Below are 259,414 nucleotides of genomic sequence, written 5' to 3' on the forward strand. Positions count from 1 at the left end.
GAAGAATATAATAATTCCAATACCAAAGAAAGCAGGTGTTGACAGATGTGAAAATTACCGAACTATCAGTTTAATAAGTCACAGCTGCAAAATACTAACGCGAATTCTTTACAGACGAATGGAAAAACTGGTAGAAGCGGACCTCGGGGAAGATCAGTTTGGATTCCGTAGAAATGTTGGAACACGTGAGGCAATACTAACCTTATGACTTATCTTAGAAGAAAGATTAAGAAAAGGCAAACCTACGTTTCTAGCATTTGTAGACTTAGAGAAAGCTTTTGACAACGTTAACTGGAATACTCTCTTTCAAATTCTGAAGGTGGCAGGGGTAAAATACAGGGAGCGAAAGGCTATTTACAATTTGTACAGAAACCAGATGGCAGTTATAAGAGTCGAGGGGCAAAAAAGGGAAGCAGTGGTTGGGAAAGGAGTGAGACAGGGTTGTAGCCTCTCCCCGATATTCAATCTGTATATTGAGCAAGCAGTAAAGGAAACAAAAGAAAAATTCGGAGTAGGTATTAAAATTCATGGAGAAGAAGTAAAAACTTTGAGGTTCGCCGATGACATTGTAATTCTGTCAGAGACAGCAAAGGACTTGGAAGAGCAGTTGAACGGAATGGACAGTGTCTTGAAAGGAGGATATAAGATGAACATCAACAAAAGCAAAACGAGGATAATGGAATGTTGTCAAATTAAATCGGGTGATGCTGAGGGGATTAGATTAGGAAATGAGACACTTAAAGTAGTAAAGGAGTTTTGCTATTTAGGGAGTAAAATAACTGATGATGGTCGAAGTAGAGAGGATATAAAATGTAGACTGGCAATGGCAAGGAAATCGTTTCTGAAGAAGAGAAATTTGTTAACATCGAGTATAGATTTAAGTGTCAGGAAGTCGTTTCTGAAAGTGTTTGTATGGAGTGTAGCCATGTATGGAAGTGAAACATGGACGATAACCAGTTTGGACAAGAAGAGAATAGAAGCTTTCGAAATGTGGTGCTACAGAAGAATGCTGAAGATAAGGTGGGTAGATCACGTAACTAATGAGGAGGTATTGAATAGGATTGGGGAGAAGAGAAGTTTGTGGCAGAACTTGACTAGAAGAAGGGATCGGTTGGTAGGACATGTTTTGAGGCATCAAGTGATCACAAATTTAGCATTGGAGGGCAGCGTGGAGGGTAAAAATCGTAGAGGGAGACCAAGAGATCAATACACTAAGCAGATTCAGAAGGATGTAGGTTGCAGTAGGTACTGGGAGATGAAGAAGCTTGCACAGGATAGATTAGCATGGAGAGCTGCATCAAACCAGTCTCAGGACTGAAGACCACAACAACAACAACACGATCCTTTTGTGGAGAAATTCTGTCGTTTTCGGGGTCAAAATGGCTTGCCCAGCTTTCATCACTTGTCACTGATCTTCCTCACGCAAATGAAACTGTCCACAGATGTCCAGTCTTCTGTGTTTCACGTCAAGAATGAGCATTCGAGGCACACACGACGCGCGTACCGCAGTTCTGCAGTGGTGGCCTGGACACGCTCTCGTCATATGCCACGCTTACCTCCGTGTTATCCGACAGTTTTCCCTGAGGATGAGTTCATCAGCCCGAGTCCAATGAGTCTCGTCGACTGTCGTAATTGGTCGTCCACCCCGATCTCAGCCACACGCGTCGAGGTTAGCATATGGTGTCCATTCCATTTTCATTGAAAAAGGGGACATTTAAAATAAATTAGAGAAAAACCTGGAACAATGAAGAAAAAAAAACGGGACGTAAATATTGTATTGACTAAACTTAATACACATACAAGTTTACCTTTACAACGTGCGCTCAGATGATCCAAAATCACTTTTTACAATTATTCTGCTACTCTATCACCGTACTTTTCACTTTTATGTACTTTATCAAGAAGTGCATTTTCGTTCGAAATTGTACCATAAAAGTCAGTACACGATACACCATTAAAGTGTTTTGACAATGAGCAAGGCCCTCACTGTTTCAACTTTCATTCTGTTTTTTTCATCTGACCACAAAGAGTTCACTAACGAAAACACACGTTCCACAGCAGCATTTGACCCAGGAATTGCGAGACAAAACTCCACCAAATGAATCATGTTTTTCATGTTAATGTTTTTACTTTTGAAGTAAGCAAATATTTTACACCACGTTGCACTAACACTTTCTTTGTCTCCTTCTTCACTTTTAATGAAGTTCTGTGCACATGAAGATTCATCGAACAGTTGGTCTTCATCAACAGGAAAATTTGGTACAATACTTTTAACAAAAACACAACAGTCCTGAATATCCTTCCGCTGTAGCTGCTCCTTTTCAGTATTAAACCAGTCACATGCTTTAAAAGGTGTGAGAAATCGTTAACACCATTCTTTAATATACTCAATGCAAGAGTCGTAGAAGATGTCAGCATAAATATGAAATTGTTCTACAGTAATTTCACCCTCTTCTTCCAGCTTTCTTAGAGTCTCATATACAAAGGATGTGAGAAATGTTTCATATTTTCTACATTGTAATTTGCCTAATAATTTGTTTATTTCTTGAGAAACTTCCACTATTGTGTTTTCTTCTCAATACATTTAATTGTTGTGGAGAATGGTTTTAGCTGACTAACAAGAAAATGTAGAAGAACAATAGACACAGGGTTATCAAAGAATTGTTTAAGGATAACAGGACACTTATCAAGGGAAATGAAATATGATTTCAAAGCAGGAAACACCTCTACAATTCTTTGCAATGCTGGTAGCAGAGATAGCCACCTTGTCTTGCTGTGCCTAAGTACAGTTTTATATTCATTTTCAGTAAACTTACAGAATGGCTTCAGAGATTCAACCCTTACTGTGTATATGTGGAAATGCTGGTAGATTTTGTTTACAATTAATTGGCAGTCGATGGGTAGGCAATATGAGCCAGTTTGTAAGGAATTGTGCAAGACATGTGCTGGACGGCCAACACCTACTATAGTATTCACTGTGTTCTGTTGCAGTTTATACAACAAATTGTTTTTTCCTTTCCTCTGCTTACCACCAAAATAGTGTTGTCTGCAGAAACTGCAATCACCTTTCCGTCAAGATCATATTTCTTTAAAGCCTCTAGCACATAATTCTGAAGTAAATCTGAAGTTTCTCCGGCTAAATTAACCAATTCGAGCACTTTCACCGTGATGCCATTTTCAGGGTGAAAATACCTGATAAGGAGAGGAAGCAACTTCAAATCCAGATGATTCGATGTATCAATCATTACAGAAATGAATCGAGCACTTTTCAGTTAATTTAAAACCTGCTGAGCTGCGTACGGTGCAATAACGTTTGAAATGATTGCATTACATTTTGTGTGTCCACGTGTGAATTTAGGATTGAAAACTTTTTTAGCAATTGCTGCAGTACAGTCCACTGACTTAAAGCTATGGTAATGCATTGCACTGTGGTATGCAAACGTAGCTTCTTGTACTGCCAACTGCCTATCCGTTTCTGTTACTGATTTTGAGTTTACATAGTAGTCACTCCCGCATTTATTTGCTCTTTTCGTTTGATCACTCATGCGATGTTTCTTTGTCTTACAAGGGGAGGCCGCCAATTGTGAAATTCAGATTCGATTCATATTGCGCATAATAAAAGCTCATAGCCAGAGGTGTAATGTGGCAAAGCACCAAGATGCACTTCTCAGCCGTTGTCGAGAAAATCGACAGTTAAAAGAAACCGTTGAGGTGAAATACTCTCTACGATTTGTAATTTCCTACAGCGTCGTGGCGCAGCGGTAAGCGCTCGGGTCAATCTCGCGCCATGCAACTCTTTTTTTAGTATTTGTTATTTGTAATATATATATATATAATATAATTCCCGGCAATCAGTTGCAACTATTATGCATATAATAAGTTGTTGAAAGTCGTTTGTCGTGGAAAAACTGGCGACTTCGAACATGATTATGTTTTCTGCAAACAAAGTTGTATTTCACAAATGTTATTAATTGTCTTCATAATGTTTACACGTGTAGTTAACGGAAGACGTAGAAACGATATTCCGACACGAATACGTATAGTGTAAGTCAAACGTTCGAATTAGAGACCCCATGATATACATATATTACAAAAAACAAATACTAAAAAAAAAAAGTTGCATGGCGCGAGATTCGATCCGGCGACCTTTGGATTACGAACCCAAGCGCTTACCGCTGCGCCACGACGCTATAGGGAGTTATACATCGTAGAGAGTATTTCACCGAACGGTTTCTATTAACTCGATTTTCTCAAAAATGGCTCTGAGCACTATGGGACTCAACATCTGTGCTCATAAGTCCCCTAGAACTTAGAACTACTTAAACCTAACCAACCTAAGGACATCACACACATCCATGCCCGAGGCAGGATTCGAACCTGCGACCGTAGCAGTCGCGCGGTTCCTGACTGAGCGCCTGGAACCGCTAGACCACCGCGGCCGGCACCGATTTTCTCGACAACGGCTGAGAAGTGTATCTTGGTGCTTTGCCACATTACACCTCTGGCCATGAGCTTTTATTATGCGCAGTATGAATCGAATCTAAATTTCACAATTGGCGGCCTCCCCTTGTTAATGTGATTCACCATATCAGACCTTCCACCATGACCAATAGCTTCTCCACTACCAGTGATAAAAGGAAACTCGCTTTTTATATTGCTGTTAAAATTACACTTTCGTTTTGGCATAATGAAACAGTGATTGCACAGTGCAAAACATTAACAGTGTGGTGACGAAAGCCAGAGAGCAAGTATCTGTGGTGTAGAGTATCTCTGGACCGAAAGGACAGATTCTGAGGATCGATTTAGAAGAGAAGAATTTCCGTTGTTATTCGTAACCTATAGTGCGTGTAAAATTACTTGCAATTTTTGACACTCCGGTACATGTTTGGGGTATAGTGAAAGTCATCATAAGGTCCCTAGCGTAAATAATTGCGCAGTTAATAGCAAGTCAAACAACCAGTAGCGTAAAATACGCTAGCCAAGCGGAATCATAAAAAAACGGGACATTTGAGCGTCCCCAAAAAAACTTTCGGGACAGCGGGACATTCTGGTAAAAAAAAACGGGACAGTCCCGGGAAAAACGGGACGAATGGACACCCTAGGTTAGCACCACCTCTAATCATTACGAGCAAGCACAGCCCAATGCCGTACATAACGGATGCCGCTACAATCATGACAGGTACACGGCTGTCATTCCTCTATGGCTGTAGATTCGAGGCACGTCTTCTACGGTCGGAAACTGGTTCAAAGCACGCCGTTATCATGAACCGACAGAGTCACGCGACACGCCGCCATGTTACTGGCTACAATCCGGAGCCCTCTAGCGGCAGAGGGCTGCAACGTGGGTAAGTGGAGCGGGAAGGTTGACGTCACATGTAATACCTCACCCGACATTGAGAACAGATAAAAATTTCGGAGGCATTAGTTTTCAGCATACCTATGTATATCCTCTCTACTTCTGCCCTTAACAGTTATTTTGTTGCCCAAATAGAAAAACTCAGTCACTGCTTCAGTGTGTCATTTCATTACCCATCCCCCTCATCATAGACTTTAGAGAAAGCTTTTGACAACGTTAACTGGAATACTCTCTTTCAAATTCTGAAGGTGGCAGGGGTAAAATACAGGGAGCGAAAGGCTATTTACAATTTGTACAGAAACCAGATGGCAGTTATAAGAGTCGAGGGGTATGAAAGGGAAGCAGTGGTTGGGAAAGGAGTGAGACAGGGTTGTAGCCTCTCCCCGATGTTACTCAATCTGTATATTGAGCAAGCAGTAAAGGAAACAAAAGAAAAATTCGGAGTAGGTATTAAAATTCATGGAGAAGAAATAAAAACTTTGAGGTTCGCCGATGACATTGTAATTCTGTCAGAGACAGCAAAGGACTTGGAAGAGCAGTTGAACGGAATGGACAGTGTCTTGAAAGGAGGATATAAGATGAACATCAACAAATGCAAAACGAGGATAATGGAATGTAGTCAAATAAATCGGGTCATGCTGAGGGGATTAGATTAGGAAATGAGACACTTAAAGTAGTAAAGGAGTTTTGCTATTTAGGGAGTAAAATAACTGATGATGGTCGAAGTAGAGAGGATATAAAATGTAGACTGGCAATGGCAAGGAAATCGTTTCTGAAGAAGAGAAATTTGTTAACATCGAGTATAGATTTAAGTGTTAGGAAGTTGTTTCTGAAAGTATTTCTATGGAGTGTAGCCATGTATGGAAGTGAAACATGGACGATAACCAGTTTGGACAAGAAGAGAATAGAAGCTTTCGAAATGTGGTGCTACAGAAGAATGCTGAAGATAAGGTGGGTAGATCACGTAACTAATGAGGAGGTATTGAATAGGATTGGGGAGAAGAGAAGTTTGTGGCACAAGTTGACTAGAAGAAGGGATCGGTTGGTAGGACATGTTTTGAGGCATCAAGGGATCACAAATTTAGCATTGGAGGGCAGCGTGGAGGGTAAAAATCGTAGAGGGAGACCACGAGATCAATACACTAAGCAGATTCAGAAGGATGTAGGTTGCAGTAGGTACTTGGAGATGAAGAAGCTTGCACAGGATAGAGTAGCATGGGGAGCTGCATCAAACCAGTCTCAGGACTGAAGACCACAACAACAACAACAACCCCCTCATCACTACCGGATATATTTCGAATACATTCTGTTAGCATTTTTTCACTTTTTTGATGGGTCTAACGTCCCGTCGACATCGAGGCCATTAGAGACGGAGCACAAGCTCGGATTGTGTCAAGCATGGGAAAGGAAATCGGCCGTGCCCTCTCACAGGAACCATCCCGGCATTGACCTGGAGAGATTTAGTGAAATCACAGAAAATCTAAACCTGGATGGCCGGACGCGGGACTGTACCGTCCTCCCCCCAAAAGCGAGTTCAATGTTCTAACCACTGAGCCACCTCGCTCGGTGTCGATTTTAGTTTTATAATCTCTTTTCAACACAGTGTCCTTTATTTCAACTCCTTTACCGTGTCTTACGGAAATGCAACGCCATCGACAACCCTCGAAATTTTAATTTATGCCCCGGCCTAGTAATGACAAACAAGGTAGGAGCTAAGACGCAAAGGAATTACAGAGATTGGCTGCGAGCGAGCATTGTTTGAAATCAGTGGGGAAGGTTGAAAATTTATTGCGGTCCGGGATTTGAACCCCATTCTCCCGCTAACTAGAAAAATGCTCTGACCTCTTTTTCCCCATACCTAGGGCGTAAAGGAAGGGACCAGGGGGCAGAGTGGGCAGGCAGCGCAACCCGAGACCTGGCTACGGTATTCCGTCACACCTTGAGGAGAAGGGAGTGGAGTATGCGGAAAACCAAAAACGAAGACAGATACTCTATTGTAACAAATAAGCCCTCGGTCACAAATATTAAGTCAAAATTGACCTGCTTTCGACCTTACTACGAGCGTCGTCTTCAGAATTAGACTAACTGTACTAAAACATTAGGTATATAGTACATTAGTACATTAGTCTTGTTGCAACCCTTGTTCACAGTACGAGCAGCCCTTAGCGGCTCGCCATCTCACAAGTGTTCATGACGTCGCCTTTCCGGTTTAGATCTTTTTTTAATATGTGACTTGTAAGTACTGCATCTTTTCGAGTCAGTACAAACTTTAATTTTATTAATGTACTATATACCTAATGTCTTAGTACAGTTAGTCTAATTCTGAAGACGACGCTCATAGTAGCGTCGAAACCAGGTCAATTTTGACTTAATATTTGTGACCGAGGGCTTATTTGTTACAATATAATTCTGACACGGTCACTGAACCTTAGCAGCTATGTTCACAGATACTCTAGTTTACAGTCATTGAGCAACAATTGTGTTACTTTTTCACATTATTTTATTTCAAATGTTCAAATGTGTATGAAATCTTATCGGACTTAACGGCTAACGTCATCAGTCCCTAAGCTTACACACTACTTAACCCAAATTATCCTAAGGACGAACACACACACCCATGCCCGAGGGAGCACTCGAACCTCCGCCGGGACCAGTCGCACAGTCCATGACTGCAGCGCCCTAGACCGCTCGGCTAATCCCGTGCGGCTTATTTTATTTATTTATTTTTATGTATACATGAGCACTTCTAGTCAGGTGAATATAGGGCTATGAATGCATAATCAAATAGGGATGATGCAGGAGTAGCTTTAATAATGAACAAAAAATAGGAATGCGGATAAGCTATTACGAACAGCATAGTGAACGCATTATTGTGGCCAAGATAGACAGCCCACACCCACGACAGTAGTGCAAGTTTATATGCCAACTAGCTCCGCAAATGGAGAGCAATGTATGATGAGATAAAAGAAATTATTCAGATATTCGGTAGCTCAGATGGTAGAACACTTGCCCACGAAAGGCTAAAGTCCCGAGTTCGAGTCTCGGTCGGGCACACAGTTTTAATCTGCCAGGAAGTTTCATATCAGCGCACACTCCGCTGCAGAGTGAAAATCTCATTCTGGAAACATCCCCCAGGCTGTGGCTAAGCCATGTCTCCGCTATATCCTTTCTTTCAGGAGTGCTAGTTCTGCAAGGTTCGCAGGAGAGCTTCTATAAAGTTTGGAAGGTAGGAGACGAGATACTGGCAGAAGTAAAGCTGTGAGTACCGGGCGTGAGTCGTGCTTCGGTACCTCAGATGGTAGAGCACTTGCCCGCGAATGGCAAAGGTCCCGAGTTCGAGTCTCGGTCGGGCACACAGTTTTAATCTGCCAGGAAGTTTCATTATTCAGGTAGCTAAGTGAGACGAAAATTTTGTAGTCATGGGGGACTGTAATTTGACAGTAGGGAAAGGAAGGGAAGGAAAAGTAGTAGGTGGATATGGACTGGGTGAAAGGAATGAGAGAGGAAGCCCCTTGGTAGAATTCTGCATGGAGCATAATTTAATTATCGCTAACACTCAGAGAAACGGTTCAGTTTTTGTATTTGGGCAACAAAATAACTGTTAAGGGCAGAAGTACAGAGGATATACATGGGTGTGCAGAAAGGTAATGCCTCCGTAATTTTTATTCTGTTCTCAGTGTCAGGTAAGGTATTACATATGACGTCGCGCTTCCCGCTCCGGTGACTCGAGTCGCAGGCATCTCTGCCGCTAGAGGGCTCCGGATTCTAGCGCGTAACATGGCAGTGTGTAACGTAACTACGTCGGTTCGTGAGAAACGGCGTGCTGTGAACGAATTTCTACTCACAGAAAGCGTGCCTCCAATCTAAAGCCATACAGGAATGACAGCTGCGTGTGGTAATGATTGTAGCGGCGTCCGTCATGCGAGGCATTGGCTTCTCCGTGCTCATAATGAAAGAAGGTTGTATACATGGAAGAGACCTGTAGACACCAGAAGGTTTCGGATAGATTATACGAGGCGTGTTTTTTTAAGTAAGTACCGTTATGAAATTAAAAAAAGACGTACTAAGATATCTCAATAATTTTATTTTTACATGAACGCCTGTACCTTAATCTACTTTTCTACATAATTTCCGTCAATATTGAGGCACCTGTCATAACGTTGTACCAGTTTTTGAATACCCTCCTCATAGAAGTCTGCCACCTGACTTGTTAACCACTGCAACACCACTGTTTTGACTTCGTCGTCGTCTTGAAGACGCTGACCGCCCAGGTGTTTCTTCAAGTGCGGGTACAGATGGTAGTCACTGGGCGCAAGATCGGGGCTGTACAGAGGATGATCTAGAGTTTCCCATCTAAAAGACGTGATGAGATCTTTGGTCTGATTCGCCACATGCGGACGGGCATTGTCTTGCAGCAAAACGACGTCCTTGCTCAACTTCCATGGACTGTTGCTTTGATTCTGGTGTGACGTAGGCCACCCATGTTTCATCACCCGTAACAGTTTCGCTTAAGAAATCATCACCATGGTTGTGGTACCGCTCAGGGAAAGTCAATGCGCTGTCTAAACGTTTGGTTTTGTACACATCCGCCAACATTTTCGGTACCCAACGAGCGCACAATTTTCGGTAATTCGAGTGCTCGGTCACAATGCCACACAAAACACTACGATAAACATTAGGAAAGTCATCCTACAATGAGGAAATCGTAAAGCGTCTGTTTTCTCTCACCTTATTGTCCACTTCCGGCACCAAACTTTCATTAACGACCGAAGGACGCCCACTCCGTTGTTCATCGTGCACATTTCTGCGGCCATCTTTAAATGCTCTCACCCATTTTCTTAACATTCCATCACTCATAATGTTTTCTCCGTAAACTGCTCAGATCTCACGATGAATATCTATCGCTTTTAGGCCTTTAGCACTAATAAATCTTATACCAGCCCGTACTTCACAGTCGGCGGGACTCACGATTATCGGAGGCATCTTAAACACTCAGTACACAACGTAAACAAGGAAGAATCAGACTGTATTGGTGTCAGTGCGTAGGTTAAGGTACAGGCTTTCATGTAAAAATAAAATTATTGAGATATCGTAGTACGTCTTTTTTTAATTTCAAAACGGTACTTACTTAAAAAACACGCATCGTACAATGGTAAGACATGGATTTCAAAAATGGTTCAAATGGCTCTGAGCACTATGGGACTCAACATCTTAGGTCATCAGTCCCCTAGAACGTAGAACTACTTAAACCTAACTAACCTAAGGACATCACACACACCCATGCCCGAGGCAGGATTCGAACCTGCGACCGTAGTAGTCCCGCGGTTCCGGCCTGCAGCGCCAGAACCGCTAGACCACCGCGGCCGGCGACATGGATTTAGGAACCATTGTGCACAACGCTGTATTATAACCACTACAAGGTGAGTCAGCAAGAGAAGTGAATCGGATACAACATTACCAATTACTATGGCAAAATAGGGCTCTAGGGCACGATATATTAGCAACAGTACCACAGTGAAGGAGGAAACCAATACGTGCTGTAACTGTGGCTGCGTAGCACAGCGCGTATTACACCACAGACGCTGTAACAAAGTATGATTGGAAGGTCTTTACCATGAAAACCATGCATTTTCGGACCAAGTTCGTTAGACTTTTTTGTTCCGTGTTCTCTCATCCAACAATCCCTGGAGTTTGTACACCATGGAAAAAATCATCCTGTATAAAGTGCTCTTCATTGCCATCGAGAGCATTACTTATGCTGCACTTCTTGACACATGTAACAATCATGTCTTCTCTCGTTCTAGATTAGAACCAATTAGGTTCCTTTCGGAGTATGCTGATGCAATAGCTCCACACTTAAGAATCATGTACAACCATTCGCTCGACTAAAGATCCATACCCAAAGACTGGAAGATGCACAGGTAACACCAATATTCAAGAAAGGTAGTAGGAGTAATCCACTAAATTACAGGCCCATATCATTAACGTCGATATGCAGCAGGATTCTAGAACATATATTGTGTTCGAACATTACGAATTACCTCGAAGAAAACGGTCTACAGACACACAGTCAACATGGGTTTAGAAAACATCGTTCCTGTGAAACAAAACTATCTCTTTATTCACATGAAGTGTTGAGTGCTATTGACAAGCGATTTCCGATCGATTCCGTATTTCTGGATTTCCGGAAGGCTTTTGACACTGTACCACACAAGCGGATTGAAGTAAAATTGCGCCCTTACGGAATATCGTCTCAATTATGTGACTGGATTTGTGATTTCCTGTCAGAGAAGTCACAGTTCGTAGTAATTGACGGAAAGTCATCGAGTAAAACACAAGTGATTTCTGGCATTCCCCAAGGTAGTGTTATAGGCCCTTTGCCGTTCCTTATCTGTGTAAACGATTTTGGAGACAATCTGAGCAGCCGTCTTCGGTTGTTTGCAGATGACGCTGTCGTTTATCGACTAATAAAGTCATCAGAAGTGTTGTGGACTGACAAGAGCAGCCAGTCCACAAGAAGGTAGCCGATAGGGCACGCGTAACTCACGCCGTCTTGCGTTAAATCTGAAACAGTATAGGTGATGAAAGCTATAAAGAAAAGAACGGAGCTTCTCATATACTTATCTTTAATTTGTTCTTGTACATCTCTATGGTGAATACAAATGAGACTCTCTACAGATATGGATAACTGCGCCTTGCTAGGTCGTCCGTACAACTGGGGGCGAGTTCTCGTCAGTCTCTCGAGACCTGCCATGTGGTGGCGCTCGGTCTGCGATAACACAGTGGCGACACGCGGGTCCGACATGTACTAAAGGACCGCGGCCGATTTAAGCTACCACCTAGCAAGTGTGGTGTCTGACGGTGACACCACATTCCTCCCCCGCAAATCGGCGAACGGTCGTGTTATAAGGCTTCCGTCCGCCGTGGGGAGGACCCCATGTTGACGTAGGCGATGAGGTGGGGAGCCTAACAACAGGCGAGGCTGTGCCACCCGCACCCGGCCATTCGGTCCGAGGGGAGCTAGGAAACGCCTGAAAACCTAGTCCAGGGTGCACGTCAACATGCGGTGTATGCGCCTGTAGAGAGACAGGAGGGGCCGAAGGGTCGACCTCCATGTGGTCGGAGAATCCGACGCGCGATGACGACATCTGGTCCGGAGCGGGCAAGAGTTCCATGGCGGAGGACGGCTGGTCACGGGAAGCGAGCGGCGGCGCGCGACCCAGGGAGGCGCGTGGCGGTTGCAGCAACGCGTCCACTGCGGGCGGCGCCGGCGGGAGAACAGGCGGCGGCGGCGGCGGCGGCGGCGGCGGCGGCGGCGGCGGCGGCTCGTCGCCATGAGGCAAAATGGAAGGCAGTGTCGGGAACACCTGGGGATGAGGCGAGCCAGAAGATGGGTCCCCAGGGCGCTGACCTGACGGCTCCGTCGCTGAAAGCAGACGGGGAGCGGCAGAACCCAGGCGACGACAGAGGCGCAGCTGATTGAGATGCCGACGCACCTCACCAGAGGCCCCCAAAACCAAATACATAGCGCGGCCGAGGCAGCGAAGAATGCGCCCTGCGAGCCAACGCCGTGAACCGCGATAGGTGCGATAGAAGACAACGTCGCCAGGAGCAAAAGCAGGAGTCCGCCGCTGCACAGGAACCTGATGCGGCGGATGCAGCAACAAGGTTCGATGAGAACGACCATGGAGCAACTCAGCCGGCGAGCGACCATCTCGGGGCTGAGAGCGATACGAGGACAAAAAGAGCAATAATGCGTCCTCCCGAGAATGCGACTCTTTCAACTTCAACATCTGTGACTTGAAAGTCCGGACCAATCGTTCCGCGGCACCGTTTGACTGAGGCGAAAACGGCGCGGACGTCAGATGTTGAATACCATTGGCCTTGCAGAAGGACTGAAATTCTGCGGACATGAATTGTGGGCCATTGTCGGAAACAATAGTCTGCGGAAGACCTTCAATGCAAAAGATAGCAGACAATGCTTGGATTGTGGCAGAAGACGTCGTGGAAGACATCCGGACAACAAAAGGAAAATTACTGAAAGCATCGACCACAACCAACCATCGAGCATTCCAGAATGGACCAGCAAAATCGATGTGCAAGCGTTGCCAAGGGGAAGTGGCTTTCGGCCATGCAAAGAACTTCCGCGGCGGTGCGGATTGCTGGGCGGCACACGCCATGCAAGAAGAGCACAGTCGTAATCGCCGCATCGATCCCGAACCAAGTACAGTGCTGACGAGCAAGTTGTTTCGTGCGCACTATACCCCAATGTCCCTGGTGAAGAAGCCGTAAGATAGAGGACTGTAACGAACGTGGGACCACGACTCTGGATTGATCATTATCCGAACGCAACAACAAAACACCACGTCGTACAAAAAGTCTCTCCTTGTGAGCAAAAAATGGGCGAACCAACGGATCCTCGATCCGTGACTTTGACAAGGGCCATTGCGTAGAAACAAAACGCAAAACAGTAGCAAGGACAGGGTCAACAGCTGTGGCCGTAGCTACACGACGAAAATCAATCGGAAACGATTCGACCACGTCATCGGTTGCCGCATCAATGAACATGCAAGCAAGTTCGGAAGAATCGAATGCTTTATCCTCGGCAACAGGCAAACGGGACAACGCATCAGCGTTTCCGTGCTTAGCAGTGGACCGATACAAGATATCGTAGCGGTACTGCGAGAGGAAAAGAGACCAGCGAATGAATTTCTGCGCTGTACGTGGAGGTACAGGCTTGTTCGGATGAAAAAGCGATGTCAAAGGTTTGTGGTCTGCGATGATGGTAAAGGGACGACCATACAAGAAATCATGGAACTTAGTAACACCAAACACGAGAGCTAACGCTTCTTTCTCCATCTGTGAATAATTGCGTTGCGCAGACGAGAGCAATTTGGACGCAAAGGCAATAGGACGATCATGCGATCCATCTTTGTGCGCAAGCACAGCACCGATCCCGAAATCCGATGCATCTACCATCAACAAAAGGGGTTTTCGGGGATCGAATGGCGTAAGGCAAGTATTTGAAAGTAACGACGATTTCAACTGGCGAGAGGCGCGTTCGCATTCCGGCGTCCAGACGAACGGAACACCTTTACGGCGTAAGCGATGAAGCGGAGCTGAAATGGAAGAAGCATTGCGCAGAAATTTATGATAATAATTGATTTTACCCAGCACACACTGTAGTTGCTTCAAGTTCTGCGGTGACGGTAAATCCTGTATGGCACGGAGGTGCTCTGGACTCGGATGTATCCCTTGGGCATTGAGTACATGGCCCAGGTAGGGTAAGTCCCGAGGAAAAAACACACATTTGTCCTTCCTCAAGCGAAGACCATTTTGTGGCAAGACCTGAAATAATGTTCGGAGATTTTGCAAATGTTCGGCTTCTGTCTTTCCGGAGATCACAATATCGTCCAGATAGTTCGCAGCAGTAGGGACCGACGCACAAACAGTTTGTAAATATTGCTGAAACAATGCAGGTGCGGATGCACACCCGAATGGCAGTCTTTTGAAGCGATACAAACCAAGATGCGTGTTGACCACCAAGACGCGCTGGGATTCGTCGTCCACCGGTATTTGCAAGTACGCATCTGCTAGGTCCAATTTCGAAAAATATTTTCCCGGGCACAGTTTGTCAAAAAGATCTTCCGGGCGGGGCAAAGGAAAAGTTGCAGTCACAAGTTGTGGATTCACAGTTGCCTTGAAGTCCACACAAAGTCTCAATTTTCCGGAAGGTTTTGGCAAAATTACTAAGGGTGAGGCCCAGAGAGAAGCCTGCACACGTTCAATTACACCTTGCGATTCAAAATCGTTTAATGTTCTTGCAACCTCATCACGCAATGCGTGGGGAACATTGCGCGCTCTGAAAAATTTCGGTTGCGCGTTGGCTTTCAGTTCCAAATGTGCTTCATAGTCCTTAGCGCAACCAAGGCCAGGTGCAAAAATGTCTGCAAATTCGTCACATAGACTAGAAACACTGGCGGAAGGCACAGTCTGATTCACTGAGAGGACCTGATCGACGATAGACAAGTTAAACAACTGAAATAAATCTAAACCAAACAAGTTCACTGCCGTAGAAGAACGAAGAACGTAAAATGACAAGTTTTGTTTGTCCCTTGTATGTTGCAAGAAGGCTGCACTGTCCTAACACAGGTATCTGTTGTCCTAAATAACTATGGAGCTGAACATTAGCGGCACGCAACGGAGGTTTGCCCAGTTGTTTGTACGTGGCGTGATTGAGCAACGAAACTGCAGCTCCGGTATCGAGCTGGAATGGAATCACTTTGCCGTCAAAGTCTAAGTCTACAAAAAGTTTATTGTCCTGCTGACGACAAGAGCGGCTGTCACGTGCAATTTGAACTGATACTGGTACAGAAGCACGTGCGACTTTACGGGATTGCCGGCGACGTCGACGCACACTTTTTGTGGGACGATCACAGTCACAGTTAGATAAAGTGGCACTGGACGGGGTGGAAGTAACTACATGAATGTCCATGGGCGAAGGTCCACGAGCCTGATTGTCCCTGGGTCGATTCCGGCGCGAAGCAAAAGGCCTGGAAGTATTGCGATTGTCTGATCTTAGCTTTTGCTGGCAAACACTTTGAACATGTCCATTCTTGTGACAGTAAAAGCAAATAGCTTGGCGTGACGGGCAATTTTCACGCGAATGTCTAGTTGCACACTGCGGGCATGATTTCACTGCATTTGCTTGCTTACGCGGCGCACGTGTTTGCGAGCTAGGCGGCCGCTGCGCTGACGGGTGCGAGGGCCGCTTAGCGTCCCGTGCAGCGGGCCCGGCGGGCCGGTGAATGTGACACACTGCTGGCGAAGTTTCAAATGATTCCTGAGCAAAGTCAAGTATGTCTTGCCTGTCCAATATGTCTATCACTTGTTGAAGGGAGGGATTAACTAGTTTCAAAATCTGTTCCCGTATGCGAACATCAGAAACGTTCTGTGCAATTGCATCACGCACCATAGTATCTGAATAAGGGAGGCCACATTCACACTGAAATTCACAATCCCTAGTAAGTCCTTGCAATGTTGCAACCCACTCCCGATTTGTCTGACCGGCCGTACGTTTTGTACGAAAGAACGTATACCGTTTCGCAACGACATTTACTGTTTCTTTGAAATAGGCATCTAACGCCGACAAAATTTCTTCGTAGGACAGAGTTGCTACGTCGCGTCGGGGAAACAACTTCACTATCACATGGTAGGTGCACACACCGACACAAGAAAGCAAAAACGGCTGCCGCTCATTACCTTGAATTCTGTAGGCGGCTAGATGGAAGCTGAACTGGCGGGACCATACCGGCCAGGACTCGTGCGTTGAATCAAAATTACGGAAGGGCGGTGCAACGGCGTGTTGTGGCTGCGGGAGCGATGAAGCGGCGGCTGCCGCATCGTGTTGCAGCACACGTTGACCCTGGACGAGCTGTCCAAGGGCATCCAATAACGCCTGCGACTGCTGATTCTGCAAGCGAAAAAATTCGGATAGTACATCCGGAGATTGTGGCGAAGCCATGACACAAGCAATTCAGAGCAAAACAAGGGGAAAGAAAAAGAGAACAAAATCCGGTAATCCGCGTCGCCAAATGTTGTGGACTGACAAGAGCAGCCAGTCCACAATAAGGTAGCCGATAGGGCACGCGTAACTCACGCCGTCTTGCATTAAATCTGAAACAGTATAGGTGATGAAAGCTATAAAGAAAAGAACGGAGCTTCTCATATACTTATCTTTAATTTGTTCTTGTACATCTCTATGGTGAATACAAATGAGACTCTCTACAGATATGGATAACTGCGCCTTGCTAGGTCGTCCGTACAACTGGGGGCGAGTTCTCGTCAGTCTCTCGAGACCTGCCATGTGGTGGCGCTCGGTCTGCGATAACACAGTGGCGACACGCGGGTCCGACATGTACTAAAGGACCGCGGCCGATTTAAGCTACCACCTAGCAAGTGTGGTGTCTGACGGTGACACCACAAGAAGACCAAAACAAATTGCAAAATGATCTAGAAAAGGTATCTGAATGGTGCGAAAAGTGGCAGTTGACCCTAAATAACGAAAAGTGTGAGGTCATCCATATGAGTGCTAAAAGGAACTCGTTAAACTTCGGTTACACGATAAATTAGTCTAATCTAGAAGCCGTAAATTCAACTAAATACCTAGGTATTACAATAACGAACAACTTAAATTGGAAGGAACACATAGAAAATGTTGTGGGAAAGGCTAACCAAAGGCTGCGTTTTATTGTCAGTACACTTAGAAAATGTAACCGACCTACTAAGGAGACTGCCTACACTACGCTTGTCCGTCCTCTTTTAGAATACTGGTGCGCGGTGTGGGATCCTTACCAGATAGGAGTGACGGTGTACATCGAAAACGTCCAAAGATGGGCAGCACGTTTTCTATTATCGCGTAATATGGGAGAGAGTGTGACAGAAATGTTACAGGATTTAGGCTGCATATCATTAAAAGAAAGGCGTATTTCGTTGCGACGGAATCTTCTCACGAAATTCCAATCACCAACTTTCTCCTCCGAATACGAAAATATTTTGCTGACACGGATCTACATAGGGAGGAACGATCACCACGATAAAATAAGGAAAATCAGAGCTCGTACGGAAAGATATAGGTGTTCGTTCTTTCCGCGCGCTATACGAGATTGGAATAATAGAGAATTGTGAAGGTGGTTCGATGAACCTTCTCCAGGCACTTAAATGTGATTTGCAGAGTATCCATGTAGATGTAGATAGACTGTTTTATTCGCAGACACACTTATTTGATTGTACATCGTTTTAAAGCTCCCTTCGGCGTGAATTCATGTTGGGTTTCGCCCATCATCCATTTGTTCTATTCGTCTCTCATATACACTTTAAACGATTTATTTGTCGAAACATCAAGAGGTTGCGATTGTGAAGTAAGTCCTCCCGGAATTCTAGCAAACTCTGTATTTACCTGTCTCATTTCCTCTTTCACAGAATTTTTCAAATGACGGCTAAACAGTTACAATGACTGAGGCATCCACAGCGGCTCGGGCGATATCGCCATCATCCAGATGGTGCAAACTCTGATGATGGCCCGTAATCCAAAGGCCGAAACCCGTCAGAAGTTAACATCGGCTGCGATCAAGACTGCTTTTAAATAATTTTACTGCTAAACTGGTCTAGCACAAGAAGAGAAGTCTTCTTCACTAAAGCACCTCTCTCGCACTGGGTTAATCCATAATTTCATACCAGCCTCGTCCATCCCGCCCTTGGCATGTACATGAACAACAACACAGAAGGTTTTGGCATTGTTCTGCACTCGAAAATGACCGTCGGAGTAATTTTAGCACCGTTAGCACAACAAGGAAGGCCAACAGTGTAGCGCATTTTTTCATGTCCAGTTTTAGTACCTTCCTTGGCAACGGTTCCGTTACTCGGCACATCATCTGTCAGAGGAGTTTCGTCCACATTCGCTATTTGGCTTCGCTCCACAGTGGTTTCCTTTCGATGTCGAATGATAAAGCGAATATTTTCTCTTCAAACTGCTGCGGCATTTTCTGACACTTCATAAACTCCACCTTTAAGATTCTTAAGCTTCGTTGCAGCGTTAGCGTACGACCGTGTATTTGAATAATGTTTGTATTAATTCCAATGCCATTTTGACGGTATCCTTCAATCCATTTCAACACGTCATCTCCTGGTTTCGGCCACTTTGTATTCGTCCTCTATTTGCATATTTAGTCTTTCTCATTTTTTCAATTCTCCTTTAGTAGCCCGGCAAACTTGGAAGGTTTTTTTTCTGTTGGTGGAGAGCCGAAATGCCGCTCAGCTGTTCTGTTTTCACGTTGTTTTGCAAACGCTGTTACTTTCAGTTTGCAGCCCGCATCGTACAGTAGTGGCCATTAAAATTGCTACACCAAGAAGAAATGCAGATGATAAACGGGTATTCATTGGACAAATATATTATACTAGAACTGACATGTGAGTACATTTTCACGCAATTTGGGTGCGTAGATACTGAGAAATCAGTACCCAGAACAACCACCTCTGGCCGTAATAACGGCCTTGATACGCCTGGGCAATGAGTCAAACAGAGCTTGGATGACGTGTACAGGTACAGCTGCCAATGCAGCTTCAACACGATACAGCAGTTCTTCAAGAGTAGTGACTGGCGTATTGTGACGAGACAGTTGCTCGGCCACAATTGACCAGACGTTTTCAGTTGCTGAGAGATCTGGAACATGTGCTGGCCAGGGCAGCAGTCTAACATTTTCTGTATCGAGAAAGGCCCGTACAGGACCTGCAACATGCGGTTGTGCATTGTCTTGCTGAAATGTAGGGTTTCGCAGGGATCGAATGAAGGGTAGAGCCACGGGTCGTAACACGTCTGAAATGTAACGTCCACTGTTCAAAGTGCCGTCAGTGCGAACAAGAGGTGACAGAGACGTGTAACCAATGGCACCCAATACCATCACGCGGGTGATACGCCAGTATGGCGATGACGAATACACGAATATTCTGCTAACAGTCATTGGATCTCGACCAACGCGAGCAGCAATGTCGCGATACGATAAACCGCAATCGCGATAGGCTACAATCCGACCTTTATCAAAGTCGGAAACGTGGCGGTACGCATTTCTTCCCCTTACACGAGGCATCACAACAACGTTTCACCAGGCAACGCCGGTCAACTTCTGTTTGTGTATGAGAAATCGGTTGGAAACTTTCCTCATGTCAGCATGGTGTAGGTGTCGCCAGCGGCGCCAGCCTTGTGTGAATGCTCAGAAAAGCTAATCATTTGCATATCACAGCATCTTCTACTTGTCGGTTAAATTTCGCGTCTGTATCACGTCATCTTCGTGGTGTATCAATCTTAATGGCCAGTAGTGTATAATTCTTACATTGTAGTCCGACGAACTTCATATTTCTAGGCAAGTAATAAAATTTCGATATTCACTCCTTGTGAGTCCGTTATTATTATGACAACATCTAAATTCGTGAGATGGGTAAAACTTTTTAAAAATTTGGAGACACAAGAAGACACGTGCTGTATACACTTATTCGTTGGTATGGCTTAAGTATTTTTATCTTTATATCTCCCTTTATTAAAACATAACATATTGTTCATCATTTTTACTAAAGAGTTCATAGATGGCGCCAAATGTCAGTCAGATGCATGGTTGGTGCAATTTGGCTATTCCGCTATAGATAAAGAGGGTACTAACCTCATTATCCCTTAAAACCGATTTTCCTTGTAAATGCAAAGCAATCCCGATCAACCGGGACATACATTTATTGAACGAAGACATTAGTGGTATTTAATATACAAACCATATGAGTTAAGCCAGCCAGCCTGTGTGGCCGAGAGGTTCTAGGCGATTCAGTCTGGAACGGCGCGCCCGCTACGGTCGCAGGTTCGAATCCTGCCTCGGGCATGCCTGTGTGTGGTGTCCTTAGGTTAGTTAGGTTTAAGTAGTTCTAAGTTCTAGGGGACTGATGACCTCAGTACCATAATGGTCAGAGCCATTTGAAGTTAAGCCATTACTTGTAACTTTTTATGACATCATCTGACTACGTACTTCTTGTATTCTTAGCATTGAGAATGACTAGCTTATAGCCGAAATCTAGATCTGCATACTAAAATTTAAAAAGGACGACTCATTGCTGCAATCTATAATTTACAAGACACAGCATACGTGTAAGGTCGAAGTGACAACTTTTACATCAGTATGAGTACTAACCGTCGTTACGTTAATTGTAATTTTGTGCGTGGTTATCGGGTAATTGTCGCGTTAGTGGAAGGCCTCAGTGGAGAGCGACCTTTGGTGAATGCTAATAGGGCGACGTAAATAAAAGGGCATGTAACAAGACGCGCACGACTTCACATAATGAAAAGTGTTCCTTTCGAGAAGGGTCGTGAGACGATAAATATCTTTTCGACGGCTTTATTGTCGTGGCCGGCTGCAAAAAGAGACGGGATGGAGCGTGGCGTAAAAAGATTAGGGCTGCGAGGCGGGACTGGTTGTGTGGAGGTCGGCCGGTCGCCCCCGTGTGTGTGTGTGTGTGTGTGTGTGTGTGTGTGTGTGTGTGTGCGGGCCGTGAAACAAGTTCTGGCTGCAGCGGCACATCGCAGCTGCACCCGGCGGCCTTCCTCAAGAGCACAACACGTCACAGCAAAAGCTCCAACCAGACCCAACTTTCTCCGCCTGCTGAGAGCCAGGAAGAACGCCACGAACACACACTCAGTGGTTCACACCTGCAAGTCTTTCGTTCGCCCCGTACTAAAGTACGCTGCACCAGCACGGACGGCAATTAGGACAACAGCGGAGAAGATAATGGCAACGGGAAGAAAAAATATTACAAATGACGGGAAAGATGAATGCAAGGACCACTCCGTCTTCAGGCCACGAGTGGCCTACCGCGAACATCCGACCGCCGTGTCATCCTCAGTGGAGGATGCGGATAGGAGGGGCGTGGGGTCAGCACACCGCTCTCCCGGTCGTAAGATGGTATATTTGACCGAAGCCGCTACTATTCGGTCGAGTAGCTCCTCAATTGGCATCACCAGGTTGAGTGCACCCCGAAAAATGCCAACAGTGCATGGTGACAGGATGGTCACCCATCCAAGTGCTGACCACGCCCGACAGCGCTTCGGTGATCTCATGAATGCAAGGACCAGAAACGAATTAGTTTACCAAACGTGAAAGTACTCCGTCTTCAGGCCACGAGTGGCCTACCGCGAACATCCGACCGCCGTGTCATCCCCAGGGGAGGACGCGGATAGGAGGGGCGTGGCGTGGCGTCAGCACACAGCTCTCCCGGTCGTAAGATGGTATATTTGACCGAAGCCGCTACTATTCGGTCGAGTAGCTCCTCAATTGGCATCACCAGGTTGAGTGCACCCCGAAAAATGCCAACAGTGCATGGTGACAGGATGGTCACCCATCCAAGTGCTGACCACGCCCGACAGCGCTTCGGTGATCTCATGAATGCAAGGACCAGAAACGAATTAGTTTACCAAACGTGAAAGTACTCCGTCTTCAGGCCACGAGTGGCCTACCGCGAACATCCGACCGCCGTGTCATCCCCAGGGGAGGACGCGGATAGGAGGGGCGTGGCGTGGCGTCAGCACACCGCTCTCCCGGTCGTAAGATGGTATATTTGACCGAAGCCGCTACTGTTCGGTCGAGCAGCTCCTCAATTGGCCTCACGAGGCTGAGTGCACTCCGAAAAATGGCAACAGCGCATGGCGGCTGGATGGTCGCCCATCCAAGTGCCGACCACGCCCGACAGTGCTTCGGTGATCTCACGGGAACCGGTATAGCCACTGCGGCAAGGCCGTTGCCCAAAACGTAAAAGTACGACCTTTAAAGAAAAGATGGCTCGAACTAACCTTAAAAATTGACTTCAGCCAATTACAGAACAAAAGAGCGACACCAGAACTCCTAGAAAGACAATACACAGTTCTCATGTACCAAAAAACTAAATATCCCTATCTGACAACAATCATTAAAACTTGCACAAAGGCAACCGATACAAAAGCAACTAATTTTACCATCACAGATATATAAGGCGTGCCAGCCGCTGTGGCCTACCGGTTCTAGGCGCTTCAGTCATAAACAGCGCTGCTGCTACGGTCGCAGGTTCGAACCCTGCGTCGGGCATGGATGTGTGTCTTGTCCTTAGGTTAGTTTAAGTAGTTCTAAGTCTAGGGGACTGATGACCTCAGATGTTAAGTCTCATAGTGCTTAAAATGGTTCAGATGGCTCTGAGCACTATGGGACTCAACTTCTGAGGTCATAAGTCCCCTAGAACTTAGAACTACTTAAACCTAACTAACCTAAGGACATCACACACATCCATGCCCGAGGCAGGATTCGAACCTGCGACCGAAGCGGTCGCACGGCTCCAGACTGTAGCGCCTAGAACCGCTCGGCCACTCCGGCCGGCTCATAGTGCTTAGAGCCATTTGAACCATATATAAGGCGTCAAGATAAAACACCTTTTAGAAGACGAACCTGAAGAGTAACACGACATTTAAAAATATGGGGACAGAGCAGAACAAGTAACCCCACGCTGAACAACCGTAGAAGATATAAGCAATAGAAGACTCAAGAGATCCTTGCTGAGGCTTTACGGAGCTTTCCCTCAGCACTGGGGCAGATGGTAGGATCTTTACCACCCTACCGCCCGAAAGAATGGAGAGGAATGAAAGAAAAAAATTTCCAGAGCAGCGGCGACAGAGCGCGGGAGTTCAGGCTAGCGAGGGCTAGCAGGATTGTTTCGGTTCGGATGGGCGTTTCTGCGTCCTGGCATCGACACTTTTGCACATTGATGGGGAAAAAAATCGCAACACAAAAAAATTAATGTAGAGTAATGAAATTTCGGCAATACATTTGTCTACGTAACATAATTAAGCGATTAATGTTGCAAGATCACTGGCTAATATAAACGCGACAAAGATCTGTGATGCTCCTCAGACTATTGCAGTTGACAATAATCCTGTGCACAAAACAGATTCCTTTAAATACCTAGGAGAGTGGATTACATACAATGCAAAAGAAAAGATAGCTATAGAAATTAGAGTGCACAAAATGGAAAGAGTGTTTCATATGACCAAAAACGTTTATAACAAAAAGTCCTTGTCCTGGAACAGGAAATTAAGACACTACCCAACACTGGCCAGACCCGAAGCTCTGTATGTGGCAGAAACACGTAAACTAACAAGAAATGTAGATGAGAAACTACAGAAGGTCGAACGAAGAATTTTAAGGAAAATACTGGGAGCTAAAAGAAACGGTAATGCTGAACACAGGTTAAGACCAAACAGAGAGCTATACTTGAAAATTGAAAAACTGACTGATGTAATGAGGAAGGGAAGACTACAGTATTTTGGATGGATCTGAGCACTATGCGACTTAACTTCAGAGGTCATCAGTGGCCTAGAACTTAGAACTAATTAAACCTAACTAACCTAAGGACATCACACACACCCATGCCTGAGGCAGGATTCGAACCTGCGACCGGAGCGGTCGCTCGGCTCAAAACAGTAGCGCCTAGAACCGCACGGCCACTCCGGCCGGCTTACAGTATTTTGGACATATATTCAGAATGGATAACAACAGACTAACCAAGCGGATATTCACATTTCTCAACAGCTATAAATCCAAGCCTGCACGGTTCATAGAGACTGAAAAGGATATGGAAAGCGCTGGAATTACAATAGACATAATAGAAAACAGAACACATTTCAGAAAGGCAACTATACGAAAAGGGAACAATGCTCTAAAAGGATGAAGGAAATTTGGAAACTAAGGTAACCTAATACAATGAAGACTAGCCAAAGTTGATTTTCGTACCCTCCAAATGGGTTATTGGAAAGAAGAAGAAGAATAAGCGCAAGATAATCCATTGCAAATGTGAAATGCTGGTACATTAATAACATGTGAAACCGCCAGAATGTTGAATGCAAGCATCCAAATGCGTATATATTATGTTGTACAGGTGCCGGATGGCAGGCTGTGGGATGCAGTTCCAGGGCTGCTGCACTTGGTCTGTCAACACAGGGATGATTAACGCTGTTAGTGGATAATGCTGGAGATGTCCGATGCTGTGCTTTATGTGCTCGATTGGAGACACATCTGGTGATCGAGCAGTCCAAGCCAACATGTCGATAGTCTGCAGACCATGTTGGCCTATAACAGTGGAATGTGGTCAAGCCTTATCCTCTTGGAAATCAACGAGCGTTATCCTCCTGGAAACCACCCAGCGTTATCCTCTTGGAAACCACCTTCTCGAGTGCTGCATAACAGGTCAAATCACCAGAGGTATAAATTTGCAGTCAGGGTGCATGGGATAACCACGAGAGTGCTCCTGCTGTCATACAAAATCGCACCCTGACTGTAACTCCTGGTGGAGGTCCAGTGTGTCTAGCATGGAGACATGTTTGTTGCGGGCCCTCAACCAGCTTCCTCCTAACCAACACTCGACCATCACTGGCACCAAGGCAGAACCAGCTTTTACCAGAAAACACAACAGACCTCCAACCTGCCCTCCAATGAGCATCTCATTGCTGAAGTCACAAATGTTGGTGGTTTGGGGTCAATTGAATGCACACTACAGGGCATCTGGCTCGGAGCTGTCCTTGAAGTAACCGACTTGTGTCACTATGGTGGCAACTGCTGCTCAGATTTCAGCTGCAGTAAGATGCACCAAACCCATACAGCGAACACGATGATCTTCCCTCTCCGTAGTGCCACATGGCCATCCGGAGCCCGGTCTTCTTGCGACCTTACATTCTCGTGACTATCACTGCCAGCAATCATGAACAGTGCTACACTCCTGCCAACTCTTTTTGCAATATCGCACATGGAACATCCAATTTCACCTACCCTCTCCCTGCATGTTCAAACTCAGTGCTGGCCGCTGTGGCCGAGCAGTTCTAGACGCTTCAGTCCAGAACCGTGCTGCAGCTATGGTCGCAGGTTCGAATCCTGCCTAGAGCATGGATGTGTGCGATGTCCTTTTAGTTAGGTTTAAGTAGTTCTGAGTCTAGCGGACTGATGACCTGAGATGTTAAGTCCCACAGTGCTTAGAGCCATTTGAACCATCTGAATCAAACTCAGCGAGGTGTTGATGATGGCTTCTTTATCGCCTTAAAGGCGTTATGGTCTGTCATGAACTCAAGATGTCAATCTCAAAAATAACCAACGCACACGACCGTTGCAGCGTGTATTTAAAGGAAACCTGATTTGCATCCCCATAGTAGCGCTGTTAGCGTCACTCTCATTCGCCTGGACGAAATTTGAATAGACACGCACATACCAGCTTTCGTTTATGTCGCACAACTCCTTGGTATTCTGATTTTTTTTCTGTTAGTGTGTTTGGTGTTGTGTGGACGCTGTTGCAGACATTACGAACCCAAGATGTTTACATGTGAACCATGTGGTAACAGTTTGTCGCGAAATGATTCTTGGAACCGAATATTCATGGATTCGTTGAATCAAAATGCTTCAAACGGCTCTAAGCACTATGGCACTTAACATCTGAGGTCATCAGTCCCCTAAACTTAGAACTACTTAAACGTAACTAACCTAAGGACATCACACACATCCATGCCCTAGGCAGGATTCGAACCTGCGGCCGTAGCGGTCGCGCGGTTCCAGACTGAAGCGCCTAGAACCGCTCGGCCACTGCGGTCGGTTCGTTGAATCAATTAATTTTTCTTTCTGAATGCGAGGAGTATCCAACAAACTGCTGCACTAAAATTTATGAATATTTCCAGATGTGGCGACTTACACCTAATGTTTCTAACAAGGGCACGTTACAGACACGGCAATTCAATTTGGGGTGAGACTTGGTAGGTTAGGAGCACACCTCAAATGTGTCCAAACAACAGTTCTCATCAGACCACCAAAGGTAAGTGTGTCGGGCTCAGCAAGCACTCGGACGGGTGGCCGTCCGGGTCTGCCGAGTGCTGTTCGCAAGCGGGGTACACTCGGCACTCGGGAGTCCAGTTGAGGAGCTACGCGATTGAGAAGTAGCGGCTCGGGTCACGACAACTGACAACGGAGAGCTGGCCACATACCCCAATATTTCTGAATCCGGTAACGACTATCAGTGGAGGATGATACTGTGGTCGGTTCCTACTGTTAGGGTTTCGAGGCCTGTTCGGACGGACATTATGGAACCATTGTGGGCGGTATTGGAGCGTAGACTCCGAAGTAGGTATCCGCCTCCCTCGTCACTACAGGAGTTAGAAGAGGTTCTAATCGAAGAGTGGCATAACATTCCACTGGAGACTACACAATCATTATATGTCAGTATTCCAAGAAGAATGGCAACGGCCTTGCCGCAGTGGATACACCGGTTCCCATGAGATCACCGAAATTAAGCACTGTCGGGCGTGGTCGACACTTGGATGGGTGACCATCCAGGCCGCCATGCACTGTTTCCAATTTTTCGGGATGCCAATTGAGGAGCTACTGGACCGAATAGTAGCGGCTTCGGTCAAGAATACCATCATAACGACCGGGAGAGCGGTGTGCTGACCCACGCCCCTCCTACCCGCATCCTCCACTTAGGATGACACGGCTGTCGGATGGTCCCGGTAGGCCACTCGTGGCCTGAAAACGGAGTGCTTTTTTATTCCAAGAAGAACTCCAGCTGTATTACGGGCAAATGGGGGTACAACTCCTTTATAAATAAACCATTCCCAAGTAAGTACAGGTGTTCACATTATTTTGCCTATTTCCTATACATGGATATTCTGCAAACCACACTGAAGTGTCTGGCAGAGTGTTCATCGACCCATGTTCACAATAATTCTCTATTATTCCAATCTCGGAAAAAACGAAGACCTCTATCTTTCCATGCGAGCTCTGATATCCTTTATTTTATTATAATGATCGTTTCTCCCTATGTAGGTCAGAGTCACAAAATATTTTCGCATTCGGTGGAGAAAGTTCATGACACTCTCTCACCTATTTCGCGATGATGCAAAACGTGCTGCCCTTCTTTGAACTTCCTAGATGTCTGACTGTACTCCAAACGAGAGAAGCGTAGTGTAGGCAGTCTCTTAAAGAGATCGGTTACACCTTCTAAGTGTTCTGCCAATAAAACGCAGGCTTTGGTTTGCATTAGCCATAACATTTTCTATGTGTTCTTTCTCATTTAAGTCATTCGCATCTGTAATTCCTAGGTGTTTAGTTGAATTTACGGCCTTTAGAGGTGACTTATCATGTACACTACTGGCCATTAAAATTGCTACACAACGAAGATGACGTGCTACAGACGCGAAATTTAAACGACAGGAACAAGATGCAGTGATATGCAAATGATCAGCTTTTCAGAGAATTCACACAAGGTTGGCTCCGGTGGCGACACCTACAAACGTGCTGACGTGAGGAAAGTTTCCAACCGATTTCTCGGACACAAGCAGCAGTTGACCGGCGTTGCCTGGTGAAACGTTGATGAGATGCCTCGTGTAAGCAGGAGAAATGCGTACCATCGCGTTTCCGACTTTGATAAAGGTCGGATTGTAGCCTGTCGGGATTGCGGTTTATCGTATCGCGATATTGCTGCTCGCGTTGGTCGAGATCCAATGACTGTTAGCAGAATAGGGATTCGGTGGATTCAGGAGGGTAATACGGAACGCCGTGCTGGATCCCAACGGCCTCTTATCACTATAGTTGAATTCTTTTATCTTGGCGGCTCGCGCATGCCCGCCCAGACGCGGGAGAGTGCTGCGTTGCCAGTTGCACACGACGCTCGCGTCAAGAGAAGCAGCGCCATAGTATAGCATAGTTCGCAACCTTACGTTTAGGAGGGAGCGCGCAGTTCATGAAGTGAAGCCACCACGGCCGCATTAACCCTTTCGCTGCTACAGAGACGTGCTCCTTGCATTCCGCGCTGTGTGCGGTTTTGTCACTGCACTGCTCGCCTGTGAAGACACATGTTCTGACTGCTTTGACACTCTTATCATTTGATTCCACAAAAACTATTTGGCCCAAAAATTTGATTTTTACACATCTTCTTGACTGATACCTTCCCCCCCCCCCCCCCCCCAATAAATGACTTAATTTTGTTTCGATGTTCAACACAGTTATTATGCAGCATTAAATATAGTAAACCATTGCACGAAATTTTGAAGAGTTTGCAGAGGTAAAAGTCCATAGAGTATACTTTCCATATGGTCGATTTTATTTGCCTCAATGTTGAGAATGAAATGTGGACAAGATACCTAAATTTCATATAAAATTTACTGTATAACAATATCTCATTTAATTTAAGTACCACATAGGTGTCATATGTAATATTGAGAAATATTCCATCTTTCGCGACTGTAACAAAAGTTTTATTTACACTGGGCACGTTTGGCTTCATTCATGTGGATGACCTTACACTTTTCATTATTTAGGGCCAATTGCCAATTTTTGCACCACATAGATATCTTTTCTAAATCGTTTTGTAATCTGTTTTGATCTTCTGATGACTTTACTAGACGATAAACGACAGCGTCATCTGCAGACAAGCTAAGACGGCTGCCTGCATACAGTTTCGACTTGGCTCCACCCTGTTTTCATCTGTTTCCAAAACTTAAAGAACGTTTTCGAGGACTTCACTTTGACAGTGATGAAGCGCTTCAAGCGGTGAAGTTGCGGCTCCGTCAACACAGTCAAATAACGAACTTGTCTCGTATTGGGTAAAACATCTTCGTTGCCAGGGCGACTATGGTGAGAAATAAATATGTTGACATTAAGAATAAAGATACAGAATATCAATAACGTTCCTTTTATTTAGAAACATGGAAGAGTTTTCACATTAAAAATTCGGAGGCATTAACAATGGGGTCACACTCCTATATAAGAAATTTAGTGCACACCTTACAATCCCTTATTTGCAGTCTGAACGTTTTCGTTGCCTTTCCCCGCTTTTTACGACAATACTAATAAATGCAATATACTGAGCATTATTTTCGTTTATTAGCAATGTAAGTAACGTCAAAATCATATTTTAACGTAAAAATTGTAGGATCAATTTTCAAGGAAAAACAGCGACCTTTATAATATTACAACTTAATTCAGTACACACAGTTGTGATGGTATTTAAGTTCTTTAAAATAAAGAACTTAAATGCGGTTACGACCGTGCGTATTGAAATAAGTTGTAATATTATTTCCCAAGTCAACATCCGTTTTTCTCGATACTTACTAATCGCCGGCCAGTGTGGCCGTGCGGTTCTAAGCGCTTCAGTTTGGAACCGCGTGACCGCTATGGTCGCAGGTTCGAATCCTGCCTCGGGCATGGCTGTGTGTGATGTCCTTAGGTTAGTTAGGTTTAAGTAGTTGTAAGTTCTAGGGGACTGATAACCTCAGATGTTAAGTCCCATAGTGCTCAGAGCCATTTTGAACCATTTTTTGGACTGATGACCTGAGAAGTTAAGTGCCATAGTGCTCAGAGCCATTTGAACCATTTGTTGATTGAAATTCCGTAAATAGATTTCGCCGCAAAGAAAACCGCCTCTGTTTCAGTGACTGCCACGCCAACTCGCGATCCATATCAGTGAGACTCTCACCCATATTACGTGGCAACACGAAACGAGCTGCCCTTCTTTGCACTTGTCTGATGTCCTCCGTGTATACTATCTGGTAAGGATCCCACACCGCTCAGCAATATTCCAGCAGAGGACGGACGAGTGTAACGTAGGCTGTCTCTTTAGTGGGTTTGTCGCATCTTCTAAGTGTTCTGCCAACAAAGCGCAGTAAACGTAAAGTTAGAAATTACATGCAGTACCGGTATGCCATTAATTAAAACTATAGAATTGCGCAAGTTTCGGATGGGTACCTTGGTAGAAAAAATAAATAAATAAATAAATAAATAAAATGCAATAGTTTCCATGTAGGGATCCGACCGCAGGATACCCAATTTACCGCTCTGCACTCTTTCCACTGCCCCAAATGCTGCTTCTTAACATACACTGAAGTGGCGAAAGTGACGGGTTAGCGATAGGTACATTTACGGATGGCGACAGTGTCGCATACACAAGGTATAAAAGGGCAGTGCGTTGGCGGAGATGTCCGTTTGTACCCAGGTGGTTCATGTGAAAAGGTTTCCAACAGTGTTATGGCCGCACGACGTGAATTAAGAGATTTTGAACATGGAATGGTAGTTGGGGCTAGACCCATAGGACTTTCAGCTTCAGAAATCGTTAGGTAATTCAATATTCCGAGATCCACAGTGCCAAGAATGTGTCGAAAATGCCACATTTCAGGCATTACCTCTTACCATGGACAACGCACTGGAGACTGTCTTCCCTTAACGACCGAGAGCAGCGTCGTTGGCTTAGAGGTGTTAGTGCTAACAGACAAGCAACACTGCGTGAAATAACCGCAGAAATCAATGTGGAACGTACCCCTAACGTATCTTCATAGTCAGCTCCAAGCATTCACCACGGGACACAAAGATATTGTGCATCTTTCCAGAATGAGATTTTCACTCTGCAGCGGAGTGTGCGCTGATATGAAACTTCCTGGCAGATTAAAACTGTGTGCCCGACCGAGACTCGAACTCGGGACCTTTGCCTTCCGCGGGCAAGTGCTCTACCATCTGAGCTACCGAAGCACGACTCACGACCGGTCCTCACAGCTTTTACTTCTGCCAGTTCGAGTCTCGGTCGGGCACACAGTTTTAATCTGCCAGGAAGTTTCATTGTGCATCTTTGGTTGGATTCAAGTGGTTCAGATGGCTCTGAGCACTATGGGACTTAACATCTGAGGTCATCAGTCCCCTAGACTTAGAGCTACTTAAACTTAACTAACCTAAGGACATCACACATTATCCATGCCCGAGGCAGCATTCGGACTTGCGACCGTAGCAGCAGCGCGGTTCCGGACTGAAGCGCCTAGAACCGCTAGGTCACAGCAGCTGGCTCTTTGGTTGGAATTTAAAGGTACTGTCCACCACCTGCTAGAGAAGTACGTGCCTAGAAAAAATATAGGGGAGGGAAAGGATCCACCGTGGTACAACAAACATATTAGGAAGTTGCTGAGAAAGCAGAGAATTTTGCACAGTCGGTTTAAACGTAGTCACTGCCCCGCTGACAAACAGAAACTGTGGTGTGCGTACTGTAAGACCTTCGGTACACACACCATCAGATTATTTGACTTGTCGCTCTAGCGAAGTAGGCGAGTGTCAGCAATATGTCTCGTCGTCTTATCGTGGCGTGTTTATCTTCTGCCGTTAGGTCAGACGATAGAAATGCCACTTGCACGCTTAGAGTAGCAGATTGACGGTGACCAACTTTAAACAGAACTTGATTAATTTTCACACACATTTATTAAAATAATAACAAGCATAAAAATAACTTAACTTGGTTCTGGATACTATTTACAATTGACAATCTGAAGTTCCTTTGGTCTTGTTACATTCATCTTATTCTCACATATCTCTGATACTTGACAAATTCTCTAAACATTTCTCTTCATAGCTATGTACAGGAATATGGTAATCTTATTAGGCGCAGACTGAAACATGACTGTAGACTGGTGCAGACAAATGCAGACTGGTACAGACTGGTGCAGACTAATGAAGACTGACTAACTGGAGGTCTGTACACTCGTTATAATACCTCGCGCATTCGTGTATCACTGCGCGAGTGTGATCCGCGAGGAGAAAAGGTTCTACGTTAGCAGCAATCTCATTGGCTGCGTTACATATTAATACGGTCTCGGCACTGCAGTCATGGACTGTGTGGCTGGTCCCGGCGGAGGTTCGAGTCCTCCCTCGGGCATGGCTGTGTGTGTTTGTCCTTAGGATGATTTAGGTTAAGTAGTGTGTAAGCTTAGGGACTGATGACCTTAGCAGTTAAGTCCCATAAGATTTAACACAGATATGAACATATATATGAACATATTAATACGAGGATCGGCGGAAGCAGAATTTGGTCCGTCTCTAAGGCAGCGCCATCTTGTAGTGCGGAGACGGACGAGCGCTGCGCCTGCGCTGTTGTGCTTAGCGGGGCGCTCTAGTGGGAAAGTTGTGTACGCGCTGACTACGCGGAACTATGTACACAACAGAACTATGCGAAATGAAAGCCGCTGTCAAAAAGTCAATGAGAGATTCTTTTAACGAATTTGAAAGCAATATATTACCTGCAGATTCTAAAAATAACTCCAAAAATTTTTGGCCATACGTAAAATCTATGAACGCTACGAATAATTCAAAACCTTCTCTTGCTAACAGTAGGGGTAATGTAATGGATGATGATAAACTGAAGGCCGAAATTCTGAACCTAGCTTTCAAAAACTCGTTTACGGTAGAGGACTGCAGCACCATTCCCACTTTCAATTATCGAACAAACGAAAGGATAGCTGTCATAGTGCTACTGTATTTGAGATTGTAAAACAGTTAAGATCCTTAGACGCCAGGAAGGCATCTGGCCCAGACAGTATCCCCGAAAGATTATATGTTGACTATGCTACAAATATAACACCATTCCTATCCATCATCTATCAAAGATCATTGGAACAGCGGAACGTTCCACGGGACTGGAAGAAGGCCCAGGTCATAGCAATCTATAAAAAGGGTAGAAAATCGGATGCACATAATTACCAGCCAATTTCACCGACATCAATTTGTTGTCGAATCATGGAACATATTTTGTGTTCAGACATAATGACCTTCCTAGACTCTGAGAAGGTCATCTGCAGAAACCAGCAAGGTTTTAGGAAACAGCGGTCATGCGAGACATAGCTGACCCTCTTTGTGCATGATATACAACAGGCTCTAGATACCGGGCTCCCAGGTTGATGCCATATTCTTCGACTTTTGAAAGGCGTTCGACTCAGTTCCGCACTGTCGCTTGCTCCAAAACGTGCGCGCTTACGGTGTATCCGATGACGTATGCGGTTGGATAGGAAGTTTTCTAACAGACAGAGAGCTGTATGTCGTCGTAATTGGGGTGACTTCAGCAGAAACAAGCGTTACTTCAGGTGTACCCCACGGCAGCGTAATAGCTCCGCTGCTTTTTACGATTTACATAAACGATCTGGTTGATGGTATTGACAGCGGCATTAGACTGTTTGCCGATGATGCTGTAGTCTGCAGGAAAGCAGTATCAGACGAAATTTGTGAACAAATCAATGAGGATTTGCAGAAAATAAACGCGTGGTGTAATGAATGACTGGCAGTTATCTCTCAATATTAGTAAGTGTAACCTACAGCGCATAACAAGGCGAAAATCCCCATTGATGTACAAGTACAAAATAAATGCCCAGTCTTTGGAAGCGGTAACATCCGTCAAGTATCTGGGTGTGACTATTCGAAATGATCTCAAATGGAACGATCAGATTACACAAGTAACGGGTAAGGCGAGCTCTAGATAGCGGTTTATTGGTAGAATCCTGAAGCGATGCAGTCCTTCAACAAAGGAAATTGCTTACAACACTTTAGTTCGTCCAGTCTTAATTGTTTAATTTTTTTCTTTATTTTTTTCTACTGGTTTAACTGCTTCTTATTCTTTTCGTTTATTTTATTATTCAATATCTCGTGATAATAATTTTTATTCTAGATTCTCTTTTGATGATAAGAGTATTGTTCGTTTGTATGGGGCCCTTACCAGTGGGGTCTCATTGAAGAGACTGAGAAGGTCCAAAGAAGAGCGGAAAGATTCGTGACTAGTACATTTAACCATCGCGAGAGCGTTACGAATCTCATAGAAAGTTTGAAGTCGGACACACTTGCAGATAGACGACGCGCTAAACGGAAGCGGCTGCTCATTAAATTCCGAAATCCGATCTTCGCCGAGGATGTAGAGCATATGTTATTACCACCAACTTCTCAATCGCGCAATGATCACCATTCAAAGATAGGGAAATAAGAGCTCGTACTGAGGCGTTCAGACAGTCGTTTTTCCCTCGTGCGAACCCGTGAGAGGAACAGAGCGGGGAAGGGGGGGGGAATATGACGTTGGTGCGAATTGTGCGCTCCGCCACACATCGCTTTTCGGCTAGCGGAGTATATATGTAGATGTAGATTAGACTAAACGATTATTTTTGGTACTCCTAAGTTTTCTGGTATAAAAATAGGAGAAAAAGTGTAATAACTGGTTTGTTTTAATGGCTTGATTGACGCCACGAAATTTCCCTTCCAAGCAAGTGACAGGTCACTGAATGTTTCGCAGTTGCTAACATTTGTCATTTTGCCACTAAATCGTGTTGGTGTTAGTTGTCTGTGTATGCTTTGAAACTGTGTTTACAGTAATGTTTTATGTTTCTGTGATGTAGTTCATATTGTTATTCATTCTACAAACTCCTTGCTGCATTAACAAGACATTGTAAAGGTTGTGAACTTGGATGTTTTTAGCTATAGGAATAAATCGTGGAGTTTCCAAAGAAAGTAAGGTTATGTGAAGACAAAAGATGTTTCGGCTGTGGTAGCAATTCTTGCTGAAAATCGTTATACACAGCAAGAAATTGCTGACAGAATGAGAATATTACAGAAAATTGTCAGCACAATCAAACTTCGAGTACAGAAAGATACAAGCCAAACAAGAAAGGAAATTGTGGACGTAAAAGGAAAATCAATCCTAGAACAATGAGAAGAGTTACAAACATGGCAACAAAGAACCGTAAACTTACTTCTTAAGACATGAACCAACAGCTGAAAGGTTTGGATGTTGAAGCTTCACTTGTGACAGTGGGGAGAAGGTTGTTTGAATGTGGAAAAAAACAGAAAATCACACCTGCCATGAAAACCAAAAGATTTTAGTGGGCTAAACAACTCCATGTGTGGACAAGTGAGAACTGGGCTAAGATATGTGCAATGATATGGTAAATTAAGTGGGTCTGATCTCTAAAGTTAGGAGTTTTGTCTTGAAATTGTGATGTATTGATACTGAGGAAATGCACATTAGAATTTTGGAACTGTTGAGGTCTCCTATGCTACTATTCTCAACTCTTCTAACTGGCAATTTTGTATGCTTCAGTGATGAATCTGTATTGAATGTGATGGAAGAAAGCAGCCAGTATGTTCGTCGCAGACCTGGAGAAGAGTTCAAAGTGTTATGGATTGGCAAGACAGCCAATCTACTATGAGGAAGCCGAAAGACACGCGTTTAAGCTCACGCAGGCTGGCGTGAGGTCTGGAACAGGACAAGGAAATGAGACTAGCATAAGACATACATAGCTGCTGGAATACTTAACTTTAATCCATAATTGGTGAACATCGCTCTTGACGGTACATGTTTTACAGCATCAATAGTAACTGGTAATGGCGCCTTGCTAGGTCGTAGCAAATGACGTAGCTGAAGGCTATGCTAACTATCGTCTCGGCAAATGAGAGCGTAATTTGTCAGTGAACCATCGCTAGCAAAGTCGGCTGTACAACTGGGGCGAGTGCTAGGAAGTCAGTCTCTCTAGACCTGCCGTGTGGCGGCGCTCGGTCTGCAATCACTGTTAGTGGCGACAAGCGGGTCCGACGTATACTAATGGACCGCGGCCGATTTAAAGGCTACCACCTGGCAAGTGTGGTGTCTGGCGGTGACACCACACAAAGCTGAGTGTGTGCAGCAGTGTGTGAAGCATCTAACTTCCGTTATGGTCTGGAGTGTGATGTCCGTGAAAGGTACTGGCAGATTATACATTGCTGAAGAAACAATGAGGCAAGAACAATATAAAGAAATCTTTGAAAAGGAACTTTTTCCCTCCAAATAAATTAGTGGTTTCCTAATAAAGATGCCATTTTTATGCATATACAAGATCTCATGGCGAAACTAGAGCAAATCTAATACCATGACAATGATGTTAAAATTTCATGTGAAAAGTTAACAAAAAACTATGCCAAACAGGATAAAAATGTTGATTAGGAACAAAGGCATGCATACAAACTGTTGAATGTACAAATATAACCTACACTACTGGCCATTAAAATTGCTGCACCACGAAGATGACGTGCTACAGACGCGAAATTTAAGCGACAGGAAGAAGATGTTGTGATATGCAAATGATTAGCTTTTCAGAGAATTCACACAAGGTTGGCGCCGGTGGCAACACCTACAACGTGCTGACATGAGGAAAGTTTCCAACCGATTTCTCATACACAAACAGCAGTTGCTCGGCGTTGCCTGGTGAAACGTTGATGCCTCGTGTAAGGACGAGAAATGCGTACCGTTTCCGACTTTGATAAAGGTCGGATTGTAGCCTATCGCGATTGCGGTTTATCGTATCGCGACATTGCTGCTCGTGTTGGTCGGGATCCAATGACTGTTAGCAGAATATGGAATCGGTGGGTTCAGGAGGGTAATACGGAACGCCGCGCTGGATCCCAACGGCCTCGTATCACTAGCAGTCGAGATGACAGGAATCTTATCCGCACGGCTGTAACGGATCGTGCAGCCACGTCTCGAACCCTTAGTCAACAGATGGGGACGTTTGCAAGACAACAACCATCTGCACGAACAGTTCGACGACGGTTGCAGCAGCATGGACTATCAGCTAGGAGACCATGGCTGCGGTAACCCTTATCACTGCATCACAGACAGGAGCGCCTGTGATGGTGTACTCATCGACGAACCTGGGTGCACGGATGGCAAAACGTCAATTTTTCGGGTGAATCCAGGTTATGTTTACAGCATCACGATGGTCGCATCCGTGTTTGGCGACATCACGGTGAACGCACATTGGAAGCGTGTATTCGTTATAGCCATACTGGCGTATCACCCAGCGTGATGGTATGGGGTGCCACTACTTACACGTCTCGGTCAGCTCTTGTTCGCATTGACGGCACTTTGAACAGTGGAAGTTACATTTCAGATATGTTCCGACCCGTGGCTGTACCCTTCATTCGATCCCTGCGAAACCCTACATTTTAGCAGGATAATGCACGACCACATGTTGCAGGTCCTGTACGCGCCTGTCTGGATACAGAAAATGTTCGACATTCTCAAGATCTCTCACCAATTTAAAACGTCTGGTCAATGGTGGCCGAGCAACTGGTTCGTCACAATACGCCAGTCACTACTCTCGATCTACATCTACATCTACATCTATACTCCGCGAGCCACCTTACGGTGTGTGGCGGAGGGTACTTATTGTACCACTATCTGATCCCCCCTTCCCTGTTCCATTCACGAATTGTGCGTGGGAAGAACGACTGCTTGTAAGTCTCCGTATTAGCTCTAATTTCTCGGATCTTTTCGTTGTGATCATTACGCGAGATATATGTGGGCGGTAGTAATATGTTGCCCATCTCTTCCCGGAATGTGCTCTCTCGTAATTTCGATAATAAACCTCTCCGTATTGCGTAACGCCTTTCTTGAAGTGTCCGCCACTGGAGCTTGTTCAGCATCTCCGTAACGCTCTCGCGCTGACTAAATGTCCCCATGACGAATCGCGCTGCTTTTCGCTGGATCATGTCTATCTCTTCTATTAATCCAACCTGGTAAGGGTCCCATACTGATGAGCAATACTCAAGAATCGGACGAACAAGCGTTTTGTAAGCTACTTCTTTCGTCGATGAGTCACATTTTCTTAGAATTCTTCCTATGAATCTCAACCTGGCGCCTGCTTTTCCCACTATTTGTTTTATGTGATCATTCCACTTCAGATCGCTCCGGATAGTAACTCCTAAGTATTTTACGGTCGTTACCGCTTCCAATGATTTACCACCTATGGCATAATCGTACTGGAATGGATTTCTGCCCCTATGTATGCGCATTATATTCCATTTATCTACGTTTAGGGAAAGCTGCCAGCTGTCGCACCATTCATTAATCCTCTGCAGGTCTTCCTGGAGTACGTACGAGTCTTCTGATGTTGCTACTTTCTTGTAGACAACCGTGTCATCTGCAAATAGCCTCACGGAGCTACCGATGTTGTCAACTAAGTCATTTATGTATATTGTAAACAATAAAGGTCCTATCACGCTTCCTTGCGGTACTCCCGAAATTACCTCTACATCTGCAGATTTTGAACCGTTAAGAATGACATGTTGTGTTCTTTCTTCTAGGAAATCCTGAATCCAATCACAAACCTGGTCCGATATTCCGTAAGCTCGTATTTTTTTCACTAAACGTAAGAGCGGAACCGTATCAAATGCCTTCCTGAAGTCCAGGAATACGGCATCAATCTGCTCGCCAGTGTCTACGGCACTGTGAATTTCTTGGACAAATAGGGCGAGCTGGGTTTCACATGATCTCTGTTTGCGGAATCCATGTTGGTTATGATGAAGGAGATTTGTATTATCTAAGAACGTCATAATACGAGAACATAAAACATGTTCCATTATTCTACAACAGATTGACGTAAGCGAAATAGGCCTATAATTATTCGCATCTGATTTATGACCCTTCTTGAAAATGGGAACGACCTGCGCTTTCTTCCAGTCGCTAGGTACTTTACGTTCTTCCAGAGATCTACGATAAATTGCTGATAGAAAGGGGGCAAGTTCTTTAGCATAATCACTGTAGAATCTTACGGGTATCTCGTCTGGTCCGGATGCTTTTCCGCTACTGATAGCAGTTGTTTTTCAATTCCGATATCGTTTATTTCAATATTTTCCATTTTGGCGTCCGTGCGACGGCTGAAGTCAGGGACCGTGTTACGATTTTCCGCAGTGAAACAGTTTCGGAACACTGAATTCAGTATTTCTGCCTTTCTTCGGTCGTCCTCTGTTTCGGTGCCATCGTGGTCAACGAGTGACTGAATAGGGGATTTAGATCCGCTTACCGATTTTGCATATGACCAAAACTTTTTAGGGTTCTTGTTTAGATTGTTTGCCAATGTTTTATGTTCGAATTCGTTGAATGCTTCTCTCATTGCTCTCTTTACGCTCTTTTTCGCTTCGTTCAGCTTTTCCTTATCAGCTATGATTCGACTACTCTTAAACCTATGATGAAGCTTTCTTTGTTTCCGTAGTACCTTTCGTACATGATTGTTATACCACGGTGGATCTTTCCCCTCGCTTTGGACCTTAGTCGGTACGAACTTATCTAAGGCGTACTGGACGATGTTTCTGAATTTTTTCCATTTTTGTTCCACATCCTCTTCCTCAGAAATGAACGTTTGATGGTGGTCACTCAGATATTCTGCGATTTGTGCCCTATCACTCTTGTTAAGCAAATATATTTTCCTTCCTTTCTTGGCATTTCTTATTACACTTGTAGTCATTGATGCAACCACTGACTTATGATCACTGATACCCTCTTCTACATTCACGGAGTCGAAAAGTTCCGGTCTATTTGTTGCTATGAGGTCTAAAACGTTAGCTTCACGAGTTGGTTCTCTAACTATCTGCTCGAAGTAATTCTCGGACAAGGCAGTCAGGATAATGTCACAAGAGTCTCTGTCCCTGGCTCCAGTTCTGATTGTGTGACTATCCCATTCTATACCTGGTAGATTGAAGTCTCCCCCTATTACAATAGTATGATCACGAAACTTCTTCACGACGTTCTGCAGGTTCTCTCTGAGGCGCTCAACTACTACGGTTGCTGATGCAGGTGGTCTATAGAAGCATCCGACTATCATATCTGACCCACCTTTGATACTTAACTTAACCCAGATTATTTCACATTCGCATTCGCTAATAACTTCACTGGATATTATTGAATTCTTTACTGCTATAAATACTCCTCCACCATTGGCGTTTATCCTATCCTTGCGGTATATATTCCATTCTGTGTCTAGGATTTCGTTACTGTTCACTTCCGGTTTTAACCAACTTTCCGTTCCTAATACTATATGCGCACTATTTCCTTCAATAAGCGATACTAATTCAGGAACCTTGCCCTGGATACTCCTGCAGTTTACCAATATTACGTTAACTTTTCCTGTTTTTGGTCTCTGAGGACGGACGTTCTTTATCAACGATGATGATGTTCTCTCTGGTAAGCCGTCAGGTATTTTATCGTTTCGCCCAAGGGGGGGTCCCTCTAACCTAAAAAAACCCCGTGTGCACGCCACACGTACTCTGCTACCCTAGTAGCTGCTTCCGGTGTGTAGTGCACGCCTGACCTGTCTAGGGGGGCCCTACAGTTCTCCACCCAATAACGGAGGTCGATGAATTTGCAACCATTATAGTCGCAGAGTCGTCTGAGCCTCTGGTTTAGACCCTCCACACGGCTCCAAACCAGAGGACCGCGATCGACTCTGGGCACTATGCTGCAGATATTAAGCTCAGCTTGCACTCCGCGTGCGATGCTGGTTGTCTTCACCAAATCAGCCAGCCGCCGGAAGGAACCAAGGATGGCCTCAGAACCCAAGCGGCAGGCGTCATTCGTTCCGACATGTGCTACTATCTGCAGCCGGTCACACCCAGTGCGTTCAATAGCTGCCGGAAGGGCCTCCTCCACATTACGGACGAGACCCCCCGGCAAGCACACCGAGTGCACACTGGCATTCTTCCCCGACCTACCCGCTATTTTCCTGAGGGGCTCCATAACCCGCCTAACGTTGGAGCTCCCTATAACTAATAGGCCCGCCCTCTGTGACTGTCGGGACCTTGCCGGAGAATCGGCCACTGGCCCAACAGGCGAGGCATCCTGTGGTGGCTCGGAAACGATGTCATCACCACTAGGAAGCACCCCGTACCTGTTGGAAAGGGGTAAGGCAGCTGCCACGCGGCCAGATCCCACCTTCGCCTTTCGGCCAGGCACGCGCGAGCCCACCACTGTCCGCCATTCACCCTGGAGTGATGGCTGACCGGTAAGATGCTCACTGCCGGAAGACGCAGCGACATCAGGGGTTCCATGTGATTCCAAGGCCACCGAAGTAGGCATAGGTCTCACCACAGTTGCCCCAACGCCACTACGAGCCGACGCCTGCGCCTCGAGCTCGATGAGCCTAACAGACAAAGCCTCTACCTGCCCCCGAAGAGTGGCCAATTCTCCTTGCGTCCGCTCACAACAACCACAGTCCCTACACATGACTATGTTTACCCTACTCTATACGGTGACAAATTCCCAAGATAATCTTCTGATGAGCTACTCTGATAATCAAGAAACACTCACTGAAATACGAGACGCGAAAACTACGCTAGGTTTTCCCAGAAAAACTATTTAAAAGCTAAGCGCAGCAAATAAGTACAAAATAAATTTCTCTCCTAACGATCAAGAACTGTTAGTTTCTATGCAGAGCAGATAAACACAAATAGAATCCCTTCCTTAGTGGAAGGTCGTAAACAAAATGCAAAATAAACGCTTTATACAAACAGTACTCGCTGCTGCTGGTGCTCTCGCTCTGGCTGTCACAAGACATGAACTGTGGCATCGTGTTGAAGCTGCATGGGCAGCTGTATCTATACACGCCATCCAAGCTCTGTTTGACTCAATATCCAGGCGTATCAAGGCCGTCATTACGGCCAGAGGTGGTTGTTCTGGGTCCTGATTTCTCAGGATCTATGCACCCAAATTGCGTGAAAATGTAATCACATGTGAGTTCTGGAATAATATATTTGTCCAATGAATACTCGTTTATCATCTGCATTTCTTCTTGGTGTAGCAATTTTAATGGCCAGTAGTATATATCTTTAGTCTAATAATTTGAGCACGGCTGAAATTTGGGCTGTGTTTGCATCGACCATCTGGAGTCACTAATGGACTTCATGTTCGTAAATACGTCACCAGGCCACAGTTGTTCGCCACTGGTTTGAATATTATTCTGGACAATTCGTTTGACTGATTTGGCAACCCAGATCACCTGACATAAGCCCCGCAGAACATTAATAGCCGGCCGTTGTGGCCGCGCGGTTCTAGAAGCTTCAGTCCGGATCCACGCGGCTGCTACAGTCGCAGGTTCAAATCCTGCCTCGGGCATGGATGTGTGTGTGACATTAGGTTAGTTAGGTTTACGTAGTTCTAAGTCTAGGGGACTGATGACCTCAGATGTTGAGTCGCATAGTCCTTAGAGCCATTTGAACCATTTGATCATTAATAGGCCATAGTCGAGAGGTTACTTCGTTCACAATATCTTGCACCGGCAACACTTTCGCTATTGTGCACAGCTATAGAGGCAGGATGGCTCAGTATTTTTTCAGGGGCTTCCAATGTCGTGGTGAAACCATGCCACATCGATTTGCTGTTCTAGGTCACGCAAAATCAGTTCCGACTCGGCATTAGTTGGAAACTCACGACTTTTGTCTCCTCAGTGTAAATGGCACATGCACTTCCGACCCACCCCATAAATGCTGACGTCCCTAGACCCTTCCTTGGGCAACTGGAGCTGACGCTTCTGTCATTTTGGTTTCCGGCAAGCCTGGCACACACCACAGATCTGGAACTAATGGATGACGGCGTGGGCGCGGTCCTCCGGTCAGATTCTCAGGATAAAGCGCGTGTCAATACCCTAACAAGTCCCACGTGTTGCACCGCTAGATGGCGGACTCGCTACTCCTGTTTTATGTGCAACCAAACCTGCTCTAACCTGTTTCGTTGGTGTCGGATGTACCACCCCCTTAAACTCATCGGACACGCTTCACTGACCACTCAGATAGTTGCGATATAAAGCACCAGTGCCCGAATTAATCCCTGCTTGCACCTGGGACGCATTTACATAACCGGCTCTTTAGGCAGCACTGGAGCTGCCCTGCGAAAATTTAAAATAAAAGAAATTGCCCGCATCTCGTGGTCGTGCGGTAGCGTTCTCGCTTCCCACGCCCGGGTTCCCGGGTTCGATTCCCGGCGGGGTCAGGGATTTTCTCTGCCTCGTGATGGCTGGGTGTTGTGTGCTGTCCTTAGGTTAGTTAGGTTTAAGTAGTTCTAAGTTCTAGGGGACTGATGACCATAGATGTTAAGTCCCATAGTGCTCAGAGCCATTTGAACCATAAAAGAAATTCTTTATTTTCAAAGTGTCGCTACAATCGTAAAAGATGCAGGAATAATTATTTTTTAAGTTACTAGGGTTCCATAACACTTAAGGGTTAAAACACTTCTTTAGTTAGGCTGAAGGCCCAAAGAATCAGACACTTCGAGAGCAAACAGTTCAAATCTGCTAAAGGCCCAACACTTAAAATTCAACAACATTAAAACCTTTAAAATGCCAAAGGTCTTACGTGAAACAGTTCTTTAAATTAGGCTGAAGGCTTAAGGGGCTCCGGAACGCCCTATACTTGCAATGTTAAAATAACGCTTATAAATTACATCTTTCCTCACGAAGTATTTGAGGTAGGAAGTTGAACTTTTTACAGATTATTTATTAGAATATGGGCTACAATTTAACACAGGGAGTTTACAAAATTTTAGTTCAGTTATTAAAAATGATTTTTTTTCAATTGTAATGAAAATTCACAACATTTTTTTGCAATTTTTTATTTATATATTCAAAAATATACAGTTTTTTGAAAAAGGGCTGTGTTAAATTATGCAGAAGGTACTGTGTAACATTTACTGAAAGTTTGAAACAAATATGTTTGGAAGATCCTTAGAAAACATGTAATTAGTATGAGAAAATAAAAGTTTTGGGAATCGAGCGACAAAGATTGGATTAACTTTTTAGTGCATTCCAGGTCCATAGGATGGATTATCTTCATCCTCTGCAAACTCCTCCTCCAGCTTCCTCTTGTTCCTCCTCCTGTTTACTCTTGCTTGTATTTCTAGACTCTTTACAGCCCTGTCTGCAGCCCGAAGGCGTTCCTTGTCTAAAGCAAGCATCGCTCGTACCATGTTGGAACCTATCTTCATTCCCATACTTCTAAATACCTTTGGCTTTCCAACATTTCTCCTTTTCTTAAAAGCCTTCAGAGGATTTCTAATAACTTTACTTTTACTCATTATTATACTTCAACAAAACAGAGACTCAAGAAACAGAATTAATTACGAAGATTTTCGAGATAACGACAGAGTAAATAAACATGAAACAATCGACAATCACACCAGCGATATATATTGAACCATCACAGGTTAGCCACAACACATACTTTATCTCACATCACTAAAATGTACCTGATGAACACGGACGTTAATAATAACACCATTTGACAGCAGTTTAACAGCGCCACAGTGGGTCACGCCCATGTAGAACACATTTCAAAAAAAATTTAAAAATAGTTATAGTCTTCGAAATTGAATAAATTATATATCTATTAAAAGGTAATAGTCTGCAGATTCAGAAAACGCAAAAAAGTAAAAATTGAACTTTTCATGATTTTGAGCCTTTCCGGAGCCCCTTAAAGAATCTTACGCCTTAAGGGAAAAACAATTTAAAAAAATCGGCTGGAAGCCATTCAAGTACAAACAAAAAGAACAAATAAAAAAAAGGCAGTACACCCAAGGCCGCTCAGATGTTCGAGGGTCGGCCTGGAATTCAAACACTAACGCTCGCTTAGGTGAGACAGGCAGTCGGGCCAACCATTCACGATGCGACGACAACCCAACCGACCGACAGTCAACGGACCCCCACCGACAATACAACTTCCAATTCATCCGACCAGGGCACAACAGGGAGTTCAATGGAAGAACGTAGAAGATATTGGCGCCCACAACCAATCATACATGAAGCTGTCAAACTACACACCGTGCTGGACAACATCAACACGATGAGGAAACTACACTGCCTGAAATTTGCGTCAACGGCCAGAGCAGGTAACCGGAACGTTAACAGCCACAAGGCAGTAGATTCCGCTGGTGCACTTCAATTAAAATAACCAAATACAGTGAAACTCCACCGGAGGGTGGCTAAAATTTTCCTACTTGAAAACCACATTGTTGCTAGCGGGAATATTGCAACAGCTGACTACGCACTCCAAACGACACAATGTGAACAGTCTTTACTTGCTGGTAGATTAAATCAAATCTCAATTTTCGTGTCCAGGGTCGGTAAGCCACGGACCTCGTAGCAATGGGAACATCCCCACACACTCCCACACTGCATAGAGACCGCCAGCAGCCCCAGCCAAACCACGTACTGCGGAGACTTCCTCGGTGCTCCACGCCAACCGACCGACTGCCCATGCCCGGAAACGATGAAAGGACCAAATATACGTCGGCCGATGCGACGACCAACCAACGGTCGTCCTGCTCCAACCACTCTTCGTCGGACAGTTCATGTGTGTCGCCAGCGGTCGGCGATCACTGGCTGTCGGCGCCTCACCGGCGCTCCGTCCCCCGCCTTCACTGCTGCTGCGTCCCGACTGCACTGCTGGTCCGTCTCCAACTGACTGCCACACACACGACGACCCGGAAATACGAGGGCAGTTCAATAAGTAATGCAACACTTTTTTTCTCGGCCAATTTTGGTTGAAAAAACCGGAAATTTCTTGTGGAATATTTTCAAACATTCCCGCTTCGTCTCGTATAGTTTCATTGACTTCCTACAGGTGGCAGCGCTGTACGGAGCTGTTAAAATGGCGTCTGTAACGGATGTGCGTTGCAAACAACGGGCAGTGATCGAGTTTCTTTTGCCGGAAAACCAGGGCATCTCAGATATTCATAGGCGCTTGCAGAATGTCTACGGTGATCTGGCAGTGGACAAAAGCTCGGTGAGTCGTTGGGCAAAGCGTGTGTCATCATCGCCGCAAGGTCAAGCAAGACTGTCTGATCTCCCGCGTGCGGGCCGGCCGTGCACAGCTGTCACTCCTGCAATGGCGGAGCGTGCGAACACACTCGTTCGAGATGATCGACGGATCACCGTCAAACAACTCAGTGCTCAACTTGACATCTCCGTTGGTAGTGCTGTCACAATTGTTCACCAGTTGGGATATTCAAAGGTTTGTTCCCGTTGGGTCCCTCGTTGTCTAACCGAACACCATAAAGAGCAAAGGAGAACCATCTGTGCGGAATTGCTTGCTCGTCATGTGGCTGAGGGTGACAATTTCTTGTCAAAGATTGTTAGAGGCGATGAAACATGGGTTCATCACTTCGAACCTGAAACAAAACGGCAATCAATGGAGTGGCGCCACACCAACTCCCCTACCAAGAAAAAGTTTAAAGCCATACCCTCAGCCGGTAAAGTCACGGTTACAGTCTTCTGGGACGCTGAAGGGGTTATTCTGTTCGATGTCCTTCCCCACGGTCAAACGATCAACTCTGAAGTGTATTGTGCTACTCTTCAGAAACTGAAGAAACGACTTCAGCGTGTTCGTAGGCACAAAAATCAGAACGAACTTCTCCTTCTTCATGACAACGCAAGACCTCACACAAGTCTTCGCACCCGAGAGGAGCTCACAAAACATCAGTGGACTGTTCTTCCTCATGCACCCTACAGCCCCGATCTCGCACCGTCGAATTTCCATATGTTTGGCCCAATGAATGACGCAATCCGTGGGACGCACTACGCGGATGATGAAGAAGTTATTGATGCAGTACGACGTTGGCTCCGACATCGACCAGTGGAATGGTACCGTGCAGGCATATAGGCCCTCATTTCAAGGTGGCGTAAGGCCGTAGCATTGAATGGAGATTACGTTGAAAAATAGTGTTGTGTAGCTAAAAGATTGGGGAATAACCTGGTGTATTTCAATGCTGAATAAAACAACCCCTGTTTCAGAAAAAAAATGTGTTGCATTACTTATTGAACTGCCCTCGTACTATCGGTCGCTCCAGAGATGGTACGACAGTGCACTTATCGATACGCGCTGCTGCTGCCACTCACGGGCAAGTAAGGCAGGAAGTTAGTGACGCCAGTAAACTGAATAAGAAAACGAGACGGCAGTCCCGTAATAGAAGATGACAAACAATAAATGTCTCACTCGCGTTTTTACTGAGATGTCGGGACCAGCAAACTACACCAACATTCCCTGAGTTCACTTATTCGTCGAGCCAGCACGGCACTGGTGCGAGAAGGAATCGCTTATAGCAGACGAGAATTAGGCAGAGTTTCGAGGAGTTCGCTTTGACTACATCTGAACACTTCGTCGCGTCCGTCAGTGGATTTCTGGGAGCGGGTGGACGACGCTACACGGTCAGTTTCGGACTGGACGAGGCAGCAGGCCGAGGTGAGTCAAACTTCCAAGTTCTGTCGCTTTACACGCCAATCATCGCAAGAATGTAAACCGTCTGGACGTACTGTGTTTAATCTCACAGATAAACGATTGAGTGACGCTACGATATCAGTGTTGGACTACATTTAGGGGCCCCTCCAAAGACCTTGTCTATCGAGGATTTCGTCAGTGTTGTGTACATAGTTCCATGTAGTCAGCGCGTACACAACCTTCCCACTAGAGCGCGCCCCGCTAAGCACAACAGCGCAGGCGCAGCGCTCGTCCGTCTCCGCACTACGAGTTGGCGCTGCCATAGAGACGGACCAAATTCTGCTTCCGCCGATCCGCGTATTAATACGTAATGCAGTCAATGAGATTGCGGCTAACGTAGAACCTTTTCTCCTCACGGATCACACTCGCGCAGTGATACCTGAACGCACGAGGTATTATAACGAGTGTACAGACCTCCGATTAGTCAGTCTTCATTTGTCTGCACCAGTCTGCATTTGTCTGCACCAGTCTGTACCAGTCTGCATTAGTCTGTACCAGTCTGTACGAGTTCTACATTTGCCTGTACCAGTCTATAATCAAGTTTCAGTCTGCGCCTAATAAGATTACCATATTCCTGTACATAGCCATGAAGATAAATGTGTAGACACTTTTGTCAAGTATCAGAGATATATGTGAGAATAAGATTAACGTACCAATACGAAAGGAACTTCAGATTGTCAATTGTAAATAGCATCCAGAACCAAGTTAAGTAATTTTTATGCTTGTTATTATTTTAGTAAATGTGCGTGAAAATTAATCAAGTTCTGTTTAAAGTTGGTCACCGTCAATCTGCTACTCTAAGCGTGTAAGTGGAATTTCTATCGTCTGACCTAACGGCAGAAGATAAACACGCCACGATAAGGCCACGAGACATATTGCTGACACTCGCCTACTTCGTTAGAGCGACAAGTCAAATAATCTGATGGTGTGTGTACCGAAGATCTTACGGTACGCACACGACAGTCAGCGTCATTGAGCAAACTTCCGAGGGTGACTGCTGAAGAAAAAGGCCGAGAGGCTCTCAGTGCCGTAACCACGACGTCCGCCCCGAAGCAGAACATCAACACTGAGGAAAACTCTCAGTTCCTCAAGAGAAGACACAGAAATAGCGATTTTACCTGCTGACAAAGGGAAACGCTAGTGATCTTCTGCCTGCAACATCTTACTTTGGCAAGATGATCGATTTAGTGCAGGACTCAGTGCATCATTGTCTGCAGAAGGATCGAGCTGATGCAATACAACGGAAGACATCCGAACTCCTCAAATCCAACCAGTTTCCTGAAAAGAAGAGCTTAACAGTACAATCGCCAATTCGACCACGGCTTTGTGCGCTGCCTGTATCTAACACATGGATGTAGTCTTTCGCCCGTATTGTTCAGTCTGTACATCGAAGAAGCAGTGATGGAAATAAAACAAAGGTCCAGGAGTGGCATAAAAGATGAAAAGATATCGGTGATAAGATTCTTTAATAATACTGCTATCCTGAGTGAAAGTGAAGAAAAAAATGGTTCAAATGGCTCTGAGCACTATGCGACAACTTCTCAGGTCATCAGTCGCCTAGAACTTAGAACTAATTAAACCTAACTAACCTAAGGACATCATACACATCCATGCCCGAGGCAGGATTCGAACCTGCGACCGTAGCGGTCGCTCGGCTCCAGACTATAGCGCCTAGAACCGCAAGGCCACTCCGGCCTGCCGAAAGTGAAGAAGATTTACATGATCTGCTGAATGGAATGAACAGTCTAATGAGTACAGAATATGGATTGAGAGTAAATCGAAGAAAGACGAAAGTAATGTGTAGTATCAGAAATGAGAATACCGACAAACTTAGCATCAGGATTGATGGTCCTGAAGTAGATGAAGGAATTCTGGTACCTAGGCAACAAAATAATCAATGGACAGAGTATGGAGGACATCAGATGCAGACTAGCACTGGAAAAAAGGGCATTTCTGGCCTAGATAAGTCTACTAGTGTCAGATGTAGGCAGCAATTTTCGAAAGGGTTGCACTTCTGCCGCGTTGAACGATTTTCAGTCGTCGTTAGTCCCGTTCTTGCAGAATCCTTGTCCGGCCGCAGCGATGTCGGAGATTTGATGTTACTCACGGTACACTCGCGAGATGGTCGTACGGGGTAATCTTCACTTCATCGCTACCTCGGAGATGCTGCGTCCCACCGCTCGTTCGCCGACTATAACAACGCGTTCAAACTCACTCACATCTTGATAACCTGCCATCGTAACAGCAGTAACCGATGCGTAGACGATTTTTTTTTGTTTATATTTAATCGAATTTTTGTGTTTCTCACAAATTGCAACACCTTCTAAACTTTTCAAACTACACTCCTGGAAATGGAAAAAAGAACACATTGACACCGGTGTGTCAGACCCACCATACTTGCTCCGGACACTGCGAGAGGGCTGTACAAGCAATGATCACACGCACGGCACAGCGGACACACCAGGAACCGCGGTGTTGGCCGTCGAATGGCGCTAGCTGCGCAGCATTTGTGCACCGCCGCCGTCAGTGTCAGCCAGTTTGCCGTGGCATACGGAGCTCCATCGCAGTCTTTAACACTGGTAGCATGCCGCGACAGCGTGGACGTGAACCGTATGTGCAGTTGACGGACTTTGAGCGAGGGCGTATAGTGGGCATGCGGGAGGCCGGGTGGACGTACCGCCGAATTGCTCAACACGTGGGGCGTGAGGTCTCCACAGTACATCGATGTTGTCGCCAGTGGTCGGCGGAAGGTGCACGTGCCCGTCGACTTGGGACCGGACCGCAGCGACGCACGGATGCACGCCAAGACCGTAGGATCCTACGCAGTGCCGTAGGGGACTGCACCGCCACTTCCCAGCAAATTAGGGACACTGTTGCTCCTGGGGTATCGGCGAGGACCATTCGCAACCGTCTCCATGAAGCTGGGCTACGGTCCCGCACACCGTTAGGCCGTCTTCCGCTCACGCCCCAACATCGTGCAGCCCGCCTCCAGTGGTGTCGCGACAGGCGTGAATGGAGGGACGAATGGAGACGTGTCGTCTTCAGCGATGAGAGTCGCTTCTGCCTTGGTGCCAATGATGGTCGTATGCGTGTTTGGCGCCGTGCAGGTGAGCGCCACAATCAGGACTGCATACGACCGAGGCACACAGGGCCAACACCCGGCATCATGGTGTGGGGAGCGATCTCCTACAATGGCCGTACACCACTGGTGATCGTCGAGGGGACACTGAATAGTGCACGGTACATCCAAACCGTCATCGAACCCATCGTTCTACCATTCCTAGACCGGCAAGGGAACTTGCTGTTCCAACAGGACAATGCACGTACGCATGTATCCCGTGCCACCCAACGTGCTCTAGAAGGTGTAAGTCAACTACCCTGGCCAGCAAGATCTCCGGATCTGTCCCCCATTGAGCATGTTTGGGACTGAATGAAGCGTCGTCTCACGCGGTCTGCACGTCCGGCACGAACGCTGGTCCAACTGAGGCGCCAGGTGGAAACGGCATGGCAAGCCGTTCCACAGGACTACATCCAGCATCTCTACGATCGTCTCCATGGGAGAATAGCAGCCTGCATTGCTGCGAAAGGTGGATATACACTGTACTAGTGCCGACATTGTGCATGCTCTGTTGCCTGTGTCTATGTGCCTGTGGTTCTGTCAGTGTGATCATGTGATGTATCTGACCCCAGGAATGTGTCAATAAAGTTTCCCCTTCCTGGGACAATGAATTCACGGTGTTCTTATTTCAATTTCCAGGAGTGTACTTAAGGCCATAGAACTTTAGCCTTTTCCGAATGTGACCAAAAAGCGATTCTGGGAGCTGGAGTCTGAAGTTTTTGTTAATCATACCTTTTGCGTTCTTGTGGAGATATTTGCATAGCAACTTTCATCCCCTGACGAATATTTCTTTATATCGAACCAAGAAGTGAAATAGTATGATATATATAGCTTTCAATTTTTTTTAAGGTAACGAAATATTTTCTTATAAATTTTCATCCCCCGTTGCATTGCCTTAGGGGTTGAATGTCCAGAAACGCTGAAACACGTATTTTTTGTTTCTAATTGACATGTCAAATACCAACTGTCATAGATGTAGCCTTAAAAATCCCTTACTAATACTTTACCAATTATTTAATGAGAAAAAAAAAATAACCCACTATTTTACCCCCTTAGCGGTTGAATTTCCAAAATTGCTGAAATACGTATTTTTTATTTTCTGACTGAGAAACCCGTTTTATTAGTTCTAGCTTCAAAATTCCCTTAATAGCGGCAGACTTTCAGAAAGCCTTTTATCGCCTATTTCACCTTCTTAGGAGTGGAATTTCGGACAATCTCTTCTTAAGCGATAGCTACAATATAAGATCCACACCCTCTCCCAATTTCAAGTTTCTGTTATTAGCGGTTTGGAATTGCCAGTGATGATTCAGTGAATGCCTGATGCTGTTTTCCCCTTAGGGGTTGAATTTCCAAAAACAGTGATAGGTGTATGTTTTATGTCTAACAGAGAAGCCAAGCACAAATTTTCATAGATTTAGCTTCAAAAATGCTTGCACAATGAAATATTTCCATAAAAAATTTTATCCCCCGTCTCACCCCATTAGGGACGTATTTTCAAAAACAATGAAGCGTTTTTTTGATTTCCAACTGGGAAGCCAAATTTAAATTTTTATGGATTTAGCTTTAAAAATGGTTTCATAATAAAATAATTTCATAAAAAGATCTCATCCCCTATTTCATTCTCTTAGGGGTTGAATTTTCAAAAACGTTTGTTATTTGTAACCGAGAAGTTAGAAACCAACGTTCATAAATGTAGCTTTAAACGTACTTTAGTAGTTCTTTAATAATTATATATTTTCAATAAAAACTTTCACCCATTATTTCACCCCCATGGAGTTAAATTTCCAAATGTGCTGAAACACTCATTTCTTTATTTCTGACAGAGAAACCAAATACAACTTTAGGGCTTGTAGAGAGAAGGTAGTATTTTGAATGGGAATCCATGTCCGCTAACGTATCTTTTCCGTGCTACAACCATTGGAAACGAAGTTGATAGCGCGAACACTTTTACGAGTTATACAATTCCACTCATTAATAATCAAACAAACAGAAAGGAAACTTAATCAGTTTTCATGAAAACTGTTGTTTGCAGCCAATTTACGTGCGCGGCTTCTCGTTGCTGCACCACAGCCGCCCCTGCTGGCCGTGAAGGTACGGATTTCTCAAAGGCTTTGCGTAATTGTAACGAAAAGGGTGTGATGGAATCCTACGTTACGGAGAACGGTCTTGAAGGCGCTGAGCACCTCTTCCGTTACTGCGAGCTTCGCCATACTGAAGGGCCATGCCAGCGTATTCTGCAAACGTGTACTCTGCCATGTTGCTCTATCACTCAGAGACACGTGAATGAGGTTCGAACCGTGTCAGATATGTAGGTCAGACGTCGGATGACATCAGAAAATCCGGCGTAACCAACCGCCCAGCATGGTTACCCAGTTGCATACCTCGCTAGCAAACACGTTATCAAACGCCTGTAGCAAGGGAACGGTGTGTTTCCAGACATGGGTTCCAAAATGTTGTCTATTCGGTTCCCTCTACTAGAAGTTGCTACGCAGAATTTTGGTGTGCCCTGTATACAGGTGTTTCCGAAACAGCGTGCAAAAATGTTACAGGAAAACTACACTCCTGGAAATGGAAAAAAGAACACATTGACACCGGTGTGTCAGACCCACCATACTTGCTCCGGACACTGCGAGAGGGCTGTACAAGCAATGATCACACGCACGGCACAGCGGACACACCAGGAACCGCGGTGTTGGCCGTCGAATGGCGCTAGCTGCGCAGCATTTGTGCACCGCCGCCGTCAGTGTCAGCCAGTTTGCCGTGGCATACGGAGCTCCATCGCAGTCTTTAACACTGGTAGCATGCCGCGACAGCGTGGACGTGAACCGTATGTGCAGTTGACGGACTTTGAGCGAGGGCGTATAGTGGGCATGCGGGAGGCCGGGTGGACGTACCACCGAATTGCTCAACACGTGGGGCGTGAGGTCTCCACAGTACATCGATGTTGTCGCCAGTGGTCGGCGGAAGGTGCACGTGCCCGTCGACCTGGGACCGGACCGCAGCGACGCACGGATGCACGCCAAGACCGTAGGATCCTACGCAGTGCCGTAGGGGACCGCACCGCCACTTCCCAGCAAATTAGGGACACTGTTGCTCCTGGGGTATCGGCGAGGACCATTCGCAACCGTCTCCATGAAGCTGGGCTATGGTCCCACACACCGTTAGGCCGTCTTCCGCTCACGCCCCAACATCGTGCAGCCCGCCTCCAGTGGTGTCGCGACAGGCGTGAATGGAGGGACGAATGGAGACGTGTCGTCTTCAGCGATGAGAGTCGCTTCTGCCTTGGTGCCAATGATGGTCGTATGCGTGTTTGGCGCCGTGCAGGTGAGCGCCACAATCAGGACTGCATACGACCGAGGCACACACGGCCAACACCCGGCATCATGGTGTGGGGAGCGATCTCCTACACTGGCCGTACACCACTGGTGATCGTCGAGGGGACACTGAATAGTGCACGGTACATCCAAACCGTCATCGAACCCATCGTTCTACCATTCCTAGACCGGCAAGGGAACTTGCTGTTCCAACAGGACAATGCACGTCCGCATGTATCCCGTGCCACCCAACGTGCTCTAGAAGGTGTAAGTCAACTACCCTGGCCAGCAAGATCTCCGGATCTGTCCCCCATTGAGCATGTGTGGGACTGGATGAAGCGTCGTCTCACGCGGTCTGCACGTCCAGCACGAACGCTGGTCCAACTGAGGCGCCAGGTGGAAATGGCATGACAAGCCGTTCCACAGGACTACATCCAGCATCTCTACGATCGTCTCCATGGGAGAATAGCAGCCTGCATTGCTGCGAAAGGTGGATATACACTGTACTAGTGCCGACATTGTGCATGCTCTGTTGCCTGTGTCTATGTGCCTGTGGTTTTGTCAGTGTGATCATGTGATGTATCTGACCCCAGGAATGTGTCAATAAAGTTTCCCCTTCCTGGGACAATGAATTCACGGTGTTCTTATTTCAATTTCCAGGAGTGTATTAAAATCTAAAAACCCGCCTCGATTGCGAAAAAAGCACCTAGTGTTAAGTGTTAACCCAGGTTTCAGCGTAGATAACTACACCTTCTTCATAACAACAATAAAACCCACCAGTGCCATTTACAAAGGTCTTCTTAGGCACTAGTGGGTTTTATTGTTGTTCTGAAGAAGGTGTAGTTATCTACGCTGAAACCTGGGTTAACACTTAACACTAGGTGCTGTTTTCGCAATCGAGGCGGGTTTTTAGTTTTTTAATACAAATGAAAGTTGGTATCTGATGGAAATTGTCTGGCCGAGGCAGATTGACAGAAACTGAAATAGACCTTCTTCAGAGTTATCATGGACTGGCCATTAAACAAACTGCACCTCTGAATGATGTTACAGCAATGATAAAAACTGTATGGGCCAGCTACTTTCATAAGTTGTCCACAGATGACCACCCCGTTCACGGACTTTGCCCTAAAGTAGCAGCGTCCTGGCGTGGTTACCAAAAAGCAAAAAAAAAGTGGTCAAATAAACCAACATAAGCATTCTCTTCCTAAGTCTGTTATGAACGAAATGAAACCAATGTTTAGAGACATGAGTCACCCTGTTTTGCTTAGTAAATGTCTTCATGAGGGCACTCAGAATACAAAAGAAAGTTTCAACCATTGCGTATGGGAAAGATTACCCAAGAATGTTTTTGTAGGACTAAACACGTTAAAAGTTGGTGTACTAGATGCAGTGATATGTTTCAATTATGGAGTGATAGGAAGGTTGAAAGTCCTGACAAATTTAGGCATAAAATGTGGCTCTAATATGGAAGATTAATTGCTTGCGTGTGACAGACAATGGGTGCACGAAGCTGAAAAATTCGCTCTTCATGTAACCAAAGAAGCAAGAAGTGCTAAAAGGAATGCCAAGAGGAAGCTTGGAGTTGAAGAAATGCTGCAGGATGAAGACTATGCTTCAGGAATGTTCTGAGGCATAGTTTAATCGGATTCATATCGTCTTTCACAATTTCCCATAAGTTGTATTTTTCAGAATTTAGGTACAAGTATTTCCTAAAGTTTATAAAGCATTGCTCTAATTTTTTTCTGTAACTTGCAATAGCCCATACATATGTAGTAGACCTAAGCTTTATTGCAGAATCAACTAAATTATAGAAAAAATACCATTTTTATTACGAAAAAAATTATAAAAATTAAAATGTGAGATGCGATATTTTTTATCATTGTGATATACGTAATAGATGGAATTTAATTTGGTACAGTACCTCAGCCATCATGTCATGCATATCTGGTAAAAATTTGGTCTTCTTCAAATGTATAACATTGGATTAAATGGTACCTCAATTTGAGGAAGCATTTTGGAAAAAAATTGCATCAATTTCTTTGTAGTTTTTTAAAGTAATCCTAATCAGGTTCAAAAGTACTCCAAACACCTCTGATTTGTTTAGAAAGTGTGCTGCATTACCTGATATCAACAAAAAGTCTCTAAACCATATACATTATAAACAGTGCCTGAAAGACATAGGTGTTGATTTTTACATAATATTGAGCCGGAAAAGTACCCGGCATCCTTAAGGAAATACGGAAGTAAACTTTTCTACTGCTTTGCCTAACATTACTGCTTTCCAGCTTATTTACAACTAACAAATGTACAGGTTTACAGGTACTGTGCTGTTTATTTACATGTACATTCTTTATTTCCTGCAAGGAAACATGGAGGACGAGACTGATTACTGTGGAGTCATGATGCAGGTTATGTGTACTTTACCTGTGTGTAAGGTAACCCCTGACAGAACATGTTATGAATCATGACAGACCCATTTATTACTCATTGGTATTCAGAGACGTACAGTAAAGTACAAGGAAGCAGCACCGGTACAGTTTCGCAGAACTCACTAACATCCACAATGTGTATGGGGATGCATGTTGCAATGCTCTCACTGCTGAAAGGTTGTACAGAGAACGATTACCCAACAGGCATCATCCGTCATGACGAGGGTTTATTTCTCTCGATCGAGGATTGTGGGAGACTGATTGGTTGGAAAGATGAAACGAGGGACCTGGCAACATGAGGACCATATCGCACATCCGATTATGAAGAGGAGATGCTGGAACGTATTGCAGCAGACCCCACTGCATGTGGAATGGGCACTACACATACTAGTGTGTGGCGAGTACTCCACGAACAACAATTGCACCTATCACCCACAGCGAGTCTATACAATGCTTGTGACTGACTGTCCGTCAAGGATTGCATTGTGTTTGGGGTTGCTCCATCAATGGATTCATCGACCAGACTTCCTCCACGTCGTGCTGTTTACAGACAAGGCCTCATTTGATCATGATGGTATTTTGAACAGCAGTAAAAGCCACGTGAGCGTTGAGGAAAGCCCTCTCGCTGTACTAGAGTCGCACCATCAACTACGTTTTCCTGTGAATATGTAGGTGACAATCTCATTGGGCTATATATTCTACCTGGCCATAGCCACCTCTACTTGAGGTTCATGCAAGTTCATGTGAGTTGTCGGAGAACATACCTTTCGCTGTTCACGGGACGGTGTGGATACGACGTGACGGTGGACCATCTCACTTCAGTGTGGAAGCCAGCAACTGTCCCAGTGTTGTATTTTATGGTCGCTGGATTGGAAGGGGAGGTCCTATTCCGTGCCCTGCCAGGCCACCCTATCTGAAACCACTCGACTATTTCCTGTGGGGATATCTAAAGTCACTCATGTACAAGACCCCAGTGGATACGGAGATGGAATTAGTTGGCACAATTGTAGCTCCCTGTCACATGATTTGAAAGACACCAGGGAGATTTGTCAGGCTGCATCAGAATCGTATTTGCCGCTGTCACACTTGCACTGAGATATGGGGCCGTCAGATTCAGCACATTTTGTAAGATAAAGTAGAACTGGTACATTCATTGTGTCACTGATGGTATTTGCAGTGAATGAAAGAGTCCGCAGTAATGTGGTTTTGGTCCTACTACGTCCTTAAGCTGGCTCCTCCCACCCCAGGTTCCGTACCTCAAAGTGTTCAGTGGAGCATCCTCTATGTTCTGCTATATTTTTGCACACTCTTACAGAAACGGCCTGTATACAAGTTTCACACAATCAGTGCTCGCGGAGTCCATCACGATTACTGGCTCGTATCTTTCACTCCACGTACCTCAGCCACCTTCACCTCATAGCTTGTCCACCTGCTTAGCTGGGCAGTAACGTGCTCGCCTCCCACGCAAGTGGGCCCGGGTTCGATTCCCGGCCGGGTCGCAGATTTTCTCCGCCCTGGGACTGAGTGTCGTGTTGTTGTCCTCTTCATCATCTCTGACACGCAAGTCACCCAATGTGGTGTCGACTGAAATAAGGCTTGCACTCAGCGGTCAAACTTCCCGCAGCCTCCAGGCGTACTATGCCATATGCTCATTTTCATTTTACCTCGTGCTTTAAATTAATATTCAAATTTGCACCAAAATTAGTTACCAGAATTCTCGATTAATGTTAAGCTTCGAATCCTGCCTACTCTTTAGTGCAGGTAGTGACTCCTTTCTGTTTCTGGCTGTGCTTGTCCACTGCCTTGCTGCTTGTTTTCTGTCCAACCATTTGCATCTCGGTCTTCCTGGGAGTCTCTTGCCGGCCCGTCTGGAGGGCGCGGTGGGACGACTAACGCTGCGCTGCCTCTGCCTGCAGGCGCAAGACGTTCTGCGAGCTGGTGCGCGTGTCGGCGGCGGTGGCGGGCATCGAGTTCTCGTACGCGGCCGAGACGGCGTTCGTGTCGCCGACGCTGCTGCAGATCGGCGTGGCGCACCGCCTGATGACGCTGGCCTGGGCGCTCAGCCCGCTGGTCGGCTTCTTCGTGACGCCGCTGCTGGGGTCGCTGTCGGACCGCTGCCGCCTGCCCTGGGGCCGCCGCAGGCCCTTCATCGCGCTGCTCGCCGCCGGCGTCCTGCTCGGTCAGTATCCGCTCTGTCCCTCTACTCCACCCACTCACTCACTGGTCGCTGTCTTTACCTAATCCCAAAATTTGTTGTGTTGTTGTTGTCGGCAGCTGAGAGTTTCAATTAATTATCATTTATTCTAGAGAAGCTGCACGGTCATCAATGGCATCTCTTCTTTCGAGAACAGTTGCTATCTTCATTCATATACAGGGTGTTTCAAAAATGACCGGTATATTTGAAACGGCAATAAAAACTAAACGAGCAGCGATAGAAATACACCGTTTGTTGCAATATGCTTGGGACAACAGTACATTTTCAGGCGGACAAACTTTCGAAATTACAGTAGTTACAATTTTCAACAACAGATGGCGCTGCAAGTGATGTGAAAGATATAGAAGACAACGCAGTCTGTGGGTGCGCCATTCTGTACGTCGTCTTTCTGCTGTAAGCGTGTGCTGTTCACAACGTGCAAGTGTGCTGTAGACAACATGGTTTGTTCCTTAGAACAGAGGATTTTTGGTGTTGGAATTCCACCGCCTAGAACACAGTGTTGTTGCAACAAGACGAAGTTTTCAACGGAGGTTTAATGTAACCAAAGGACCGAAAAGCGATACAATAAAGGATCTGTTTGAAAAATTACAACGGACTGGGAACGTGACGGATGAATGTGCTGGAAAGGTAGGGCGACCGCGTACGGCATCCACAGAGGGCAATGCGCAGCTAGTGCAGCAGGTGATCCAACAGCGGCCTCGGGTTTCCGTTCGCCGTGTTGCAGCTGCGGTCCAAATGACGCCAACGTCCACGTATCGTCTCATGCGCCAGAGTTTACACCTCTATCCATACAAAATTCAAACGCGGCAACCCCTCAGCGCCGCTACCATTGCTGCACGAGAGACATTCGCTAACGATACAGTGCACAGGATTGATGACGGCGATATGCATGTGGGCAGCATTTGGTTTACTGAGGAAGCTTATTTTTACCTGGACGGCTTCGTCAATAAACAGAACTGGCGCATATGGAGAACCGAAAAGCCCCATGTTGCCGTCCCATCGTCCCTGCATCCTCAAAAAGTACTGGTCTGGGCCGCCATTTCTTCCAAAGGAATCATTGGCCCATTTTTCAGATCCGAAACGATTACTGCATCACGCTATCTGGACATTCTTCGTGAATTTGTGGCGGTACAAACCGCCTTAGACGACACTGCGAACACCTCGTGGTTTATGCAAGATGGTGCCTGGCCACATCACACGGCCGACGTCTTTAATTTCCCGAATGAATATTTCGATGATCGTGTGATTGCTTTGGGGTATCCGAAACATACAGGAGGCGGCGTGGATTGGCCTCCCTATTCGCCAGACATGAACCCCTGTGACTTCTTTCTGTGGGGACACTTGAAAGACCAGGTGTACCGCCAGACTCCAGAAACAATTGAACAGCTGAAGCAGTACATCGCATCTGCATGTGAAGCCATTCCGCCAGACACGTTGTCAAAGGTTTCGGGTAATTTCATTCAGAGACTACGCCATATTATTGCTACGCATGGTGGATATGTGGAAAATATCGTACTATAGAGTTTCCCAGACCGCAGCGCCATCTGTTGTTGAAAATTGTAACTACTGTAATTCCGAAAGTTTGTCTGCCTGAAAATGTACTGTCGTCCCAAGCATATTGCAACAAACGGTGTATTTCTATCGCTGCTCGTTTAGTTTTTATTGCCGTTTCAAATATACCGGTCATTTTTGAAACACCCTGTATATAGTGTATATTTTGCCCAGTGGATAATAAGCTTTCAGATTCCTTAATGGAAGAGAGAAATTGGCAGCCCCAGTAGTCATCTGAGTACTTTGTCCACAGTGTTATCTTCGAAATGTTCTCCTTCTAATGCCTTCTTCAGTGGTCTGGACTTGTGGTCACACGAGAACAAGCCTGCACTGTCAGGGTGGATGGTCTGCTGGTGCCACTTAGTGAGCTTTACACAAGTCGGATCTCCTCTACGCAGCCACGTGTTGTGCAGGAGGAAGACACCGCAGATCGGTTGCTAGCATAGGTCGTCACAACAAGCAGTCTGGGCATCAGCTGACAGTCTGTGGTAGTAGGGCACATTCACCTTCCTTGACCCGTGCAGGTAAACAGTAATACCTCTGCTGACAGTCTGTGGTAGTAGGGCACATTCACCTTCCTTGACCCGTGCAGGTAAACAGTAATACCTCTGCTGACAGTCTGTGGTAGTAGGGCACATTCACCTTCCTTGACCCGTGCAGGTAAACAGTAATACCTCTGCTGACAGTCTGTGGTAGTAGGGCACATTCACCTTCCTTGACCCGTGCAGGTAAACAGTAATACCTCTGCTGACAGTCTGTGGTAGTAGGGCACATTCACCTTCCTTGACCCGTGCAGGTAAACAGTAATACCTCTGCTGACAGTCTGTGGTAGTAGGGCACATTCACCTTCCTTGACCCGTGCAGGTAAACAGTAATACCTCTGCTGACAGTCTGTGGTAGTAGGGCACATTCACCTTCCTTGACCCGTGCAGGTAAACAGTAATACCTCTGCTGACAGTCTGTGGTAGTAGGGCACATTCACCTTCCTTGACCCGTGCAGGTAAACAGTAATACCTCTGCTGACAGTCTGTGGTAGTAGGGCACATTCACCTTCCTTGACCCGTGCAGGTAAACAGTAATACCTCTGCTGACAGTCTGTGGTAGTAGGGCACATTCACCTTCCTTGACCCGTGCAGGTAAACAGTAATACCTCTGCTGACAGTCTGTGGTAGTAGGGCACATTCACCTTCCTTGACCCGTGCAGGTAAACAGTAATACCTCTGCTGACAGTCTGTGGTAGTAGGGCACATTCACCTTCCTTGACCCGTGCAGGTAAACAGTAATACCTCTGCTGACAGTCTGTGGTAGTAGGGCACATTCACCTTCCTTGACCCGTGCAGGTAAACAGTAATACCTCTGCTGACAGTCTGTGGTAGTAGGGCACATTCACCTTCCTTGACCCGTGCAGGTAAACAGTAATACCTCTGCTGACAGTCTGTGGTAGTAGGGCACATTCACCTTCCTTGACCCGTGCAGGTAAACAGTAATACCTCTGCTGACAGTCTGTGTTAGTAGGGCACATTCACCTTCCTTGACCCGTGCAGGTAAACAGTAATACCTCTGCTGACAGTCTGTGGTAGTAGGGCACATTCACCTTCCTTGACCCGTGCAGGTAAACAGTAATACCTCTGCTGACAGTCTGTGGTAGTAGGGCACATTCACCTTCCTTGACCCGTGCAGGTAAACAGTAATACCTCTGCTGACAGTCTGTGGTAGTAGGGCACATTCACCTTCCTTGACCCGTGCAGGTAAACAGTAATACCTCTGCTGACAGTCTGTGGTAGTAGGGCACATTCACCTTCCTTGACCCGTGCAGGTAAACAGTAATACCTCTGCTGACAGTCTGTGGTAGTAGGGCACATTCACCTTCCTTGACCCGTGCAGGTAAACAGTAATACCTCTGCTGACAGTCTGTGGTAGTAGGGCACATTCACCTTCCTTGACCCGTGCAGGTAAACAGTAATACCTCTGCTGACAGTCTGTGGTAGTAGGGCACATTCACCTTCCTTGACCCGTGCAGGTAAACAGTAATACCTCTGCTGACAGTCTGTGGTAGTAGGGCACATTCACCTTCCTTGACCCGTGCAGGTAAACAGTAATACCTCTGCTGACAGTCTGTGGTAGTAGGGCACATTCACCTTCCTTGACCCGTGCAGGTAAACAGTAATACCTCTGCTGACAGTCTGTGGTAGTAGGGCACATTCACCTTCCTTGACCCGTGCAGGTAAACAGTAATACCTCTGCTGACAGTCTGTGGTAGTAGGGCACATTCACCTTCCTTGACCCGTGCAGGTAAACAGTAATACCTCTGCTGACAGTCTGTGGTAGTAGGGCACATTCACCTTCCTTGACCCGTGCAGGTAAACAGTAATACCTCTGCTGACAGTCTGTGGTAGTAGGGCACATTCACCTTCCTTGACCCGTGCAGGTAAACAGTAATACCTCTGTTGACAGTCTGTGGTAGTAGGGCACATTCACCTTCCTTGACCCGTGCAGGTAAACAGTAATACCTCTGCTGACAGTCTGTGGTAGTAGGGCACATTCACCTTCCTTGACCCGTGCAGGTAAACAGTAATACCTCTGCTGACAGTCTGTGGTAGTAGGGCACATTCACCTTCCTTGACCCGTGCAGGTAAACAGTAATACCTCTGCTGACAGTCTGTGGTAGTAGGGCACATTCACCTTCCTTGACCCGTGCAGGTAAACAGTAATACCTCTGCTGACAGTCTGTGGTAGTAGGGCACATTCACCTTCCTTGACCCGTGCAGGTAAACAGTAATACCTCTGCTGACAGTCTGTGGTAGTAGGGCACATTCACCTTCCTTGACCCGTGCAGGTAAACAGTAATACCTCTGCTGACAGTCTGTGGTAGTAGGGCACATTCACCTTCCTTGACCCGTGCAGGTAAACAGTAATACCTCTGCTGACAGTCTGTGGTAGTAGGGCACATTCACCTTCCTTGACCCGTGCAGGTAAACAGTAATACCTCTGCTGACAGTCTGTGGTAGTAGGGCACATTCACCTTCCTTGACCCGTGCAGGTAAACAGTAATACCTCTGCTGACAGTCTGTGGTAGTAGGGCACATTCACCTTCCTTGACCCGTGCAGGTAAACAGTAATACCTCTGCTGACAGTCTGTGGTAGTAGGGCACATTCACCTTCCTTGACCCGTGCTGGTAAACAGTAATACCTCTGCTGACAGTCTGTGGTAGTAGGGCATATTCACCTTCCTTGACCCGTGCAGGTAAACAGTAATACCTCTGCTGACAGTCTGTGGTAGTAGGGCACATTCACCTTCCTTGACCCGTGCAGGTAAACAGTAATACCTCTGCTGACCGTCTGTGGTAGTAGGGCACATTCACCTTCCTTGACCCGTGCAGGTAAACAGTAATACCTCTGCTGACAGTCTGTGGTAGTAGGGCACATTCACCTTCCTTGACCCGTGCAGGTAAACAGTAATACCTCTGCTGACAGTCTGTGGTAGTAGGGCACATTCACCTTCCTTGACCCGTGCAGGTAAACAGTAATACCTCTGCTGACAGTCTGTGGTAGTAGGGCACATTCACCTTCCTTGACCCGTGCAGGTAAACAGTAATACCTCTGCTGACAGTCTGTGGTAGTAGGGCACATTCACCTTCCTTGACCCGTGCAGGTAAACAGTAATACCTCTGCTGACAGTCTGTGGTAGTAGGGCACATTCACCTTCCTTGACCCGTGCAGGTAAACAGTAATACCTCTGCTGACAGTCTGTGGTAGTAGGGCACATTCACCTTCCTTGACCCGTGCAGGTAAACAGTAATACCTCTGCTGACAGTCTGTGGTAGTAGGGCACATTCACCTTCCTTGACCCGTGCAGGTAAACAGTAATACCTCTGCTGACAGTCTGTGGTAGTAGGGCACATTCACCTTCCTTGACCCTTGCAGGTAAACAGTAATACCTCTGCTGACAGTCTGTGGTAGTAGGGCACATTCACCTTCCTTGACCCGTGCAGGTAAACAGTAATACCTCTGCTGACAGTCTGTGGTAGTAGGGCACATTCACCTTCCTTGACCCGTGCAGGTACACAGTAATACCTCTGCTGACAGTCTGTGGTAGTAGGGCACATTCACCTTCCTTGACCCGTGCAGGTAAACAGTAATACCTCTGCTGACAGTCTGTGGTAGTAGGGCACATTCACCTTCCTTGACCCGTGCAGGTAAACAGTAATACCTCTGCTGACAGTCTGTGGTAGTAGGGCACATTCACCTTCCTTGACCCGTGCAGGTACACAGTAATACCTCTGCTGACAGTCTGTGGTAGTAGGGCACATTCACCTTCCTTGACCCGTGCAGGTAAACAGTAATACCTCTGCTGACAGTCTGTGGTAGTAGGGCACATTCACCTTCCTTGACCCGTGCAGGTAAACAGTAATACCTCTGCTGACAGTCTGTGGTAGTAGGGCACATTCACCTTCCTTGACCCGTGCAGGTAAACAGTAATACCTCTGCTGACAGTCTGTGGTAGTAGGGCACATTCACCTTCCTTGACCCGTGGAGGTAAACAGTAATACCTCTGCTGACAGTCTGTGGTAGTAGGGCACATTCACCTTCCTTGACCCGTGCAGGTAAACAGTAATACCTCTGCTGACAGTCTGTGTTAGTAGGGCACATTCACCTTCCTTGACCCGTGCAGGTAAACAGTAATACCTCTGCTGACAGTCTGTGGTAGTAGGGCACATTCACCTTCCTTGACCCGTGCAGGTAAACAGTAATACCTCTGCTGACAGTCTGTGGTAGTAGGGCACATTCACCTTCCTTGACCCGTGCAGGTAAACAGTAATACCTCTGCTGACAGTCTGTGGTAGTAGGGCACATTCACCTTCCTTGACCCGTGCAGGTAAACAGTAATACCTCTGCTGACAGTCTGTGGTAGTAGGGCACATTCACCTTCCTTGACCCGTGCAGGTAAACAGTAATACCTCTGCTGACAGTCTGTGGTAGTAGGGCACATTCACCTTCCTTGACCCGTGCAGGTAAACAGTAATACCTCTGCTGACAGTCTGTGGTAGTAGGGCACATTCACCTTCCTTGACCCGTGCAGGTAAACAGTAATACCTCTGCTGACAGTCTGTGGTAGTAGGGCACATTCACCTTCCTTGACCCGTGCAGGTAAACAGTAATACCTCTGCTGACAGTCTGTGGTAGTAGGGCACATTCACCTTCCTTGACCCGTGCAGGTAAACAGTAATACCTCTGCTGACAGTCTGTGGTAGTAGGGCACATTCACCTTCCTTGACCCGTGCAGGTACACAGTAATACCTCTGCTGACAGTCTGTGGTAGTAGGGCACATTCACCTTCCTTGACCCGTGCAGGTAAACAGTAATACCTCTGCTGACAGTCTGTGGTAGTAGGGCACATTCACCTTCCTTGACCCGTGCAGGTAAACAGTAATACCTCTGCTGACAGTCTGTGGTAGTAGGGCACATTCACCTTCCTTGACCCGTGCAGGTAAACAGTAATACCTCTGCTGACAGTCTGTGGTAGTAGGGCACATTCACCTTCCTTGACCCGTGCAGGTAAACAGTAATACCTCTGCTGACAGTCTGTGGTAGGGCACATTCACCTTCCTTGACCCGTGCAGGTAAACAGTAATACCTCTGCTGACAGTCTGTGTTAGTAGGGCACATTCACCTTCCTTGACCCGTGCAGGTAAACAGTAATACCTCTGCTGACAGTCTGTGGTAGTAGGGCACATTCACCTTCCTTGACCCGTGCAGGTAAACAGTAATACCTCTGCTGACAGTCTGTGTTAGTAGGGCACATTCACCTTCCTTGACCCGTGCAGGTAAACAGTAATACCTCTGCTGACAGTCTGTGTTAGTAGGGCACATTCACCTTCCTTGACCCGTGCAGGTAAACAGTAATACCTCTGCTGACAGTCTGTGGTAGTAGGGCACATTCACCTTCCTTGACCCGTGCAGGTAAACAGTAATACCTCTGCTGACAGTCTGTGGTAGTAGGGCACATTCACCTTCCTTGACCCGTGCAGGTAAACAGTAATACCTCTGCTGACAGTCTGTGGTAGTAGGGCACATTCACCTTCCTTGACCCGTGCAGGTAAACAGTAATACCTCTGCTGACAGTCTGTGGTAGTAGGGCACATTCACCTTCCTTGACCCGTGCAGGTAAACAGTAATACCTCTGCTGACAGTCTGTGGTAGTAGGGCACATTCACCTTCCTTGACCCGTGCAGGTAAACAGTAATACCTCTGCTGACAGTCTGTGGTAGTAGGGCACATTCACCTTCCTTGACCCGTGCAGGTAAACAGTAATACCTCTGCTGACAGTCTGTGGTAGTAGGGCACATTCACCTTCCTTGACCCGTGCAGGTAAACAGTAATACCTCTGCTGACAGTCTGTGGTAGTAGGGCGCATTCACCTTCCTTGACCCGTGCAGGTAAACAGTAATACCTCTGCTGACAGTCTGTGTTAGTAGGGCACATTCACCTTCCTTGACCCGTGCAGGTAAACAGTAATACCTCTGCTGACAGTCTGTGGTAGTAGGGCACATTCACCTTCCTTGACCCGTGCAGGTAAACAGTAATACCTCTGCTGACAGTCTGTGGTAGTAGGGCACATTTACCTTCCTTGACCCGTGCAGGTAAACAGTAATACCTCTGCTGACAGTCTGTGGTAGTAGGGCACATTCACCTTCCTTGACCCGTGCAGGTAAACAGTAATACCTCTGCTGACAGTCTGTGGTAGTAGGGCACATTCACCTTCCTTGACCCGTGCAGGTAAACAGTAATACCTCTGCTGACAGTCTGTGGTAGTAGGGCACATTCACCTTCCTTGACCCGTGCAGGTAAACAGTAATACCTCTGCTGACAGTCTGTGGTAGTAGGGCACATTCACCTTCCTTGACCCGTGCAGGTAAACAGTAATACCTCTGCTGACAGTCTGTGGTAGTAGGGCACATTCACCTTCCTTGACCCGTGCAGGTAAACAGTAATACCTCTGCTGACAGTCTGTGTTAGTAGGGCACATTCACCTTCCTTGACCCGTGCAGGTAAACAGTAATACCTCTGCTGACAGTCTGTGGTAGTAGGGCACATTCACCTTCCTTGACCCGTGCAGGTACACAGTAATACCTCTGCTGACAGTCTGTGGTAGTAGGGCACATTCACCTTCCTTGACCCGTGCAGGTAAACAGTAATACCTCTGCTGACAGTCTGTGGTAGTAGGGCACATTCACCTTCCTTGACCCGTGCAGGTACACAGTAATACCTCTGCTGACTCCTCAAACTTTCCTCACAGACGAGTCTTAGTTTCTGCTCCCTCTTCCAACATTCCCCCATCCCCATCTCTGGCGTTAGTGATGGACACACGTTTCATTTCAGAAAAGCGTCTGCTGTTTCTTGTTCAAAGAGATTGTTAACAATTGTCTTTCCACACACTTTTTGGTTCCTTATTGTGGACACATGTAGACCACCGTGTGACATTTTTCAGTGTCCAAATGAGCCCGATAAAATGGTACGGACACGCTGACACTTATCCCCACCTGTCAGCAGTAATGTGGCGGTCACCTTCAGTGAACTCATACGTGGTTCGAATATTGTCTTCAGTGTCTCTAGTCGCTGGACACTAATTATGGCTTTGATTTTTCCACTTTATCACGACCCTTCTGGAAATTGTTGGACCAATTTAAAACTCGGGTTTTACTCACATTAGCAACAACAAATAGTATTTGGAGTCTCTTCTGAATGTCGCTCGATTTCTTTCCTTTCTTGGCGAGCAAACTTATAACCATGGTTTGTGCAACAGTGGAAGCAGAATGGCCATCCTGAGCGTGCGGGCTGTGTGCAGGGCTGCCAACTCTCCTGTCCATTCTTCCTGCAAGCGATTGCCTATTGCACCGCTCTGTTGACGTCACTTCGAGAGTCAAATGAACATAATACCGATTTATATGCAGTGACCCACAGATATGGCTGTTTGCGAATCGCTAAGTTTGAAGTTACCTCGATACAGTGTTAAGGTGAAGCAGCTGACTTGGACTTCCGTGTATTTCACTACAGCCTTCAGAGATGAGAGAAAGTGGATGTGTTTGAACCAGCAATTAAAGGGCGGTTCACAAACAACTCAAGTTGGCATGTTATTCCAAAAACGTTATCGTCAGGAGCTGCTGGTGAAAGAACACACACTGCTAAGGTTATCTTTTTATTTTAAAGGCTCTCTCAATAATAAATTTTTAAGTCTGGCATTTAAAAAAAAAAACAATTTCAAAAACAATTTCGAATAGCTGACAAGTTTTCTTTATGAAAAGGAGATTGCAGGTATGACGTTAACAACTTCCCAATAGTAAGATTATAATTTGACATACGTATATATAAGACAACAATTAAAAAAACTCTTTTAAATAGCTGACAAATTTTCTCTATGTAAAGGATACTGCAAGGTATGACGTTAACAACTTCCCAATAATAAGATTCTAAACTTGTTATAAGAGAACAATTCCTTTAAAAAACACCTTTAAATTAGTTTGTACTAAAGCTAAAATAGTTGTCTCTCGCCAGTTAAATAACCTACATTACGCCTGTCAGTTGTTACAAGATAAATGTGAATACGCCAGCACACAAACCTTCACATTAAAGGCAGTTCCCAAAAAAATTTTCCTTGGCTCGGTCAGGGTGTGACACGTGTAAAGGGGCCCAAATCACAATATGCGGAATAGTTACTGGTGGTCTACAGGGCCACAGCAGATCAGCCCCAAAACTTCCAATACAAGCCCGAGTTACCCAAAACCAGAAGATGTAGCAAGGGCGGTGCCTGCACAGACTCCAAACCACAGAGACATGCGAAATTGACCCTAAATCACCCAATCGAGGTGTGAATGAAGCGGCCCGACCAAGAAGCAATTACCACATTCCCACAGACAGGCAAACGAAAACTGTGGTGGGAAGACCTCAACAAAACCACTGGCGAAGAAACTCATACACTTCACTAGAACTTCTGTTGCATAAAAACAGTACTCAACTTCTCACACTCCACTACAGCGCTGGGAACACACCCTTCCAAATGCTCGTCAGGACCAACTGCTGCCAGCGGTTTCAACGGCCGATAAGAAGACAAACGGTCCCACGCGCTGATCTCCTGCACCGCGGCTTCTAAGCTTCATAAGCCACGTGCATGCGGGTGAGGCAGACTCAGCCCCTGACAGGCCAAGGCACGAGGCGAGCAGTTGACGACCCCCAGCAGCAGGGGGGGGGGGGGGGCGCCAACACCTCTCTCGGTCCCATCCCATTACGTACCCCTCGATCGTCACGCCAGGTGGCGGTAGCGATCCAAACAGCGCGCCAAACCGAAAGCGCCACCGCAAACACTAGACGCGAAGCGAAAGCACTCCGCCTGGCACGCTTTTCGAAGAGCCGGATACAACTATGGCTCAGTGTTCTTTCACTGAAATGTAGGATTTTATTAGGTAGAGTACTTAGAGGAAATTTGATAATTACAGCTTTATTCGAGTGAGTGCAACACTGGAGTGATTCAGCTACCCCTACCGATCCGTTTTATGCAACCTGCACTAGCCTCTTTCAGGAATTGTATACAGATAGGCAACAGTCATGTAATCGAGACAAGTACGCTCGGTTCGCAAATGGAATCGTACTCTAAAAATACAAGTGAGGTCAGTGTCCTATATATGTTGGCGATTACCCCCTCCATCAGTCCACTCTCGTTGCTGTACCTGCAGACACAACCACAGACAGTGGTTGTGGTGGTTATGGTCACAGTGTTGTCAGTGGTGGGACTGTGGCTAGTAATATACTGTGGGGTTCCAACAGAAACCTTTGGTTTGTTATGTAATTTGTGTTGTTATATGTATGATTATTTATAAATATCACTAGAAAATGATCTAAGACTGACATTAATCAGCTGATGAAACGGGTCTCAGTCCATGTAGAAACAGTGTCATCCTTGACAGAGGTTCACCATTGCTTTCTGCCATTACGAGTTTGTGACGTGGTGTGTGGTGCTCCTACAGGGCTGATCCTGGTGCCCAATGGGGCGGACATCGGGTACGCCCTGGGCGACCCCCGGCCCGCACCGTCGCCCAGCCCCCCTGGAGCGCTGAACGCGACTCCCCCACTGGAGATGGTCACCCCCTCAGAGTGGCAGGCTACCAACGCCAGCCTGGGGCCTGGACTCTCCACCACGGAGAGCCCCGCGGCGCTGGCCAACGAGTCGTCGGTGGTGTCACGCAAGCCGCAGTCCAGCCACCCCTGGGGCGTCGTCTTCACCATCCTGGGCACCGTCTTGCTCGACTTCGACGCCGATGCCTGTCAGAGCCCTGCCAGGGCCTACCTGCTGGACGTCACCGTACCAGGTACCTTCCAGTCTACTCTGGCCCAAGTGTCTAAATCAGTACTGTGTGGTGCGAGACAGCTTTCTCATATCTCCTCATAGCTTATGCAGTCAAGTTGGGAAATTCGTGCGCTCCTGTCGAGTGATCCATTAGTTCAAATGTGTTCAGGCGCCGCAGCTACGCCGCAATCGCCAGCTTGTCTATTAAAGCTTTCTTGTATGAATGTATGTGGGCTCCAGTGTAAGCAGTCAGAATCTTATACGATCTGCAACGGGTGAGCTGTGCCCTGCAGACGTGTGTCGTGACCATATGGCGTGACTGCAGCGTGTAAAAGGAGCGGAGAGGTGCTTACAAAATTCAAATGGCTCCGAGCACTATGGGACTTAACTTCTGAGGTCATCAGTCCCCTAGAACTCAGAACTACTTAAACCTAACTAACCTAAGGACATCACACACATCCATGCCCGAGGCAGGATTCGAACCTGCGACCGTAGTAGTCGCACGGTTCCAGACTGTAGCGCCTTGAAGCGCACGGCCAGAGACGCTTACAGAGTAGTTACATTCTCTGGAACTATAAAAATTAATAACTGAACTAGAAATAGCCCGAGGAACTTCATATTAGGTATATAACCTTCTGTTGTATAAAGGAACAATCTGTCAAGATCTGAAGCCAATAACTGTCATAATTTGGAAGTTACAAAAAGAAAAAAAAAGGCAGTCCTGATTGGCCGTAATTCTGTACAGCCAATAAGAAGTGAGACGGATTGCCACGTCACGCAGGAGATAGAGGTGCTTGTGGAGGCAGAGAGAGAAGAAGGAAGTGGTGGACTAGCTTTCGAAGGAGCGGGTCATGCTGAAAGTGTTCGAACGCATTATGTGTAAAATGAGGTGATATTGTGACTTCCGTGTTTCGGTACAGTGATAAAGGTAGCTGGTGTTTACCATTAACTATTTGTGAAATTTTAAGAGTCGAGATATACACTACTGGCCATTAAAATTGCTACACCAAGAAGAAATGCAGATGATAAACGGGTATTCATTGAACAAATATATTATACTAGTACTGACATGTGATTACATTTTCACGCAATTTGGGTGCATAGATCCTGAGAAATCAGTACCCAGAACAACCACCTCTGGCCGTAATAACGGCCTTGAAACACCTGGGCATTGAGTCAAACAGAGCTTGGGTGACGTGTACAGGTACAGCTGCCCATGCAGCTTCAACACGATACCACAGTTCATTAAGAGTAGTGACTGGCGTATTGTGACGAGCCAGTTGCTCGGCCACCATTGACCAGACGTTTTCAGTTGGTGAGAGATTTGGAGAATGTGCTGGCCAGGGCAGCAGTCGACCATTTTCTGTATCCAGAAAAGCCCGTACAGGACCTGCAACACGCGGTCGTGCATTATCCTGCTGAAATGTAGGGTTTCGCAGGGATCGAATTAAGGGTAGAGCCACGGGTCGTAACACGTCTTAAATGTAACGTCCACTGTTCAAAGTGCCGTCAATGCGAAACAAGAGGTGACCGAGACGTGTAACCAATTGCACCCTATACCATCACGCCGGGTGATACACCAATATGGCGATGACGAATACACGCTTCCAATGTGCGTTCACCGTGATGTCGCCAAACACGGATGCGACCATCATGATGCTGTAAACAGAACCTGGATTCATCCGAAAAAATGACGTTTTGCCATTCGTGCACCCAGGTTCGTCGTCGAGAACACCATCGCAGGCGGTCCTGTCTGTGCGTCAAGGGTAACTGCAGCCACGGTCTCCGAGCTGATACTCCATGCTGCTGCAAACGTCGTCGAACTGTTCGTGCAGATGATTGTTGTTTTGCAATCGTCCCCATCTGTTGACTCAGGGATCGAGACGTGGCTGCACGATCCGTTACAGCCATGCGGATAAGATGCAAGTCATCTCGACTGCTAGTGATACGAGGCCGTTGGGATCTAGCACGGAGTTCCGTATTACCCTCCTGAACCCATCGATTCCATATTCTGCGAACAGTCATTGGATCTCGACCAACGCGAGCAGCAATGTCGCGATACGATAAACCGCAATCGCGATTGGCTACATTCCGACCTTTACAAAGTCGGAAACGTGATGGTACGCATTTCTCCTCCTTACACGAGGCATCACAACAACGTTCCACCAGGTAACGGCGGTTCTATGCGCTTCAGTCCGAAACCATGCTGCTGCTACGGTCGCAGGTTCGAATCCTGCCTCGGGCATGGACGTGTGTGATGTCCTTAGGTTAGTTAGGTTTAAGTAGTTCTAAGTCTAGGGAACTGATGACCTCAGATGTTAAGTCTCATAGTGCTAAGAGATATTTGAACCATTTTCCCAAGGTGGAAGAGCGACTGAGATGTGTTTGGGGTGCCTCGAAGCAGAGGGTCGTGGTCTCCTTGCGGGAATCGTTACAGGAGATGAAATCAAAAGAGCCAATAAAGAATGCCGCCATTATTTACCACCAGCACTCAAGACGTACTGGGCGAGGTCATGTTCAGGGAAGGCTGTGCTGAAATCTTTTCAGATGAACAAGGCGTTACCTTCGTGCCGTTTCGTAAACTCGAAGTCGTCGGGAGTTAACGATGAATTAATGGGGCTGGATACAGTCCATTCCAGGCATCTGGTCTCGAGCTTCACCTGTCCTGGCACTGTGTTCCTTGCACCAAGCAGTGAGTGAAAACTAGTCTCCGTACATTTATCACGTCAATACAGTTCACGTACACAGTCGCAGTCTCGACAGGCATCAACCACGTTTTCTCAGCGATGCCAACCTCTTTGGAAAGTATTCACAAACATACAGGTTTCGCCCTTCAGAATGGCCTACCTCAGCATCAGTTCACCCTCAACTGCATGTGCCGTCTCTCAGAAAGCTGTTCACGGGCATGCCTCTCTACATCAGTTTGACGGATGTGAGGTCAAAAAATGGTTCAGATGGCTGTAAGCACTATGGAACTTAACATCTGAGGTCATCAGTCCCCTAGACTTACAAGGGAACATCCCCATCGCACCCCCCCCTCACATTTAGTTATAAGTTGGCACAGTGGATGGGCCTTGAAAAACTGAACACAGATTAATCGAGAAAACAGGAAGAAGCTGTGTGGAACTATGAAAAAAATAAGCAAAATATACAAACTGAGTTGTCCATGCGCAAGATAGGCAACATCAAGGAGAGTGTGTATTTAGGAGCGCCGTGATCCCGTGGTTAGCGTGAGCAGCTACGGAGCGAGAGGTCCTTAGTTCAAGTCTTCCCTCGAGTGAAAAGTTTAATTTTTTATTTTCAGACAATTATTATCTGTCCATCCGTCCGTCCGATGGGAGGTAACTGCGCCGTATTATGATGACGCTACACCTAGACAAACATCGAAGCACGTGACTTCAGTCGACTACAGCGCACGGAAGTGAGAGTATTCCTGCTAACGAGGCTCCCTGGCTGACAGTTGAATGTTCGCTACTTTGGACGAGAGTGCATTAAATACGTGAGATGCATTGCGTGGGCAATATGAATCCAGCAAATATAGCTCGCAACTTCAATAACAATGTCAATGAATATTTTCCGAACTGAAAGGCATCGGAAAGTTCCTTAAGGGATCGAACGATTGTCGAACATTTGTATGATTATTTCCTACATTTGTTGATAAACAGTACGTGTGGTGATGATTGTCTGAAAATAAAAAATTAAACGACTCACTCGAGGGAAGACTTGAACCAAGGACCTCTCGTTCCGCAGCTGCTCACGCTAACCACGCGACCACGGCGCTCCCGAGCTCACACTCTCTTTGATGTTGATTATCTTGCGCATGGACTACTCAGTTTGTATATTTTGCTTATTTTTTTCATAGTTCCACACAACTTCTTCCTGTTTTCTCGATTCATCTGTGTTCAGTTTTTCCAGGCCTATCCACTGTGCCAACTTATAAATAAATCTGAGGAGGGTGCGATGGGGAGATTCCCTTGTTAGAACTACTTAAACCTAACCAACCTAAGGACATCACACAAATCCATGCCCGAGGCAGGATTCGAACCTGCGACCGTAGCAGCAGCGCGGTTCCGGACTGAAGAGCCTAGAACCGCTCGGCCACAGCGGCTGGCTAGATGTGAGGTCACAAAAAGTAAGAGTATATCAGTCGAATTAAGCTGCCCAATGGTGAGTGCCACTTTAATTATGTACAAACTCGTACATAAAGCTGTTTATTCTTTGTATATTAAATTACACGTAATGTAGCTTAATGAGGTAGCAATAATATTTGAATCAACTACTCCTTCCAACCTCCATTGTGCCATGTTAGAAAAATAAAATAAATGTGATGTTTAAGAAATTTAAGACGACTGTGAAATGATGCGTAAAATTTTTCGTCTCAAATGAATTATTGCGTCGCTTTCAAAACTGATCTTAGATATTGTGAGCCTGTGGGTAATTTAAAATTGTGATTAATGTCTTATTAACATTTCTTCGCCTGATGCATATGGTTACAGTTCTGAGTGTAAAACATGCCTCTTGATCTCTAGCATTAGTCGAATGATCGGGACTCTTGAAAACAGTCGTTTCATTGAATCTCAATATTGCACCGCAAATTCTCACATTGGTACTTTACACAACTTTGTAATTAGCCAAATGATTAGAAGCACTGTATCTGTGATGAGAAAGAAACTAACTTGTCTTCCCCGTTCAGTTCGTACTCCGGAAAGTGTAGTCCGAGTGAGAACGGCAGTTCTTGCTAGTCCGAGACGACAGGCTGTAGCGCTGGGTCTGTCACGTCGTTCACTTCACCACATCTTACGTGATGATCTTAAGTTTCACCCGTAAAGATAATGATCGTCCGGCAGCCAAGTCAAGGGGATTTTGTGCAGCACACAGAGTTTTGTCGCGTAATGGACGAAATTTTTACGAAAGACGCAGATGCTACAGTCTTCATGAGTGATAAAGCACTTTTTCATGTAGACGGTTACGTCAATGTTCAAAATTGTCGGTATTGGGCGCTGGAGAACCCACATGAACTACACGGAAGACCTCTCCACAGTTTAATACACTACTGGCCATTAAAATTGCTACACCAAGATAAATGCAGATGATAAACGGGTATTCTTTGGAAAAATATATTATACTAGAACTGGCAGGTCATTACATTTTCACGCAATCTGGGTACATAGATCCTGAGAAAGTGCCCAGAACAACCACCTCTGCCCGCATTACGCCTGGGCATTGAGTCAAACAGAGCTTGTATGGCGTATACAGGTACAGCTGCCCATGCAGCTTCGAAACGATACCACAGTTCATCAAGAGTATTGACTGGCGTATTGTGACGAGCCAGTTGCTCAGCCACCATTGTCCAGACGTTTTCAATTGGTGAGAGATCTGGAGAATGTGCTGGCCATGGCAGCAGTCGTACATTTTCTGTACCCAGAAAGGCCCTTAAGGGACCTGCAACATGCGGTCGTGCATTATCCTGCTGAAATGTAGGGTTTCGCAGGGATCGAATGAAGGGTAGAGCCACGGGTCGTAACACATCTGAAATGTAACGTCCACTGTTCAAGTGCAGTCAGTACGAACAAGAGGTGACCGAGACGTGTAACCTATGGCACCCCATACCATCACGCCAGGTGATACGCAAGTATGGCGATGACGAATACACGCTTCCAACGTGCGTTCACCGCGATGTCGCCAAACACGGATGCGACCATCAGGATGCTGTAAACAGAACCTGGATTCATCCGAAAAAATGACGTTTTGCCATTCGTCGTCGAGTACACCATCGCAGGCGCTCCTGTCTGTGATGCAGCGTCAAGGGTAACCGCAGCCGTGGTCTCCGAGCTGATAGTCCGTGTTGCTGCAAACGTCGTCGAACTGTTCGTCGGATGGTTGTTGTCTTGCAAACGTCCCCATCTGTTGACTCAGGGATCGAGACGTGGTTGCACGATCCGTTACAGCCGTGCGGTTAAGATGCCTGTCATCTCGGCTGCTAGTGGTACGAGGCCGTTGGGATCCAGCACGGCGTTCCGTATTAACCTTCTGAACCCACCGATTCCATATTCTGCTAACAGTCATTGGATCTCGACCAACGCGAGCAGCAATGTCGCGATACGATAAACCGCAATCGCTATAGGCTACATTCCGCCCTTTATCAAAGTCGGAAATGTGATGGTACGCATTTCTCCTCCTTACACGAGGCATCACAACAACGTTTCACCAGGCAACGCCGGTCAACTGCTGTTTGTGTATGAGAAGTCGGTTCGAAACTTTCCTCATGTCAGCACGTTGTATGTGTCGCCATCGGCGCCAATCTTGTGTGAATGCTCTGAAAAGCTAATCATTTGCATATCACAGGTTCTTCTTCCTGTCGGTTAAATTTCGCGTCTGTAGCACGTCATCTTCGTGGTGTAGCAATTTTAATGGCCAGTAGTGTATTTAACTGTGTGGTGCTGCAATTCAAAGGTGAGGGGTTGTTGGACTCTATTTTTTTGAAGATGCAGGAACTGCAGTTACTGTGACATCAGCTCGCTACATTAAAGTGTTGAACAACTTTCTTCGTCCAGAATTTGAAAGGCGTCAAGTGAACATGAGAGAGAAATATGGTTTCAGTAGGACGGTGCCACAGCTCACACGGCGAGAACATTCATGGAAGTGATTCGACAGATGTTCCCAGGACATGCTATTTCGAGATACGGTGATGTTTATTGGCCTCCTCGCTAACTTGATTTGTCGATATGCGACTTCTTTTTTGTGGGGACATTTAAACTCAAAAGTCTACACGAAGAAGCCTTGCACAATCGATGACCTAAAAAATTCCATTCGTCAGGAAATAGAAGCTGTGCCGAATGAAATGTTGGAGAGAGCCATGCGTAACTTTCGGGAGAGGACCCAAATTAGTATCCAACTAGAAGGACGTTATCTCCAAAACCTTATTTTTCGAACCAAATTAAAATATGTATATTTCAAAACTGCATTAAAAAATCTATCACTTAATGCTTGTTAATATTATTTTTATCAAACGAGTCGCGGTCATTAAATAGTGAAAAACGTGCGTTTTCTCTGCTCCACCCCGTAGTACGGTAATAGGGAAGGCGAATGTTCTACTGCCGTTTTATTGGGAGAATTTAGGGTTAGTGTAATTAACTAGTACGACCAATTCTTGAGTACTGTTCAAGAGTTTGGCACCCCCACCAGCTCAGATTAAAGGAGGACATCGAAGCAATTCAAAGGCAGGCTGCCAGATTTGTTACCGGTAGGTTCGATCAGCACGCAAATATTACGGGGATGCTTCGTGGGCTCAAACTGAAATCCCTTGACGGAAGGCGGCGTTCTTGTTGAGGACCACTGCTGAGAAAATTTATAGAACCAGTTTTTGGACTGACCACGAAGATAGGCGATCCGTGAATTTATTTTCAAAGAATATTCTCAAGAACTTATTTTATTTACTAGCTTTTCATCAAGAACATTAGCACATTTAATCACACTATGTAAGCGTGGAAGTAGTTGCCAGGGAGTAACTGATGAAATCATAACCAAATTATTTTTAACAAATGGTAATTTATTCACTTTAATGGTGCCTAAAGCATTTTTAAAAAGAAACAGATTTAAAATTATAATCAGAAAACACCCTCTAAATACCAAGTTACAATTTATTCAGATGCAGAAAGAAACAAATTTTTGAGTGTATGAGCTTTCGGGCTGAGAACCTTGCCGCTCCGTTTTGACACGGCTGTAGTCACGACGACTCACAACAACCTCTGTAAGACTACACTGGTGCAAATCTGCAACACACCAGTTTACCTTAAAGTAAAAGTTTTAACAATTCACACAAGCACACAAACTATGCACCCCGTAGGAGGGATGGAAATGGTACAAAACACTAAAATTAAAAGATTAACTTGCCACCGAAGGTGAGACTTTATTTTTACTTCTAAGAAAAGTCTTACGGTGGAAGGGTGGCAACTTTATATACTAAAATGACCATTTAAATAAAAGCCCATGAAATGCAATCTTATATAAAATTATACAAGGTTGGCCAAACGAGTTAACATGCTCTACAGTACACATATACCACCTCTCTAGACGATAGGCAAGATCAAAACATATTTCAGGAATTAGGCCGTTACACTCCAAGCAATAAATCAGTTAACACGACGAATCCGACAAACATGACACAGAAAGCTCTGGACGACTGTTTAGCAAAAGTGACAAAAAGCGGATTACAGAGTACCTGACGGCTCAACACAAACGTTTTGTCCCAAGTACAGATAGTGTTGAGGATCAGTGGACAAAGTTCAAAACCGTCGTACATTATGCGTTAGATGAGTATGTGCCAAGCAAGATCGTAAGAGATGGAAAAGAGCCACCGTGGTACAACAACAGAGTTAGAAAACTGCTGCGGAAGCAAAGGGAACTTCACAGCAAACATAAACATAGCCAAAGCCTTGCAGACAAACAAAAATTACGCGAAGCGAAATGTAGGGTGAGGAGGGCTATGCGAGAGGCGTTCAATGAATTCGAAAGTAAAGTTCTGTGTACTGACTTGGCAGAAAATCCTAAGAAATTTTGGTCTTATGTCAAAGCGGTAGGTTGATCAAAGCAAAATGTCCAGACACTCTGTGACCAAAATGGTACTGAAACAGAGGATGACAGACTAAAGGCCGAAATACTAAATGTCTTTTTCCAAAGCTGTTTCACAGAGGAAGACTGCACTATAGTTACTTCTCTAGATTGTCGCACAGATGACAAAATGGTAGATATCGAAATAGACAACAGAGGGATATAGAAACAGTTAAAATCGCTCAAAAGAGGAAAGGCCGCTGGACCTGATGGGATACCAGTTCGATTTTACACAGAGTACGCGAAGGAACTTGCCCCCCCTTCTTGCAGCGGTGTACCGTAGGTCTCTAGAAGAGCGTAGCGTTCCAAAGGATTGGAAAAGGGCACAGGTCATCCCCGTTTTCAAGATGGGACGGATGTGCAGAACTATAGACCTATATCTCTAACGTCGATCAGTTGTAGAATTTTGGAACACGTATTATGTTCGAGTATAATGACTTTTCTGGAGACTAGAAATCTACTCTGTAGAAATCAGCATGGGTTTCGAAAAAGACGGTCGTGTGAAACCCAGCTCGCGCTGTTCGTCCACGAGACTCAGAGAGCCATAGACACGGGTTCCCAGGTAGATGCTGTGTTTCTTGACTTCCGCAAGGCGTTTGATACAGTTCCCCACAGTCGTTTAATGAACAAAGTAAGAGCATATGGACTATCAGACCAATTGTGTGACTGAAGAGTTCCTAGATAACAGAACGCTGCATGTCATTCTCTTCCGAAGTAAGAGTGATTTCAGGTGTGCCGCAGGGGAGTTTCGTAGGACCGTTGCTATTCATAATATACATAAATGACCTTGTGGATGACATCGGAAGTTCACTGAGGCTTTTTTCGGATGATGCTGTGGTATATCGAGAGGTTGTAACAATGGAAAATTGTACTGAAATGCAGGAGGATCTGCAGCGAATTGACGCATGGTGCAGGGAATGGCAATTGAATCTCAGTGTAGACAAGTGTAATGTGCTGCGAATACACGGAAAGAAAGATCCCTTATCATTTAGCTACAATGTAGCAGGTCAGCAACTGGAAGCAGTTAATTCCATAAATTATCTGGGAGTACGCATTAGGAGTGGTTTAAAATGGAATGATCATATAAAGTTGATCGTTGGTAAAGCAGATGCCAGACTGAGATTCGTTGGAAGAATCCTAAGGAAATGCAATCCGAAAACAAAGGAAGTTGGTTACAGTACACTTGTTTGCCTACTGCTTGAATAATGCTCCGTACCAGATAGGGTTGATAGAAGAGATAGAGAAGATCCAACGGAGAGCAGCGCGTTTCGTTACTGGATCATTTAGTAATCGCGAAAGCTTTACGGAGATGATAGATAAACTCCAGTGGAAGACTCTGCAGGAGAGACGCTCAGTAGCTCGGTACGGGCTTTTGTTAAAGTTTCGAGAACATACCTTCACTGAAGAGTCAAGCAGTATATTGCTCCCTCCAATGTATATCTCGCGAAGAGACCGTGAGGATAAAATCAGAGAGATTAGAGCCCACACAGAAGCATACCGACAATCCTTCTTTCCACGAACAATACGAGACTGGAATAGAAGGGAGAACCGATAGAGGTACTCACGGTACCCTCCGCCACACACCGTCAGGTGGCTTGCGGAGTGTGGATGTAGATGTAGATGTAGACACTAACTGCCTAACAAATGCGTGTCAGTGCGCGACCGACCAACCGACCGATCCAACCGCCAATGACCATTCCCTGAGCAAACTCGAGCAGACTGGCGGCCTAACGCGCAGACTCAGATGCAGGAAGTAAGCCCCCACCGGGCGATCACTCGCTGAGTTCTCTTACTGGCGGAGTGGAAAGACTCATTTTGCCGGCTTTAAGAGTTGGTCCGAACGAGATACATACTAACAGTCCGAACGACAGACACTAACTGCCTAACAGGTGCGGACGAGAGCCAGTTGATTCCGTATTTCTAGATTTCCGGAAAGCTTTTGGCACCGTTCCTCACAAGCGACTTCTAATCAAGCTGCGGGCCTATGGGGTATCGTCTCAGTTGTGCGACTGGATTCGTGATTTCCTGTCAGGAAGGTCGCAGTTCGTGGTAATAGACGGCAAATCATCGAGTAAAATTGAAGTCATATCAGGTGTTCCCCAGGGAAGCGTCCTGGGACCTCTGTTGTTCCTGATCTATATAAATGACCTGGGTGACAATCTGAGCAGTTCTCTTAGGTTGTTCCCAGATGATGCTGTAATTTACCGTCTAGTAAGGTCATCCGAAGACCAGTATCAGTTGCAAAGTGATTTAGAAAAGATTGCTGTATGGTGTGGCAGGTGGCAGGTGGCAGTTGACGCTAAATAACGAAAAGTGTGAGGTGATCCACATGAGTTCCAAAAGAAATCCGTTGGAATTCGATTACTCGATAAATAGTAAAATTCTCAAGGCTGTCAATTCAACTAAGTACCTGGGTGTTAAAATTACTTCAGTTGGAAAGACCACACAGATAATATTGAGGGGAAGGCGAGCCAGAGGTTGCGTTTCATTGGAGAAGATGCAACACGTCCACTAAAGAGACAGCTTACACTACACTCGTTCGTCCTCGGCTAGAATATCTGCGTGGTGTGGGATCCTAACCAGGTGGAATTGACGGAGGACATCGAAAGGGTACAAAAAAGGGCAGCTCGTTTTGTATTATCACGTAATAGGGGAGAGAGTGTGGCAGATATGATACGCGAGTTGGGATGGAAGTCATTAAAGCAAAGACGTTTCTCGTCGCGGCGAGATCTATTAACGAAATTTCAGTCACCAACTTTCTCTTCCGAATGCGAAAATACTTTGTTGAGCCCAACCTACATAAGTAGGAATGATCATCAAAATAAAATAAGAGAAATCAGAGCTCGAACAGAAAGGTTTAGGTGTTCGTTTTTCCCGGGAGTGGAATGGTAGAGAGAAAGTATGATTGTGGGTCGATGAACCCTCTGCCAAGCACTTAAATGTGAATTGCAGAGTAATCATGTAGATGTAGATGTAGATGCAGAAGAGTAAATCACACAACATATCACCAATCACTTAACTTCTAATATACTGCGATTTCTCGAGAAGACCTGGCGCAGCACCCCGAAATCGCTCTCCCGAACCGTCCGCTGCCAGCCGCTTCAACGGACGCAGGAAGGTGCGCCAATCTCCCGTCTTCCCTGGTCCGCACCAACCGACCGACTGCCCGCTGCTCCGTCGCGACTGCACTGCTGGTGCGTCTCCCACTCACTTCCAGACACACGACGGCGTAAATATTGCCTCGGACCCAACCGTGCAGAGGAAACACGCCCACTGGCTAAACGACATCCCTGCACCAGGAAAGAACCGAGCCGAGCTCCACAAGATGGTAACTGAAGGGGCCCAGAAGCGCTCGGAGAACCAGTTACACCACGGCGTCGCAGCTCGCACCGGCCAGACGGATGTGGGTTGACTCCTGTTGCTCTCGTGTCGACCGCAAAGTCACTACCCCTCGCTCTACGCCGCGGCCCACTGGACTCACGTGTCGACCTCACATGCGCCGACGCTCAATAGGGACAAGTCATCTTGTGTGTCAGTGCGCGACCGACCAACCGATCGATCCAACCGCCAATGACCATTGCCCGAGCAAAGTCGAGCAGACTGGCGGCCTAACGCGCAGACTCAGATGCGGGAACTAAGCCCCGACCGGGCGACCACTCGATGAGTTCTCTTACTGGCGGAGTGGAAAGACTCTCATTTTGCCGGCTTTACAGGTTGATCCGAACGAAAGACGTACTAACACTCCGAATGACAGACATTAACTGCCTAACAAATGTGGACGAGAGACAGACTGGCAAGATGGGGATGAAAGACTGACCCAGACTGACCGCCTGACGAGTTTTTTTTTTCTTTATTGTGATTTTAATACCCCTATAACAACAGGTAGGCTCGCAGCAGCACATTACGCCGCTTTTCAGCCCAAGATATTGCAATGGTAAAACAGAGAAGACACACGAGTTGGAACAATCGGTGGGGAAAAAAACAGTAGACACATGAACATAAAAAACATGAAGCCGTTCACACTCGATGACAATCCACACTGCAAACTGTTGACACGACGCACAAACACTCATGCCTTGATGGTACACATGAACGATGGAACGTGACGGTGAACACTGAACACAAAACACGACGGCAAACACGAGACACGGATGGTGATGATCTCCGGCCGACGAATGTCTGCGAGTCCGCCAAGAGGGGAAGAGGGCAAGAAGGGTGAGGGGGGGAGAGGGGAGAACAAAGATGCCAATGGCAGAGGAGATGGGAGGAGGAGTAGAGGGACGGGGGAGGGGAAGCCTGGGGGAGGAGTGGGGAGAAATGGAGGAGGGAGGGAAGGGGGAGAGAAGGGTGGGAGGGTGCCCAAAGGAACAAACACAGGAAGCGGGAGGGAGGATCAAAGTTGGTAGGAGGGGTAGATGGAGGGGAGGAGGGCATCATCAGGGAGGGGGAGCCGGCGGAAGCCACCTTGGTAAGGAGGGTGGAGAGATGGAGACCGGGTGGGACGTGGGAATACAGGCGCGGCAGCGGACAGGGGTGGGAGAGGATGGGCGAGACAAGCGGGTGAGGAGGATCGAGTTTATGGGAGGTGTAGAGGATCCGTATCCTCGCCTGACGAGCTCATAGCGCCCCTTAAATGCACGTGAGCAGGCAACCTTTCCCCTTTCCCACCAGAGGGAGACTCCAAAGCTGCGATTGCCACAGCGGCGCCACCGCCAGAAACGGAGGGTGACTGCTACGCACTACGCGCAGCGGCGCGCTCTTCAAAACAGTAATTTTTACCTCGGCTCAATAGTGTACGAGAAATTAGGGCTGATACTGAGGCTTATAGAGAGTCGTTTTTTCATAGCTCTATTTGAGAGTGGAAGCGGAAGGGAAATGACAACTACTAGTACCTCGTAGTCTCCGCCACGAAACGTACGGCGTCTCGGAGTATGTAGCTCTAGCTGTTGAACCGTATCTAAACTGCAAGTTATAAAGTCGGCGGTGCGTGCACAAGCCTTACAATCGGCATCTCTGGTGCTTTACCTATGTTTTGCTCAACCAGATGAGGCTGAAGCACGAGCAGCACCGTATACCTGTTCTTAAGGTGCCGTGTCGAGCTCGTATAATAGGTGGCAATTTAATGTTTTTTAAGTGGGTAACAACCTAGGGAGCGGCATTATCGAAATAGTCGGCCTTAGCGTAAACCGGTTTCGTCAGTTACGAGCGTGTCCGATATTTACATCATAAGCAGACTTCTTAGCAAGTGCTTAACATATTTGATCGACTCTAACACTTTGTAGCGCTAATTCTATCGCTTGCATCTACATCTTGGAACTTACCAACATGTTTTGAATCCGTCTATCTCGTCGAATTTCTTCTCTAGTCTTCTTCATGTATTTATTAAATGTTGCACCGGCCGCGGTGGTCGTGCGGTTCTAGGCGCAGCGGTCTGGAATCGCGCGACCGCAGCGGTCGCAGGTTCGAATCCTGCCTCGGGCATGGATGTGTGTGATGTTCTTAGGTTAGTTAGGTTTAATTAGTTCTAAGTTCTAGGCGACTGATGACTTCAGAAGTTAAGTCGCATAGTGCTCAGAGCCATTTGAACCATTTGAGCCTGTTCTGAGTCAAAATCAGCTTTGTTAAATCTGTGTTACATGCCAACAGAAAAGAAAATTACGAGGAGAAGTTAGCCGCAAAGGAACTAGAGCCTCTCAGACCAGATCCATTGTCTGAGGAAGTGACGATATCAAATAAGCGTGACTGCTACCGAACATTTAACAGCGAAATGTATAATAAGCGTGTCTTGTTCTGCGGGTGGAACGTAACAATGCTTGATTTTCAGCCCTGAAGCTAGTTCGTTAACTAATAGATCTGCTAGCGATCTTGTGCATTTGTCCGAAAAAATAAAAAAGCTCGAAGACTCCCATTTACACAAAAATGCGAAATGAAGAATAGTGAAAACTTAAACGTTATTTGTTCTTGCCATAAACTGTACTTAATTATGTACAAAACAACAAAATTCCACAAAAGCAATTCTTCATGTTTTCAGACGAGTTATGAATATTATTATTACTACTATTGCTATTATCGATTGTGGTCGAAGTTATATATATACGTTGACAAAGATAACTGTTGCACAGCAGATGTTAATTTCATACGCTCATATTTATCTCAATTTAAAAATTTGTGAATACCCGGAATGCATACCTACGAGCCGCCATAGCCAAAAGCCACTCCCACCCCATTGCTGATATGCGTCAGTCCTTCAGCCCTACCATCCCTTCATCGCATGCTTACCTTGCTCACAGGTCAACCTTTCCCACTTCAACAACAGGCTTCCTATCCCAGGGCAGGTCGTTACGGTTCTTAGTGGAACCAGACTGCTTCTTTTAAATGTCATTGTTTCGGCATCAAGTTTTAAATGTTTTTAAATGTGTGCTTTTGTGTTTTCGTTTTACATTTTATTATTATAGTTTTTAACAAACAACGCAAGAGGTCACATCCCTCGTATATCTAAAAATTTCCAGTTTGTTTCTCACCTCTAAAGGTTTCAAAATCAATGGAAATGTCTTGTCCTGTGCGGCCACGCCAACTTAGAAAATTTTCTGGGCGCCACAATTAGCCCGTTACCTCCCAACCTCCCAAGCGAGTTGACTGTACCGCTGACACACCCGCCCATAGGGGCACTGGAGGCTGAAGTGACAGTAAAGAAAAAAAAAAGGAAAGAAAAGAACGAAATATGGTAGAAACTATTCAACATTTGCGGATCACCTTGAACAGGAATTCAAAAAATGGTTCAAATGGCTCTGAGCACTATGGGACTTAACTGCTGAGGTCATTAGTCCCCTAGAACTTAGAACTAGTTAAACCTAACTAACCTAAGGACATCACAAACATCCATGCCCGAGGCAGGATTCGAACCTGCGACCGTAGCGGTCTTGCGGTTCCAGACTGCAGCGCCTTTAACCGCACGGCCACTTCGGCCGGCTGAACAGGAATTCGATAGGCCAAGGACAGCATAAAAAGGTGTGAACATCGTAAACATCCTTTGCAAGGAAACTTCGATGTACACAAAGTGAACATTTACTCGATGATAAAATATTCGACACCACACACTATATAAAATACACTCCTGGAAATTGAAATACGAACACCGTGAATTCATTGTCCCAGGAAGGGGAAACTTTATTGACACATTCCTGGGGTCAGATACATCACATGATCACACTGACAGAACCACAGGCACATAGACACAGGCAACAGAGCATGCACAATGTCGGCACTAGTACAGTGTATATCCACCTTTCGCAGCAATGCAGGCTGCTATTCTCCCATGGAGACGATCGTAGAGATGCTGGATGTAGTCCTGTGGAACGGCTTGCCATGCCATTTCCACCTGGCGCCTCAGTTGGACCAGCGTTCGTGCTGGACGTGCAGACCGCGTGAGACGACGCTTCATCCAGTCCCAAACATGCTCAGTGGGGGACAGATCCGGAGATCTTGCTGGCCAGGGTAGTTGACTTACACCTTCTAGAGCACGTTGGGTGGCACGGGATACATGCGGACGTGCATTGTCCTGTTGGAACAGCAAGTTCCCTTGCCAGTCTAGGAATGGTAGAACGATGGGTTCGATGACGGTTTGGATGTACCGTGCACTATTCAGTGTCCCCTCGACGATCACCAGTGGTGTACGGCCAGTGTAGGAGATCGCTCCCCACACCATGATGCCGGGTGATGGCCCTGTGTGCCTCGGTCGTATGCAGTCCTGATTGTGGCGCTCACCTGCACGGCGCCAAACACGCATACGACCATCATTGGCACCAAGGCAGAAGCGACTCTCATCGCTGAAGACGACACGTCTCCATTCGTCCCTCCATTCACGCCTGTCGCGACACCACTGGAGGCGGGCTGCACGATGTTGGGGCGTGAGCGGAAGACGGCCTAACGGTGTGCGGGACCGTAGCCCAGCTTCATGGAGACGGTTGCGAATGGTCCTCGCCGATATCCCAGGAGCAACAGTGTCCCTAATTTGCTGGGAAGTGGCGGTGCGGTCCCCTACGGCACTGTGTAGGATCCTACGGTCTTGGCGTGCATCCGTGCGTCGCTGCGGTCCGGTCCCAGTCGACGGGCACGTGCACCTTCCGCCGACCACTGGCGACAACATCGATGTACTGTGGAGACCTCACGCCCCACGTGTTGAGCAATTCGGCGGTACGTCCACCCCGCCTCCCGCATGCCCACTATACGCCCTCGCTCAAAGTCCGTCAACTGCACATACGGTTCACGTCCACGCTGTCGCGGCATGCTACCAGTGTTAAAGACTGCGATGGAGCTCCGTATGCCACGGCAAACTGGCTGACACTGAAGGCGGCGGTGCACAAATGCTGCGCAGCTAGCGCCATTCGACGGCCAACACCGCGGTTCCTGGTGTGTCCGCTGTGCCGTGCGTGTGATCATTGCTTGTACAGCCCTCTCGCAGTGTCCGGAGCAAGTATGGTGGGTCTGACACACCGGTGTCAATGTGTTCTTTTTTCCATTTCCAGGAGTGTAATTTCAAACCGCAAATAATGGAGTAAAGTTTTCCTTTTCAAAACCCAACTCTCTCTCACTCCATCTCTCTCTCCCCCCATCCCCCCCTTTCATTTCATCTAGCCCTCCTCACCCCTTTTTCTTCGTTTCTCTCTCCGTTCACTGTCACTCGTTTTTGCCCCGCCCCCATCTTTTCATCTTTTACATCTTGAACTCCATCGCTGCTTTTTCATTTTGTCTTACACAAAATAAATACATAGTAACATAATTAAACGTTCTAAGACTCGTATGGCGAATAGCAAAAAAAGAGAACATTTTTAGATCATAGGAAAAAACTAAAATAAAGATGGTGACCTTCCACACAACACGCGAGAAATGTTTAGTCGGAAAAATACAAACGAACAGTAGGGGTAGTACATTGTGGTTTGTCTCACTTCAAGAAATGTATAGATGTGTAAAGCAGTGTGGGGGTAAGGTAGAATCAACATCGCCGAAGGAACGTGCGCCTCAAAAACGTGCACGCAGATCGCTTTACCTGACGTGAGCGAAACCCTCGCAAATAATGTACCGCTTGCAACTGTGTTTCGGCCCAGAAAACGAGTCAGATTATAACCATCTTTCATTATAGGCCACAGATATACTTTATTTCACTAAAAGAAACACATTTCGTGATTAAACAGGCATTTCCTTGTTGTTGGAAAGAGAGATTTAAAATACCTTCAGTAAAGGTAAAATAGTAGGACTGTTCAAATGGCTCTGAGCACTATGGGACTTAACAGCTGAGGTCATCAGTCCCCTAGAACTTAGAACTACTTAAACCTAACTAACCTAAGGATATCACACACATCCATGCCCGGAGCAGAATTCGAACCTGCGACCGTAGCGGTCTCGCGGTTCCAGACTGAAGCGCCTAGAACCGCTCGGTAACAGGGGCCGGCAGTAGGTACTGTTACATTAACGGGAATTTTTAATGTGCATGCAAAGGTCGCCATAATTTTCAAGGAGGTGGAATTTTCTAACTGGGATAATTAACAAACTAACAGGCTATCTAAGTAACAGTATACGTGTTTGGAAACAGTAAAACCTGGCAACAGAACTATATCACTGAATTTCGGGCGGTGGACCACTTGCAGATAGGAACATTCTAGAGCACGAAACTTTCGAATAGGTATAACCTTAGATATATTAAGTTCTCAGAAAAATTAAAACGTTTCATCCTATGTAGGCTTTCACGGCCGGCGTCTTCATCAGTAAACTTCCGAGGTGATGTTCTCCGTAGTTGAGAACGAAACGTCAGGGAGAAGAAGTTCTACAGATCGACCACGGCAATTTAGCCCGGAAGTGTTTACTGATGAATTAAAACGTTTGTTGAAAAGTAGAAAATGACTTATTGTGAATAAGCTATGTTAATCTTAAAATAAACGGACTTTAGTACTAGCCTATTGAATTTCGCCGTGGACATGCTTTGCAGGTATTGTTAATCATGAATACTCTTATTTCCTTAAATAAATGTTTCTATGTGTAGTAAATATACTAATATCATAAGTAAATTATATTGTGAATAATAAAATTCAGTGAAATACTCCCCTCCCGAAGAGCTCATGAAGATTGATCGGTACCGACTGGCCGCCGTGTCATCCTCAGTCCACAGGCGTCACTGGATGCGGATATGGAGGGTCATGTGGTCAGCACACCGCTCTCCCGGCCGTATGTCAGTTTCAGAGACCGGAGCCGCTACTTCTCGATCAAGTTTGCCTCACAAGGGCTGAGTGCAGCCAGCTTGCCAACAGCGCTCGGCAGACCGGATGGTCCCCCATCCAAGTGCTAGCCCAGCCCGTAGCGCTTAACTTCGGTGATCTGACGGAACCGGTGTTACCTTTGCGGCCAGGCCGTTGACAGTGAAATACTGCGTGATAACAATTTGACAGTTCTGCTAAGCTACGGTACGGCAAACTATCAAGGATATTGCAGTGGCTGTGTTATTCCGAATTACGATGCAATCTTCCTTCGCACATACAGTGCGGCAATTACAGCCGCTATGAGCAGTTGAACGGAATGGATGGTGTCTTGAAGGGAGGATATAAGATGAACATCAACAAAAGCAAAACGAGGATAATGGAATGTAGTCGAATTAAGTCGGGTGATGTTGAGGGTATTAGATTAGGAAATGAGACACTTAAAGTAGTAAAGGAGTTTTGCTATTTGGGGAGCAAAATAACTGATGATGGTTGAAGTAAAGAAGATATAAAATGTAGACTGGCAATGGCAAGGAAAGCGTTTCTCAAGAAGAGAAATTTGTTAACATCGAGTATAGATTTAAGTGTCAGGAAGTCTTTTCTGAAAGTATTTGTATGGAGTGTAGCCATGGATGGAAGTGAAACATGGACGGTAAATAGTTTGGACAAGAAGAGAATAGAAGCTTTCGAAATGTGGTGCTACAGAAGAATGCTGAAGATTAGATGGGTAGATCACATAACTAATGAGGAGGTACTGAATAGGATTGGGGAGAAGAGGAGTTTGTGGCACAACTTGACGAGAAGAAGGGATCGGTTGGTAGGACATGTTCTGAGGCATCAAGGGATCACCAATTTAGTATTGGAGAGCAGCGTGGACGGTAAAAATTGTAGATGGAGACCAAGAGATGAATACACTAAGCAGATTCAGAAGGATGTAGGTTGCAGTAGGTACTGGGAGATGAAGAAGCTTGCACAGGATAGAGTAGCATGGAGAGCTGCATCAAACCAGTCTCAGGACTGAAGACCACAACAACAACAACATGAAATACACGAAATGTATTCGCAGTCGCGAATATGGACAACCATCAGCTGTAGAATGGAATGACGAAAATGAAAAGCCGGCCGTTCTGGCCGAGCGGTTCTAGGCGCTTCAGTCCGCGGTGCTGCTACGGTCGCAGGTTCGAATCCTGCCTCGGGCATGGATGTGTTTGATGTCCTTAGGTCAGTTAGGTTTAAGTAGTTCTAAGTCTAGGGGACTGATGACCTCAGATGTTAAGTTCCATAGTGCTCAGAACATTTAAAAAAAAAAAATGCAAATTTGTGCCGGACAGGGATTCGAACCCGTATCTCCTCTTTGTCACGAGCGGTCGCCTTACCATTAGGCTACCTGAGCACGAATCGCTGCGGACCCAAAATTCCAAATGCCGTCAAACATACGCCTAAGATCTGTACTGGCACATCCATTATGTGTATTCCCGTACTGCTGAGACATTTTACTAAAAAGTTGCTTGCCCAGACTCGGCGAATAAATATGAGATTGCAGTGCCTGTGTTATGGCACTTTATTCCATTTTTCAAGCAAAATTTAATGCAAATTCTTTGATCCACCTGTTTCGTAAGTAAAAATTCACCGAGCACTCGTAAACACGTATAACCTTTTCGACTGTCAACAAAAGACTAAATATTCAAAAGAGCTGAAAATGTAAAAATGTGTACCAACAAGGAAAAAAAGTTTAAAAATTGTATTTATAAAGCCCATGTAACTTAAAAAAATAGCTCGTAGCTTGTGCAGATCCTTCCAGACTGAATTTTTTGCAAATACATCTTGAAGTCCTCAATTCCATCACAGCCTTGACTGCAATATTTCTTCGTGTTGTCCCTTTCCTTCTATACATCTAATTAACTGTGTACAAATCTGACTGCAGACTGTTCTTTGACCTGGGTGAAGGCGATAAACGATACAAGTGTCACCTCCAAAGGATTTGCAGAGCGAACTTTGTTTTGACACAGGGAAATACTTCACTTTGTAAGTAGGCTGTTTAGGTTTTTATGTTGGTAACGCTAGTTAGTGCTCTGTATGAAAATCGCTGACTGCGCTGTGTGCAGTCTGTGGCTGGTTGGACTCGTTGTTGGAATATTCCCTTGTGTAGTGTTGGGCAGTTGGAGGTGAGCCGCCAGCAGTGGTGGATGTGGGGAGAGAGATGCCACAGTTCTGAGATATTAATATGAGCGGACGACCTGTACGTGTGTCCGTCAGAAAAAGGAAATTTCTCAAAAAGATGTCAAAAAATCTTGTCTACAATTGAAAGAAATTCAGCCCTCGGTCACTATTTTTAACAAATTAACTTAGTTTCGACGCTGCTAGGAGTGTCTTCCTCAGAATTCAAATCAAAGAATGGTCTATATTCTATAACATGGTCACAGAATTATGACTAAAAACGTATGATATAGTATAAGTACGGAATCGTCGTGAAAGACTGGCAGTACTTAAAGGGCATTAGTCACAAAGATATTTAAGATAAATGCCCTCTTGGCATATTTATTATTTTATAAATGACATATAAGTACTGCCAGTCTTTCACGACGATTCCGTACTTATACTCTATCATACGTTTTTAGTCATAATTCTGTGACCATGTTATAGAATATAGACCATTCCTTGATTTAAATTCTGAGGAAGACACTCCTAGCAGTGTCGAAACCAGGTTAATTTGTTAAAAATAGTGACCGAGGGCTGAATTTCTTTCAATTATATATATATATATATATATATATATATATATATATATATATATATATATATATATATATATAATGACTTTTGGGCACTGTAAAGGTAAATACATTGTTTGTTCTCTATCAAAATGTTTCATTTGCTAACTATGCCTATCAGTAGTTAGTGCCTTCAGTAGTTAGAATCTTTTATTTAGCTGGCAGTATTGGCGCTCGCTGTACTGCAGAAGTTCGAGTAACGAAATTTTTGTGAGGTAAATGATTCATGAAAGGTATAGGTTATTGTTAGTCAGGGCCATTCTTTTGTAGGGATTATTGAAAGACATTGCGTTGCGCTAAAATATTGTGTCAGTTTAGTGATAATCGGAATAATTAAAGAAAAAACTGAGTACGTTGAGTTTTGCTCAACTGTTTGAAAATCAAATAACGTAGAAGTTTACTAGCACAGTAATTCATAACATTCAAAGGGGAAGTTTCAACTTGATCGGATCGATCGATTTTACTAATTTTTCAATTTTTTTCTTTCCATTTTAATAATTCCTTGTTTTTTTCGTTTATTGCTTTCAGACGCTAGGGGCATCCTATTCTTGGAGGCCCCAGCGCAATGCAGTGTCGCGGTTGACCCGACTCAATTACGCCGCTGGTTTCAGGCAGTAACGAGTCGGTTACTCATCAGTAGGACACGGTAAGCGCCACCACCCGATTCCTCGGAAACTTGGCTCAGTGGAAGAGGGGTCAGATTAACCGGCACGTGTCTCGGCTTATTCATAGATGGAACTCGGCCGTTTCTGAGAAAACCACGGTCAGAGTTCTGCAGGTAGTTTGTGTGCGTTTCACGCTTCTAAATTTTGCCCCCAGTGTTCGAAACACGATTATTGCTTTTATTTTTGTGTATCGTTTGTATATCCAGATCTGTAGTAGATTGTTAGACGAATGTTTTCCACTGTACAGGGCTATTACAAATGATTGAAGCGATTTCATAAATTCACTGTAGCTCCATTCATTGACATATGGTCACGACACACTACAGATACGTAGAAAAACTAATAAAGTTTTGTTCGGCTGAAGCCGCACTTCAGGTTTCTGCGGCCAGAGCGCTCGAGAGCGCAGTGAGACAATATGGCGACAGGAGCCGAGAAAGCGTATGTCGTGCTTGAAATGCACTCACATCAGTCAGTCGTAACAGTGCAACGAGACTTCAGGACGAAGTTCAACAAAGGTCCACCAACTGCTAACTCCATTCGGCGATGGTATGCGCAGTTTAAAGCTTCTGGATGTCTCTGTAAGGGGAAATCAACGGGTCGGCCTGCAGTGAGCGAAGAAACGGTTGAACGCGTGCGGGCAAGTTTCACGCGTAGCCCGCGGAAGTCGACGAATAAAGCAAGCAGGGAGCTAAACGTACCACAGCCGACGGTTTGGAAAATCTTACGGAAAAGTCTAAAGCAGAAGCCTTACCGTTTACAATTCCTATAAGCCCTGACACCCGATGACAAAGTCAAACGCTTTGAATTTTCGGCGCGGTTGCAACAGCTCATGGAAGAGGATGCGTTCAGTGCGAAACTTGTTTTCAGTGATGAAGCAACATTTTTTCTTAATGGTGAAGTGAACAGACACAATGTGCGAATCTGGGCGGTAGAGAATCCTCACGCATTCGTGCAGCAAATTCGCAATTCGCCAAAAGTTAACGTGTTTTGTGCAATCTCACGGTTTAAAGTTTACGGCCCCTTTTTCTTCTGCGAAAAAAACGTTACAGGACACGTGTATCTGGACATGCTGGAAAATTGGCTCATGCCACAACTGGAGACCGACAGCGCCATCTTTCAACAGGATGGTGCTCCACCGCACTTCCAGCATGATGTTCGGCATTTCTTAAACAGGTGATTGGAAAACCGATGGATCGGTCGTGGTGGAGATCAGGATCAGCAATTCATGTCATGGCCTCCACGCTCTCCCGACTTAACCCCATGCGATTTCTTTCTGTGGAGTTATGTGAAAGATTCAGTGTTTAAACCTCCTCTACCAAGAAACGTGCCAGAACTGCGAGCTCGCATCAACGATGCTTTCGAACTCATTGATGGGGACATGCTGCGCCGAGTGTGGGAGGAACTTGATTATCGGCTTGATGTCTGCCGAATCACTAAAGGGGCACATATCGAACATTTGTGAATGCCTAAAAAAACTTTTTGAGTTTTTGTATGTGTGTGCAAAGCATTGTGAAAATATCTCAAATAATAAAGTTATTGTAGAGCTGTGAAATCGCTTCAATCATTTGTAATAACCCTGTATATCGATATAACGACGTCCGTACTCGCCAACTACTTTCTTGTCAGATTAATGAATTAATATTGAATATTGTAATCCCCAAATCCTCGAAAAATAAGCGAAAAATATACCTATTCAAAAAAGCATATAAAAATTCACTTGAGGCCTTCCTGAGAGACAAACTCCACTCACTCCAAATTAATGATATAAGTGTAGACCAGATGTGTCTTAAAGAAATAGTATCGGCAGCAATTGACGGATTTATACCAAATAAATTAACAAACGATGGAGCTGATACTCCTTGGTACACAAAACGGGTTATAACACTGTTGCAGAAACAACGGAACAAACATGCCAAATCTAAACAGACGCAAAATCCCCAAGATTATACGTTCTTATACAGAAGCCCGAAATTTAGCGCAGACTTCAATGCGAGATGCTTATAACAGTCTCCACAACGAAACTTTGTCTCGAAACCTAGAAGAAAATAAAGAGAGATTCTACTCGTATGTGAAGTACGTTGGCGACAAGAAACAATCAGCGCGATAGCAATGAAGATACTATTGAAGACAGTGCTGCCAAAGCAGAGTTACGAAACACAGCCTTCCGAAATGCCTTAAAAAAAAGACGAAGTAAATATTCCAGAATTTGAATCGAAAACAGCTGCCAACATGAGTAACATAGAAGTAAACATCCTCGGAGTAGTGAAGCAACTTAAATAACATAATAAAAGCAAGTCTTCTGTTCCAGGCTGCATACCAATTAGGTTCCTTTCGGAGTATGCTGATGCATTAGCTCCATACTTTACAATCATATACAACCGTTCGCTCGACGAAAGATCCGTACCTAAAGACTGGAAAGTTGCACAGTTAAGAAAGGTAGTAGGAATAATCCACTAAATTACAGGCCCATATCGTTGTTCTAATCAGAATCGACAGCAGACCAACACCGACAACGATAGTTCAGGTATACATGCCGACGTCGCAAGCTGAAGATGAACAGATAGAGAAAGTGTACGAGGATATTGAAAGGGTAATACAGTATGTAAAGGGGAACGAAAATCTAATAGTCATGGGCGACTGGAATGCAGTTGTAGGGGAAGGAGTAGAAGAAAAGGTTACAGGAGAATATGGGCTTGGAACAAGGAATGAAAGAGGAGAAAGACTAATTGAGTTCTGTAACATGTTTCAGCTAGTAATAGCGAATACCCTGTTCAAGAATCACAAGAGGAGGAGGTATACTTGGAAAAGTCCGGGAGATACGGGAAGATTTCAATTAGATTACATCATGGTCAGGCAGAGATTCCGAAATCAGATACTGGATTGTAAGGCGTACCCAGGAGCAGATATAGACTCAGATCACAATATAGTAGTGATGAAGAGTAGGCTGAAGTTCACGACATTAGTCAGGAAGAATCAATACGCTAAGAAGTGGGATACGGAAGTACTAAGGAATGACGAGATACGTTTGAAGTTCTCTAACGCTATAGATACAGCAATAAGGAATAGCGCAGTAGGCAGTACAGTTGAAGAGGAATGGACATCTCTAAAAACGGCCATCACAGAAGTTGGGAAGGAAAACATAGGTACAAAGAAGGTAGCTGCGACAAGGTAGAAGAAGAAACAGGAGTCGATTTAGAAGAGATAGGGGACCCAGTATTAGAATCGGAATTTAAAAGAGCTTTGGAGGACTTACGGTCAAATAAGGCAGAAGGGATAGATAACATTCCATCAGAATTTCTAAAATCGTTGGGGGAAGTGGCAACAAAACGACTATTCACGTTGGTGTGTAGAATATATGAGTCTGGCGACATACCATCTGAGCCGGCCGCGGTGGTCTAGCGGTTCTGGCGCTGTAGTCCGGAACCGCGGGACTGCTACGGTCGCATGTTCGAATCCTGCCTCGGGCATGGGTGTGTGTGATGTCCTTAGGTTAGTTAGGTTTAAGTAGTTCTAAGTTCTAGGGGACTTATGACCTAAGATGTTGAGTCCCATAGTGCTCAGAGCCATTTGAACCATACCATCTGACTTTCGGAAAAGCATCATCCTCACAATTCCGAAGACAGCAAGAGCTGACAAGTGAGAGAATTATCGCACAATCAGCTTAACAACTCATGCATCGAAGCTGCTTACAAGGATAATATACAGAAGAATGGAAAAGAAAGTTGGGAATGCGCTAGGTGACGATCAGTTTGGCTTTAGGAAAAGTAAAGGGACGAGAGAGGCAATTCTGACGTTACGGCTAATAATGGAAGCAAGGCTAAAGAAAAATCAAGACACTTTCATAGGATTTGTCGACCTGGAAAAAGCATTCGACAATGTAAAATGGTGCAAGCTGTTCGAGATTCTGAAAAAAGTAGGGGTAAGCTATAGGGAGAGACGGGTCATATACAATATGTACAACAACCAAGAGGGAATAATAAGAGTGGACGATCAAGAACGAAGTGCTCGTATTAAGAAGGGTGTAAGACAAGGCTGTAGCCTTTCGCCACTACTCTTCAATCTGTACATCAAGGAAGCAATGATGGAAATAAAAGGAAGGTTCAGGAGTGGAATTAAAATACAAGGTGAAAGGATATCAATGATACGATTCGCTGATGACATTGCTATTCTGAGTGAAAGTGAAGAAGAATTAAATGAGCTGCTGAACGGAATGAACAGTCTAATGAGTACACAGTATGGTTTGAGAGTAAATCGGAGAAAGTAATGAGAAGTAGTAGAAATGAGAACAGCGAGAAACTTAACATCAGGATTGATGGTCACGAAGTCAGTGAAGTTAAGGAATTCTGCTACCTAGGCAGTAAAATAACCAATGACGGACGGAGCAAGGAGGACATCAAAAGCAGACTCGCTATGGCAAAAAAGGCATTTCTGGCCAAGAGAAGTCTACTAATATCAAATACCGGCCTTAATTTGAGGAAGAAATTTCTGAGGATGTACGTCTGGAGTACAGCATTGTATGGTAGTGAAACATGGACTGTGGGAAAACCGGAACAGAAGAGAATCGAAGCATTTGAGATGTGGTGCTATAGACGTATGTTGAAGATTAGGTGGACTGATAAGGTAAGGAATGAGGAGGTTCTACGCAGAATCGGAGAGGAAAGGAATATGTGGAAAACACTGATAAGGAGAAGGGACAGGATGATAGGACATCTGCTAAGACATGAGGGAATGACTTCCATGTAGAGGGCAAAAACTGTAGAGGAAGACAGAGATTGGAATACGTCAAGCAAATAATTGAGGACCTAGGTTGCAAGTGCTACTTTGAGATGAAGAGGTTAGCACAGGAAAGGAATTCGTGGCGGGCCGCATCAAACCAGTCAGTAGACTGACGACAAAAAAAAAAAAAATCGTTAGCGTCGAAATGCAGCAGAATTTTGAAACATGTATTGTGTTCGAACATTATGAATTACCTCGAAGAAAACGGTCTATTGATACATAGTCAACGTGGGTTTAGAAAACATCGTTCCTGTGAAACACAACTAGCTCTTTATTCACATGAAGTGTTGAGTGCTATTGATAAGCCATTTCAGATCGATTCCGTATTTCTGGATTTCCGGAAGGCTTTGGCACTGTACCACACAAGCGGCTCTTAGTGAAGTTACGTGATTATGGAATATCGACTCAGTTATGTGACTGGATTTGTGATTTCCTGTCAGAGAGGTCACAGTTCGCAGTAACTGACGGAAAGTCATCGAGTAAAACAGAAGTGACTTCTGGCGTTCCCCAAGGTAGTGTTATAGGCCCTTTGCTGTTCCTTATCTATATAAACGGTTTGAGAGACAATCTGAGGAGCCGTCTTCGGTTGTTTGCAGATGACGCTGTCGTTTATCGACTAATAAAGTCATCAGAAGATCAAAAAAAATTACAAACCATTTAGAAAAGATATCTGAATGATGCGAAAAGTGGCAGTTGACCATAAATAACGAAAAGTGTGAGGTCATCCACATGATTGCTAAGAGGAACTCATTAAACTTCGGTTACACGATAAATCAGTCTCATGTAAAAGCCGTACATTCAACTAAATACCTAGGCATTACAATTACGAACAACTTAAATTGGAAGGAACCCATAGAAAATATTGTGGGGAAGTGAAACCAAAGACTGCGTTTTATTGGCAGGACACTTAGAAAATGTAACAGACCTACTAAGGAGACTGCCTACACTACGCTTGTCCGTCCTCTTTTAGAATACTGCTGCGCTGTGTGGGATCCTTACCAGATGGGACTGAAGGAGTACATCGAAAAAGTTCAAAGAAAGGCAGCACGTTTTGTATTATCGTGAAATATGTGAGAGAGTGTCACAGAAATGGTACAGGATTTGGGCTGGACATCATTAAAGGAAAGGCGTTTTTCGTTGCGACGGAATCTTCTCACGAAATTACAATCGTCAATTTTTTCCTCGGAGTCCGAAAATATTATGCTGACACCGACCTACATAGGGAGGAACGATCACCAAGATAAAATGAGGGAAATCAGAGCTCGTACGGAAACATATAGGTGTTCATTCTTCCCGCGCGCTATACGAGATTGGAATAATAGAGAATTGTGAAGGTGGTTCGATGAACCCTCTGTCAGGCACTTAAATGTGATTTGCAGAGTATCCATGTAGATATAGATATAGATGTAAAACAAAAATAGAAAAATTTTTGAAATTGTTTTCAGTGAAGTGTCCTATACTGTATCTTGATTCATAATCAAGTGCAAGCGCCAGTTTTCTGAACAATGATCCGTTATGCATCGTTCGCCGCGGAATTACTGGCAACGCTCGAAATCTTCGTTTGTTTCCCGAGCGAAATTCGTACAAAGAAATGTCACTGTGGCAAACCTGTCTTAGCGCGATGCTCGTTGTGTTCGAAATATCTGTGTACCGATTATTTCTACGATCGCTATCATCCGAGGGAATACACCGTATTTTTATGAAGAATACATATATGAGTAAAAGGTAATAATTAATACAAGAATTGGTATCAGAATTAAATATCAAAATATGAGAATTTTAAAGAATTGTAACCCTGAAAATACCATACACAGATACGTAATATATGTATGGCACTTACTGTGAAATCCAGCACTAATTTCTGAATTAATGTAACGCCCTTGTATGCCATAATCTGATAAGAAACATTTCTGTAGTTATCTTATACGGACATTTGTCAGGCTTTGAATATTCCGTGTACCAACTTCAATGTCCTTTTCCTTATCAATAATTGTCGTAAAGAGTTTCTATCCAATTTCCGAGGTTCCGCTTAAGATTCTCGAGCCTATAGAAGTTTTTTGTGGATAATGGGATGCTGGCCCATTGACCCAACCCCGAACTTGGACCAGGATTTGATGTTTCAAATGGCTCTGAGCCCTGTAGGACTTAACATCTGAGGTCATCAGTCCCCTAGAACTTAGAACTACTTAAACCTAACTAACCTAAGGACGTCATACACATCCATGCCCGAGGCAGGAATCGAACCTGCGACCGTAGCGGTCGCGCGGTTCTAGACTGAAGCCCCTAGAACCGCTCGGCCACACCGGCCGGCCAGGATTTGATATCAGGGTTAAAATGGGACGGGCATTTGATGAGAATGACAGATCATCGGTGGCCAATGAATGTTTATGAACGGAAACCACCCGGCAGACCCAAGCGCGGGAGACCACGATGTTCTTGGACAGACCATATAAATGGAGTGATGGAACATTGCAGCATCGACAAGGAAGATGCACTGGATAAAGAGGCTTGGCGGAGGATAACAGGAATACAACAGGATGTTGCTATTTATTAATCTTTGTATTGATTAATCCTGTACCCGGACGGGGTGGCCGAGCGGTTCTAGGCGCTTCAGTATGGAACCGCGCGACCGGTACGGTCGCAGGTTCGAATCCTGCCTCGAGCATGAATGAGTGTGATGTCCTTAGGTTAGTTAGGTTTAAGTAGTTCTAAGTTCTGGAGGACTGATGACCTCAAATGATAAGTCCCATAGTGTTCAGAGCCATTTTTGAACCATTAATCCTGTAATAATAATAATCTTCTAAGGACATGTGTAGATAAATAAAAACAATAAAAATTAAATAAAGAAAAACTATAATCGCGTTTCGAACACTGGGCGCAAAATTTTTGTCTTTGTTGTGGTCTTCAGTCCAGAGACTGGTTTGATGTAGCCCTCCATGCTACTCAGACCTGCGCAAGCTTCTTCATCTCCCAGTACCTACTGCAACCTACATCCTTCTGGATCTGCTTAGTGTATTAATCTCTTGGTCTCCTGTTTTTACCCTCCACACTGCCGTCCAATACTAAATTGGTGATACCTTGATGCCTCAGAACGTGTCCTACCAACCGATCCCTTCTTCTAGTTAAGCTGTGCCACAAATTCTTCTACCCCCAAATTATATTCGGAACCTCCTCATTACTTACGTGATCTACCCATCTAATCATCAGCCTGTAGCACCACATTTCGAAAACTTCTATTCTCTTCTTGTCTATGGTATGCTGCGGTAAGACGTACACAAGTACCTAGAAAATGCCTCGGAAATTTTGGCCGTGGTTTTTTCAGAAACGGTCGAGTATCCACTGATAATCCGATCTACGTGTTAGCGTATTTTGGCTCTTCTTCCATTGAGCGAAGTTGCTGGGATATCTGGTGATGGCACTCCCCGTGTTGTCATCGTCAGTAATATGCGACAGCCCTAATTATGACTAGATCGATTGGTCATAGTCGATCTCCCATTTTTGAAAAGAGCGTCTCTTACCTGTTGCAGAGGCAGAGGTTGAAAATACCGCTTCAGTCGCAAATTATATATTTTCACACGACCAGTTTCGGACTGTTATAAGCCCATCCTCAGGTGTCGTAGCTGTGCTGTGGTCCCCGAGCGCCGCGTGAACCAGACGCTGTGTGCTGCCTACGAGCGCAAAACGACACCTGAGGATGGGCTTATAATAGTCCGAAACCGGTCGTGTGAAAATAAAGTAATTTACAACTGAAGCGGTATTTTCTACCTCTGCTATAATACTCTCCTGGAAATGGAAAAAAGAACACATTGACACCGGTGTGTCAGACCCACCACTCTTCCTCCGGACACTGCGAGAGGGCTGTACAAGCAATGATCACACGCACGGCACAGCGGACACACCAGGAACCGCGGTGTTGGCCGTCGAATGGCGCTAGCTGCGCAGCATTTGTGCACCGCCGCCGTCAGTGTCAGCCAGTTTGCCGTGGCATACGGAGCTCCATCGCAGTCTTTAACACTGGTAGCATGCCGCGACAGCGTGGACGTGAACCGTATGTGCAGTTGACGGACTTTGAGCGAGGGCGTATAGTGGGCATGCGGGAGGCCGGGTGGACGTACCGCCGAATTGCTCAACACGTGGGGCGTGAGGTCTCCACAGTACATCGATGTTGTCGCCAGTGGTCGGCGGAAGGTGCACGTGCCCGTCGACCTGGGACCGGACCGCAGCGACGCACGGATGCACGCCAAGACCGTAGGATCCTACGCAGTGCCGTAGGGGACCGCACCGCCACTTCCCAGCAAATTAGGGACACTGTTGCTCCTGGGGTATCGGCGAGGACCATTCGCAACCGTCTCCATGAAGCTGGGCTACGGTCCCGCACACCGTTAGGCCGTCTTCCGCTCACGCCCCAACATCGTGCAGCCCGCCTCCAGTGGTGTCGCGACAGGCGTGAATGGAGGGACGAATGGAGACGTGTCGTCTTCAGCGATGAGAGTCGCTTCTGCCTTGGTGCCAATGATGGTCGTATGCGTGTTTGGCGCCGTGCAGGTGAGCGCCACAATCAGGACTGCATACGACCGAGGCACACAGGGCCAACACCCGGCATCATGGTGTGGGGAGCGATCTCCTACACTGGCCGTACACCACTGGTGATCGTCGAGGGGACACTGAATAGTGCACGGTACATCCAAACCGTCATCGAACCCATCGTTCTACCATTCCTAGACAGGCAAGGGAACTTGCTGTTCCAACAGGACAATGCACGTCCGCATGTATCCCGTGCCACCCAACGTGCTCTAGAAGGTGTAAGTCAACTACCCTGGCCAGCAAGATCTCCGGATGTGTCCCCCATTGAGCATGTTTGGGACTGGATGAAGCGTCGTCTCACGCGGTCTGCACGTCCAGCACGAACGCTGGTCCAACTGAGGCGCCAGGTGGAAATGGCATGGCAAGCCGTTCCACAGGACTACATCCAGCATCTCTACGATCGTCTCCATGGGAGAATAGCAGCCTGCATTGCTGCGAAAGGTGGATATACACTGTACTAGTGCCGACATTGTGCATGCTCTGTTGCCTGTGTCTATGTGCCTGTGGTTCTGTCAGTGTGATCATGTGATGTATCTGACCCCAGGAAAGTGTCAATAAAGTTTCCCCTTCCTGGGACAATGAATTCACGGTGTTCTTATTTCAATTTCCAGAAGTGTAGTTGCGGATGTTCTTCCAACAGGATTGTTTGCTGTTGCAGAGGACCACGCGCGGGGGCTCAGCACGTTCACCATCATGGCCGGCCTGGGCGGCTTCATGGGCTACGCCCTGGGCGGCATCAACTGGGACGCCACCTTCATCGGTGAGTAGTCCGCTCTCTGACTCTTCGTCAACCTCTCCCCCCGTACTCTGTTTACTTTCCGTAACCGCCTGACACCAAGGAAAAAGTACAGGAGCAGCCAGGGGCAATCTGTGTTGGTCACAGGCTCCCCTAACATCCGTACATTGTCGATGGGCTGGGCGCTCACCAGTCCCTTCAATCCTCAGCGTAACCATAAATTCGACGGATTCAGGTCAGGTGAAAAGGGAGGCCATGCTAGCGCACCTGCTCGAAAAATCCATTGGCCACGGAACATTGGATCTCTAGAAAACGCGGTGGCGCCATCTCGTGCATAAACAATAGTTGTTTCTTCTCTGGAAAAGCAACTTGCTCCAATAACAGTGGTAATAAATGAAACAAGGCCCCGGGAGTAGACATTATTCCATTAGAACTACTGACAGCCTTGGGAGAGCCAGGCCTAACAAAACTCTACAATCCAGTGAGGAAGATGTATGAGACAGGCGAAAGGTGTTGACAGACTGAAAACTACCGAACTATCAGTTTAATAAGCCACGGCTGCAAAATACTAACACGAATTCTTTACAGACGAATGGAAAAAATGGTAGAAGCCGACCTCGGGGAAGACCAGTTTGGATTCCGTAGAAACACGTTAGGCAATACTGACCCTACAACGTATCTTAGAAGATAGTTTAAGGAAAGGTAAACGTACGTTTGTAGAATTTGTAGACTTAGGGGAAGCTTTTGTCAGTGTTGACTGGACTACTCTCATTCAAATTCTGAAGGTGGCAGGGGTCGAAGGCAGGAAGTGAAAGCCTATTTACAATTTGTACAGAAACCAGAAGGCAGTTATAAGAGTAGAGGGGCACGAAAGGGAAGAGCAGCTGAACGGAATGGACAGTGTCTTGAAAGGACGATACAAGCAAAACGAGGATATTGGACTGTAGTCGAATTAAATCGGGAGATGCTGCGGGAATTAGATTAGGAGATGAGACGCTTAGAGTAGTAAATGAGTTTTGTTATTTGGGGATCAAAATAACTGATGATGGTCGAAGTGGAGAGGATATAAAACGTAGACTGGCAATGGTAAGGAAAGCGTTTCTGAAGAAGAGAAATTTGTTAACATCGAGTATAGATTTAAGTGTCAGGAAGTCATTTCTGAAAGTATTTGTTTGGAGTGTAGTCATGTATGGAAGTGAAACGTGGGCGATAAATAGTTTAGACAAGAAGAGAATAGAAGCTATAGAAATGTGGTGGTACAAAAGAATGCTGAAGATTAAATGGGTAGATCACATAACTAATGAGAAGGTATCTGAGTTTAAACACTTCTGATGGCCACCAAACTCGCCAGACATGAAAATATAGAGCAAATCTGGGGCCTTGCAACATGCTGTTCAGAAGAGATCATCGACCCCTCGTATTCTGCAGGATTCGTGGTGTCAGTTCCCTCCAGCACTACTTCAGACATTAGTCGAGTCCGTGCCACGCCGTGTTGCGGCACTTACGCGTGCTCGCGTGGGCCCTACACGATATTAGACAGTTTCTTTGGCTCTTCAGTGTATTTCTATAGCAACTTTCATCACATAACAAATACTTCTTTATATCTAACCTGCAGGTGAAATACCAATTTTCATAAATTTAGTTTTAAAATTCTTTTAATGCAACGAAATATTTTCTTAAAAATTCATCCCCTATTGCACTATCTTATGGTTTGAATTTCCAGAAACACTGAAGCACTTTTTTTATTTTTATTTTTGACTGAGAAGTCAAATACCAATTATCATAATGTAGCCTTAAAATCCTTTAGTAGTTATTTAGTAATTATTTATTTTTCAAAAAAGTTTCACTTTCTATTTCACCCCCTTATTGGTTCAATTTCCAAACATGCTGAAACACGTTTTTTTTTAATTTTCTGACCGAGAAACCAAATACGAGTTTTCGTAGTTCTACCTTAAAAATTTCCTTAATATCGATATACTTTCAAAAAAACCGTTCATCCCCTATTTCTACCTCCTTAGCAGTGGAATTTCGGACAGCCCTTTCTTAAATGATGCATACAGTGTAAGATCCCCACTTTCTCCAAATTTCCGGTTTCCCACTTGCCAACAGCACTCGGCAGACCGGATGGTCACCCATCCGAGTTTTTGCCCAGCCCGACAGAGCTTAATTAAGGTGATCTGACGGGCACTGGTGTTACGACTGCTGGGCGATGGTGAGCCAGTCACGCAGTGAATCAGGACATTGCTTTTTATACGTAGGGTGATTCAAACGTAACTGTACGTACTTAGTGGGTATGTATGCATCAAAATAAGAGTAAAATATTAAATAAAGTTTTGTGTGAAACTGCTTTATTTCCGATTTATGATGCGTAACATCATTTGTGGTAGACATTATCTCATGGGCCAGTGCAAGCTTCTGGAGCATCGTGTTCGCCTGCATATCGACTGATGTTGCTTTTCGAAGGCGCCTCTGCATATTTCAGTCGGCAGTCAAGAGAGTATCTATAAAACTAAGAAACTAAACTCGCCCAGACAGGCCATGAAAGCCCAGCCCAGCGGTACCGTCCACCCGCAGTGTCATCCTCCACCCACAGGCGTCACTGGATTCGGGTATTTGGCGGGGGGGGGGGGGGGGGGCATGCAGTCAGCACACCGCTCTCCCGGCCGTTTGTCAGTTTACGAGACCGGAGCCGCTACTTCTCAATCAGGTAGCTTCTCAGTTTGCCTCACAAGGGCAGTGCTCCCCACTTGCCAACAGCACTCGGCAGACCGGATGGTCACCCATCCGAGTTTTTGCCCAGCCCGACAGAGCTTAATTAAGGTGATCTGTCGGGCACTGGTGGTACGACTGCGGCAAGGTCGTTGGCTCAGTGTCGCTGATCCCGATCAGTGGAGAGATCGTGAGGGACCAGTTGCTCGGCCCTCGACTTCCACCTGTGGGGTCGTCCCGAGGAGCTCGTGTACAGTGTCGCAGTTGAGAATGAAGTGCAAACTGCAGCAACGAACTGGAAATGGTTGTGCAACTGTGCAGAACGAGATGAACGGAGTCTGAAACATTCCGAGAGCGGAAACAAATCGAGCACGTCACTGTCTTATTCCATGTGGACATCATTTTGAACCCGTCCTTGAGTATACCTACAGTAGCCTGCCCAGTTAGACGTGGCGTCTAACGCACGGGTTTTCGGATTGGGAAGGAGTGCCTGGTCCCTGGGACAAATCCGTCCAGCGGGCTTGGGTCGAGGTCCGGTGAGCCGGCCAGTCTGTGAATGGTTTTTAGGCGGTTTCCCATCTGCCTCGGCAATTGCTGCACAAACAAGTTCTCCACGTACGCGTACAGCAACATTACTCTACCACGCAAACATAGGGGTTACACTCGTCTGGTGTGAGACGTTCCCTGAGGGAGTCCACCAGGGGCTGAACCCCACAATAACCCTGAAAGAGTGGTTCGGTGTGGGACGGCGGAGGGGTGAAGGGGACTGCGGTAGTCGTCATGGGGTTGTGGACTACTACAGTTGCGACAGGGGCGGAGCCTATCCGTCGTTTCTAGGCCCTCAGTTAACATACAATACAATACAATTCAAACCTACATTATGTAGTTGTGTTGAATTTCAGGTCACATCGTGTTGTTGCCTTCTGAGAAGAATTTTTTTTTTTGCACTTGTGATACGTACGCTACTGCATAACTGTGGAATAAGCAGTGTCAGACAAAATTTTAACATTTTACTCTTATTTTGACGCATACATTACACCCACGAAGTGTGTACAGCTCTTCCTGAATCACCCTGTATATGCAGTGTGCTCTAAAATTCTCCTTAGCAACTTACAGGACTTGCAGAGGGAGCGAGTAGACAACATTTTGAACAGGAACCCATGTCTGGAAATGCACCACTTCCATTCTACAACCATTGGAAAACATGTTTACTAGGTAGGTATGCAACAGGGTGGTTACGTCAGATCACCTGGTGTCATCTGACGTCTGTCCTGCCTCTCTGACACGGTTCGAGCCTCATTCACGCGTCTGTTAGTAGTGGGGATATGTATGTACGAGGCCATTTTGTTAGTGTGGGTTGCCTGATGTAGGCAACCCGCACTAACAAAATGGCCTCATACGAACATAGCCCCACTACTTCTGTGAGTGTTAGAACAACACAGTTGACTACATGTTTGCAGAATACACCGACATGATCCTTCTGAATGGCGAAGCCCACGTTAATGAAAGAGCTGCTCACCACCTTTAACAATATTGTACTCTATCGCATACCCTTTTCACCATACTTATGCAAAGGCTTCACAAAAGTGTACCTTCACGGTAGTTAGGTTCCAAGGAGACTGCCGTACACCTGGATTAGAAATTTGAAATTTGTAGTAAGTTCTTGTGGGACCAAACTGAAGTTATCAGTCTGTAGACTTACACACTACTTAATCTAACTTAAACGAACTTACGCTAAGGACAACACACTCACTGCGGCCCAAGGGAGGACTCGAACCTCCAAGGGGGTGGGGGGGGGGGTGGGAAACCGCACGAACCATGGAACGGCAACCTAGACCACACGGTCCGGCATTGGAGAGGCCGTCCTGTAAACAACAGTGTTTATGAAAACAGATTAAGGTTCCTTTTTGTTTCGTTGATTATTAATGAGTGGAATTGTAAAACAAGTCATGCCTAGTAATTTATTCATAAACGTGGTCGTGCTTCCAGATGGTTGTAGCACGGAAACGGTACCTTACCGGACTTGGATTCCCATTCAAAATACTACACACATCAAAAAAAGGTTTGCATCACCTCGGTTCCGAGAGTTTTGAAACGTGTGCAGAAAATTGGAAAAGAGATCAACATAAACATCATTTCCGCCCTTTTTATTGCTCATGAAAACCACGTGTTGCGTGTTGTACCACCATACAGCGAGACCTTCAGAGGTGGTGGTCCAGATTGCTATACACACCGGTACCTCTAATACCAGTAGCACGTCCTCTTGCATTGATGCATGCCTGTACTCGTCATACTATCCACAAGTTCATCAATGCACTGTTGGTCCAGAGTGTCCCACTCCTCAAGGGCGATTTGGCATATCTCTCTCAAAGTGGTTGGTGGGTCATGTCGTTCATAAACAGCCCTTTTTAGTCCATCCCAAGCTTGTTCGATAGCGTTCGTTTCTGGAGAACATGCTGGTCACTCTAGCCGAGTGATGTCATTATCCTGAAGGAAGTCATTCACAAGATGTGCATGATGGGGGTGCGAATTGTCATCCATGATTACAAATGTCTCGCCAATATGGTGCCGATGTAGTTGCACTATCAGTTGGAGGATGGCATTAACGTATAGTACAGCCATTACGGGGCCTTCCATGACCACCAGCGGTGTACGTCAGCTCCACATAGTGCCACCCCAAAACAGCAGGGAACCTCCACCTTGCTGCACTCACTGGACAGTGTGTCTAAGGCGTTAACCCTAACTGGATTGCCTCCAAACACGTCTCCGACGACTGTCAGGTAGAAGGCATATGCGACAATCATTGGTGAAGAGAACGTGATGCCAATCCTGAGTGGTCCTTTCAGCATGTTGGGCACGTCTGTATCGTGCAGTGCAGTGTCTTGGTTGAAAAGATGCATCATGCCATGAATGTCAGGAGTGAAGTTGCGCATCACGCAGCCTACTATGCACAGTGAGTTGTAACATGAGATCCTGAAAAGTATTATGCAACATGATGGAGTTGCTGTCAGGGTTCCTCCGAGTCATAATCCGTAGGTAGCGGTCATCCACTGCAGTGGTAGCCATTAAGCAGGCTGAGCGAGGCATGTCATCGACAGTTCCTGTCTCTCTGTGTCTCCTCCATGTCTGAACAACATCGCTTTGGTCCACTCCAAGATGCCTGGACACTTCTGTTGTTGAGAGCCCTTCCTGGCACAAAGTAACAATGCCGACGCCATCGAACCGCGATATTGACTGTCTGGGCGTGGTTGAACTACAGATAACAGACCCGTGTACCTGGTGGAATGACGAACATATTGGCTGTCAGTCCCCCTTCGTGTAATAGGCACTGCTCATGCATGGTTGTTTACACCTCTGGGCGGCTTTAGTGTACAGTCAAAAGTACTGTGTGTGTATGTGTGTGTGTGTGTGTGTGTGTGTGTGTGTGATACCATACCCACAGTGAACGTCTGTCTTCAGGAGTTCTGGAAACTGGGGTGAAGTAAAACTTTCTATGATGTGTGTATCTACTCAGGCCCTACAAGTTTGTAAAGGGAGTTTTAGAGCACCCTGCATAGCGCTGCCGGTTATTTATGGGAATTGCATGACCTACACGCAGACCTCTTGTGCTTGAACCCTAGCAAGGGCTTATCAAATACACGCCATGCAGGACTGCTGCTACATTGCTTTCCAGAGGTGGAGCAGAGTGCTATTAGGCAAGTGCTCATAATGTTCTGGCCCAGTAGTGTACGTCTGGAGATACGAGTATATCCTTCTAGAGGCACGGGGCGTTCAGTTGGGCTGCCCGTGTGCTGACACTGCTGGTGGCGCCCAGAACAGTTAGTCCCCACGACCCGTGGGGTGAAGCGCAGCTGGAAAGCTTGAGATGCCTGCCACTTCCTTCCATCTTCCTGCTAACTGCCGGAGTCTCGCATTCCACCTGCTTATACACGCTGCTTCAGGAGGAAACAGGATGAAACGCTTCATATAATATGTGTCCAGTTGGCGAACACAACATTTGCCTGTGGATGAGCGCTGTTCCTGAACTGTGACTGCCATTTCCGGTCTGCTGCAATAGGACCCTTGTTTGCATCGTTCACACTCCACTGAATGCCTGACTTTTTCTCATGTCAGGTGAATGTGAAAGCCATACGAATGTAACCGCTCAGCTTACCCATGAGATTGTTGCAAGTGCTGTGTCAACAGCCGGACGACGGTACAGAGACGAACACGTGACTAGGAAGGGAACAATGAACCCCAGCAGGAAGACAGCCTGCAGCAGTGAGTGCTGACCGTTCCCTGCACAAGTTAATTAGCCCATACCTCAAGACGGACTTGTTTCCAGACATGAGCTTGTAACACTATTTTGTAATACTGACCAGGACTGTCTCCTGGGAAAGCATGAGATAGCTACTTAGTTTTAAATACTGTCTATATCTTAGTGGTTTTTTTTCGGTTGATGGGCTGTTCGCTTAATGACCCTGTAGTATCAGGCACTTTTTAGCCAAATACCAGGCTAGACAGTAGAGCGACAATGGGAATTCCAACCTCGAATATATTGGAGAAGATTTGCGGTTATAGCATTTACTTTAAAAGCGAAGGAAATTTCCTAAAAACCTTGGTCAGAACTGGGGGGCTGTTACTATTTTTAAATTTCAATTTGAGGCAATATTACGAGGGTAAGTTATCCGCAATTTAGTTATATTTTTGTTTATTTTAGTAATTGATGACACATGTTTTGTTTATTTGTTATTATATCTTTGCAATTTTCAAGCTGCTAGGTTAGTTTCGTTATCACTGCTGTGCTGTTATTCATGGCTGCTCCCTTGTCTATTTGCACCAAAGAAGAGCAACGTTCAGTGATCCGTTTTTTGTGGTCGGAAGGCGTATCAGGGGCCGAAATTCATCGAAGACTTTCGGTACAGTACGGGAACAGTGTTTTGCCACAATGGAGTGTCTACGAATGGATTTAAAAATTCCGAAATGGTCGCACAAGTGTTACGCACGATGAAAGAGCCGGACGACCGTTTAGCTCCACAAATGAAGAAACCATTGAGCGTTCACGTGAAATGATTAACTATTGACGAAATGGCACATCATCTGCAAATTAGTCACGGTTCTGCCTACGAAATCATCCACAACAGACTTGGGTTTCATAAAGTTTGTGCTATATGGATCCTAAAACAACTCACACAGTTGCATAAACAAACGCGCTTGGACGTGACGAAGCATGGATCCGTCATTACGAGCTGGAGAGTAAACGGCAGAGTATGGAATGCAAACATCCAAATTCGCCATGCAAGAAGAAGTTCAACACCCAACCGTCCGCTGGAAAACTGATGCTTACGGTTTTTTGGGACACAAGGTCCAGTACTGCTACAATATGGGGAAAGGAGCACAACAATAAACAATGTACGTTACAGTAAGATGCTTACAGCCAGGCTAAAGCCTGCTATTTGAAGCACCTATAGTCCTGACTTGGCGCTCAGTGACTCTCACCTGATCCCTATGTTAAAAGTTTTGGCCAGAAGGCGATTCAGCTCCGACGACCTGGCGAAAGAAGAGGTTCATAACTTTCTTGAACAGCTTGGTGGCGAGCTGGTATGACATGGGCATACAAAAACTGCCACAGCGTCTACAAAAATGCATCGACAGAAATGGTGATTATGTCGAAAAATAGCTAAATGTTCAAGCTGTAAACTCACGCAAACCATTGTAGAAATAAACAGGTCTACATACTCCAAAAAACGTAGGAGACCTTACTTTTGGGATTACCCTCACGACGAACTGCCCGATGCTGTTAAGGACACATTCTGCACTACATCTACTTCCACACATAATATTGTGTGGCGGGGTACCACCTGACTGAGCCTTCCCACTCTGGGAAGAATAATTGTCGCCTCTGTATAGGCTTTCTCCTGGTGGTCATGAAGCGAGACGTTTGGGGGGGGGGGGGAGTAATACGACTCTTCCTGGAAATTGCTCCCTCGAAACCTTACTTTTGGGATTACCCTCGTATGTGTCTGTATGCAAGTGGGGGGGGGGGGCGGGGGAGCCGTCAGTCTGCTTATGCAGAGTGAAGTCAATATGCGGCCAGTCTTGTGGGATGTACTCACGTCGATTGATCACTGTGCACGGCGACTGACGTTTTACATTTCTTGTCGGTTGATTTAGACACTGGAACTTTACAGGGACCTCAGTGTAACGAGATGTTGGTGTTGTGTTGTTTTGTATGCCAGGCCGCGTGCTGGGTGGACACGTACGGGCAGTCTTCACGCTGATCACATTCATCTTCGTGGCGTGCGTCACGTACACCGTGACCAGCTTCCGGGAGATACCGCTGGACGTGCTGGAGGCGGACGAGGCTCGTCAGCAGCTGCACAGCCAACAGGTGAGTCCAGCTGCTGGAGGAAGAACACCGACACACCAGCTCTGAGAGCAGACACTCCAGTAGCTAGCTATATCTCCAATGGACCATCTAAGATCAGGGTCCTTTAGGTTCCATAAAGAGGCAGTTCGGTTTCCGTAAGGTGGTTGTTTACCGTGTTCATTGCAGTTGTGGAACGTCATATATTGGTCATACTATGAGGATTGTGAAGGACCAGCGTACTGAGCATAGCCATCTCATATACTGACAACAGCTGAGCAAAGTCAACGTTTCTTGTCACCGGTCATCCTAGGAGATATAGCAATGCGGAATTCTGGCATACACTCTTGGCTGTTTGGATAGTTTTATGAAGGAGGTCATTCTAAATCTACATCTACATCATACTCCGCAAGCCATCTAATGGTGTGTGGTGGAGGGCACTTTCGGTACCACTATCTGATCCCTCCAACCTTGTTCCAATCATGAATAGTGGGTGGGAAGAATGATTGTCAGTAAACCTCTGTCTGTATTGGGTCTAATTTCTAGAATTTTCTCCTCGTGGTCAATACGTGAGATGTATGTGGGAGGAAGTAATATGTTGTCTGACTCCTCCTGAAAAGCTCTGTCCCGAAGTTTCAATAGTAAATCTCTCCGTGATGCATGACGCCTCTCTTGTAACGTCTGCCAGTGGAGTTTGTTCAGCAACTCCATAATGCTCTCTCGCCATCTAAACGATCCCGTGACGAAACGCGCCGCTCTTCGTTGGATCGTCTCTATCTCCTCTATCAGTCCTACATGATAGGGATCCCAGATAGATGAATAATATTCAAGAATCGGGCGAACAAGCACCTTCTTTCGTTGGTAAGTTACATTTACTCAAGATTCTTCTGATGAATCTGAGCCTGGTGTCTGCTTTTCCCACTATCTGTTTTATGTGGTCTTTCCACTTAAGGTCGTTCTGGATAGTTACGTCTAGATATTTTACGGCAGACGCTGTATCCAGCTGTTTGTCATCAATAGTGTAGCTGTACATTGATATTAAATTAACAAGTAACCTTCTTCTTCTTGCATTACGGCATCTGTAGGAACACAAGTAGCCCCTTCGTGGACTGCATTTTCCTCTTCTTCGCCCACAACCTCTTCATTCTTTCTTCTCTCCCGCTCTTCTTCCGAGATCTTCAGTGTCCTTTTCTCCTGTCGGCTCCACTGGTGACACTCTGATCTTTTCCTGTATTCTTCTCTGTCATTGATCTCCGGCGTATTGATCGGTGGTCGGTGTATATTTTTTCCTCCAATTTTCCTTTCCTTTGACCTTGATCCCCAATTCCAACCAGTCCTTCCGAAGTTCCAACAACCCACTTGGTTCCTGTCTTTCTCCTTGTCCTCCCTGTTGTTTCCCACACTCTCTTTGTCATTCTGTCCATACCCATCCTAACTACATGTCAAGCAAACCTTGCTCTTTTGAGTCTGGTTTCCCCGGATATTGTTCTCATGTTACGGTACAGTTCTTCCCTAGGTCTTCGCATCCACCTCTCTCCACCTCTTTTGGGACCTAGTATTTTTCTCAGTATTTTTCTCTCTTCTTTCTGTAGTTGTTCTGCCCCATTTCTTCCTAGTGTAATCGTCTCAGCAGCTTATAATACTGCATTCCTCACCGTTGCCTTGTAGCGGCTTATCTTTGCCTCTGTGGATATATTCTTTTTATTGTACATCTCTCTCGTCATACAGAAGGCTGACCTCATCTGCTTTATCCTCTCTGTTATTCCCTCCTTGCTCCTGTTCCTTCCTGTTATAAATTTTCCCAGATATTTAAATTTGTCCACCATTTGCACAGTGCCTTTCGGTGTTTCCCAGTCTGCAGTGGTATTTAATGTCTTTGTCTTGTTATAGGCGATCCTCAGTCCCACCTTTCTGGCTACCTTACATAAGTTGTCGAGTTGTGTCTTTCCGTCTTCTTCCATCTCACTTACTATTGCTATGTCGTCTGTAAAGGCTAGGCAGTCCACTTGAGCTCTGTTGTCATTTGTCCCCCACATGGGTCTTTGGTATTCCCATTTCCTCGTTTACTGCTCTGCGCTGCTTGATCACTTCATCCAGTGCTATACTGAACAACAATGGTGACAATCCATCACCCTGTTTAACACCAGTCTTGATCTCAAATTCTTCTGACAATACTCCTCTGAATCTCACCCTTGCTTTTGTGTCTGTCAGAATTTCTTTTATGAGTTCTTGTGTAGTGCCATCAAGTGCTATGGGTCAGGATTCTAACAAGAGTCTGTCTGTCGATGGATTCATGTGCCTTTCTTTAGTCCACGAAGGTTATTACTGGCTTTTTGTTTTTTAAGGCCCTATGTTCTATCAGTTGCTTCAGGATAAATATCTGTTCTGTACAACCTCTTCCTTTCCTGAATCCCGCTTGGTAGTCGCCAACTGTACTTTCTACGTGTTCTTTTACTCTTTAGCAATAGTTTTGACCTCACTTTGTATCCGGCCTCTAGTAGTGATATTCCTATGTAGTTGTTTGCATCTCTCTTGCCCCCCCCCCCCCCCCTTCTTATGTATTGATACACTACTGGCCATTAAAATTGCTACACCACGAAGATGACGTGCTACAGACGCGAAATTTAACCGACAGGAAGACGATGCTGTCATATGCAAATGATTAGCTTTTCAGAGCATTCACACAAGATTGGTGCCGGTGGCGACACCTAGAAGGTGCTGACATGAGGGAAGTTTCCAATCAATTTCTCATACACAAACAGCAATTGACCGGCGTTGCCTGGTGAAACGTTGTTGTGATGCCTCGTATAAGGAGGAGAAATGCGTACCATCACGTTTCCGACTTTGATAAAGGTCGTATTGTAGCCAATCGCGATTTTATCGTATCGCGACATTGCTGCTCGCGTTGGTCGAGATCCAATGACTGTTAGCAGAATATGGAATCGGTGGGTTCAGGAAGGTAATACGGAACACCGTGCTGGATGCCAACGGCCTCGTAATCACTAGCAGTCGAGATGACAGGCATCTTATCCGCATGGCTGTAACGGATCGTGCAGCCACGTCTCGACCCCTGAGTCAACAACAAGACAACAACCATCTGCACCAACAGTTCGACGACGTTTGCAGCAGCATGGACTATCAGCTCGGAGACCATGGCTGTGGTATCATTGACGTTGCATCACTGACAGGAGCGCCTGTGATGGAGTACTCAACGACGAACCTGGGTGCACGAATGGCAAAACGTCATTTTTTCGGACGAATCGAGGTTCTGTTTTCAGCATCATGATGGTCGCATCCGTGTTTGGCGACATCGCGGTGAACGCACATTGGAAGCGTGTATTCGTCATCTCCATACTGGCGTATCACCCGGCGTGATGGTATGGGGTGCCATTGGTTACACGTCTCAGTCACCTCTTGTTCGCATTGACGACACTTTGAACAGTGGACGTTACATTTCAGATGTGTTACGACCCGTGGCTCTACCCTTCATTCGATCCCTGCGAAACCATACATTTCAGGAGGATTATGCACGACCGCATGTTGCAGGTCCTCTACGGGGCTTTCTGGATACAGAAAATGTTCGACTGCTGCCCTGGCCAGCACATTCTCCGATCTCTCACCAACTGAAAACGTCTGGTCAATGGTGGCCGAGCAACTGGCTCGTCACAATACGCCAGTCACTACTCTTGATGAACTGTGGTATCGTGTTGAAGCTGCATGGGCAGCTGTACCTGTACACGCCATCCAAGCTCTGTTTGACTCAAGGCCCAGAAGTAACAAGGCCGTTATTACAGCTAGATGTGGTTGTTCTGGGTACTGATTTGTCAGGATCCATTCACCCAAATTGCATGAAAATACAATCATATGTCAGTTCTAGTATAATATATTTGTCCAATGAATACCCATTTATTATCTGCATTTCATCTTGGTGTAGCAATTTTAATGTCCAGTAGTGTACTATAATTGCAAATAACCTTATAAATAGATATGGTGGTTTTTGTTTAAATTCTGCATGCAATCCTGCTTTCTTCTTTGTCAAAGAACAGAGGGACAGAGTTAATGCTACTTCACCCTTTGACCGTTAATTTCACTATTGATAAGTTCTGACTGATCATGTTTAGTTTGTGATGGCGCTAGTGTTTACAGTGTGTGAGTGTGTGTGTGTTGTATTTCCAGAGTTTCTCTGCAAATCGAGGTTTTAAATTCCCTCACACACCACTTACTTGCTGCAGTTATGCCTTGAAAATGGCAGGATGTGCTGCTGTCGTAAAATATCGGTAGTTGTCACTGACATCACCCAACTGCATTCCCGCAAGTTGTTTGAATATTCGTCAGTCATTTCACCAGGTCAGTCGTGTGCTCAGTGTGTGAATGTGATACAGTGTGTGTCGTCGCCCAGTTGATTTATCCCTTATCGTGCAACATTACAGTTTGCATATTCTGCATTGTTTGGCTGTGTCCCAATAAAGTAACATCACATCTGAGATTTGACAGATCTCAGCATAGGACCAGTTAGAGGTAAATAACCACTGCCAGTTATCCTCACCAGGAAACACTCGAGTGATGAAAAACGAGAGGGCACGTGCACGTGATACGTTCTGCCCACGGCAAGAGACGGGCAGCGTTGCCGTTTATTACCTTGCCAAATGGCAACGGTGGAGTCAGTGCCACAGGGAGCCACTGCATTCGCTTCTGACTCGTCTCAGAAAAATTTATACGCTCTGACAACCCGTATCTGTCGGGTGTTGACGTTGAATGATACCTGTGATCTTTTACTGCTGCAAGCTACTGGAAAGATCAGCTACGCAAATATCTCTTTACTGAGTCCCTAACTCCTAAGAATGATTGTGCAATTAGAGACTACGTTTGCTTGCCTGCAACAAGCACCAAGTACAAAATATCTGATTAGTGGGCCAAATTTATTTAAATATTTATTACTTAAACTGATAAGAAGGCGCTACTTCACAGATCATTTGACGATATAATAAAATACCAATCCATATATTGGATATACAACACTCTTGGTAAATTTCATTGAAACATTGCTAAGAGGAGTTGCAAACTGACTGATTTCAAGATCCTTCCAGTATCTCATCTACTGTAATATTTTCTCTGAGGGTATAGGATTACTGGCAGTTCTGTACAAATATAGAAAATATTTCCCAAATCGCTGTTATCTTGTCAAAAAAATGGTTGAAATGGCTCTGAGTACTGTGGGACTTAACATCGTAGGTCATCAGTCCCCTAGACTTAGAAGTACTTTAACCTAACTAACCTAAGGACATCACACACATCCGTGCCCGAGGCATAGATGCAGTTCCAGACTGAAGCGCCGAGAACCGCCCGGCTAAAGGGGCCAGCCATCGTGTCTGATGTTCTCCTTTGATCACGAGTTGCTCGATTGTCAAATGTAAGACACTGCATATGAATTTGAAACGTTTTATGTTCGTTACGAGGCAAAATTTCTCATGCCATCCCCACAGATCCTCTAAGCTTTTCCTGTCACTTTTGTTTACTCCACCTAAAAATAAGAGGCCGATGAAAGCTTTCAATTCAGTAATGTCTATTTGTTTACGTCTCTCTCACGCTGGAATGAAGCTTTGACGCTCTCAATATACTGATTTGTACACAAAACTATAATAGACAAAATTTCGTCATCTATGAGGCAATTCCAGCATTCCAAACGTTTTCTCGCTGCTTTTGCCGCACCTATAGGTCCAGGTAACTTCCAAATAATATTGAGAGCCCTGAATCGTACTCTTTACAATGGTGGAAACATTAAGTCTATTTGTCCCTTCCAATACAGTAATGGCTATTTTTTCCTCAAGTACCTTCTCGTCATCTTCACTGTCGTCTTCCTCTGTTCTTGAATCTTCCAGCTGGACTTCAACTACGTCATCATAATCAATGTCCACTTCATCTTGAAATTCATTATTATCCTCTTCGAATAGCATCTTTTCGATTTCTGCAAAATTATTAAATGTCTTACTGCAGCCTACCATCATGAAGTATATCCCACCTAAAATCATAAAATTCCTATAAAAACACAATCGGGCGCGGTGTATCAATTTGATACTTGATATTCAGACAACTGTAAAAGACGACTAAACGCTCCAAAAAGAATTTAAGTGCATTTTGCATTCTAAATTAGCTTTCTGCTACTTACTAAGTTGTGTTGATAATCAAAGAAATTACCTGTTGAAATGTAACGGGAACTGGTTGACACTGAACCACACAACAATGGAAGCTACTAGCGAGAAAGCACCAGTGCTGCCAATTGCTCACAAATAATTTACAGCAAATATCGACGTGTATCAATCTGAACAGCCGCGCCCCACGGAATTCACAGCAGAGCACTCAGAATGTTCATTGGCTGTGGGGGCTTACGTGATGCAGGTGTGCAGAACAAGCCTATACTCGGCCGCCATCGTCGGTGACCTTCTGCTACTACAGTGGGTTCCACGAGTGTGCCGGTAACGTTGTACCGCTTTGCCGTCTTGTACCGCATTCCGTAATTGTGTGTTGTCGCGTGTTGCAGAACCAGCAGGCGAAACCCGACAGCGCCGAGTACACAAAGATATCCACAGAGGCGTCGGTGAATGGCTACGGTTACGGCAGCGTGTCGCCGGACTACGCTAACCAGGTAAGTTTTCTTTATTCTCTTTTTTTATTTTTGAGGAGTGGCTGTATGCAGGTACATGGTTTACTTAAATGGAAAAGAAAGAAAAAAGAGAAACCACACTTCTCTAACTTGTATGGGAATTGGATGTACGTCCTAATCTCCTTCTCTCTCCTCTGTCCATCTCCACCTACCTGTTTCCTTGTCCATCTCCACCTCCTTCTTCCTCTCTCTGTTCATCATCTCCTCCCCCTCTCTCTCTCCATCTTCTCCTCCTCTCTCTTTCTCCACCTTCTCCTCCTCCCTCCATCTTCTCCTCCCCTCTCTCCACCTTCTCCTCCCCTCTCTCTGTATCTTCTCCTTTTCCTCTCCATATTCTCCTCCTCCTCTATTTCCATCTTCTCCTCTCCCTCCATCTTCTCCTCCCCTCTCTCTCCATCTTCTCGTCTCTCCATCTTCTCCTCTATCTTCTCCTCCTCCTCTCTATCCATCTTTTTCTCCCCCTCTCTCTCTATCTTCTCCTCCTCCTCTATATCCTTCTCCCCCTCTCTCTGTATCTTCCTCTCCCTCCATATTCTCCTCCTCTATCTCTATCTTCTCCTCTCCTCTCTCTCCATCTTCTCCTCCCCTCTGTCTGTATCTTCTCCTTTCTCTCCATAATCTCCTCCTCCTCTCCACACTTTCCATATTCTCCTCTTCCTCCCCATCTTCTCCTCCATCTTGTCCTCTCTCCATCTTCTCTTCCCCTCTATCTTCTCCTCCTCCTCCTCCTCCTCTCATCCATCTTTTTCTCCCCCTCTCTCTCTATCTTCTCCTCCTCCTCTCTACCCATCTTTTTATCCCCCTCTCTCCTTCTCCTCCCCCCTCTCTCTTTCTGCCTCATCCCTCTCTCTCCATCTTCTCATCCCCCTCTATCTCCACCATCTCCTCCTTTCTCTCTGCCCATCTCCTGCTTCATGTTCTCTACATCCATTTCATCCCATCCTTCTACCAGTCTCCTCTTACCTCCCCAATCTCTGAACTTGAGCCTTGTTTTTTGTTATTGCAAATTCAGATTCTGTAGTAGCATTTTAATCATAAACCAACAAGGCATAAATACACTTTCCTGTTTCACTATTGCATATTTTATATACATATTTATATATTCGAAACTATACAGTCTATAGCTGTCTGAACATTTGTTACGGTAACATATAAAAATTTGAAGTTAATCGGAAATGAGATTTTTGATAACGATGCTTTTCATTTATATATACATATATTAAAGAACTGAGTATCTAAAAACGCACCCATATTACAATTCAATGTTAAGTCAAAACTTTCAAAGCAGTCAGTGATGGAAATGGAAATGAGCATTTGGCATCATTGGCTGGGAGGCCCCTTGCGGGGCAGGTCCGGCCGCCTTGGTGCAGGTCTTATTACATTCGACATCACACTGGGCGACATGCGCGCTGGATGGGGATGAAATGATGATGAAGACAACACCTAGGCTGTGAGCAGAGAAAATCTCCGATCCAGCCGAGAATCGAACCCGCTCCTGTAGGACGGCAATCCGTCACGCTGACCACTCAGCCATCAGGGTGGACACTCGGTGATAAACCTACAGAAATTAACGATTTTGATCACACGAACATTTTCATTTTTATTTATGTAGACATCAGTTTACTGGACCTGTCTTCCAATTCCTTGTAAATGCTAGTGAAAACAAATCTTACTGTGTACACCAGGTCCGCATTTACTTGTGGGCTAGCTAGACCACTTGGCTAAGTGTCCGGCCACATGTTCTTTTCACTGCACACTAAAGAGTACGCGCAGTTGCGCAGACGGCCATCCGCAACTCGGCTACCTCCCCATATCGCTGCCGCATGTTGATCGGAGCCGAACACAGGCGATATTACACGAATGTTGCCGACACAAGTCGTACCGTTCACGCACTTGCGAGCTTTCGAGCGGGAAGGCGTCTGCAGCCGTGCACTTCGCAGCTTGTGCCGCGCTTACAAGACGATTTTGAGAAGAACGAAGGCAGATTATCGAAGCTTGGTGCAAAGAGAACACGAATGTTTTAATCGACAGCCTGTGGACCCGTATGAAACTTTCGTAGCTTTAAATAATGGCAGTATTTGGAATAAGTACAGTCGCTGGGACAAGGGTAGTCGTGGGAATGTGGAGAAAACATCTTTAAAAATGAACCGAATGACACGAAATAATAATCATGAATATATGATACATCCTTGTATGTACATTTCCATAGATAATTGCTCGTAATTTCCCAGTTGTTGAAGTTTAATTAGAAATACGACTATAAAATACAAAGAAGTAAATAAATGCGAAATGTATAGATTAGCACGTAGTCTTTGCTTCTTGCCTGATATATCACGAAGGGCACAATAACCTCTAACTGTATTTTGAGATTTTAATTGCACTTCATACTTTATGTAAACATGTTAGTCCGTAGTTGGAAAAGGTAAATCATAATCAAGGCGACAACGACAAATGTTTTTGTCGATTCGGAAAGTATATTCTTTCAAAAGAAGTCAGTTTGTACAATGGGCAGAGATAATGTACTGTGGTGTTGTTCACAATTGTTATCTATGACATGCTGCATACAAATTATCCACTTAGGAAGTATTTTAAAACAAGTGAAATGAGATTTGTAATAAGGTAATATGAAAAGAATGTCTGTTATTTGTGGTTAATAAGCTAGCTTCGTAAGAAATGGGCATGAAGCTGGGCATTTAAGATGCCCTTTTGCCTATGATAGTCAATTGTCTCTTGTGTGTTAAAATTTTCCACGCAACGATACCTCATTTGTCCGTGTACGATTGGCATGTTTTGAGAGAAAGGTATATTGACTTGAGAATATATACATATACAGGGTGGCCCAAAAAGGATGGTCACATTTTAAATAACTATAACTCCATCAGTTTTACAAATTAATTTTATTCAATTACGTAACTAAATGCTCCCAGGCACCCAATTACAAGAACTAACCACAAAAAATCATGTACGGAAAATGACTTCCGGAAGATGGTGTCCTTCCTCGGTGATGCATTCCACAAGTCTTTCCTCGAAATTTTCCATCACTTTCACTACTGTTTCTTCTTGAATTGCCATAATTTCCGCACTGATTGCCTCCTTCAGATCAATTAAGTTTCGGGGCTTCTGTACGTAGACTTTTGACTTTAGGTATCCCCAAAGAAAAAAATCACAGGCTGAGAGGTCAGGTGATCTCGCGGGCCAGTGGACATCTCCAAAACGCGAGATGATGTGGTGGGGGAACATCCGCCTTAAAACACACATGGAGTCATTGGCTGTGTGGGCCGTGGCCCCGTCCTGTTGAAACCAAATTCGATCTCGATTTACATGTAACTCTCGCAGTTTCGGCACCAAAAAGCTACGTAGCATGTTAACGTAACGTTTCGAGGTCACTGTGACTGTAGCGTTGTTCTCCTCAAAAAAATAAGGACCAACAATCCCCAATCTTGAAATTCCACACCAGACTGTTACCTTAGCACTATGAAGAGGCTTTTGGTGCAATTCTCTGGGATTATCTGCTGCCCAGTACCTGCAGTTTTGTTTATTGACATAGCCGTCTAAATGGAAATGGGCTTCATCTGACATAAGAAGCACAACATCATTATTAGAGTACAAGATGTCAAGCATTGATTCACAAAATCGTCTTCGCTGCTCAAAATCACGATCATACAGCTTTTGCGTGATCATAATTTTGTATGGGTGAAACTGTAACTCACGGCTTAAAATACGCTGCAACGAACTACGGCTGAGGCCTAAAGTTTGAGCACGACGCCTAGTGGAACGACGCGGGCTTTGCAGCACTGACGCTCTAACATCATCAATGTTCTGTGGAGTAACTGCTGTACGTGTACGCCCTGTAGATTTACCACTTTTGACAGACCCTGTTGTCCGGAATGCAGTCACCCAACGTGATATGGATCTGCGATCTGGAATGGGTCCATCACGCGCTACACCAAAACGTTGTCGAAACAATCGTTGCACAGTAATAAACGATTCATCATTTCTGAAAAACTGTTCCACAGCAAAAACACGATGCTCGACCGTCCACTGCGCCATCTCGTGGCAAACTGGGTGTAATGGCCGACTTGCAGACGGCCGGCAGTGGTCCCCCCTCCTCACCTTTCAATGGTACTACGCAGTTCAAATCCGACCATCTTTTTTGGGCCACCCAGTATATATTCCTGGAAATTGAAATAAGAACACCGTGAATTCATTGTCCCAGGAAGGGGAAACTTTATTGACACATTCCTGGGGTCAGATACATCACATGATCACACTGACAGAACCACAGGCACATAGACACAGGCAACAGAGCATGCACAATGTCGGCACTAGTACAGTGTATATCCACCTTTCGCAGCAATGCAGGCTGCTATTCTCCCATGGAGACGATCGTAGAGATGCTGGATGTAGTCCTGTGGAACGGCTTGCCATGCCATTTCCACCTGGCGCCTCAGTTGGACCAGCGTTCGTGCTGGACGTACAGACCGCGTGAGACGACGCTTCATCCAGCCCCAAACATGCTCAGTGGGGGACAGATCCGGAGATCTTGCTGGCCAGGGTAGTTGACTTACACCTTCTAGAGCACGTTGGGTGGCACGGGATACATGCGGACGTGCATTGTCCTGTTGGAACAGCAAGTTCCCTTGCCGGTCTAGGAATGGTAGAACGATGGGTTCGATGACGGTTTGGATGTACCGTGCACTATTCAGTGTCCCCTCGACGATCACCAGTGGTGTACGGCCAGTGTAGGAGTTCGCTCCCCACACCGTGATGCCGGCTGTTGGCCCTGTGTGCCTCGGTCGTATGCAGTCCTGATTGTGGCGCTCACCTGCACGGCGCCAAACACGCATACGACCATCATTGGCACCAAGGCAGAAGCGACTCTCATCGCTGAAGACGACACGTCTCCATTCGTCCCTCCATTCACGCCTGTCGCGACACCACTGGAGGCGGGCTGCACGATGTTGGGGCGTGAGCGGAAGACGGCCTAACGGTGTGCGGGACCGGAGCCCAGCTTCATGGAGACGGTTGCGAATGGTCCTCGCCGATACCCCAGGAGCAACAGTGTCCCTAATTTGTTGGGAAGTGGCGGTGCGGTCCCCTACGGCACTGCGTAGGATCCTACGGTCTTGGCGTGCATCCGTGCGTCGCTGCGGTCCGGTCCCAGGTCGACGGGCACGTGCACCTTCCGCCGACCACTGGCGACAACATCGATGTACTGTGGAGACCTCACGCCACACGTGTTGAGCAATTCGGCGGTACGTCCACCCGGCCTCCCGCATGCCCACTATACGCCCTCGCGCAAAGTCCGTCAACTGCACATACGGTTCACGTCCACGCTGTCGCGGCATGCTACCAGTGTTAAAGACTGCGATGGAGCTCCGTATGCCACGGTAAACTGGCTGACACTGACGGCGGCGGTGCACAAATGCTGCGCAGCTAGCGCCATTCGACGGCCAACACCGCGGTTCCTGGTGTGTCCGCTGTGCCGTGCGTGTGATCATTGCTTGTACAGCCCTCTCGCAGTGTCCGGAGCAAGTATGGTGGGTCTGACACACCGGTGTCAATGTGTTCTTTTTTCCATTTCCAGGAGTGTATATGTGTGTGTGTGTATGTGTGTGTGTGTGTGTGTGTGTGTGTGTGTGTGTGTGTGTGAACTGAAGCCATGTTTTTATCTGCCTTTCTGCATTTTTTTTCCAATACGAATGTAGCAAGTTTTATGATTTTGTAAGCAGGTTAAATAAAGATGAGGAATTAATGAAAAAAAGTTTGAAACATGTTCAAAAATTGATTTGGGGCTCTATTTCTGACTGTAGACAAGTGGTTATGAAAGGACCGGATACAAACAGGTTGTCTGAAGATATCGCAAAGATTGCGAGTTTGCATTGGCTGTTTTATAAAGCGTTATCTTTTGTCAGAGCGGTATAGAAATATCCTCTTTGAAGTGTTGGCAGAAGAGCCAACACCGTTTTGCTAGAGGAGGCCGAAATGCACGCGTTTAATTACACACAGACTGGCGTGAGGTCTGGAACAGGACAATGTCTTGAGAATTGCAAATGAAGTACGTAGATGATGTAATACTTAACTTTAATCCATAATTGGTGTATATTGCTCTTGACGGTACAGGTTTTATAATAAGCTCAATATAACTGGTAATGGCGCCTTGCTAGGTCGTAGCAAATGACGTAGCTGAAGGCTATGCTAACTATCGTCTCGGCAAATGAGAGCGTGATTGTCAGTGAACCATTCCTATGAACGTCGGCTGTACAACTGGGGCGAGTGCTAGTAAGTCTCTCTAGACCTGCCGTGTGGCGGCGCTCGGTCTGCGATCACTGACAGTGGCGACACGCGGGTCCGGCGTATACTAACGGACCGCGGCCGATTTAAAGGCTACCACCTAGCAAGTGTGGTGTCTGGCGGTGACACCACACTCTTCCTAGCGAAGTCACCATTAAAAAGAAGACAGGCAATTTAGCCTTCCATCAGGTTTTATTGATTTAACTCTTAGTGTTTTGAAAACTCAAAGTTATTAACGAAATTTGAGGAAGGAAAAATGTCGACTACATTTATACCTGCGTGCAAGTTAACTCTTTCGCGGGCGCATTTTTTGTAGAAACTCAACAAAGATAATTTTTTGCTGTCCCATTACAAATTTTATCAACTGACTGTGTTTATTTTTTGATAATTTCGTTTTTGTGATTTAGGACGAAAAACTGTGGTGATACCACGGTGCCTTTGTTAGGTATTAAAACTGGTGGTAAATAGATTTCCCACTTCTCTTTTGTGTTGCCATTACACATAAAAAGTAATGGACCGTGCTTCCTGCTTTTATTTTGTGTTTTCTTTTACTTAATTTGTTACCGATGTTAAAATTTACTTACCACAATGTGAAAACAATCCTCGAAACCTTATCACGTAATAAAGGTACGAGCTGATACAGGCTACAATAATTTATATTGCACAAGCGAAACAATGTGTTAAGACAACAGTAGTGATCCCACGACAAACAGAAACTGATTGTTGTAGCAGTTTTCATAGACCTGGTGCTGTGTGCTGCCACCAGAGGCCAGGCATAGACAGAGGGCCGGCCACAGTGGCCGAGCGGTTCTAGGCGCTTCAGTCTGGAACCGCGTGACCGCTACGGTCGCAGGTTCGAATCCTGCCTCGGGCATGGATGTGTGTGATGTCCTTAGGTTTAAGTAGTTCTAAGTTCTAGGGGACTGCTGACCTCAGATGTTAAGTCCCATAGTGCTTAGAGCCATAGACAGAGGTGGTAAAACGTATTCCCAGAACCTTTGGGATACGCCTAAGTTGGTGGTAAGTATGCTTCCCAAGGACCACAAAAGACAGATTAATTTTGTGCTAAGTGGCTATATTTCCTAAGCCCCTTTCATAAACCACATTAGTCGTAACCATACTTCCCAATAACCATTAAAGCACTGTTTTTGGTGGCATATACAGGGCGATGCAAGAAGATATGCAAATATTTTAATATGTTATACTACAAGTAAAACTAAAGAAAAAATCTCATATAAACATAGGTCTACAAATGTTTAGTTATGGAGTTACAGCTAATAAACGTTTTTGCCTGAAATTTAGCAACTTCACGAATATGAAACAATCGCAAAACTGTACGAGGTTAAAGTAAAGCACGATTTCCACTTGCTACGCGATTGAAAATGTATTTTCAATATGACGGTGCGCCTCCACATTTAACCAACGCCGTCACTAGACATTTAAATGAACATTTTCCCCAGAAATGGACTGGTCGTGGTGCTACACGTCTGTGGCCATCCAGATCGCCCGATTTGACACCAATGGATGTTTGTGTAAGGGGATGGATGAAAGACATAGTTTATGAGGGAAAAACCAATATACGTGAGGCATTACTTGCTCACGTTATGAATGCAATAGACGAAATTAAGAACAACCCTGAGAAACTGAAACGAGCAACAAAATCTGTTCATACACGTACAGCTAAATGTATTGAACTCGGTGCCGACATTTTTCAACATTTATTGTGAATGTATTGTGAAACTGTATGTACACTGTACAACTTCGTTAACACTGAGCTTTGTTTTTCTGGTTTAACATGAAGTCACGTGTGCTATGGTGTTAATGAAAGCAGATTACCTGACACATTCATACAGTTTCAGTTAACGTTATTACCATCATTTTTCCAAAATTAAATTCTCTACAAGTTCTGTAGAAAACTTACGCAATTGTCTGAATTTTAAAAAAGAAATTGGGCCAAGTAGTTAATAGATTAAAAATTTTACGAAATTACTTCTTAGCTTCTCTGGATGTTGTCGGAAACTACTGCAGATACACGTCTGGGACGTGTTTTATTAGATTCACCAGATCAATAAGAACAAAATAAATGGAAACGTGCTTTGCTTTAACCTCACACAGTTTTGCGATAGCTTCATATTAGCGAAGTTGATAAATCTGAGGCAACATCTTTTATTAGCCATAACTCCGTAACTTAACATTTGCAGACCTATGTTTATCTGAACTTTTTTCTCTGATTTCACATGTAGTATAACATATTATAATACAGGGTGTTTATAAATAAATATCGGGGTTTCACGCTTTATAATATTTATTGCATTACACTTACAGTTATACATGATGTGTCAAATGAAAGAGCAACTCGAACAGTTGTGTTTGGTACCAGTGCGCATGAGCAGCGCGCAGTGTTTCCGCCGTAATCCGCTAGACAGCGGTAGTAGCGAAGATGGTGACTAGTGAACAGAAAGCATTTTGTGCTTTGCAGTTTGCAAAGACCGAATCTGTAGTTACTGTGCAACATGCGTTCCGGCTGAAGTTGGGTTGTGATCCTCCGAGTGACAATAACATTCGTAGATGGTATCATCAATTTGAAGATACCGGCTGCCTTTGTAAATGGAAGAGCACAGGATGACCAAGAGTTAGTGAAGAGACTGTTGAGCGAGTGAGAGAGTCGTTCACTCGTAGCCCAAAGAAATCAGTCTGGAAGGCTAGTCGTGAATACCAAGTTCCCATGTCGACTTTTTGGAAAGTTTTAAGAAAACATGTACAACTACATCCTCACTGTTTAAAGTTATTACAGGCTCTAAAGGCGGAAGACCATGGATTACGTGCCAACTTCGCAAAGGAAATGTTGTTTCTTGACGACGAAGATTTTCTGTATCATGTTATCTTCAGAGATGAATCATCTTTTCACCTTAGTGGACATCTTAACACTCACAATGTGCGCATCTGGGGCTCAGAAAATCCTCACGAGGTGGTACAAACGCAAGGAAATTCCCCTAGAGTGCCTTTTTTGTGACGTATCCCGGCGGAAAGTTTATGGGCCTTTCTTTTTTGGTGAACCTACTATAACTTGCACTTCTTACCTTGGTACACTAGGACAATGGCTCTTCCCTCAGTTGGAAGAGATGAGCCAGACATCTTCATTTTCCAGCAAGATGGTGCGTCACCTCACTGGCATAGCGAAGTACGCCATAGGTTGTACTTCACTGTGCCCTAGTGCTGGATAGGCCGCAAGGGGCCCAATGACAGGGCTTGCTTTGCATGGCCTCCACGTTCACCAGACCTAATGCCATGCGATTTATTACTTTGGGACTTCATCAAGGACCGTGTGTACGTGCCTCTGCTACCAGCAGACCTCCCTGAATTAAGAAACCGGATTGAAGCAGCTGTTGCTACAATCACTGAAGACACACTTATCAACTTTTCTGAAGAACTCGGCTATAGACTTGATGTGTGCCCTGTGACAAATGGTGCTCACGTTGAACAGTTATAAGGTACTTGGTAAAACTGTTTGAGTTGCACTTTTAAATGGACATTTCTTTTATAACTGTGTTGTTGTTGTTGTTGTGGTCTTCAGTCCTGAGACTGGTTTGATGCACCTCTCCATGCTACTCTATCCTGTGCAAGCTGCTTAATCTCCCAGTACGTACTGCAGCCGACATCCTTCTGAATCTGCTTAGTGTATTCATCTCTTGGTCTCCCTCTACGAGTTTTACCGTCTGCACTGCCCTCCAATACTAAATTGGTGATCCCTTGATGCCTCAACACATGTCCTACCAACCGATCCCTTCTTCTAGTCAAGTTGTGCCACAAACTCTTCTTCTCCCCAATCCTATTCAATACCTCCTCATTAGTTATGTGATCTACCCATCTAACCTTCAGCATTCTTCTGTAGCACCACATTTCGAAAGCTTCTATTCTCTTCTGGTCTAAACTATTTATCGTCCACGTTTCACTTCCATACATGGCTACACTCCATACAAATACTTTCAGAAACGACTTCCTGACACTTAAATCTATACTCGATGTTAAAAAATTTCTCTTCTTCAGAAACGCTTTGCTTGCCATTGCCAGTCTACATTTTATATCCTCTCTACTTCGACCATCACCAGTTGTTTTGCTCCCCAAATAGCAGAACTACTTTAAGCGTCTCTTTTGCTAATCTAATTCCCTCAGCATCACCCCACTTAATTCGACTACATTCCATTATCCTCGTTTTGCTTTTGTAGATGTTCATCTTATATCCTCCTTTCAAGACACTTCCCATTCCGTTCAGCTGCTCTTCCAGGTCCTTTGCTGTCTGTGACAGAAGTACTATGTCATTGGCGAATCTCAAAGGTTTTATTTCTTCTCCGTGGATTTTAATACCTACTCCGAATTTTTCTTTTGTTTCCTTCACTGCTTGCTCAATATACAGATTGAATAACATTGGGGATAGGCTACAACCCTGTCTCACTCCCTTCCCGACCACTGCTTCCCTTTCATGCCCCTCTTACAACTGCCGTCTGGTTTCTGTACAAATTGCAAATAGCCTTTCGCTCCCTGTATTTTACCCCTGCCACCTTTAGAATTTGAAAGCGAGTATTCCAGTCAAAATTGTCAAAAGCTTTCTCTAAGTCTAAAAATGCTAGACACGTAGGTTTGCCTTTCCTTAATCTATTTTCTAAGATAAGTCGTAGGGTCAGTATTGCCTCGCGTGTTCCAACTTTTCTATGGAATCCACACTGATCTTCCCCAAGATTGGCTTCTGCCAGTTTTTCCATTCGTCTGTAAAGAATTCGTGTTAGTATTTTGCATCCGTGATTTATTAAACTGATAGTTCGGTAATTTTCACACCTGTCAATACCTGCTTTCTTTGGGATTGGAATTATTATATTCTTCTTGAAGTCTAAGGGTATTTCGCCTGTTTCACACATCTTGCTCACCAGATGGTAGAGCTTTGTCGTGTCTGGCTCTCCCAAGGCCGTCAGTAGTTCTAATGGAATGTTGTGTACTCCTGGGGTCTTGTTTCGACTCAGGTCTTTCAGTGCTCTGTCAAACTCTTCACGCAGTATCACATCTCCCATTTCATCTTCATCTACATCCTCTTCCATTTCCATAATATTGTCCTCGAGTATCTCGCCCTTGTATAGACCCTCTATATACTCCTTCCACCTTTCTGCTTTCTCTTCTTTACTTAGAACTGGGTTTCTATCTGAGCTCTTGAAATTTGTACATTCATTTAATTGGACATATCATTTATAACTTTAAGTTTAATATAATAAATGTTACAAAGCGTTAAAACCTCGATATTCATTTTTAAACACCCTGCATTTGCATATCTTCCTGAATAACCCTGTATATACTTGCTACAGTCCTGAAGGCATAACAAACTGGAACTACAGCTGGTGCGGCGCACTGCCACTAGGTTCCAGAAGCATACAGAAGTGGTGACACATATTCTCTTAAACGCTGTAAAGAAATGAGTTTAGTGGGAAAGATATCCCCCACAGCCTGCGAGAGGGTTAAACGTGCGTGTGCCGTGTGCCTGTAAGCTTGAGTGCAGTGCGGCTGTGGTGGGAGCGAGTGCGGAGTCGCGTCATGCGCCGGCCGGAGTGGCTGATCGGTTCTGGAACCACGCTGGTGCTACGGTTGGGTTGGGTTTTTTGGGGGATGAGACCAAACAGCGAGGTCATCGGACTCATCGGATTAGGGAAGGACGGGGAAGGAAGTCGGCCGTGCCCTTTCAAAGGAACCATCCCGGCATTTGCCTGGAGCGATTAAGGGAAATCACGGAAAACCTAAATCAGGATGGCCGGACGCGGGATTGAACCGTCGTCCTCCCGAATGCGAGTCCAGTGTTGCTGCTACGGTCGCAGGTTTGAATCCTGCCTCGTGCATGGATGTGTGTGATGTCCTTAGGTTAGTTAGGTTTAAGTAGTTCTAAGTTCTAGGGGACTGATGACCACAGATGTTAAGTCCCGTAGCGCTCAGAGCCATATGAACCATTGATTTCGCGTCATGCGTGGGTGTGCGGCACGCAGGTTGACGGCCCGCCGGACAGGGCGGAGTACCGGCCGATCGCGGGCACGGACTCTCCGCTGCACGGCAACGGCTACGTCAACTTCGGCTACGACGAGAGCTACCACAAGCCGCCGCCCCCGCAGCCGCTGCCGCCGCCGCGCCCGCCGCCCCCCGCCGCCCCCGCGCCGCAGCAGGAGCAGCGCAGCTGGCTGCAGCCGCCGCCCACCGCCGAGACCTCCTTCAGCGCCCCGGAGCCGCAGGTCAGTCAGACACCGCCTGCTGCTGCTGAAACTTGCGCGTTCTGCAAAGTTCAATCTTAGGTCCAGTACTGTTTCTCATAAAATGTAACTCCTTACCTCCACCAGGGGCGTTCAGTATATGACGCAACTACTATTTCGTCGGGACCGATGACCATAGCAGTCTGCTCCCTTTAATCCCACAAACCAACCAACCAACTATTTCGTCAATTTCGGTCGAAAAACTGTGCAATTTGTTGTGGGCCATCGTGTAATATTTCCTCTTCAACCCCTTTAATTTCGTAAACTTCCGATAGGTGGCAGCCTTCAAAATGGCGCGTGTGATAGAGGTGTCGTCCGAGCAGATAGCTGTCACTGGACTCTTTGGCGGAAAACCGGAGCAACACAAACATTCGACCTGCCACTGGACAAAAGCACGGTGAGTCGTTGGGCGAGACGTCTGTCATCATCACGACAAGGTCAGGCCAACGTGTCCCATCTCCTGCGTACTGTCCAGCTGCACACAACTACAACTATTGCAAAGTCAGAATGTGCGGACAGTCTCATTCGAGGAGATCGAGCACTACACACGATCCAGTGGACGCACATGTCGATAGTGCTAACACACTTGTCCACCATTTGGGGTATTCAAAGTGAAACGATTGGTTAAATACGCAGGACAGAACAGGTAGTTGGAAATGTGGAAAGGGGACAAAATTGAGTGGCTGTCAGTTACACTCGAACACATATAACTTTATTCAGTTGCCCAAACATTACAGCACAAATTTTCCAGCTTAACTATCGACTGAATGTCACATAATCTTATGGCTTAAGGGTACAACCTCTTTAAATTTTAAAACGGCTGGAGGCCCATGATTTAAAACACAACTACAATAAATTTTGAAAAGCAGAAAGGCAGAAAGCGCAAGGTTTTATCCTTAAATAATATTTCAAATGAGGCTGAAGGCCCAAACAGTCTAAGACTTGACAAGTAAGGAATTTTAATTTTACAATGGCTGAGGGCCCATGATTCAAAACACAACTACAGTAAATTTTTACAAAGCAGAAAGCCTAAGGCTTTATCCTTAAACAGTTTTTTTTTAATGAGGCTGAAAGCCCAAACAATCTAAGATTTAACAAGTAAGGAATTTAAATTTTTACACGGCTGAAGGCCCATGATTTAAAAACACAACTACAATACATTTTCAAAAGGCAGAAGGCCCAAAGCTTTATCCAAAAAAAAAATATTTAAATGAGGCTGAAGGCCCAAACAATCTATGACATAGCAAGTAAGGAATTTTAATTTTAAGTTGTCTGAAAGCCCATGATTGAAAAACACAACTACAATGAATTTTCAAAAGGCAGAAGATCCAAAGCTTTATCCAAAAAAAAAATATTTTAAATGAGGCCGAAGGCCCAAACAATGCAAGACTTGACAAGTAAGGAACTTTCAATTTTGAAACAGCTGAAGGCCCATTATTTAAAACCCAACTAAAAGCATACAAATTCGAACCATCCGCTATGAGCCATTTAAATACACAATCAAACACCAATAAGAAAAGGCAGTACAGCCAGCGGCGCTCAGAAATTTCCAGGGGTCAGTCTGCACTTGAAATACTAACGTTCACTTAGGGGAGACAGGTATTCAGCCCAACTATATCCAATCCGCCGGCAACCCAACCAAGAGACAGTCAACGGACCCACCAACATGACAACTTACTTTCCACCCGACCAGTACACAAGGAACTCGAAAGCCAAAAAGGCAGAAAATTACGCTGGTGCACTTGGACTTCAAATAAGCAAAATACAGTTAAACTCCACTGGATGGTGGCCAAGCTTTCGCCAGCTCGAACATTCACTGTTGCTCACGGGAATACCGCCAATAGCCAACCGTGAAAACCAACGCACAATGTGAACAGACTGGCTTCAGTAATTAAATCACCACTCAACTTTGATGTCCGGGGTCAGTCAGCCACGAACCTCGTAGCAATCGGGACAGCTCCCACACACTCCGACACTGTGTAGAGACTGCCAGCGGGCCCGGCCCCCTGCGCCGCGCGGAGAATTCCTGACTGATCCACACCAACTGACCAGCTCCTCAGAACCAGTACGGCAACAACATTCAGAATAACTTGTCAGTCAGAATCACACAAACTACACACAGTTTTACAAACACTTGCAAGAAGAACTAGACAATGCTAACGGCAGTGACTGTACATTAACAGGGACAAGTCACGAGTCGGCACACACAGGCAACCCATAAGCGATCGTCGGCCAAACACACGTTGTCCGGCAAGACAACTGACTGACAACCAACCAAGCCGTCCCCACTCAACTTCTGTGTGTCGGCAACCGTCGGGCGAGTCGTGGCGGTCCGGACCTCACTGCTTCCGCGCCCCGACTGAACTTGTGCCGCGTGCCAACTCAAACACTGCCAGGTCCAAACTAACTGCTGGCGCCTTTCAAATGACTAGCCGACACACAATGACTGGGAAGTACACTCCTGGAAATGGAAAAAAGAACACATTGACACCGGTGTGTCAGACCCACCATACTTGCTCCGGACACTGCGAGAGGGCTGTACAAGCAATGATCACACGCACGGCACAGCGGACACACCAGGAACCGCGGTGTTGGCCGTCGAATGGCGCTAGCTGCGCAGCATTTGTGCACCGCCGCCGTCAGTGTCAGCCAGTTTGCCGTGGCATACGGAGCCCCATCGCAGTCTTTAACACTGGTAGCATGCCGCGACAGCGTGGACGTGAACCGTATCGATGTTGTCGCCAGTGGTCGGCGGAAGGTGCACGTGCCCGTCGACCTGGGACCGGACCGCAGCGACGCACGGATGCACGCCAAGACCGTAGGATCCTACGCAGTGCCGTAGGGGACCGCACCGCCACTTCCCAGCAAATTAGGGACACTGTTGCTCCTGGGGTATCGGCGAGGACCATTCGCAACCGTCTCCATGAAGCTGGGCTACGGTCCCGCACACCGTTAGGCCGTCTTCCGCTCACGCCCCAACATCGTGCAGCCCGCCTCCAGTGGTGTCGCGACAGGCGTGAATGGAGGGACGAATGGAGACGTGTCGTCTTCAGCGATGAGAGTCGCTTCTGCCTTGGTGCCAATGATGGTCGTATGCGTGTTTGGCGCCGTGCAGGTGAGCGCCACAATCAGGACTGCATACGACCGAGGCACACAGGGCCAACACCCGGCATCATGGTGTGGGGAGCGATCTCCTACACTGGCCGTACACCACTGGTGATCGTCGAGGGGACACTGAATAGTGCACGGTACATCCAAACCGTCATCGAACCCATCGTTCTACCATTCCTCGACCGGCAAGGGAACTTGCTGTTCCAACAGGACAATGCACGTCCGCATGTATCCCGTGCCACCCAACGTGCTCTAGAAGGTGTAAGTCAACTACCCTGGCCAGCAAGATCTCCGGATCTGTCCCCCATTGAGCATGTTTGGGACTGGATGAAGCGTCGTCTCACGCGGTCTGCACGTCCAGCACGAACGCTGGTCCAACTGAGGCGCCAGGTGGAAATGGCATGGCAAGCCGTTCCACAGGACTACATCCAGCATCTCTACGATCGTCTCCATGGGAGAATAGCAGCCTGCATTGCTGCGAAAGGTGGATATACACTGTACTAGTGCCGACATTGTGCATGCTCTGTTGCCTGTGTCTATGTGCCTGTGGTTCTGTCAGTGTGATCATGTGATTTATCTGACCCCAGGAATGTGTCAATAAAGTTTCCCCTTCCTGGGACAATGAATTCACCGTGTTCTTATTTCAATTTCCAGGAGTGTAATAGCAGTCCAGCAAAGATAATACGGCAGGGCCTATATCCACAAGTGCTGCTGCTGCCACTCATGGGCAGGCAAGCCAGCAACTAAGTGACACCAGTAATTGATAATTACCATAATGAGATGGCAGTACGGTAATAACAAGATGTAAAATAAGAAATGGCACGAACACGGGCCACGCACGGCTCACAGAGGTTTGTGCCGGCTCGGTTCCTCACAGTGTAACACGAGACCGTGAAGAACGACGGGGGACATCAGCACGGAATTGGTCGCACGTTACAAGGCTGATCGTGATAATATTTGCTGAACATTGTCACAGGCGATGAAACAAGGGTTCGTCATTTCGAATCGAAAACAATACGGCAATGCATGAAGTTGCACTACACCGTCTGTACTCCGAATAAAAAGTTCAAAGCAGCACCCTCAACCAGCAGTCATGGTGACAGTCTTCTGGGATTGTGAAGGGATTGTCTTCGATGTTCTCCGTTGTGGTGCGACGCTCAATTCTGGAGCGCGTTGTCTTACCATTACTAAAGTGAAGAAACGAGTTCAGTGAATTCGTCATTGCAGATCGACTTGTCCTTTGTCACGACAGTGCAAGGCCTCACACAATTCTCCGCACCCGAGAGGAGATCACAAGACTTTGTCGGACTGTTGTTTCCCATCCTCGCTACGCGCCAGACCTCACACCTTCCACCTTTCATCTGTTTGGCCCAGTAAGGGTGCGCTCCATGGGGTTGGGTTCTTTGGGAGAGGAGACCAAACAGCGAGGTCATCGGTCTCATCGGATTAGGGAAGGATGGGGAAGGAAGTCGGCCGTGCCCTTTCAAAAGAACCATCCCGGCATTTGCCTGAAGCGATTTAGGGAAATCACGGAAAACCTAAATCAGGATGGCCGTACGCGGGATTGAACCGTAGTCCTCCCGAATGCGAGTCAAGTGTACTAGCCACTGCGCCACCTCGCTCGGTGCACTCCATGGGAAGCAGTACTCAGACTGTGGGGAAGTTATTCGTGCAGCAAGATACTGGCTACGACGTCGACCAGCGCAACGGTACCATGCCGGCACACAGACTGTTCCAGTAAAGTGGCGTTAGGGCGTCGCATTGAATGGTGATAATTTAGAAAAATAGGGTTTTGCAGCCAAAACAGACGAGAATAATATGGTGTATTGGATTCCTGAATAGAACCACCTGTTCTTTGTTGTATTACATAGTCATGGTACCTCGTAATATATAGGGTGTTACAAAAAGGTACGGCCAAACTTTCAGGAAACAATCCTCACACACAAATAAAGAAAAGATGTTATGTGGACATGTGTCGGGAAACGCTTAATTTCCATGTTGGAGCTCATTTTAGTTTCTTCAGTATGTACTGTACTTCCTCGATTCACCGCCAGTTGGCCCAATTGAAGGAAGGTAATATTGACTTCGGTGCTTGTGTTGACATGCGACTCATTGCTCTACAGTACTAGCATCAAGCACATCAGTACGTAGCATCAACAGGTTAGTGTTCATCACGAACGTGGTTTTGTAGTCAGTGCAATGTTCACAAATGCGGAGTTGGCAGATGCCCATTTGATGTACGGATTAGCACGGGGGAATAGCGTGGCGCGGTACGTTTGTATCGAGACAGATTTCCAGAACGGCGGTGTCCCGACAGGAAGATGTTCGAAGCAATTGATCGGCGTCTTAGGGAGCACGGAACATTCCAGCCTGTGATTCGCGACTGGGGAAGACCTAGAACGACGAGGACACCTGCAATGGACGAGACAATTCTTCGTGCAGGTGACGATAACCCTAATGTCAGCGTCAGAGAAGTTGCTGCTGTAGAAGGTAACTTTGACCACGTCACTCTTTGGAGAGTGCTACGGGAGAACCAGTTGTTTCCGTATCGTGTACAGCGTGTGCAGGCACTATCAGCAGCTGATTGGCCTCCACGGGTACACTTCTGGGAATGGTTCGTCCAACAATGTGTCAATCCCCATTTCAGTGCAAATGTTCTCTTTACGGATGAGGCTTCATTCCAACGTGATCAAATTGTAAATTTTCACAATCAAGATGTGTGGGCTGACGAGAATCCGCACGCAATTGTGCAATCACGTCATCAACAGAGATTTTCTGTCAACGTTTGGGCAGGCATTGCTGGTGATGTCTCGATTGGGCCCCATGTTTTTCCACCTACGCTCAATGGAGCACGTTATCACGATTTCATACGGGATACTCCACCTGTGCTGCTAGAACATGTGCCTTTACTAGTACGACACAACATGTGGTTCATGCACGATGGAGCTCCTGCACATTTCAGTCGAAGTGTTCCTACGCGTCTCAACAACAGATTCGGTGAGCAACGGATTGGTAGACGTGGACCAATTCCATGGCCTCCACGCTCTCCTGGCCTCAACCCTCTTGATTTTTATTTATGGGGGCATTTGAAAGCTCTCGTCTACGCAACCCCGGTACCAAATGTAGAGACTCTGCGTGCTGGTATTGTGGACGGCTGTGGTACAATACGCCTTTCTCCAGGGCTGCATCAGCGCATCAGGGATTCCATGCGACGGAGGGTGGATGCATGTATCCTCGCTAACGGAGGACATTTTGAACATTTCCTGTAACAAAGTGTTTGAAGTCACGCTGGTACGTTCTGTTGCTGTGTGTTTCCATTCCATGATTAATGTGATTTGAAGAGAAGTAATAAAATGAGCTCTAACGTGGAAAGGAAGCGTTTCCGGACACATGTCCACATAACATATTTTCTTTCTTAGTGTGTGAGGAATGTTTCCTGAAAGTTTGGCTGTACCTTTTTGTAACACCCTGTACAATGAGTGGGCTTAGTTCGTTTCTGCAGATGACACTGGTATTGTAATTAATCCAAACATAGTGGCTGCTACAGAAGAAGTAATAAACAGTGCGGTTAAAAGTATTGTTGAGTCGATGCCTGCATGAAGTCTCAGTCCCAATTTCAGTTTCAAAAGGTGAAGCAGCTAGAAGGAAATGAGGAAAGTAATGAAACTTTAAGGAGTGAGAGAGTATGTGACCTTATTTCAATGGTTACAAAACTGAACCAAATTTACAGATAACTTGACTGTACGAGCCCAGTTAATGGTATGCAGTTGCACCCCCTCCCCTCTCCCGCCCAACCTTCCTGGCGTGGACTCATTCATTAATTGGTTTGACAAGGCAGTCGCAACGCTGCCACCGCCTCCCCCCAATGAACTTGCAGCTGGCCCTCCATGCTGGAACGGAGCTGCTCCCACACTGGGTTTGTGAAGGACGAAATACACTACTGGCCATTAAAATTGCTACACCACGAAGATGACGTACTACAGACGCGAAATTTAACATACAGGAAGAAGATGCTGTGATATGCAAATGATTAGCTTTTCACAGCATTCACACCTACAGCGTGCTGACATGAGAGAAGTTTCCGACCGATTTGTCACACACAAACAGCAGTTGACCGGCGTTGCCTGGTGAAACGTTGTTGTGATGCCTCGTGTAAGGAGGAGAAATGCGTACCATCACGTTTCCGACTTTGATAAGCGTCGGATTGTAGCCTATCGCGATTGCGGTTTATCGTATCGTGACATTGCTGCTCCCGTTGGTCGAGATCCAATGACTGTTAGCAGAATATGGAATCGGTGGGTTCAGGAGGGTAATACGGAACGCCTTGCTGGATCCCAACGGTCTCGTATCACTAGCAGTCGAGATCACAGGCATCGTATCTGCACGGCTGTAGCGGATCGTGCAGCCACGTCTCGATCCCTGAGTCAACACATGGGGACGTTTGCAAGACAACAACCATCTGCACGAACAGTTCGACGACGTTTGCAGCAGCGTCGACTCTCAGCTCGCAGACCACGGCTGTGGTTACCCTTGACACTGCATCACAGACAGGAGCGCCTGCGATGGTGTACTCAACGACGAACTTGGGTGCACGAATGGCAAAACGTCATTTTTTCAGACGAATCCAAGTTCTGTTTACAGCATCTTGATGGTCGCATCCGTGTTTGGCGACATCGCGGTGAACGCACATTGGAAGCGTGTATTCGTCATCGCCATACTGCTGTATCACCCGGCGTGATGGTATTGGGTGCCATTGGTTACACGTCTCGGTCACCTCTTGTTCGCATTGACGGCACTTTGAACAGTGGACGTTACATCTCAGATGTGTTACGACCCGTGCCTCTACCCTTCATTCGATGCCTGCAAAACCCTACATTTCAGCAGGATAATGCACGACCGCATGTTGCATGTCATGTACGGGCCTTTCTGGAACAGAAAATGTTCGACTGCTGCCCTGGCCAGCACATTCTCCAGATCTCTCACCAATTGAAAAAGTCTGATCAATGGTGGCCGAGCAACTGGCTCGTCACAATACGCCAATTACTACTCTTGTTAAACTGTGGTATCGTGTTGAAGCTGCACGGGCAGCTGTACGTGTACACGTCATCCATGCTTGTTTGACTCAATATCCAGGCGTATCAAGGCCGTTATTACGGCCAGAGTTGGCTGTTCTGGGTACTGATTTCTCACGATCTATGCACCCAAATTGCGTGAAAATGTAATCACATGTCAGTTCTAGTATAATATATTTGTCCAATGAATACCCGTTTATCATCTGCATTTCTTCTTGGTGTAACAATTTTATTGGCCAGTAGTGTAGGAATCTTGCCAACCACACGAGAGGTAATCGTAGTGACACAGGTTTCGGTGATGTATTGTCATACCGTTTGAGTTTCCGAAGTCTCTACCGACCACGGCCTGAAGTGGTACCCAATGCTCCCCACATTGAGACATCTGGAATAATGGCGCTGGGCCTCTCCAGAACACTGGAAGCGCGGCACCTCCACCCACGCCGCCACCACATTCGCCGACAGTGGTCAGCTGGGTGTAGTTTAGGAACGCGATTCGCCGCCAAATACAGTGCGACGCCATTCGTCGGCTGTCCCCATTCGCGGTACCACCCCAAATGCAGGCTGTTTGCATTGCAGTGTGACTTGCAGCCTACATGTGGGACAGCCATTCCCCAGACCGGCTGCTGCTCATCTCCGTCCGATGGTGCAGGGTGACACAGAACGCTGCAGACGGCCCTTTACTCGCTCTCGATGGTTTTTAGGCGGTTTTCCATCTGCCTCAGTGAATGCAGGCTGGTTCCCCCTATCCCGCCTCAGCCACAGTGTGTTGGCAATTGCTGCGCAAACTAGTTTTGCACGTACGTGTACACCACCATAACTCTACAGTGCAAACATAGGGGTTACACTCGTTTGGTGTGAGACGTTCCTCGGGGGGGGGGGGGGGGGGGGGGGAGGGGGTCCACCAGGGACTGAACCGCATAATAACCATGAAAGAGTGGTTCGGTGTGGGGCGGTGGAGGGGTGAAGTGGACTGCGGTAGTCGTCGTGGGGTTGTGGACCACTGTGGCTGCCGTGGGGACAGAGCCTCTCTGTTGTTTCTAGGCCCCAGGTCAACATACAATACAATACAAAGGTGAACCTCCCGTGTGGTGCTCAAATGTGATCGTCCGAGCCCTCGATGACGAGTATGCCTGCCCTCGCTCCCTGTGCTGTCACGCCCGAGTGTCCCAAAAATATGGATATTGCAGGATTCTATCAGCTGGCCAAATGGAGACCCTAAATGAGATCCCTTACAGAGTCTGTTAGGTGCTGCTAATGCTGTGTGACACTAGTACACAGCATGTCCATGTTCTTCACAGTGATCACTCAAGATCTGACACTGTCAATGCCCCTTATATACCCTAAGAGACCTGCTAAGAACATTAAACACAGACAACAATAATGCGTGCTAGGGACTATTTACTTGTCGCAGAGAATTACAGCCCTAATCGTTTACACACATACTGACGGTGTGTAAATATATGAAGTTACATTGGCGTGACCACGTATTCTGGATCCTTGACGTTTTTGGTCGGGCAGTGGATTCATTTCTGCATATCTGCACGTACTACAATACTGATAAACGGAAGACATGGTGAGGAGCCGGCCGTTGTGACCGAGCGGTTCTGGGCGCTTCAGTCCGGAACCGCGCTGCTGCTACGGTCGTAGGTTCGAATCCTGCCTCGGGCATGGGAGAGTGTGATGTCCTTAGGTTAGTTAGGTTTAAGTAGTTCTAAGTCTAGGGGACTGATGACCTCAGATGTAAAGTCCCATAGTGCTCAGAGCCATTTGAACATGGTGAGGAAAGAGTAACTGGAATGGAACCTTCGACATTGTCGGTGTTCATATTGACGAGAATTTCAACTAGAAAATGGAAACTTCTGCATTTTCAAGCAAATAAGTTCTGCCACATTTACGCATCGAATCATGGCAGTTCAGTAAGTTTACCTTTCGCGTGCATTCGTTTAAGAATGTCATATGGAATGATGTTCTAGTGTCTTCTTTCACTGTTAAAACTATGTGGTAAGAAAAATGTGTGGTGCTCACCCACAATATCTGCTTGAAGTGTTAGACATTATAACGTCTGCTTCACTGTGCTGCACATGTCTGCCCTCATGACAGTTTATTGTAAATAACACAGTACAGTTCAAAAGAAATAATGATGTTCATACTTATAATGCCAGAAGGAAAAAAATGGCGCTCATAATTCCATGTTACTGTTGACTTTAGCACAAAAATGGGTGCACAATGCTGCCATCAAAATTTTTCGTCACTTACCCGTTGATACAAAATGTCTGACAAACACAAGAAAAATTCGAAAGCAAAGTGAAAAACTTTCTCCTTGACCAGTCCTATTCAACGGAAAAATTTTTGTTTATATAGCATGTAAAAGATGGTGGGTAGGAATTACTAATTGCAAATGATCAGCATACACCCATATTTACATATGAATGTGTAATATGAATATGAAATAACACTTTTTATGTGTACATTATCTGTTGAAAACAAAACTAAGTAATCAACAAACATCAGCATCAAGATTTCTCAGGAAGAAACTATTGATCTTTATTTCGGTTAGGGAAACAGTGGCATCGTCTACTATCATTACAAGATAACTTGCTCTCGCCACGCCCACTTCATTTGTAGTAGTGAATTTTCCGTTTCTGAAATTTCAAAAATGGTTCAAATGGCTCTGAGCACTATGGGACTCAACTGCTGTGGTCATAAGTCCCCTAGAACTTAGAACTACTTAAACCTAACTAACCTAAGGACAGCACACAACACCCAGCCATCACGAGGCAGAGAAAATCCCTGACCCCGCCGGGAATCGAACCCGGGAACCCGGGCGTGGGAAGCGAGAACGCTACCGCACGACCACGAGATGCGGGCTTCTGAAATTTCTTACTCTTTATATTATTATTTCCTTGGCTCCCATATCACTTTGCGAAGGTTACCTGAGGACTTGGATATTCTTACACAATTCTGATCTTTTGAAATCTTTGGACGACTTACATTCACCTCTCCGTGATGTGGAAAATTTACCATGCCACATCCTGCTTGTGATGGCAGAGAGTGCAAGAGAGATGGAACAAATGTTAGATGTTCTAAACACAAAGCCGGCCGTTGTGGCCGGTTGTAGGCGCTTCAGTCCGGAACCGCGCTGCTGCTACGGTCGCAGGTTCGAATCCTGCCTCGGGCACGCATGTTAGGTTTAATTAGTTCTAAGTCTAGGTGACTGATGATCTCAGATGTTAAGTCCCATAGTGCTTGGAGCCATTTGAATCTGAACACAAAATTAGAAGAATATGGAATAAAGATTAACAAGAAGAAAATGAAAATCATGGTAATGGGAGGAAAGGGGAGAAAATGCCGTATGAAAATAGGGGGAGAGAAAATAGAGAAAGTGAATAACTTCAATTACTTGGGAAGTGTAATAATGGATTATATGTATTGCTCAACAGGAATCAGGAAAAATATTGCAATGGGAAAAGAAGGATTCAAGAGAAAACGGAAATTACTTTGTGGACCACTAAACAAAGATCTGAGGAAAAGACTTGCCAAATGTTACATCTGGTGTGTTGCACTGTATGGTGCAGATACCTTGACATTGATGAAGGAAGATGAAAGAAGATTGGAGGTACTAGAGATGGGGATATGGAGAAGAATGGAAAAAATGAAATGGGAAGTCCGACTAAGGAATGAAGAATTATGAAGAAGAGTTGGAGAACAAAGAAACATGCTGAAAGTCGTCAGAAAAAGGAAACGGAACAGGATTGGACATTTTTTGACGAGGGACTGTTTACTGAAGGAAGGAATAGAAGGAATGGTGGAGGGAAAAAGGGGAAGAGGAAAAAGAATATATCAAATGGTGGACAATATCAAAGGAGACAAATATTCAGAAATGAAAAGACTGGCTATGGACAGACAAAAGTGGAAGAGGCTGCAGTAAGGCAGAATACCATACTACTACTAATTCACTCAAGATTTACTGTTGGAACAGTGCACATGGAGTACATGACATGATTACATTTATAGATGAATAGCACAAGCTGTTCTGACGTAACAGGCATCGACCCATGCTGAAACACCAATGTTTGTATGTGGTGTAGCCTCCACAGGCGGCAATGCAGAGGCTGACTCTGGCATCTAGTCAATCGTACAGATGGCGAATACTGCTCGATGTGTTGATGTAGTTTTGTAAGATCTGTCGGTTGATGAGTCGCAAGAGTCACTTCTCGTCCCATCGTATCCCACACGTGCTCGATTGGAGACAAGTGCGAAGATCGTGCTGACCAGGGAAGCTGCTGCACGTCCTGCAGAGCACGTTGAATCAGCATCCGGGCGAGCGTTATCCTGTTGGAACAACACATCAGCTTCCCGTTGCAAGAACGGCAAAAGAACGGATCTAACAACATTCTGCACGTATCGAGCGCTGGTTAGCGTCCCCACCAAAACACCAAAGATGAACGAGAGTTGCAGCTTACCGCACTCTAGACCATAGGGCTTGTGGTAGGCCAGTGCGTCTTTACGAGACATCGTTCATTAGGTTTATGTCGTACGCGCAAGCGACTGTCACTCGGCTGCAGGCAGAATCTACTTTCAATGGCTGAAGACCATGGCGCGCCATTCCATCCTCCAAGTGATACTCTGTGGCGCGAGTGGAGGATGGGCTAGAGTTGTGCGTGCCCGTAGTCCTACTATACCCGGGCCGCTGAAACATTGCACTCGACGTTTGCGTATGAAGTTGGCAGCGTAACAGAGTAACAAGTGAAGAACGATAGGCGCTAGGCGTTCAGCGTGGGGCGCCAGCCAATCACAGCGCAGTGAGCACTGCTGTTACTCACGTGTTGTGACGTCAAAGTTCCCGCGTTGCCGGCTTTGTTTAGTGAATGTGTATACAACGTGAATTGTATGTTGTTTACCGCGTGTATTCGTTGTACTGTGTGCTATATCGTTGTGACTTTTGTTACGTTGTCAGTTTACATACTTGGAAAATGCCACCGAAAAGACTTCGTTCACCTAGTGACAATGCTTTGCGTCGACGGGTGCCGCAAAACAGCCACGCACTGGAGATACTACGAAGAACTCGTGAGTTTTACGAGCAGGAGAAAAACTACGTAAGCATTCATGGACAGCCGTCAATTCCTGCCGACAAAGTGGTGAAACGTACGTCGAAAACTCTTGGTATTAGTGCAAGAACTGTAGTAAGTAAGGGAGTATTACTACAAAACTTGGAAGATACTGAAGTGAGCCGTAATGATTCCGAGCTGTCTGGATCAAATAATACATTTTTATCAACCCCGGGAAATAAGAAAAAGCGGCCTAGTCCTATCACAGATTCAGATTCTTTCCAGACTGATGCAATTCGTAGGCATGTTTATGCTTACTACAGCAGAAAAGAATATCCGACTGTAGCTAAGTTATTAATCTCTTTAAAAGAAAGTGAACTCTTCAGGGGTGGTAAAACATCACTAAAAATTGTGCTAAAAACATGGGTTTCCGTTACAAAACGCTAGACGGACGCAAAGTACTGTTAGAGAGGGCACATATTGTTACCGCTCGTAGCATTTTCTTGCACAAAATTGTGGGCACAGACATTCATTCCATAATTTGGCTAGACGAAACGTGGGTTAATGCCGGGGAAGCTGTCAGTAAATGTTGGACGGATAACACACCCAGCAGTAGCGGCCATCAGCCGACGGGAAGAGGAGCTAGATTAATTGTGGTCCATGCAGGCTCCTCCAGTGGTTTTGTCCCTGACGCACTTTTAGTTTTTAGATCAAAAAAGACTGGTGATTACCATGAAGATATGTATCACACACGATTTGTTGAGTGGTTCAGGAACCTTTTGAAACAATTTCCCGTCCCTACAACAATTGTAATGGACAATGCTCCATATCATTCGGTGATATAGAACAAAGCCCCAACCACAAATGATCGGAAAGAAGTTATGGTGCAGTGGTTACAGGCTCGAAATATTGCAGCGGATATGAGTATGACAAAGGTTCTGTTATATTCTCTTGTTAAAGAAAATAAGCCTACGACACCTACATATATAGTAGACGAAATTGCCAAGGAGCAGGGGCATACTGTAATAAGGCTGCCACCATATCACTGCCATTTCTACCCCATTGAGTTAATATGGAGTGATGTAAAAATGTATGTAAGGAACAACAACAAGTCCTTTACAATAACAGAGGTGGAAAAGCTGTTGCGTGAAGCTCTTGTGACTGTGGATGCAGCCTCATGGAGAAAAAAAGTAGAGCACGTCTAGAAGCTTATACGAGCAGCACAGACAATAGAAGGCATTATCAGTGGCCATGAACAATTAATGATTTGTCTTGCTGATGACGACGATGAAGACGGTTTCGGCGACGAATCGGACAACAGTGACGATGGCGAGCTGGATGGAATTGCGCCATTATCGCTGTAAATTGGTGAGTGAAAAATTACTAACATTGGTTATTTATTGCAATCTCGGTTATTATTTATTTTGTAAACTACGTAAATTATTGATTTTAAAGTACCAGTCGTCAGATGCTTGTTTTTTGTATTTCTTTGCTCCGTTATCGAAAGGGTGCTTTTACATGCATTATTATACGGTTGTTTACTTCCTGTCATTGTAATACAACTAAAAACGAGTTTTTATGTACACTGTAGTTGCTCAATCGCTTGCATTTACGAGACGGGACGGAAAACTGTATCGTCTGCTGTGTGTATAGAGGCTGCTGTTGCAACATCGCTATTACAGTATAGCCAACCTAACTAGACAAAAAGCGAACTATCAAGTGCAATGTTTCGCCGGCGGGGGTATACTAATAACGCGTTTGCAAGAATTTGTGTTGACCTGTCTGGGCTCAGAAGCCCTCTTGTCTGTGCTGTGGTAGCTGTACGATCTGCCACTGCTGGCCTTACAATACGGCGACCCTGTCAGGCATCTGTGCTGCGTGGACGTCCAGAACATAGTGTGTGGGTGTGTGAGAACGCTCACGTGACCACTGATACCAGCACCGTTGCACAGCTGACGCAGCGCGTCCAACTTCTGTGACGATTCTCCGAAAGGACCACCCCGCCACTAGCACGGCCACAATTTGACCCCTTTCAGACTCGCCCAGTTGGTTGTAGGAAGCGCTGAGTGCGTCTCTGTGGCACTATTGCCTGCTTGCTGCACAATTTTGCACCGCACTGAGCCTTCTGGCTGTGAGCATTCCCTCTCACTCTCAGATGGCGCTCTGCTAGCTATGTCATTCAGCTATCTGTTGGGGGACGACGTCGAAACCATTATCAGCACATCTACTGTTCTTCAGGTGGCATACGCCGTCCTCAGATCAGACGATTTTGATCTTAGGACGGCATATGCCACCTGAAGGTGTTTCAGCATGGGTCGATACCTCTTACGTCAGAACAGCTTGTGCTATTGATCTGTAAATGTAATCGTGTCATGTACTCCATGTGCACTGTTGCAGCAGTAAATCTTGAGTGAATTAGTAGTAGTATGGTATTCTCCCTTACGGCAGGTCTTGTCGTGGGTTACGCCTCTTCCACTTTTGTCTGTCCATAGCCAGTCTTTTCATTTCTGAGTGTCTGCTCTGATGTTGTCCACCATTAATATCTTCTTTTTCCTCTTCCCCTTTTTCCCTCCACCATTCCCTCTATTCCCTCCTTCAGTACCCCCGTCCGGCCATCCTGATTTAGGTTTTCCGTGATTTCCCTAAATCGCTCCAGGCAAATGCCGGGATGGTTCCTTTGAAAGGGCACGGCCGACTTCCTTCACCATCCTTCCCTAATCCGATGAGACCGATGACCTCGCTGTCTGGTCTCCTTCCCCAAACCAACCAACCAACCCTCCTTCAGTAAATAGTCCCTCCTCAAATAATGTCCAATCCAGTTCCGTTTTCTTTTTCTGATGACTTTCAGCATGTTTCTTTCTTATCCAGCTCTTCTTAATACTTCTTCCTTCCTTACTCGGTCTTCACATTTCACTTTTCCCATTCTTCTCCATATCCACATGTCTAGGCCTCCAATCTTGTTTCATCTTCTTTCCTCAATGTTCAGGTCTCCGCACCATTCAGTGCAACACTCCAAATGTAACATTTGGTAAGTCTTTTCCTCAGATCTTTGTTTAGTGGTCCACATAGTAGTTTCTGTTTTCTCTTGAATTCTTTATTTTGCCATTGCAGTTCTTTTCCTAATTCCTTTTGAGCAATACATATCATTCCTTATTATACTTCCCAAGTAATTGCTCTATTTCCCCTCCCCCTATTTTCATACGGCATTTTCTCCACTTTCCTCCAGGTGTACAGTTTTTTTCTTCCAACAGTTCGTAAGAAATGAGGTGGTCATTTATAGAATGGGCTAGAGAAGGAACATTTGGAAAACACTGACAAGAAATTGGAAATTTGAGCTAAATTCCTATGGGACCAAACTGCTGAGATCATCGATCCCTACGCCTACACAACTACTTAGTCTAACTCAAACTAACTTACGCTAAGGAAAACACACACACACCCATTCCCAAGGGAGGACTCGAGCCTCTGACCTCTGACGGGGGAAGCCACGCGAACCGTGGCAAGGCGTCCGTATCTGTGCGGTTAACCCACGCGGCCACTGAAGAGAATAAGAGACAGGATGATAGCACATGTATTCAGGTATATTGGAATAACTTGTATGGCACTAAAAAGAGCCATGGAGAGTAGAAATCGTAGTGGATGACACTATGACAGGGAGTGTAATATATCCAGCAAAGAATACAGGACATTGGGTGCAAGTGCTACTCCGAGATAAAATACTGCCTGTTTCTTAACGGTTATGGTAAAATTCTGCATTCTGGGCCTAGAGGGACCAAACAGGCCTGACTGACCACTGCCATCCTCTGCCAGTGGTGTCATCAGATATGGTACAGAGGGGCACGTGTTCAGCATACCACTATCCCCGTTGTCGGGTTTCTCGTCCTAGCAACCGTCATTAATCGAGCTCCTAAGTTGGCCTCACAAGACTGTGTGCACTCCATACCAGTCCTCCCACCGAGAAAATATCCCTGCTCATACCAGAAATCAAACCCGGGTCCCCTGCATGACAGTCATTCGTGCTGACCACTCGGCTGTGGAAGTGGACTTCTTCCCTAATACTGATACCGTATTCCGGATTTTTTTAGTACAGACACACTGATGTAAGAGAAATGCTGTGTGTTGACGTTTCTTCTGGTGTGAGTACACCTCCAGTGGAGCATGACGTTCCGTTGTGTCGATGTTCCGTGTGCAAGCAATGGCTGTCAGACTCTGCATCCAAAGATACAGGATTCAATCTTCTCTTGGTTCTAACTTTTTTACCTCTTATTGCTTCTTTCACCTCTGCCAATGATTTCTTAAACTGAAAAATGCCTTATTTTCTACTGTGCTTAGGACTCTGTTAAACTGTAGGTTTACCTACAACTGGTTGGGTTCATAAGATCAAAAGTCAGAGGGTGGTAGGGCATGCCGCCCCAAAATAGGGCTGTTCCTACTAGAGCACTGTGTTCCTCAAACCAAAAGCCACGTTGTGGCCAGCTCAACTTTTCTCCTCCTTTAGTGCTCAATGCCAACATAGGCTACCAGCAGTCTGGTCGGCATCATTTCCAGTCTTCACGACTTTCTGCTTTCTTTTTCATTTGCTAGTAGCAACTAAACCAGTCATGTTTTGTAATTTCATTTATGTACTCCAGTTGTGGACTTATTTATCTGTGGAAATGCCCCTGTATAATGGTGACTTATGATGGGTTGGTGATAGAAAATGGGCCCTGCACTGATGACAGTGCGTGCAACACCTTGGGGCAGTACCTGCTGTCCGTCATGTGGACGCCTGACTCCCTGTGTATGCTCTGTTTCACCAACCTGTACATCTAGATATGACTTATTGTTTGGTATTGACAGAAGGTGGACCAACCACCAATGACAGAGCATGCGACATCCTTACTTCATCACTACCTGCCATCCACTGTGTGGAAGCTTGGCTCTGAGTGTACACTCTGCCTCGTGAACCTGTAGGTCTAGATGTGACTTACTGTGTGGTTTTGACAGGAGGTGGGCCAACACCTGGTGATGGAGCATGACGCCCTCGCTGGGGCAGTACCTGCTGTCCGTCATGTGGATGCCTGACTCCCTGTGTATGCTCTGTTTCACCAACCTGTACATCTAGATATGACTTATTGTTTGGTATTGACAGAAGGTGGACCAACCACCAATGACAGAGCATGCGACATCCTTACTTCATCACTACCTGCCATCCACTGTGTGGAAGCGTGGCTCTGAGTGTACACTCTGCCTCGTGAACCTGTAGGTCTAGATGTGACTTACTGTGTGGTTTTGACAGGAGGTGGGCCAACACCTGGTGATGGAGTATGACGCCCTCGCTGGGGCAGTACCTGCTGTACGTCATGTGGACGCCTGACTCACTGTGTATGCTCTGTTTCACCAACCTGTACATCTAGATATGACTTATTGTTTGCTATTGACAGAAGGTGGACCAACCACCAATGACAGAGCATGCGACATCCTTACTTCATCACTACCTGCCATCCACTGTGTGGAAGCTTGGCTCTGAGTGTACACTCTGCCTCGTGAACCTGTAGGTCTAGATGTGACTTACTGTGTGGTTTTGACAGGAGGTGGGCCAACACCTGGTGATGGAGCATGACGCCCTCGCTGGGGCAGTACCTGCTGTACGTCATGTGGACGCCTGACTCCCTGTGTATGCTCTGTTTCACCAACCTGTACATCTAGATATGACTTATTGTTTGGTATTGACAGAATGTGGACCAACCACCAATGACAGAGCATGCGACATCCTTACTTCATCACTACCTGCCATCCACTGTGTGGAAGCTTGGCTCTGAGTGTACACTCTGCCTCGTGAACCTGTAGGTCTAGATGTGACTTACTGTGTGGTTTTGACAGGAGGTGGGCCAACACCTGGTGATGGAGCATGACGCCCTCGCTGGGGCAGTACCTGCTGTCCGTCATGTGGATGCCTGACTCCCTGTGTATGCTCTGTTTCACCAACCTGTACATCTAGATATGACTTATTGTTTGGTATTGACAGAAGGTGGACCAACCACCAATGACAGAGCATGCGACATCCTTACTTCATCACTACCTGCCATCCACTGTGTGGAAGCGTGGCTCTGAGTGTACACTCTGCCTCGTGAACCTGTAGGTCTAGATGTGACTTACTGTGTGGTTTTGACAGGAGGTGGGCCAACACCTGGTGATGGAGTATGACGCCCTCGCTGGGGCAGTACCTGCTGTACGTCATGTGGACGCCTGACTCACTGTGTATGCTCTGTTTCACCAACCTGTACATCTAGATATGACTTATTGTTTGCTATTGACAGAAGGTGGACCAACCACCAATGACAGAGCATGCGACATCCTTACTTCATCACTACCTGCCATCCACTGTGTGGAAGCTTGGCTCTGAGTGTACACTCTGCCTCGTGAACCTGTAGGTCTAGATGTGACTTACTGTGTGGTTTTGACAGGAGGTGGGCCAACACCTGGTGATGGAGCATGACGCCCTCGCTGGGGCAGTACCTGCTGTACGTCATGTGGACGCCTGACTCCCTGTGTATGCTCTGTTTCACCAACCTGTACATCTAGATATGACTTATTGTTTGGTATTGACAGAAGGTGGCCCAACCACCAATGACAGAGCATGCGACATCCTTACTTCATCACTACCTGCCATCCACTGTGTGGAAGCTTGGCTCTGAGTGTACACTCTGCCTCGTGAACCTGTAGGTCTAGATGTGACTTACTGTGTGGTTTTGACAGGAGGTGGGCCAACACCTGGTGATGGAGTATGACGCCCTCGCTGGGGCAGTACCTGCTGTACGTCATGTGGACGCCTGACTCCCTGTGTATGCTCTGTTTCACCAACCAGTACATCTAGATATGACTTATTGTTTGCTATTGACAGAAGGTGGACCAACCACCAATGACAGAGCATGCGACATCCTTACTTCATCACTACCTGCCATCCACTGTGTGGAAGCTTGGCTCTGAGTGTACACTCTGCCTCGTGAACCTGTAGGTCTAGATGTGACTTACTGTGTGGTTTTGACAGGAGGTGGGCCAACACCTGGTGATGGAGTATGACGCCCTCGCTGGGGCAGTACCTGCTGTACGTCATGTGGACGCCTGACTCACTGTGTATGCTCTGTTTCACCAACCTGTACATCTAGATATGACTTATTGTTTGGTATTGACAGAAGGTGGACCAACCACCAATGACAGAGCATGCGACATCCTTACTTCATCACTACCTGCCATCCACTGTGTGGAAGCTTGGCTCTGAGTGTACACTCTGCCTCGTGAACCTGTAGGTCTAGATGTGACTTACTGTGTGGTTTTGACAGGAGGTGGGCCAACACCTGGTGATGGAGTATGACGCCCTCGCTGGGGCAGTACCTGCTGTACGTCATGTGGACGCCTGACTCACTGTGTATGCTCTGTTTCACCAACCTGTACATCTAGATATGACTTATTGTTTGGTATTGACAGAAGGTGGACCAACCACCAATGACAGAGCATGCGACATCCTTACTTCATCACTACCTGCCATCCACTGTGTGGAAGCTTGGCTCTGAGTGTACACTCTGCCTCGTGAACCTGTAGGTCTAGATGTGACTTACTGTGTGGTTTTGACAGGAGGTGGGCCAACACCTGGTGATGGAGCATGACGCCCTCGCTGGGGCAGTACCTGCTGTACGTCATGTGGACGCCTGACTCACTGTGTATGCTCTGTTTCACCAACCTGTACATCTAGATATGACTTATTGTTTGCTATTGACAGAAGGTGGACCAACCACCAATGACAGAGCATGCGACATCCTTACTTCATCACTACCTGCCATCCACTGGTTGGAAGCTTGGCTCTGAGTGTACACTCTGCCTCGTGAACCTGTAGGTCTAGATGTGACTTACTGTGTGGTTTTGACAGGAGGTGGGCCAACACCTGGTGATGGAGTATGACGCCCTCGCTGGGGCAGTACCTGCTGTACGTCATGTGGACGCCTGACTCACTGTGTATGCTCTGTTTCACCAACCTGTACATCTAGATATGACTTATTGTTTGCTATTGACAGAAGGTGGACCAACCACCAATGACAGAGCATGCGACATCCTTACTTCATCACTACCTGCCATCCACTGTGTGGAAGCTTGGCTCTGAGTGTACACTCTGCCTCGTGAACCTGTAGGTCTAGATGTGACTTACTGTGTGGTTTTGACAGGAGGTGGGCCAACACCTGGTGATGGAGCATGACGCCCTCGCTGGGGCAGTACCTGCTGTACGTCATGTGGACGCCTGACTCCCTGTGTATGCTCTGTTTCACCAACCTGTACATCTAGATATGACTTATTGTTTGCTATTGACAGAAGGTGGACCAACCACCAATGACAGAGCATGCGACATCCTTACTTCATCACTACCTGCCATCCACTGTGTGGAAGCTTGGCTCTGAGTGTACACTCTGCCTCGTGAACCTGTAGGTCTAGATGTGACTTACTGTGTGGTTTTGACAGGAGGTGGGCCAACACCTGGTGATGGAGCATGACGCCCTCGCTGGGGCAGTACCTGCTGTCCGTCATGTGGATGCCTGACTCCCTGTGTATGCTCTGTTTCACCAACCTGTACATCTAGATATGACTTATTGTTTGGTATTGACAGAAGGTGGACCAACCACCAATGACAGAGCATGCGACATCCTTACTTCATCACTACCTGCCATCCACTGTGTGGAAGCGTGGCTCTGAGTGTACACTCTGCCTCGTGAACCTGTAGGTCTAGATGTGACTTACTGTGTGGTTTTGACAGGAGGTGGGCCAACACCTGGTGATGGAGTATGACGCCCTCGCTGGGGCAGTACCTGCTGTACGTCATGTGGACGCCTGACTCACTGTGTATGCTCTGTTTCACCAACCTGTACATCTAGATATGACTTATTGTTTGGTATTGACAGAAGGTGGACCAACCACCAATGACAGAGCATGCGACATCCTTACTTCATCACTACCTGCCATCCACTGTGTGGAAGCTTGGCTCTGAGTGTACACTCTGCCTCGTGAACCTGTAGGTCTAGATGTGACTTACTGTGTGGTTTTGACAGGAGGTGGGCCAACACCTGGTGATGGAGTATGACGCCCTCGCTGGGGCAGTACCTGCTGTACGTCATGTGGACGCCTGACTCCCTGTGTATGCTCTGTTTCACCAACCTGTACATCTAGATATGACTTATTGTTTGGTATTGACAGAAGGTGGACCAACCACCAATGACAGAGCATGCGACATCCTTACTTCATCACTACCTGCCATCCACTGTGTGGAAGCTTGGCTCTGAGTGTACACTCTGCCTCGTGAACCTGTAGGTCTAGATGTGACTTACTGTGTGGTTTTGACAGGAGGTGGGCCAACACCTGGTGATGGAGTATGACGCCCTCGCTGGGGCAGTACCTGCTGTACGTCATGTGGACGCCTGACTCCCTGTGTATGCTCTGTTTCACCAACCTGTACATCTAGATATGACTTATTGTTTGGTATTGACAGAAGGTGGACCAACCACCAATGACAGAGCATGCGACATCCTTACTTCATCACTACCTGCCATCCACTGTGTGGAAGCTTGGCTCTGAGTGTACGCTCTGCCTCGTGAACCTGTAGATGTAGATGTGACTTACTGTTTAGTTTTGACAGGAGGTGGCTCTGCGGCAGTACCTGCTGTCCACTGTATGGAGGTCTGCCTCCGTGTTTACGCTCTGCTTCAGCTGTCCCTAGATCTAGACAGGATCACGGTTTTCTTTTGACAGGAGGTGAGCCCGCCACTGGTGACAGCACACGCGACGCCCTCGCTGGGGCAGTACCTGCTGTCCACTGTAAGGAGACTGGATCCGTGTTTACACTCTGCTTCAGCTGTCCCTAGATCTAGACAGGATCACAGTTTTCTTTTGACAGGAGGTGAGCCCCCCACTGGTGACAGCACACGCGACGCCCTCGCTGGGGCAGTACCTGCTGTCCACTGTAAGGAGACTGGATCTGTGTTTACACTCTGCTTCAGCTGTCCCTAGATCTAGACAGGATCACGGTTTTCTTTTGACAGGAGGTGAGCCCGCCACTGGTGACAGCACACGCGACGCCCTCGCTGGGACAGTACCTGCTGTCCATCGTGTGGATGCCCGGCTCTCTGCGCGTGCTCTGCCTCACCAACCTCTTCTGCTGGATGGCCCACGTCTGCTACTCCCTCTACTTCACAGACTTCGTCGGCGAGGCCGTCTTCGGCGGTGACCCTCAGGTTAGTACGGCATCAGATAGCCTGACCCTATACTTTACCGTGCTGTTCGCCTTGTTGGGTTTGATGTGGGCTTACCTTACCTATTTTCTAGTCTCTCTGTTCTCCTACTAAGTTGTGGTTGGATTATTTCAATTTCGTCCACAGTTTACATACACTCCTGGAAATTGAAATAAGAACACCGTGAATTCATTGTCCCAGGAAGGGGAAACTTTATTGACACATTCCTGGGGTCAGATACATCACATGATCACACTGACAGAACCACAGGCACATAGACACAGGCAACAGAGCATGCACAATGTCGGCACTAGTACAGTGTATATCCACCTTTCGCAGCAATGCAGGCTGCTATTCTCCCATGGAGACGATCGTAGAGATGCTGGATGTAGTCCTGTGGAACGGCTTGCCATGCCATTTCCACCTGGCGCCTCAGTTGGACCAGCGTTCGTGCCGGACGTGCAGACCGCGTGAGACGACGCTTCATCCAGCCCCAAACATGCTCAATGGGGGACAGATCCGGAGATCTTGCTGGCCAGGGTAGTTGACTTACACCTTCTAGAGCACGTTGGGTGGCACGGGATACATGCGGACGTGCATTGTCCTGTTGGAACAGCAAGTTCCCTTGCCGGTCTAGGAATGGTAGAACGATGGGTTCGATGACGGTTTGGATGTACCGTGCACGTCCCCTCGACGATCACCAGTGGTGTACGGCCAGTGTAGGAGATCGCTCCCCACACCATGATGCCGGGTGTTGGCCCTGTGTGCCTCGGTCGTATGCAGTCCTGATTGTGGCGCTCACCTGCACGGCGCCAAACACGCATACGACCATCATTGGCACCAAGGCAGAAGCGACTCTCATCGCTGAAGACGACACGTCTCCATTCGTCCCTCCATTCACGCCTGTCGCGACACCACTGGAGGCGGGTTGCACGATGTTGGGGCGTGAGCGGAAGACGGCCTAACGGTGTGCGGGACCGTAGCCCAGCTTCATGGAGACGGTTGCGAATGGTCCTCGCCGATACCCCAGGAGCAACAGTGTCCCTAATTTGCTGGGAAGTGGCGGTGCGGTCCCCTACGGCACTGCGTAGGATCCTACGGTCTTGGCGTGCATCCGTGCGTCGCTGCGGTCCGGTCCCAGGTCGACGGGCACGTGCACCTTCCGCCGACCACTGGCGACAACATCGATGTACTGTGGAGACCTCACGCCCCACGTGTTGAGCAATTCGGCGGTACGTCCACCCGGCCTCCCGCATGCCCACTATACGCCCTCGCTCAAAGTCCGTCAACTGCACATACGGTTCACGTCCACGCTGTCGCGGCATGCTACCAGTGTTAAAGACTGCGATGGAGCTCCGTATGCCACGGCAAACTGGCTGACACTGACGGCGGCGGTGCACAAATGCTGCGCAGCTAGCGCCATTCGACGGCCAACACCGCGGTTCCTGGTGTGTCCGCTGTGCCGTGCGTGTGATCATTGCTTGTACAGCCCTCTCGCAGTGTCCGGAGCAAGTATGGTGGGTCTGACACACCGGTGTCAATGTCTTCTTTTTTCCATTTCCAGGAGTGTATTTTAGATTAAGTAGTGACAGGTTATACAAAACACTAGTAGATCAGTGATTCCTCATATTATTACTGTCTGTAAACGAACTGTTTTGCCTCACTTGTCTAGGAAAGCAATGTACTCTTTGAACACAAAATTACCTCAAACCGTCAGCTCACCTAGATCCAATGCGGGAATGCTGCAAGTAGAGCGGTGGCAATGGTGGGATGACATCATTGTGCTCCTTCCTCTGCCTTCCGCTCCACTCTCCTGAGTCACCACACTTTCTTCGAAATAGGCTTCTAGGCTAACACACGCATATTTTGCTCTACCAATCACAACCCAGTATTTTACCAGTTATTACAACAAAATAGACAGCCTTTGTATAGTGGACCCTCATGTTAAGTTCCAGCATATTATTTCCACATAGTGAGAAATATATGTCGCACTAATGATCTAATTTATATGTTACTGTGAAATGAGACCCCCTATGCCGACTACGTAAACTTTTGCCAACATTTTTTGACTCATTATTTCTGAAAATATTCCAGATAACACTACCAAATTTTTACCAGTTGAACATCTGAATATATTTATTTTTATTGATGTACAATTGAGAAGGCATACATAGTGGAAACTGAGACAATTTTTTTTTATATATACGCCTGTTTCTTCGAAAAAGTAGTGTTTTATACAACATACCATCAGTTATATAACTCTCAAAACATCCATTATAGATTTATATCCTGCGGGGTCAGGGATTTTCTCTGCCTCGTGATTACTGGCTGTTGTGTGATGTCCTTAGGTTAGTTACGTTTAAGTAGTTCTAAATTCTAGGGGACTGATGACCATAGATGTTATGTCCCATAGTGCTCAGAGCCATTTGAACCATTTGAACCATAGATCCATATAATCACCTCCACTACATGAGTAAATTCTACAATTTGTGTATCTGTTGGTTCGTGAGAGAAAGGGGCTTTTGTCAGGAAATTAGCAGTTTTAAGAAAATTCAAATTAATGCAGTAAGTCTATGGAAACACATCTTTCTTCCTAAAATAGAAGCCGCCTGCTTCATAGTCTGATCCTTCTTCTTCACCTAAATTCTTCCTTCTTCTCTTCTTTCTTGCCTCCTCGATCATTTCAGCCTTCTGCACCCTTAATTGGTCCACGGCTTCCAATATTCTTGCCACAGCCTGTGCTATACTTATTCCCAGCTGTTCCAAGACTTCTATTCTACCAGAATCCCCGTCATTGGAATAGATAACTGCATCGCAGAAACATAATCTTAAAGTTTTTATGCCTACAAAGACATTTTTTGTACTCCAAGTTCGCGCAATATTATTAAAAAAATCACTCCGTCTTCAGGCCACGAGTGGCCTACCGGAACCATCCGACCGCCGTGTCATCCTCAGAGGAGGATGCGGATAGGAGGGGCGTGTGGTCAGCACACCGCTCTCCCGGTCGTTATGATGGTATTCTTTGACCGGAGCCGCTACTATTCGGTCGAGTAGCTCCTCAATTGGCAGCACGAGGCTGAGTGCAGCCCGAAAAATGGCAACAGCGCATGGCGGCCTGGATGGTCACCCATCCAAGTGCCGAACACGCCCGACAGCCCTTAACGTCGGTGATCTCACGGGAACCGGTGTATCCACTGCGGCAAGGCCATTGCCACACAACATTATTAAGTGCCTTATTCAACATTCTGTGTCCAACCGTCGGAGCATTTCTTTATCAAGTTGGGATTTGCTGAGTCTCTGAATATAGGCTGAATAGCCTCAATTACTGCTTCAGGTACTGAATGTTTATGTCTGAATTAATCTAGTTTGCTTGCTACCTCTGCTGTCCTATATTTGCATGATGTATGTGATGCAGGCAGGCACAAGTTAGCTACAGGGTTGCTACCTGCAGAGAGGCTGTTATAGGATGTTGCCCCGACTTTTCTTTTTATGCATTCCGAATCATGTATGTTTTCTCTAGTGGCTTTGCCACAGTATTTCTGAAATTCACCGATAACTTTTATCAGTAAGCCGTCCAGCATATTTTATACTTTCTCCATATGATAAGTTGGTGTCACCAAGCTTTCTTTTTCAGCTGTCAAAGGTGTGCTCCTCTCCTTTTCTTTACGTGACCTACGTATTCGAGCTTTGTAATAGGCTCATCATAGGCTTTGCTCTCCATGTCCCAAGAATTTCCTACACGGAAAAGTCTCGCTCTGATTGTGAGGGAAGAAAAATAGCCGTAGCTGCTGTTACCTTCGTACTATCACTTGACCCCCCACAATTCTTTATACCTGAGGGCCTACGGGCACTCTTTTCCTCTTCCTTATCACCTACTGAGTTGCATCCTTGGCAGTATTTAGTGAAACCTTCAAAGCCCGATACCTTACCTGTATCAACACTTGTTACAGTAGAAAATCTGTTTCTGGAAGTGAGACTCCTCTTTGGCCATTACCCATAAAATGTATTAATATCTGTCAAACCCCAGTCTGATTGCTTCTACATATGCAGTTTTCATGGATTTTGTTGCAACAGAGTCTATGCAGTTGCCAATAATTGCAGTATACTTCTCAAACTGCGTGGCTCAAATGGCTCTGAGCACTATGGGATTTAACATCTGTGGTCATCAGTCCCCTAGAACTCAGAACTACTTAAACCTTACTAATCTAAGGACATCACACACATCCATGCCCGAGGCAGGATTCGAACCGGCGACCGTAGCAGTCGCGCGGTTCCGGACTGAGCGCCTAGAACTCAAATTGTATGGGTGCGTTTTGTTCATTCAGGAGAGCTCAAAGTAACCTACCACCACTACTATCTTTCCCAGTACACCTACGTCCGCACAATGATCCCACATTGACTTCATATAGTTCATTATTTGAGCATTTGACAGAAGTTAGAAATGACCTATAAACACCACAATCGGTGCATATAATTTTAAGTTTAAAGACTAATCCATTTCTGGCAGTCACATCTTCGGAAGTCACTGTATCTCCACATAACTCGCATGTTAATAGTCTCTTTCAACGCATGTTAAAATATTCGAATCTGTATTTACCTCACGAGTGTCAGCTGTCTTCTCAGCACTATCACTATTATTTTGCTCTATTTCACTACTATCCAAAATGGTGAAGTTCTACAGCACCTGTTTCCTTTGTTTACTCATTTTAAATTAGAGCAACAACACACAACAAGTTTCACTACAAACACAGCACGCTACCAAATATAAGAACTTTTGCTTTGTTTTCAAAGACTTACAAAGATATGAACAAATAATATTTAATAATTAGTGCATCCAACCTGTTGTAAACAAATCGAAAGGGGGCATAAAAAGCCGAAAACAGGCTTCTAGAGCATGTAGTTCCTGAGATTTCCACACAAATTTGTCAGGACGTTAAGATCAATGAGGACATAGTGATTTGTGAAGTACAAGTTAAAAGAAGTATTAAAATTGTATTTACACTGATTTTGTACAGAAATTAGGGGCCAGCTTCTTTAGGAAAGTCAAAATATTGATGTAGTACAAAAAGAAGAATTTAAATTTTTTTTGCAAAATTTGGAGTCTGATCTGATCTAAAGGTGCAATTGGCAATGACCATTGCATTATTGTACCATAGCACTTTAAACAAACCAAAAAATGTCTGTAGTATTTAACAAAATTTGTAAAAGATATGTTCCGTGGCACTAGTGTAACACTGACGGTTGAGCAACACTCGAAACTTTAAACACGACTGTGGATCGTGAAATTAAGTGTCACAGTTTTATAACTGGCAAAATCTTTAACGTAGCGTATCGCTTAAACTGCGTATTTTCATAATATGCAAGTTGTTGTGGTCTTCAGTCCAGAGACTGGTTTGATGCAGCTCTCCATGCAGCTCTATCCTGTGCAAGCTTCTTCATCTCCCAGTACTTACTGCAGCCTACATCCTGAATCTGCTTAGGGTATTCATCTCTTGGTCTCCCTCCACGATTTTTACCCTCCATGCTGCCCTCCAATACTAAATTGGTGATCCCTTGATGCCTCAGAATATGCCCTACCAACCGATCACGTCTTCTAGTCAAGCTGTGCCACAAATTTCTCTTCCCTCCAATTCTATTCAATACCTCCTCATTAATTATGTGATCTACCCATCTAATCCTCAGCATTCTTCTGTAGCCCCACATTTCGAAAGCTTCTATTCTCTTCTTGTCCAAACTATTTAACGTCCACGTTTCACTTCCATACATGGCTACACTCCATACAAATACTTTCAGAAACGACTTCCTGACACTTAAATCTATACTCGATGTTACCAAATTTCTCTTCTTCAGAAACACTTTCCTTGCAATTGCCAGTCTACGTTTTATATTCCTTCTACTTCGACCATCATCAGTTATTTTGCTCGCCAAATAGCAAAACTCATTTACTACTTTATCATTCCCTAATCCAATTACCTCTGCATCACCCGACTTAACTTTACTACATTCCATTATCCTCGTTTTGTTTTTGCTGATGTTCATCTTATATGTTCTTTTCAAGACACTGTCCATTCCATACAACTCCTCTTCCAAGTCCTTTGCTGTCTCTGACAGAATTACAATGTCATCGGCGAACCTCAAAGTTTTTGTTTCGTCTCCATTGATTTTAATACCTACACTACTGGCCATTAAAATTGTTACACCAAGAAGAAATGCATATGATAAACGGGTATTCATTGGACAAATATATTATACTAAAACTGACATGTGATTACATTTTCACGCAATCTGGGTGCATAGATCCTGAGAAATCAATACCCAGAACAACCACCTCTGGCCGTAATAACGGTCTTGATACGCCTGGGCATTGAGTCAAACAGAGCTTGGATGGCGTGTACAGGTACAGCTGCCCATGCAGCTTCAACACGATACCACAGTTCATCAGGGCCAGTTGCTCGGCCACCATTGACCAGACGTTTTCAATTGGTGATAGATCTGGAGAATGTGCTGGCCAGGGCAGCAGTCGAAGATCATCTGTGTCCAGAAAGGCCCGTACGGGTCCTGCAACATGCGGTCGTGCATTATCCAGCTGAAATGTAGGGTTTCGCAGGGATCGAATGAAGGGTAGAGCCACGGGCCGTAACACATCTGAAATGTAACGTCGACTGTTCAAAGTGCGGTGAATGCGAACAAGAGGTGACCGAGACGTGTAACAAGTGGCACCCCGTACCAACACGCCGGGTGATACGCCAGTATGGCGATGACGAATACACGCTTCCAATGTGCGTTCACCGCGATGTCGTCAAACACGGATGCGACCATCGTGATGCTGTAAACAGAACCTGGCTTCAGCCGAAAAAATGACTTTTTGCCATTCGTGCGTCCAGGTTCGTCGTCGAGTACACCATCGCAGGCGCTCCTGTCTGTGATGCAGCGTCAAGGGTAATCGTAGCCACGGTCTCCGAGCTGATAGTCCATGCTGCTGCAATCGTCGTCGAACTGTGTTGCAAACGTCCCCATCTGTTGACTCAGGGATCGAGACGTGGCTGCACGATCCGTTACAGCCATGCGGATAAGATGCCTGTCATCTCGGCTGCTAGTCATACGAGGCCGTTGGGATCCAGCACGGCGTTCCGTATTACCCTCCTGAACCCACCGATTCCATATTCTGCTAACAGTAATTGGATCTCGACCAACGCGAGCAGCAATGTCGCGATACAATAAACCGCAATTACGATAGGCTACAATCCGACCTTTATCGGTGATGGTACGCATTTCTCCTCCGTACACGAGGCATCACAACAACGTTTCACCAGGCAACGACGGTCAACTGCTGTTTGTGTATGAGAAATCGGTTGGAAACTTTCCTGTCAGCACGTTTTAGGTGTCGTCACCGGCGCCAAACTTGTGTGAATGCTCTGAAAAGCTAATAATTTGCATATCACAGCATCTTCTTCCTGTCGGTTAAATTTCGCGTCTGTAGCACGTCAGCTTCGTGGTGTAGCAATTTTAATGGCCAGTAGGGTATAACTACGAAATCAGTAATGCTTCACCTCACCAGTACCATTTTAGAAGGAGAAAGATAATGCGGCATGTTCTGCCGTAGAGAAATGTAATTGAAATTACTGACTGGCACTATATTTGCTGTACTTTGTGAAAGTTCCGACGTAGCTGTGTATCTTAACAGGCAATGCTTGCGATTGCCATAATGAGGAGGGCTGCAACTCTTGCTGTTCAGGACTCTGGCGCCGGGGCTCTCTAAAATGTTCACACACCGTCCTGCTTTCCTTCTGACAGTCAGTTATTAAACAGTACCCAGAGCTAACGCCAAGACAGGATCTACACCATGTTTAGCCGCTGATGTCACATTTTCCAATACCTTAGCGCAATAAATCACATTTCAAATGACATGTTCTGGACTTATCTACACACACACACACACACACACACACACACACACACACACACACACACACACACAAATACATTAATCCTTATTCCATAGATCATGAATACGACATTTCGTAATGATGTGGAACGTGTCACTTTGATTATTTTGTGTAAAGAAAACTTATGTTAATTTTTTTACCGTTACTACTTCATATCTAAGCATTCATCTACGAGGGCAGTTCAATCAGTAATGCAACACATTTTTTTTCTCGGCCAATTTTGGTTGAATAAACCGGAAATTTCTTGTGGAATATTTTCAAACATTCCCGCTTCGTCTCGTATAGTTTCATTGACATCCGACAGGTGGCAGCGCTGTACGGAGCTGTTAAAATGGCGTCTGTAACGGATGTGCGTTGCAAACAACGGGCAATGATCGAGTTTCTTTTGGCGGAAAACCAGGGCATCTCAGATATTCATAGGCGCTTGCAGAATGTCTACGGTGATCTGGCAGTGGACAAAAGCACGGTGAGTCGTTGGGCAAAGCGTGTGTCATCATCGCCGCAAGGTCGAGCGAGACTGTCTGATCTCCCGCGTGCGGGCCGGCCGTGCACAGCTGTGACTCCTGCAATGGCGGAGCGTGCGAACACACTCGTTCGAGATGATCGACGGATCACCATCAAACAACTCAGTGCTCGACTTGACATCTCTGTTGGTAGTGCTGTCACAATTGTTCACCAGTTGGGATATTCAAAGGTTTGTTCCCGCTGGGTCCCTCGTTGTCTAATGGAACACCATAAAGAGCAAAGGAGAACCATCTGTGCGGAATTGCTTGCTCGTCATGTGGCTGAGGGTGACAATTTCTTGTCAAAGATTGTTACAGGCGATGAAACATGGGTTCATCACTTCGAACCTGAAACAAAACGGCAATCAATGGAGTGGCGCCACACCCACTCCCCTACCAAGAAAAAGTTTAAAGCCATACCCTCAGCCGGTAAAGTCACGGTTACAGTCTTCTGGGACGCTGAAGGGGTTATTCTGTTCGATGTCCTTCCCCATGGTCAAACGATCAACTCTGAAGTGTATTGTGCTACTCTTCAGAAATTGAAGAAACGACTTCAGCGTGTTCGTAGGCACAAAAATCAGAATGAACTTCTCCTTCTTCATGACAACGCAAGACCTCACACAAGTCTTCGCACCCGAGAGGAGCTCACAAAACTTCAGTGGACTGTTCTTCCTCATGCACGCTACAGCCCCGATGCAGTACGACGTTGGCTCCGACATCGACCAGTGGAATGGTACCGTGCAGGCATACAGGCCCTCATTTCAAGGTGGCGTAAGGCCGTAGCATTGAATGGAGATTACGTTGAAAAATAGTGTTGTGTAGCTAAAAGATTGGGGAATAACCTGGTGTATTTCAATGCTGAAAAATGCTGAAAACAACCCCTGTTTCAGAAAAAAAATATGTTGCATTACTTATTGAACTGCCCTCGTATTGAGTAGAAGGAGTTGTCATTCAGAAATTTTTTTAACCTGCTTTTGAAAGATGGTTGGCTATCTGTCAGACTTTTAATACTATCTGGCAAATGACCAAAGATTTTTGTGGCAGCATAATTTATCTCTTTCTGTGCCAAAGCGAGATTTAATCCAGAATAGTGAAGATAATCCTTTATTTAGTGTTGTAGTTATGCACTTCGCTGTTATTTTTGGATTGGGATGGGTTATTAATGAAAAATTTCATAAGAGAATATATGCATTGCGAAGGTACTGTGGATATCCAAAGTTGCTTGAATAAATGTCTGAAAGGTGATCTTGGGTGGGTTCCAGCTATTATTCTGATTACACGCTTTTGTGCAATGAATACTTTCTCTCTTAATGACGAATTGCCCAAAATATGATGCCATATGGAAGCAGTGAATGAAAATAGGTATAGTAGGCTAATTTACTAATATGTTTATCAGCAAAATTTGCAATAACCCTAATAGCATAAAAATCTGAATCTAACTGTTTCAGCAGATCGTTGATGTGTTTCTTCCAATTCAATTTCTCATCAATGCACACACCCAGAAATTTTGATTATTCTGCCTTAGCATCAGACTTCTGTTCATAGTCTGTACTTATCAATGGTCTTGTGCCATTTACTGTACAGGATTGTATAAAGTGTGTTTTCTCAAAATGTAATGAGAGTCCATTTACAGAGAATCAATTAATAATTTTCTGAAAGACATTATTTGCAATTTCCTCAGCTGATTCTTGCTTGTTGGGTGTGATTACTATACTTGTATCATCAGCAAAAAGAACTAGCTTTGCATCTTCATGAATATAGAGTGGCAAGTAATTAATATATATTAAGAACAATAAGGGACCCACGACTGAACCCCGTGGGACACCATTCTTGATACCTCCGCAGTTAGAGGACTCTGTTTGTTTTGGCAGAGTGTCTGCAGTGTTAGTTTCAACCTTCTGCGTTTTTCCAGTTATGTATGAATTAAACCATTTGTGCACTGTCCCACTCAACCCACAATACTTTTGCTTATCTAGAAGAATTTCATGATTCACGCAATCAAAAGCCTTTGAGAGATCAGAAAATATCCCAATGGCTGCTTTTAATATTTGACCAGTGAAAGCATATATAGCATTTTCTGTTGAAAAGCCTTTCTGAAAACCGGACTGACATTTTGTTAGTACTTCATTTTTACAAATATGTGATGCTACTCTTGAATACGAGCTTTTTCAAGGATTTTGGATAAAGCTGTCAGAAGTGAGATTGGGCGGTAATGCAGTTTATCACTTAAACGCCATATTTCGTAATAAGCAAGAATAAAATAGGGCACGGTAGCTTCATAAATACGTAGATCAGAATGGCGGCTGCCCTGTTTGCAAGAAGGCTCTCACAAGAGAAATTCCCCATCACATCCTCTCAGATTTAGTGGTAAGACGGCCCACTGGATAGCCTGTCAAAACCTGAACACAAATCGAGCACGAAAATAGGAAGAAGGTGTACTGGACTGTGAAAAAAAAGCAAAACATAAACAGTGGACGGTCCAAGAACAAGGATTGCAATATAGAGCAGCCTGAAACAGCAACGGTGTCGTGGGTTGATGGTGGACTGGGTGTTGTGTGTGTCCTTCATCATCATTTTAACGCCGGCACGGTAGCTCAGCGTGTTCGGTCGGAGGGTTAGCAGTCCTCTGTAATTAAAAAAACTGAGTGAATGGATCGACAACGAGCCTCAAGGGTGTCATGGGACGTCCGCCCCGAACAAGGAAACGAACATGAACGAACAAAATGAGATTTAAAAAAAAAAAGAAAAAAGTCATGGCGTTGGACAGCCGAGCGGACAAGGCCGTGTTCAAAACTGCATCGTGCTCCCCCCCCCCCCCCCCCCCACACACACAGTATTATGAACAAGGTCTGTCCAGTCATTGAAATGTTTGTTCTCTTTCTGTAGTCTTGGCAGTTGCCATACTACACATTGACTATAAAATATGAGTCACTTCGTAAGAATACGTTACCGTCGTAAGTAAACGTGATGAATAGTAAGAGCAGACGAGATACCACTTACACGTCTGGCACATATGAAAACTACAAATAAACGGGTGTGGTCTTTGTTACAACAAAGGAATTTAAGGGTCAAGACTTCCAAAACGGAACACAGCTTCAAAAACGTTAAACACGTATGTTTTGACAGAGCACAGAGAAACTGTGTGATTGTGAAACTGACGCATTCATTTTTTTTTAGCTTATGTAGCAAGCTACTGTGTATTCATCATTTCCTTCGGAGTGAGCACGTTCACATTCATACTAACAGCTAAATCAACGTCCCGCCGACAAGCTGGGATTAGGGAATGATGGTGAAGCAAATAGGCAGCGCCCTTTCAAAGGATCCGTCCCTGAAGCGATTCAGGGAAATCACGGAGAACTGAAATCGGGATGGCCGGATGTGGGTTTGAGCCGCCGTCCTCCGGAATGCGAGTCGAGCGTACCGACCACTGACCAAGCTGCCTCGCTCTGTCTCAAATGTGAACTGAGGCACTGTTCAGCGAGCTGTGGTATTTTCAGAGCTGCAATACAACAGTATCACGATGAGACTCGTTTATGGCATACTATTGAACCACAGTAGGCAAACACTTTATAACACCTATTTTGCGCCCCTCTGTAGTTCACCTGTAGGTTACGGTGAGTCAGTTTGCGAGTATCGAAATACAAGGGGAGTATGAAAAGTCCGTGCAAAGCCCGAGAGATGGCACCACAGGCGCGTATCGAGGTCATCACACCAAGTTTCAGCCATATTGGTCTATTTCTTTGTGTTTGGTGTAGTGTTAGCAGTTAGCCAACACTACGCACACTACTTGGTTGAGGAGGCCGAATGCACGCGTTAAGCTCACGCAGGCTGGCGTGAGGTCTGAAACAGGATACGTAATGAATGCTATAAAGAAAAGTACGTAGCTGCTGGAATACTTAACTTTAATCCATCATTGTTGTACATCGCTCTTGACGATACAAGTGAGACTCTTTAGATACAAGCAATGTAATGCTAATGGCGCCTTGCTAGGTCGTAGCCATTGACTTAGCTGAAGGCTATTGTAACTATCTGCTCTGCAAATGAGCGAGGCTTCGTCAGTGTGCATCGCTAGCTAAGTCGTCCGTACAACTGGGGCGAGTGCTAGTCCGTCTCTCGAGACCTGCCGTGTGGTGGCGCTCGGTCTGCGATCACTGACAGTGGCGACACGCGGGTCCGACGTGTACTAATGGACCGCGGCCGATTTAAAGCTACCACCTAGCAAGTGTGGTGTCTGGCGGTGACACCACAGTTTGGCATTCGTGTGAATCTAGGAAGTCGAGTGATTGTCGAAAAATGGACGAAAAAGAATTTCGTGTGGTGATTAAACATTACTTTATGAAAGACAAAACACCTCAGGAGACTAAAGAGAAGCATGATAAGCATTACGGTGACCCTGCACCTTCAATTAGAACAGTTTATAAGTGGTTTCAAAATTTTCGGAGTGGCCATATGGCCACAAGTGATACTGAACGTTCTCGACGCCCTGTGGAAGTTACGACTCCAGAAATCATTGATAAAATCCATGATATGGTGATGGATGACAGAAGAGTTAAGGACTGTGAGATTGCTACTGCTGTTGGCATCTGGAATGAACGGGTACATAATACTTCCCATGAACATTTGGACATGAGAAAGTTATCCGCAAGATGGATTCCGCGATTGCTCACGCTTGACCCAAAACGGAATCGTGTTTAGTGTAGCAAGGATTGTTTGCAGCTGTTCAGGAAAAGTCCGCAGGACTTTAAGCGTCGTTTCGTGACTGTGAATGAAACATGGATACATTACTATACTCCTGAGACCAAACAACAATGTAAACAATGGGTTAGCAAGGAGGAAAAAAGCGGTTCAAATGGCTCTGAGCACTATGAGACTTAACTTCTGAGGTCATCAGTCCCCTAGAAGTTAGGACTACTTAAACCTAACTAACCTAAGGACATCCCACACACACCCATGCCCGAGGCAGGATTCGAATCAGCGACCGTAGCGGTCGTGCTGTTCCAGATTGTAGCGCCTAGAACCGCTCGGCCACACCCGGCCGGCACCAATGGAGAATCTGCACCAAAAAAGGCAAAGACCATTCCTTCGGCCGGAAAGGTTATTGCGACTGTCTTTTGGGATTCGCAACGGATAATCGTCATCAACTATCTGGAAAAGGGTAAAACTATTACAGGTGCATATTATTCATCGTTATTGGACCGTTTGAAAACTGAGCTGCAAGAAAGACGCCGGCGATTGGACCGCAAAAAAGTCCTTTTCCATCACGGCAATGCACCAGCACACACCTCAGCAGTTGTGGTCGCAAAATTAATGGAAATAGGATTCCAACTCGTTTGACATCCCCCCTTATTCTCCAGACTTTGCTCCCTCGGACTACTGCTTGTTCTCCAACTTGAAGAAATGGTTGGCGGGACAAAGATTTTATTCAAACGAGGAGGTGATTGCAGCAACTAATAGCTATTTTACAAACTTGGACAATTCCTATTATTCGGAAGGGATCAACAAATTAGAAGAGCATTGGACTAAGTGTACAAGTCTAAAAGGAGAGACTGTCGAAAAATAAAAAAGGTTTGCCCCAAACAGGTAAGTAGTTTTTATTTTTGCACAGAGTTTTTAAACGCCCCTCCTATGTGACACATGTGGCAGTATGTTTCGACTGCATTTACTTAGAAGCTTAGCTGCTAAGGGGCCACAGACCTCAGGGTGCGACATAAATTCCAACTCGATACGTCCACCCTTTCACGAGAAAAGGGGGTCTTAGGTGTCGGACTGGCAGATAGACATACAGACACGCAGACAACCGAATGATCCCATAAGCGTTCCGTTTCTAACGATGATTTTTTTCTCTTTATTTCACACATGATACAGGTAGGCCAGCAGCGGCACATTACGCCGCTCTTCGGTGACAGATAAAACTAATGACATAAAAGTCGACAATCGCAGAACTGACAGGGTGGATATAGAAACATAGACATACAAAATGAAAACCCACGGAGCTGCTCACGGACGCAGAGTCCAAAATAAAAATGTTCAGACATGTGGACACGCACAGAGATGACAGATGGCACACGCGAACGTTGGAGCAGAAACGAGTAACACTGGAACACTTGAGCACGAACACGGGGACACACACAAACACTAGGCGATGATCTCCGGCGCGCGAAAGTTCACTAGACGTGTGCGAGTCCGGGGACCTGCCAAAAGGGGGGGGGGGAGGAGGGAGGGGAGGGTGTAGATGCCAGTGGCAGAGGAGATGGGAGGGGGAGGAAAGAAGGTACTGGGGGTAGGGGAAACCCAGGGGGAGGAGGGAGGGAGGGAGAGAAGGGAGAGAGGGTGCCCTCGGGAGAAAACACAGGGTGCAGTAGAGGAGGATCGAAGTTGGTAGGAGGGGTAGATGGAGGGGATGAGGGGATCATCAGGGAGTTGGTGGAAGCCACCTTGGGCGAGGATATGGAGAGTGGAGAGATGGAGAGCAGGTGGGATGTGAGAATGCAGGCGTGGCAGTGTGTGGGGATTGGAGAGGATGGGAGAGACAAGTGGGTGAAGGGGATCAAGTTTGCGGGAGGTATAGAGGATCTGTATCCGTTCAAGGAAAAGAAGCAGGTGCGGGAACGAAATAAGGTCGTAGAGGATCAGTGTGGGGGAGGGGAGACGGATGCGATAGGCGAGGCGGAGCGCATGGCGTTCTAGGATTTGAAGGGATTTGTAAAAGGTAGGAGGAGCGGAGATCCAGGCAGGATGAGGGTAGCAGAGGGTACGGTGGATAAGGGATTCATAGGTGTGGAGGATGGTGGAGGGGTCCAGACCCCATGTGCGGCCAGAAAGGAGCTCGAGGAGACGGGAGCGTGCCTTGGCTTGGATTGTCCGGAGATGGGGGGATCTGGGAGAGGCGACGGTCAAGGGTGACGCCAAGGTACTTAAGGGTGGGGGTGAGGGCGATAGGACGGCCATAAATTGTGAGATAGAAGTCGAGGAGACGGAAGGAAGGGGTGGTTTTGCCTAAAATGATCGCCTGTCTAGCGACTGACGAACGAGACCGTATAAAAGCAGCAATAGCTTCCAAAGTTGCAATGAGAATACCGCTTGAAGATGTAAGGAGCTGCTTCCCTGCTAGAATGGCTACAGCCGTGTAGGATTACGATACCCTGAAAGCGAAGACATCTATCGATTCCTGCACGACTGAGCTGCCTTTCTTGTGACGTCACGACGATAATCGCCAACCGCGTCGCACAGCAGGTGCGCAGCTGAGACTGGACTCGTGTTGGCAGGCGGAGGACGGCACGAAGGCGCGCCAGCTGTACGAGGAGGGCGTGCGCTTCGGCTGCTGGGGGATGTCCATGTACTCGCTGTCGTGCGCCTGCTACTCCTTCATCATCGAGAGGCTCATCAACAGGTTCAGGTGAGACCCGGGCTCCCACAGTGCAGCGCACACTCAGCTCTTCTCGCAATTTTTTAATATTTTTTTTTTTGTTACACTTATCGTCTTTAAAATGGTTTAGTCTTATAACATGTCTATTAAAATGTAACAAGGTATACAGGGTGTTACAAAAATGTACGGCCAAACTATCAGGAAAAATTCCTCACACACAAAGAAAGAAAATATGTTATATGGACATGTGTCCGGAAACGCTTACTTTCCATGTTAGAGCTCATTTTATTACTTCTCTTCAAATCACATTAATCATGGAATGGAAACACACGGCAACAGAACGTACCAGCGTGACTTCAAACACTTTGTTACACGAAATGTTCAAAATGTCCTCCGTTAGCGAGGATACATGCATCCACCCTCCGTCGCATGGAATTCCTGATGCGTTGATGCAGCCCTGGAGAATGGCGTATTGTATCACAGCCGTCCACAATACGAGCAGGAAGAGTCTCTACATTTGGTACAGCGGTTGCGTAGACAAGAGCTTTCAAATGCCCCCATAAATGAAAGTCAAGAGGGTTGAGGTCAGGAGAGCGTGGAGGCCATGTAATTGGTCCGCCTCTACCAATCCATCGGTCACCGAATCTGTTGTTGAGAAGCGTACACTTCGACTGAAATGTGCAGGAGCTCCATCGTGCATGAACCACATGTCGTGTCGTACTTGTAAAGGCACATGTTGTAGCAGCACAGGTAGATTATCCCGTATGAAATCATGGCGGTGAATCGAGGAAGTACAGTACATACTGACGAAACTAAAATGAGCTCTGGCATCGAAATTAAGCGTTTCCGGATACATGTCCACATAACATCTTTTCTTTATTTGTGTGTGAGGAATGTTTCCTGAAAGTTTGGCCGTATCTTTTTGTAACACCCTGTATACAGGGTGTTTCACCAAACGTGTTCGCCGCCGGAGTGGCCGTGCGGTTCTAGGCGCTACAGTCTGGAACCGCGGGACCGCTACGGTCGCAGGTTCGAATCCTGCCTCGGGCATGGATGTGTGTGATGTCCTTAGGTTAGTTAGCTTTAAGTAGTTCTAACAAGGGAACCTCCCCATCGCACCCGCCTCAGATTTAGTTATAAGTTGGCACAGTGGATAGGCCTTGAAAAACTGAACACAGATCAATCGAGAAAACAGGAAGAAGTTGAGTGGAACTATGAAAAAATAAGCAAAAATATACAAACTGAGTAGTTCGTGGCAAGATAGGCAACAACAAGGATAGTGTGAGCTCAGGAGCGCCGTGGTCCCGTGGTTAGCGTGAGCAGCTGTGGAACGAGAGGTCCTTGGTTCAAGTGTCCCTCGAGTGAAAAGTTTAATTTCTTATTTTCAGATGTTTATTATCTGACAAACTCTTATGTTTTCATTACTTTTTAGGGAGTGATTATCACATCCACAAGAAAACCTAAATCGGGCAAGGTAGAAGAATCTTTTTACCCATTCGCCAAGTGTACAAGTTAGGTGGGTCGACAACATATTCCTGTCATGTGACGCACATGCCGTCACCAGTGTCTTATAGAACATATCAGACGTGTTTTGCTGTGGAGGAATCGGTTGACCTATGACCTTGCGATCAAATGTTTTCGGTTGCCATTGGAGAGGCACGTCCTTTCGTCTACTAATCGCACGGTTTTGCGGTGCGGTCGCAAAACACAGACACTAAACTTATTACAGTGAACAGAGACGTCAATGAACGAACGGACAGATCATAAATTTGCGAAAATAAGAAAAGTAAATTTTTTACTCGATGGAATACTTGAACCAAGGACCTCTCGTTCCGCAACTGCTCACGCTAACCACGGGACCACGGCGCTCTTGAGCTCAGATTCTGCTTGATGTTGCCTATGTTGCACATGACCTACTCAGTTCGTATATTCTGCTTATTTTTTTCATAGTTCCACTCAACTTCTTCCTGTTTTCTCGATTGATCTGTGTTCAGTTTTTCAAGGCCTATCCACTGTGCCAACTTATAACTAAATCTGAGGCGGGTGCGATGGGGAGGTTCCCTTGTAAGTTCTAGGGGACTGATTACCTCAGATGTTAAGTCCCATAGTGCTCAGAACCATTTGAACTAAACATGTTTGCCTCTGTAAGTTACGAAGTAATAGGCGACGGAAATATTTATTGCGGTAGGACACCATAAGAATCATTACACTGTCTGCGGAGCTATGAACATAATTTATTGTGTTATTATCCAAAGAGTTACAGGAAATATATGCAATTTTTTAAATGGAGCAATAGTTGTTTCTATCACGTACTGGAATCAGTAACACCAGCTGTGTATATATCAATTTAAATTACAGTGCTATCACCTTTAGTTTGGGAGCTACAACACTTAAAAGTTTCAGGGACAGATACCACACAAGCTGCGCATAACGCAATGCGCCTCCTAAATGTGGTGCGGCCGTGTCGTAACGTCGCCGGTGTCACGGAGCGAGAAGCTTCCTCGATGCGCTGTTAGACTGCCGACTGTCGCCGCACACGGCCGTATGCTCGACAGTTCGAGCCACACAAACAAACGGGGCTCAATATACCACAGTTACTGACACCGGATGAATATGGCACACACAAACAATGAGTATGTTGACATGTTGCTGATGCTCGGCGAGTGCCGACACGTTGCCACTGAAGCAGCCATGGCGTACGCCGTGAGATATCCTAGGCGAAGAGGTCCAACAGCCATTACGTTCTTACGTGCCGAACAACGATTTCGGGAAACAGGCAGCTTGGTAAAGCGCCAAAGAACTGCAAGAAGTGAGGAAACGGAGGTGTTTGTTTTAGCTGCAGTACACCACGATCCTCATGTCAGCTTACGAGCCTTTGTTGCAGTCGCTGGTGTCAGTCTCACATCTGTGTGGCGTACAGTACACGGCCGCAGGTCTCACCCGTACCGCCTGTCACTGACTCAGGAGGTGCATGGGAACGATTTCCGTGTGAGAGTTACATTCTGTGGATGGGCCATGCGTAATTTCACGGTGGAGTCTTTACAAGGTGTTATGTTCTCTAATCAGTCCACATTCACAAATTATGGTGCAGTGAATCGCCATAACGTGTACTACTGGCCGCAGACAACTCTCGGTCGGTACGACCTGTCGACCGACAACGTAGGTGGTCTACTAATGTAAGGTGTGGAATCCTTGGGGATGAAATCATCGGTCCACACTACTTCCCAGGTACACTGACAGGTGAGTTATATCGTGCGTTTAGTCGACAGTTTGGATGGTCTCCTTGAACATGTGTGTCAATATGTGGATGCAGCACGATGGTAACCCAGCCCATTCTGCGCATGCTGTTGTGGAAGAACCAAACATCAGATTTGCAGGAAGGTGGTTGGCTCGCCATGGTCCTCATTCATGGCCCGCAAGGTCGCCCGATTTAAGACTATCAGATTTCTTTTTGTGGGAATATCTAAAGGATGGTGTTTGTTTCACTGAGCCCAGATTCCCAGATGATCTAAAACGGCGCAACGAGGACGCATGTTGCTCCGTGACACCGGCGATGTTACATCTCGTCTGCAGATCCTGTAGAAGGCCCACTGCATTGTGCATTCAGGAACATCGACACACATTTGAACATCTCATTTAAATCAACTTCCCACCGCCAGAACATCCATCACCCACCACACAACCACGTATTATGTACAGCGTGTGGTATCTGCCCGTGAAACTTTGAAGGGTTGTAGCTCCCAAACTAAAAGTGATAGGAATGTAATTTAAATTGATGTATACATAGCTGGTGTTACTGATTCCAGTGCATGACAGAAACAACTATTGTTCCATTTAAAAAAATTGTATATTTTTCCTGTAACTCTTTGGATAATTACACAATAAACTATGTTCACAGCTCCGCAGACAGTGTAATGTTTCTTATGGTGACCTACCGCAATAAATATTTTGGTCGTCTATTACTTCGTAACTTACAGAGGCAAACACATTTAGTGAAACACCCTGTAAATATAGGGTGTCCATGAAGTCCCTTTACAACTTCAAAATTTTACTACAACAGGAGTTGTTGAAATATTTCAACATTTCTATTATTGTAATTAATGTTTATAAAAGTTTTTTGACAGTGATTAATAGATCTCTATATGGGCTCATTTAGTTGCACGAAGCAAATCAAGACGGTACTCGGTTTCTTGCCATGTTCGCTGTAGCATAGCTTCATCAGTGGTGGCGATGGTATTACGAATCTTTTGCTTCAAGTCAACAATGTCCCGTATCTGTGTTTGATACACGATATCTTTTACTTATCCCCATAAAAAGAGGCCAAGGGGGTGATATCTGGCCAACTCGGTGGCCAAGGAATTGGCCCATCCCTCCCAATGCATCTGCCTGGAAATGTTTCATTGAAGAACCGACGAACATAACAGTCCCCAATGTGGTGGTGCACCATCTTGCTGGAAAATGATAGTTGGTTGTAAGTCAATCAGTTGTGGTGCTACATATTCGGTCAGAAGTGCGAGGTAAACATCTGCAGTAATTGTTGACTCTTTGAAGAAAAATGGATCAGTTACTTGGTTGCACATGATTCCACACCACACATTCACTTTTGGACTATTCCGGAGAAGCTCTCTAGTCACATAGGGGTGTTCAGATCCCCAGATTCTCACGTTATATCTGTTTAATGTCCCAGAAACATGTAAAGTTGCCTCGTCACTTAAACAAACTCCCTTGACGAATGCTTCATCCTCCGGAAGGCGTTCCAGCATGTTGAGTGCAAACTCTGTCCGTTTTGGCTCGTCATTTGGCTCAAGTGCCTGTAACAGTTGCACTTTGTAAGCGTACAACCGTAGGTTCCTGTGGAGGACCTTCTGCACAGTTGAGCGTGGTAGTTGCAACAATCTGGCAGCAGTGTGGATGGACTTCGTATGTGAACGAGACAACACGTTTAAAACGGGATCGATGTTTTCCTCGGATGCTCTTGATCGCCCGCTCCTCCCTTTATCCAACACTGTCCCTGTCACCACAAATTTTTTGTGGCATGCACGGATTGAAGGGCGCGATGGTGGCTCTGTTGCACACTTCGTTCAGAAGTTTCTTTTACCCTGAACATCCGATTTTGTCTCAATAAACCAGGACACACAGTGTGTCTTCTCTTGAGGAGTTGCCGTTTTATGAAGGTTCAGTTGCTGCCATCAACAGAGAATCTGAAACACAAAATTTTAGTATACAGGGTGTAAATTTTAAGTCGGCAAACCAGAATAACTCGAAAAATAAGCTTCACACGAAAAAAAAATGTGTAGAATGCATAGTTGATTATTTTCGAGGGGGACATCTGCCGGTGCTAAAATTAGCCCGCCACCCCAGCCCCCTGGGGGTGGGGCGGGGGGCAACTTTAAAATTTCAAACGGGAACCCCCATTTTTTATTGCAGAATCAGACTCTACATATAAAACTACGTACATTTTGAATGATGACTAACTGACAACCTCAGCTGCTGACAGGTGTTGTTGTTATACCTCGATGTGGACAGCTGAAAATGTGTGCCCCGACCGAGACTCGAACCCGGGATCTCCTGCTTACATGGCAGACGCTCTATCCATTTTTTTTTTTTTTTTTTTTTTTTTTTTGATCGTTGTGTTTGGTCGTTGCGGACGTCGCAAGACATCCTGTTCAAGTTCGGTGGTTGATCTTTCCACTCAGTTTTTTATTACAGAGGCCAACCGGCTCTCTGACCGAACACGCTGAGCTACCGTGCCGGCTAGAATGAAACTTCCTGGCAGATTAAAACTGTGTGCCCGACCGAGACTCGAACTCGGGACCTTTGCCTTTCGCGATCCATCTGAGCCACCGAGGACACAGATGAATAGCGCGACTGCAGGGACTTATCCCTTGCACGCTTCCCGTGAGACTCACATTCCCAACTGTCCACAATTCTACATATGTATTGTACCTTATAGACATTTGCCCACCCACTCATTACTCGCGCACGCGCTGGCGATTCCCGTAAGAGTTTGGGCAACCTGTGCGCATTCGCACAGACAAAGGTCAATGGCTAGGTAGCCTTTAACTATATATACAAAGACAGTAACTTGTTCTCGAAAGAACAGTTATTGTTGATGACCGTGCAGCTTTTCCCTGAAATAAATGATGACTAACTGACAACCTCAGCTGCTGACAGGTGTTGCTGTTATACCTCGATGTGGACAGCTGAAAATGTGTGCCCCGACCGGGACTCGAACCCGGGATCTCCTGCTTACATGGCATCGAGGTATAACAACAACACCTGTCGGCAGCTGAGGTTGTCAGTTAGTCATCATTTATTTCAGGGAAAAGCTGCACGGTCAACAACAGTAATCTGTTCTTTCGAGAACAAGTTACTGTCTTTGTATATATACGTACATTTTGTCTTAAACGTTTGTTTTGGTTCTTGGTAGTTGGCGCTGTAATTCAAGAAAATCCATGTTCTCATTTTTGCGTGGAAAATGGTTACGGATAAATAAAAAATACTGATTTACTTCGTAAATTTTGATTCGCTAAAACTAAAACTCTCCCTCTCTCCCCATATGGTGGGGTTTGAGAGAGAGGAATTAGAGTTTTACAGATGTTTACCCACGTATCCGAATCTGCGGAAAAAATTAATATTTGGGTTTCCTGTTTCGATTCGTGAACTCAAATGAAATCCCTGGAGGAAAGAGGACGCTCTTTTCGCGAGGCACGACTGCAGAAATTCAGAGAAGCGGCAGCTGAAGCCGACTGCAGAACGATTCCACTGCCGCCGATGTACGTTTGGAGTGAGGACTGCGAAGATGTGATACGGGAAATTGGGGCTCGTACGGAGGCGTACAGGCAGTCGCTTTTCCCTCGCTGTGTTTGCAGGTGGAACAGTAAAGGCCTAGTAGTACAGGCTACCCTCCACCACGCACCGTGCCGTGGCTCGCGGAGTATGTATCTAGACGTAGATGTAGACGTAGCGGCTGTCCCAAATAGTACCGCTCAGGTCTCAGAGCGGAGCCATTTTCGTCAAAACTGACGGCGTCTTTACAATGACAAAAATGGCTCTAAGCACTATGGAACTTAACATCTGAGGTCGTCAGTCTCCGAGACTTAGAACTACTTAAAACTAACTAATCTAAGGACATCACGCACATCCATACCCGAGGCAGGATTCGAACCTGCGACCGTAGCAGCAGCGCGGTTCCGGACTGAAGCGCCTAGAACCGATCGGACACAGCGACCGGCTTTACAATGATAGTCCGTTCTTATACTGCGCATCTTGAGATCTGTTGAAACGAATGTTTGACATTAAGTAACCAGTCTCAGACACACACATGATAAACACAGGGAAGTCATAAACTCATTCCCAGATCACAAAAATGTACTTCTGAGGAACTGCTAGATGCAACTACGCGGTTTGCTGCAAATGGTACCTTAACCCGCACAGTGTTTTATGGATACACTTCCGCATGCCCTTCGGTTGTTGCCCAAATATGATCCAGTTCAATGGTCGCCAAATTTATGAATATTGTGAACTATTGTAGCGTGTTTATACCCTGTTGTTGGACGCCAAATGAAACTAGGACAGAAATATGAACTTTTCAAATAATCTTACATTTACGATAATGATCGAAGCAGACGAAATAAATTAAAATTTGGGCTGCGGTCGGGACTCGAACACGGGTCTCCTTGCTTGCTAGGCAGAAATGCTAACCAGTACACCACAGCAGTACGACGGTCAACATTGCTCCACAAATTACCTAAGCCGAGTGCCCTCCGCAACACAAACTTCATTTTTCCCTTACATATTGTCACTACTGCCAGGGCTCTCCTTGCACCATTGGTGATCTTGTAGATCTTATAATAAACACATTTAAGTCTCTTTTTATTATTTACGATAATGACCGAAGGTACAAAGAAGTCCCATTACGTCCAATGCTGGGGTGCTTGTCAACATCGGAGAGCCCTGGCAGTATTGACAATATACACTCCTGGAAATGGAAAAAAGAACACATTGACACCGATGTGTCAGACCCACCATACTTGCTCCGGACACTGCGAGAGGGCTGTACAAGCAATGATCACACGCACGGCACAGCGGACACACCAGGAACCGCGGTGTTGGCCGTCGAATGGCGCTAGCTGCGCAGCATTTGTGCACCGCCGCCGTCAGTGTCAGCCAGTTTGCCGTGGCATACGGAGCTCCATCGCAGTCTTTAACACTGGTAGCATGCCGCGACAGCGTGGACGTGAACCGTATGTGCAGTTGACGGACTTTGAGCGAGGGCGTATAGTGGGCATGCGGGAGGCCGGGTGGACGTACCGCCGAATTGCTCAACACGTGGGGCGTGAGGTCTCCACAGTACATCGATGTTGTCGCCAGTGGTCGGCGGAAGGTGCACGTGCCCGTCGACCTGGGACCGGACCGCAGCGACGCACGGATGCACGCCAAGACCGTAGGATCCTACGCAGTGCCGTAGGGGACCGCACCGCCACTTCCCAGCAAATTAGGGACACTGTTGCTCCTGGGGTATCGGCGAGGACCATTCGCAACCGTCTCCATGAAGCTGGGCTACGGTCCCGCACACCGTTAGGCCGTCTTCCGCTCACGCCCCAACATCGTGCAGCCCGCCTCCAGTGGTGTCGCGACAGGCGTGAATGGAGGGACGAATGGAGACGTGTCGTCTTCAGCGATGAGAGTCGCTTCTGCCTTGGTGCCAATGATGGTCGTATGCGTGTTTGGCGCCGTGCAGGTGAGCGCCACAATCAGGACTGCATACGACCGAGGCACACAGGGCCAACACCCGGCATCATGGTGTGGGGAGCGATCTCCTACACTGGCCGTACACCACTGGTGATCGTCGAGGGGACACTGAATAGTGCACGGTACATCCAAACCGTCATCGAACCCATCGTTCTACCATTCCTAGACCGGCAAGGGAACTTGCTGTTCCAACAGGACAATGCACGTCCGCATGTATCCCGTGCCACCCAACGTGCTCTAGAAGGTGTAAGTCAACTACCCTGGCCAGCAAGATCTCCGGATCTGTCCCCCATTGAGCATGTTTGGGACTGGATGAAGCGTCGTCTCACGCGGTCTGCACGTCCGGCACGAACGCTGGTCCAACTGAGGCGCCAGGTGGAAATGGCATGGCAAGCCGTTCCACAGGACTACATCCAGCATCTCTACGATCGTCTCCATGGGAGAATAGCAGCCTGCATTGCTGCGAAAGGTGGATATACACTGTACTAGTGCCGACATTGTGCATGCTCTGTTGCCTGTGTCTATGTGCCTGTGGTTCTGTCAGTGTGATCATGTGATGTATCTGACCCCAGGAATGTGTCAATAAAGTTTCCCCTTCCTGGGACAATGAATTCACGGTGTTCTTTTTTCCATTTCCAGGAGTGTATAATGGAGAAATGAATTGAAGTTTGTGGTGGGGAGGGCACTCAGCTTAAATAGTTCGTGCAGCAATGTTGACCATCGTTCTGCGGTGGAGTAATCGTTAGCATATCTACCCCGCAAGTAAGAAGACCCGGGGGCGAATCCTGGGTGTAGCACAAATTTTAATTGATTTCGTCTCCTTCGATCATTGTCGTAGATGACAATAATAAGAGACTTAAATGTCTCAGGGAAACATTTAATTACAAAACCTTACATTTCTTTAGTGCTTATAAACTAGCATTTCTAGTATACAGGATTAATCACATAAAACTTGCACCGCACATATTGGGAAATGGAACGTGCTATTCATGTGTGTTTGTCACATAATGGACTGGTAGTCGGTGCTAGTCCGCGGCTTCTTGCGGATGGGGTCCTGGGCTCGACTCCCAGCGGGGTCAGGAATTTTCCCTGCTTCAAGATGACTGGGTGTTGTTGTGTCGTCTTCATCATGATCATCATGATCATCATCATGATCATCATCATCATCATCATCATTCCTCCCCATTAAGGTCGGAGGAAGGCACTGGCACACCACCTCTGCTAAGACCTTGCCTAGTAGATGGAGTGGGTATCCGGCATTGTCACCTACCTACACTCCTTGGAGTATGGGACCTCGTCATCATCAGTCGGGGCTAGTACTGTTAGCCAATAAACAGATTGTAATAATACTTAAAATGTGTATTTTTTTTGCAAACAATGGCTGTTGACATTAATACACTGATAGTAGGGGAAATCAGAATGTCAGTGGTGTTTGTCGCAGGATTCTAATGAGAGTAGTTTGCAATGTATCTTATTTTGAATAGTGTACACACCGACATTTGTTTTTGGCAGTCAACCTGCGCTAGTTGCCAGGTACGATGTCGTGTTTGCTTACAGTGTGTTCCTTCAGTACACTGCGACTTGCTCGTCACTCAGTGAATGGCAGTCCAAGCAGTGGGTCTTGAGCGGACGATGGGCAACAAGTGAGGACAGAAGAGGGGTAATTAATGTTGTTGCTGCTGTTGCTGCTGATCCGCGCGTTATCCCCCACGCTGTCACACCAGGAAGTGGGATCAGTCAGGCAACTGTCTCACACCTTCTCTGTCGACGTAAGTTCGACCCCTATCACATCGCTCTGCAGCAAGAGCTGCATGGAAACAATTATGAGAATCATGTTAACTTCTGTATATGGGTATTAAGACAGGAGACAAGTCTCGATACTTCCTCAGCTGGAATGTCAGCGTCCGTGGAGTGTGGAGTTGTAGTGTGGGATAGCGAACCATCAGCTCGTAGGCCTGTGTTTTATGGATGGAACATAGAACGCACCGAAGTGTCACTGCCTCCTAATAGACCATCTTCCACGGATGCTAGAGGACGTTCCTCTGCAGCCTAGAAGGTGCCTGCGGTACCAACATGGTAGGTGTCCAGCCCATACTGCACCGAGTACTGCACCATGTCTTCAGGAATTGTTTCCAAATTGTTGCACTGGACGCAGAGGACCTGTGCCTCAGCTAGGCTGTACCCCGGATTTGACACCTGTACACTTTTTTGATGTGGGGAATGCTGAAAGACGCTGCCTACAAGGGCATACCAACTACAGCCGATGATAAGGAGCGACGTACCACTGCAGCCTGCTCGGACATCTCGGCTGAAATGCTGGCACGAGTCCATGGAAGCGTGTACTGCTGCTGCCGGTGGTCATTTTGAACTCGACCTGTGATGACCAGTCGTCTCCTTGCTGTTCAGAGTCCTCATAACTTGTCTTGTTGGTAAGGTGTGCTATTACAGGTATTGTACAAGTGTCGGTGTGGGAACTTTTCAAAATACGATGTCTCGTAAACGACACACTAGAATCCTGCAACAAACACCACTCACATTCTAATGTCCCTACTTTTAGTGTGTTAGTGACAATAGGCATTGATCCATTTTAAAAAATGTACGTTTGCACAAGAAATGCACTTTTTAAGTATTATTACAATCTGTGTAATGGCTAAGAATGCGAACCACTGGCTACCACTCCATTGTGTGAGAACCGTACGCCAATAGCACTTTCCGTTTCCGCAATATTTGCGGTGCAAGTTTTGGGTGATTAACCAGGTGTATGAATTTTAATTGAACTGTGTATAAGGAAAATTAAACTGAATTGTACATAAGAAAAAGAAATTGAAATATTGAAATTGAATTGTGTGTTACAAAAAGAAATGTTTTAAGAACACAGACTTCCGAAGCCTTCTTTTTGATAGTGATTACAATTCTTCTGGGTATTATGCCGCGTCATTTCTGAAACTAACAACAATAATAAACTAAAACCGACGTTTCGGCCGAATTGCAACGGCCTTCCTCATGGCACGGCTGGTTTTGCATGGGGATGTTGTTGTTGTGGTCTTCAGTCCTGAGACTGGTTTGATGCAGCTCTCCATGCTACTCTATCCTGTGCAAGCTTCTTCATCTCCCAGTACCTACTGCAACCTACATCCTTCTGAATCTGCTTAGTGTATTCATCTCTTGGTCTCCCTCTACGATTTTTACCCTCCACGCTACCCTCCAATACTAAATTGGTGATCCCTTGATGCATCAGAACATGTCCTACCAACCGGTCCCGTCTTCTGGTCAAGTTGTGCCACAAACTTCTCTTCTCCCCAATCCTATTCAGTACTTCCTCATTAGTTATGTGATCTACCCATTTAATCTTCAGCATTCTTCTGTAGCACCACATTTCGAAAGCTTCTATTCTCTTCTTGTCCAAACTATTTATCGTCCATGTTTCACTTCCATACATGGCTACACTCCATACAAATACTTTCAGAAATGACTTCCTGACACTTAAATCTATACTCGATGTTAACAAATTTCTCTTCTTCAGAAACGATTTCTTGCCATTGCCAGTCTACATTTTATATCCTCTCTACTTCGACAATCATCAGTTATTTTGCTCCCCAAATAGCAAAACTCCTTTACTACTTTAAGTGTCTCATTTCCTCATCTAATTCCCTCAGCATCACCCGACTTCATTAGACTACATTCCATTATCCTCGTTTTGCTTTTGTTGATGTTCATCTTATGTCCTCCTTTCAAGACACTGTCCCTTCCATTCAACTGCTCTTCCAAGTCCTTTTCTGTCTCTGACAGAATTACAATGTCATCGGCGAACCTCAAAGTTTTTATTTCTTCTCCATGGATTTTAATACCTACTCCGAATTTTTCTTTTGTTTCCTTTACTGCTTGCTCAATATACAGATTCAATAACATCGGGGAGAGGCCACAACCCTGTCTTACTCCCTTCCCAACCACTGCTTCCCTTTCATGTCCCTCGACTCTTATAACTGCCATCTGGTTTCTGTACAAATTGTAAATAGCCTTTCGCTCCCTGTATTTTACCCCTGCCACCTTTAGAATTTGAAAGAGAGTATTCCAGTCAACATTGTCAAAAGATTTCTCTAAGTCTACAAATGCTAGAAACGTAGGTTTGCCTTTTCTTAATCTTTCTTCTAAGATAAATCGTAAGGTCAGTATTGCCTCACGTGTTCCAGTGTTTCTACGGAATTCAAACTGATCTTCCCAGAGGTTGGCTTCTATTAGTTTTTCCATTCGTCTGTAAAGAATTCGCGTTAGTATTTTGCAGCTGTGACTTATTAAACTGATAGTTCGGTAATTTTCACATCTGTCAACACCTGCTTTCTTTGGGATTGGAATTATTATATTCTTCTTGAAGTCTGAGGGTATTTCGCCTGTTTCATACATCTTGCTCACCAGATGGTAGAGTTTTGTAATGACTGGCTCTCCCAAGGCGATCAGTAGTTCCAATGGAATGTTGTCTACTCCGGGGGCCTTGTTTCGACTCAGGTCTGTCAGTGCTCTGTCAAACTCTTCACGCAGTATCGTATCTCCCATTTCATCTTCATCTACATCCTCTTCCATTTCCATAATATTGTCCTCAAGTACATCGCCCTTGTATAGACCTTCTATATACTCCTTCCACCTTTCTGCTTTCCCTTCTTTGCTTAGAACTGGGTTTCCATCTGAGCTCTTGATATTCATACAAGTCGTTCTCTTATCTCCAAAGGTCTCTCTAATTTTCCTGTAGGCGGTATCTATCTTACCCCTAGTGAGATAAGCCTCTACATCCTTACATTTGTCCTCTAGCCATCCCTGCTTAGCCATTTTGCACTTCCTGTCGATCTCATTTTTGAGACGTTTGTGTTCCTTTTTGCCTGCTTCCTTTACTGCATTTTTATATTTTCTCCTTTCATCAATTAAATTCAATATTTCTTCTGTTACCCAAGGATTTCTACTACACCTCGTCTTTTTACCTACTTGATCCTCTGCTGCCTTCACTACTTCATCCCTCAAAGCTACCCATTCTTCTTCTACTGTATTTCTTTCCCCCATTCCTGTCAATTGTTCCCTTATGCTGTCCCTGAAACTCTGTACAACCTCTGGTTCTTTCAGTTTATCCAGGTCCCATCTCATTTAAGTCCCACCTTTTTGCAGTTCCTTCAGTTTTAATCTACAGGTCATAACCAACAGATTGTGGTTAGAGTCCACATCTGCCCCTGGAAATGTCTTACAATTTAAAACCTGGTTCCTAAATCTCTTTCTTACCATTATATAATCTATGTGATACCTTTTAGTATCTCCAGGGTTCTCCCATGTATACAACCTTCTATCATGATTCTATTTACTACAGACTATCGATGTCTGACGACACTGTTGTAAAACCTTTAATTGTCCCTCTAATATGATTGGCTAGTCATGAAGTAAGGGAAGAGGCTATTCCTGGATGTCCATGTCGTCAACGATTGGTAGCTGTCCGCCAATCAGCGTTCGGCTTCTGGTCGGCAAGTTTTGCTCCTGGTGTGCGCGGAAGTGGACTGACAGTTGCTCTACAGATACGCCCGTGTCCCGTGTAGCTTCTGCCCCGCGACCGCTCGCGGCCCGTTGGACTGGGATGGCCGGCAGCCAGGACGCCGGGAGTTTGTAGCCATCTTCTCTGTTGATGTCGTCAGGCTGCTTAATAATTTCGAAAGCCTCCAGTATTTTGCCTTCTCGCATCCACGATTCTTTCGCCAGTACTCGGGCCTCCTAGAACCTGATAGGTTGTCCCCAGTCACGGAAGTGTTCCGTTATCGCCGATTTATTGTTCGTACATAGCGTTCGTGTTCTGTTACTCGTAAGGCGGCCGGAGTGGCCAAGCGGTTCTAGGCGCTACAGTCTGGAACCGCGGGACCGCTACGGTCGCAGGTTCGAATCCTGCCTCGGGCATGGATGTGTGTGATGTCCTTAGGTTAGTTAGGTTTAAGTAGTTCTACGTTCTAGGGGACTGGTGACCTCAGAAGTTAAGTCCCATAGTGCTCAGAGCCATTTTTTTGTTACGCGTAAGCTGACAGGTCTCCCTGTTTCTCCTATGTAGGCAGCTCCGCACTCACACCGTAGTTTGTGAACACCTGCAGTGCTACCAATCTTTGACGACATGGACACCCACGAATATCTTCTTTCCTTCCATCTTCCCTTTCATCATAACTAGCCAATCATATTAGAGGGGCAATTAAAAGTTTTACAATAGTGATGTCAGACATCGATTGTCTGTAATAAATAGAAGCACCTATGTAAGACGTCGTGGTCTCCTGACCTTCATTGCTTACATATTCCGTCCTCACAATCATATTCCGCACATCAAGACGCTTCATTCGAACCCAAACTCGATAAGACAAAGTCAATGTTGTATGCATTGATGTAAAGGATATGCAAATAACTAATAAATCGCAATTGCGCACTGTGGTTGAAATACTCGAGGCTGGCGTACACACATACATTCCAGACACGACGGTCACAGGAGCTTTTAGTTTGAGAGAGGCAACCGCACGCCAGGAGCCCAGTCCCAACCCATCTACGTCGGCCAGTGACCGCCCGTAGAGCAGACAGCGTTCGCCCGAGGGAAAGGAGGAACGACCAAGTGTTCGGCTTAAAAGCAAATTCCGCTACATTGTGTGGGAGCGGCCAGCCTACGCATTCTTTACACATAGCGCGCAGTTTCAGAGATTTTAACAGGGAGATAGCAAACGCGAAACGCCGATACTACAAATTTCCGGATTGGTCGCCTTGCCGGCTGCGGTGGTCTCGCGGTTCTAGGCGCTCAGTCCGGAACCGCGCGACTGCTACGGTCGCAGGTTCGAATCCTGCCTCGGGCATGGATGTGTGTGACGTCCTTAGGTTAGTTCTAAGTTCTAGGGGACTGATGACCACAGATGTCCCATAGTCCCATAGTGCTCAGAGCCATTTGAACCATTTTTTGGTCGCCTTAAACGAAACGTCATTCTCCCGTTTTAGAAGAGCAATGCTGATTCGCATACGATATTTCTGGCGCCTCGAGCTGAAGGAATGATGGAAGAGACCGAAAGATATACCCCTTCACGTCTGGCGTGGAGAAGCGCCGTTCTGTTGTCACTCTTGGAGTGAGAACACGTAACAAGAGCGTGCGCGCTCGTACGTGGACTCGAAAGAGCGAGGAACAAGTCTCTCCTCAGTACTTCACTGGGAGAGCACCTCTGTCAAGAGCGAATTGAAGTGCGACTCTCTATATTGAGTCCTTGCAATTAAGCGTTGTTCACTGTGTTGGCCAGCACACTTATCGTGCGGTGTGAACGGACAGAGTTATAGTTAAACGCCTGCGAGCGAATTTTTGAGTGGCATCGCGGTGGACTGGTTATCTGACCGGTGTACCACGCCAATAGTTAGACTAGGGGCGAATAGGAATCCTTGACTTCATCAAGGCATAGGGAGAGTTTGTTTGGCGAAGGTCAATCCAGATAGAACGAGAGTTATCTTATTTGTCAGAAGCGAACGGCGCAGACAGCAGTCATCGCAGCTTACGGTATTGTGCGCTACAGCTCTTGCGAGCCCCATAGTTCCTCCACAACAGCACACTTCACTGCATTTCACACGCAACAGCCTCGACCGTACCTAGCAACAATCTAAAGGATGTTTATTCAAGTTGAGTAGGCGCGCCTCTCAGCCATTCTCCCAAGTCAACAACCATCTTAAACTTTGTATAGAAATTTAATTAGCAAATCCTATCCTTGAGAGGTAACTTCACATTCCGAAAAGAACCAGGATATAACTTGTTCACTTCATAACTAAAAGTGCCATTGTGATTTTTCAGAATTTTTGCAAAATAAATAATAATTTTCTTAGTTTCATGCTTTTCTTACACTAACTAGCACTACTCCAGTACCCAAGTATCCTACTAGTTACGTAAGAAATTTCGTGAATTTTTGTGTCATTTCCTAACAGCGGATGACTCCAGAAGATATTTATTGCTGAAAGTTTTTCAGGCATTTCTCTTTAGAACGTTAGGAGCGTCTGTCTGACTTCTGTAGTAGTGTGGGGGTGGGAATTGCATCTTGCAGGAGCCACAGGGTAAAAGGTACATCTCATATTAACCCGTTGCGCAGAATAACAGATCAACCCCACGCAAAATCAGTCGTGCCCTGAGGAAGGCCATTGCAATTCGGCGGAAACGTCAGTTTTAGTTTATTATTGTTGTTAATCGTAGCAATGACGTGGCATAATACCCAGAAGAATTTTAATCATTATCAAAACGGAATGTATAAGAGAAAGAAATTGAAATCGAATTGTAACTGAAAAAGAAACAGAAGTGGTATTTAGAGTAGTGAATTTCAGTTGTAACAATAGATTTTTTTTTCTGTGTTGTCAGACTTGTGCTAAGCCATTAGTGTACGAGACAGCGGTCCAGGCTGTATGGTGTCGTGTTGTGCTGCAGGGCACGCAAGGTGTACGTGGGCGGGCTGCTCTTCTACAGCGCTGGCATGGCGCTCATGGCGCTGACCAAGGGCCGCGTCGGCGTCATCCTCTTCTCGTGGACGGCCGGCGTCATGTACTCGACGCTCTTCACCATGCCCTACCTGCTGGTCGCGCACTACCACGCCTCCGGCACGGTACGGCCGCAGCTCTCCTCCTGCGCACGCCACACTCTCTCTGGGCTGCCGTCTCCACGCTTCACCCTTCAGCCGGCACTCTGACACAACTTTAATATACATGCTTATTCTGATGGTCCCATTTCCAAATATTTGTATGTATTCAAGTAAAAATCCAAGCTTTTTCACCATTGAAAAGGAGAAGTTTCAAAGTTTTTTGCGGGTGGTAAATGGAAATGTCGTGTGGCTATGGTGGCAGGCAGGCAGTGATGGTTTCAGAAGCGGCCAGTAGAGTTCGCGCGCGGCAGTAGGGCCGCCATTCCGTTTCACTGCCAGTCGTGAGTGAGATGGCGGCTGTGGAGCACAAGGTTTTCTGCGTTCTCGAGTTCCAGAAAAGTGAGTCGCACGTTGCAAAATGGTTCAAATGGCTCTGAGCACTATGGGACTTAACTGCTGTGGTCATCAGTCCCCTAGAACGTAGAACTACTTAAACCTAACTAACCTCAGGACATCACACACATCCATGCCCGAGGCAGGATTTGAACCTGAGACCGTAGCGGTCACGCGGTTCCAGACTGTAGCGCCTAGAACAGCTCGGCCACCCCGGCCAGCCGCACCTTGCAGTGCAGCAGGCATTGCGTACCAAATTCGGTATTCGCCCTCCGACTCATTAAAGCATTAGCTGTCGGCTTAAGTAATTTAAGCAGAGTGGGACTGTGTGCAAAGGAAAAAGCACAGGCTGACTGCGTGTGTCAGAGGATGATATCCTACACATCGAGAAAGTTCTGTGCACAGTCCCGGTAAGTCTACCAATAGAGCTAGTCGAGAACTTGGAATATCCCAAGCAACTGTATGGAAAGTTCTGAGACAGCGTTTGCTGTACAGGCCCTACTGATTAAAACTTGTGCACCCTCTCAAACCCCAATGACAAACAGAAGCGTATCGCATTTTGTGGTTATGCGCTAGCGAGGATGGACCACGACGCATTTCTACAGTGTGTAATTTTTAGCGATGAAGCGAAATTCCACTTTAGTGGAAAAGTCAACAGACACAATGTTCGCATGTGGGATTTTGAAAATACACATTCACGATTGCAGTACGAAAGAGACTCAAAGAAGATTGATGTCTTCTGTGCTGTATCCTGTACAAGGGTTGACGGGGCATTGTTCTTTGCCGAAAGAACTGTAACGGGAATCACATACCTGGACACGTTGGAACAATGGCTGTTCCCTCGACTTACAGAAGGTTCCCAGGACTTCATTTTCCAACACATGGAGCTCCGCCCGCTTGGCACTGCGATGCACAAGACTTTTGAAGTCAGTCCCTTCCTCAGTGCTGGATCGGTCGCACGGGACTTGAGCACCTGGCTCTGCACTTCTGGCCACTGAGGTCTCCTGATCTCACACCCTATGACTATTTCTTATTGGGGTTACATGAAGGGAGCTGCTTGTGTCCACCTCTACCGGCCACTCTGAATAATCTCCGGAACCGGATCACCGCTGCCGTGCACCCAGTAACAGCAGATACGCTTTTGCATGTGTGGGACGAGTTTGGCCACCGTGTCGATGTTTGCTGTGCAGCCAGCGGTGGCAATATTTAACATTTATCACATTTATAATTAAATAATTATTAAAACTAATTAAATACAATTTACTAAACAGATATCAAAGATTGCGAGATAACTTTGAAACTTCCGCTTTTCATTGGTATAAAACTTGGAACTTCCTGGATGCTTAAAACTGTGTGCCGGACCGAGACTCGAACTCGGGACCTTTCCCTTTCGCGGGCAAGTGCTCTACCAACTGAGCTCCCCAAGCACGACTCAAGCCCCGTCCTCACAGCTTCAATTGTGCCAGTTCCTCGTCTCCTACTTTCCCAACTTTACAGAAGCTCTCCTGTGAACCTTTCTTTCAGGAGTACTAGTTCTGAAAGTTTTGCAGGAGAGCTTCTGTAAAGTTGGGAAAGTAGGAGACGAGGTACTGGCAGAAGTAAAGCTGTGAGGACAGGGCTTGAGTCGTGATTGGGTAGCTCAGTTGGTAGAGCACTTGCCCGCGAAAGGGAAAGGTCCCGAGTTCGAGTCTCGGTCCGGCACACAGTTTTAATCTGCCGAGAAGTTTCATATCAGCGCACACTCCGCTGCAGACTGAAAATCACATTCTGGTATAAAACTTCTTCATTTTCGGTTTGTACTTGAATAAATACGAAGTTTTGAAAATGTGTCCATGATTTAGAATAACCCTGTAATTTAGTATTGCATTTCCACATGACAGCACTCATTTATTGTGTCCTCTCATCTTTCATCACAAATTACAAACATTACTCTGAAAACAAAAAAGTTCAAAGTTGCAATATTGTCATTTACCTAAGGACAAGGATCCTACTGACATTTAAAAGCGCAGGAGTCTGGAAAATCTCGTCCGTAGTATGTCTACTGTTACAACTTTAATCTACCACACACCAACAACCAGCGAGAGAATTCAGATTACGCAGAAGTATTATGAAAACCAAGTTGCAAGTTAAATACAGTGTGGCTATATTACGTCGGTACATAAATTCGTTGCGTTTTTGTTTTGTATCTCGTTATTTCGGTTGTCATGGATTCATTTAGCGATTGTCATTTATTATTTGTAGTTCGCTGTTGCTATTTGAGTTTACACATTGTCATTTTGTCATTTGTAGATAGTGGACGCCGGAAAATGGGAGTGACAAGTGGAGAAATCTGAACATATCCGACATTTTTTCTGTTTGAATCCAGTGGAAGGGTCACAGCAGTCGATGATGTATGAGACAGGTGAAATACCCTCAGACTTCAAGAAGAATATAATAAATCCAATCCCAAAGAAAGCAGGTGTTGACAGATGTGAAAATAACCGAACAATCAGTTTAATAAGTCATGGCTGCAAAATTCTAATACAAATTCTGTAAAGACGAATGGAAAAACTCCTGTAAGCCGACGTCGGGGAAGATCAGTTTGGATTCCATAGAAATGCTGCAACGCGTGAGGCAATATTGACCCTACGACTTATCTTAGAAGATAGATTAAGGAAAGGCAAACGTACGTTTCTATTATTTCTAGACTTAGAGAAAGCTTTTGACAATGTTGACTGGAATACTCTCTTTCGAATTCCGAAGGTGGTAGGGGTAAAATGCAGGGAGCGAAAGGCTATTTACAATTTGTACAGAAAACAGATGGCAGTTATAAGAGTCAAGGGACATGAAAGGGAAGCAGTGGTTGGGAAGGGAGTGAGACGGGGTTGTAGCCTCTCCCCGATGTTGTGCAATCTGTATATTGAGCAAGCAGTAAAGGAAACTAAAGAAAAATTAGGAGTAGGTACCAAAATCCATGGAGAAGAAATAAAAACTTTAAGGTTCGCCGATGACATTGTAATTCTGTCAGAGACAGCAAAGTACTTGGAAGAGCAGTTGAACGGAATGGACAGTGTCTTGAAAGGAGGGTATAAGATGAACATCAACAGAAACAAAACGAGGATAATGGAATGGGGCCAGCCGCGGTGGTCTCGCGGTTCTAGGCGCGCAGTCCGGAACCGTGTGACTGCTACGGTCGCAGGTTCGAATCCTGCTTCGGGCATGGATGTGTGTGATGTCCTTAGGTTAGTTAGGTTTAAATAGTTCTAAGTTCTAGGGGACTGATGACCACAGCAGTTGAGTCCTATAGTGCTCAGAGCCATTTGAACCATTTTTGATAATGGAATGTAGTCGAATTAAATCAGGTGGTGCTGAAGGAATTAGATTAGGAAACTAAACACTTAAAGTAGTAGATGAGTTTTGCTCACTGGCAAGCAAAATAACTGATGATGGTCGAAGTAGAGAGGATATGAAATGTAGACTGGCAATGGCAAGGAAAGCGTTTCTGAAGAAGATTTAAGTGTTAGGAAGTTTTTTTTCTGAAAGTATGTGAATGGAGTGCAGCCATGTACGGGAGAGAAACATTGGTGATAACTAGTTTAGACAAGAAGAGAATAGAAGCTTTTGAAATGTGTTGCTACAGAAGAATGCTGAAAATTAGATGGGTAGAGGACGTAACTAATGGGGAGGTATTGAATAGAAATGGGGAGAAGAGGAATTGGTGGCACAACTTGGCTAGAAGAAGAGATCCGTTGGTAAGACATGTTCTAAGGCATCAAGGGATCACCATTGTAGTATCGGAGGGCAGCACGGAGGGTAAAAATCGTGGAGGGAGACCAAGAAATGAATACACTACACAAATCCAGAAGGCTGTTGGTTGCAGTAGTTACCTGGAGATCAAGAAGTTTTTTGTGGTAAGTTCCTATGGGACCAAACTGCTGAGGTCATCCGTCCCTAGGCTTACACACTACTTAATCTAACTTAAACTAACTTATGCGAAGAACAACATACACACCCATGCCCAAGGGAGGACTCTAACCTCGAATGGTGGGAGCCACGCGAATTGTGGCAAGGCTCCATAGACCACGCGGCTAGCCCGCGTGCCTCCACACACTACTCGAGATTGGTTGTTGTTGTTGTGGTCTTCACTCCTGAGACTGGTTTGATGCAGCTCTCCATGCCACTCTATCCTGTGCAAGCTTCTTCATCTCACAGTACTTACTGCAGCCTACATCCTTCTGGATCTGCTTAGTGTATTCATCTCTTGGTCTCCTGCCCTCCAGTACTAAATTGGTGATCCCTTGAAGCCTCAGAACATGTCCTACCAACCAATCCCTTCTTCTAGTCAAGTTGTGCCACAAACTCTTCTTCTCCCCAATTCTATTCAATACCTCCTCATTAGTTATGTGATCTACCCATCTAACCTTCAGCATTCTTCTGTAGCACCACATTTCGAAAGCTTCTATTCTCTTCTTGTCTAAACTATTTATCGTCCACGTTTCACTTCCATACATGGCTACACTCCATACAAATACTTTCAGAAACGACTTCCTGACACTTAAATCTATACTCGATGTTAACAAATTTCTCTTCTTCAGAAACGCTTTCCTTGCCATTGCCAGTCTACATTTTATATCCTCTCTACTTCGACCATCATCAGTTATTTTACTCCCTAAATAGCAAAACTCCTTTACTACTTTAAGTGTCTCATTTCCTAATCTAATCCCCTCAGCATGATCCGATTTAATTTGACTACATTCCATTATCCTCGTTTTGCATTTGTTGATGTTCATCTTATATCCTCCTTTCAAGACACTGTCCATTCCGTTCAACTGCTCTTCCAAGTCCTTTGCTGTCTCTGACAGAATTACAATGTCATCGGCGAACCTCAAAGTTTTTACTTCTTCTCCATGAATTTTAATACCTACTCCGAATTTTTCTTTTGTTTCCTTTACTGCTTGCTCAATATACAGATTGAATAACATCGGGGAGAGGCTACAACCCTGTCTCACTCCTTTCCCAACCACTGCTTCCCTTTCATGCCCCTCGAAATTGGTATAATATAGAATTATTGTGAAGGTCGTTCGATGAACCCTCTGGCAGGCGCTTAAGTGTGATTTGTAGAGTATCCGTGTAGATGTACAAGGGTCATTCAATCATTAAAGAGACAAATTTCTCTGGAGAAAAAAGTGGTAATTTTTACAAAACGACACTTTTTCTACTTTTCAACACAATCCCTTTGAACATTTATGCACTTGTTCTAACGGTCTACAACCTTTTTTATTCCGGCTGTAAAGAACTCTTTATCTTGATGTTTGAACCAATTTGCCGCAAAGTTTTTCATGTCCTCATTGTCTTGGAATCTCTTCCCACGTAATGCCTCCTTCAGAGCACCAAACAAATGGAAAACACTAGGTGCGAAATCAGGACTGTAAATGGGATGAGGCAGTACTCCCCAGCCCATTTTGTCGATGGTTTCACGGGTTAGTTGAGTAATATGAGGGGTGTGCGTTGTCTTGCTGGAGAATCACACCTCTCCTCTGAGATCCACGACTTCTCTCTCTCATGGCTGGCTTCACCTTGTTTAAAAACAAATCCGAGTAGTATCGGTTTTTCATTGTATGCTGCTCATTGAGATAATCACAAAAAACTGGACCTTCAGCAATCCAAAACACCGTCAACATGACTTTTCCTGTTGATGCTTGGGTTTTGAATTTTTTCTTGACAGTTGTGTTGGTGTGCTTCCACTCCATGCTTTGTCTTTTTCATTCTGGCTCGTAATAGTGAACAGAAGTTTCGTCGCAAGTTAAAATTTTGTTGAGAAAGTGCTCACCTTCTCTCTCATAACGTTCCTTTCGCTCTGTGCACACTGTCAACCCTGCTTCCTTGTATAACCATGTCAACTCCTTTGGGACCCATCTTGCACGTTTTGCGGTACTTCAGCTTGTTACAGATAATGTTATGAGCTGTACCACTACTAACTTGAACCATATCAACTATCATTTCCACAGTCACATGGCGGTCGGCAAGAATAGTGTCATCAAATCGACTTTCAAGTGAGGGAGTTGAAACTGCAACTGGGCGGCCGGAGCGGTGTTCGTCAGTCACTCAGTCGCCACCATTTTTGAACCGCTATACCTACTTGTAAAAATTTGCACGATTCATACAACGTTGACCATAAACTTTAGACATTTTACTCTATATATTCACTGGTTTCTCGCCTTCAGCAAGTAAAAAACGAATAACAGAACGCTGTTCAACTAATGTGGACGTTTCAAACGGACTCGCTATCTTGAAATGTATTTTTAGGTTATAAACAAAACAATGTTGATACAGCAGCTGATCAGGGCTCATCCCAGTGATGCCAACTTAAAGCCATAAAAGTACCAAAGTTGCCCTACTAACAGTTTTTTGGCCAGACCAATTTGTCTCCTTAATTATTGAATGACCCTCTTAGATGCAGATGTACAAGGGTTACTCCAAAAAAAAAATGCACACTATTTTTGTAAAAATACAGTTTTCATTCTGCATGTGTGAAAGTTTTACAGTGTGTAGATACATCCTTCCCGCTTGTTTTCAAGCTTAGTTCAACATGTTCACATGAGTGACGCCGTCACAGCATGTCTTCAAGATGGTTGCTACACTTGACGTTCGTCAGAAACAACGTGCTGTCATAGAATCCTGCGCTGTCGAAACGAGACAGTGGGAAACATCCATGAGAGGGTGAAAAAGGTGTATGGAGATGCTGCTGTCGATCGCAGTACAGTTAATCGGTGGGCAAGCAGGTTACGTGATGAAAGCGGGCACGGCAATATTGAGGATTGTCCTCGCAGCGGCAGGCCTCGTACTGCACACACTCCAGACAATATGCAGAGAATAAACGAATTGGTGACTGCTGACAGACGCATCACAGTGAACGAATTGTTACGCTACGTTGGGATAGGGGAAGGAACTGTTTGCAGAATGCTGGAAGTGTTGGCGTTATAAAAGGTTAGTGCCAGGTGGGCTCCCAGGAAAAACCGTGTGCTGCGAACTTTTGGAACAGTACGAGAATGCTGCAGATGAATTTCTTGGAAGAATTGCGACAGGTGATGAAACATGGCTCCATCATTTTTCACCAGAGTGGCATCATGCAAATTCACCCAAGAAAAAAAATTCAAGACCACACCTTCTGCTGGAAAAGTTTGGCTACGGTGTTTTTCGATTGTGAAGGACTCTTGCTTGTAGACATCATGCCAAGTGGAACCAACACTGAAGAAACTGCAAGCTCGACTGAGTCGTGTTCGAACACATCGGCAGAAGCAGGATGTTTTGCTGTTGCACGACAATGCACGGCCACATGTCAGTCAAAAAATTGTGGAAGCGATCACAGAACTCGGACGGACAACACTGAAACACCCGCCTTACAGTCCTGACCTGGCTCCATGTGACTATCAGCTCTTTGGGAATCTGACAGACTCTCTTCGTGGAACAAGGTTTGAAGATGATGACTCCCTTGTGCACGCTGCCAAATAGTGGCTCCAACAGGTTGGTCCAGAATTTTACCATGCAGGTATACATTCGCTGGTTCAGAGGTGCACGCTGCCAAATAGTGGCTCCAACAGGTTGGTCCAGAATTTTACCATGCAGGTATACATTCGCTGGTTCTGAGGTGCACGCTGCCAAATAGTGGCTCCAACAGGTTGGTCCAGAATTTTACCTCGCAGGTATACATTCGCTGGTTCCGAGGTGCACGCTGCCAAATAGTGGCTCCAACAGGTTGGTCCAGAATTTTACCATGCGGGTATACATTCGCTGGTTCCGAGATTGCGTAAGGCAGTTGAGAGGGATGGAAATTATGTGGAGAAATGAAAATACAGTTCCTAAAGGATGTATCTACACACTGTAAGTCTTTCAAACATGTAGAATAAAAGATGGATTTAAAAAAAAATAGTGCGCATTTCTTTTGGAGTGACCCTCGTACTTAGTGGGTATCCATTCTCAGGGTTAGTGCTCATTTCGAGAGATTACGTTAAAAGTCCATGCTGTGTAGCCATGCAGTCTAAAGCGCTTTGCCACAGCTTGTGCGGCTACCCCTGTTGGAGGTTCGAGTACTCCCTCAGGCATGGGTGTGTGTGTGTGTGTGTGTGTGTGTGTGTGTGTGTGTGTGTGTGTGTGTGTGTGTGTGTCGTCGTCGTTGTTGTTGTTGTGGTGGTGTTCAGTCCTGAGACTGGTTTGATGCAGCTCTCCATGCTACTCTATCCTGTGCAAGCTTCTTCATCTCCCAGTACCTACTGCAACCTACATGCTTCTGAATCTGCTTAGTGTATTCATCTCTTGGTCTCCCTCTACGATTTTTACCCTCCAAGCTGCCCTCCAATATTAAATTGGTGATCCCTTGATGCCTCAGAACATGTCCTACCAACCGATCCCTTCTTCTGGTCAAGTTGTGCCACAAACTTCTCTTCTCCCCAATCCTAGTCAATACTTCCTCATTAGTTATGTGATCTACCCATCTAATCTTCAGCATTCTTCTGTAGCACCACATTTCGAGAGCTTCTATTCTCTTCTTGTCCAAACTATTTACCGTCCACGTTTCACTTCCATACATGGCTACACTCCATACAAATACTTTCAGAAATGACTTCCTGACGCTTAAATCTATACTCGATGTTAACAAATTTCTCTTCTTCAGAAACGCTTTCCTTGGCATTGCCAGTCTAAATTTTATATCCTCTCTACTTCGACCATCATCAGTTATTTTGCTCCCCAAATAGCAAAACTCCTTTACTACTTTAAGTGTCTCATTTCCTAATCTAATACCCTCAACATCACCCGAGTTAATTCGACTATATTCCATTATCCTCGTTTTGCTTTTGTTGATGTTCATCTTATATCCTCCCTTCAAGACACACACAAGTGTTGTCCTTAGCCTAGGTTAATTTAGATTAAGTAGTGCATAAACCTAGGGCCCAATGACCTTAGCAGTTTGGTCCCATAGGAAATTACCACAAATTTCTTTTTTACTTTAAAAAACACATTGAGATCAATACATCGATATATTGGGTGGAAAAAATTGCCGATACGTATTGATATTTTATCGACAGTCCTCATCAGCACACCAGGAATAGTTCGCAGTCTGGTCGGAGTTCAGGCACAGTGGGTACGCGTAACGATGAAACTCGTAGCGCCTCGATACGTCTGAGTAAATTGTCGAAATATCGCGCAGGGACTCGGCCGAATACATGGAAGCACACTGTGGAGGACTAGCCTCGTCTACTACACGACTCGATGCACACTCACCGCCACACCCACAAGTACCCCACTGTTGCAGTTCTCGGTGTCGGCGACGGGGGAGGCGCTGCCGGGGTCTCATGTGCGCGGCCTGGGCACCGACGTGGCCATCGTCAGCTCCATGGTGTTCCTGGCGCAGTTCGCGCTCTCCATGTGCATGGGCGCCATCGTGAGCGCGGCCGGCACCACCACCGCCGTGGCGGCCGTCGCCTCGTTCCTCGCGCTCTGCGGCGCCGTCTGCGCCTCGCAGGTGATGTACCTCGACCTGTAGGCCGTGGACGGCCCAGCAGGCCCTGCAGGTGGTGCGGCGTGGCGGGACGGCTGGCGGAGACGGCTCCGCCGGGACTCCACTGGGACCCCGATCCCACCCACTGAGAAGTCGGCGGCGAGGTCCCCGGAGTGTCGCAGGAGGACGAGACGTCGCCTCGCACCGCACTGTCGAGGAGACCTACAACTTCACACCGATGAAAGAGAGTGCTGCTGCACGTTCACGTGCAGGGCACTGACTGAAAAAGTGAGCGGCAGTTCCGGGTCCTCAGTGGAGAACGTGAGCATTTCTCCGTCGAGTCGTACTGCGGATCACACACCGAATTGTGGACTGCATCTACGTGAACAATCCAGAAACGACGGGAACATTTCAGCTTCGGAAGAGGTCCGCAGAGTCATCGGGTGCCTCTGGTGAACACGAGATGGACCGATACTGAAGGATTGCGTAACGTCACCACTGCCGCAGCGCTGGAGCCCGCGGTGTGCTGGCCTCTCATTTCACATTTCAGTCCTCGTGACATGGACAGTCAATGCATGCGTGTCGGAGGGCTGGAGGTGGAAACACAGATGCAAGTATTAGGTGTCTAATCTCCATGACATTCTGTAGAGTTGTGAATCACACTTTCCACAGTCAGGGCGCACTGACCCACACTCAGTAATGCACTCAGCACTGCGGAACTAGAAGTGTACCCCGTTCTGTACTGCGATCCACATTGGATGGATAAACCGTCAATACCATTTACTCGTTAAATGGTGGGCTACGGTACGATGTGATACCGGACATCAATCCTCAAAAGTTCAGAGGCACCGGTTTAGAGATCTGACCAGTTAACACCTTTCCATCCATTAATGACCCCATTAGCGAAGAAAGGCAAGGGTGAGAGGAACTGGAAGAAGTGGACCTGTGACATCGGATCACGAGTGGTGTCCGGGTAGCTGAACCGGTAATACGATGTCACTGGATCTGAATCTGGGACTGGCACCTAATTTTAACACTTGGGGAAGCTTCCAAGGCGAGGGTTGTTCACAGAGTCTTGTAACTAGTGGTTACAAACTGGTGTGTTCCCTTGGTTACCTAAACTAAAGGCACCTCTTCTTCACCACTATACAAAACTACCCTATAGTGTATGTTCACCACCATTACTGCCATACGTATCCACAAATACAGCAACTAATAAGCTAATACTGTTTGCAAATAGATATCTGCAGATGTGCTTTACTGTGAACACAGGTACATGTAAACACAACACAGTAGAGTTATCACTGTACTGTCAACATTGAGGCCACAGAATCGAGAATCACTAAATGATATGAAATGACCGCATTGTGTTGTCACGAAGTTTTCATTCATTTCATTTCAACACAGACACATTGTGTACCGTGGCGATGCAGAGCATAGAGCACTTGACTCAGACAGCCCCCGAGCATCCCAGGTTTGCTCCCAGGTTGGGCTGGCATTGCTCCTCGTTCCATTCCCTTCAGAACACCTTCGGATCCACTCAGCCTCCTGTCAAAATGAGTAATTGGGATCTTTGCTCGGACCACCTTCATAAACACTCCATACTGCATTCCTTTAAGGGAATGTACAATAATCGAGCTTTGGACTTCCACTGGACATTCCACTGCAGCGTACGACTCGTTCTGTGCATTGCATTGTTTGCAACTGGCACACTATGTAAGGTACATATTGCAGCATTTGAGTCCACAGGACTAATGAAGCTGCTAAACAATGTCAACTGGGATACCAGAAGCCTTAGTGTAGAGGGTACACTTGCACAACAACACTACTTACCTAAAAAACCCATTCCACTTCGTGCTCCCTTGTCACCTATTGTCCTAATTCCATAGATGTCGACTGCTTCGACTCTCATATAGTAGAATCAAATATTAGAAACCGTATAAGGTTTCAATCAGATATTCACACTGAAACTTCTTAATATGATTTTACTTTATCACTTTGCTATATTTTTATCATTTCAACATTGACCTACAGAATTCTCCCTGCAAATGCAGCTCAAAGTTATTCTATTCATTTATGACCCATAATATCTAACTATACATAATATGACTGCACAAATAATTAACACAAAAGAATCGCCCTGAATTAGAAGAAATCCGAACAATAACCCATACATTTCATAAGTCACTTACCTCACAGAAAATCTTCGTTGCACGAACAACAGCGATACAGTGAACACCAATACAGCCAGCTAAATAAAAGATACTAACTACTAATAGGCATCTGGTTAGCAAAGGAAAGATTTTGTTGCAGAGCAAACAATGTATTTAGCAAATTTCACCTTAATTATGTGACATCCACTTCAAAAACATATATAATCGTCCCTGGCATCCAGTTCCAAAAATTATATAATCGTCAACAATATTACATTTCCATGATGGACACACATCCAGATTGTCCACTTGCGCTAACACTACACAGACCTCTAACCTCCATCACTGCCAACTATTAACATCTGACGTCAATCACTGCTGGCTATTGACCTCCAACTTCCATCACTGCTGGATATACATCTCGAACTGCGAGTCCGACCCGCCACAGAGTCTCTTACTGAGGGCGCTGAGCGCTGTCAGAGTTATTAATGCAGGCTTTCGCGCTGCCAACATATAAACGGGCTACTTACAACACTTGCAGCTCCGTCTACGTTTGGGCCACTTACAATAAGGTGGTTCTGTGTGGCTTTATGTTTCTCATCTACATCGTTAGCGGCGGCTGCTGATGGATGTTGGCTTTCACGTACTCGACTAGCAGCATAACCGACTGACATCCTGATGATAGAAGAAACTCTATGTCGTTTGTATTTGATTGGTAAAGCAAGGAGAAGTGGCAAAATCAAGTGCACAGTGACCAGATTATGTGGACACTGAAGCATCTTCAGTGTCTCCTGTAGTGAGATCATCCATCTAGAGTGAATGTTAGGCTCGATGGCCTGTAGGTTCTGTTTACGGTTGACAGAGAGGGTGGAAGCAGTGACACCGCTGAGGATACTTTGCTATGCGTACCACCTTCAGAGTGATGGAAGTGGAGGTCGAAGGTGCTCAGAGCACCAGTCGATTATCGGGGTTCCTCGTGTGTCAGCCTGAAATGGCTTTTCTGTCTCTACAAGAAAGCTCACTGGACAAAAAAAATAGTCACCTCCAGAGACATCATTACAAGCACGATTTAATACCGTGTAATTCCACCCCTGGACTCGATGACCACCTGGATTCGGTCACAGAGAGAGAGTCCACGAGGTTGTACAGGTACGCAACACCCAGGTTGAGGATCTGCTCGGGTAAATTGCAGCGGATGCTGATGTCACTGGTCCAACAAGTCCCACAAATTTCCTATGGGTTTCAACTTAGGTGATTTAGAGGGTGGGGGAAGTGTTCAGGAAACGAGTGACGTATTCTTTCAGCCCGACGAACTTGGCTGTTGCCTTTACGTACCTATGTGAGAAATGGCCCCTTGCCAAGCAACACATTCCACATGTTCACTGCTGGCTGTTTCCGTCGCGGCTTCCATCGCTAACTGGTGTGGGGGATGAACCTTCACTCACAACCTGCAGAAATTCTGTCGCATTTGCAAGCGATTTTGAATCACTATCCCTGGAATACATCTCTTCTGACGTCGCATCTCGAGGCCACGTGTGTTGCACCACTGCTTGCAGATTCGTTGAACACCGACACACCCAGCAACTTCACACACAGTACGGCCAGTGGCACGGCCAAACACGACTGGCTCTTCTTCCCGCCCTGTTAAATCCTCACACTCACCCACGTCTACGTACAGTTTCCGCTTGAAACGTGAATGCCCCACTGATCGCCACTGCCTTGAGCTCACACAGCGGCAATGCGTGCGCAGCCCAGCAGGTGCTCGACAGCTGCGCCATCTGTAAATGCTTAACGCTTCGTCCTTGCGTGCGCACTGGGGCGCCTAAATTCTTTTTTCTGATGAGCTTATATACAGCAGGAAGCAACTGGTTAACAGTAGCGGAGTTTAAGTGCTTCCAAGTACGGTGTGCAGGCAACCAACCCAGTGCGGAAAAAAAGGAAGTGTGTCGATTGAAACTTACTTGGTCCCAGATAACACCTATTACGCTAGTCCGCCTGCTTAGCTGGGTGATAACATGCTCGCCTCCCATGCAAGAGGGCCCGGGTTCGATCCCCGGCCGGGTTGGAGATTTTCTACACTCGGGGACTGTGTGTTGTGCTGTCCTCGTCATCATTTCATCCTCATCACCGGCACGCAAGTCGCCCAATGTCGCATCGACTGAAATAAGACTTGCACTTGGCAGCCGAACTTCCTCGGCTGGAGCCTCGCGGCCAACAATGGCGTACGCTCATTTCCATTTTACCTCTTATGCTTAAGTGCGCAGTTGCCAATTAAATTAGATGAAGGTAGTAATTCCACATGAAACGTCAAAGCTTGCCAGACTTTAACTTCATATCCATTGCACGTTACTTTAGACACGATTTTTCTGTATCACGTTTACTGGGTAAAGCTTGACTATAAGTCGGTTCCTTACTGCTGTGGACGCTTCTGCAATACACCTTACTGTCTTGACAAATTAAAAGCTAAAAAGTTAAGCTTTATCTCGTAAACATGACAGAAAATTCCTGTGTAATGTAACCTGCAATGGATACAAAATCGAAGTTGGCCTAGCTTCGACTGATTCAAATAAGTTTAACGTATTATACAGCTTTTAACCGTTCGAGCTCCACCAGTACAAAAAGAAATATTTTAAAATTTGTCATAAAATTAACCTTTATTGTCATATCAAGCAATGAATATAAGAAGATATTGGCGAAAAGTAAAAAATCAAATGTTTTAAGGAGGTGGTTTCACTTTGGAACCACTAGGCCATACAGTTTTCGACCACCCATCGTTTCATGTGATATGTTTAAAAGGAAATTCGCATTTTTGTTAGGCACACTGCTACATGCCTAAAACAAATTAAAGTAACAAGCAAAAATGGCTCTAAAATTTGATAAACTTTGTACCAAAACTACGTACTGCCGCCTCTGTGGTTTCATTTCAAAACCACTCGTAATAGCAGTAGTATAAGCTCAAATAGGCATACTTAGTTTCACTGTCAGTGGTATCCTCAATATGGTCACTATAAAAATGTCAGACGTCACATTCTCCTATAATCACAGTTAATCGTGTAGCACAATCTCCAGGCTGAACTCTACAATGCACTACATTCGCAGAAGTAGCTCAATGTACCACTGTGTCCTGCAGCAGCATTTGTGGTTCCTTGCTAAAGGCACTGGTGCTTTAAAAAATTTAAAAAAATCGTCTTTTCAGGCGAACTCAATGGTACTCAAAGAATTAAATGTGTAGAAGAAAAAATATTTACAAACATCAGCAATGTAGAAAAGACAGACTTCTACTTACCGTAAAGAAGGCACGTTTAGTTGCAGACAGGCACACTTAAAATACACAAAGCTTTCGGCCTCAGCCTTCATAAGGAAAAGAGACACCCACACCAATCATGCAGACAAGCAAGCACACGTCATGCACACATGACCACCAACTCCACTATCTCCGGCCGGAATTTGTTTATGAGGTGTGCTTGCTTAGGTGTATGATCGGTGTGGGTATGTCTCTCTTTTCCTTATGGAGGCTGTGGCTGAAAGCTGTACGTGTCTTTTAAGTGTCTGCGACTTGGTGTGCCTTCTTCACACATAATTGTGTCTGTGTTTTCCTGCACAGTTGATATTCCTACCAGAGTTTCCATTGTCTAAATGTTTAGAAATGTTGCACAAAACACAGTTTCATCTCTCACTGGAACAAAGACGATAGCAAATACTGGAGACTGTGTAGGGGTCTTGGTTGGCTGTCCATCTGATTGTAAAATCAAGTCACTAGATCGAGCATCACGCACTCCTAGGTGCACTATTCTGAAGGAACATCACTCTCCGCTGCTGTGAGGTGCAATGTCATTAGCAATGAATTGAGAAAGGGCAAGAATTAAGTTTTGGCTATGGAGTCTTTCGCGATGAGTCCTTGCACGAAAAGTGCTCCATTGAAATGATCGTATGGCATTGTTGGCCGGAAGGACCGATGCGAGGGAGTTGGGCGACTTGCGAGTCAATGATAATGAAATACACACAACACCCAGTCATGTCGAGGCAGAGAAAAATCCCTCACCCCCGCCGGGAATCGAACCCGTGACCTCAGCGCGGGAAGCGAGAACGCTACCGCAATACCACGAGCTGTCCCGTTAACTTGCCGTGACAAATTCGTATTTTATCAGACTTTGGTGATTAAAGGTCGAATAAACACTTTTGACGGGTGAATCAACTTTCTTTCTAAGAAGGGCAGCACATCAATAAATGCGGCCTAATAAAGCACGAATTAAATTTTAAACACTCACTTTTTCTCGGATCACATATTCCACATCAAATGCTGCCTCCAGCTTCAGTACAGATTTGACACCAAGGAAAACACGCCTAGCGCACCCTCTGAACAATTCCTGGGATGTTGCGAAAAAACATACGCTTACCGGACAAAGTTGCTTGTTTCCATTGCTGACTGGCTGTCATTTCGTAGCTGTCGTTCCACACACTGGACTTCCCAACTGTGATTGTCTGAAAACTTGTCGGGTTCAACATCGCCCAGCCAGCACTTGACACTATCACCAGACTGTTTTTTTCCCAGTAACTACTGTCAAAAGGCTTGTCTCTGCTCTTTCTGCACCCACTGCAAAATTAACATCGTGCACGTTTCAAAATTTTGACTGTGGATTGTGAAACATTTGTAACACTATAACACATAAATGTTGCCTGCTATCAAATATTTGGTGGGAGAGTCTAGTGGATGAAAAACAGACACGTTCCTGGTCATTCTGAAGTGTTTGTGTACTCCAATTGACAACGCTGACTTGACTCAAGATTTACACAGAGACAATAAACTGGTAGTACATTTGAGTCACAGTGTAAACAAAATGACACCTCAAGCCATTACACGTTTGACGGCTCAACCGCAAAGAAAGTAATCTAACAAATACAAAAAGGCCCTTTAGTACCTAATCTGGGCACCTGTAATTAAGGAAAAACAATATCAACTCTCTTGTTTTAATAATAATGTCTGAAACTTTGAGTGTGTGTGTGTGTGTGTGTGTGTGTGTGTGTGTGTGTGTGTGTGTGTGTGTGTGTGTGTGTGTTTTGAGGCTATTGGATGTTAAATAAAATATGACCATGAACTGATGATACATTGGAGGTGTTAGATATAGCAGAAAGGAAATTTGGTGCTCCTTGATGACTGTTAATTTGATATTCCTCAGTTACCACCTTTGGTCCTATGTACACTAAGTTCCAAGGCAAAAACTTTGGTAATAGGTAACACTAGCACTATTACGGAACAGAATTAAATAACAACACTTCGACTTTAGTTTTACTGACGTTCTGGAGGAATATAAGGATAGCTGGTGATGGGGAGGGGCTGAGAGATTTTGTATGAAAGCCAAATCGACAGTGCCAAAAGCTGTAATTTACCCAAAACAGTGTTCGTCATGCCGTGAACTTAAACGTAGTGAAAGATATGTATATAGTTTCGTTTTAAGGCAGAAAATTTTTCTGTGGACCATCTCCCTTGCACTATTGTGACAATTTACTGTGATTGATTGTTAAGTTTCTGTCATTCAATGTGATAAAGATGGATATAGAGATAGATTATTAAGCACAACAGTGTAAAAAGAATATCTATTGACTATATACTGCAAAAATTAAGATGTCCTATTCTGTATGTACCTGCCAACATTAAATATATATGTTGTGTCTAAAAATATTTTATCAATGTACCTACAATCTTCTAAATAAAAAGAAATTTATTGTACATATTTACTGCACATGTTGCACCTGAAAGAAACATTTCCCCTAAATGAGCTATTCTACATCACTCCAGGAGATTCAGTGTGCCCACTATTCAGGATACAGGGCGTTTCCATACGAGCGTGCAAAAATTTAACAGGACACAGAGGAAGCTCCAATGAAGAATTTGAGGTAGGGAACTTGGGGTCGGAGAAGCCGGCTTAAGGAGATCATAGGAATAAAATCACACTACTTTGTAGAATAAAATGTTATCGGGTTTCCAACCGCGGCAATTGGTTAAAACTACACGAGAAAGGATTCACAACACAAGGCAACAGCTGGATGCAAATGGACGTGCTCCTGCACCTGCAGTTATCGAGAACACTCACAGCTTTGGACTGGGAATGGGTCGACGCTGCTACGGTTTCTCAACAGACGTCAGCACAGAAACGAACTACAGAGAAGCAGAAAGGAAAGTTCGGCCGCCTTTCGCAACAACAACATGGTGCGGACCACAGATCTTCAGAACGCACCGTCACCAACTTGACGGCGAGAAATACAGATGCGGGTGCAATGTCGGCACTTAAGAAAGGACTTAATTCCGCACCTTCACCGCGGGACATTCCTGTCTGTGAAATAATAAGCGGTGTTGAACAGGCAGTCCACAAGCTCCCACGTGAAACAGCGGACGAAATACGGCGAGAAACCAGCCGTATACTGACAAAGGCGAAGTTACCAACATCCAGCATGACCAGGGCTGAGCGCAACGGCCTTCGAGCACTACGTAATGATGAAAGCATTGTGGTGTTTCACGCTGACAAGGGCAATGCCGCCGTAATTATGGAGTTCGAGGACTATGATACGAAGATCTGTGCGCTACTGAATGGAGATACTTATCGGAAGCTCCCACGCGACCCGACATCGAGAATAGTAAGAAAAACATTAGAACTTCTTAAGCGGCCTCCAGTGGAAGACAGTGTGGTTAAGAATCTTCTCCCATAGGCGTCTAGACCACCTACTGCTTATGGCTTACCGAAGATACACAAGGACGGGACGCTATTGCGCCTTATTGTGTCCACAATATATTCTGCAACATACAAGCTGGCGAAGTACTTGGCCAAGCTCCTCGCTCCACATGTGAGACACTGCGAACATCATATAAAAAAACTCAGCAGAATTTATCAGCAGAATCAACCGTCTACGCCTTACAAGGGAACCTCCCCATCGCACCCCCCTTAGATTTAGTTATAAGTTGGCAAAGTGGATAGGCCTTAAAAACTGAACACAGATCAATCGAGAAAACAGGAAGAAGTTATGTGGAACTATGAAAAAAATAAGCAAAATATACAAACTGAGTAGTCCATGCGCAGCATATGCAACATGAATGATAAGACAAGCTTAGGAGCGCTGTGGTCCCGTGGTTAGCGTGAGCAGCTGCGGAGTAAGAGGTCCGTGGTTCAAGTCTTCTCTCGGATGAAAATTTTAATTTTTTTTATTTTCAGACAATTATTATCTGTCCGTCCGTCCGCTATATTTGCTGGATTCATATTGCCCACGGAATACATCTCACGTATTTAATGCACTCTCGTCCAAAGTAGCGAACAGTCAACTGCCTGCCAGGGAGCCTCGTTAGGAGGAATACTCTCTCTTACGTGCGTTGTAGTCGACTGACGTCGTGTGTTTCGAAGTTTGTTTAGGTGTAGTGTCCCCATACTACAGCGCAGTTACCTCGTATCGGACGGACAGATAATAATTGTCTGAAAATAAAAAATTAAAATTTTCACTCGAGGGAGACTTGAACCAAAGACCTCTTATTCCGCAGCTGCTCACGCTAACCACGGGACCACGGCACTCGTGAGATCGCTTCCTCCTTAAAATTGCTTACGTTATGCATGAACTACTCAGTTCGTATATTTTGCTTATTTTTTTTCATAGTTCCACACAACTACTTGCTGTTTTCTCGATTGATCTGTGTTCAGTTTTTCAAGACCTATCAGCTGTGCCAACTTATAACTACATCTGAGGGGGGTGCGATGGGGAGGTTCCCTTGTTAGTGAGGACGATGTTATGGTCAGTTTTGATGTAGTGGCGCTGTTTACGAATGTGCCTATCACAGATTCTTTGGATCTAATTTCCCAGTACTTTGTAAGTGACGTGGTCGAGCTGTTTAGGCACACACTTACGTCCTCCTACTTCGTGAACAACGGCGAGTATTATGATCAGACAGACGGCCTAGCAATGGGTAGCCCGTTGGCTCCAGCTGTTGCAAACCTCTTCATGGAGAATTTTGAGGATATTGCCACAGATACTGCGCCATTGAAGCCGAAGTGTTTCTTTCGATACGTTGACGACACGTTCGTCATTTGGCCACACGGACGCGAGAAATTAGACGAGTTTTTGGAACACCTCAATGGCATCAACAGTAATATCCAGTTCACCATGGAGGTGGAAAAAGATAATGCATTGAACTTCCTCGACGTCCTTGTCCACCGTAAACGAAGTGGGTGCCTCGGCCACAGCGTCTACAGAAAACCCACCCACACAGACCTCTACCTGCACGCCACCAGCCATCATCATCCAGCACAGAAGCGCACAGTATTGTAAACATTGGTGCATCGTGCAAGAGCAATATAAGACGACGACAACCTGCCACCGACGTAAGGTTTTCAGGTATAACGGCTACAGCAGCCATCAAGTGAAAGAAGTGATTTCTGGGAAATATCAGAATAAGACCACCTACGAAGAGCAGGAAAAGAAACTTGCTTTGCTGCCATTCTGTGGCTGTGTGTCGGGCAAGATAAGCCGCCTATTCAAAAGACACAAGATCAAATCGATCTTCAGGCCTCCAACGAAAATCCGTCAATTACTGAGACCAGTTAAAGACGATGTAGGTCTCAGAACACCTGTAGTCTACGAAATACCTTGGGAGTGTGGCCAGAAGTACATCGGACAAACAGTGCGCACTGTGGAACAACGCAGGAAAGAACACGAGAGGTATTATCGCCTACGCTATCCAGAGAAATCTGCGTTAGCTGATCATGCGTTGGAAAACGGTCACCACATAAAATTTGGCGATACCTCTGTCGTGGCTCGCACTAACGGTTTCTGGGACAGTTTAATAAAGGAAGCTATTGAAATAAAAATTACCACAAACACCCTGAATAGAAACGGTGGCTTGCAGCTCAGTGCTGCGTGGGATGCAGCGATCGCGCGGTTGAAGAAGGCACACCGAACGCCGACTCAAAACATGCCCGTATATGGCAATGTCACGGGCACCAGTGACGTCACAGCCGGCAGCTAGCGTAGATAAAAGGGCGCACCAACAGCCCACTGGCAGTCATAACACTTGACAATGGCCAAGGAGTGCTTGGCCGAAAGCTCGTGTAGTTTTAACCAATTGGCGCGGTTGGAAACTCGAAAACATTTTATTCAATGTTATCGCCGCGACACTCTGCATTCATACAACACTACTATGTACTTTTCTATTTACATTAGTTACATTTAACTGCGAATGCCATCATTGACACAACCAACATAAGATTTCTCCTGTGTGTTACAAAATGTCCATGAACCTCAGCACAAGCATGACATCAGTGATAAAGATTCTGATGCGCCCTGTCGACTATCCCTGGTGTGTTTCAATTAACATCACAGGGAGCTACACACACAAGTTGTAGGGTTGGCAGAAGAGCCAACACTGTGTTGTTAGAGGTGGCCGAAATGCACGCGTTTAAATACACGCAGACCGGCGTGAGGTCTGGAACAGGACAATGTCTTGAGAATTGCAATAAAGTACGAAAATCTTGTAATACCTAACTTTTAATCCATAATCGGTGTACATCGCTCTTGTACAGATATAATCTCCATGTCTCGGCAAATGAGAGCGTATTGGTCAGTGTAGCTTCGCTAGCAAAGTCGGCTGTACAACTGGGCGAGTGCCAGGACGTCTCCCTAGACCTGCCGTGTGGTGGCGCTCGGTCTGCTATCACTGACAGTGGCGACACGCGGGTCCGACGTATACTACCGGACCGCGGCCGATTTAAAGGCTACCACCTAGCAAGTGTGGTGTCTGGCGGTGACACCACACAAGTGACTTTATACCCCCATAGGAAATAATCGAGGGGATTCGGGTTGGATGGCCTCGCAGGCCATGGAATGGGACCACTCCTTTCAACCCAGCAACCAGGAAATATAGTGCTGAGATGGTTGCGGACATCCACACTGAAGCTGGACTGTCATGTTGTATCCACATCCTCTAACAAACAACCAAGGGTACGTTCTCGAACAACTCAGGTGGAACTCCTTGCATTAACCTCAAGTATAGGTGGCCATTCAGACGGCCAGGTAGAGTATACAGGGTGTTGCAAAAAGGTACGGCCAAACTTTCAGGAAACATTCCTCACACACAAAGACAGAAAATATGTTATGTGGACATGTGTCCGGAAACGCTTACTTTCCATGTTAGAGCTCATTTTATTACTTCAAATCACATTAATCATGGAATGGAAACACACAGCAACAGAACGTACCAGCATAACTTCAAACACTTTGTTACAAGAAATGTTCAAAATGTCCTCCGTTACCGAGGATACATGCATCCACCCTCCGTCGCGTGGAATCCCTGATGCGCTGATGCAGCCCTGGAGAATGGCGTATTGTATCACAGCCGTCCACAATACGAGCACGAAGAGTCTCTACATTTGATACCGGGGTTGCGTAGACAAGAGCTTTCAAATGCCCCCATAAATGAAAGGCAAGAGGATTGAGGTCAGGAGAGCGTGGAGGCCACGGAATTGGTCCGCCTCTACCAATCCATCGGTCACCGAATCTGTTAGCGTACGGACACTCCGACTGAAATGTGCAGGAGCTCCATCGTGCATGAACTCGCAAAGGCACATGTTCTAGCAGCACAGGTAGAGTATCCCGTATGAAATCATGATAACGTGCTCCATTGAGCGTAGGTGGAAAAACATGGGGCCCAATCAAGACATCACCAACAATGCCTGCCCAAACGTTCACAGAAAATCTGTGTTGATGACGTGATTGCACAAATGCGTGCGGATTCTCGTCATCCGACACATGTTGATTGCGAAAATTTACAATTTGATCACGTTGGAATGAAGCCTCATCCGTAAAGAGAAAATCTGCACTGAAATGAGGATTGACACATTGTTGGATGAACCATTCGCAGAAGTGTACCTGTGGAGGCCAATCAGCTGCTGATAGTGCCTGCACACGCTGTACATGGTACGGAAACAACTGGTTCTCCCGTAGCACTCTCCATACAGTGACGTGGTCAATGTTACCTTGTACAGCAGCAACTTCTCTGACACTGACATTAGGGTTATCGTCAACTGCACGAAGAATTGCCTCGTCCATTGCAGGTGTCCTCGTCGTTCTAGGTCTTCCCCAGTCGCGAGTCATAGGCTGGAATGTTCCGTGCTCTCTAAGACGCCGATCAATTGCTTCGAACGTCTTCCTGTCCGGACACCTTCGTTCTGGAAATCTGTCTCGATAAAAACGTACCGCGCCACGGCTATTGCCCCGTGGTAATCCATACATCAAATGGGCATCTGCCAACTCCGCATTTGTAAACATTGCACTGACTGCAAACCACGTTCGTGATGAACACTAACCTGTTGATGCTACGTACTGATGTGCTTGATGCTAGTACTGTAGAGCAATGAGTCGCATGTCAACACAAGCACCGAAGTCAACATTACCTTCCTTCAATTGGGCCAAGTGGCGGTGAATCGAGGAAGTACAGTACATACTGACGAAACTAAAATGAGCTCTAATATGGAAATTAAGCGTTTCCGGACACATGTCCACATAACATCTTTTCTTTATTTGTATGTGAGGAATGTTTCCTGAAAGTTTGGCCGTACCTTTTTGTAACACCCTGTACAGCCCAACGAGATTGTCACCTACATTGCTAACGAGCGAGGTGGCGCAGTGGTTAGCACACTGGACCCGCATTCGGGAGGACGACGGTTCAATCCAGTCTCCGGCCATCCTGATTTAGGTTTTCCGTGATTTCCCTAAATCGTTTCAGGCAAATGCCGGGATGGTTCCTCTGAAAGGGCACGGCCGATTTCCTTCCCCATCCTTCCCTAACCCGAGTTTGCGCTCCGTCTCTAATGACCTCGTTGTCGACGGGACGTTAAACACCACTAACCTAACCCCCACCTACATTGCTGGCCCACATATTCACAGGTAAACGGAGCTGATGGTGTGACTCTACTACAGCGAGAGGGTTTTCCTCATCCCACACGTAGCTACTCCTGCTGTTACAAATACCATCATGATCAGATGAGGCCTTGTCTGTAAACAGCACGATTTGGAGGAAGTCTGGTCGATCAATCCATTGTTGGAGCAACCTCTGACACAATGCGATCCTTGGTGGAAAGTCAGTCACAAGCACTGTATGGACTTGCTGTGGGTGATGTGGGTACAATTGTTCGTGGAGTACTCGCCACACGCCAGTATGCGCAGAGCCCATTTCACGTGCAGCACTCGTAGTGCGGTCCGCTGCAACGCGTTCCAGCATCTCCTCTTCAGAATCGTGTGTGCGAGTGATGCTCACGTTCCCAGGTCCCTCGTTTCTTCTTTCCAATGAACCAGTCTCCCGCATTCGTCGATAGAAACATTCGTTGTGATGGATGATGCCTGTTAGGAAACAGTTCCCTGTACAGCCTTTCAGCAGCCAGAGCATTGCAACGTACTTCCCCATACACAAGGTGCGTGTTGTGAGTTCTGCAAAAATGTACCGGTACTGCCCCATCGTATTGTACTGTACGGCTGTGAATAGATCTGAGTAATGAATGGGTCATAGTACGTTCTGTTATGGGACAGTGTAAATACGATGCAACAGAGCCACCTTATGGACAAGTGGCCGGCCGTTGTAGCCGTGCGGTTCTAGGCGCCTCAGTCTGGAACGGCGTGAACGCTACGGTCGCAGGTTCGAATCCTACCTCGGGCATGGATGTGTGGATGTCCTTAGGTTGGTTAGGTTTAAGTAGTTCTAAGTTCTAGGGCACTGATGACCACAGATGTTAAGTCCCATAGTGCTCAGAGCCATTTGAACCATTTATGGACAAGTAAACTAAACAAAAGCTGCATCATGACTTCCTAGTAATCAAGCTCGTCTTCCTGGTTTTCTTCCAGGAAATAAAGAATGTACATGTAAATAAAGAGCACAGCACGTGTAAACTTGTACGCATGTTAGTTGTAAATGAGCTGGAAAACAGTAACGCTACACAAAGCGGTAGACAAGCTTACTTCCATATCTGCTTAACCCATTATATCCCATCATATGATTTATCGACACCTGGATTATTTCTTTTATGTTTTATTGTTAGTTTGAAAGTCCACTGTTGAAACTAACAGTAGCAGTGGAGATCAGGACTGTTTATTTCCTGGCGGAAAGCACTTGTTCTAGTGCTATTGATTCTGCTGGTTCTCGTCATAGACAGGCGGTAAGTAAAAATAAAATTATGATGTGAATGTTCATAATTTCGCACATATTATTACCCATGAGTAATTTGAATGCTTAAATGCAATATATATGCACAAATTGAAAAGGAGTACTTTATTTGCTTTGTTGTGGTACTGGCTTATATCTTTACGTATTAAATATCAAACGGTGGGCAGTCCTGACAAAACTCTACCATCTGGTGAGCAAAATGTATGAGACAGGCGACATTCCCTCAGACTTCAAGAAGAATATAATAATTCCAATCCAAAAGAAAGCAGCTGTTGACAGATGTGAAAATTACCGCACGTCTGCAAAATACTAACGTGAATTCTTTACAGACGAATGGAGAAACTGGTAGAACCCGACCTCGGGAAAGATCAGTTTGGATTCCGTAGAAATATCGGAACACGTGAGGCAATACTGACCCTACGACGTATCTTAGAAGCTAGATTCAGAAAAGGCAAACCTACGTTTCTAGAATTTGTAGACTTAGAGAAAGCTTTTGACAATGTTGACTGGAATACTCTCTTTCAAATTCTGAAGGTGGCAGGGGTAAAATACAGGAAGCGAAAGACTATTTACAATTTGTACAGAAACCAGATGGCAGTTATAAGTGTCAAGGGACATGAAAGGGAAGCAGTGGTTGGGAAGGGAGTGAGACAGGGTTGTAGCCTATCCCCAATGTTATTCAATCTGTATATTGAGCAAGCAGTAAAGGAAACAAAAGAAAAATTCGTAGTAGGTATTAAAATTCATGGAGAAGAAGTAAAAACTTTGAGGTTCGCCGATGACATTGTAATTCTGTCAGAGACAGCAAAGGACTTGGAAGAGCAGTTGAACGGAATGGACAGTGTCTTGAAAGGAGGATATAAGATGAACATCAACAAAAGCAAAACGAGGATAATGGAATATAGTCAAATTAAATCGGGTGATGCTGAGGGGATTAGATTAGGAAATGAGACACTTAAAGTAGTAAAGGAGTTTTGCTATTTAGGGAGTAAAATAACTGATGATGGTCAAAGTAGAGAGGATATAAAATGTAGACTGGCAATGGCAAGGAAATCGTTTCTGAAGAAGAGAAATTTTTTAACATCGAGTATAGATTTAAGTGTCAGGAAGTCGTTTCTGAAAGTATTTGTATGGAGTGTAGCCATGTATGGAAGTGAAACGTGGACGATAAATAGTTTAGACAAGAAGAGAATAGAAGCTTTCGAAATGTGGTGCTACAGAAGAATGCTGAAGGTTAGATGGGTAGATCACATAACTAATGAGGAGGTATTGAATAGAATTGGGGAGAAGAAGAGTTTGTGGCACAACTTGACTAGAAGAAGGGATCGGTTGGTAGGACATGTTCTGAGGCATCAAGGGATCACCAATTTAGTATTGGAGGGCAGGAGACCAAGAGATGAATACACTAAGCAGATCCAGAAGGATGTAGGCTGCAGTAAGTACTGTGAGATGAAGAAGCTTGCACAGGATAGAGTAGCATGGAGAACTGCATCAAACCAGTCTCAGGACTGAAGACCACAACAACAACAAACGGTGGGCAGTAAGGTATCATTTTCTAGCACTTAGTCCAATTTATTTCAGTTAAAATTTGGAAAAGGAGAGGGACTCTGAGGAGGTTTCTAAATATCCTATTCCCCACTGAAGAAGATGAAACTTTGTCTGACATATTTGATACATGTCCGGAGCTTGAATTTGTGCTTGTTCCGTCAACCGATGATGAGGACGATGATAAAGATGATACAGAACGACAACCCACCACTGTTTCTGGTGTAGGAAAGAAGGTTCTGAGATAAACTACAGAGATAAGATATGTAAATACCGACGGCCTTGTTGAAAATGTTTCATCTTTATCCACTCAAGAGGAAAATCCTTACTGCTCCAAATCACGATCGCGGCCCCGAGTTAGGAAAACAAGACACAGGATAGAATAAAGACTAGACTCTCCACAAAAATTTGAGGTACCTCGTGATCCTACACTTGATATAACAGAACATCGCACATCAAACTCAACTCCAGTAGATCTTTTTCGTAAAGTTTTTGTTGCTGATCTGGTTGAGATTCTGACGAGAGAGACAGTAAAATATGCGAATCAAAAGGGACACAACATGCAAATAAGTCATGATGACATATACAAATACATCGCTAGTTTGCTGATATCTCGACATTGTAAGGTCATGCACAGACCTGTGTACTGAGAGAGCAGACCTGACGCAAACAGTGCCCTTGTTACGAAATACTCTTGACCAATACTTTTGACAAAAGTCATAGATTCTTCCATGTCAATGATATTGACAGCACTGAAAAAGAAAATAAAGTTTATAAGATTCGTCCATTAATTTCACATCTAAATAAAGCATTTAAAGACCTCATAGAGCCTCTAGGGTCAAACTTCTCCTTGGATGAGGCCATGGTGCCTTATTATCGCCACCACCTTATGAAACAGTTTACAAGAGGCAAGCCAGTTCGCAATGGTTTCAGATGTTCGTGTTTAGCTACATTTAATGGATATCTCATCAAATTTGAGCCATATGGTGGGGCAAGTCAAAGAGATCCACATAAGCCACTGGGACGTTCTGTAGCTGAAAAGCTCTGTGTGGGCTACATCCCCCAGAACAGCACAGTGCACATTAAGAATTATTTTAACTCTTTACCCCTCTTTGAATCTCTTACTACAAAGGGAATCACATGCATAGGAACCCTGAGAAATGACCGCTTGGAGAAGGCACCCACGCACAAAATTTCACTGTGCAAAGCAATGTCTCATTTTGTGTCACCGGCGCTAAGAAGACTAAGTTGTCTAATAAACTATTATTTTTGTCAGTTGTCCCTTATTATTGCCATGTCTTACTTTATTCATGTAATGCAGCACATTTATTTTGTTGGTCCTACTATATGAATTTGCCACGTTTACTTACTGTGTAAATAAGTAATGTAACCTCAAAATGTAAATAAAACGAAAATTACAATACCTGGAAATTATTATAGTCCTTTTCCTTCATTTCATCGAGTTGTTGTTGTTGTTGTTGTGGTCTTCAGTCCTGAGACTGGTTTGATGCAGCTCTCGATGCTACCCTATCCTGTGCAAGCTTCTTCATCTCCCAGTACCTACTGCAACCTACATCCTTCTGAATCTGCTTAGTGTATTCATCTCTTGGTCTCCCTCTACGATTTTTACTCTCCACGCTGCCCTCCAATACTAAATTGGTGATCCCTTGATGTCTCAGACTAAGTCCTACCAACCGATCCATTCTTCTAGTCAATTTGTGCCACAAACTCCTCTTCTCCCCCATCCTATTCAATACCTCTTTCATTAGTTATGTGATCTACCCATCTAATCTTCAGCATTCTTCTGTAGCACCACATTTCGAAAGCTTCTATTCTCTTCTTGTCCAGACTATTTATCGTCTACGTTTCACTTCCATACATGGCTACACTCCATACAAATACTTTCAGAAACGACTTCCTGACACTTAAATCTATACTCGATGTTAACAAGTTTGTTCTTCAGAAACGCTTTCCTTGCCATTGCCAGTCTACATTTTATATCCTCTCTACTTCGACCATCCCCTAACAGCAAAACTCCTTTATTACTTTAAATGTCTCATTTCCTACTCTAAATCCCTCATCATCGCCCGATTAAATTCGACTACATTCCATTATCCTCGTTTTGCTTTTGTTGATTTTCATCTTATATCCTCCTTTCAAGACACTGTCCATTCCGTTCAGCTGCTCACCCAAGTCCTTTGCTGTCTCTGACAGAATTACAATGTCATCGGCGAACCTCAAAGTTTTTATATCTTCTCCATGGATTTTAATACCTACTCCGAATTTTTGTTTTGTTTCCTTTACTGCTTGCTCAATATACAGATTGAATAACATCGGGGAGAGGCTACAACTCTGTCTCACTCCTTTCCCAACCACTGCTTCCCTTTCATGTCCCTCGACTCTTATAACTGCCATCTGGTTTCTGTACAAATTGTAAATAGCCTTTTTCTCCCTGTATTTTACCCCTGCCACCCTCAGAATTTGAAAGAGAGTATTCCAGTCAACATTAGCAAAAGCTTTCTCCAGGTCTACAAATGCCAGAATGTAATGAATGATAATTATGACAAAATCAACATATTACTTGTGATAAAACTGTGTAAGTAACTCTACCCCTTACTGCCCATCATATCATACCTCAATAATTTTAACCCTTACTGCCCACCATATTATATATCACATGTAAAGAAAATTATGAATTTGTGGCAACCGTCATAAATTAACATTCATGAAGTGATTATTAACCCGTGGGGGTCATGGATCTGAAATTTTATCAAACTAAAAAAAAATTTATTCTCTGATATGATGGGTTAAGATGGCTTCTCCGACCCCAGGTTCCCTACCTCAAATTATTTAGCGGAGCATTCTCTATGACCGAGCGAGGTGGCGCAGTGGTTAGACAATGGACGCACATTCGGGAGGACGACGGTTCAATGCCGCGTCCGGCCATCCTGATTTAGGTTTTCAGTGATTTCCCTAAATCGCTCCAGCCAAATGCCGGGATGGTTCCTTTGAAAGGGCACGGCCGACTTCCTTCCCCATCCTTCCCTAATCCGATTAGACCGATGACCTCGCTGTCTGGTCTCCTTCCCTAAACAACCCAACACTTTCTCTATGTTCTGTAACATTTCTGCACACTCTTTACAGCAAAAACGTGCACCGGTTCAGGGTACACAGAAGGAAAATATACACACGAAGGTGGGGCGGGATGGCCGACGTGGGAAAAGCAGCCAGAGCTCAAGCCTGTCCAGAAGTAGTCACCTAGCGTACACCATCACTTATCTCATTGAGTTTGACTGTGGAAGGTCATTCCGTTGTTTTTCGGTAAATATTTTCTGATTTGCAGGCATCTGATGTAAAGTAAGTCATTTGTACTTTCCCTGTTAAGTGATTTAAAGACAGAGTAATACTTTCTTTACAATAGCAATATATAAACAACGTCTTTCGGTCTAGAAATGTAGTACTTTGTTGTGAAGAGGCGGATTTAGGCCTAACATCGGTAAGGGAACATGAACCTTTGAACAAACTATGTAATCAGAATGGTGATACAGGCTCTGAGTTCAGCTTTAACGCAAACAATGAAGGTGCGAAATTGAGCATGCCATCTATTGTACATAATAATGGGACATCTATTGCACGTAGTAATGAGAAAGACACTATCAATCAAAACGTACAACAGTGCAAAGACGAAAGTAATGTATTATTTTTAACGGACAGTCACGGCAGAAAAATGACGAGACTATTAAAAGAAAACACGAAATACGACGCAACAGGTTTTGTGAAGCCAGGAGCACCAGCAAAAAACATTATTGGTGTTGATTTACAAGACAAAATGCCGGGAAAAAATGACTATGTCGTGTGTATAGCGGGTGCAAATGATGTTGCGAAAAACGAAGCAAATAACTTTCTCACTGAACTAAAGAAATTCCTGGGACGCAGTAAACAAAAAAATACGATAGTTGCAACATTACCACACAGATGTGATCTAATGTATCACTCGTGCGTAAATAAAGAAATTCGTAAAACTAACATTAAAATAAAACAGATGTGTTCTTTGTTTGGAAAATGTAGCGTCCTTGATATAGGCAAATTGGACAGATGCCAGCATACCAAACACGGAATGCATCTAAATTATGAAGGAAAAATCTTTGTATGTAAAATGATAAAAGAAATCATTGCGAACAGAGAGACAGCGAACAGAAAAATTCCAAATACCGGTATGGAACCAGTCTCAGCAAAAGAAAAAGAAGCATCCTCAAAAGCAGCAGAATCGTTAGTGGCGGAACCAACAGCTAAAACAACATATTCAGCGGTAACTATTGCCCGTCCTACACGCAACAGAAAACAAACTCAGCGTTTTTTATGGTGAGTAACACGAGAGATAAGGATTCAAAGTTGCGTGAAGCATCTCTCTCGTGTGTTCAATATGAGTTTTCCACACCCCAAGCAATACTATCAACTAATGTACTGAAAAAAGCCACTCCTAGCAAACATCACGCAAATGCAGAGGTGAGAAAAAATCAAACTTTATTCCACCAAAATATATGTAGCCTCAAGAATAAAATAGACCAGTTGCTAATAAATTTAAAAGACGAGTGTGAAAGTGAGCCTGATATACTGTGTTTCTCAGAACATCACGTTATGAATGGGATCCACATGATACAGATTGAGAACTTTAGTTTAGCTACTCATTACTGTAGATCTGTTATGGAAAAAGGTGGTGTTGCAATATTTATAAAAAATAATATAGTGTATAAATCCCTAGATTTAAGCAAATACTGTGATGAACAACATTTTGATGTGTGTGGCATTGAGTTAACAGCAGATAGTGCAACTGTTATTGTTCTGGCTGTTTACAGGGCACCTGCTGGAAATCTAAATGTATTTCTAAGACAAACTGAATCACTTCTGGCCCACCTATGTAGGAAAACTAAATCTATCATTGTTATGGGTGACTTCAATGTGGACCTTTTAACAGAAAATAGAAACAAGACAGATTTTGAACATTTAATGTACTGTTACAATTTAGTACCAGTGGTGGACACTCCAACTAGAGTAACTGCCAGCTCTAGCACTTTAATAGATAATGTATTTGTAGATAAGGATATTTGCAATAATTTAACCATGAAAAATATTATAAATGGGCTCTCTGATCATGAAGGGCAATTCCTCACTCTAAAACAAATGAATGTACAAAGAAAAGAAAATTTCATTTGGAAAACATTTAGGATTATAAACAGACACACCACTGAAACTTTTAATCAGCAATTACGGCTTGTGGACTGGTCTCCTGTATATGCCAAAGTTGACGTTAATTCAAAATTTAATATATTTATCAATGAAGTTACAAGCCTTTTTGAAGAAGCATTTCCTAAAAAATCAATGAGAGAAAACCTGTTCAAATCTGGAAACAAGCCTTGGATTACTAAAGGCATCAAAATCTCTTGTAAAACAAGAAGAGAACTATATGCTGCAGCCAGGAGTTCAAATGATAACAGTAGGATTACACACTATAAAATCTACAATAAAGTTCTGAATAAGACAATTCAGGTAGCAAAGAACATGTGCTTGAAGGCAGAAATTGACAACTCGAGCAATAAAGTAAAAACTATCTGGAAATTTGTAAAGAAGGAAACGAGGAAAAATGCAGTTTGTAGTGAAAATATCCAAATCAAAAGTGAGGATAATCTTGTTAGCGATCCAAAAACAGTTGCAGACACATTCAACTACAATTTTTTAACAGTAACAGAAAAAATAGGTTTACAAGGGTCCATGAAGCAAGCCATCAATCTTTTGAAAGCTAGAGTACCTGGTTTAGTGCAACACATGAAGGTAAAAACAGTCACTGTTCAAGAAATTGAAAGAGTTATTATATCCCTGAAAAGTAAAAACTCTGCTGGAATTGACAACATTTCTAACAAATTATTAAAATACTGCTCCAGCCATGTAAGTAAAGTCCTTTGCCACATTTTTGATGCGTCACTTAAGCAAGGAATAGTTCCTGAGAGGCTTAAGTATGCAGTTGTAAAACCGCTGTATAAGAAGGGGGATAAGACAGATACTGCTAACTATAGGCCAATATCACTACTGACAAGCTTTTCAAAAGTTTTAGAGAAACTAATGCATGCCAGGATAGTTAAGCATCTCAGTGAACACAATAGCTTCAGCAAAAGTCAGTTTGGATTTCAGAAAGGTTTGTCAACAGAATATGCAATATTTGCATTTACTGGCAAACTCTTGGAATCTATCAACAAAAAACTGAAAGTGATCGGCATATTTTGTGACCTAACAAAAGCATTTGACTGTGTAAATCACCAAATTCTTTTACAAAAAGCTGCACATCTCGTATAAGTGGTGCAGCAGGGAAATGGCTCGACTCATATCTATCAAACAGATAACAAAAAGTTGTAGTAGATAGTCAAGATGGCGTCCCAATATCTTCAGAATGGGGTACCATTACATGTGGAGTGCCGCAGGGCTCAGTTCTGGGCCCCCTACTTTTTATTATATTTATAAATGATCTTCCTCTCTCTACGGAATATTGTAGATTCACCATTTTCGCGGATGACACTACACTACTTGTTAATAATTCGGAAGATAAGCTTGAAGTAACGGCAAATAATGTTTTAAATGAAACGGTGAACTGGTTCAACATTAATGGTCTTATTTTAAATTATTGTAAAACAAACTACATTCAGTTCCACAAAACATCCAAAGATGAGGAAATATTTGTAAAGGTAGGTGAGCAGACAATAACCAGGGTAGATTCCTCAAAATACCTAGGCTTGCATATTGATTGCAAACTGAATTGGTCCAACCACATCGTGGATCTGTGCAAAAGACTAAGTTCAGCAACATATGCACTGCGCATTGTTTCTTCTTATAGAAATATGGAAACCATGAAGTCAGCGTATGATGGTTACTTTCATGTAATTATGGCATTTGGAATTATGTTTTGGGGAAATCAGCCACTGGCTAAAAAAGTACTGTGTGTACAAAAAAGAGCCATAAGGATCATGTGTGGAGTCCATCCTAGAGCCACATGCAGGAATCTTTTTAAGAAGCTTGAAATACTTACATCAACTGCGCAATATATATTCTCATTGATGTGCTTCATAAGGAAAGAAAAATCCATCCTTAAGCTGAATAGCGCATATCACGGTCACATGAAACATGATAGCCACTATGAACAGCCAAATCTAAGTATGGTGCAGAAAGGAGTCCATTTCAGTGGCTGTAAGATTTTTAATGCCCTCCCTTCAAGAATTGTTTGGTAGATGATGATCTGTTTAAAAAAAACCTTACGGCAGTTCCTATTGCAAGGATCATTTTATACATTAGAAGAGTTCCTGAACTACAGTGTTTAACATCTCTTGTATTGTAAATTGCAAATGTATGCCCAAATTTGTATTTGCAATACCGAATATTTTTATTGTAAACATATATTTTGCAATATTTATTTCTCTGTAACACTTATTATTTAGTAATATTTATCTCTCTCTAAAATGTATTGTTGTAGTGGGACCTAAGTTACTGTTTACTGTTTTTTGTTTTGTAATCTCTATCTATTTCAAAAATGTATTTTTTTTTTTAGTGGGACCTAAGTTACTGTTTGTGTTTTGTGTTATGTATTACCACACATTCTGGCCAAAAGCTTGTTAAATTGACACGTTCCATATCCTGTGATACTGCCACAACATGGATCACCGGAACAAGAGGTAAATAAATAAATAAATAAATAAATAAATAAATTACGTATTAAGTGTGCAATACATCGGTATGTTCTCCATATTGCTGTAAACACATTTCCATACGCCTCCATGTTCTTCCTGACATATTTTTGCGCATGAAATGTATTCGCAGCTGCGAATACGTACAACCATCAGCGAACAGCGACAGTGAAAATTTATGCCGCAGTGGGGCTCGAACCAGGATTTCTCGTTTTGCGTGAGCGGTCCCCTTAAGCGCTTTGGCTACCCGTCCACGAGTCGAAGCCAGACCAAAACTTGTCGTTCTTGCATCACAACCTGCATTCGTACATTCATCACGTAATTTCCATACAGAGGAGGACATTTTAATTGAAATTCGCTGCAAAGTATCGGCGGATAAAAACGATATTTGCAGCGGGTGTGTTGTTAGGAAGAATGGTGAAATGTCCCTTTGGACGCGCATGCATCTCAGAACGAACACTGCATTGCCCTTTTAACAACACAGACACTGTTCTTATTTTTGAGCGTGTTCGGTGCTGTAGAGGAGATCGATTCTTCCCACGCGCTATTCGCAAGTGGAGGACAGAGCGGGAGGGCTGAGTCAGTGGTACCACGCCACACACATTATGTGTGGAAGTAGACGTAGTGCAGAATGCGTCCTTAACCCATTAAGTCCCAAATTAATTTTTTTAATTCAATTTTTTATTCCTTAATTATAATGTAGATAGTGTATGAATCACACACAATAAGTACAAAAATAGCCAAAGAATATTTTTATACATGCTGATATAATGGCTGTCCTCAAAATAGGACACTGGGATCTAACAGTATCGTATAGTATACTAAACTGTATTCTAGTCTCAACTATTTATTTCTTATGAAATGGTACAATCCACTTCACACACAGTGTTACACGGCATTTAACACAATATGTTTTTGGTTTCCCGTTGCATTTAGCTCTTACACATCATCTTTGCGCGCTTCTTTTGTCAATCATATGACCAATTCCATCAAACCTGATGTCTGGTATCACTATCAACTGACTTGATGGGTATTCCATTGGAAGTCCAATATTCAGTCTTCCAGTGTCCAATTTCAGGTATGTAGCTGTAACAGCACTTCTGATATCCAGTAAACCCTGTGCACTTTTCCTATGTACTAGTCTGTAGAAGAGTCAGGCATTTACGAGGGCCATTTCCAGCAAACGTGTAATAGGACCCAGTACCATTTTTTCCCTCTAATTACCGTCACATATTTTCCAACTATGCAATCATGGTGGTCAACACCTCCCATGTATGCGTTATACGACTTCAAAACGGCAGGTTGTTGCACTTGTGTCTTCTTACTTGCTTGTCTACTGTACCGCGTAGCTGCCCCCAAGGGTTCAACTTGGTCAAAATTTGTATCAATTGCAACGCATCTGTTGTCGTGCCATCGAACAAATAAGACTTCACCATTCCTGTAGAACTGGTAGTCATAGTTTCCTCGAACTGTCATTTTTCAGTTCGTTGCTGCTCAGTAGTGGACAGTCACCGACTCGATTCTCTCCGACAGTCCAAGTTGCTCGAACACCCAAATTTCTCATATGAATCAGAAGATCTATTCTAGTGAAGAAATTGTCAAAGTACACACAATGATTCTCGGGTTTTTCGATGCAGTCCAACATGTTTAGGACTACTCTTGATCCCAATAGTAGGTCATCCCTTGCAGTATCTTCTGGATCCTTTCCACAGTATAAATCAAATTTGAAACAGTAGCCACTTTCTCCAGAAAGAGACCACAACTTATAACCAAATCTAATAGGCTTGCCTCGGATAAACTGTCAATCTGGAACTGTATTATTTACTAATCGGTAAGATATTCATAAATATACTTGCATAATACACTGTAAATTTCAAAGTAACTTCATATCTTGTTATTTATATATAAAAGAGGGGTCGTTACCTCAGCAACAAAATCTGGGAAAATTACCACGTTCTAAAAAGAAAATACATCATCAGTAGCAGTGTTTCATATTGGAACGTGCAGCAGTACAAATAACTGAAATGATAACACCAAGTCCCAGTGTCCTATTTCGAGTACACCAAATTTTATAACAATGGAAAACAATGAATATAACTCCAATTGAGCTAACAATGCAAGTAGTTAAAAGACACATTGTTGACTATAAATAATCGCAAAAAGATCTTTGCCACATATTTCAAATATTACTAAATTGTCGATAAAGTAAATACCTGTAATAACGAAAAGTGTGCCTTAGTATTCAATAATCAATTAATGGTAGGATTTATTGCTTTTAATTTCCTCTAAACATACATTTGTTATAAAAAGCATCAATAAATGACGTAGAATAGTAATAGATGCAAATTAATAATTTATTGTGTATTTATAAATAAATATGTGCTCTGTCCTCAAAATAGGACACTGGTACTTAATGGGTTAACAGCATCGGGCAGTTCCTCATTTGTAGCACAAGGACGTGCAGACGCGTGCGTCGTGTAACCAGTCGCCACTCGTGCTGAGATCAGGACTTGTTGGCGGCAGGTAGACTCCCTGAGACTAACAGGACCTCCGACTCTTTGTCTAAAACGATGCGGTATTTTGTCGCGGAATGTCGGCTGCACTGCGAATGTGCAGACACAGTTGGGTATAAATCCATAAAATTGCTTTTCCATTTAAAAAATACATTCCATTAGGTTCCCGTAATCTTTTTGCCATCTGCTGCATCTCCGTTCTTTACTGGAGTTCTTCTTTACTTCAAAATCGTCACAAATAGAGTGATCAGTGATAGCTTTGTATATAGAAGTATTTAGAAGTCAATCTACAATGGCTCAAGATGGCGGCGCATATGGATGTAGTGCCAAATCGCTCCGTGAATATCGTTAAATTACCATCAGTGAATTGTATGCTATGTGCAAAAAAAGTGATAAAAGGTGTTAAAATATGCGTAGTGGCACATAAATGGTATCATTCTTGTTGTTTCGCGGAAGCAAATCTCGGTCAACATAGGCCTACATGTGACTGTGGAACTGATTGCAACGGTCTTGAAACTGCATTTGAAATGTGCAACGCTGGACTCGAAATAAGTGTGAGGGAAGAACTGCAAAGTGACTTAAGTAAAGCTAGACCATATGCAAAAATGCTGAAAAGTTTGATCCACTATATGGACCTTCCCACAGATACGCAAACAGGCAAACGAGAGTGTGTATATACTAGGCCTAAGAAAATCTCTCGACCTGTCTTAAATACCAATGTTTTTCGTGTTCCACTAATGAATAAATACGATGTTCTAAATGCAGACAGCTCAGAATCACGGACAAAAAATCTCAGTGTAACAGGTAACTGCTAAGGAAGATCTGTTGAACAAAAGAGTGCCAGCAGAAACACGTTACCATCAAATACTATTAAACGAAAAAATCGTGTGAGAGCAACTTGTAATAAAACTGAAAACGAGGCAAAAAAGGAAACAGAGAAGAAGAAGGAAGAAATATACATATTATCGACGAGTCATGGCAAGGGACTGGCTACAATCATGTCTGATATGCAGTCCGAATATAAAGTGACGAATTTCGAAACCTGATGCTCGTCTACGAGAAGTGGTGAAAAACTGTGAAAGTTCCGTGAAAAGCGACGTTAACTGTGTCATAAACGGAGGGGGAAACGATGTCTATCGAAATGAAAGCAGCCTTGCTGTAAGAACACTGAAAGAATCGCTAAGAAAAATTTCACAGGCTAAGGTATTTGTTGTAAATACACAGACACGACTCAACGGAAGACTCGTGTGTAAACAGAGAAATCATCGCGACAAATCGGAAATTCAGGAAGATTTGTAGCGGTTTTGTGCACACAAAAGCAACGAGTTCAGTAAGAGAGCATTTTACTAGACATGGACTGCACAGAAACAACCTAGGCAAGAAAGTGCTGGCCAAAGAAATTCTCCAGGTGATAAAGACAGCAGGAGTGGATGCCTATGTAAAAGTAGCACTACCTGCAATAGGTTTTCTGCCAATGACAACAGAAAAGAAAAGTGCACCAACAGCATATGAGGAAGAAACATCTGCAGATACACTCTACGATGAAAAAATTACAACTGTGCAAACTTGTAAAGCGTCACAGTCACCAGTGGCATTATCAGTAGCAGCAGTGGAAAAGGATGGTTGGTTGGTTGTTTGAGGTTTAAGGGACCAAACAGCGAGGTCATCAGTCCCTTGTTTCAAATATACTCCATTCTGCTAACGGGGCATCTCAGAAAAGTCAGAACAATAAAACGGAAAAAGGGAAAAACGTAAAAGGGCAGTCACATTGTCATTGGTAAAAACAAATGAGGGAAGTCGGCAAGAGAACGAACCCAACACTATGCTGAAGCAGCATAGGCAAGACCACCTGTGACTTAAAAGGTATAACTGCTATAATGCAGAAAATACGTATGGGAATAAAAAGACTAACCAAGCCTGAAAAAAGGGTAAAAAGAGTAAAAGGGGAAGAAAAGAGGATTCCGGTCAGGGAGGTGAATCGGGAATCTCTAAACACTGCCTACAGTGGGAGACACCCAAACACTCACCGCCCTGCCCCAACACCAGAGAGATTAAAAACCTTAAAACTGAGAATAAAAACCACTCTCCCGGAGGAAACCGAGAACCAGAGAGACCATCCGGGAATCGTCAGCCAACATCAAAGGTAAAGTGTGGGGGAGTCTGTACTTAGTACGCAGAGCCAAAAGAAGGGGGCATTCAACCAAAATGTGGGCCACTGACTGGAAGGCTCCACAACCACATAGCGGGGGTGGCTCATCATGCAAAAGAAAACCATGGGTCAGCCTGGTATGACCAATGCGGAGACGACACAGTGTGGTCGAGTCCTTTCGGGAGAGGCGAAAGGAAGAACGCCATGGGCCTGGTGTCACCTTAATTGCACGAAGTTTATTAGACAGTGGAGTAGCCTCCCAAGAATTGGCCCATGACTGCGCGAAGTGGGATTTGATGTGAAGCCGTAAATCCGCTGCAGGAGGGGTTACAGGAAACGGGGGGTAAGTAACTGCTCCCCCAGCCAAACGATCAGCGAGCTCATTTCCCGGGATACCCACATGGCCAGGGACCCATAGGAAGTCAATGGAACAAGCAGCACGGTGAATATCAGCGAGATGGTCATGGATGGCAGAGACCAAGGGATGGCGCGAAAAACACCGGTCAATAGCAAGAAGGCCACTCATCGAGTCCGTACATAACAAAACGCGGTTGTGTTGGGATTGTTTAATAAAGGTAAGGGCCCGGGAAATTGCCATCAATTCCGCAGTAAACACCCCACATGTAGGTGGTAGCAGATGATTTTCCGTTCCAACAGAGGACGTGAAGGCATACCCAACATGATCAACAGATTTAGAGCCATCAGTATAAAAAACAACAGCATCCCGAAACTCCCATAAAATTTTGCGGAAAAAGGAACGAAACACCACCGGGGGGATGGAATCTTTCGGACCGCGGCGGAGATCCATCCGAATTCGAGGCCGAGGAACTAACCAAGGAGGGGAAGAGGGGAGGGAGCGAGGAAGACAGGACAAAGAAGGAAGCTGAAAATCACGGTAAAGAGACGCAAGGCGCAGCCCAACCGGTAAACCCGCCCGAGGGCGGGAGTCGGGTGGGCGACGTCCATGGTCTGGGAACAGGATAGAATAGGAAGGATGAGAGGGAGAAGAACGGATAGTGAGGGCATAAGACACCAGAAGCTGGGACCGCCGAACAGAAAGGGGTGGGATCCCAGCTTCAACCAGGAGACTATCAACAGGGCTAGTAGGGAAGGCACCGGTGGCCAAACGGATACCACGATGGTGGACTGGATCCAGCACGTGCAGTGTGGAAGGAGCAGCTGAACCATAAACTTGACAACCATAGTCCAAACGAGACAGAACTAGAGCACGATAAAGACGGAGGAGGAGGGAACGGTCCGCACCCCAAGAGGAGTGGGCAAGGAAGCGGAGGACATTGAGTTTACGGAAACATCCTACCTTCAGGAGTCTGATATGGGGCAGCCAAGTGAGCTTGTTGTCGAAAAGAAGACCCAGGAAACGAAACTGTGAAACCACAGGCAATCGTTGTGCAGCGAGATAGAGCTCTGGATCAGGGTGGACCGTAGTACGGCGACAGAAGTGGACCACCCGCGATTTTAAAGGAGAGAATTGAAACCCGTGTGAGAGGGTCCATGCAGAGGCACGCCGTATAGCCACCTGGAGCTGCCGTTCTGCAGATGCCATCGAGGAGGAACTAACCCAAATGCAGAAATCATCCACATACAGGGCAGGGGCGACCACAGGACCGACAGAGGCCACAAGTCCATTGATAGCAATGAGGAAAAGAAGGACACTCAAGACAGAACCCTGTGGGATGCCCGTCTCCTGGGTCCGTGGAGAACTAAAAGCAGTACCAACTCGAACTCTGAATGACCGATGGATCAGGAACTGTCGGATTAAATTCGGAAGTGGGCCCCGAAGACCCCACTGATGAGGGGTTAGTAAGATGTGATAGCGCCAGGCCGTGTCATAGGCCTTGCGAAGGTCAAAAAACACTGCAACCAAATGGCGGCGCTGGGAAAAAGCCTGCCGAACTGCGGATTCCAAGCGAAGTAAATGATCGATTGGAGATCGTCCCTCTCGAAAGCCACACTGGTAAGGGGACAATAGATCCCGAGATTCGAGGACCCAAGTGAGCCGACGGGCTACCATCCGTTCAAGTAACTTACAAACAACATTGGTCAAACTAATTGGCCGATAGCTGTCAACAGATAGGGGGTTCTTACCAGGCTTAAGGACAGGAACCACAATGCTATCCCTCCAATGAGAAGGGAAGTCACCCTGGAGCCAGATACGGTTAAACACCCGAAGAAGATGTTGCCGTTGTGGAGCACTGAGATGTTGAAGCAGTTGGTTATGAATGGAATCTGGGCCAGGGGCCGTATCATGAGAAGAAGATAGAGCAGAAAGAAATTCCCATTCAGTAAAAGGTTCGTTGTAAGATTCTGACTCACAAGGGGTGAAACATAAGGTGAGAGCTTCAGCCTGTTGTTTTTGATGAAGGAAAGCAGCGGGATTGGAAGCTGACGCCGATGCCACTGCAAAATGGGTCGCAAGATGTTCGGCGATAACTAATGGGTCCGTACAAATGCCATCTGGGAGGTGAAGGCCTGGTAGGGTGGACTGCCGATGGCAACCTTGGAGAGAACGAAGTGTAGCCCATACCCGTGACAGAGGGACAGTGGAACCAAGGGAAGAAACGAATCGTTCCCAACATATCCGCTTGCTCCGTTTGATTAAATAACGGGCTTTAGCGCGAAGGCGTTTAAAAGTAGTAAGGCTGGCTACGGATGGGTGCCTCTTGAAGTGTTGCAAAGCTCGACGGCGATCACGGATGGCAATGGCAATGGCCGGACTCCACCACGGGACTTGCCGGTGACAAAATAGTCCAGATGAGCGCGGGACAGCAACGTTAGCAGCGCGAACAATCGCGTCAGACACGTCACGTAGGACGTCATCAATACAACCCGACAAAGAGGGAGAAAACTCGACCTGTGCAGTGTATAGAGGCCAATCGGCGCGGTGGAAAGACCAACGAGGTAACCTGTCCATCGGGGAGCGCGAAGGGAGCGTGATAATCAACGGGAAATGGTCACTATCACAAAGGTCGTCGTGTGGCGACCAGTGTAATGAAGGGAGGAGAGAGGGAGAAGAAAGAGAAAGATCAATGGCAGAAAAGGTACCATGACCAGCACTGAAATGAGTAGGGGAGCCATCATTAAGAAGGCACAGGTCGTGGTCTGCAATAAATTGGTCTATAAGAAGACCTCGTCTAGATGGAAAGGCACTGCCCCACAAAGGATGATGAGCATTAAAATCCCCAAGGAGGAGGAAGGGAGGAGGAAGTTGCTGAAGAAGGGTGGTTAAGGCAGCAGGTGTAAGAGCCCTGTCAGGAGGGAGATAAAGATTGCAAACGGTGACTGCAGAGTCTAAGTGGACCCTAACAGCAACCGCTTCCAATGTAGTTTGGAGAGGAATCCACGTGCAAGCAATGTCGGCACGGACCAACGTACAAACGCCACCAGAAGCCCGCAAGGGTCCGACCCGATTTCGACAGAAAACACGGAACCCACGGAGGGTCGGTGAGTGAGCATCAGTAAAATGAGATTCCTGGAGAACCACACAAGCTGCAGAGTAGGACGAAAGAAGGGATTTCAATTCCGGAAGGTGTCGATAGTAGCCATTACAATTCCATTGGAGAACCACAGAACGATGGTTTAAATGAGGGCTGAACACGCTAAATCCAGTCATACTGCTGGGTCCCCACCCGTCACAGACAAGGAGGGGGCGACATCCATAAACGACAGGTCAGAATCCAGTTGTGAAGTCGGGGAAGGGACCTCCGGTGACACCAGAGGCTCTTTGTCCCGGGACTTATGTTTCTTCTTCTTTTCAGGCTGAGATCGAGGAGGGCTGTGTGGCATAAAGGAGCCAGCTGCAGCAAGATCAGGAACAGAAAGAGACCGGGCGACCTGGGGGCCGACAGACCGCGGCTCTCGCGGTCGCCGCGCGGCAGCAGACCTTTGACCTGGAAGGTGCCGGGAAGGGGCATCCCGGGAGAGGCGCCCTTGACCGGCAGACGCCGAAGGAGTGGGACACTTCTCCGGCTGGGGAGGGGGAGCAGCACCCAGAGGAGAAGGTGTGGGAGCCGCAGGGGAGGGGGGAGGAGTGGGGTCTGGGATGGGGGTAAGGAAGGGGGGGGGAAGGGGGGAAGATGTAACCAAGGCGTAACTTGATGTCATGGACACAGGGTGCAGTCGTGCATATTTCTTACGGGCCTCTGTGTAGCTTAAACGATCGAGGGACTTATACTCTTGTATCTTTTTTTCTTTCTTATATACTGGGCAATCTGGTGAACGTGGAGAATGACTACCACGACAATTTACACATACAGGAGGGGGAACACAGGGACTCCCCTCATGGAGTGGACGTCCACAGTCACCACAGAGAGGGTCCTGGGAACAGCGAGAAGACATGTGGCCAAAACGCAAGCACTTAAAACACCGCATCGGAGGTGGGATGTACGGCTTCACATCACAGCGATAGACCATAATCTTAACTTTCTCAGGAAGGGTATCCCCTTCAAAGGCCAGGATAAAGGCACCAGTATCAATACGGTTATCTTTAGGACCCTTCTGAACACGCCGAACAAAGTGAACACCCCGCCGTGCGAGATTGTCCCGAAGTTCCTCATCAGTTTGAAGGATGAGGTCCCTGTGGAAAATCACACCTTGTACCATATTTAGAGACTGGTGAGGGGTAATAGACACAGGAATCGTGCCAAGATGGGTACAGGCACGAAGGGCCGCAGATTGGGCAGCTGAAGTAGTCTTAATCAGCAACGAACCCGACCGCATCTTGCTCAGGGAGTCCACTTCGCCAAACTTGTCTTCAATGTGTTCCACAAAGAATAAAGGCTTGACACTGGTGAAAGTATCGCCATCAGTCCTGGTGCAAACTAGGTAACGGGGGAAAGGTTTTGCCCCTAGACGAGTTGAAAAACCTTCTAAGACAGTGCAATTTGCACTCAATCAATAACAGGCCCACAAGAGATAAAGCATGTCTTGACAATATTTTTGTCAACTTTAAAACTACAGAAGAATCATGTGATGTTACAGCATTTCCATTTTCAGATCATGACTCTGTATCTTTAAACTATACAAGTAGGTTCTGTATTGATAATAGTAATATTCGTAAGCCTGTCCCAAAAGTTATAATCACCAGACCTGTCACAGATGACAAAATTGTCCAGCTCTGTAAGTCCCTTGCTGAGAGAGACTGGTTCAACCAATGTCATGGTGACACAAGTTATAGTCTTAGTGCTGATTTGTCAGGGAAACTTTTATTTGAGAGATTTTTTAAAACATTTCTGACATAATTTAATGACAACATCCCCATAAAGAAATGCAAATTAACTGACAAAGGCTTTACAAACAGGGCTACAAACAGACAAAATTCATGGTTCACTAAACAATTACTAAATATGAAAAACCAAATTATGGTGTTGCACAATATATGTAGCAATCAGAAAACAGAACATGCCAGATTAACCTATATAAAATGCAGGAATGAGTATAAAAAAGTCATCGTGGAAGCCAAAAAAAGCACATAATTTCAATACCATTGGTAATTCCACAAATAAGTGCAAAGCTGCATGGAAATTAATAAATGGTGTTGCTTAAGATGTAAGAAGCAAAAAAAATTAATATAAGTCCCCAAAGGTTCAATGATTTCTTTATTAAATCTGTTGAAGATGTAGGAAATACTATAATCAAACCTGATATCAATTCATCAGAGTTACTTTCGAAAAATGTTTGCAGAACACCAACAGACACAGGTACGTTTATGTTCTCCAAGGTCTCACCTAGTCATGTCCTAAGCATTGTAAAACGGATGAAATCTTCAGACAGTGTAGATATATATGACATATACTGTAATTTACTAAAGAAAGTAATAGACTATATTGTGTACCCCTTAACATTCTGTATAAATAAATGCATATCTGATGGATATTTTCCTGAAGAACTCAAAGTGGCTAGATAGTTCCAATATATAAAAAGGGAGATATGGACTCACCTTCCAGTTACAGACCAATCTCCATAGTCCCAGCTTTTTCTAAAATACTGGAATGTGTAATTTACCAACAGCTATCTGTCTATTTTGAAAAATTAGGAATAATTAGCGAATCTCAGTATGGTTTTAGGAAAAAGTTGTCTACTGTGGATGCTATAGCTTTGTAGTCAAATACTTACATCATGTGTTTGAGGATAAGGGCTATGCTCAACTCACATTTTGTGATCTAAGTAAAGCTTTTGACTGTGTAAAGCATAAGCCACTCGTAGAAAAACTGGAATTCTATGGCATTAGACATAAGAGCCTTAAATTAATAAAATCATATCTTCAGAATCGTAAGCAAGTTGTTTGTGTAGGGAGAGAAATGTCGAGTATAGAACAAGTCAAGGTAGGTGTTCCGCAGGGATCTGTGCTGGGCCCCTTTTTGTTCCTGATAATGATAAATGATCTGCCGTCATTTATCAAGTCCACCACTGTGTTGTATGCAGATGATACAACATTTCTTCATGCTAGTGATGATTTCAATAGCCTTAAAACTTGTGCAGCAAAGACAATTGACCAAGCATCCTATTGGTCCAAGGCAAATGGATTCCTGCTGAATGAAAACAAAACACAGCGGATGGTCTGTAGTCTTAGAGACAAGCTTCTGTCAGATGATCCAAGTTATGTCAAATTTTTGGGGGTATACATTGATGATAAATTATCTTGGGGTCAACATGTACAATATATTAGTGGTAAATTGTCAAGAGTTATTTACCTGTTAAGGCGACTTATGGATTGTGTTCCTGAAAAATATGTTAGAACATCCTATTTTTCATTCTTTCAAAGTATAATAACATATGGAATTATTTTGTGGGGGAACTCTAGCTGTGTACTTGACATATTAATACTGCAAAAAAAACTATTAGGATAATTACTGGTTCTGCATATAAGGCACACTGTAAACCATTGTTCTGTGAACAGAAAATCATGACTGTTATAAACTTGTACATATACTATGTTCTAATTTTTACGAAGAAGAAATTACCAGAAACAAAAACCGGAGAAAATGTACATAGCCACAATACAAGAAGGAATAAGGCCTCTATATTCCTTACCACAGATTGTCAAAGTCACTCAACAGCTACGAAATCATGGGGTACAAATTATTTAATAATCTTCCTTAATCTGTTCAAGAATTACTTGAACAATTATTCAAACAAACAATTCATGACTGGCTAGTCCTGCACCCATTCTATGATATAAGACAATTTATCAACTGTAATATAATACTATAATGTTAACAACAAACCTGTTGTTTCTTTCAAACTATTAATTGTATTTTAGTATGTATATGACGTTGTCTATTGCTGTAATGGTCGAACGACAATAAAATTACTACTACTACTACTACTACTACTACTACTACTACTACTACTACTACTATTAGTATTGTGTGTGATGTATTCAAGCAGCCAGAGAGAATGGGTACAACACACAAATGATAAACAAACTGAACAACAAAATTTAAAAAAAATTAAAAGAGAAGAGACCCTGAAGTAATCACCAGCCACAACAAAGTTCCAAGAACACAAACTCTAGACAAACACAGTGTACCAGGTACACCCTACAAAGGGTACAGCACTGTGCGGGGTATAAGTGGACGTCCCACGATATTTAAAACAAGATCATTGATCCATTAGGAAAGTGTGTATTGAGAAAGGTATTGACTTCAGACAAGAAGACTGAACATTTTGCTATTATGGTTGAGGAAACAAGTGATTCTTCGATTTACGAACAAGTGTCATTTTGTATTATTCGTACTGTTGATGATTCCTTAATCACCAACGAAGACTTTATTGGCTTATACGAGACCCCCAACACTGAATCACAAACTCTGTTTAGTATTTTAAAAGACGTTTTTGCTCGTCTTGATTTGTCAATGGATAACTTAAGAGGACAGTGCTGTGACGGTGCCTCGAATATGAGAGGTAAGTTCAAAGGACTAAAAATGTTAGTTTTGGATATACAACCAAAAGTACGTTATGTGCACTGCACTGCTCACAGTTTAAACTTGGCAGTTGTAGACAGTCTCCGCCATCTTACGTCTATGAGGGATATTATGGCTTTAGCCAAGGACTTAATAAACACCATAAGGGAATCCAACAAAAGGATGGGACTTTTCAGAAGCGTACACTATGAGAGTGTCAACGACCAAGCTGGTCTACGACCCCTTTGACTGACTCGATGGACTACGTGAGCTTATATTATCTTGAGAATACTGAAAAACTTTGAAGAACTTCTAGAGTTTTTTGAAACATTTTCTGCAAAGGACAAAGCAGAGGCAGGTTACAAATGTGCAGGCTACCTTGAGTCAATGTTACAATTCAAGACTTATTTCTTTTTACGTCTTTATTGCCATGCAATGAACTCAGTAGAGGATGTCAATGAAAAAATTCAGTGCCCTCATCTAAGTAGATGATCTGGAAAAAATTTATGAGGGCTTGATTTGTATATTGAATGGAAGACGTGACAGTTCTGAATACTTTGGGAATTGTGTTTAAAAGAAAAACCTTCACAAGTTCATGATCCTTCGCTTCCTCGGAATCGAAGTGTACCAAAGAAGTATGAAAACCACGAAGCCAGCTCAGCACACACTTTCAAAACCCCAAAGGAATACTACAAAGCTATTTACATTGAAGTTTGTGAAATGGTGCAATCTTGCATTACTGAGCATTTTGTTTCAACTGGACTCACACAGTTGAACAAGAGTGCTTGCTTTTAGTAAACAGAGGTGAAACAAATTTGGAAAAATCAACTGAGTTTTTAAGAAATGACCCCCTGCATTTACACTTGAATATGTTAGTTGATATTGCTAATAAAAAACAACTGGTCTTAAAAAACATGCTTGATGTAAGAAAGTATATTACACAAGAGACTGCAGTTGTGAACTGCATTAAGCTTCTCCAATCACGACAGCAACAGCAGAAAGGTCATTTAGCGCCCTTGGATGTCTGAAGTCATATCTCCGATCAACAATGGGACAGAAGCGGTTGGACAACTTCACTGTTCATCATGCCCACCGAGATGTTTTGGATGAATTGAATATCCAACCAGTCATCAACGACTTCATATTCAGTAATCCAGTCAGACGGTCTACATTCTAGTCCTAATAATGGCATTTAGAGCAATATTAAGAATCTTTATAAAATAGAGATTTAAATACATACATGATGTTAAATTTTCAGTTTCGAAATATTAGTACTGTATTAATATATTACTATAGTACTGTATTAGTTATTGTTAAATTTTCAGTTTCGAAATATTAGTACTGTATTAATATATTACTATAGTACTGTATTAGTTATTTTCAAATACTTGAATATTTTTAGGGCGTAAGACCCAATTAAAACTCGCTATTTATACACTTTTTGACTGAAAGTATTGGGCATACTATATTAACTGTATTAAAGCATTAACTTTGAGATATTGCTTTCATTTAATGAACCCTGAGCCTTATTCAAAGTAAGCTTAAATTAGTTATTTCACTTATTAATCAAAGTGGTATTACTGTGCGACAGCAATACTTTATGTTTCATTCTTTTAATGATAGTTTAGGATTTATTTAAATATAATTTCACTCTTTTCAGAGCTATATATTATTTATTAACTTATTATTTATTAAATTAGATTATTACGAAAATACCATGTGTGTTAGTTTTGTTTCTTTTTTCAAACCTAAAAAATGTGTGAGGCTTGTCGAGTTTCCCCTAGTGTCCAGTTATCGAGAGTCCAGTTTTCGGTGTTCGACTGTTGATCATATGACTCTAAAATGCTTAAAAAAATTTAAACTCACTATTTTTCATTTAAACTTTAGAAAACTTCCCGAGACAAGACCCACCGTATGCCCCCCCCCCCCCCCCCCAATATTCTTTTATAAGTCGGCGCCCCTGCTGGCACATACTAACATACAGTAACAAAAACGTCCACAGGGTGGGAAACATACTTAAGAAACAAGGGCCACAAATATCAACCCACACAAATAACACAGTACAGAAAAATCTAAGCATTAAGAACATCTGTGCAGACAAATTGCCCAAAGCTCGAATATATCAGTTAACCTGTAGTTCATGCCAGTCGGTCTATGTAGGCCAAACATGCAGAAATTTCAAAACGATGTACTCCGAACACCTCAGAGCCCTTGAAAGCGACAGCACACATTCCACTTTTGCAGATCATCCAATACAAGAAAACCACCACCCAAAAAACATGGATACGTATCTTAAGATTGTCAAAGAAAGCAACAGTCTCTGCCAGAAACTCACAATGCAGGAGAACTACCACACACAAAAAGCGATAATACAACTGTGCAATAAAACATTGTTTGGAACACTCAATGAACTATGCAAAGGCGCTTCCCCACATAAAACATAACACTCAAACAGTCAAGAGCGAAAAAAATGAAGACACACACACACACACACACACACAAATTACATACATTCTGCCCTATTCCATCAGCCACACCACAACGGTACTGACGAAGCATTCAAAATTAGCGCCACAACAAACACAAGACCAACGATGAACAAGTGTGAGCAGCGACAAAGACATCACACCTCTGACTGAGTAAAGGGTCACAAGTGTCTGCTCAACCACATTTTGGGAAAGTGCATGCGACATGAACTAGTAAGCAAAAATTTTGTAAAAAAACCTGTGTGCAAACAGCGCAGTGAACAGCAGTTGATGGAGGCACCAGAGACACGCAACAGGAAGAATAATGTAAGTACAGAAACGCACATAACCTCTACCCACAAACAGTTCTTAACAAATACCAATAATTTTCTTCGTGACTAGTTTGCAGATTACATGCCGTCAGAAAAACGACGAAAAAGAGCACAAAAACTGGCGTACAATAATACAGTTCATTTAGCGGTAAACGTCTAAACAAAACAAAGCAAATTGCACATATTGTAATTCCAAGGCTTACAGCAGTTAAATTATTAAGTTACGGAAATGAAAATTTGACACACAGAAGGCGACATGTAGGTGTCGGAACATGTCTCAGTATATATAAAAATAAACTAATTGTGTTTCCATAAGGCTGAATTTCAAAACAACCCAACCTTTACCAATCTTGTCATTTAGAATTTTCTTCATCAATTTTACCAATTTTTTTTAAGAGTACCTATGTGAAGAAATAGCACACTAGTTGCATTAAAAATTGTTTTTTTTTATTGCCACTGGTGAGCTATTTATCCACATCGGATATCTCACTATTTCATTCACACAGCCCTCCCCCTCCCCCCCACTTCCCCATTGCAACTGAACTTCTTCTTTGTGCCATCTATACTTGCTTCATAGAGTCAAAGACAAAGACTGGACATGACGAAAGCTCAAAAAGTAGTAAGATTCCTAAACACTGTGAAAGTAAAGTTATGCTCTTCTACAATTTCAAAAGAACAACCTCGAATATCTATCGAAAATTGCGAAAAAAAAATAAATATAAAATAAAAATATCGGCGTTCGAAATTGGTATTTCGATATCTATGTATCGATATAAGTATGAGGAAAACATCGCAGAGTTACATCGACATATTCTGAAAAGAATTTCGATACATCGACATCATATCGACAACTGTGGAACGAAGGACAACACACAGGGCAGAGAATGAGGCAGGTTACGGGAGCATTACAGGAAAGATGTAATAACACTCCACAACAAAAGGCAAGGTGCGCTTTTGCTTTTGGCGTTGTTAAAGATAAGCTGTGGAGTGGGAGGAAGAAGAGACGAGACGAAACCTATGCCAGAGTCTCTGCGTCCACTGAACAATCTCGTGTTGTGAGGTCAACATGCAAACGTGCTTCAGAACTCGGTACATCGAGGACAACGACGCAAGAGTGCACGGAAGACGTCGGTTAATGAGTTACCGGATGCAGACCGGAATGAGCGCACCTGAGCGGGGCGTGCTTTGTTAACTCAGTTAAAAATGCAGTGAACCGTGCGACGTTTATGTTTTCAGGTGAATCTGCCATTTGTCACAGCTGCCTTGCTAGAAATATTTCCGTTTGCGCCAAAGGGAATCCTCATTACAGAGTCGTGTGAGAAAGGAAACTGATCCAAGTGATAATATGGGCAGCGGGTGCATCACCACACCTACTCGGACCGAGACTTTTCCGAAGCGACTGTGAACGGTCAAAATTAGTGACACACATTACAAACGTGGTGAGTTCCTGAGCTCAAGGGAAGGGGACTCATGGGACGTATGTAGTCACAGCAAGAGCAGCGCCCCATCATTATGCCCTTGCAGGGCACGAATTCCCAAATGAACAATCTCCAGGACGAACTTCCAGCATGCTGCAGTAGCTTGGGTCAGCATCTTCTGTTAATCAGTAGAACGAAAAACCAGTCCAAGTTGCAATTTTTTTTTGCTTTTTATTCATGCGATGACTAGTCTCTGGAATTGCACTGCCTTCACTGTACTGTAAATGTTCGTTGCACATTTTTGACATATTTGGAAATGCCGTTTTCGACCATGTTATGATGATTTGAAAATGGGTCTCGGACCGAAACTAGTCATCGAATGAATAAAAAGTAAAAATTTGCTACTTGGACTGGGTTTTCGTTGTAAGAGGTGCATTCAAGTTCTAAGGCCTCCGATTTTTTTTCTAATTAACTACTCACCCGAAATCGATGAAACTGGCGTTACTTCTCGACGTAATCGCCCTGCAAACGTACACATCTTTCACAACGCTGACGCCATGATTCCATGTCTGTTTTGACCACTGGAAAATCGCTGAGGCAATAGCAGCACGGCTGGTGAATGTGCGGCCACGGAGTGTCTTTCATTGTTGGAAAAAGCCAAAAGTCACTAGGAGCCAGGTCAGGTAAGTAGGGAGCATGAGGAATCACTTCAAAGTTGTTATCACGAAGAAACTGTTGCGTAACGTTAGCTCGATGTGCGGGTGCGTTGTCTTGGTGAAACAGCACACGCACAGCCCTTCCCGGACGTTTGTGTTGCAGTGCAGGGAGGAATTTGTTCTCCAAAACATTTTTGTAGGATGCACCTGTTACCGTAGAGCCCTTTGGAACGCAATGGGTAAGGATTACGCCCTCGCTGTCCCAGAACATGGGACACCATCATTTTTTCAGCACTGGCGGTTACCCGAAATTTTTTTGGTGGCGGTGAACCTGTGTGCTTCCATTGAGCTGACTGGCGCTTTGTTTCTGGATTGAAAAATGGCATCCACGTCTCATTCATTGTCACAACCGACGAAAAGAAAGTCCCATTCGTGCTGTCGTTGCGTGTCAACATTGCTTGGCAACATGCCACACAGGCAACTGTGTGGTTGTCCGTCAGCATTCGTGGCACCCACCTGGATGACACTTTTCGCATTTTCAGGTCGTCATGCAGGATTGTGCGCACACAACCCACAGAAATGCCAACTCTGGAGGCGATCTGTTCAACAGTCATTCGACGATCCCCCAAAACAATTCTCTCCACTTTCTCCATCGTGTCGTCAGACCGGCTTGTGCGAGCCCGTGGTTGTTTCAGTTTGTTGTCACACGATGTTCTGCCTTCATCAAACTGTCGCATCCACGAACGCACTTTCGACACATCCATAACTCCATCACCACATGTCTCCTTCAACTGTCGATGAATTTCAATTGGTTTCACACCACGCGAATTCAGAAAACGAATGATTGCACGCTGTTCAAGTAAGGAAAACGTCGCCATTTTAAGTATTTAAAACAGTTCTCATTCTCGCCGCTGGCGGTAAAATTCCATCTGCCGTACGGTGCTGCCATCTCTGGGATGTATTGACAATGAATGCGGCCTTATTTTAAAACAATGCACATGTTTCTCTCTCTTTTCAGTCCAGAGAAAAAAAATTGGAGGCCTTAGAACTTGAATGCACCCCGTATTGAATATCCAGTACAGTGGGCAGGAGGTGGTTCATCAGCAACACCAGCGACTTCAAATGGACGACACGCTTTTAACAAGAGCAATGTAGACAAGTTTTCTGATGCCCTTAAAACAAGGAACAAAAAAAAAAAAAAGAACGTGACCCTGCTCATCACGCACGGTGTCCTACATAATGCCGGTACGCCCGATGTACCGGTTAGTCATCTCTAGTAGAATTGCTTGTGAAATGGCAGCACTGTCTCGAAAGCTGGCTACACTGCATGTTACCGGAAAGTTGAGTGCAGGTAACTACTTGCTTTTTAACGTTACTACTATCTGTTCTTCTTTACTTACCTCCTTGTTACCTGAATCTCGGGCATGAGGCGTACCGATTTTATGTGGGACACCCTGGACTTGGGGATGAAACTATTGACAGTTCAGTCCGAGAACTGCAAAGCGTTTGCTCTTAAAGGAAGACACCAAGGCAGTGGCGTTAGTTCAGTTGAAAGTGGGTTGCTGTCCACTTTTCACACTGACATATTTCCCTGTTAAGTTGGGAAAACTGGCCACTGTGTAAGGTGCGGTGTAACATGTCGGAATAACATGTTGCATTTGTAATAGCTCAGGCCGACGAAAGATGTTTGTGGAAACCGGAAACACTTGTTATGTGGGGATCCTATAGCACTGTGCAAACTTTGGCCTTCCGGCTCAGAACTTGGACATCTTCACGGGGTCTCCATCACACCTGAACCCTACTGTCTGCTCTTAACGACAGAACTTGGGACTCACTTGCCTGTGCCACGGTTTTCAATTTAGGGCCTTGCCACAGTGGTAACACCAGTTCCCATCAGATCACCGAAGTTAAGCGCTGTTGGGCTGGGCTAGCACTTGGATGGGTGACCATCTGGTCTGCCGAGCGCTGTTGGCAAGCTGGGTGCACTCAGCCCTTGTGAGGCAGAGGAGCTACTTGACTGAGAAGCAGCGGCTCCGGTCACAGAAACCGACATACGGCGGGGAGACTGGTGTGCTGAACACATGCCCCTCCATATCCGCATCCAGTGACGCCTATGGGCTGAGGATGACACGGCGGCCGGTCGGTACGGTTGGGCCTTCATGGCCACTTCAGGAGGAGTTTAGTTTAGTTTTTAGGGCCCAACTGAGATGGTAACGAGCCCAGGAGGGGCGCAGCACGTGATATGCCGTCGGCAGAGACTTTCGAGTCAGCTGTCTGCCACCGTAGCTCTGTAACGCCAAATTTCACTACACTGTTCTGTTTTGCGCTCCACGCTGATTTCTGCAGTTATTTCAGGTAGTGTTGCTCATCTCTTAGCACTGAAAACTCTATGCAGATGCCACTGGTCTCGATCCGTTACCCACAGTGGGAGGTAAAGCCCTAAATCTGGTATTCTCGGTAAACTCCGGACAGTGTGGATCTCTGATTATTGAGTTCCCTAAGCATTTCTGAAATGTAATGTCCCACGTCTCTATCTGTAACCACTATTCCTCGTTCAAAGTCTGTTAATTCCAATTGTTCAGCTATATATCACAAACTGCCTATTGGCTTCTGTCTCGGGTTCTTCGGACAACGTTCGTCTGACGATTTTACTGACGTTTCGCCAGCACGAGTGGCTGGCATTGTCAAAGCTTCACCCTCCATTGCCGGTGGTGTGAAGGAGAAAGAAAAGGAAGGACAATCAGTCACTGGGAAAAAATTCCCCATGACTGCCAGCATCTCCGATGGGGCGTTCCAAAGGGGAGCCCCCTGCCTTAGGTGATTGTCCTCACCTTAAGTCACACCTCCCAAACGACAGATGGAGGGACCAATCGGCAGAGGAGGAAGGTTACAGCTCAGGCAATCACCCTTCCCTGGGCCTGGTCTGTACCAGGGAGTACGTGCGGGCCCTACATGCCAACCCGGGGCTGGGAATTACCTGTTACCCAGTCTCCTGCTACGTGGCAAACGTGGGTGGCCATTAGGCACACACAGGGAGGAGAAGAAAAGATAAGAAGGAAAGAAAGAATGGCTTCAAACGCCACAATGGAGGAAAAAGAGATCGGCGCAGGGGAAGGGCGGTGCAGGGGAAGGGCGGCGCAGGGGAAGGGCCAAACAGGAAAAGAGCAGTGTAGGGAAAGAGCAATACAGGGAAAGAACAGTATGGGGAAAGAATAGTATGGGGAAAGAATAGTATGGGGAAAGAATAGTATGGGGAAAGAACAGTATGGGGAAAGAACAGTACAAGAGAGAGGAGTCCTACAAGTAAGCCAATGCAAATGAGCTTCAAGAGCCCATGGAGGCACAAAACATCTCCCCAAGAGAGGGGAAAATGACAGAAGAAGAGACAAGCAGCACTGAAAGAAGCGGTGCTGCGACTGCTGGGGCCCCGTGCTCGCCAAGCACGTACTCACCAAAGAGCGGTGAGCCCCCTGAGGGGTCAAGGAGACTGTGAAATGTACCGACATAAGTAGAGAGAATGCAGCAAGATGATATGGAAAGTGGAAATGACACGATTGCAAGATCAAACAGTAACTTCATAAATTATTTCTAAGACAGTCTGATCACATAAATACAATCAGGAATGACTTAAATGAGGCAGAAAGCTGGAACATAGTACTTACAGCACAGGTAAAAGATCTGACTGACCTGCTTAAAGTTTGTTCCACTTTAAATCAGTATTCTGTAATATAGTTTAGAAGGCAATGAAACGAAATGAAGCATAGACTGAAAAGAGTACAGCTCCAACAGATATAACAGAATGTCTATTCCTATTTCCAACACATGAAACAGAAGTTACAGATATAATCAGATCACTGGAAAACATAGACACAGAGGGTACAGATGAAATATTAGCAAAAGTAATCAAACACTGTTCATAGTACCTGGTTAAGCATCTGATATTCCTATTGAACTCGGTAATGGAGAAGGGACAGTTCCCCTAAGTCTGATAAAGAGTAAAGTAGTGGCAATTTACAAAGGCAGCAAAAAAGGAGATGATGGAAACTGCAGACCAACACTGATTACACCCACCTTATCAAAAATTGAAGCAATATCTGTTACAAACAGAGTTAATTCATAGAAAAACAAAATATCATGGATGAAGCACAGCATGGATTTAGGAAAGAGAAGTCTACAAAAATAGCTTTGGCAAGTTTCATGACATGCATAATCTGGGCTTTGGAAGAACAAAAGGAAGTTTGTAACGTATTTATAGATATTTCAAAAAGCCTTAAACTCTGAATGCCATAATACTCTGTTAGGTAAACTGCACAGATTTGGTATCGGGGAATGCAGCTAATAAACTCATTTATAGAAGAGAAATTGTTAAAGTATGGGGTTGCTCAAGGCTCAACATTTGGTCCACTAATGATTATATTGTATGTAAATGACATTGCACAGTAAAATAAAATGTAGTCGTGTATAGTATGCAGATAATACATCTCTCGTTTTAAGTAGTAGCTCTATGAATGATTTAGAAACAAGAACTGTCATGGATACAGAAAAAAGAAATGGATATTTAAGTGAAAACAATATATTTGCAAATGAAAATAAAATAAACTACATGCAAAGAGAACAACAAATGAAGAGAGGCTAGCAGTAAGTCTCAGAAGTTGACAGTTGCAAGTTCCTGGGATTGCCAGTAGACAGACTTATGACTCAGGAAAAATCACACAAAAAATATGAACTCAAAAATAAGCAGCAGAGTATTTTTAATGAAGAAAATGTCTCATAAGTTGGCGTAGATACATTGTTAAATATGTACTATGGACTAATTCATCTACATTTATCATTACTGTGCTTGACCGTACCCTCTATGTGTACCGTATATTAAATTATAATCTTCAAGTTAAATTGTACATCAATGTTAAACAGATAACTACACAATTACAGCACAAGAGTAAAAGATGACTTTCACATCAATGGTGCCAGACTACCAGTGGCTGATGAGGCCCCTACTGAAGCAGGATGCTTATTACACAACAGATTACCAAGCAGTTTAAAAAATATAAAACCACTACCAATTTTCAAAATGCGTGTTTTTACAGTGTTAGAGAATAATTTCAGACCAATCCAAAAAATTTAGAGAGAATTTGCTATATTATAGCAATTTAGAGAGAATTTGCTATATTATAGCAATATGTCAAGAACTGTGCTGCATCTACTGTAGCAGAAATTGAAATTGTTTGCCTATATGCAGTAAATTAAATATAATATTAAAAGCTTTGTTCCATCCATGCTTTCATTAATTATTTTACGTATATGTATGTTGTAAAATAATATTGTCTGTGCTCAAATTGTAATTTACAGTGTAGCTGAAATTGTAAATATGTACTGACATGCCCAGTACCACTCTAAACATTGATCAATGGACAAATAAATAAGTAAACAAATTGAGTGAGATCAGCAACTACTTAGCCGAGTGACAAAATATGGAAGGTTGGGTTTGGTTGTCGGGTGGTGTTTTTATATATGCTGAGTTCTCTCTGTGGGTTTTCATGTTTGTGTGCCATTAAAATAAAAAGTTACTCATTGTATTAAAGATAGTAACATTCCCAGCATTATATACTTTTTTTTAATAGAATAATCGCTTTCCTATCTGTATTTATGCAGTTATTGTAACCTACTGTACTAATGTGAATCAACAGAACATCGAAACAGCAGCTCTCTAATTTTTATAGTCGGGCTGTATGTTTTTATTTACAAATTACAATTTTTGGTTTATGTAGTGTAACTTTTTATATGTACGATAATTTTACAGCCCTGAACATACAATTTCACATCTTCCAACTGACAACACTGGTAATAAATAATAGTTTAAAGGAACAGGTGGGTTTAAGATATTTGAGGAAGAGTTGCTGAAATGGTATTATTTAAGGGAATTTTTGTCTGCTATGGGGGAATTTCGAATCCTCTGTCTGGAAACACTGATTCCAATGCTCATTATTAACAGAGCAGTTAGAAATAACCATACTGTTGGAGCAGCTGGAACTCTACAAGTCGAGTATACAACACAAAGTATTGTGGCTCTGTTTCTGTGGCTGCTTCCAAATCAATTTTGGGGAATAATTTACAAACTCTTCATTTATAACTATGGAAGCTTCCTTCTTGTCTTTGGCATTTCCACATTCTGATCTAAGATCTTGTGTTCATTGATGTTAGTAATTTGCTCTTCATTTTCAGCCACGTCAGACATGCTTACTCCATTGATAAGACAGTTCGTCAAATTCACCATCAATTTTATATCTATATGACCCTGTCTTATGTGCCTGGATGTGAGGTCACTCATGGTCGACAAATTCACATCACATTTTTCATACAAAAGCGGTTCTGCAAATCTTGTTTTATTTCTTGGGCAACAACACATCCATCACGATAAATGTTTATAATCTTATCTACAAATATCACCCCATAACTTTTCGCTGTACAACGACAGGAAACAAATTCTTCCTTATTTTCGGGACTTTTGTGCACCACCAATTTTTCCACCTTCCCAATGGCCATTTACGAAATTCTTAATTTTAATTGGTCTGATTCCCTTCGCCTTGCATGTAGCATTGTCCCCGACTGAAATTTCAATATTTTCATATTCACAAGTTTCACTGGACCATTCCTGCTGACAAGTAATGTGCCTGCTACCAGTAATCCAATTATTGCTTATGTCTGCATTCAGCATACTCTTGCAAATCAGTTTATCACTGGAACTTTTTCACGTGACCCTCCATCAGTAGCCTGTCAGATTCATGTTCTACGGATTATTTTTCCACTATAAATCATAAAGTGGAATAATTCATTTATATTTGTATCACAAATTAATTAATAAATATGTCTACATGCTGAACATTTATTTGGACACCTAAGAATTTTGTAGTTCCCCATTTATATTTTCCATGCCACGAGTTACACTTACCATTGATGTAGTATTGCTAGATGTGCAGAACTGAATATGATTTGTTTTTTTTTTTTAATTGAGGGCAAGACCATTCACAAAAACCATAGTACTTTGAAGATCATTGTTTACTATTTTTCTATTGAAAGTCTTCTAGGAATATCACGAGTTGTAAAGAAGAATCTTTTTCAGTTTGTTTTCAAATTTGACTTAACTGTCTGACATTTTACACCTCTGGGTAAGTGAAAAAAATTTTTAGTAACAGCCTTGTGCACCCTCTTTTTGTGCTACAGACAACATTAACTTGAAGCAATGAATGTCATTTTTCCTTCTGCTATTCTAATTATGTACTCTGCTGTTCCGTTTGAACTGCAGTGGAATTATATACAACAAACACTATGAAGGAATAAATATAATGTGAAGCAATAGTCAGAATTCCCTACTTCTAAAGTATATGTCTACAAGATGATCAATATGAGCACCGTTTATTACTCTAACAGAACATTTTTGAACATGGAAGAATGTTTGTTAAAGATGAGTTACCTAGAAAAGTATCCCATAAGACACGACTGAATAAAAACATGCAAAATATGTCCACTTACTGATTTGCCTCTCCCCCAGATTTTCAATGATTCTAAATGCAAATGTGGCTGCACTAAGTAGTTTTGCGACTTCCAAAATGTGCTTTTTCCTGTTTTAATTCTCACTGATTTGAATACCTAAGAATTTTGTAGTTCCCCATTTATTATTTCCATGCCACTAGTTACACTTACCATTGACGTAGTATTGCTAGATGTACAGAAATGAATATGATGTGTTTTTTTAAAATTGAGGGTGAGACCATTCGCAGAAAACCATGGTACTTTCAAGAACGTTGTTTACCACCTCTTCTGTTTCTGTAAGTATGCTTGGATTGATTACAATACTGGGGTCATCTCAAAAAGAACTGGTTGTTTGGGTTGTTTGTTTGTGGGGAAGAGACCAAACAGCGAGGTCATCGGTCTCACCGGATTAGGGAAGGATGTCGGCCGTGCCCTTGCAAAGGTACCATCCCGGCATTTGCCTGGATCGATTTAGGGAAATCACGGAAAACCTAAATCAGGATGGTCGGACGCGGGATTGAACCGTCGTCCTCCCGAATGAGAGTCCAGTGTGCTAACCACTGCGCCACCTCGCTCGGTAAAAAGAACTGGTTCTGCTTTTTTTATGTTATAGGCTTGATCTTTTACATATAAGAGGAACAATAGTGGATCTAAGATTGGGCCTTAGGAAACCCCAAAATCGATTTATCCCTAGTCAGAATTACATCCCTGGGCCATATTGGTTGAATTACTAAATACAACTATATGCATCCTTTTGGTCAGATATGATACCTGTTGGTTGGGTATACCATCAATCCCATAAAACTTCAGTTTGTCTAGGAGAATACTGTGATTCACACAGCCAAATGCATTTACATTACTTCTATTTTGCTCACTATTTTTCTCCTTGGAACAGCAGTTTCTCAACAGACGGCCTCCTTCCTACAGGTGCAACAAGTAAATTCTTCTCCTGAATGTGCCTGATTTGGGTTCTTCTTTTCACCCTGAGAGGAAGGCTCTAACAGGACTTCAGATGCCTTCTACAAGTCATTTCATTGTTTTTCTTCAGAGATGAACCATTCGTGGAGTTTCAGAACTGTTTGCTGATCAGCCACACTGTACCAGGCTGTAACTAGGGCACAGAACTTCTTCGGAAGTCTACAAAGTATCTTGGCTACGATGGCTATGCTCAACAGGTTTCGTAGGAGGTTTCTTTATGAATCGCACACAATTTCCCCACATTTTACGAGCAGTTCTGCTAGTAATCAAAAACCAAGTTGCAAAATGTGGCCGAAATGCAACACATGGCACAAGCATTGTCTTTTATTGGAGTTTTTCAGCAGACATTGTCAAATCTTTGGGCTTTGCCCTCTGGCCGTGCATTACATCTTGAATACTGTAGGTGACAAAGTCTGAATACGAAATTTTCACAGGTGGAAATTCAATCCGTCGAATTTCATGGTAGTTCTTGTGATTCTGACGTGGTACAAAAAACAACGCATCAAGTAAATCAAATTTCATACCAAATCAAATGTAATAAACCTTTGTGCGGGGATTTTGCAATTAATCTGGACCTATTAAGGTTTATGGAAGTCCAGTTCAGACACAGGAATATCAGGAAACAACTTTTATTACATCTTAGTATAAAAGCATAGTGTAGCGAACAGCAGACACACAACAAATAAACAACAGGAGACTACATACAACAAATATCAAAATAAATGCAACTGTGGTGCCATCAGTATCTTAGGCAGGGGAATTTTAAATGCAAAAATAAGATTTCAGTTCCAACAGATAAGAACCATTTAACGTTTACTACAAATCACACTATATACACTTGTTCGTATGACTGCCAAATGTGCACGAATGCATGGAAAAAAATTTTAACTGCAAGTCTGAGAAAAAAATCCAAAGGTCTTACTGTACTATTGATGCAATTTCAGAGCATCTCTCTGTCTTGTACTAACGGTTATGTGGGAGACACAGATACTGTCCACGCAAACCAAGTTGACACTTAGCGCAGTGGCTGATGCAAGTTACCATAAATGAGAATTGCCTTTATGGCATGCAACCAGGTGGAGTCCTTTTTTTGCCATAGCTGGGATACACACTAGCTATACATAAGTTTGACACACGGCTCCCCTTTACAATCTGTGCAATTCCTTAAAATTGTGATTTTGCACTAAACGAAGTTCTAACCATTTCCCACAGTACACAGTTTTAGAATTAACTCTCGCAAGGTAAGTCAGCACTGCACTGATTTTACTCATCTCTAGAACACTACTGATATTAGAAAACACTGTATTGTAAACAAAATCGGTATCTCACGCCACGGTGGTCGCTCGTTCAATATATACCGCTTGCAACAAATCATGAAATTATCTACCTTAATACTTTTTAATGGCTACATCTATGCACAGCAAACCACCATGGGGTGCATGTCAGAGGGTACATCCCAATGTACCATTTATTAGGGTTTCTTCCTGTTCCATTCGTGTGCGGAGTGCAAGAACGATTCTTTTGTGAAAACTTCCTTTGTGAGACATACTTAGGCAGATATAGCATATTCCTAGAGTCATCATTTAAAGCCTGTTCTTGAAACTTTGTAGAGTTTCTCCAGACAGTTTACGTCCATCTTCAAGAGTCTCCCAGTTCAGTTCCTTCAGTATCTCTGCGACACACTCCTATGGATTAAACAAACCTGCGACCATTTGTGCTGTTGTCCTGTATATATGTTCAATATCCCCTGTTAGTCCTAGACGGTGTGGGTCCCACACGTTTACGCAATATTCTAGACCAGATCACACAAGTGGCTTGTAAGCAATCTCCTATGTGGATTGATTGCACTTCTGCAATATTCTACCAATAAACTGAAGTCTACCTCCTGCTTTACCCACAAGTGATCCTATGTGATCATTTCATTTCATACCCCAACAAAGCGTTACACCCAGATATTGGTGTGAGCTGGCCGATCCCAGCAGTGACTCACTTATATTATAGTCATAGAATACTACGTTTTTTCATTTTGTGATGTGCACAACTTTACATTTCTGAGCATTTAAAGCAAGTTGCAAATCTTTGCACCACTTTGAAATCTTATCGAGATCTGACTGAATATTTGTGCAGCTTCTTTCAGACTGCACTTCATTACAGATAAATGCAGCATCTGCAGAAAGTCTGAGATTATTATTAATATTGCCTGAAAAGTCATCAACATACATCAACAGCAAGGGTCCCAGCACACTTCCCTGGGGCACAACTGAAGTTACTTCTACATCTGACAATGACTCTCCATCCAAGATAACATGCTACCAAGAATTCCTGAATCTAATCACAAATTTCACTTTATATCCAATTACTTTTGGCAATAAATGTATGTGTGGTACCGAGTCAAATACTTTCCAGAAATCAAGAAATTCGGCATCTACCTTACTATCTTGACCAAAGTTTTCTGTATGTCATGTGAGAAATGTGTGAGTTGGGTTTCACATGATTGATGTTATCGGATTCTACGCTGGTTGACACTGAGGTGGTCTTTCTGTTCACGAAACCTTGTTATGTTTGAGTTCAGAATATGTTCTAAGATTGTACAAGAAATCGATATCAGGGAGACTGGACCATAATCTTGTGGATCACTCCTACTACACTTCTTGTAGACGGGTGTGACCTGTGAATTTTTTGAAGAACTGATCACATTTTTTGTTTGAGGAGTCTACAACAGATTATAGTTAAAAGAGGGGCTACTCAGCCACAAATTCAGTATAGGATCTAACAGGGATTCCATCGGTCCCTGGAGCTTTGTTCAGTTTTAATGATTTCAGCTGTTTCTCAACACCACTGACACTAATACGTAATTCAGGTATCTTTTTTATTAGCGGTACAAGGATTAAATTGGGGCAATTCTTCTAGGTTTTCATTTGTAAACAAATATTTGAAAGTGGAGTTAAGTAGTTCAGCTTTCGCATTGCTACCTTCAATTTCAGTTCCTATCTCATCTGCTATGGACTGGACACTAATTTTGGTGCCACTAACAACCTAAGTTTTTTTACAGTGAGTGTATATCACAGAGGTTTCCTCCCATTATGAACTGTTCTACTGGGTACATATTTATCCAGTGCAAAGTCAACTACCCTTTTAAACTTGAGCCATAGTTCCAATACATGCTCCCACCCTATGCTGAAAGTTTCATGTTCCTCACTGAGGTATGACACTACTGATTTCTCATCTAGTTTACTGAACACACATCTTTCTGCTTGTTTCAGTTGTCCTTTGTACATTGATAATAACTGTTGCCTCAACTGCACCATTGTCACTGATACCAGTTTCGATATGGACACCCTCAAAGAGGTCAGGTCTATTTATTGCCATTAGATCCAATGTAATTCCATCATGGTTGGGTGGTTGTTTTGGGGAAGGAGACCAGACAGCGAGGTCATCTGTCTCATCAGATTAGGGAAGGACGGGGAAGGAAGTCGGCCGTGCCCTTTGAAAGGAACCATCCCGGCATTTGCCTGGAGCGATTTAGGGAAATCACGGAAAACCTAAATCAGGAGGGCCGGACGCGGGATTGAACCGTCGTCCTCCCGAATGCGAGTCCAGTATTTCCACCACGAGTAGGGTTCCTAACTATCTGTTCTAGATAGTTTTCAGAAAAGGCAGTGAGTAATGTTTCACCGAATATCTTACGTCCATCACTAACAAAACTGTAATTTTCCTAATAAGTTGTTGGATGACGGAAGCTTCCACCAATGATTACAGTATGACTGGGGACCTTATGTGAAGTGAACTGAGTGTTTTGCCTAAAGTTTTCCATTACATCAGCAGATGTGTACTCAGTAATTAAACAAAGCAGTAGGTTCTGCCAGAAATATTGACTCTTAGACAATGTGTCTAATAGTGTAGTTTAATATGACAGTATGCCATCTTAGGTAATGTATAACACTTAAAACACTTGATAATGGCACTCTGAAGCGGAAGTCATCATGGTGTAAGTGTAAATGTAACACTGGAAATACACAACAGTCTAATGGTGACACTGACTTTAAAGAAATATATTATGACTGTGGCCCCGCATTATGAGAAAATTATTAAACTTTTATTTATGTTTTACCTAAATTCCCTATGTCTCACACACACACGTCCTGTAATTAGTTATAAATATGAATTTTCTTTGTTGGTTTGTCACTCACAACACTGTGTTATCAGAATTTGTTGTACCAACTATAGAAATATACATTTGTAGTAATGTGCACAAAGAAACGAGTTCCTACTGAAGAAAAATGCATTGACATGAAACTAGACTAACAAGGTTTTTTTTCTTTTTTTAATAATAATGAGAAACTAAGAATTTTACCCTGAGCATCAACTATCTGATAGGTATTTCTTTAATTTTTATTTGTGCCATGATTAGACATGTTTGTAATGTGGGCCCCACACAATTTCAGGGGCACCAGATAGCTAAATCCATAAAATTCATGACTGATCAGAGCTGAACACATGATAGTGAAGCATCCTGTACATGAAATGAGAACATGACTGTAAGACTACATGAAGAGCAAGAACTTCTATGAGGCATTTACAAGAAAAATGGTGTATTAGAATGTCACTGAAAACTGGTACAAAATTGTACTAATCATATTTATATTTCAGCTTGCCGAATGTAATTTCGGAAGATGGATATTGCATATATTCAACATGTATAGTACACATACTTTAATGTTTATTTAATAATTCTATCAAAACCCCTTACAAATTGTAACTTATATAGACCATGTTGTTCACAGTGTTTACACCTATTCTCCCTATGCTTCTGACAAGTGAGTGCTTTTATGTTTTGCATAATGAAAATGTCATAAAAAAGAAAACTAGTCACAATAAGTTAATTTAAATTAGTAATGGGAATTTCACTTTCCAGCTTAAGTAACATCATAATCAGCTGTTTTTTTACTATTTTTTGTTGTACTATCTTGCAAATGTATGTCTTAAGTTCTTGTTAATTTGTCCATCAAAGTCTTGTACATAGTTTTATAGCCCAATACACTGGAGGGGAAGGGGGGGAGTGGGGGGGGGGACGACAGATTAAATACACTACATCTAGCATTACTATGATTAATTTGGGTTGGTTAGAATTTACAAAGCCAGTATCATGTTTTAAATCCATTCATTATTGACGACTTTCAGTCTTATAGATTAATGTATTTTTTCTGTACTGACATATACATTTTTAATAACTGATATTTAACCAATTTCAGTTAGAATATTAATGTATTTATGTGATTAATTCATAGAAGACCCTCAACATTTGGATTTGATTAATTTCCAAAATGGATTCCACAAACTCAGTAAGTATTCTATGTAAAACTGCTGAAAACATGTTAACATCTTTTAATTTACTGTAATGATATAGTTATTCGTATTTTTGTGGCATGTCACTATTTATAACATTAACTTCTGTATTCATGCACCATAGCATCAGTGAATTTGTAGCATTTGTTACCCAGTGCAAAGCTTTGCAGCCCATCAGTAGTTTTGCCATTACTAAATCCTCCAAATTTACACAATTTTTATCAAAATTTCATAAAAAAAACATGCTCAACAATGAGACAATGTGTTGTACATTATTGTGAATCTACACTGCTGGCCACCCAAAATGCAACACCCTGAAGGAAATATCCTAATCAGGTGAAATTTGCAGCATACGTGTACAGCGGCAAGAGAAGCACATGATTAGCATTTCAGCACAAGCACACACCACAGGCGCCAATAGCACCACCTGCGAGTCCTACATATTGAGGGAACAGACGGCTGTGCAGATGTACCAAAATTGTTCTTTCGTGTGGTTGTTTTGCGTAAGCAGCTTTCGTATTCTTCATAGAAGACAGCGAGTGCCTTTCCAGCACATTTCGGAGTTCGACCGAGGAAGAGTAGTCGCTTATAGAGATTGTGGACTATCTTTCAGAGTAATCAGAGACCTTGTGGGACGGAGCTGACAGACAGTGGTGCGGATATGTAATTGCCGTATGTGGGAGTGAATGACGCCCCCAGGGGACCGATCGGACCCACCTCGTTGCATCACTACGTGTGGTGTCATTCGACGTATCGTGTGCACAGCAATGGTGGATCACTCTGCTACATCACGAACTGTAACACGACAAATTCGGCCTGTTGAGCGACGATCCATGTCCACACGTACTGTTCGACATCGTTCACAGCAGAGTGGACTGTCTGAGAGACATCCGTTACTGCATTTACCACCAAGCTGATGCCACAGCCGTTTGTGCCGCCATTGATGCAATGAATGACAGATACGGACAACTGAATAGAACGACATTGTTTTTACCAACAAATCCTGATTCTGCCTGCACTTCCACAATAGTCAGATTCGAGTTTGAGGCACCATAGCGAGAGACTGTCGAGAACAGTTGCCTTATGCAATGCCGTACTGATCCTGCACACAGTATTGTGATTTGGGATAGTATTGGACCGCACTCCCACATTCTGTAGTACATATTCTCACAACACTAACCACCCAGTGTGCCGGCCGCTGGTGGCCGAGCGGTTCTAGGCGCTTCAGTCTGGAACTGCGCGACCGCTACGGTCACAGGTTCGAGTCCTGCCTCGGGCATGGATGTGTGTGATGTCCTTGGGTTAGTTAGGTTTAAGTAGTTCTAAGTTCTAGGGGACTGATGACCTGAGATGTTAAGTCCCATAGTGCTCAGACCCATTTGAACCACCCAGTGTTATGTCGCTGAAGTGTGGAAGCATCCTCCTTTACCTTCAGAGCTAGCCGACAGACTCACTGCAACTCAGTAATGCACAACCACATGTAACACGCAATTTTTGAAACTTTCTGTCGACCATCTGATTGCGTTGCTGCCTCGGCCTCCCTATTCTCCCAGCTGCTCGCCTATTGAGAACGTCTGGTCAATGATTGCAGAATGACTGGCCCAGGACAAACCGACCACTGCTACACCAAATCAACTTTGGCAATATGTGGAAGCAGCATGGACTGCTATACTGATTTCATCTTCCTCACTTCACATGGGGCTGTATCTTCAATCACGTGACCTTTGCATCACGCGTTATCTCCCAAATCAATTTGGCTTTGATATCCCAGGGCCTTTTTTGGTGTTACATTGTGGATGGCCAGCAGTGTAACATTATTTTGTAAAAGTACTCTCTGTGAAATCGCTGGAAACATGTTAGCATCTTTCAATATACCACGTTGTTTTAGTAATTGATATTTTTATGCATGTCATAGCGTAAGTGAAATTGTAGCATTATTATCCAGTGCTAAGCTTTGGAAAATTTAATACATTTTCCATTTCTAAATCTGTCAAATTAACAAAACTTTGACTGTAATTTCATACGGAACATATACTCACCAATGAATGTGTTATAAATTATTGTGAATCTATTTAAGGAGTGGTCGAAGCCATGTAAGGGGCAGTCTTGAGCATACTTCTGTGATGAGAAACCTATGATGATCTTATGTATAAATTTTAATTTTTGTGAATATATGAAAGAGTGATATAATATCCAGAATGAGATTTTCACTCTGCAGCGGAGTGTGCGCTGATATGAAACTTCCTGGCAGATTAAAACTGTGTGCCCGACCGAGACTCGAACTCGGGACCTTTGCCTTTCGCGGGCAAGTGCTCTACCATCTGAGCTACCGAAGCACGACTCACGCCCGGTACTCACAGCTTCACTTCTGCCAGTAGAGCACTTGCCCGCGAAAGGCAAAGGTCCCGAGTTCGAGTCTCGGTCGGGCACACAGTTTTAATCTGCCAGGAAGTTTGATATAATATCACTGTGTTGCATACGTTATTTTAGTTAGACTGCTGACTGATATTTCAATGATGCTTAATGACCTTTGGGCAAAGTTGATCACAAAATGTGGATTTCATAAACTATTTTTTACCTGCCAACAGAGGGGCAAAGTACCACAAGTTAAGTAAATGTTAAAACTGACATTTCACCACTCATCTGCAGCTTATAATGTATTGCTCCTTGTCCTACAATGGGTTGTGCCTATTTCCAATCAGTGCCTATTACAAGAATTCTTCTCCCTCTTGAAACAAAACTGTTCCAAATGGCTCTAAGCACTATGGGACTTAACATCTGAGGTCATCAGTCCCCTACACTTAGAACTACTTAAACCTAACTAACCTAAGGACATCACACACATTCATGCCTGAGGCAGGATTCGAACCTGTGACCATAGCAGCAGTGCCGTTCCGGACTGAAGTGCCTAGAACTACTTGGCCACAGCAGCCGGCAAACTGTTCCACTACAGAAGTTGTAATATGGTTTTCCTTGTACATCATCACATGAAAACCAGAATGACAGATGCTGAGTGATCATACAAAGGGCGTTCAAAGAAGTTTTCCACAGTTGTCTAATTTTTTATTTTTTGCAGGAGAATGAAATTGTTTGTGAACATACCTGGAACATTTAGCTATACATTGAGCCTACTCAATGTACCCTTCATCAGCTGTGACACATCTGGCCCAATGTTCTTTCCATGCACTTTTGTAAAATTCTGGGGATTGACTTTTACACCATTGCTTGACACAGGAAATAAGTCTTTCTCACTATCAAATGTTTTACCGTGCAGGTGGGCCTTCAGACAACCAAAGAGGTAAAAATCAGAGCCAAGTCCGTACTGTAGGGAGGATGAGGAACAATTTTCTAACCCATTTTCCTGATTTTCTCCTGCATCATAAGGGCTGTATGGGGTTTGCCATTGTCATGGCGTAGTCTAATGAGCTGACCCTGAAGCTGTGGCACGTTGCAGATTGTCCAACGACAAACAGTAACAGTCGTGGATAATTGTGGAGCCAGGTTCCAAAGAGTCAATGAAAATGACACCACACTGATCCCAGAAGAAGGAGGCCATCACATTTCGGCCTGCTGTTCATGAAAGTCTTGGTTTCTTCTTCCGAGGGGAACCTGGATGACGCCACTCCATGGATTGGTTTTTGCTCTCAGGTTCTAACAAAAACAACCATGTTTCATCCTGGGTAATGACGCCGTCAAAACACTGTTTCCACTCTTCAGTAAAGGTATTCATGTAACCCTCGCACACATTCTTCCTCATCATTTTCATTTCTCTTGTCAATAATCTACGTACCCAACGTGCACAGGTTTTTCTGTACCCTAGTGACTGTACCAGTGATACCACACTACCCAATGACAAACGAGTAATTTCAGCAAGCTGCTGTGTCATCACACATCCGTCATTTTGGATGATTTGATCAATGGTCTCCTTATTAACATCACTCACTGCCGTTGATCGTCTACCGCATCATGGATTGTCCAGTAGAGAGAAATCACCTTCTTTAAACCTCTGCAACCACCACTGGATACTGCTGTGACCCACTGTGTCCTTCCTATAAACAGGGAGCAACTTCCTGTGAATCTTTGTGGCAGAGTCATTGCTGGTCTTGAAGAGGAAGTCCATCACTGACCATTGTCGCAACCTGACATTACTTCACAGTCCATTATGGCTCACCTGTAAATAAAATAAAATACTTTTATATACCAACTTATAGTTAAATGTTCCAAGTATATTCACAAAAAATTTCATTCTCCTCCTTAAAAAATAAAAAAATTAGAGACGACTGTGCAAAACTTTTTGAGTGCTGTCTGTAGAACAGAAAATCAATTAAAACCAGTCAACAGTTGAAAAGCACCTGGGCCAGATGTGAAACTTACAATATGAGAGAGAACTTGCTAACCTACTAGTAGCACTCTATTGTAGGTCACTGAAACAATGAATCGTATTAAGCAATGAAGAAAAAGTGGATATATGATCCAGTGGATAATATAAAAAATGCTAAAAGTCTGTTTGCAGACAACTGTGTTGTCTACAAAGAGGTTACACTGCAAGAAGACTAAAGCGAAATTCAGAATGACCGGCAGAGGACCGTCAGTTGATGAGGGCTGCTATTTGACCCAGAAAATAAAAAAAGCATTACGTAGATGTTTAGAACAATGTAAAATTGAACGAGCACATACAAGGTTTGATCAAAAAGTAACGGGATTTTCTTTAATTTTGCAGGCATTATACGTCTAATTAAAAAAAAATTCTTGTTGGTACACTTGTTACTGGTGTATGTTTGCATTTTCACCTATTTTGAATATTTAGTTTATTGTTGGCAATCAAAAAGATTACACACGTTTTTGAGTGCTTCACAAGTTTCTACTTTTGAAAAAGATGGAGCAAAGTATTTGCATTAAATTTTGCTTGAAAATTGTAGTAAGGTGCAGCACCATATTTGAAATGCTGACTATGGCTTTCATTTCAAAGAGGGGTGAGAAGACATTTAAGCCAAGGACCACACTAGATGCCATAGCACATCAATTACTAATGGCAATGTGCAAGGAGTGAAGAAAACTGTTCTGGAAAAATAACCAGATCACCATCAGAGAGGCTGATGGTGATGTTGGCACATCATTTGGCACATTTTGGGCCTCAAACACGTAGCAGCAAAATTTGTTCTGAAATTATCACATTCTGACTAAGTAGATATCACTCAGGAATTGCTGAATGAAGTCGGCAATAATCCGGAACTTCTAAAGAAGGTTGTAACAGCTGACAAAACATGGGTATACAGATATGATGTCAAAACCACGGTCCACTAATCCCGACGGAAACTACCTGAAGAGCCGAGACCGAAAAAAATTTCAACAAGTTCGATCACATTTGAAGGTTCTTCTCACTGCTTTCTTCAATTACAGTGGGGTAGTACATCACAGGTTCACGCCTTATGGTCGTAGGGTCAATAAGGAACACTTCTGGACGTTACGAGCTGTTTGCGTGAAGCATTCCGAAGAAAACGATCGGAACTGTGGCAAAACCACTCGTGGAAATTATATCA

General features: G+C 44.9%; 1 protein-coding gene and 1 pseudogene across 1 annotated transcript; both read left to right on the forward strand.

The window, feature by feature from the left end:
• The first annotated feature begins 43,115 nt into the window (after positions 1-43,115).
• On the forward strand, positions 43,116-197,996 carry LOC126214950 (uncharacterized). Its single transcript, XM_049941586.1, has 27 exons — positions 43,116-43,144; positions 58,577-58,839; positions 70,446-70,787; positions 103,077-103,178; positions 112,082-112,233; positions 118,748-118,852; positions 131,185-131,315; positions 144,583-144,721; positions 149,952-150,008; positions 150,244-150,300; positions 150,828-150,884; positions 151,120-151,176; positions 151,412-151,468; positions 151,704-151,760; positions 151,996-152,052; positions 152,288-152,344; positions 152,580-152,636; positions 152,872-152,928; positions 153,456-153,512; positions 153,748-153,804; positions 154,040-154,096; positions 154,445-154,510; positions 154,590-154,655; positions 154,735-154,926; positions 170,638-170,768; positions 187,933-188,107; positions 197,766-197,996. Exons 1-27 carry the CDS (start codon positions 43,116-43,118, stop codon positions 197,994-197,996), a joined length of 2,865 nt encoding a protein of 954 aa, XP_049797543.1.
• Positions 197,997-241,876: 43,880 nt separating this feature from the next.
• LOC126215497 (5S ribosomal RNA) lies at positions 241,877-241,994 on the forward strand (annotated as a pseudogene).
• Positions 241,995-259,414: the final 17,420 nt, after the last annotated feature.

This window comes from Schistocerca nitens, chromosome 12 (assembly GCF_023898315.1).
Source record: "Schistocerca nitens isolate TAMUIC-IGC-003100 chromosome 12, iqSchNite1.1, whole genome shotgun sequence".
Taxonomy (NCBI): Eukaryota; Metazoa; Arthropoda; class Insecta; order Orthoptera; family Acrididae; genus Schistocerca; species Schistocerca nitens.

Excerpts from the sequence above, each read along its gene's own strand:
- LOC126214950 (XM_049941586.1), top strand. The coding sequence starts at position 43,116 with ATGGATGACGGCGTGGGCGCGGTCCTCCG. Across the intron at positions 151,761-151,995 it reads TCGCTGGGGCAGTACCTGCT|GAGGTGGGCCAACACCTGGT; the intron begins GTACGTCATGTG and ends TGGTTTTGACAG. Across the intron at positions 154,656-154,734 it reads GGCAGTACCTGCTGTCCACT|GAGGTGAGCCCGCCACTGGT; the intron begins GTAAGGAGACTG and ends TTCTTTTGACAG.